This window comes from Onychostruthus taczanowskii, unplaced genomic scaffold, assembly GCF_017590055.1.
Source record: "Onychostruthus taczanowskii isolate IOZ18803 unplaced genomic scaffold, ASM1759005v1 scaffold81, whole genome shotgun sequence".
NCBI lineage: Eukaryota > Metazoa > Chordata > Aves > Passeriformes > Passeridae > Onychostruthus > Onychostruthus taczanowskii.
The window spans coordinates 1,372,814-1,655,272 of record NW_024506002.1 but is presented as its reverse complement, the minus strand read 5'-3'; the positions used below and the strand labels follow the sequence as shown (position 1 = coordinate 1,655,272).

Below are 282,459 nucleotides of genomic sequence, written 5' to 3'. Positions count from 1 at the left end.
CAGAGCTGAGTAGGAAGTTAACCATAACTGTTCAGGCAGTAGAAGTTGTATTTTTCTTGAGCAGTGCATGTCAGGATCTCACTTCAGGCACTCAGTTAGAGTTAGTCAAAGCCTGGTGTCTGCTGGTCCAGTAGTAGTTCTGCTCCACTGTGCTCTATTTTTTTTTTTTTTTTAAGCTAAAACCAAAGGAGCAGTTCAGTGTTTATCAGCAGCTCTTACAGAGCTCCTCACATGAGCACTCTTCTTGACTTCAGCTCTTCATCTGTGTGGGAGAGCACTTAGAAACCACAGTAATCCCGGTGATTTTACCATTACAAAGGATATACAAGAAGTCTCATAGTCATTTTGAGCATTTGTTCATACGAATAGTCTTGTTGATGTTAGCAAGCTATTCATGAGCTGGCTGCTTGCCACAGTGATTGAAGTTCCTCTGTTCTAACCTCCAACGTTCACAGAAAGGGAATCTGTTATTGAGAGAATGCAGAATTTGTCACTTTCCCTGTGCTTATGTCTTGGTTGTGATATTGAAATGAGTGATAGTTTTCCCTGAAGGTTTTTTTTTTGTTGTCATTGCTGTGCTTCTTTACAATAAGTAACACCTTTTCTTGGAAATATGGGAACAAATTATAGCTTTTTAGCTCAGGAAAGCAGTTTCCTAACTTTCAGGAGCAATCTTATGTTTGTGAGTAACAAATCCCTACGAGATCATCTGTAACCAGGAACAAGGAGAGAAAGTGTGGATTTCTTTTTTTAAACGAGATGGATACCTTAGCATTGTCTCTTAATGGGAGTTCACCCTGTTTTCATTCCTGTTCCTTTAATGATGTGATACTTAATTGCACCTTTATTAATGATTCGACTTGTTAAAAGGAGTTTTTCCTTAAACAGGTGCAAAGTATAATGAGTTTTTTCTTTGTTCAGAGGTGTATTTTTTCTCTGAGTCTTTTGCACTTTAACACCATTTAAACTTCCAGGTTCTCAAGAGGAAGGAATCACTTTGCACACCTGACAGCACCTTTGTTTCCTTCAGTGAGAGAATGGTGTCCCTAGGCTGCATTCACAGTGTGCCTCAGGGCTGGACTTGTGGAAAAAAGTTTTTTTTACTGATAATCTCAGAAGCACAGCTACTTGCTCAGAGTATTTCAGATTTTCCCGCTGTGCACTTGGGTAAAATTTGTGCTCTTTCGCTTGTTTGCTTGTTTTTGGGGGCTGATGTTTTGCCGGTGTAATTGCTGAAAGGTATTTTAAAAATCATTATGTGGTGGGAAGTTGCCAGAAGCTGTTTCTGCTGCTTGCATATGTGAGCTTACTCGCTTGCAATTTGCACATCTGTGACAGCTGGCCACTCAAAATTACCCAGCAGAGCTGCTGGGAAGGACTTCTGAAATCCAGGGAAGTCAGTGATCAGTGGGTCATGGATCTGAACTGCTTAATTCTGCTGCAGCAGCAAAATAAATCACAGTTGTCCAGTTTAGAATTAGGTGTCTCTGAGCAGCCTGTCTGCAGTTAAAGTGCGATTTTAATGTAGTGGGATCTTCCTATTTTTAAATTCGAGTGTTTTTCTCCCTTCTCAAATTTAGAGCACTGTGGTTGCTCAGTAGCTCTTGAGTGTTCAAATAGTTACAAAGAAAGATTTTTTTACATCTTTTTCTTGAAAGTTGATTTCATTTCCCTTCTTCCTCTTCAAAACTGTTGAAGCCTCATCCTTGTAGGCATTTCAGGGCCTCTCCTGAGTGCAGGTGTAGCAATAAATCAGCCAGAGGAAGAAGCAGCATTTGCTCCTTTACTGGAGCCCTCCAGCTGTCTGCAAAATGTTCTAATTATGTTCATTCAAGGAGACTTTTCCTTCAGGCTTTATGTACCTGGTAGACCCCAGCACAGAGCTGTGCAGAAGGGCTGAGTTGGATCTGCCCTTGTTCAGTGTTCAGGAATGTTGGATACACCAGGCTCCAGCCATGGATTCATTCTCTCCCACTGCAGCATTGTTCCATGAGGAACATTTTGCTCTGTATTTCACAATGGTTCAATTTGTCTCATGGAGCTACTGAAAGCAGTACTATGGTGATTAGTCCTTGTATTAGAACAATCACATAAAATACCTTTTGATGCTTTCAATAATACATGGATATAATGACATGGAAGGAGATTTTTCCTCTTCTATACTGCCTAAAGAAAGGGCTTTACAATCTGGGGTGGTTGAACTGACAATGCTTTTGCTCCTCTGGCCTCATGCTGTGCCCACAAAGCAGGAAACTGTTTCCTTTGGATTCTTGAGTACCCTAAGTTGGTCTGGCTGCAGCAAGCTGTACTTTAGCTTTGGTTAGTCCAAGCTTTTATAATTTATATAATTTCAATCTTATCTATTAGTTAAACCACGGTCATTTGACTATAATTGCTGGAGCTGTGTGAATGATCACATGTTAATATAGTTAATTTAAAAGTAAATATTTTCAAAACTTCTCAAATGCAAAGTGAATGGAAATGAGAAATCACCCTGAGTTCTCAAGAGGGAAAAACACTTTATTGAGATGATCCTAAAACACCTTCACCCTTGGGCCTCTCTAAGATGCATTTTTTTAGTTCTAAATTTGAATAGTTTCCATCCTCTGAAGCTGGGAGTTGGTGTCCACCAGAGATCCTGGATGGGAAAACATTTCTGAAGGAGGCTTTATCAGGTGATGATGATGTGGGCAGAGACCAAGCAGCAACACTGGGATCCTCCACTTTGATTATTCCTCTTCTGCTACACGAGTGACTGTCCAGAGCTTTCCTTTGTCATGTCACAAAGCCATGGATCTGCTAAGGCCCCATCCTTGTGTTTCCAAGCTGATTGTCTCACATTTTAACCATATCCCTGTCCTGGGATGCAGACCTTCTCCTACACATCCCATCTTCTTATCTAGGGACTGACAGAGCTCCAATAGCTAAGTTTTATTTTTCTGAGCTTTTATTTTTCTTTGGTCTCCAAAGAGTAGCAGTACCTATTTTTGGAGGCATGTTGCCGTTCCAAGCCTGATCTCTGACTCCGGTGAAGCAATGGGGACAGCTGCTGGTCATCTGCCTGCATGGCAAGGAGACCTTTCCGGGCTTGCAGGGACCGTGACCTTATGCAGATTTCAGAGTTCTCAGCCTGCTCAGGTCTGTTTGGAGCAGGACTCGTGTCTGTCACATGTCCAGCTGCAGGAAACAGCAAAACTCCTGAAGAATCCTGGCTTGGAATTCTGGATATGTTGCAGGGATTTTCGCTCTGCTGTTTGACTAATGGTAACATCTCTCCTTTGAAACCTGAAGTGGACTGAAGTCCACTTTGAAACCTGAAGTTATGAACGTGCCAGGCTTTTAAAAATTAACTTTTACAAGGAATTTTCTGGGCTAAACAGGCCTGAAAGGTGCTGCAATACAGAGTGGGATTGCTGAGCAGTGACAGAGCTGGGGTGTGAACAGGCTGGGACACTCCTGCCATCCAACGTGGCACCGAGCCACAGGGCTGGAATGTCACATCCACTGCACACCAGGGAACAGCCTCAGGAGGTGATGGCAGTGAGGAGCCAAGAGCAGGACTGTGAGGTTTTAACCTTGTATTCTCTAAGAGCAGCTGTGCTTCAAATGTATTGTCTTCGTTAATCAGTGTATATGCTCTTAAAATAATGTCCTCAACTTCCAGCTAACTGACTTAAGTGTAGCCTTTAGGATTGCTACAGTAACCAGCTGTCTCACCAGAACTCTGAGAACACTCCTACTTCTGAAAAAAAGAATCTCCTTTCCTCCCTGTTGTTCTCTGTGCTTTGGATTTTAACACCTTGCAATGCTCTGGATCTCCTTGGGCTGTGTGAGTCAGGCCCTGCTGCAGTGGCATTGGAAGTGGTGACATTGTGGCAGCCTTAACCCAATAATTCGCTGCTCCATGATCTTCCCATAAGTCCAAACAGATCACAGCCTCTGTCCAGTGCCTGCTGCCTCACCTGATGCCCACAGGAACAGGAGAAAAACACATCCACAAAGAGCTCCCTTTGCTCACCTCACACCTGGTGCACGACACAAGGTTCCAGTCCCAGGCTGAGGGGGGTTCCTGCTCAGCTCACTGAGCAGCTGAGTCCAGCAAAATGGGATCCAGCATTCCCATCTTTGGTGCTTTGTGTTTGTGGTTAACACTTCTCTGCTGCTGGAAGCCCCTTCTTGACATTTAGAAGGAAACTGTGTTATATTTTAATATTAAGGCTGCTAAATTCTCTCTGGGGAAATCCCTTACCTTAGGTGATGGTTTTGAGAGCTCTGTGAACACCTGGCTCTAGGAGCACATTCTGGATTTGGGCACTTGGCTGCTGAGCACAGACTGTATGTAGATTATTTTCATCGAATTCTTAACTAACATCAAGATTTTTTGTCTTTTATTTTCTTTTCAGAAGTGTGTTTTCTCCCCCTCCTTTAGTATGAAAAATATCCCTGGATATGAGAGTGTCTCAGCATAGGTGAGGGATCCACAGATACATTTCCTACAGCTCTGTAGTCACTCTTGAATGCAAGTCACCGCAGTGGCCTCTCCGAAGTGACAATTCCCACTAGGTGGCACTTTGAATCCATGGCACGGGCAGAACCCTGGCTGATGGAGTACCTGGGAGCTGTCACTCGCATTTGTACTTAGTGATTGACCAAGCTAAAAAAGGATCAATGTAGTGCTGCCTGCAGCAAGTTTCACAGCTCCGTTTAATACCAACATTGATTAAATCCCCACCCCCAGGTCCATGTGAAAGAGCATTAGCACAGAAATTATCCCCTCTCCGAAGCCCTGCATACAGCTTTCTCCATTGCCCCACCAATTTCCCACCTCCAACCCCCCCCAAACCCTCACAAAACCCCCAAAAGACTAAACTCCCAAATCCAAAAGAAACAAACAAAAAACCTCAAAACAAAAATAACTCCCCCAACCAAGTAATTGTTTATATCCCTGGAAATTAAACTCTATGCTGTTGTTTAAAAACCCAAATTTTATGGTTTTATTTGAAGTGTCCAGATAAGTGTCAACTCCCCAAGCTCTGTTCTCATTGGTATTCAAGGCTCTCCTCAGAGTGCTGCAGGAATTTGGAGTTTGCACGATTAAAATAGGCCATAAACAAGGACAGAAGTGACTGCTGGAGTAACTGGCAGAGAAATAAATTACATGGAGAAAAACGGGAGTTGCAAAGGGAGAAGTGCATTGGGAGTATTTGGTTCTGTATTGTCTGACACAGGCTCAGGGGGCATCACACAGCACCTCATAACCAATTCCCTGCTCACTGCTGCTGCTGATGCTTCTCAGCCCAAACCTTTGAGGGTGCACCTGTTTGAGAGCAGAAATAAAAGATACAGGACAGCAGCTGAGGAAACCTAGAGCCAGGTTTTAGCACAGCTCGAGTTCTGCTATTGCCACGTTATTTAATCTTTAATTTATGGCAATGGATCTTAAGCTGTTCAGGGGTACAATGGCAAAATCCTGTTCCTCACCATGGTTTATGAACAGAGGAGCTCAAGTCAATGAGAGAGCTGGACTGAGTCTCTTCCAACATCCTGTTAAGGACACAAGTACATGCTCAGCAGCTGAAATGTGGGTTTGTAAGCAATAAGCTTGCATATGGCTCTCTGAGTGGTTTCTAGGGTTCAAAAATTACTCAGTAAGCTCAAAAAGAGCCTTTCATCTGTTTCTGTTGGCTGTGCCCTTTTGAGGGAAGCTAGTCTAAGTAGTAGGCTTGCAATTGCCATTGTTAAAAATTCATTATGAACCAGATGAGATTATTAAAAATAAATCAAATACTTTGGGTTCACTTGTAGTGGTTAGCTGAATGTATTTCTGCAAATCCTGGTAGAAAAACTCATGAGTTGGAAACATTCAAGTTTGGTCTTAAAAGCAGAACTTCCAGCATCACCCTGAGAGGAGCTCTGAAGTCTCTTTGTGGGAGTACAGCTCCTTTGTGGCTGTACAGCTTTAAGTGCACAGCACCTGCAATGCTGCAGCAAGAGAGGGACTCAAAATAGCAACGTGTGGGCATTTAATCTGTTTATTTGGGAAGTGACAATACCTGTGAGTGCCCCCTTCCATGGGAGCTCACTCTGCTGGTCTGTCCCTCAGAACCTGAGTGAAGGTACTCAAAGCAAACAGATCCAGGGGTGCTTTCCAAAAGGCAGAAGGCAGAGATGCTCCTCTGTTTGCTCCTCTTGCCAAGGTGCTGAGGGGAGGGGCAGTTGTTTTTAGCCCAGAACAAATGGCATGTGCAATTCACTGCTGCAAAGTATGATTCTGAACAAAGAGCTCAGGAGGAACTGCAGAAAGATGTGATAATTGCATGAGTCATAGGCAATACAATGTTTAAAGAATCTCAATCCTTGGGCTTCAAGCTACATTTTCCAGGTGTAGTTTTCCAGGATTGTGCAGGTGTGATTTACTGAAGTTTTCTCTAAATTATCTGAGTTTAAATTCTGATTATTTGGAAGACAGTATGCTTGAATAAATGCATCATTGCATTCGTTTTGCATAACAATCCTTGTTTCTACTTTTACAGCTGTATAATGGTATTTCATACTTTTTACAGTGCCTGATATTCAAGGAGATCAAAGTATTTAGCAGATATTTTCTGTCTTTGTACTTCTAGCAGTGAGATAAATATTTCTGCTCAAATCTAATCTGTTACACTGGGACTTCTATGGCTGCTCAACTGAGCATGAGATAGTCTGGGGGTAGATGATTATCTGCATAGATACTTCTAGGAAGTAATTAGAACTCACTTGGCATAATTATGTGGAGTTTGGACATTCTGAGAATAAAGAGTCATGGTGAAAAACGTTTATTTGAACGTTTGTTGAGCGTAGGATCCCACATTTATTGAAATATATTATTAGAAGCTCCAGTTCATAGAATTCTCTAATAATGTTGGTTATTTCAATGGCAGCAATTCTCTGTGTGGATCTTTGCTGGGGGGGCCATCCCTTTCCAATGTTCTGTCATGTCCCCTTTCCTTGCAGTTCCTGAATGGGACTGTGGGTGTACATGGAAAAAGAACCATTTATGTAATTCTAATTATTTCTGTACTATTTATTTCTCTAGGATTGCTCTGATTGTAACTCCCAAGTGTTTTTTCCTGCCATATTTCCTTTTCTTGACTAGAACTATTTCTTTATTTCTCTTAAGGCACCGGAAGGAATCCTTGAGGTCGCAGGCTCAGTATGTTCTTTTTTTTCTCAAAGCCTTCCAACAGGATATCCCATTTTCAAAATAAATACAGCATTTTGTTTTTGGAAAACAGGAAGGGCAGGCCATGGAATAGATGGCAATAAAGATTGTTGCTGAGGTCCAAACTTGGAACTCAGATTTTAGCAGAAGGTGTACAGATCATGAACAGGAATCTTCCCTTTTAAAGGCTTCTAAGGAAAAGAAATTACAGCAGGAAATGCTAGATGGAATTTTCAGTCTTTCCTCTAAAGAGATGTCTTATCCACAAACAAAGGCACTTGAAATAGGGACTGGCTTGTAAACATGAAGAGAATTCACTTGTAAAGTAGGTTTAGATATTGTCTGCTGCTCAGTGCATGAATAAAAGCTAAAAAAAGTTTTTATTGCACAGTAAGCAGCCAGTGCATCTTATTCCTGTGGTCATGGTGAGGAGGTTTGGTTTTGTTCTTTTGTGTTTCTTTTTTCTTTCTCCTACTAAAGTCACAGTGCAAAAATTTAATGAGCCATGTGCTGAATCACAGTTTTACTCTGTAAATCAACAGGGGGAAATAGCAGCCTCTTCCTTAGCAGAGCTATCCCTTAAACATGTTCAAAGTGGGATCTTTTTTATCAAAGTGCTATCACTTTTCATAATGCAGCAACAATTTTAACATTTGAAGCAACTGGAAATCTCAGCCGAGGTTTAGCTCTTGTTTGGTTGTTGGGAGTCACAGGATACTGGATGTGGTGTTACAGGGCCAGATTGTCCAGGTTTTTATTAAACCACAGAAATTCCTTCATGGTCAAATATTTCTAGGCTCATCAAATCAGAGGCAAAACATCACATTTGATATATTAGCTGCTTTTCCAGTAGCACATTTATGTTATATTCATGTCATACCTGCAGCCTGAGATGAAAATGTCATTCTCTTGCAGGCTGCACACAGATACATCTCAGCACAGCTCCATGGATCTCACTAAATCACACATTTGGGGGTTTCTTGCCTTGCTTCTCAGGAGTTTATGATGAGAATATTGCCACTTGCCTCTCACTGGGTTATGGTTTGTAATTGCAAACCTCATGAACAAATCTCACATGTGGAAATTTTTCAAAAGGTTTCTGCAACACAGATTTTCTCCTGTCTCATCAAAAAAAAGTTTAATTTAGTAAAATCCAGGCTTAAATATTACAAAAATTTTCCCACAAAACCAAACAGTCTGGTATAGAAATACCTCTGTAAACCTGACTGAGCTTGTGATTACCCCTTTTTTGTTCTCTTGGGGGTTTTTGTTACTTTTAGATCCAAGTTGTTAAAAGAAAAACTTGGGTTTGCTTGCTGGACAGAGTACAACACAAATCCAGTATGGTGAGATCTTCCTTGCTCCAGAAGTTGTTGGGAAGGGAGCTGTAAAGAAGCTCTGAGTGTTTCAGGTAACCCTGAGAAAGACCAGTGAAGAGCTGCAGCTTCTCCTTGTGGCTCAGTGTCGTGAATATTCCTGAATGTATTTCTAATACTGCTGCTGGAAACAAGAAGAGAACTGCACCCTTCTCCTGTTTGTGGCTGCTGGGTTGTGAGCATCAGCCACAGGGGATGAAATTGGGTTTCAAGGCATGTCCCAGTGATATTTCAGAGCCACATATGCATCTGACTTTGCCTCATGAATAAGCCACAACAAAAAGTGCTCCAGCTGGTGATCAGTGCTGCTTCCTCAGCAAATGATCCTGTTGCTATGAGACAACAGGGACTCTGGGCTGGCTGCAGTGGTTGGTTTGATCCAAGCCCCATCCAGAAGGTTGTTCTTGCCAGATGATGCAGCCTCAGTGACTTCAGTATTTACAGGACCTGCTGGAGTCTTGTTAATAAAATATTTCTTCTATTGGGATGTCACCAGAAATAGAAAGAACCACATTTGTGATGTAGATTTCCAAAGAAAAATGGGAAATAAAGGGTTGGATTTAAACTGAGATTCCAGGTGGGAGAGGATCCCTGATGCTTTGAATGTCCTGCAGGCCTCAGGGATCAGGGAAGAGAGACTGAGGCACAAAGAGCTGCAGGTCTGCCTGGAGACCTGGTGAAACAGCAAAGGAGGAGGATTAGTTTGTAAATGATTCTGTAAAATGTCAATAGGAGAATGTAAAGCAGAGGAGGGGGCTAGACCAGAGGATTCTGTAAGAGGTGTGGGATCTTTGAACCCCGTGTACTCTGTGAATCTGTGGTTAACACTAAATGCTTTGAAGGTAATTATAAAACCAGCAGTGAAGCCATGATGTGTTTAAATGAGGAAGTCAAGAATGAGCTGTGGGTTTGTTAGTGTCAATAGAACAGAGTATTTCTTCCTGCTATTTCCAGGTCCATCAATTGAAGGTTTAAACAAACACTGTTTTGCAATAAGGTCTTTGAACTTGTAAAGTGAATTTTAGAACTGTTACATCTTTGTTTGAGAATAATCAGCTTGAGCTGCTTAATGCACTTCTTTGGCCATGATTTTGGCTGCTGAAATCCTAAATAATGTTGTGTCTAAGTGTGAGGAGAAAGGTATTCTGCCAACCAGGTACTGGCTGGTTTCTTTGTCAAATCAAGGTACTGCATAGCTTTGAAACACAGCTGGGGTGCACAGCTCTGGAAATGGCTTCCCTGAGTTTCTCTGTTTAGAGGCAGTTTGGAATTCAACTACAGAAAAGACTGACAGGTCTCTGACAAGGAGAGGTCCTTCAAAAGGTGTGAGTGTTGTCCTCTCTGGGGTAACTCCACCCAAACTCACCTGCACTGTGCAGCTCCTCAGAAACACATTGGCAGGGCAAGAGCTATTTCAATATATTTCTTTCTAATTTCAGCTGATACTAATGCTGCTTTAGGGAATAGGAGAGAGAAAATGAAACATTTGCAGACTGCTTTTTTCTTATTCTTCCACGCTGTCCTTTTTTCCCCTCTCAGGGATGGTGTAAATATTAGCAAATTAAAAAAGGCACATTATTGTGAACTGATCCTCATTTCACAATAATTAGCAAACTCTAATGGCCTTTAGGAAAAACCTTTTCCATCCCATTCTGTTTGATTAGAGGAGCCCAACAGGAGGATGAAGTGAGAACAGAACTGCCTTCCTTGTACATTTGCTGTATCATAGAGGAGATAGGAGATATTTTTGCTCCCTTCTGATGATACTGTTAGGAAAGTAGCAGGAGCAGAGTGGCTCTTGCAGGTGTGTTCTTGCATCACAGTATTTAGAAAATAAACTTCTACTTCAGAGCTTGGCAATCCTTAAAAGGTTTGTCAAGATTGCTGGAGTCCACACCAAGTGCTCAAAATAGTTCTGCTGCACTGGCAAAAACCCATTTGCTATTACATTTCCTGTCATGCTGTGTTTGTGTGGGGGGTGGGTTTTTTGGGTCACTCTCCTCACAGTTAGGTAGTTCTGAGAAGTTTGAAGTGTCAGTGTGAGCCTCAGGTTGTTGTTGCAGCTCCAATGGAGTGCTGTTGGGAGCAGCTCCAGATCCGTGTGAGGGGAGGGAACAGGCTCATTCCTTGTTGGTGGAGGTGACAAGGACACTGGTACCTGTCCAGGGCAGAGGGGGGCTTTGAGCCATGACATCCTGCAAGTGAATAATGAGGGCTGGAGGTCTCAGTAGCGCTCAGGAGAGCTCAAGTGAAAGAGGAACCAGCAAGGCCCAAGAAATGGGGCTGAGGGCTGCTGTTACCTGTAACAAACACTGGCCAAAGCTGTTTCCTAGGCTCTACCTTCACATCATGGAAAAAGCCCTTTAAAAACCATAATGAGACTGCTCCAGGCTCAGTAGGATTTCATCTCCAGCTGAGCTACATGCTCCTCTGAGCTGAGTCACCTCCACGTGCATCCCCTCGTTTTCCTGGCTGCTGGGATCAGGCAGGCACTCTTCCCCCTGCTGCAGGCTGCTGAGTGCTCCTGTCTGCTCAGCCAGCTCCTCTCAGCACAGGGGAGGATGGGCTGGAGGCTCCTCTGCTGCCCTGTCCCTCAGGGGTGGATTCCCCACCCTGGAGTGATTCCCCTGCTGAGGAATGCCCTGGAAAAGAGGCAGCAGTGCTGGGCAGGGGCTGCCTTTAGCCCCAGCCTGGAACACTTTACAGCAGAATCCCACAGCAGTGCCAGTTTAATGGAAAATAAAATCACTCCAGACCCCCAGGCATTGCTGAATCAGATCAGATCCCTCTGCAGGGTCGCCTTTGTTGCTTGCCAGGGCAAGTTTTTGTGCCTCCTTCCCCCGTGGTCTCCCAGTCCTGTCCTTAAGGGTCAAGAGAAGCCAGCAGGGATCCTGCTGATCATCACAGAGCCAGAAGTGGCAGCAATACCTTCCTCACATCTGGAAGCCCGTGCTGGATAATACCATGTCACTGTAATCCTCATCCTATCAGATCCCCCTCTGCTAGGAAATAGGGATACCTGGAGCTGTCCTGATGAGTTAATGGATGCAGCAGGTTCTTGTGGTCTGGGACTGCCTGGTCTTTATTTACCAACTGTGTCTCCATAGCCATGTGCACAGGAAGTGCGTTCACTTTTAAAGGAGAACCTGTGATGTGATCTTTGACTTGCAGGAGCAGTTTTCAGACACTTGCTTAGAGAGCAAATCCATAAATCCAGCCTATTTTTTATGTACTGAGGAGTTGTTTTCCACTCTTTATAGCAAGTCAGCTTTTCCCATTTCCACATGTCCCTCATGAATTTGGTTTCATTGCCCTTCTTCAAGGAGCAGAAATTTAGAAAGCACAGAAAGGCTAATTGCCTCTTTCAGAATGCCAGGGCCCCAGTTCTGAGTCACCAGGATCTCACTGCCTGGTACACAGGTACCTGGGATCAGGGCTAAGCTGGCTGAGGCTGCTGTGGAAGGAAGGAATGAGATGGTGCTGTTCCTTCTCTTTCTCCTTTCACTTGTATGCACTTAGCTGAAGGGGATTGCTATTTTATCAAAACCTAGGGATTTACCTTTGAGCAACTGCCATTGTTATTTCAAAACCATCTTTTCTGTCTAACAGCAGATTGTTCAAGAATATTGCATAAACCATGTTTTGATGGCTCCCTGGCCCGAGCTCAGGAAAGAAGAGTTAATCTGTTATTATCATCATCTTTTGTTCCAAGGACTTGGCAGTTTGGGACATGCAGAAATGAAGAGAACTGATTGTGTGCAGCATTTGCAGGGGAGTCAGATGTCTCATTCTGTACCAAGGGTGTGCAGAAGTGCTCGTGACACCCTCTCACTGACAGACAGCAGGAGACACAGCTTGTATTATAGATTATAGCTTTTAATATTTTATCCAGTGCTCTTGTGTAGCTGCAGCTTTTACAGCCGTGATTTGTGGCTTTGGAGTTGCAAATTTTATGGCTTAAGCTTGCTGTAGGGTGCTGAGAAACATTTGTAGCTTTTGTTGTATGGAGCAGAGGTTCTGCTAAACATTTGCCAGGTAACTCCTAAGCTAATTGGCTACAAAGGTTTAAGGGATTTCTCCGTTGTACCATGGTGAGTCCCTCAGCCTTTCCACAGAGAAACCAGCTTCTCTCAGTGCTCAGCCTTTCCACAGAGAGCTTTACCAGATTTGCAGTTGCAGCTCAAACATTTGGCAGCTTCAAGAAGGGTCCCCAGTAATTCAGATGAGTTTTTGATAGTGTTTGTCTGATAAAAGTGGAATTCAAAACGGGGACAAGTTGGGAATTCCTGATTTCAGTATTTTCTGCCTTAACATTAATTGATCTTTTGATGAGCTATCATAAGCATTTATCTTTTTTTGCATCTAAGAGTGCTCCTCACTGCACAGGCAGATGGTAACTCTCATTCCTCCTGCCAAAGAGCTCACAGTCTAATAGATGGTGGGAGGGGAAAAAGGGAGAGAACATAATTGATTATCACTTCTCACAGAACAGAAGCATCACCTAAGAGCTGGATGGGAAGGACATCACCAGCTTGAGGGGGTCCAGAGAAAGTGGCAGCCCAGGGCAGAGCTCAGGCCTTCAAAGCTTTCAAATCAAATCCTCTTATACCACCAAAGAAAATCAAACAGAAGCAATTATTTGTTTAAGGTTAAGGATACTCAGCCTTTTCAACAGAAAATCCAAGAGCAGCAGCCTCCCTTCGGAGTGGGATGCACTGCTGAGTCTCTGAACTCCTGAGGTCAGAGAGGGATTTTATTCTGTGAGTGCAGCTTGTTATCCCAATGCCATGGAAAGTCCTGGCCCAGGCTTTTATTCACCTATATTCCATCTCCAGAGGGACAGTTATTCCCACATGGTCACTGAGTGCTGTGAGCTCCCTTACAAACCTTGGGAAGTACTGGTACCACTCCTAGAAATGTTTATTCCTAACCTTCCTTTGGATTAAAAGGTTGTGTTTCCAGAGATTATAATTTCTAAATTTGCATGGGATGAGATGAATGTTCATCTACATGAGAAAGAGTAAGTTTTATTATAGCAAGGGAGCAGCTGCATCTTCTTTGTATGTGTAGTCAGGAAATACTTCTGGTTTATAGAAAATCACATTCTGGTCTCAGTGCAAACCAAGATTCCTGGTGTTCTGCACAGTCTGGTTCTTTCTGGGGTCTGGGCTGGGTGAACATGAGCAAACACTGACCCCAAAATTCTGTCACCAGGAGGAGTCACTGTCTGCACACTGTCCTTGGACTGATGCCTGCCTACACCAGGCTGTCCTGGGGGTCAGGTGAGGAGGAATCAAACATCACAAAGGACTGTCCCTGAACACTGATTGCAACTATTTAGTAGGTTTACCTGGAGATGTATAAGCTGAAGGCCTGGCTGGGTATTTTTTAATTCTGCTTTTTAAATAACACTAAAATTGAGCTGATCTCTAACAAAGAAACAATGATTATGCAAAATCTGCTGCTTATTTTGATGATTTTTTTTTTCTAGAGCAAGATGCCTTCTTCTTGCATACTGAAACACCTTCCCACTTTGCATCTGTTATTCTTAGCACCAGTCCTGTTGATAGAAAAAATAACGTAAAAATAAACATAAGAGTAAAAAAGCCCCTCAATTTTCAGACTTGAAATGATTCAAAATTAATGTTTCAAAATTTTAAAGTATCTAATTAAACTGATAAAAAGTGAAATATAATCCATGAAAATCAAATTTTGATGCAAAATTGTTCTGATCAATTCTGAGTCCGAAGAGATCAAAGAACAGTTATGAAGCGAATGCTCTGTGTTTGTTACCTTTTGGCACAGTGGCCCACCAGTGCTCTGATGCCATTCCCTAAAATCCTCTCCTCTCCCACATCTCCTGGAAGCCTGCACAGCTGTGCAGGGCAGCAGCAGGGAGCTGTGCAGCGAGCTCTGTGGAACCTGCTTTCTCCTCAGCTCAGACACACTCTGGCTCCCCAGGATGGAGATCTGCTCAGACACACAGGATCAGGGAACAGCACCTGCAGGGGTTTTTTTCCCATTCAGGCAATTTTCTTGGAGGCAGCAGCGTTTCCCTGGCTGTTTCTGAGGATGCAGAATATCTTCAGTGTGCATCCCCTCAGCTTCACACCTCTCCTGTGAACTCAGGAATGTGGTCCAGAACAGAATCCAGCAGGAGCAGCTCAGGCAGACTCTGTACCTAGTCCCAAATTAAAGCTTGATTAACTCATTAACAGGATTATATGCAGGAGGCTGCACTCTGTGAACCAGTGATGTCCTTTTCAATCCCATGTCCCCAGACCATGGAGCATGTGTCACAGTAATTGCCAAGTGCTTATGGAGGGCACAGAAATGCTTGTAAAAATAAACTTGGGCTGGCACACAGGTTACATAATGGCAACGTCCATGTCAGGGGCTGTAAGGACCTGTGTCACTCATGCCTCTGCTGCTTCAAAGTCAGATGTCACAGCACAGAGCAGCACTCAGAGCAGCTCTGGGAGACAGGAGGTGGGAACTGCCAGGAGCCTTGTGCCTCAGGATCTCACTCTTTGTACTTTACACAGTCTGACCAGGCCCAGACTCCCTTTTTGGGGGTTTCCCGGGGGAGTTGCCTTTCTTCTCCCCTGGGTAGCCCTGGAAGTGAGGACCTGGCTCCCACAACCACTTGGCACACTCACGAAGTTCTTCATTACAGCCCTGGCAAGGTTCTGAGAGGAGCCATTGGGGAGTTCTGGCTTTGCTGCAGCTCCTTCCTGCCGCTGGAGCTGACCTGATGAGGCAGCCAAATTGCTGAGGGGCTCCCAGGAGGAATTCTGTGGATGGAGGGGCATGGCAGTGGGTGTGTGACTCACTGATACTTCAGCCTGCAGGGCAGGGCATCCATGGAGGAGCAGAGCAGGAATGCTCATACTTGGACTGGTCCCAGCCCTGCAGAGTGCCAGGGTCACTGCAGCTGGGGACACAGGAGAGCCTCTGGGTGCAGCTGGGACCTGCAGGAGGTGTCATTTTCCTCTGGTTGTTCCTCCAGGATGCAGATGGATGATCCACAAACTCAGTGCTCCTCTGCCCAGAAGACTGCTCAGTGGGAAATCTTGGTTCAGACAGCAATTTTTAGTTAATTTTGATTCCTCTGAAAGGAAAGGAAGGTTTTTAGGAAACAAAAGTAAAGTCTCCAACAGGGATTGAGTCTTCTTTACTCAGTGCTCCTCTGCCCAGAAGACTGCTCAGTGGGAAATCTTGGTTCAGACAGCAATTTTTAGTTAATTTTGATTCCTCTGAAAGGAAAGGAAGGTTTTTAGGAAACAAAAGTAGTCTCCAGCAGGGATTGAGTCTTCTTGAGTCCATAAACTCTCCAGGAATGGCTGCATTTCCTCACACTTTGCAGGCAATCTGTAAATTGTGGTGCAATCTGTACAAGTGGTGCAAACCCACTTGACTCAGCTTCTCAAGATCGAGATTAGGAGAAGCAAATCAGAATACCTGCATTTAAATCAGGTAACCCTCTGCTGGTACCACTTACACATGGCTGAGTAACTCAGCTGAGTGGAGAAGTCTGGCTAACAAAATCTGTTTTCAGCAGGGGTACATAGAGGTACCCTCATAAAGCATTTATTTGGGGCCATGTTCACAGTGGATCTGTGTGATGTTACTGTGGGTTGTGAATGTCCAGGAGAACTGGACTTCAGAAGAAATTCCATTATCTCTGTGGAAGAAACTTCTTTATAGTTCCTTGGTAAAAAAAGCCTCAACAAACAATAACAAAAAAAATCCAAAATAAACAAAAAAACCTCCCCTCAAAGAAAACAAAATACCACCCCACAAACTACCCAAATAAAAAACATCCAAAAAAAGCAGAACCACAAAGCCAACTAACTTCTGGGAACATGACAGTACATCAGAGTACTTTTTGAGAAAATTAACTCTATTTTAGCTCGATATTAAGGAAAAGGGAGAAAATAAGTTACAGATTTTGAAAATTACACTGCTTTTCATGATTCAGCTTCTGGCTTGCTTCACTCTGTCAGCATCCATTGGTGAAGGGAGACAGCACATTCAAATCACAGATTTTAGACCTTGTGACTGCAGCTCATGGGCAGCCTGACACAAGCACACAGTGAGCAGCATTCACTCATTTGTGTTTTGGGTTGAACCCCCTCCAAACAGTGAAGAAATTAAACTGTAGTGGAGAGAGACTTCTGATATTTTTACCTTTTTTGGTTCATTGTTTGCTCATTGTTTGTCCTGAATGAGTGCTTGTTCAGATGACTCTGGTGTTCCCCTTCATCCCGATCACCCACTCCACATTCCCAGCATCATTTTGTTCCACATAATCTTCCTTTCATGCTGTTCTCTGCAGAACCTGAGTCATATTCCTTCTGAACTTCTGCTTCCATGGAGTTTGCCAGCTCTAAGCCATCTTGGCCAACATCTTGTGCTTTTTGCAATCTGTAGCTGTGCTGGTGCAGGGGTGATCAGCATCCTAGATTTGAGACACTGTGTTCCTCCTTTTTCATAGTCCTCATTTCACAGTTTTTCTTGACCATCCAAAAGACAGAGCTGCTCTTCATGCACAGCAGAGAAAACAGCCACCCACCTGTGCTCAGTGTTTGGTTTTGGCACAGGAGGGACCCCAGTGACTGATGGTGACAAGTCCCTGCATTCAAAACACTTGATTTTCTGTCTCCTCTTCAAAGTCTGGCTGTAGAAATTCCAGTCACTAAATTGTCTGGGCATTACAGAGTTCAGAACTCACCCACAGCCTGAACCAGACTTAAACACTGAATTCTGAAGAGGTCCCAGAGAGCCACAACTCTGAAAGTCACAACTTTGAGATAACAAGAAGGTGTTTTATTTCACTACTTTCAATCCATTTTTAAAGCAAACCCCAAATTTCATCTTTGTTTTTAGCTGAAAACCAGCAGCACTTGTGCCTGGAACACTGGCTGCCTCTGAGAGAGCTGAAATCTGGAGAAGTTTTTCTTACAGGGCCTAACACTTCAGTCAGCTCAGGTCTGTCTCTGCCTGTTTTCCTGAGCTGAATGCACCTGGCAGAGGGACACAATCACAGTGGGAGAAACAGCAGATCCACAGTGGGGAATGCAGGACAAAAATACTGCTGGATGTGTCTGTGCTGTACAACAAAAGCTCTCAGCTGGTTTGTTTGCCAGTGTTTACTTATCCCTATTAAATGAGTTGCTTAAGCTTAGTTGGAACTTGGCCCAGTCAAATGCTGACCCTCCCTGCAAGAAATATTTTTCTCTATCAGCTACTTGAGCTAATTTTGGTCACTAATTTATGCATCTCTGTACATAATGATATCTACATAATGTCCTTTGGAGAAACATTTGTTAAGGCTGACAATAGCAACTGCCAGCTATGTTGTAGGTGGAGTTTTTTGCAGTGTTTGCCATCCTTTCTAGAGAAAATAAGTTTTGTACTTCTCCAGAGTAAGAGCTGCATTAGTGACCTTCATTTAGAAACTACAGAGCAAGAACAGGAATACAACAAAGAGCAGAATTCCCAAAGCACTAAATCCTAAGCCATTGGCCCAGCCACTAAATCCCCTTAAAAGAGCAGAGATTCCAGAGGTTTGGAACAGTGCTTAGTCCTCTCAGTGGAAGAGTAAACATAAACACCAGGCAGTACACTGGACCACTTTATAGGTGAGAGGATTGAGCATTTGCATTATTTTTTTATCTGCTTCCCGACTGTGTCTGTGTAAATTCTGTTAAATTCTGACATTTCTCCCTCTTTTCCATCCTCAATTCTCACATTTCATTCAACAACCTTGCCTCAGTCAAATTTGTGCCTGCTGATCTGACTCCCTCCCTCGTGTGCCCCCACTTCTCCTTTAGTTGCTGGGGAATGGCAACATCTTTTTCCATATGAAAAAACAGGTTTTTCCTTTCGAGCAATTGGCAGCCTGGTGCCTGGATGCTGCTTGGGTGCAAACCCATCCATTTTACTGTGCCACAGTGCTCAGCCCTGGGTAGTTTGATGCTGGTTTCAGGGGGGAACAGGGTCAGGCAGGACTCCTCTGAATGAAGGAGCTCCAGGAAAACTCTAAATCAAGGGATTTGAACCAAGTGATTCCCCACAGTGGGCACTGCAGCAAGCACAGACCTGACAAACCAGCTTAGGAGAGGAGGTTACTGGGGATGAGCATCACCTGTTTATCATTTCTGTTGAAGTAAGAAATGCAGCACTGGGGTTAAAGGATCACAGCCAGCCTCTCCTGGGCCTAAGGACCTGGCAGAGGTGTGAAGGCCTAACTTCAAGACCACTGGCTTATTTTACAGGCTAAACACAATCTGTGCTTTTGACTTAGTCACACTGGCCTGCAACTGCCCGGCTCCAGGGAAATGAGTCCCTGGCCAAACCCTGACCAAAGCTGCCAAAGGACTTAGGGCTCCTGCATGAGGGAGGAAGAAATAAGGGGCTGCTGGCTTTTTGTAAAGTCCTGTTTCACTCTCCAGCTTGGAATCCTCGACCATTCCTCTGCTGCTGAATGAGGAATGCAGCTGAGCCCAGAGAACTATTCACAAACACAAAATGAGGGGTGTGGAGGCAGAGCTTATCTGCCTCTCCAACACACCGTGGAGGTAAAGTGCATCCCCATGTGTGACAAGTGACGTCAGCTGGAGCTAAATATAGAGCTGCTGCTGCACACTGATGATATCTCCTAAGGTCAGCTGAGCTGCTCTGCCTGATTTTGGCCTCCTAGGTCTCTGGAGGTTGTTGTTAGCAAAAGGCAGCAGTGCTGTAGTGGGTGGAGTAGTTCCCTTCTTGGATGGTCAGCCAGAGGAGCCTGTGTCCATCCTCTCCCACCTCCAGGGCTGCAGTGTCCATCCTGTCCCACCTCCAGTTCTACAGTGTCCATCCTCTCCCACCTCCAGGGCTGCAGTGTCCGTCCTGTCCCTCCTCATAAGTTTAGACTGATGTAGTTCATTCCATGGATAAATATTTAAACCCACATTTTCCCTCACTTGAGAGGGAGTTGTCCCTTTCAGGAGACTGCATTTGGAGCAATAGGAAGGTTAACACAGTTACAGTCACAGAGTTTCTTGCATCCCCATAGAAAACAAATATTATTTCCAAGCCTCAAAAGTAATTTGTGAATGATGTTCATGTTCAAGCAGCCCTGTCATATCTCTTTGGCAGTGTTATCTACAAAGCCTCTTATTTTCATGGGGCATCCCTTCATCCTGTATTTCAAAACAAACCTTGCACTGTAGTAATTAGTGGGGCCATATTGAAATGATTGAAATCTGTCTTTTGGATGAAATTACCCCCATGTCCTCTGCTTTAGGATCTCCTTCAACCCTTCTGTGTCTGCACTTGAGAAGATTGGTCTTCTCCTTGCCTCTTTCTCTGTGAGACTTGGATCCCAAATGCCTGCAGTGGGATCCAGAGATGATAAAGTCACCCTGGTTTATCAGTTTAGTGACCAGCAGAGCACCCCAGAGAGGTTCTGGAGTCCAGCATGACTCAGTGCATTGCTAAAATCTCTACTACATCAGAGCCTCATCCTAACCACGGAAAATAAATTGCATCTTGGAATGAAGTTCATTCAGAAGCTGGAATCTGGGAGCACCTGGGAATTGTTTTAGTTTGCTTCTGGGAGGGTTGGAGTACCAGCAGCTAGGGAGTGATTCAGTGGAAGCAACAGCTTGTTCCTCAAAGATTTAACTCTGCTTGTGGTGCTTCCAGGGATAAGGAAATTGTTTCTCCTGATTACTTTGAATAAATGTTTGATGAACACACAAATAGCTAATGTAAAAGGAATTTAAATGTGTTATCCAGAAACAACTCCCTTCTATCTCCCCATTCTTTCTCTGTGGACAGAACCAAGAGCAGAGCCTGTACCCAGCACAGAATCACTGCTTTGCACCTGGCTCAATTTGAGGCAAAAATGATCCAAAGGATGAAGTGGGAGGATGTGAAATCTGCCAGGTCACTTAAAATGTACATCTTTAAAACTGGAGAAGTAATTCAGATCATTAAGAAGAGTAATAGTAAAAAACCTGCAGATAAAGGAGCACATTTATCTTGGACTAGGGAAGCTGCAGAACTGGCTGAATTATCTCATTCTCAAAGACCTTGTTGAACTTGGTGCCCGGAACCATTCTGGAATTATGGAGTGACCTATTTTGATTTCACCAGTGGATGAAGGGGCTGCCTTGTCAGTCACCTTTGTGCAGGAGTTCCCTGATTAAGAGGCTTCACAATGAGAACTCCTGCTAAACTTATGGCACTGCCTTGGAGCTGCCTTTTCACTGAGGGCATCTGCATTTAAAGGGGGAACTGGAGAGCTGAAGTGCAGCCGTGGTGCCCAGGGGCACAGCATTAATCACTGGAAACTGCTCTGCCTATGCAATTGTGCTGCCACACCTGGAATGTTCACCTGGAAGAGACAAGGCATCTTCACCTCTGATCCATAGATCCTCCAAATACCTTCAGTTGCTCACAGGACACCTTGTCTTTCTCCTCAATATGGCTTTAAGCTATCCTTTTGTTACTTTTTAAATGACAGGAGGCCAGTTTCAGACAGAAAATCTTCAACAGCTCCAAGTTTTCATGAAATTTGTTCAGAGCCACCAAGGATTTAAGCACAGGCAATCATTTACTGCTGTCACCAAAAGGCATTGATGGAGTCTGAGGGACTGTGATGACAGAAGGCATTTCTTATTTTCATGTCTGCTCTGTTGGAAGAATGTAATTACTATAATATCAGAACAAACTATAGACAAAACACCTTCCAAACACTTTTAAAGTTACTCAATACCGAAAGATGCAGTGAATAATCTTATTTTTCATTTTTTGCTAGCTAGTGATACGATTGGAATTGTCACAGCCAAGTTAGAATTTTTCATGAACCACCAGGTAGCAAAAAATGTTTTGTGGACTGGTTTGTGTGCATTTGTAAATGCACTTTGCTCTTCACCCAAAGAGTTCAGAAACAAGAATTTTTGTGAACTTATAGAATCTGAAAACACTGATTACCTGAACTATTTGGAATGAGAGTGTATCAAGGCCTGTGAGAGTGCAGCATGGAGCAATGACAACCCTGACATCCCATTTAGGCAATGGGTTGCAATAAGGCTGGAAAGCAAGATTTCCCCTGTAAGGCATGTGAAAAACAAGATTATTTTTTAAAAAAATTCATTGTATATTGTATTAATATATTAATAATTATATTAATTATATAATGTGTTATAAACCAGATTATTTTTTAAGAAATAAAGACACAAGTACTGAGAGGTGACAAAGAAATCATTGCTCACTTAGACTGTGCAGAACAGAATATTTGTGAGTTTGACATCTGACCTGGCAGGTGTGTTCATGTGCCTTCACCACGGGGGGTTCTCTGGACCCAAAGCTGTCAGAGCAGTGTCAGCCCACAGGGCAGCAGCTCTGGGACAGCAGTGCCTTTGGCACACCCAAGCCCTTTGGCTGCTCCTCTGGGACAGATGACGTGCAGTATAATTGCATATTTAGAGATGAAAGGCTGACCAGGGATTTATTTAGCAGCCTGGGTAGCACAATGAACCCAAGTGGCTTTTGTTACCTCTGCTCAGATGTAGCTCCACATCACACTGATAAGTTCCTCTGAGGTGGTCATGGCAGCTTTTCTCAGGAGATTAGGGCTAAGCTTGACAAGCGCTCTCTGGTTTGTCACCAGCACAGCTAAATGGCAGAGTCAGGAATATTTCCACCTGGCCAGATTAAAGTTCTTTGACTGCAGAGGGGTGGAGGCAAAGGCTGAGCTGGCCCCAGTGCACTCCCCAAGAGCTCAGACAGGTGCCTTTACCAATTCCACGTTCTCCTAAAGTTTTAAAGGCTTCTTTTCTAATGGCTTGTGGTGCTTTATAGAAATCTTGTATTTGAGGAGCTCAGGTCTGGGGTCACAAAGGTTCCCTCAGCGCTGGAGCAGCTCCTGGGTGCTGCAGCTGCTGGCTGAGCAGGGTTTGGTGGAGCTGCAGTGCTCAGTCCTCCACCAAATGAAGCTGGCTCAGTGCTCAGCAGCTGTGCCCAAAGGAACAGGATCAAACCATGGGGATCAGACCTCCCCCAGGGGAGCAGATCCCATCAGCTGTCTGTGACGTGTCAGATCCCACCAGCTCCAGGGGCTGCTCCAGGAAGGAAAGGGGAAGCCTGCTGTTGGCAGAGGGAGGTCACACAGCTCAGCCTGGCTTGGGTTTGTCCCTGGGATCAAGCAGGAGCCCCCAGCAGACCCCTTTAACATTCCAGCTGATGAGGCTCCAGCACACACTGTCCTCTCCAGAGGCAGGAATTTAATTTCCAGCCTCTGAGGCCCATTACAGCTCAAAATTCCAGATTTATATCTGGAATTTAAATCTGGCCATATGTATCTGAGGGAACTTCAGTTTGTCTGCTCTGCTCAAGGTCTGTTTGAAGTCAGTCCACCTTTGAGGAGAAATTTGGAGTTTCATGGAGTTTAAACACAAAGAACTCCCATTAGAACAACTCTGCCTGTGGCCTGAGAGAATTCCTTTGGGTTTTAAAACCATTTAATTTCTTATAAAGACCCAAAATACAAAGACACATCACACATCCCACCAGTGGAGGACTTGTCTGAGATAGATGATTATGACTGCAGTAAATATTAGAATAATTGCTAAAAGAAAGCCCTAGCTGTTAGCTAAAGAAAAACATTGACCATTAGCAATATTCTTCAGGCCATTTTACTTTAATTGCATTTCATTTTACTCCATAACATTTTGATAAAGTAAATTTGTTGCTTTATGTTGCTTTTTTTTTTTTTTCCTCAATACCCCTAGAACTCAATTAACAGCCTTTGTCTTCAAAGTCCTGGACAGAAGAGTTTAGAAACTGAAATAAAAAGCCCATTGTAAAGCACAGAAGGTGCAGTTTCCACCTGAACTCTCCCCCAGCCAGTTTGGCAGTGTCAGGACAGAAATTTTATTGCTTTGACTGTGCTTGTGTTACACTGAATTAGTTACAGTCCAGAGGGCACTTTTAAATCCCATCCCCAAACATGAAGATTAAATATTACTCAACAGTTTTCTGCAATTTAGAAGACAATTTTGAAAAAAATCACCAATCCTAACCAAACAAATTAAAGCCCCCTGTGAATTCAGGGCCTCAGAAATGGATTTGTGCCATTCCATGTGAATTTTTGCATTCAGCCCATTCTGAGCCTCACTGTTTACAGTGGTGATGCTGCTCCAAGAGCTTTCTCATTGACTTCTCATTTCTCTTTGAAGCTACAAGTTTGTTTTGAGCCAATGTTTTAAAATTAACTCAATTATTAGATATTGAGGTAGTCCCAGATCACAGCAGTCTGCTTTTCATTAAATATAATCACTGTTTTGAGAGTTTGGCATTTTAGAACACTTCATGACAAAAAAAAAAACAAAAACCAAAAACCACAAACCACAAACAAAAAACCAAACCAAACCAAAACAACAACAACAACAAAAAACAAAACAAAAAACAAACCCCAACCCTCCCAGTCTCTTAAGCATAAAGATCTGAATGAAAAAATTAATTCCTACAAGCTCAAACCTTTCTTCCCTCTCTCCCCCTCCATAACTCCATAACTTCTCCTAGAGGTTAACGAAAGTTGAAGGGTGAGGAAGAAAATTTTAAAATATCCTGTCCACAGTGACATAACCACCTGCAATCTTGAAGAAGAACATTTAATCATAGATACAAAGGGACTTTTAAAGCTGCTGACCTGGGTAATAGAACGTTGAGAACATTCCACCCACACTGGCTCTGTAGGAAAAAGTCAAAGCAAAGCCTGGGAAAACTGGGTTTTCCTGAAGGAAGGGATCTGGACTTCCTAAATGATTCAGCCAAAAAAAAAGGCAAGTAAGGTATTGATAAACCTTTGAATTCATTCCCACTTATTTAAACAAAATTTCTAAAAGAAGGAGGCCCAAAGCTCCTTTGGGAATGCAATGTCCAGCCCCAGTGTGCCAGGCTGTGGGAGCTGAGGCTGCACAGCTGCAGAACCAGGGGTAGATTTGTGGAGATGAGGACAGGGCTCGAGCTTGGGCTTCTTCATATCAGGCTAAAATTCTTAATTCTACCTTTAAAAAAAATTATTATTAATATTTAACTTTGACCTTTCCCATTTAGAAATAGTATCTTGAACAGGTCCATGCTGTCAGTGAAGGAGGGTGGATAACCTGCAGGTTTCTTGTCGTTCCCTGGTTTGCCATCCTTTTCTCTGTGCTTGTTTCCAACCTCCCTCTGTGTCAGGAGGGGCTGTCAGCTCCTGCCTTGGACCTGCCAGACACCAATCTCCAGGCTGGGTCCCTGCCTCAGGGAGAGGCCACATTGTCACCTCTGGATCTCTGCCCGAGCAGGGACTGAGGAGGAGGAGCACAGCTTCCAGGGTCCCCAACACTCCTCAGGGAGCCTCCATGGGGTGATGCAAACAGCACAAATTAAATCAAACATGCAAATCTAGCTCGGAATTTGGGCAGCTTTCACTGTGCTGGGTGCTGGACATTCCTGGGTGTCAGAGCCCCAGGAAACCTCTTCTCAAAGCTGCTCCTGGGCTTTTGATTCGGACTTATTTTTATTTTTATTTTTATTTTTATTTTTATTTTTATTTTTATTTTTATTTTTATTTTTATTTTTATTTTTATTTTTAATCCATCCACGCTGCGGTTTGCAGAGCTCTGCCTGTCGCATGGCAATAGCCAAGGGAGCTCTCCTGGTTCTGTGTGGCACAATCTGTGTGCAGGGCCAGGGGTCCGGGGCTGCTCTGACTTCCCCAGAGCCACCGCTGGATGTCCCTGGGAGACCAGCGATCCCGCATTCCTGCATTCCTGCATCCCTGCATCCCTGCATGCCGCGATCCTGCACCCAGCCTTCCTGCATCAGCATTCCTGCATCAGCCTTCCTACATCAGCATTCCTGCATCAGTGTTCCTGCACCCAGCATTCCTGCAGCGCACCCGGGCAGCCCTGCAGCATTCCCGCATCCCATCCCGCATCCCCGCCCGCCGGGCCAGCCCCGGGAGCTCCGCTGCGAGGGGACAGGGACAAAAAGCATTCCTGAGTCAAACCTGTCCCAAGCCTTCCCAACATTCTGTCCCTGGTGTAGAGCATTTAATAAATGCTGTTTTGCTTCAAGTTAATGCACGTTTTCCTCCTCGATGCCCTAAAAATAACAAGTGCTAAGTGTAGTTATTCTGGAAATAGTACCCAGGCACCTTTGGAGCAGGAGCTGGGTTTGTCTGCATGAAGTTCCCTGCACACAGGGATTGCCCCGGTGCAGGGAGCAGCAGAATTTGCTCATCATGGTGAAAAGAGGGCTCTGGACAGCACTGGGGATTACATTTGGCAGAGATCTGCTTTGTTCTCTGGAGCTGGAGCTATTGCAGGGCTGCTCCTGAGCTTCCAGGGGCTGGGGGCATCACTGGGGTGTCAGGGGACAAAGGCTGTGCTCGTTCCTGCCCCTGCTCGTTCCTGCCCCTGCTCGTTCCTGCCTGCTCATTCCTGCCTCTGGTCATTCCTGCCTCTGGTCATTCCTGCCCCTGCTCATTCCTGCCTGCTCATTCCTGCCTCTGGTCATTCCTGCCTCTGGTCATTCCTGCTCCTGTTCATTCCTGCTGTTTGCCATGACTGCACAAGTGCCCATGCCAGGGGTTTTGGGAGCAGAGAGCTTCCCTTTGGCCATGGAACCCCAGGAAGATTCACCCCTCAGTGCTGGGACCGTGCCTTGTCAAAAGCACTGAATCCCTCCCCCAGGCCTGCCAATGCTGCTGCTGCAGTGACAGATTTGGGGGTACAGTTTCCCATCCCAGAACTGCATTCCCTGTCTTCTCACTGAAACAAATCTCTTTAATTGTTTAGATGGATATTCTGAATCTGGGTTTGTTTCTGTAATGGTTTATTAGCTAGGTAGGGATAAAAAAAAAATTTAAAAAAGAATTATTTGTTCCAGGTCAGCACTTGGTTCAGTAATGACTCCAGTTTTTCTCTTGAGGGGCAACAGAGTGAGTGACAATTCTGACAAACTTTTATTCTGTGAGCAAATCCAGAGAGCAAATTTAAATTCAGCTTCTGAAATGAAAGCAAATGGGAGGAAATATCTATTAAAAAGAGTTAATATAAATGCACATTCAAAGTGAATGTTGCCTTTATGGTAATGTTGTTGTTTGCCTTTGTAATCAGGACTATTTTTACATAACCCACCTCATTTTTTTTTGCTCTTTGGGTCTTCAAATACCGTTCTCACTGTTTAAATTTGTATGTATGAGACTGTGTATGTGGCTACATCCACAATAACGTAGAATAAAGGCTATGGAGATTTGCCGTGCAGGAGATAAGAAATTTGCATTATTTGTCTGGTAAAGTAAGATGATAAAATAGTCCTAAAGAAGGCAAATTCATTTTATTCCATATGCCTTTGTGCCATTCACCTTGGGGAAAATGAAATCGAACACTCCTGTGATTATAAAAATAGCAGAGAAGTAGGATTACAGCAGTAGAACTTATGCACTGTAATTCAAACCTATCTTTTTTCTTTCTCATTTGATATTTGCAGGGTACAGTCCAAGCAGGCAATAAATACTTGGGATTGTTTATCAGTGAGGTCATCCCTGGAATGGCCAGCTCATGGAATTAGTTCCTAATGAGATTATTAGGCCAGTGTTTATTTTGTGGGCTCTGAACAGCCGACATAAACTTAGACATTGTTATTTTGCTGTCAAGATTGTGGCTGAAGCTCATTTTCTTTTCCAAGACTTTAAATCTAATGTTATGTAGCCCAGCTCCCAGAATTAACAGGACTGTTTGTGTTGCAGAAATCTTCATTCTGCACTGGGGAAAAATGAGCTTGAGCAGGTTGCCAGCCAACTGCACGCTTTGTACTGATCAGGTAAATGAAATACACCACAAAAAATCAAGGAGAGAAGTGGGGGTTCTCTTTTTGGATGTGTTTTTATCCAGCCTCGTTGTAAGTGTGGTGATTTTAGATGAATAAACTTCCTTCCCCAGTGAGGTGAAGTCAGGGTTATGCAAGAATTCTGCCTTTCAATGGTGTTGATAAACTGGAGCACAGCAGTGTTTGAACAAATCCCAATATTGAGCAGCTGAGATGAGGAAATGCTGAAAGATTCTGTCTCCATGTAAAACCACAGGGGAATTTGCAAAGGCAACATTCAGTTACACAAGGAGCGATTTCAATTTTCAGGGCCATTTCTCTTGAATCCATTTGACTCATCTGTGGAATTATTTAAATGCACAAAATCAGAATTGACCAGAGAAGTTGTTTAATGAAGTCAACCACTGTCTGTGATTATGTTCCAGAGAATAAATATTAGTTATATTTGATCTTTATCCTCCCTAAGACAAGAGTTCTTGATTCCTAAGTTTGACCTTCAATATTGTTGAGAGGAGCCAGGTTCTGCAGGATTCTGCATGAAGCCTTTTCTCAGAGCTAAATTTACTTTGTGCTGCTCCACTGAATTGTGGAAGAGCAAGTGAATGTTGATAATGGCTCTTTTGCATATTCCCTCCCCTGTTCCTGTCTCAAACACCTCCTTCAGGCATGCAACAGAATGTGCTGGTAAAGAACCATCCCTCAGAATGCCCCTGCCAATTTTTGGAGTGTGGTCTCCAATAAATTTTGGAGAATCTCAGAAATATTTCAGTTCCTATCAGCAGCATTCTTGCTGGTCCACAGCATGGGATCCTTCCTGCAGCTTCAGCCAGGATTGATTTGGTCCAGCAGGGATTGATTTGTTTTGCAGAGCATTTCCTCAGCCACGGGCCTTTGAAGGTCTCAGGGCCAGAGCAGGATATGCAGAGATATTTATATGCAGAGATATTTACCTACCCAAAAATTCCCTTGATTTTTTTATTCTGTTTCAAGGTGTGGAAGCTCTTTGAACTTGAACTTTTTCTCACTAGAGCTGAGTTACTGGAGAATTAAATTTATCTCCAGGAAAAGCCATGAATTATTTTGGTTCCAGTTTTTCCAGGATCTGTTCTGCTTACTTAGACCTTGGGTATTCAAGGAACAAAGTTAAAGGAGCTCCTCAGTGTCATGGGCTGGTCGAGGCATTTATCCAAGGTGGGATTTAATCTCTTTCCAGTTACAGTCAATGTTCACACTGGTGTAACATCACATCCTGGTATAAAATGAGCAGCTTGTTCTCCAACATGTTGTCTCTCTGCCACTTTTTGGTTGGTTTTGTAGCATTTTGGGTTCTTCTATCTCTTAAGAATGAACTTGGGAATAATTGTTGCCTTTTAGCATGGAGTTTCCTAGAAGCTTTTTTCCTTGAAGAAACATTTACTTTAATTGTTGTGAGATTAATAGGCAGGGAAAGGAGATACAATAAGAGATAATGTGTTCATATTTATAAAATCTTTAGACAGGCTCCAGTGAGTTCTCTAATTAACCACAGGAAGACTTTATGAGTGCTGAATAAATTAACATAAAAAAATAAAAGCCTTGGTCGATTAGAATGCCTGAAACCAGGCTATGTATTGTTGGTCTTGAAAACAGGGGTCACAAATGGTCAGGAGAACCTAAAATGAGGGTCTGGTTCCCTTTTCTTGTGTGAGCAAACTCTCTGGTGGCTCATACTGATTTACAGTGATGTAAGAGCAAATCAGGTCTCTACTTCTTACAGACTTAACAGAGGCCATAAAGTCTATTTTGGCTCAGTGAATGTGTTCTTTTCAAAGTCAGAAAAAAACCTCAGGACCCACTCTTTAATGAAGGCAGTATGAGCAGTTTTGGAGACTGAATTACCACACTGCATGTGCTGCCTAAAAGAACACTGGGTGCTGTTCACAGCATTCCCTTACCCAGGCTGGGTCAGGCAGGTTTAGGTTGGATTTTAGGGAAAGTTTCTTCCCCCAGAGGGTGCTGGCACTGCCCAGGCTTCCCAGGGAATGGGCACGGCCCTGAGGCTGCCAGAGCTGCAGGAGAGTTTGGATAATGTTCCTAGGGATGCCAGGGTGGAATTGTTGAGGGGTCTGGGCAGGGCCAGAGCTGAGCTGGATGATCCTGTGGGTCCCTTCCAACCCAGGATATTCTGTGATTCCACAGGATAGAGATTCCTTGATGACATGTATTGACCCCTTCCTCAAAATGCTGTGTATAAAACATTAATCACAGCAATTTCCTTGATGGCTTCTTGTCCTGGAAAAGATGAAAACTCAAAACCCATCAAGAAGCTGATTTGTAGAGCAGCTCCTGAGCACAGTACCTTGCAGTTGTGGTTCCTGCATCAATATTCCTGGGAAGCTGCCAAATTAATTGTCAGCTTCTTGGAGAATTAACAAAATGGCTGTGATAATGAAATGTCTCCAGAACTGCCTTCTCTACCAGCCTTTGGGTGTGGAAACCAGCAAATCCCTCAGGAGGAAGCTCAGGGTCCCAGGTGTCTTAGATTGGAAATTCAAGATGTTATTGGGGTGTGTGTTCATTAACATCTGTCAGAGCTGGGCAGTTCTCTGCTGTCCATGGGGCAGGTTTCTTTATCCCTCCCACAGCGCTGAGCCCCCATGGGATGGGATTGTGCCACCGCCCTGACACACAGGGGGCCAGGGCAGGTTCTCACTCTGGCGGTGGTGTTTTTTTTGTTCTATTACATTTGTATATTAATTTTTCCTAATAAAGAACTGTTATTCCTAGTCCCATATCTTTCCCTGAGAGCCCCTTAATTTCAAAATTATAATAATTCAGAAGGAAGGGGGTTTACATTTTCCATTTCAAGGGAGGCTCCTGCCCTCCTTAGCAGACACCTGGCTTTTCAAACCAGGACACAGGGGAGGGAAATCTTGGAACAGCAGGACTTTCTCTGGATTTGAGTGTCAGTTCTGCCCTTGGAACCAGATGATTTTTAGGGGCCCCTCAGACCCAAACCTGATTGCTTACCTATATTTTGAGAGCTGGCACCATGCTCTAGGAATGCCAGAGCAGATGATATTTAAATAGCTTTGTGAGAGATTCCCTGTGCAGATGAGATTCTCCCCAGTGCAGCTCTTCTGTTTGTCTGCTTGATTTCAGCATGAGGGAAGAAAGAATTGAATCAGAGAAAGAGCCTTAGGGGTGGGATTCATGTCAGGAAAGATGCATTTCCAGCACTCCTGCCTCTGCTCTTCCAGATGTTCTTCCATGAGCAAATGGTGGCCTCCAGTTTGAAGGAGTCAGCTTCTGAAAAGCTTGTGTGTATCCGTGTGGGAATACAGGGAAAAGGGAGTGCATGGTGCTGGAGTTCTGCAATGCTCCTTGAGTGCTCCAGACCAGGGCACCGGCGTGGGGCTGGGTTATTCCAGGTGGTGCAGACACTTCCCACTGTACACAGTGAAGCACTGATGCTTCTGAGAAAGTTATTTCTTCACTGTCAGCACATGTGGGTGAGAACTTTTAGTTCTGAGTTCACAATGAGGATTTTGAAGCTGCTTGTTACATGAGAACACAGGATTCGAACCTGTCCAAAAGAACTCCTTGTCCCAGCTGCTGCTACATTTAATACCCAGCATTTTCCAGGACCACAGGTTTCAGGAAAAGGTGCAAAAAGTTGCCAATAGGATAAAAATATAATAAGCAACTTCTGGGAATTTTTTTCTCATGTTTTCTGACTTTGAATCCCAATGGATTTGTATTTCTCCTCTAATACTGTATTTCTTTGACCCTTTCTAAATGTGAACATTCTAATTACCCACACAAATGCTCAGCTTTCTTTTGTCTCTTACTGAATTCCTGCAGGTCACCAGCCCTGGCTCATAATTTCATGAGTCACTGCTGAGCATGCACAAATGTTGGGAGTTAGGGCAGCCTGACCCTCAGCTCCAGCACGACAACGTTCCATGCACTCTTTGGAGAGGATATTTCACAGCAGCCATTCCCACCACAGCCCCCATGCAATTGTGTCATTATCTGCAATTACAAATGCATTTACTGGGCAGGAACAGCAAGCAGAAATGTGTCTGGACCTCTTATGCCCTGCCAGCTTTCCTCTTCCCAGATTGCTCCTGGAAAGCTGCAGGTGGAGCTGATGCAGAGTCAGAACCTCCCACAGGATCTGGGAAAAGAAGGGGTTGGCTTGAAATTACTCTTCAAACACGATCAAACTGTTCTGGAAGACTGTTCTGGTAAAAGTATTAACCTGCATTAGCATTAATGATATTATTAATGAGGGGACAGCAAGAAGCTTATAACACTATCTCTGCCATAGAGTCCTGTAGATAAGAGGATGTAAACCTTGCTGAATGACCACTTATCCTCTTCCATAATCCTTAGATTCCGCTAGAAATCTCTCACTTAATTTCCAAACACTTGAAACACTGCTTCAGAGATGCTCCTGGTTATTTAGGGACATGGAGTTATTTTAGACACGTTTGAATCCTGTGCCCTGGTCAAAGGACTGCCTGACCTCAGACTGTTTCATTTATCTTTGGTTTGTTTATGGCAACCAATTCCCAAAGGCAAAGCCATTGTTTGGAGTATTTTGCTGAGTAAGACCAGAGCCACGGAACCAAGCTGATAAATAGAAGCAGCTGTATATATTTAGTATATTCCTATAAGCTCCCAGTGCAATGGATTCACCTGCTGAGCAGCAGCTGAGAGAGTTTCCAGGCTGTGACACTGGATGGATGAGCATTGTGTGCCCTGAGGGTGACAGTGAATTGGGTATTGCCCTTCAAGAGCAGTTGCAATTAAGTCTTTGAAAACAATCTATTTTTCCAGTGCTCTTCAGACTGGAGCATTCTTCTCTACAAAATTCCTTGCAGAAAACTGGGTATTTTTCTCTGCTCTGGAATGCAGCCTGTGCTGGAGAGCAGTGTGGTTTGAATTACTGAGTGGCACTTCGAGGGGAGCAGGTGAACAACATGGTTTTAACTCAAAATGCAGGAGGAGGGAAGGCAAAATAATCCCTTAGGATTTAATCTTGCAAGGGGCAGAAGAAAATTCTTTGAAGTCAGCCAAGATTTATTTGCTTGTTTGTGGCCTTCAAGGCCAGGAGGGACCTTTAGATCATGGTGTGTGACAGAGCTTGGATGTGCAGGGATGTGCCAGGTGGAGTTCCTTGGCCAAGGCTGGCTGCAGCCAGGGAACATCCAGGCCCAAAAGAGTTGAGATGTGTGTGGGGGGTCTTGCTTTGCAAAGCCAGATGTCTGCTAAGAAGGGCAGGAGCCTCCCTTGAAATGGAAAATGTAAACCCCCCCCCTCCCTCTGAATTATTATAATTTTGAAATTAAGGGGCTCTCAGGGAAAGACAGGGGCTCTCAGGGACGAGGAATAACAGTTCTTTATTAGGAAAATTAAAAATAAAATTGCAGTAATACAAAACACCACTGCCAGAGTGAGAACATGCCCTGACCCTGTGTGTCAGGGTGGTGGCACAGTCCCATCCCATGGGGGCTCAGCCCTCCTGCAGTGCTAGCTGTGGTTCTGCTGGAGCAGGGATCCTGCACAAGGCTGCAGTTTTCCTCTGGAGCTCCAGGGCTGCTGGAGATGGGCCTGCTCTTCCTCTGGGAATGCAGGGCAGGAGAAAGCTGCTCCTCTGGGAATGCAGTGGGCAAAGGCTGCTGTGCTGTTCCAGGCTCAGATTGTATCCAGGTAGGAATGCTTGGCTCCTGCCCTGGGCGGAGCATCTCCCATGGGATGGTGGAATTTGATCAGCCATGCAGGGACACTCCCTGGCCATGGACAGCAGAGATCTCCTGGAGGGAGGATTGGCTGTGGGAGAGATAAAGAAACCTGCCCCATGAACAGCCCCAGAGAACTGCCCAGCTCTCACAGATGAATTCACAGCCCAGGCACATCTGGTGACACATCTGGTGAGCCCAGGCAGTGGGTAAGGTGCAAAGCCTGGGGCAGAACTGGTGGCTGCCATTCCCCAGTGGAACATCTGCTGTGTGCAGCTGGGTCCCAGCTCTCCTGCTGTCCCCTGAGCAGTTTCTGGGTTCACTCTGCCATTCCTTGGGAATCCTGGGAAAAGCCAGTGCCACCAGGATGTGGAATGCCTGGGGGGCTTCTTAATCCCCTCCTGCACTGGGATGGGAGTGGAGCTGGGAGTGCTGTTGGAATTTAGCTGAGACCTCATTTTACTCTACATTTTATGAGCTTATAACCTTAACAAATCTGTAGGAGCCATTTACTCTCAGAAAGACAAAACTCCCTTTTGTAGACTTAATATTTCAAAATATTCCCCTTTTTTGGGCCCCTTTGCTACCTTTTTATAGCTCATAAAGAATAATTCAGTTTTCCTGCTTTGTTTCTGTTGTAGTTTATGAACCTGCCAGCTAATAAAATTCCAGGAAAATCTAATTCCTTTGAAAAGTTCAATTCAATTTTTAAAATAGGAATTCTATTTGAACACCCTTGTTTTAACATAGCTGCCAGCCACATTATCAGTTTTAGGGTTTGTGGGAGAACACATTTAATTTCCCATTCCAAAGATGTCCTGGATTTTAATAATTTCCAAGGGCAGGACTGGATACTGAAATGACAAACTGCTGTTGCCTGCACAAAAGCCTCCAGGCACCCTCACAAAAGCACTGCCAGCAAGAAGACTGCAAGCAAGGACATTGTGGGAGGGAAGGAAAAGACTGGAATTCCCTAGCACCCATTCCTTTCTTGCTGAGTGGACACCAGGATCTGAGCTCATGAATTAAAGGTATTTTATCTGTGCACAAAAACTGGTGTAAAAACCTGGAGTCCCCTGACTCATCTCAACTCTGCTGGCATTTTGGGAATCCTGAGGAAGGCCAGGATTGCTGCCTGCTCCCTGCCAGCCATTCTTGGGGCTCTTCTTTGCTGGCTGTCCTCAGAGGGAAGGTGGGACAGCCCAGGAGCTGCTGGCTCAAGAGCAAAGCAGAAACCAGGGCTCTGTGTGCACTGCTGGACAGATTACTGCAGATATTCCTGCCCTCCCTCTCCCCAGTCTAACTCAGCCTGGCACTGGCAGGTGCTTTTGCCAGAGTTTGTCAGAGAATACTCAGCCACACAGTTCAGAAAAGTATTTTTGGTTTGATATTTTGATACTGTGGGTGGCATCCTGACACACCTGGCAGAGGAATGCACATTTCAGCAGAAATGATCACATAATTAACAAAATTAACAAAATAATGCAAGCCTCCAGTTCCTCCTGCTTCAAAAATTAATATTTTTAAGATACTTGGCACTTTTAGAGTAATATAATTAGGGGTTTTTTCAGTCTTTTACTCTCGTACAGTTTTACTTTCAGTTTCTGCTACACACCCCTCAGTTCTCAGGGCTCCCAGCCCTTTCATTGTAATTTCTCAGCTGTTTAATGAATGGGCCCAGCTCTTGTGGGGCAGGGTTTGAGTCTGTCCTGGCAGAGTTCAGCTGCAGGGTGAGAAAGGGACTCTCCCTTTAGATGTGCATTGAAGGGGCTGGGGTGAAACCATACACTTTTCCCTAAAAAAGTCACTTATCCAATTCTCTAGATGGATTTTCAAGCCTGAAAACTTGAAGATTTTAATGTCTTCTTCTGGAAAAATCCAGCACATTCTTATTTGCCTTCTGCAAATCTTCCTGAAAGGAGTTTTCCTCTGCAGACATCATCTAAAACAGACCAAACCTTCCCTCCACGGGCTCTTTCATCTAAAGAACTACTAAAGTTTGAGCAATTTCATAAATCTATGCCCATATACCATAACTTTTCCAGGAGAGAGCTACGGTAATGTCTCTGTCCTGTGAAGATGTGTGCCTCACTTTGCAAGCAGTGCCTGCTCTCAATTGATCAAAGTTGGTATTTTACTGATTTTTTAAGTTTCTACACAGTTCCTCAGCCCTGTGAGACACATGAAGCAATGATGATGCATTGAAATAATTTTGCAAATGTATACACATTCCTATCTGTGTGGCACACAAAAATACTGAAATATGAAGTGTCATTATAACATTTCCAATCGTTCTGTGAGCAAATTATGTTCACCAGCAAATGTAAATATTGAAGCTGTGTTAAAGTTTCATCGGCTCTCTTTGCAATCCCTTTCATCCCTCATTAAAATGAAGTTCTAACAAGCATTCTTTGCAGGCATGTGTGACAAACTTCTGGGAAGTGGTTTTCTTTCAACTTCACCCTAGAAATGTTTCATATGATGCTTCCTGTCGCTTTTGAGGACATAGATGTTAAAGTAAAAGTACAATACTAGTTCTCCCTTTTATTTTGCTGCAGTATAGAATAATTCGGGAAAAACAACTTTACAGCAAAAAATTCAAGTTTGGAGCTTTTACTTTCTATCAATAAGAGCTTGTTTTGCCAACTTGATTCCAGTTGTCTCCTTGCAGGATCATTTTCCTAATTTCCTCCTGGTATGACTTCACGATCACATTTGGTGATGGGGAGAGGAATTAACCAGCTGCAAAAGTTCTGGAATCTGGATTTGCACCTGTTCCAAAGTGCACCTGTGCCTGTCCTTGCTCTCGGCCTGCCCTGATCTCCTGAAGTTTTCTGTGTCTGTTTTTTTAGGAGAGAATCTTCTGCTCTCAGTAATAACCAGAGATGTTCCTGCTCCCTCCAGAGCAGCAGCAAAGACTGACCCAGCCCAAAAGGAGTGACTGGGAATGGGCAGGAGGACTCTGAAGTGTGGGAATATAAACCCCACAAATGCAGCCTGTGCAGTGTTTCTTCCCAGATTTCAAGCTTATGTTAAAGAGTCTTCAAAAACAAAAGGAGGATCATGAATCCATTTTGGGATTTATGCTGTCCTTTATTGGCATTTTTCATATTTAATGAGGTAACTTGTGCTGTGTTCACAGGCAGCCTTTGTCTGCCTTTGGAGAAAGTGGAATGTGCTTCCCTACATTGTTCTTTAGTTCAAATTTCTTAAATTTCCTATCTCCCAAATGCAGTGGGGAACTAAAATAATGAAAAACTAGAAAGCCAGGCTGGGTTCTGATGGTCTGCTTTGGTTTGCTGCTGTTGTGGAAGCTCTTTCTGGGTTTCCCTCCAGGTGATGACCCCTCTTCTGCAGCATGGAAGCAGGAAAGGAGGGAATTTTCTGCAGGACAAACTGTGCTCTGACTCTGAGGGAATGGAGTGCTGGGACTGTGCACTACTCCAGATATCAGTGCAGCTCTGTCTGCTGGTGCTCAGGGGGCTGAACTAAATCCTGGTGTGGCAGAATTTACGTGTCAGCACCGAGCTCCTGCTGCCCTTGCATGGATTTTCCAGCTCCTAGGAGTTCTTACTTTCCCTTTTCAGGTCTTTCCCATTGTACCAGGCTGGAGTAGGGCAGCATGAACTGGTATTTACTCACAAATTACTCATTGAGTAGTTGGTGTTTTAGCCCATTAAAATATTCCTCTTTACTGAATGGGGTTAAACCAGGAAAACAGAAGGGTGTTTGTTTTACTGAAATTAAAAAGTCCCTGGCACCTGTGTACTAAATGAACTCTTAATAAATAGATTATTGTTAATTGTGCCACCCTTGGGAAGTTAGGAGGAAGTTACTGACCATGATTTAGGGCAACATTACATTACATTTTTTCTTTAGAGAGCTGTGATCTGCTAAGTCTGGAGAAAATTTCTGCCTGTATTTTGAATAGGTAAAATTTGTTCTTGAGTACATCTGGAGCCTGCTTTTCTCTCTGCCAGCTGGGATGGATGTTGGCTCCCAGAGCTGCAAGGTCAGTACTCCTCTGTGGCTCTTTGAGGAGGTTTGCTGCAGGACCTGGCCCCAGTGAGAATCAGGTCTGTGCTCCCAGAGCGGAGAGGAGCAATGCACCGTGGCCATCTCCAGAACAGCACCTGAAGAACAGCACCTGTGTTCTCCTCAGCTCCTGCCTTTTCCTTCCTGGAAGGAATAATGGTCCAAATGCCAGGAGGAAGACAACCTCACTTTCCTTTGCAATCTGTTGGCACTTCCCATTTATTACAACATCCTGGAGGCATCTGGGATCTCACAGAGCCAAAGATTAACATCAAGGCCAAAGAGTGTTTCATCAGCACAGAGGAAAGTCTCATTCAGCAGAGGAGGATGCTGAGTCAATAGCTCTCAGTGTCTGAGCTGGCTGTGAGTCATCCTGACAGCAGAAGGAATTGCTGCTGTCACCTCCAGAGCAGTTTGGGTTCACAAACAATCCATCACCAGACCAGGAGTCCTTTGTGACAGCCAGGTTTGGATCCAGCTCTTCCAGTGCTTGGGGAGACGAGGGTTTGGCTCCCCTCCACCCTCCTGTCCTTCCTCACGCAGCTGTAAACTCCTGCTGCACTTCCATCTTGACCTTGTGTCACCAGGGGTTTGGTGCTTCTTCCAGAGGCTTTGGGGAAAGGCAGGAATGAATCCTGTCCATCCCAGATGCTTCAGCATCAAGATCAAGGAACCCATTAACTCAGTCCCCCACTCTGCTCTCCTCATGCCCCTCCACCTGCTCTCCTTGCCTTACGCCGCCTGTCTCTGTGCTTTGCTCCCTGCTAAGATGGCTTGTGACATTCTAGCTTGGGGCGTAAACAGTGCAGGGCTGGCTTTGAAAAATATACATGAATAAAAGGTCAAAACTCTCCCAGAAAATAATAAAGTTCTTGGTTGGTTGTTGGTTTTGTTTTTTTCCTGTTGTTTTGGTGGTTTTTTTTTTTTTTTTTTTTTGGGGTTTTTTTTTTTTTTTTTGTTTTTTTTTTAATGCATAGTTATGAAAAACAACTTAACCTTTGGGATTTTGAGGAATTCACTGTGACAATGGTCCAGTTTAAAAATAACAACTGCTGCTCCAAGATGAGTGTCCAGAGATGCCAGGTTTGCTCTGTTGGCCCTGAGGATCACTGAGTGTGTAGTCCTAGCTTTAAAAAGTCCTGCTAATATTGCTCCTCCTGGAAGGGCAGAAGACACAGCCCTACATTTGGGAGTTCCAGGAATGAGTTTTCTTTATGGCAAAACAAAGACTTCATTATGCTCCTGCTCTCTTTGATCCTGCCTGCTGTCAGGCTTGAATTTTTCTTTAACAATGTTACAGGGGAAGAAAGAGAGACAAGAGGGAGCAGCCAGAAATTACAAAGTTCTCACTGTAACAACGATGAGCAGAAAAAGTCGTGGTAAAAGGAGGAACACTCATCATGTCTGACTCAGACAAGGATCAGTGTATTACTGACAAGTGCTTGGGCCTCTTTCCCCCCCATGACATCAGAGAGAAAAATTCCTGCTTTATCTGCAAAGGAGAAGACTCAGGTTTTTAAAAACTTTTAATAATGATTTCAGGAATTTGACTTGATTTTGGAGACTTGACTTTCCAGAGGATCCATAGCATTATGAATCTTTTCCCTGAAAGAGATCTGGGGAAGTAGACAGATCCCAATTAATAGAGTGGACATGAGTAGCTGCTGTCTGATGTCACTGTTTAGGTGTGATAAATGCATCAGTTCTGTCACGAGAGAACACCGAGTGCTGTTTGTAACTGACAGGTGAAGCAGAGGAGCAGCAGGAAAAAGCAAAAGGCACGAGAATTATCTATGAAGCTGTGAGGTAAAATTGCCTGGGAGTTTTCTTAGAGAAGCCAATTTAGGCTTGTCTTTACACAAGAATGTAATTTGTTTTGTTTCACTTTGCTGTGTGAGATCAGTGTTGCCACACCTTTTGTTTGGATACAGACAAAAAAGTCATTAATTATTAGCAGACTCCACTTTCCAGGATTCCCAGAGCTCTGCTGAGGTTCCAGGTGAGTCACCAGCCCCATCTCCACTGTTTGGAAAGGCCAGGCCTAAGTGGCTTGGGGTTATCCTGGTGATTTACTGCCTACTAGGATGAAACAATGACTCAGACTTGGCTGTTGGAATATTCAGGATGGAAGGGACTTCACTCGACCCTCCTGCTCAGAGCAGAGTCAGTCAGCCCCAAAATGTGTCACAGAGAGGGTTTAGTCCTTCTCAAGTGCAGGATTTGTCCTCAGTGAATGTCATAAGGCTCCTGATGTCACTCTTAATATTTGAGAGTATTTTTTGCCTTTGTGTGGATGGGTCAGATGACTCTGAGTAACATCACCAAACTGACTAAACCACCTGTGGAGTTGCAGTTTGCCCTAAAATATGCAAGAGATGGACTTAATCCTGTAGCATCCATACCACAGATGTAGCCAAGAGCCCCCTGGGGATATCTGTTCCTACCCTTTCCTACACTGGGTTATAAGGATCACTCATTTTTCACAGAGTGCTGTACGTTCTCATTTCAACCAAAGCTCCTTCCATGTGCTCATAGGCCTGGGGATGTCTGACAGGATAACTGCATCTCTTAATCTCCTCTGTGCTCAGCTCACACTCTGAAGAAAAATCTCTGGCCCCAGAAGGTGAACAGCTTAAAGCTCAGAGGAAATATTTCTTCTTTACTGGGTGCTATTTCTGCTCAGTGAGGAAGAGGCTGGAATCATTCTGTGCGGATCACATACTCAGGGTAAGCATCAGGAGGGACACACTCACAGCAAGAATGTGGGAGGCTCTTCTGATTTATTTCATTATCCTGACATTTGGGATTACAACAGCTTCAGTCCTGTTCCTGGGAGCCACAGCTCACTCTCTGAAAGGCTCCCTGAGGAAATCTGGACCAGGAGTATTTAGAAGCCACATTACTCTGCCCTTGTGGTTGGTGCACATGAGGAGTAAAGTCCTCACTGCCTGCAGAGAGGAATACCAGGTCTCACTTTGTGCCTCATGGAGGGAGGTGGAGTGAACTGCCACAGCTGGGATTTCCTGGGATTCAGTTCTGGTTCCTGAGCCCCTGGAGGAGTTTAGACAGAGCAGTTTCTCCTCTCAGAGTTTTAATGAATCTCATCAGCCTGTAGGAACAGCTGCCACTCATCACTGGCTGTGCTGACAGAAGAACAATTACTTTATGGTCCTTGCAGGGCTTCTTCCACCCTGCACACAGGGCCAGCTCATCCCAGTGCAGCCAGCAGTGACATTCTCTGTGCCACCACAAACTGGCCATGGAGTGTGTGCTGGAGCCTCTGGAAGCTGTGGGATACTGGAAGGCTCTGACACAACATTATCATCCACTGCTCATGGCCTCAGTGTGTCCAAAGCACTGAAAATGAACAGCATTTTCTACTCTTTCTAAACCTTTGCACTTTATAAACCCTCTCAAGTTAAGTCTGATTATGGGAGGAAGGAAAAAGGACTTGACTGGAAATCAGCTGGATTCTCTTCTCAGCTTTCTAATGGCACCACCACCAAATCTGTGTATCTTAATCCTAAATCTTTCTCTTGCTAGTCCCTATTTTCTCCTGGGATTCTTATCACCCAAAGCCACCAAGCTTCGATACTTTAGGCTGAGATTTTCTGACCTCTCTACGTGCTGCTCCTGTAAAAACAAATATCTTTTCCATCCCATCCAGCAAAAGTAAGGGATGGAGAAGTTACAGCCCCTGGCTGAGACCCAAGAGCAAAGCTTCCATTTCTGCATTCCCAACGTTGTCCTTTTTCCCCAAATTCCTTTCTGAGCCGTGCTGTAGCAAGGTCCCTTCCACAAGTGTAACTCAAGCTGGGTGTGATTAATAATTCACATTTGGTGCTAAAAGCAAACCAGAGTTAATTTTGTATATTTTGCTTCCCCTCTTTAATGCGCGGGCTTCCGCGGAGCCGGCGGTGACTCACGCCTTACGTAAGGAACTGAAACATCCTTCAGTTTGCACAGAAGAATGTTCCTGCTCATTATGGGGATGAAAGGAGATTGCTGCATTTCAAATGACATGTATAATTTAGACACTTATTTCTAGGAGTGTTTGGAACAGGGAATGAAGAGAAACTAAAATGTTTGAAGTGACTTGAGTGCTTCATAGTTTTTAATGTGACTGGCAAAATACACAGCCTGATAACTTTTAAGGCTGCTAATGGAAGAATGGCTCTGAAACTCTAACACACTTCTTTTTTTTTTTTTGTTTCCTAATACCAGTATTTATTTTAAGACATGTGTAGAAACTGGTATTTGTCACTATGCTAAAAAAAAAAACCAACTCTCTTTTTTTCTTCTGCTGGTAGTTACCCGCTGTGCCACCAAAGTGGAAAGAGGAATGGGAATGGTATTCCAGAAAAACCAGCCAGCTGGTGAGGAAAGTGGCAGCAGGTCTGCTGCGTTTGGATGGAGCTGGGAGATTTTCTCCCTTGGCATTCTGAATGTTAAACCTTCACTACAAATGGACAGTATGGAGTAATCTGTATTTCAACAGTGCAGAGTATGTTCAAAAGAGAATTCAGCAACATATTGGGAAGTATTAATTTAATGGTGTTCTTTTTAGAATATTGTGGCAAGCCAAATCCAATACAAGCTCTGGAATTTTGAGGCTGAACAAGCCCCAGATGCCCCCATGTTCTGCAGGTTATCTTCACAGACTTCTGTACTGACACGCTTTGGTGACCAAGGGCTGTCCTTAGCAGGCAGAATTGTGATTCTCTCTTCTCTCTCAGCCCCATTTATTGAGATACCTTAGAAGTAATCAGACACAATGTCTGTGTTCCACAGGCTGTTCTTGGCAGAGGCTGATTTGGTGCACTTCTCCAGCAAATAGCCCATTTTTTCAGAGGTCTGTGAATCTTTAAAGCAAACACAGTGGGCAGTTCCCTCTGAGCAGTGTGGCAGCTTCTGTCCTAACTTTGGAACCCCCTGAAGAAATTTGGATGAGATCTATGCCTTGCAAAAGTCTCTCAAAACTGTTGCATTATTTATTTTTATTCTGCTTCAAGGACAACACTTTTCAAACTAAGAGATGACACAGAGGAGCCCTGGGCTGTATAAATATAGAATCTTTTTATTTTTTTGGTTAATAGATACAGTACAATTTTTGACTACATAAGAAAGCATTTTTTTCAGTGCATACATTCTTCAGGCAGACAGGAACATGGCAGACAAACATTCCTTGGTGGTTTGAACACGGCACTTGGTTTATTTCTGTAAGTCCCAAGTTCCTGGCTTTTCCCAGTTTTCCTTAGTTTATTTCTGTAGGTCCCAAATTTCTGGTTTTTTCCCAGTTTTCAGTGGCTGCTTTGACAACTCAAGGTCTAAGGAAAAATAAATTTAATGCTACCAGAAGAACAGGACAATGCTCAGTGCATCCCACATTGTTCTCCCTGTCACCCTTGTGGTCCCACCTGACCCAGGTCAGCAGGTTTTCCATTCTGTGTTCACCAAAATGGAAATAACAGTGTCAAACAAACCACCCAGTGCTTGGGCTCAACACCTCCATAGTCCCCTGTACTGCTTGAGTCCTGAGAGGGCCAAATTCCAAACTCCTCCTGAATTTTAAATGTGTAAGGTGGTGCTGGTGCTGTGACTTTGGCAAAATTCTTTCTGTTCTTTTGTGGTGTAGTAAAACCCAGGAAAATGGATCCCAGCGTTTGGCCATTACATTTTCAGGGAAGAAAAAAAGAGTTATTGCTGCCTTTTGTGTTTTTCATCCACTGTATGATAAGAAAAAACCTCTAGGCTGATCTGTGAGTATGATACTGATCCTGAGCAATTCCCGTGTTCAGGGAAACCTGATAACGCTTATCTTGCTCTGTACCTATTTGCTTTCAAACAGTTCCTGGTGTGTCCCCTTGGTGCTGGTGGGATTTAGGGATCCTGGAGCCCAGCCCACATCCCCAGAGCTGGGATAGGCCAGATGGAATCTGCAGAGTGAGGCAGGACATGAAGGATAAGTGAGGGGAAAAATCAGGAATCAGCCTGGCCAGTTCCAGGCCGACAAGGCAGCTGACATTCCTGCAGTGAACAGGAGAGAAAATCCAGTGAGAGAAACACCTGGGTGCTCTGGGGTGTCCTGGCCTTTGCCAGGCAGGTGAGGGAGGGAGGGTTTGTGCCAGTAGCAGCTGAGGTCTGCAGGAGCCCTAAGGGTGTTCACCTGCAGCAGTCAGGGGTTTGTTTGACACCATTACTCAGACTTCGAGTTTTATCTGACTTCCTTGATATCCCAAGCAGATACTTGGGATACATCTTGCTGGGGATCCCCTTCTTGTGGGGATAACTTGGGAGAACCTTAAGAAACCTCATTGTTTGAGGAAAGGACTCTGGGAAAGATCACATTCACACAGTCACCAGCCTTCATTTTGCTTCATACACCAATATTGAAAAATCAGTAGATTAAAAAGCTTCTCCTATTCAGGGAAGGACACAAAGAGACTTCCAGACAAACTAATACAAACTAGTTTTCCTTGGCTATATATAGATGATTTAATGTGAAAATCTTGCTTTAGATTGTCTAGTTCAGCTTCTGCAAGCACAGGATAAACAGCAGTGAAACGATCCTACACCTGATCTTAGGGAAAAGGCAGAGCAAAGCAATCCAAAGGGACTGGGAGAGCAAATAACAAGAAAAAGACGAAAAGTAGAGCAAAGAGGAGACAGGAGATTGTTACAACACCAGCCTGAACAAGAACATGCAGGTGAAGGCACTTGGACACCTAAGTGGGAGGTGATTGTTGGAGGAGAGACAACACAATTCCATGGAGAGCTCCGAGCTCCTTTGCCCTGATTCTCTGGGCCTCCAGAAGCACAAAACCAGGAGGAGTGAGCACCATCAAAGGGAACAAAGGTACATGTTAATACAGATCCCACTGAGCTCAGGTTAGAGAAAGCAGCTGGCAGACAGGAGTCGAGTAAGAATCCCTGAGTAGTCTGAAAAAATAATAAACATCACATCATTTAAACAATTTGCCCCTATGATCCTCTAGCCAATCCACCAGCTTCCAATTAAAACCCAGGCAGTGGAAATTCCTCTCCTTTAACACGAGCTGCACATGGTGACACTTCCAGGAATGAGATAAACCTGCCAAATTCCTCCAGATTCCTGTTTCCTAACTGAAACTAAATAACATGGAGAAGAAGTGAGAGGCAGAGACACTCCCAGCCAAGAGAGCTGCTGTGCCATGGCACTACTGGGGCACTGTAAACGGGAGCCTGGCCTGCAAGCATTAGTGAAATGTTTAGTACAATACTTAACTCTGTTACATCTGGGTATTTCTTTCTCTTTGGACTAAAATGTTACAAATTTTACCATATAAATGAAATACTATATTTGTTGCTACAGGGTACACTATATACATCGTTGGAAGAAGAGAACAATAATTAAATTAAGGGAGGCGAGAGAAGGACAAACAAAATATTAGTAAATAAAATAGAATATGTTCAATAATACTTTTCAGGTAATACTTTTGCTTGTTACATTTACTATAAGGAGGAAAAAATCTTCCATGAAATAACATTGGAAACAGCTGCCTAAACATCAGTCAGTCCCTTCCACCGCTGGATGTGCTCGGGACGTTCTCGGTTCTGCCACTGCAGAGGAGCCCTCAGTTTGGGGCTGTCAGTGCAACCAGGGCTTTAACCACCTCGAGCACTGGAGCCTGTGCCTGTTCCACCATCTCAGTGGCACAGGAAGGCTGATGTTTGTCACTGAGAGCCAGAAGAGCCCTGGCTCCCCACAGTCCCCTGGCCCCGCTGCCCAGGCGCGCTCCTGTGCCTCTGCCCCTGGAGACCCCTGCAGCTCATCCTTCAGAGAAGGGGAAAGGGGAGGCCACGTGCTCAGCTCCCCCAGCAGAGCTTCCCAGCCTTCCTCAAATCACAGAGCACACGTGCAGGTTTTGTTCCTACATTTCAAAGCTCCTCAGTGAAGGTTTTTCAATGCCGTTTTCTCACCCTCCAGCTCAAGGTGCAGTGACAAACATCTCCAGGCCATCAGCAGCAGAGCCACACACAGTCTGCACCTTCTTTTCCTTTGCCTCATCAGTCATTTATTTCCACAAGAACTGATTGATTGATCAATCAGTTGATTGATCAGAGCTATAGACAGCTAATAGTGTTTGATGAAAAACCAGTCCAGTGAGCTTCCTCAGGCTCATCAGAATTCTTTCCCAGTAGTTTCTTCTCTTCTATGACCAGCTCTAGTAAATACATAGGTACTAAAATACAAAGCAGTGCAAAATGACCATAAAGCAACTACAGCCCACACCTATCTAGCAGGTGCATTATGAGCAGGGGGCTCTGGAGGGACTGCAGGTGATTAATAAGGGACTCTGAAGTCAAGGAGAAGAAGCAGTGCAGTTCCCCAGAGCCCATCCTTCAGATGCTTGAGAGTTCACAGTTAACATGGGGTGGGTTTGGAGATTTGTTTTCCCCTTTGATAATACCTGAGGCTTGTTTGTGATTCCTTCAGTGCAGCCCACTGCAAGCACTCATCCAGAAAACTTCCTTCGCTGCTGCGAGGGCGTGCAGCTGTCTTTGCCAAGGTAACAGCATCATTTTGCAAGGCTTGGATTTCATCCCCCTCTAGTCTGAATCATGAAAAAACATTCTTTTTCCACTGAAGAAGTCAAATCAAGGGAGAAAGGGAAAGGGTTGTGCAGAGCTGGGAGGAAACTGCACAGGGAGCCATTTACAGATCAGTTTGTAACTCAGGAGGTTACAGCCCTCACCGTCAGTGACAGTGACTCCTTGCAACCTGGAGACCTTTCCCTTCCTAAATTTTAAAGCTAACTCTGATTGTTACAGAGGACATGAAAGGCTAAGGATTAGTTGCTGTTTTTTAAGGCTGCTGTGATGATGCACAGGGCACACAGGGCACCTGGGCACACTTGTAACAGTCTCTGCCACCCACAGCTCTGGGGCAGGGGCAAACCCACTGTCAATGTCTGACATGGAAGAATTTTGATCCTTTCAGTCCTGCTGCAACAAAAGCTTTGAATTACCCTGAACCCAGAAAGGGCTTTGCATTTGATACCAGTATTTACCTTGGCAAGACAGTCAGACAGAATGGTGTGTCACATGGGCTTGCAGCTTAACAGGGGGAGTACCCCCGGGGTCAAACCTTTGGGCACCCCCACAGAATCCAGACAAAATGCTCTTCTTTTTTTTGGTGTGTGTTGTTTTAGTAAATAGCCTGTGTGCAGAAAGGAAACATAAAAATGCTGCTGCCCTGCTGGTGCCTCAAGGGTGTGTGTGAGTTTTTGTGTAACCCTCATGCTGGTAATGAGAGTTTTCTGCACATTCACACAAAGGTGTGTGTGAGCTGGGAAGTTCTGTTTGAGTTGAGAAGGTTCTTACTTAAGGCAGTGATTTTGCCTTGCAAGAATTACAGAGCATCTCCAGCAAGGTTCCCTATTGCATGTCTGCAGAATAAACTGCTGTTTGAACAAGGGGAAAGCCCAGGGCCTCAGATTTAACCACACTGTGTGCCCTGCTGGCCCAAAGAGCAGGCACACAAGCACTGCCAGCTTGCTCTGGGCCATGCCATCTTTAGGAGTGTGTCCTCTGGGCAGTGGAAATTATTAAATCCAAACTGTAACCAGGATAGCTTGGATTGCAAAATATTTCAGAAATATTTACAGGAGGTGAAATCCCAAGTTAGAAAGGGTGTTTCAGCTTTTCTCCAAGCCCAAAACATTAATGTGTGGCTGCTGTTTTCAACAGATGCCTTCTAACACTGGCCTAATCAATCCCTGCAGGATGTGTCAGGGCCAGCAGCTTCAATCTTGTGTCCCAACCAGCTTGGCATGACCCTCATGGAGTGAAGTGGGGATGCAGGAACCAGATGTGGATCTGGCAGTGCCAATGAACAGCCCCAGCCAGGGGGAGGAGTGGCAGCAGTTCAGGGCTGCAGCTCCTACTATGACTCTGACAGACAATGTCATTAATTCACTGCAGATCTTGCAATAGGCCTTTAAATAGAAGACAGAAGATGCTCTTAAATTGTTTCTAATCCCATCTGAGATGTGCCAGAAGAAACATGTGAAGCATTATCCCAGCAGAATTTGCTCCTGTTTCAGCCAGGCTCCCTGGGGGCACAGCAGAGCCTGGCAAGGCTGAGCTGCAGCCCTGGGGGGCACTGCTTACACTGGGGGGGCTGAGTAGTGAATGACAGAGTTGTAGTCTGGAGGAGGGCTGTGGCACTCCAGGTTGGGATCCATGGGGAGCAGGACAGAGTCTTCCAGGGGGAAGTCCATGGTGTCCTCTTCCACCTGCACTGCTGGCTGGTACTTGACAGTCTCGTGGTCAGCCAGGATGGATTCCTTGCTCCTGCTGACAGCTCTCCTCCTGTTGGGAACAGACATGGAGATGTATCCACCCTGTCTCCATAACCAATGGTCGAAATGATTTCTTAAATAAATATTTAAAAATACCAATTTACCTCTATGACACGCTGTAAGACAATTTTGCTGACTGGATGAGGGAACTGAGGTATTTTAAATAACTCTGTGTTTTAAAAGTAGATTTAGGAGTAATCCCAGCTCTGCTGGCCTGTCCTTTCAGCTCACCACATTTCAGTGCACTACAGATCTCTTACTTGTAAAGGCACCTGTCCTGTACACACAGTAATATCCTCCCTCATTGTTCTGACACAGGTCAGTAAAAATTTGACTTTTCTGAAAGCAGAACTGAAGGCTATGACTTTTCTTGAAGCATAATAAGGGATGAAATACTGAATAATCTCTGGCAGACTCTAATTTAAACTGATACTGAAAGCAAGAGTGTGTGTTGAACACGCTCAGGCAGTGCAGGGCAAAATCCCTTTTATATTCCCCAGCCCTTTAACATTCCTGACCCAGGGGCTGCTGAAGGGCAGTGCTTTGCAGCATTCCAGCTGCTTTTGTTTCCTGTCTTCCCCTGTTCCAGGTGATGGAGGGTGGGGCAGAGCAACTTCCATCACAGGGAGCAGCCTCAGGGTTAAAAGCAGAACCCTGAGACTTGTGTCACAAGGTGACCTCGAGGAACAGCAAGGGCTGTGGAGAACCCAACAGGTTATTTCTGTCACAGGCTGCCTTAAAAAGAATGTTCTGTCAACCTTGGTTTGCACTTCTGTGGTGCAAAACCAGGACACTGAGAAACTCCTTGGAAGAGGCCTGGATAATTGTGGGGTGCTCTAAAGTGAGAGTGGCTTTTGAGCTGCTGCACTTTGCTCAGGACCCTTTCACTCTTGGGAAGGAACCTCAGCCACAGACTCATCACAGCACTGCTCAAGCCTCAGCTCAGAATGACTTGAATGTGCCTGGGAGAATTAAAAATCAGGCAGTGCCTAAGCACTTTGTGTGTGTGCTTCATATGTGTTTAAAGTAGCATCAAGTTACATTTTAATGACCCTAAACCAAATCTGAATAGTCAACAGTTCATCAAATAATTGTAGAATTCATTACACTCATTTTATTGGCACTTCTGCAGTGCTTCCAGTCCCCAGCAGCTGCTCATTTTCTCACTGGGGTGCTTTAGGAAGAAAGCAGAGCCAGCTCCTGCTCCAGGGAACAAACCAGAGCCAGGAGCCAGACACAGCAACTGGAAGGAGGGCAGCAAAACCACAAATAGGAGAACAGCAGATGCAGGAGAGGAGCTGTGTGTGTGATGTTTTTTGGATGGTACAGCAGAGAGAGCAGCTTGAATGGCCACACACAGCTCCTTTCAGCTGGACAGGGTAAATCTGCCCTGCTGGGTTCTGCTGCTGGGACTTTACAAGTTGTGTTCTCTTGCCTCTGAATCTGGAACCTGTCAAAAGTTTTGGGTTTCCCACAAGCTGCACATGTTGCCACTGGCTGACAATACAGTGGCACTATATTAAAAAAACCAACCAACCAACCAACCAAAAAAGAAAACCAAACCAAAATTAAAATTTTTGCTGTTTCTGGAAAGATCCCAGGTGTTTAGAGCACTGGCTGGAGTAGAACACTGGTTCCTGCTCTGTGCACAGGCACAGGAGCAGCCTGCAGGCTCCATCTGTGAATTACCCACAGAACGTGTCCTCATGTTCTGCACATCACTCATAAGCTCTTGTGCAGCCAGATTCAGACAACACACAGCTGAGCTCTGATCAGCTGCAGTGGGACAGGGGCTGGTTAATTTAGGGTCTGATTTTCGTGTGCTGGGCTGGCTTTCCATGGCAGGTTTGTATCTCCAGCTTTGGGAAGTGAGCCTGAGCTGCAAGAGCCAGCCCACCACGTCTTGCATGCCTAGAATGAGCCTGGCTTCCAGGATTGCTGCAGAGTTTATAGAACAAAGCTGCTGTTTCTGTGCTTTCAGACCTGCACAAGGCATTGAAAGCAAACCTGTGGAGTGGCAGAGCAGAAATTCTAAAATAAATAGTAACCCTGAGAACTTCAACAAAAAATGTTGCACCCTCTGCTTTCACAACTAAGTTTTTCCTCATTGTCCAGAGAGAAACATGAGTGGAAACTCCTTATGTATCCTACAGATTTGGCAGCAGTCCATTCTCTGCACACACGGTTTGTCTGCAGATAATCCTCCCTGATGTGAGCCATGTAACCACAACTTTGCCTCACTGTTTATTTATGGAATTCTCCTTTTGTTGCTCAGTTCCATTGACTCGTGTCAGACAATTCCAAGGATGCTCTGGCTTCCAATTTGACAGCAATTAAAGTTGGCACTGGAGACAGGGAGAAGCATGAGAGCATCAGTTTAATTTGGAAGCTTGGGAGTATCACCATACTGTAAGTGCCTTAAAGCTAATAATTTAAAACTACCCCTCATAAGTCTTACTACAGTACATCTTTCACAGTTCTATTTCTCTAAAGTATCTAGTCTTAGTTACAAAACCATCCTTTAAAACTTAATTCTAATTCCGTTTCTCTCTCAACATCTGTCCTATTCCATACATTTCTAAGTCAACATTTCTATCTCAAAGTTTACATACAGATAAATACTATATAAACCTCTGTCAAACTTTAAAACTTCTTTACAAATTTATTTTCCACAAGTGTCACTTTAATTTGGCCCCAAACTTGCATATCTCTGAGTTATTAGGGTTAAAAGGGAAATTTTCAGCCTCCTGTAGACTCCCAGCAAGTTTTACTGTTGGGTTCCTGCCCCTGTGGGTCAGGAGTTTGGATATCTGGGAATAAGTAGCTCTGCCTGGTGCTGAGATCAGGCTGGGCTTTGGAGGACTCCTGAATGCTGCCACCTCCTCTCTGCTCCAGAGACAGGGAGCTGATGAGCTGTGTCAAAGGAAGTTGTGTCATTTGCTATCTAATGGCAGACCAAAATGCAATTAACTTCCAATACTACTCCTTTCATCTCAATGCATTTCCTAATTAAAGCTCTCTGTGGGGCTCTGCATTTTTCCCTTTCATGCTGCTGTCAGACAGTGCCTGCTGTGCATGTACAGATGCTGCTCCTGGGGATGAGGCTGCTCATCCCTTTCCATCTGCCCTTGGCATCTCAGGATCTGCCCCATCCCTCAGAGCCCTGCCCTGCCTGGGTGTGCTCAGTGCTTGGGGCTCCAGGGTCCCCAAAAGTCCCTGCCTGGCCTGGCCCCTGGGCCTGCCCTGGCTAAAGCAGGGACCTGCTCCCCGAGCCCCCAGCAAACGCCCTCTGCCTGGAGGGGCTGCACTTGGGCAATCACACCACCTGCAGCTCCAGAAGTCACTGATGGTTATGGAATGAACTGATTGCATTAAAAGCTGGCCAGTCCTTGGCTCAGGGTCTCTCCTGGGCTGGCACTGCCCTGCCCAGCAGGTGCTTCCTCACTGCTCTGCTCTGCCTGACCCCGCAGTGCTGCGGGAGCCCACCGGAGATAAATGGAGAAATCAGTTTGGATAGATCTGCTCAGGGCTGGAACTGTCCCAGCCCAGGCTCCCCTGTCAGTGTCCCCACCATGGCCCAGCACTGAGGATCAGTGGGAACACCACAACATTCAGCTGGAGTTCAGCTGCCCACTGACCCAAACTTGTCACAAATTGCAGTGACCACGCTGAGAACTTATTTTCCATGCACAGGGTGTCCTGTCTGGGGACACAGCCTGAATATTAAATAATCTTCCACAAACTTTTTAGTTTTCTGAAGGCACCAAAGTTGTTTAGAAGATAGCACAGAGGATAATCCTGCAGTAACTTGCAGGCCTGAGTGACCTGCTGAGGCTTTTTCTTCCTACTGAACAAAACCAGAGATTTTCGAGGTAGAAAAATACTGAAACCATCAAAGAGCTGGGAAACCATTAGTGGAGCTATTTATTTTATGTGAGAGGGAGGCAGTTTCTGTTAATCTACATTTTGGGGTCAATGACTTGAAGGGGACTGTGGAGAAAGAAGGATGGCTGCAGGAAAATCACCCTGGGCAGGGAGGGATTCCTGCCCCAAGTGCAGCAGCTCTACTGCTCTGCAGTAAAAATCCCGAGTGTTTTGCTCTCAGTAGGAAAAACTAATGGACTTTTCTGCCCATGTAGGAAACTTGGCCATGTTCAGAGGCTGTGTTTAGGGAAAGATAAGAAATTGGGCTGATTGCTGCCAAGCAGAGCAGTTTGTCTCATGACTACCTCTCCTAATAACATGTCGGAGCTTCAGGGCTTTGTAGGAGCTTTCAAAGGTGTTTAATAAGGCTCAGAGTAAGAGTGATTAGTTTTTACTTTAATTTTTCTGCAATTAATTGAATAAAAGGCTTATTTTTTTCCTTCTAGTAGCTATGACTGATTCACAGTTTGTTTTAATACATTTTCAACTGAGTGCTGTGCAGGAGAAATTTCATCCTGGGTTCCCCTCTGGCACACCAGTGCATCAGCATTCTGTTGGCAAGAGAACTTGAGGGGCTGGGCTCAGAAATTCATTGTTTGGAAGCATTTCAAGCACAAAGTGCAGGTAGTAAAGTTTTCCCAGGCCAAAGCCACGCTCGTGTCCCCTCACATGTGTGGCCAGGCTGCTCAGCTGTCCCTGTCCAAAAGCAGTGGGATGGAAAACACTGCAGGCAAGTCCACAGCCTCTCACAATTCCCCTCCTAGTCCTTGCTACTGTAAGCACAGTGCATAATCCTTGGAAAAAAGAGGTTTACGTCAGTCCTGAGTAGCTACTCATTCCAAGTTCTAGTTTGGAGACCTCAGCTCAGGTAACAGTGCAAGGTGCTGCATGGCACAACAATAAATGTATTTATTATTTCTGAGCTCCATTCTGCCCTGGAGCAAACATGTTTCCATGTCTTGTTTCTCTGAGAAGGTGAGAAAGTATTCCAGCCCAATCCTGGCTGTATTTTTGTTGTGTTCTGTGTGTTTGGACATGAATGCCTGCTGTTGCTGAGCAAAATCCCTCATTTCAGTGTTGCTGCCTTGCCTTAGGCCCAGCTTGTTTTGGCAAAGGCAGAGCCCAGTGCTGGGATGTGGGTGCAGCATCCAGAGCCCAGAGAGGATCAGCTGAGCCTCAGCTGATCTCGTGGGCCTGGGCCAGAACCAGAGCAGGGATTTCTGAGCAACAGAGGGTGATTGGGTGTGGGGGGAGAAGGGGAAGAGCTGGGGGAGGACAATTGAGCAGATACCAAACCTTTTTGTCATCTTCAACAATAACTTGATTATAGAGTCTCTTGGAGGGTTTTGGAGCAGTGCTTGGCAGTAGCCTGATAATATTATGAGATGGAAGCTGACACCAGAGTCAGCCCATCATTAAATCCCTCTGTGCTCCCTGTGCTTCTCTGAATGCTGATTCCAGTGTTGTTATCCCAGCCAATCTTTCCATCTCTCGCTGCAGCTACTGCTATGACTTTCTACTTCAGCAGCATAAAATACTCAGAACTTTCCTGCTCTATTTTAGCAGTAGGAAAAGCTCAGACTTGGTTAGCCCAGCCTAACAGTGAGCCCAGGCCCAGAGTATCAGATTCATCCTCACTAAACTCTTGACACTGACACTCCATGGTGTGTGCTGTTGGCAAATTTTAAACTCAACAGAGGAATGAATGCAGGATAAATAAACAGTGAGATTTTGGCAAAAATAACAAATGCAGCCACCCTGGTTTAGAAAACATGCTAAGCCTTTGAACAGTTTTGTTTTAGAAAAGAAAGACTTTGAAAAGGATCCAGGATAAATGTTTTTGATAGAGAGAGATACACCATTAACAAGGGTGACTTTATCTCCCCTGTTAAACCCACACTCCCTTCTGACCTCTCTAGATTATTCCACAGGCTTTGAGCCTTGTTTCTCCACTTGTCAGTGCAGGAGCACCCAAGGGTGTCCTGTCCTCAAACCAGAGGGCTCTGCACTGTTGGAGCTGCTCTTTGTGCCAAGGAGGGTCTGCAAGATTCAAAAAAAAAAAAGAGAAAAAAAAAAGGCAGCTGACAAAAAAAGCTTTCTCAGCTGGAGCTCAAACTCTCAGAGAAGGATGTGGTCAGGGAGAGCCACAGCTCGGTGGGTGCTGTGGCAGCAGGAGAACAGCACAGCGTGTGGCAGGCTCTGCTGGGATGCTCTGCAGCGTCTGCTGGCACAGACAGGCTCAGGCACCTTGTGCTGCCTGGAATCCCCATGGAAATGCTGAGTGGAAGTGGGGAGAGCCCCGGTGGTGGGGTCAGGCAGGGATTCACTGCCCCCACAGAGCCTCCCATCCACTCCCAGTGGCGCTGCTGGCAGTTCAGAGGGTTTTCCTGGAAATCTCTAAAGAACAGGCTGTTATGGAGTTTTTGTGTTTCCACATCTGGCTGGGTGCTGACTTTTCAGATTTTCAGGAGAAAGCCTAGAAGGGGCAGAGAGAAAACCTTCCTCTGCCAACTCTTTATCCAAACAGGAAAAAGGCAGCAGGGAAAAGCTGTCAGGGGTGAGTGACAGAAATCCTCAGAGGGATAAATGCCACCAGGGAGGCTGCTGGATTTGTGTGACATCATGCAGGAAAGAGGTGAATCAGCCCAGGTGAAGCATCACAGTAATGCAGCTCCTGACATTTGAGCTCCTCTTTTTGAGCTGCTGCCATTTGGTCTCCATAGCAATGGATTGTGCTGGCAGGAATGCTCTGGGTGTGTGCAGGGGATAAAAACATGGAAATGGATCAGGATCTCTGCTAATCCCACCAGGTCCAGCCCTAGGACACTGCTACAGGGAAAATACTGCTGGGCAACAACATTCCTGAGGCCACGCTGCCATCCAGCACAATCCATAGCATTCTAATGCTCCTGTTAGTGTTCTCCACCTTTCCTTAGGAAATCTCCCTTTTCCTTTCCTTCTTCTCCCTTTTCCCCCCTCTTTCTCCCTTTTCCTCCTCTCCTTCTCCCTTTTCCTCCTCTCGTTCTCGCTTTTCCTCCTCTCCTGCCCTCAAACATCAGGGAATTGATGCTTCTAAAGCATCAAAACACAAGGCAAGCCCTTTCCATCTGCTTTCCACCTGAGTGAGAGTCAATCCCTCCAGAACTGCCACACTCTGACCATGCCCTCTCCCGGGAACTCTCCCGACTATCCAGACGTGCACCAGGCTTCTTCTCATCCCTCACTTCCCTTTAATGCAGAAAAGGGGAGACTTGGTGTAGAACAAGGAACTGCTCTGCTGGGAAAGGTCATGGAGTTCCTCAGTACAGAGAAAACTCATACAAATCTCAGTAGATTTCAGAGAAAACTCCAGGCAAGTAATAATTAGCTTAATTAACTGAGAAGACAAGGAACTCATTGCTACATAATAATATATTTTTTAATATTTTGGGCAGCTATTCTTTGAAATTCCACATGTTGACATTTGAATCAGTAAAATGGGTAACTTGCTAGGAAGGTGGAGAAGTTTTTCACTACTGGGTCACTTCTGCCTGTGTGATTGTTACTGACAGTCAAAGAACCGTGAGCAAAAAGCTAAAAATCTGCTTTTAATCTTCTGTATTGTTCTATGAGTGGATAAACATAGAGCAAACCCTGTCCCAGCCTCTGTTTGTAAACCAGGTGGGATTTAGGGAATTCTCTGCAGCTCTGTCTCAGAGTGATGATGAAGCAAGTGCAGCAATCAGGGTTCTGGTAAAGGCACTGTTTTGCAGTGCTTGGACTGCTCTTTGCTATGCACAAGCATTTTAAGTTTACTTACATCCAAGAGCTGCAAAGATGCCACACCTTCTGACTGACTTAAATATACACACTGGTATAATTACAAATGTCAGCTTTTGCATTAATGAATCAAGTTCTTCAAACTTTGCTCCATCACTGAGAGAGAACACTGTGGAGACAGTGAACAAACAGCTAATTTTGACCTCTATATTCTCATTTTTTCCTCCTACCATCTCCCATTTGCAGAATCTCCTGCCCCTTGATCTTAAAACACATTAGCAAGGTTTTCTGGTTATTGGGCTGAAATTCAGAGTTCATCTCCTCTTAGCTTGCCTGGATATCCAGAGGTTTCCTTTTGGCAGCAGAAACAAAACTGCAAATTTCAAAAGCATTTCTCTGAAAGGAAGAACTGTCTCAAAAAGAAATCCCCCAGAGTACTCACGCCAGAGCCATGATCCCATAGGGCCAGGAACGGATTTCCAACCTCTTGGGGCTTTTTATCTCATCCGAGGTCAGCACCATCCCACTGTCAGACTCCTGAGAAGCAGAAGGAAGGGAACATCAGGGGAGCCACCAATCCGTCAGGATGTTCTTTTATCAAGGCCTGTGTTATCAATTTTTATCCAAGCATTCCTGATAATGCTTCTCTGGAGCCTAGGAATGTTTCCCTTGTTTTTATGACATTAAAGTTTTTGATCTGCATTTCCAAAGAGCACCCTTAAAATGAACATATCAAAAAATAATTTGACATTTTCAGATTTGAAGCTGATATTAAGCATGACATATGGGCACCATGTACGTAGGATAGCTGAGATATGAATAGACTGAGACTCATAAAGAATATATCCAATAATTCTGGCTGGGCTCCTCCAAGGAAAAGCACCTTAAATACCCACTGGAAATACACAATTAGAAAACTGGGATCTGAAGGAAGTGGAAGTTCAGCAGCATTTTGTAAATGCAAGTGCTTTGTAAAGATAGATGGCCCTGGCCTTTATGGATTTTTTTATGAGCTGTCCAACAAAACTGTCTTGATTAAAGTTGGGGTTGTTCTTCTGCCGCACTTGAAGCTGAGTCTCGAGGCTGCAGTTAAACTTTGTGCTAAGTTTATGCAAATACACAGACATCACAGTCCTCATTTTAAGTTATTTAATAATATTAAATGCTCTGGGTGTTTCTTTGCATTTGAAATATTTTGTGATGCTGGACAGTTGCACATAGGTGCATTTGTCAGAACCAAGTCAGCAAAAGCCCCCAGCATAGAAGAGAAACTCTTAGTCTTATTTTGCCAGTCAAACTGATCAAGATATAAAAAATAATCTCATCAAACAATAAATAACAAGAAAAAGCCTTTTTATACATGCTCTGGTCATCTATCAGTTGTTAATAAGATCAGTTTATAAGTGATTTTATGAAGTATAAAGTGAAATCCTGAATTAATGAGGTCTGTCAAACCCTCAGTCAATCCCAGCTTGTCTCTGGATTTTATCTTGACTGTTTCCCCTTCAAACACGTGGTCTAGGAACAGTTTATCTGGGAGCTGCTCTGCATTTTGCTTACACCTCTCTGGTAAAAGAATCTCCACAGAGATTGCAGATAATTGCACAATGGCAGGAAGGTGTGGTGGAGCACTTGGAGAGCTAAGGCAGCTCTTTGAAATAATGACCTAATGACTATTCAGGGTTGATAATTAAGAAAACTTCAATATCCAAAGTACACTTACTTTGTCCAAAAGCAGACCACACACAGTTTGATTTAAAAGACCCTTGTTGAAACATCACGTTCATTTCTGATCTCTTGATGTATTATCACCCTTTTTGGAAACTTTTCCCCCTCATGTAAAGGTTTATTAGAACATGAACAGGGAGCTCTTAGACAGGTAATGCTCCTGCTGGCAGCAATAATCTCTTGAGACTGCATTGATCTAGCAAACGTCTTTGTGTGATTCACAGGGACAGATTTTATCCTGCAAGAGGGAAGATGCAGGAGCCAGGGAAATTTCTAAGCCTTCTAATCCCTGAGATGCACTGATAAAGAGGCAGAAATTCCATCTGGAGAAATACAAGGCAATAATGGGCCTCAGTTTGTGCTCAGCAGAGAACAAATGACAATTAGGCTGTGTTGGTCAAGGACATGAAATATTTCCAGGACAAGTTGGAGCTGTAGACTTGAGCCTTCCCAAGGGAGCTGCTCTGAGGAATGGCTCTGTCCAAAAGGGACTCTCAGTGGAGCTTTCCTTTGCTGCTCCTCGTGTGTCAGGAGGATTCCTGAGGGATTCAGGCTTTCTCCCTAAACTTTGATCCCCCTGGAGCATCTGTGCATTGCAGAGGTCTCTCCTTAGGGACACAGAAGGTGCCATTGAGGTGGGGACAGCACATGGCCACAGAGGGAATTCAGGAGTTTTCTCAGGGATTTTTTAAAATAAGAAAATCCCACCCATAACTTCAGAGGAAGCCAACAAGCAGAACCCTCATTCTGTAACAAAACAAGCCTTTGTTTTCCCCTGGACCAAAATTAAACCCTTTAACACTCTCCCACCCTGCAATGGAATTAAACTGGCAATAAATACATTGACTTGCAGTGAGGAAAATCCAGGGTTAAAGCCCTTTGTGTGACTCAAAACCAGGATCTTGAATCCTGTTCTTGTCTGCCCAGAACTGAACACCTTCATCCCCACCAAGTGATTGGCTGTCTTGGCCAGCCAGAATGTGTTCTGGACACATTTCCCTCCAAGAGCTTCATTTCAATGAGCTGCCACTTTCTTATGGTGGAAAAACATCTTGAAATATGTCATATAAAGCTCCTTAGCCTGATCAAAGCCAGGGCAATCACATGTGAGCTTCTCTTTAAATTATTTGTTAAGAGAAATGCAGGTCCCTCTTTGTTGCCACAGAGCCCTGGGTGTGAGGTGCCAGAGCCAAATCTTCTGTCTGATTTAAAGTTCTCTCCTACCAAACGATTCCAAAAGCTCTAACGAGTGTTTCTGGTGCTGCTGACGAGTGATCTGTGAACCTGCTGGGGAAGGATGCAGTCACCTCTCTTACCTCATGCATCACTTTCTCCGTTTCCACTGGCACCTCATCAAATGTCTTCACACTCAGGGGTCTCTTCTTGCTGCTGTTACTGAAAGCAGGAGAGTCAAGGGGTCAGCACAAAGCCCAGGCAGATTCTGCACCCCTTGCAGCTCAGTTACCTCCTCACACAGCCCAGTTTCCTGGACCACTTCACTTTTGTCAACTCTTGTGTCTAATAACAAACACCCTGACAAATTTGTCTGGTTCTTTCACCAGCCATACTAAGGGAGGACACCAGACAGTGAAATGTTTCTTTCCCCCCACCCTGTATCTGCTTTTCTCACCCAGTTTCTACTGCACTCCAGCGATTCACTCCATTGTTCAGGTTTTCTTCCACAGGGCTGGTTTTGGAGTTGGATTCTCCATCTGGACACAAGGTGATGTTCAGTGGAATGTAGTCTTTGCCATCCTATGAAATTAAAACCAGAAAAGAGAACAAAACTGGTAAAGTTCATTTTGTGCTGCATCTCAGATGTGAGAGGTTATTGTATCCTACAGAGCTTTGTGATGAGAAAGGACAAAATTGTCCTTTCATCATTTAACTTAACTGTGATGTTTGTTCAAGGTGATTATCATGTTCCTCACACCCTGTGGAAGTTATGGAAGCTGGAATGCACACTTCATCCAAAAATTACTGTGCAGAAGGCATTGTGAGGGAACCGGGGCACTTTGGGAACCCTGTGATGTGGGATGGCTGAACATGGGCTGGGATATTCCAGTCCAAGTCAGAAGCAATGGCCCATGTACTGCCTGGTTTTGTTCAACTTCAGGAGCTTGGGAAGAGTCAAGCCTTAAAATGGGAGCCTGAAAGGATTTAATTTCTTGTCCTTCCCAGGAACTGCTGCTGCTCATGGTAATGAGCTCTGCATTGTCATTACCCCCTGCAGCAATCCTCAGGAATGACTCTGCCTTCAGCTCCTGAAACTATTTGTCCAAATTTCCCTGTGCTTCTTTTTGGTTTTAATTTTGAGAAGCAGTTAAGTGCCCTGTTCCCTTATCATGATTTTTATGTCTCCTCAATTTACTTTGGTTATAGAATCAAACTCACAAGCTCTTCATATTGCAGACTGGGCCCTCTTCAACTCAGATCCACTAAATTTGTTTACAAACAGGAAGGAGCTGGAGGAGAGTGTTTGATTTCTTCTTCAATTAAATTGACAATTGCATAACTGATCTGGTTGTTTTTACTGAAGAAGAAAACAACTGGTTTAACTATTATGAAGTTAATCATGAGATACCTGACTTTCTGTGCTTTAAGCTGCATAATTGCAAAGCTCCCAAGAGCACTGGTGTACATAAACTTGGAAATGAGAGACAAAGTTCAGGAGGTGAAGAAAATCAGAAGTAAAGTTAACATTTGAGTAGTTAGCATTGTCTTTACTCATCCCAGCAGGGATCTTCCTGCTGAGCTGTGCTAGGAAGTGAAATCTCATATTAATAAGTGTTTAATAATCCTGCCCATGCACACAGGTGTCCACTCCCAATTCACATTTCTTGCAGAAGGGCTGGCCCTGCTGTACCTGCTGCACGTTGGCCTGAAGGAGATCCCCCAGGCGCTCCACCAGCTCGGTGAACGTTGGCCTCTCCGTGGGAACCCCGTGCCAGCAGTCCAGCATGGTCTGGTAGCTGCAGGAAAAACACAGGCATTAGGAATGGGAAAGGATGGGAGCTTTTCTTCCAGACTGTTTCATTCCACTGCTGCCTGGTTTGGTGGCCCTTTGAATTAAGAGAGGTTCACATCTCCACATGCTGAAATTCTGGTTTAGTTTCCATGTGGGATGCTTTTTGCTTCCATACTCCTGCCTCAGCTGAGCCTGCAGGATTTTTGTTTTCACCTAACTTAAAGTCTGGCTGCTGGGCCCTGCTGATACTGCTGAAGTAAGGCCTGGTTATGGATACTGGGAATCTGAAGTCTGAGCTCCATGAACTACATGAGTAGTGTACATGAACACATGAGTAGCTCCATGTACACATGAGTAGCTCCATGCAGTACTACATGAGTAGCTCCATGAACTGCAGCTGACATGGGGCATCTGATCATCTTCTTGTTGGCAAAGGCCAGGCTGACTTGGGCTGTCCTCAGCATTAGTCTGTGCTGTCAGACACCCAAAATATACTCAAACACAGCTTTACTGAACATAAAATACCCAGCTGTGGTCTGCTCTCCCTTCCCACTTCAACACAATCTCTGAGGTGTACAGCTCCCAGCAGCTCCCAGCAGCTCTTACACTTCGGGAGTGGAATACTCTGGAGATCTCATGCGGGTCCCCTCCTTGAGCCGCCGGCAGAAATCCTCATCTATCTGCACCCCAGGGTATGGAGAGGCACCTGGTGGGAGAAAAACAGGGCTTCAGGATGGCACAGTCTGTGTCCCAGCCCAGGGGATCTCTGCTGAGCATTCAATGTCACCCAGAGGCTGGCAGTAACAGGAGCTCAAGTGAAGAAGGAGTTGCAGTCACTCACAATCTACAGTTTTTGTTTGGAAACCTGTCACAGACTCACTCTGTCCTTTTAGAGATTTCAATCACACTGTCTCCTCTGCATTTGTGATACACTCAGGACCACTCCAAGGTAAAAGAGAGCAGAGGAGAAATAAACTTTATTAGTTTAAGACTTAGAAGTATCTCTTGGTCAGTAGTAGAAAAGTTTCAGCTCATTCAATGGGTTCCTTGGTGCTTTCCAAACTCTTACCCTGCCAATATCCTGCACTGAGAGGATACACACAGAGTGAGTAATTCCTGCTCATCCTTCATTGCCTCAGAACCCCTGTGGGCAGGTGCAGAGGGGGCTGTGGGCACCTGGCTCCTGCCAAGGACCATGAGAACCGTGGTTCAATCTCATGAGTGGAATTGCTCCTCTCCTGGCTCACCAGCTACTGGATATGCATTATCCTCCAGGGAAGCCTCCCTTGACAGTGACCTTCCAGCTTTTCAGCCTTGTTTTTTTTCCTGGCTGTGTCAATACCTTGAGTGCCACTCAAGTGTTGGCTGAACCCTGGCAGGACAGCTCATGGCAACTGGAATTGTTTTGTGGAGGTTGAATGCTGTGAAGGAGCTTTGTGTTAACTCCCACAAAAGTTTGGGAGAGTGCTCTGGCATCTGAGTAATCCAGAGCTCACAGGTAAAATTCAGAAGAAGTCTAAGCTGAAATTTAAAATGTTACTGAACCTACAGTGAATAAAACGAAAAGATTTGTAACTTGCCTCCCTCCCTCCCCCCTAAGCCAATGCTTCCTGTGCAGCACAACCCTTGTCTTGGACATTTTGGCATCCTGGAGGCTGGATTATGAATTTGGAAACAATTTCATCAAGTCTTAACATGGGAGATTGAATGGAATCTGTATCCAGCCCTGGAGGAATCTGTGTATGATTTACTGGCTATAACATTCCTGCATATTTCCTGCAAACACCATCATGTGCTGTGCACTTGGGGGCACAATGAGAACAGCAGAAATCTTTTGGATAAAGCATTGAAGAAGGGGTCAAAATGTGGCTGCTTCCAGAATTATTCTACTCTGTGAACCTCACTGCTCAGTGGGCAGACCCTGCACTGGGGAGCCAAGAGCCCAGCACTGCCTGAGAAGGAATCTCAGCTCAAATGGGCTCCCAGGACATCCAGAGCCCAGGGATGCTTATCCACAGCACTTCTGAATTCCCTGGATGTGCAAGTACCAGAGCACAGGACTGAGAGTGTTTCCTGGAGTTATGTAAGCTGGAGAGAGGCAGCACCATCATTTCTGCTTTATACCCAGATTTTCCTTCCTTCATGCCTTTGGCCTGTCATTGTGCTCAGAATAACCAGGGAATTAACTGCTCATCTCATGGATGGAGAATCCCACTTGCTCTCACAATCTGAGCTCTCTCTCTCTTTGGTTTCATCACAGATCAGATCAACTGCAAGGTGTTGGTGAGAGCAAATACAGAGAAGGCAAAGGATAACAGTGATAGGACAAGGAGTACTGGGACAAACTGGAAGAAGGGACATTTGGGTTGAATACTAAGATGAAATACTTTACTGGGGGTGGTGAGGCCCTGGCAGAGGTTGCCCAGGGAGGCTGTGGATGCCCCAACCCTGGCAGTAATCCAAACCAGGTTGGATAATATTCTATTTCCTACAGGATAAAGCCTTGAGCAGCCTGGTTTAGCAGGAGGTGTCCTGCCCATGGCAGGAGGGGCTGGGACTAGATAATTTTGAAGATCCATTCCAACCCCTCAACATTCCATGAGTCTATGATTAATTTTTGACTGCAGGATCTTTTGGTAATTTATATTTTGGCCAGTGCTGGCCTCCTATCAGCTGGAGGCAGCTCAGATCATAAAAGCAAGAAACTCTCCCTTTCCCACTTCCACTCATCACTGTCTTTATCTGGACTATGGGATAAGTCTGATAACTTGGATTTGGAATGCTGAGACAGCTTGGGAGAAATGTAGGCTGGAACATATGGTGTAAGGCCTACACATGATGTTTTCCTTAGGGGAAATCTCCTTCAAAATGCTCAAAGATGTGGCATGCATCGGATATGGGAGCCCTCTTTTGATCTTGGTTTAATTTTAGTGGGATAATGAGATGCTGATGTTACTACCAGGCACTGCTTGTTTACATAATTATCTCTGATTGCTTTTGGAACAGTGCACATTGAAATTCCAGGAGACACTGACATTCTGTACCATTAGTGATTTCAGGATGTGTTAAACACTGCTGGCACTACCTGACACGGGGTGTGCTGACCCCATTGGAATAATTTAAAGCTCATTGCAAACTCAGCCCCTGATGGAAATTAATATTCCCTCAAGTCCTGATTTCCCTGTGTACCACCAAAGCAGATCCAGGCTGCCAGCCTTTCTGCAGGCAGCCTGTTGTCCTTCACAACACAAACTACACTCTGCATTTTCCCAACCAGTATTTTTCCCTTTTTTAGAGGGTGCTCAGCCTGTGGGACCCAGCGAGAACAGCAGCTGTAAATGGGAGCCAAAACACACCCTGTGGCAACGACAAATAACTTCCATCTCATGGCTCTCAATGATCTGTAAAACTTTTATATGACAGAATTCAATCAGTGACACAAATCCTTAATTAAATATTTATCGTTTGAGCTGCAGATGTGAGCAGTGCCAAACCACAGGCATGCCTGGATGAGCTGGATGAAAAACCCTCTCAGAGCAAATGACTGGTTTGAGCCTGTGCCACCAACTGAAAAAGCAGTTTGTGATCTACGTCACAGCCAGGGCAGAGGCTGCTGTATGGGTGGCAGCCCCTGCAGCCATTTGGGAGATTCCAAATTCAGAAGGGGACAGTGCCAAGAAAGGGGCTAAAAGAACCCAGATTAAATGTTTTTTTAAAAATAGATTAAAATAGAGGTGAATTTCACTGACTGGATTTTAATTTGTATGAGTGTTCAGTATTAAAGGCCATCTGTTAAATTCTGTCAGGACCTTTGGGAGTGATACAAAGTTTGTTTCTGCAGTGCCCCTTGGATTTATCAGCATTCCATCCCTTTGGTTCCCAGTGGAGAGCCTGTCCCCTGAGTGTGTCTATGGATGCTGATGCTAAAGCATCTTCCTGAATAATCTGATAAAACCAGGGCATACCTGGTGCTTCTGGAGCTTTGCCTTTCTGTGCTGTTTCTAAACGTGCAGTAGGTGATGCTGTTACAGAGCCATGGAGAGCTCACCCCAAAATAACAACACCCTAAAAAACTGGAGCTGAGCCCCAGGGAAAGCAGCAGCTGCCACTTGTTTCAACCACTCCATGTGAGCTTTCTGCTTGGTGTGCAGATGTGGAGCAGGGAAAAGTTCAAATCAAAGACTTGGACTGAGAGCAGGTTATGATTTTGCAGCCATCCCTAAGTAAAGATTAGGATAGAAACAGCTCCAGACTTTGCATTTTCGCTTGGCATCTTGAGCCCAATCATTAATTTCAACTGATCCATGAACCAAAGATAGAAGGAGATTAGAGTTTGCTTTAAAATCCAGCAGCTTAAGTTGACAATGCTTCTTGTTTTCTTTTGTCTGCAAATGCTGATTAAAAAGCCAGAGCTGACATTCCTAAATTCTCTCAGGAAAACAAATCTTGCCCCTCTGCAAGGAGAATCTGAGAGCAGCACAGTCCAAGTGTCTGTAGGGCTGCTTGTGTAGGTCTCACAGCTTTATCTGCTGGACAGAAACCAGAGCTCAGAGAGGCTGAGATTTCTAACAGCATCCTGGGATGACATCTCCAGTACATAAAGAACATCATATTATTCTTTTAGAAATGTTGTGGCTTGCAAATGATGCAGCCACAAGAGCCCATGTTCTACCCTTGGTCTACTGCCAAAAGGGTTTAGGCTGAGCCCAGCACTGCTCCTTGCACCAACCCAACAGCAGCTGTTGCCAGGAGATTTTTCTTACCTAGAAAATCTTAGATTTTGTGGGGTGGTTGTTCAAGCTGGGATAAAATATCATGTGGGCTCATGTTGCATGGGCTGCCAGCAGCAACCACTGTGCCCACAGCAGGGTGACCCTGCAGCTCTGGGGTTCCCTGAGGCAGGCGTGGTTTGACGAGAAACCTCTTCGTTGTTCTCCAAGAAACCTCCCACTCCTCCCAGCAGCAAAGGCTTGCATTTATTTCTGAGCTCTGTTGCTTTCAGTGGGTACAAATGTTAGGTCCAGGATTTTGGATTTTTGATGCCCCTCCCCAGTGTTTTCATGTCCTTTGTCAGGTGGAGTTCTCATTGAAATTGGCTTTATTGTACACCTGGTCTGCACTGTGCACTTGTCCTCAGCGAAACAGAAGCACTGCCCCACATTACCACCTTTTATTAAAGCTTTTCTTAGCTAAGCAGTCATAAATTAGGGGGAAAAAAGGGTTTGAAACCATTCTTACCTAGAGAAAATATTTCCCACAGCAGCACTCCGAAAGACCACACATCACTCTGCGTGGTGTAAATTTTGTCAAAAATAGCTTCTGGAGCCATCCACTTGAGTGGAAGCCGTGCCTAAAAGCCAGAGACACAACAGGTTGCCAGGTCTGCTGTTACTGATCTGCCCAAGCCCAGCTTGAGGGTAACCACTGAAGGGTCTTGCACTCACATCTCCCTTCCGTACGTAGTCGGGGTCTTTGTAAATGTCCCTGGCGAGGCCGAAGTCACAGATCTTGACCACGTTGTTCTCGGACAGGAGGATGTTCCTGGCTGCCAAATCCCGATGGATGCACTGCCAGGGAAGGACATGGGGTCACAGGGGGCTGGGCAAGGAGCCCCTGCTCCAGCTGGAGGCAGGAGAGCTTCTTTGGGAATGGGGGAAGAAATGAACTGCACTGGGAGCAGCTCAGAGAATGAGTGGGAATGTGCTCTAAATATGCTGGGATATGAGAAAGGGGGAATAACTCAGGGAACAAACCAACATTAGAGTCAGTTTTCTGATTTTTCTGTCTTAAATAACTTTGCAGTTACAACAAGGAAGGGAGCCCTATTTTCTCATTAGCTGATCCCAGGGAAATCTCAGAGAGGCCAAAAAGCAGCTGCAGCTACGTTTGGCAGTGCAGGCCCAGGAGGGTGTGAGGTGGGATAACCCTGCTCAGGGTTTCTGGGAGCTGCCCTGGTGTGGGAAATGGATTTGTAAAGAATTCTCAAAACCTGACAGAAAGCTCACACAGTCTTATATATCTGTATGCAAACTCTGAGATAAGAGGTGCTGATTTAGGAAGGCCATAGAATAGAGATGACAGAGACTGAACTAGAAACAAGTCTCAACAAGTTTCACAATATGGCCTTGCAAAAAGATCAGATATTTTAGAGAATTAGAACTGTGAAAGATGCATTGTAGCAGGACTACATGGGGTAAAAATATAGGTGATTGGTGTTAGAAGTAATAGCAGCATTAGGTGGCAAAGGCTAGTAGGCTGAAAAACATTTATAACGTATTGTAACCAGGAAATGGGTTAGCTTCTAATGGGATGGCACTGAGTTTTACATCTCTTGTGTCTCACTATTCATCGAGACTGATAACGTAATAAAACCTTTAAAAATGCCTCCCAGTTGCCCCATCTCTGTAAAGGCTGGGAAAGCCAGCATCCTGGTGGTTGTGTGTGAGTGAGGCTCAGTTGTGTGCACACTTTGGCCTGTGGATTACACTGCAATTACCTAAAAAGCTGTTCCACAGGCTACAAACTGCTTCTTGTTTATCCAAGCAGTGCTGACCTTGCTGACAGTCCCCAACACCTCTGACAAACTAAAGGAATAACTGGATACTCCCTCCTCACTTTTCAGTAGAGGTGTTGTTCATCACATTAAAAGGAGATTTCTCTACAAGCCTTTCTATGTTTATTTATGAAGCAGTTCCACAAATTGTCTGACAATTTCTGAGAATTTCACTCCCTCTATCTATACCCTCCTGTTGCAGATGCCAGTCCCTGCAGCCAAGAACATGATGAATGCTACTCCACAACCCCTTCAGTGCTAATTACTGCTTAACCACCAGAGCTAACGTGATCTCCAACACTCTAATGGAAGAGCAAAAAGCAGATTTCTGAGACTCGAGAGTGTGCTTGGGGTTCTTCACATCAGATACTCTGCAAGAAGTCTGAATGAGCTCACTTTTCGGGAGGCGAGGAACTCCATGCCTTTTGCCACCTGGAAGCTGTAGCAAATCAGATCCTCCAGAGTCAAGGGCCTCTTGTACAGATCCTCAGCATCTAGGAGAGATCAGAAACGTGGCAAAAATGTGGCAGAGACGTGACACAGCTCCAGAGCTGGGTGGCACTGGTGCCACTTGTGTGCTCATGGCCCCAGTCCTGCACACAGTGCTGGGTGTGAGATCTCTGAAGGGTTACAGCTCTGGGTGAGCAACCACTGACCCAGAGGTAGAAGATCAGATGATTAACAAAGTTCCCTCATCCATTAGTCACTCATTTAGCTATGGGGAAACAACACCTCAGGCTGGGAGTGAGGGGAACTTTATAGACAAGAGCCCAGGGACAGAGTGACCTCACAAGTCTGGTAAAACATTCCTATTTCTCCTCTCACACAACAGGAGCAGCTTTTGTACACAATACAGAGCTCTCTTTTTGGGAGAAAGTTGGAGTGGGGAACAGGCAAGAGGGAGAATTTGGGATTTCAGGAACAAGCCAAGCCATGTAAGGCTTGTAAAGTGTGTGACAGTGTGTGTGGCACTAGCCAAGTGACAGAAGTCTTTCCAATAAAAGATTTTGGATGAGGTAGGGTTCTTTTACCTTCTTCATCATCTTCTGAGTCACTGTAACTCTTATCTTCAATGAATCCTGAGCTGGCAGAGCTGCCTGTGCTGGCCACACTCTCGAGGCGCCTCTTGATCAGTTCAGTCAAATCACTGTTGGACTCATCCAGACTCTTCTCTGCTTGGTCAGAGTTTTCCTGGGACTAGAAATGGCATAAGCCCAATTTTTAGCTTTGTATGATGAAATGCTTGAGGATTCAAAATATGTGACACAATGGCATAAGGAGAAAGGTCCTCTGAAGATGACCATGTTTGAACATTATGTTTCTTGAAGTGGGAATAAATAGGAAACCAGGCTTTATTAGTTCTAACTATAAATTATAAAACCTGGTTTCCTACTTATTCCGACTTATTATTCCCCTTTCACTGATAGCAATATTCCACATCAGAGTTAGCTGAAAGGTAACTCTGGCTGGGTGAGACTGAGAGGTGAGCAGAGTGAGGCTGTAATTCTCTTGCTGTCTTAGGATGCTATAAATCCCCTCAAGGTGAGTGCATGATGGGCACTGATATGTGTGTGCTGGGGAGTGAGGCACAACCAGCCCTCAACTCACGGCAACAATGGTGAGAAAGAAATTCTGAGTAAGTGCACCAGGAAAAGCTCCTTCACTCACACAAAGTCCCTCACGTACTTTGCTGCCTGCACACAGTAGCTTTAACAATAATAATAATAATAATACTGCAGTCATCTGGGAAAACAGTCTTGGTGAGGCTGCAGTTTCTGGCAGGGCTGGGGTCACAGATCCTGCTCCACACTGGATATTCACGAGGAGGGGTCAGTCCCATCCCTCCCCAGCCCTGATTTCTGCTCCTGTGCCCTGCTCCCATCCCAGCCCAGTCTGTGCTGGCACAGATGTTGTGTGCATGCAAAGAGCTGTTTGGGAACCAAACCACTGGTTGGTTTTGATGTAAAATATCCATGATCCAGGCTGTTGTTACAGCACAGACTTCAGGGCTGGCACAGGGGAAGAGACAGAGGATGGAATGAGCAGATGGGGGAAGGATGAACTGCTTTCACTTGAGGTCTAGAAACAAATATACCCAAAACAGGTTTGTGTTTTGGGAGGGTTCACTTTCTCCTAGTTCAGTTAATGCCAGTTTTTCACTGCTGTTTTGTTGCCCCCCTTGTGCTGGGAAGTAATTCCCTCTCTTTCAAGTGCTTGGAGTTTTTGGGTACTTGCAACTAATTCTTTAGGAGATGTTAGAAGAGGACAGCAGTGAGATCCTGCAGGGAAAATACATCCCTCTTCTTGCTTGCACAAATTGAAATGTAGAGAGAAAATAAAGTGCTCATAGAAATACCCAATTCCTTTGTTGCCAGTGCAGAGCAAATCCAGCTTTTGTCAGTGGTTGTTGATTCCCTGCCTTGTGACAGAAGTCTCATTTTCTTACCTTGTATGCAATGAAATCTCCTCGTTTCCCTCTGAGATAGTTGGACAGATTTCCATATTTGCAATATTCCACTATGACCATTAAAGGACCTAAAAAAGACAGTGAAAGTCAAATGAGTTCTGAAGCACTGCAAAGCACATAATTCTAATTTATCCTACCAAATACTCTTCAAAATAAATGGCATTTCTAATATACAGATGAGGAAATGAGGAACCACAGGAGTGACACAACCAGCAGGGATGTGGAGAGAAGGGAACACATTCTTAGTTTTCCCCATTGGATGGTAACAGTTGGTATTTATTCCTAGTTTATAAACAAGGAAAATTCAGGATGATCAACACAATCCCAGATGCTGTTAAGGTTGGTTTGCTCTGCACATGGAGCTGTTTTCATTTTCTCTGCTGGCTTCACAATTCTTTATTTTGGGTGGCGCTGATGCCACTAGAGGAAATCAAAGTATGCAGGGCCATAGACAGATCTAAATGAAAAGCTGCAAAAATACTCAGAAGTTTCTGAAAAGCCTGGAAAAACAGAAGAAGTTTCTGAAAAAACGGAAGTTTCTGAAAGCCTGAAAGCCTTTTTCTGAAAGCCTGGAAAGTGCTCTCACTTTCTTCTTAGTCCTGTACAAACCACTGTAGAGTCAGTGCTGCTTTTACACAATTATGCAGGTTTTTAAGAGCTCCTTGAAATGCTTTTATATTGCAGTATGAGATGTTAGGGAAGGGAAAAGCTGCATTCTGGACCTTTATTTTTTGTAATCATCAAATGTAAGACAGGGTGAATCCATGGGACTGGGATGTGGATTAACATGGAATATTATCAACCCAAACACAGAGACTTTCATGTCCAGAACCTTTTTCTCTGGAGAAGGTCTGTGGTTCAGACTGAGGAGTTTGCACTTCAAAGGGGAAGTGCTGAGAGCTGCACTTGGCCTTGGGGAAGGAGCTCAGCAGGGTTCCTGCTGGAATTCCAGCATCCTCCTGGGCAGGGCTGCAGGAGCAGGGCTGCAGGAGCAGGGCAGGAGCAGGGCTGCAGGAGCAGGGCAGGAGCAGGGCTGCAGGAGCAGGGTTGAAGGAGCAGGGCTGCAGGAGCTGGGCTGCAGGAGCAGGGCTGCAGGAGCTGGGCTGCAGGAGCAGGGCTGAAGGAGCAGGGCAGGAGCAGGGCTGCAGGAGCTGGGCTGCAGGAGCAGGGTTGAAGGAGCAGGGCTGCAGGAGCAGGGCTGCAGTCAGCTCCAGGCCCAGCATGGCCTGGGAGAGCACCAGGAGGGAGCAGTGACCCCGGGACAGTGTGGGACAGGCAGAGGAGCAGCCTTTGGGACCACAGAAAGGGAGATGCTGAATTCCTGCTGATGCCTTATGAAGGCTGACCTAGAACAGAGGCTGGACAGAGTTAAAAAATAAAGCAGGGATTTATTAAAAGGCCTCAATGGATCCACCTTGGGCAGCACAAGAGCCCAGCCAGTGCTGCACCCAAGATGAACCAAAATGGGCACAAAAATCCCTGATCGGTCACGGGGTCTCTCACTTTTGTAAGTTCTGCTCCATTTGCATATTGGAGTTAATTGTGCAATTGCAGCTTTAGGTTATGAAGTCCCATCCTTCTTGTTTTTCTCTCTTCAGCCCCCATTGTTTCTGCTCGTGGGCCTGAGATTTGGATCATTTGTCCTTGGTCCCCAGCTAGAGCAGGAATTTTTTTGTCTCCCTGCTCTGTGCAGAGAGCTCATCATCCCATAATGTGAAGCCCAGACCCACACACTAAAGCAGCACAGAATCTGGAAAATAGAAAAGCTGAAACCTGAGGCATCACTGCAGGCAGAACTGCAGGCCCGTGGTGTTCCCTGTGGATTCCTGCAGGTTCTGCACTCACCCAGCCCTAGGGCACTGCTGCCTTGAGTGCACACCTTGGGGCTCTCCAGGACCCCTAGTCCCTCTGCTGCAGCTGAAATAAGCCTGAAAACCTTGCAGTGGCTGCAAAAACACCAAATCCCCAAATCCCCAAATCCCAGTGGTTCCAGTGCTGACCCCAGAGCTCTGCTCAGTGCTGGCATCTGGCCGTGCTCAAGAGATTTGGCTCTGAAGAACCCAAAATCCAATGTCCCTCATGGATGCCCTGAGGAAATGCAGATTCCAGAACAGCTTTAAAGTTCTGCTTAGTGATTTATTCATGGCTTTGAAACGCTTCCTAGACATGGCCTCTCCATATTTTGTTCCCTCATTGTAAAGCACACACTGCATTAGTTCTGACTGCTGAACATCAGACACTCCGCCAAAGTGTTAAATTCTGTTATTTGATACCTTGTTAAAATAATGTATGTGCATACTTAATACCAGTCTCCATCAGGAATACACGGTTACATAAAGCCTAACAGGGGAGGGAGAGCACTGGAATTTCACAGGAGCTTGGATCTGTGTCTGCCTCTGGAGCTCCAGGCTGTTTTTCTTTAGTCTGCACTTGCACTGCTCAGAGAAGAACAAAGCAGTGCCTGCCTCGAGGCTGCTCCGTGCCCTGTCCGGTCCTGCTGCACCCCTCTGCACCCCAAAAGTTTGCCCAGGCACCTGGCAGGGAGGAGGGAGGGTCACCTCCCACCCAGGATGGAGAATGGGAAATCGAGGAACTCCTGGGAGAAAAAGCTTCTCAGAAACTGGACAGTCAGAGCCTTTGATCAGTCCTGAGGTGTGTTTTGAACAAGCAGAACTCTGGGGCTGCTTTGGTGAAGAACCACTGACCCCTGGTCCTGCTGCTGGTTTGAGACTCCTGCTAGTCCTGAGCCCCCTCAGGGACTTGTGAGCACAGGAGAGTCCCCAGCACTCCCAGTGTCCCAGCCCTCTGCTCACAGGCCCCAGCAAAGGCTCCTGGCTGCTGCATCTGAGCCCTAAACCCCTCAGCTGGAGCTGCTGCCCCTTGCTCCCACAAGCTTTTGGGCTCTGGAGTGCTGCAGTTCCTGGGAGCTCCCAGACCCCAGCAGTATCCATGGCTGCTGGCTGCTGTTTCCTGAGGAACTGGAACCACCTTGCTGGAGGAAAGATTTCTTCCCTGGCACCCTCCCAAATCTCCCTCACTGAAATTTTCCTTTTCCCTTGTGACTGGAAAACAGCTGTTGCAAACTGATGGGTTTGGGGTCTCAGATGATGAGAGATCTGTGCACCATCTCTCTTGATTTCCTCCTTCATTTCTTTCCCTCTGGGGTTTCCCTTGGATGTGGGTCTCCTAAACCTGTTCACTGGGGGTGGTTTTGAAGATTTTGGAGGTCAGCAGCGAGCAGCCATCCTCAGGAGCTGCTCCCCTGAAGATGAAGCACAGTAAGAGGCATGGCTGCTTTGTCTGGCAGTGTGCAAAGGAATGTTTTAGTGACAAAGGTTCGACATTTATGGGACTTTGTATGATGCAGGGCCAGTCCTGCCAGCTCAGCCCCATGCAAGTCCCTGCTCCTGCTGCACCCAGGGCTGTGCCAGGCTTTGGTACACAGAGCAGAAACTGCTGTGTGGGAATGGGAAGGCTCAGGGCACCAAGGGCTCAGCCTGGTAAGGCATCCTCCTGATGAGGCAGGGAAGGAGAGGGAGAAGAAGCCAGGAAATGCCCACATGGAAGAACTGGGCACCTCACTGCAGTCCAGTGTTCTCCTCCCTTCAGTGCCTCCAGAGACAACAGAGGTGACACCACGGGTGGGAGAGGTTCAGGAGCCCTGGGTGGGATGAGGCCACATCCTGCAGGAGCAGCAGCAGCTCTCCTGTGAGCAGAGAGCTGGAAATGGCTGTGCTTGCATTGACTGCACCACAGGCACTTCCAAACACCCCAAAGTGTCTGAAAAGTGTTTTCTTTTTTGCTCCAAATTTAATGAGGACTCCTCACCTCCAGCTTTGGTGCAGGCTCCCAGCAGGTTGACCACATTCAGGTGATGTCCTATATGGATGAGGATCTTCAGCTCAGACATTAGAGCCTTGCATTCATTAGTAGTTGCACATTCTGCTTAAGATAAACAGGAAAAAAATCATCTTTACACAACAGGATATTTTCAACAGGACACAGCAAGATCCTGTTTATCCTTTGAAACAAAACCCACCCAGGTTCCTTGCAGTATCTTGGCTTTTCAGACTCTCACACAGATAATAATTCATCCGTTTCATTGTCTGCTGACCTTTATGAAGTGGGATAACACTTTATCTGTTGGGTGACTCTTCCTTTCTCTAGTGTGGGTTATGGAGGGTTACAGTCCCTTCCCCCAGGCCTGATCCACAGAGCCTTTGCCAGGACTCAGATCTGCAAGCTTAGCAAAGCCAACCTCTGCAAGCCCCCACAGAACAGAGAAAATGTCCCTTCCTCTCTGCTGGGCTGTGCAGTTCAGCAGGACTCGGTTGCAACACCTCAGAACTCTCCACTGCAGGGGAGGAGGAATCCACAGATCTGGAAGCTGTGTCCCAAAATGTCCAGGGAACACACAGCATGACTAAAGCTCAGACCTGTAAGAACTTACTGACCCAAGAAATTAATTTTCTAAGATCTGTGTGTGAGCCATGAACCTGACAGGGAGGCCCTGGCTGGCCAGTGACATTATTTTAAGGCAGGCACCCTCAGACCAGAAGGTTGATCAGGTGCTGCTTTATCTTCCCAGCCTTGTCTCCAAAACTCCCATGATGTATTTTAACAGGAGAGGCTTTGGCCTGTTTCTTTTGCCTTTGCAACATGTAAGATTCAAATATGAAGAAACAGTTATGTAACAAATCATTTGGTGTGACAGGTGTAACCTCTTTATCTGTTTGTAGAATTCCTCATCATCTTTCTCCAAACTGTGTCATAAAGAAGGAGCTATTCCAAGATTCCTTCAGCCAGCAGTGTTTGGTGGGTCCATGGGTGGTATCGCTCCTGATGTCCCCTGGCATGTGCTGGAACTCACAGCCAGCTCAGAAGTGTTTCAGATTATTCTGCACATTGAATTTTAGCTTTCAATCCAGAACAGAGCTGAGCATACTGCATGGAGGTGGCAGAAATGCAGGCATCCCCAGAGCCTTTTTAATTCCCTGGATTAACTGACACTAGAGAATCTGCTTTATTCATGAAAATGATGAATTATGGGCACATTAGTTGGGGAGGGACAGACCAGAGCAGGAGGCAGCTGCCTCCACCGGGACAGGGAGGTGTAAAATGATGGAGAATCTGCCAAATATTGCTGAATATGTGCTGGCAGGGCAGAGGTGACATGAGGATCAGCTGGGAAGCACAGCATGGAAGGGATGAAATCCCAGAGCTCTCCAGGCAGTATGTTTTGATGGAGATGGGAATATGTCTGGATCAGGGACTTCTAGGGAATTTCAGGAGTCTGAAAATGGGCATGGAACAGCAGGAGAGAAGATGATTGGAAGGAGGAAAATAGAGAGGGGAGACCAGACTTGAAGGAGGTCCAGAGCGGTGATAAATGGGTGTTTTTGTGATTTCAGAGATATGGGAGTAGCAGAGCACCAGGAGAGGCAGCTGGCAGCAGAAGCCAAGTCCCATGGCAGCAGTCACTGGCTGGTGGCATGGCAGGGGTTAATGGTGTCATGCAGCAAGATGGAGCTGTGAGGGCCATGGCAGCATGGGCTGAGCCTTTGGAATCCCCTCAGGAGCAGCACCAAGCCCTGCCCAAGCAGGCAGCCTGTGGCTCGGTGTGCAAACCCAGCGTGCAGGAACAGGCTCCAGGTTCCCTCCTTCCCTCCTTCCCCCCACCCAACAGGAAAGCTGCCCTTCATTTCAATAATTGCAAGCAAGATGTCTCTAATTTGCTCCCCTGGCACTAGGTTTTTTCCAGCCCCTTGAACTGTTCTACATCTGGCTAGGCTGGGATGGAAGGCTCAGCTCCAATTTTTGGCTATCTCATGTAATTACACTCCATAATCTGTTTCCCTCCTCACCCCACAGAGCTAGAAGCTGCTCTTTTCTTCCTTGAGGAATACAAGCCTCAATCAGCAGTGCAGCACGGAGCTGCTGTCATTTCCTCCCCTTCATCCATCCAGGATGGCTGATCCCACACGGAAGCCCAGTCCCTGCAGGGCACAGCACTGTGCCCCTCGCTGCCCCCAGCTCCCTGAGCGGTCTGGGGAGGATCTCAGAGGGATTTTTGTACCTTTCAGCATTTTTACGGCAACTGTTTTGCAGGTTGAAGATTTATCAATGCCAAAAGCAGACGCCTCCACCACCTTCCCAAAAGCACCATGACCCAGAGTTTTACCTAGAGAAGCAAGAGTTGAGAGTGAGCCCAGCTGCACCAGCCAGGAGGGGACATGCAACCTCAGCTGTGCAGGAGAACCAGGCACAGTGCACAGACACAGGCACAGCAGCCTGAATCACATCCTGCAGCATATGGATATGCAGGGATTTCTATCCATATGGCCTGGATGCAATACAGCACGGGAGAGAACAGAGGAGGGGAATCACTGCACTCACGGAGGGCAGGGCTGACACCTACGTGGATTGAGGGGACAAACATTACCTGGCGCTGTTCTGGAGCCCAGGGAAGGCAAAGTTTGGGTTCATTGTGGCACCCTGGTCTCTCATGAATCATGGAGAAAGCCAGCAAGGCACTCAGGGAGCCACAGCCCATTAACCCTTCAGTTATTGACATTGATTTGATGGAAAAGCTGCACTAAAAGGAATTTAGGATTATTTTCTTTCTTCTTTTTGTTTACTTTCCCATTCATTTGGATTTTCCTGCCCGTGTAACCTGGTGTGCTCTGAGGGCTCTGACCCAGGGTCTGGCTTTTTGGTTCTGCCAGTTAGTTTCTGTGTCCCACCATCACCTCCAATTTTGGGATTTTTTTCTGTCCTCTCCTCCTTCCATGTTTTCCAGCTGCAGCACCAAGAGCACACAAATACAGATATTTTTCCTGCACTACTCAGTGCACACAGATGTTACAGTTTCGCTGTACAAACACAGCCAGCTTTTTGCATTTTCTCACTCCATCAGCCAGTGAACTGAGCTGTTCAGTGAAATGTGGCTCATTTTTCCATGAGAGCTTTTTACAGCTCAAATCTGATTTCTGATGGTTGATAAGGAAGTGATTATTTGATGAATTGATAGCTTTCTTCAAAAGAAAACTCACTTTCCTTTTTCCTCTATGGGAATGAAATCACACTTTTGGCAGGAACAGTACCTGGAGATACCTTTCCTCCCTGTCAAGAGTTTGGCTTCCCTTTTCCAAGGAAAAGAGGTAGCAGCTATTTGGACAGAGTCTTTCCAAATCCCTCATTTCACCCTCCATTCAGGCTACCCTGAACTCTGTGATCCCAGATCCAAGGGTGACACTGTGACAGGCTCCTGCTGGGTTATCCAACAGCTCCAGTGGCACCGGGAAGCATTTGGGATCATCCTTCCCCCGCTGTGACCCCCCAGCACTCACCCAGGCGCAGCCTGTCCCTGGGGAACTCCCATTTACTGCTGTCATAGGGCAGGCGGTCACACTGCTCGTCAAGGGGCATCTCCTCTGGGTCCATGATAATTGACAGGTATCCTGTTTTAATATCTGTGGCGTCGGGCTGAAAACAGGGCGGGGAGAGATTATTCAGGGGATTTACGCTGCGGTTCCGAAGGGAGGGAGCTGTCTGGCAGCCTGGGGACTTCCCTGCCTTCCAGGCACGTTTATTCCGAGCCAGGAATGCATCACTGCAGCTTCCTGCTTCTGTTCTACAGCTGAGACACAAATGTTTGTGTGTGGCTGCCACTCGTGGCTCCTGGGAGGAGACGCTGGTTGATGCTGGGAAACACAAAATCTACCTGGACCAAAGGAAATCACTGATTTTCCATGGGAACTGCAGGAGCTGCACTTCCTCCTGCATATTTTGACATTGTTACCGTGTATTGTTCTGCAGTGCTGATTCTCCACAGTTCTCCACTTCATGGCTGCAACTTACTGCGATTTAAAATTGCTGGAAATTGCTATTTCTGATGCTGCTAAAGTGAGAAATTTTGGTTGGGTGGGTTCTGTGAGCAGACTTGTACAGGAGTGAAATGTAAAAGGAAATTCAGTGTTATGCACTGCTCTGTTAAGCTGAGGTTAAGGATGAAAACATGAAATTAATCCCTGTGTTTTCAAGAGGAGGGGAAATTTTACTCAAATATTGAAGATCAGCACTGGGACTGCCATTTGATGAGAGCAGAGCAGAGAGCTGTGATTGCCTTTCTGTTTGCTGTTTGTTTCAGGAAAACAGACCTAAATTCCTTGAAACTTTACTGCAAGTTTACTTTTTGAGCCATAAAAGGGAGGTGAAAAAAAAGCAAGGAGATCAAATCAGCTGTGTGGTTTGAGTTCATTTCTAGAGCAGACAGCCTGGGATCTTTCTTTAATATCTTTTAGAGTCAAGTGCTGAAATCAAACCTTCATTTTAGAGGATTTAGGGTATTTTTTGTTATTCTCACAAGCCAGTTTGACTCATAAAGAGGGAGAAGCCTGATTTTATAGTTCCACAGAAGTGGCTGGAAAGCTCATAAGTGCAAGGGTTCTCTGGAAAAGTCAACACAAACCAAGGCCTGAATTTTACAGGGACATTTTACCCAGTTTTTCTACCACCTGCCTCAAACATTTGTCCCTAACTCTGCAGTTACTTGGGCAGAGGCAGATGCCAGCGCTTGTGCAGGATGGGAGCTCTCTCACCTTTCTCAGTTTGCGAATGAAGAGGGTCAGGAGGAGCCAGAAGAGCGTGGCAGCCAGCCCTGTGCACACCAGAATGATCACCTCAATGTTGGATTTCTCCTCAGAACCTGCAGGCGAATGCACAGCCAGCTCAGAAAAGTGTCCAAGCCCCCTGAGTGAGCCCACTGGCATTCTGCATGCCCTCAGCCCGGGCTCACCTTGGATTTTGATGAAGGCTGAGGTGCTGTCCTGGCCCAGGTCGTTGGAGGCCCAGCACTCATAGAGTCCCTCATCATCCTTCTTCACTCTCTCAATCACCAGGGTGTTGTTTTCCATGGAAATTCCTGTTTCAAGGCATTTTGGTTAATGCTGGCACAATAACCTGGCTGCCAAAAATGCTTTTAGGAGACAGAGCTGAAGGTGAACTCCCATCCAGGCAGGCTCTGGTGTTAGGACACATTTTATTCCTGGGCTCCTCCTGGTCTGGCAACCTTTCTCTGACTTTTTTTTAACTCTTCAACACCTGGATAAATTATTTGGCATCATTTAAACAACAGCAAATGTGGCTGTTGATATAGAGGGGGTAGAGCATGGAAACTAATCCAGAAGTTAGCAAAGGGATGCAGGATTGGTGTCTGATAGCAGGAAGATACACTTGGAAAAATGGGAACTCAGTGGAATTACTGAAGGCTGTGGGAAGAGATGGGACTTCTAACATAGGGAACATGGAACTCAGCTTAGGACTTCTTGGAAAAATAATGGTGTGAAGAAATCCTGGATTCACAGGCAGCCAGGTGCAGTGGGAATAGAGGTTGCCTAGGTATGACCTATGAGAGAATTCTCTATGTTTAATTTTCCCATGGCTGGTGGTACTGCGCTGAGAGTTATTCTGTTTCACTGAGGGATCGTTGGGGTAGAAATAGGGAAATGGGTCAGGCTTGCAATCCAAAAGGGAAGGACATTTTGAATTTTGGGTGTTCTGCCTGTGAATCTTGTTGTTGTTAACAAGAGTACTGCACACAACTTGCCATGCACTGTGCTGAAATATTTACCCTGAGGTGTTTTTTCCAAATATTTTATTTATGTTTCCATTGGTTGGATGAGTTACATGCTTGTCCCTCTAGAATTATTTATAAAATTTCAGTAGCTATAAAGAGTTTCTCTCAGAACATTCTGATCTGAATTATGGATGATCCTGGATTTCCTACCTAGTCCAAGTTGCAAAATTAAAGTCATAGGACCAGCTACTGACAAGGGATTCTCCATGATTTATGGGAGGACTCAGGCCATACTCAGCTCTGCACTGGGGCAGCCTCATCTCCAGTGCAGTTTCAAGCACCAGAATATAAAACAGACTTGAAGCCATTGGAGAGCATCCAAAGGAGGCCATGAGGATGGGGAAGGCTCTGCAGGGGTCTTATGAGGCAGGGCTGAGGGCACTTGTTTTGTTCAGCTGGAGGAGAGTGAGGGGAGAACTCACTGCACTCTTCAACACCCTCCTGAGGGACAGCTCCAATGTCTGCTCCCTGTGACAGGGACAGGCTGGAGGTGGGCCAGGAGAGGGTCAGGCTGGAGATCAGGGAAAAGGTTCTCCCCCAGAGGGTGCTGGCACTGCCCAGGCTCTCCAGGGAATGGGCACGGTCCCGAGGCTGCCAGAGCTCCAGGAGAGTTTGGACAGCACTGCCAGGGATGCCCAGGGGATGTTGGGGGGTTGGGGGCAGGGCCGGGATGGACTGGATGATCCTGTGGGTCCCTTCCAGCTCAGCACATCCCATGATTCTATGGCACAGAGCTGTGAATGCATCTGGGCTCAGATGAGGGGCTGCAGGCTCAGGTGAGGCTCCCTGTGCATGGTGGCTCTGACCCACAGAGCTGGGAGCACATTCCCATCACTGTGCTGTGGGAAATAAAGGACATTTCGTATGCCATGGGATGCCCTGAACCCCTCTGCCAGGTGACTTTGCTGCAGTTTATCATGGCCAGGACAGCTGAGAGCTCAGGCCTGTGTTGCCAGACCCACCTGACCCAGGTGCACCCTGTGGCTCAGTTTTGTGCCCAAACTCTGGTCCCACACAAGCAGCCTGAGCAGCACTCCCTGATTTCCCAGTGCTGTCTCAATGTGTGCTGGGCTGGCTCTGCACACAGGAGCTTCCTCCCACCTCAAAGTCCAAGCTGGAGATCCCTGCAGTGCCCTGGCATCCTTGGATCTGTGTGTGTGTGTGCCTGTGTCATGGGCACAGTCGTAGGTACTGTGTCGTGGTCACCCTGCCACTCCATTATCCCACATTGCAAACAATTCTGGGCAGCAGGACCTCACCTGATGCTGCAGAGATGGGGTAGCCATTCTTCCTCCAGGTGACCTGTGGCTCTGGAGTCCCACTGACCTTGCACTCCAGCAGGATCTTGCCACTGATGTTGACCTCCAGGTCCGTGAGGTTCTGGATCACGACCGGTGCCGCCTTGGCTGCAGCCACAAAGGGAAAGAGCCCCAGTCAGGTTTGGGGGGCCCTTCCCTCACCTCCCCTCCTTGCACAGCCTCTCTGGGCTGGATGTGGTGAAGGTTTGGTTGATGGGTTGATCAAAAATCCCCACAATTCAGGGTGGGGAGGTGTGGGGGTTCTGGGAGGTGTGGGTGAGTTTGTTGGGTTTATTTTCACAGTGTCTAAGCTTAGGTTTGGCTGCAGCTCCAACTCCTCATCCTCTGAAGAAAACAAAGGACAGGGAGTGGGTGGTGCACATGCAGAGTGAAGACAGAAAGGAGAAAGGAGGGGGAAAAGAGGAAACAGTTCTAAAGGTTTTTTATCCTCCATCAGGAGTGCAGTTTTCTCCTTACTACAACCACGGTAACGCCCACTTTATGTTCATTTATAAAAGGTGCAGGACAGCAATGAATAAAATCACAAGCATAGCATAAAATATACCCCAAACTTATGGTGAGGACAGAAGATGAGGGGCATTAGAACATATAAAATGTTTGAATAGGGGAGGGAAAGCTGGTTTGGAGGGGCAATTCCATGTGTGTTCACCACAAGTATTGCCTGACACGTGCCAGACAAATGACAGACCGCAGTCATCCTCACAAGAACGTGATCCTGATTCCAGTTCTCCATGGATGTATTCACAGTCTAGCTGTGTTTTTCCCATAGCTGTGCTGTGTAGGTGTGTGTGTAGGTGGAAATCTGACTGACTGAATAAAAATATCTGCCAGGGGAGAGGAAAGGGAAGTGCCTGAATGCAGAGAGCAGAGCAAGGCCAGTGCCTCACAGCAGGTGATGCTCTGGTGGCCCTGGTGCTGTGGGGAGCAGCCAAACCATTACCACTGCCCAATACCTGAGTGAGACTCCTTCCCTTCCCTCTGCCTCACGAAAAGGGAGATGCTTGTGTGTGTCTGGAAATAAATCACCTGCCAGTCTGGAACCAGAGCTGTGGCTGAGGATCTGTGTGTGTGGAGGGAAGGGGCTGGGAGGCTGCACAGGGAATGTACTCATTCACTCCAAGGTTGAAGGCAGCACTGGGCTGTGCTGAGGGCCAAGTGCTCACAGCAGCACTGACCCTGCAGTGCCTCCTGAGCCAGAGAAGCCACTTTGAAAATCCCTGGCTAATTCAGCTTCTGAAGCACTCTGACTCCTGCTCCCTGATTTGCTGCTGTGTGTCTCAATTCTACTCCAGTTCTGTGCTTTTGTTTTCTTCACCACTGGAAGGTGGTTAATGATTCTATCCATTCCCCATGCCAGCAGCCCTTTGTCTTCTGAGGAGGCTTAGAGATGATCACCCATCTCTGTAGCAGAAGAAACTTCACTTATTTTCACTGACTTCCTACTGGCAAAAGTGCCCTGCCCTTTGTATTCCCACAGCCAACAGAACCAGGCTGGAGGATCTCAGTGAAATGAAAGAGTTGGGGGCTTGGGTATAAATAAGAAAATAATTGTTATAACAAAGTCTATCCCTCTCACCCAGACTAAATGGCACATGTCACTTGATTTTACACTTGCCCAGGGACATCTGGGATCTGTTTGGTCCAAATCTATTCAGGTATCTCATCCTGGCAGCTGGAGAGTGGGTACCAAAGTCATACAGATCTGGGGTGATCAACCCAAGTTACAGTTGTGCTGTCAGTAAATGGTGGGTGCTGCTTTTTGTCCTCAGTCAACTCTAAATCTGCACCCACCATGGAGCTGGGAAGAGGAATGCTGCTGAAATCACCTTTATGCAATCTCAAATATTTTATCCAAACCCAGCAGTGGCTGGGTGAGTGTTCTCCATGTCAGGCTGTCAACACACACAGAGTAAATGACAAAAGCAAAGCAGAGCAGGACACAAGGGCTGTGTTAGGACACATCCCAGTGCCACTGTCCCCTGGCACGTACCTCTGACCAGGAGCTGGCTGTGCTGCTCCAGCGTGTCCGTGCTGTTCTGCTGGTTCTGGGCTCGGCACTTGTAGAGGCCACTCTGCTCCCTTGTGACGTTGGGAATGAGCAGGGTCAAAAAGATGGAATATTTGTCCATTTTCCTGACCACAGAGTGGCTGGGAGCTGGCTCTGAGGAGGGGTAGTACCAGGCCAGGTGGGTGTAGATGTACTTGGAGGCCCGGCAGGTCAGCTGGACATCATTCCCCACGATGGCTGTGACTTGGGAGGATGTTTGCAACCCAGAGGGCACATCTAGGAGGAAGGGAAAGCGTGTTTTGAATGAAATCCCAGCTGAGAAGATCTTTGGCTGCCTGGCTGCTACTTGGGAGGTCAAATTTCTAGCAGCAATGGAAGAAGCCAGGTTTAATGAGGAACATTCCCAGAATTCACAGAATTCACAGAATCACTGGGTTGGAAGAGACCTCAAAGATCATCGGGTCCAGCCCAGCCCCAGCACCTCAGCTGAACCCTGGCCCCCAGTGCCACATCCAGGCTTTGTTAAACACACCCAGGGATGGGGACTGCACCACCTCCCCAGGCAGCCATTCCAGAACTTTATCACCCTTTCTGTAAAACCTTCTTCCTAATATCCAACCCATATTTCCCTTGGCACAGCTGGAGGCTGTGTGCTCTGGTTGTGTCAGTGCTGCTGGAGACAGAGCCCAGCCCCAGCTGAGCACAGGCACCTTTCAGGAGCTGTGCAGAGTGAGGAGGGCACCCCTGAGTCTCCTTTTCTCCAGGATAAACAACAAACTCCCTCAGTCATGGAAATGTGGAAACAGGCACTGGAGCTGGGAATTAGGGAAGTGCAAATTCCTCTCACTGCCCAGTGCTAACCTGTGCTAGTCCAGCCCTCAGCATTCTAAAGTAATGAATTGAAAGCTTATAAATAGAAGGAGTTAATGGACTGAGAGAGTTTAATCAGGAGCTGTTTCTATCCAAGTAGATGAACGTGTTTGTGAGCTCTTCCCTCTCCACAATCAGGGCTGGAAAGTATTAATTGCAGAGGAATAAAGAAACCCATTCTCATCCTTCAGGAGCAACACCTTCTTCCCCACTGAACAGACTCCTCAACTCTCTCTTATTCCAACTGTGCCAATATTTATTTCCATCACATGTGAATGCTGGATATTTACTTGATCACCAATGGATTAACTGATCTAATGATGTCTAAGTCCTTGAGGCCTTATATTTAGCAGAGAAGTATTCTGAGTCATGACTCCGACCTAGCCATGAAAGAGTGAGCTGTTTCTTGCTATGTTTTTAGTAATGGATGATCCCAGAAAAAAAAAAAAAAACAACAAATTAAAAAATCAATTTTTCTGAAGTGGCAAACTGAATCCATTTGAAAACAAGAAAATCTGAGTGGAAGGCCAAAGCCTGCCCTGCAGTAGCTGCCAGAGACCTGAAAGTCTCAAATTGGGGATGGAAAATACTTAATTGCCTTCAGATTTTGTTAATTTTAGGGATCTATCCACCTGAATGAAAGTTCATGGATTCCGGCAGTGATCTGGAATTATTCTGCTGTCTGTTAGGTCAGGTTTTTCAAGCAACTGAGAGTTGTGAGGAACCTCTTATCAACATTACCAGGGATGGGATCCTCGGGAGGGCTCACTCTGGGCCACCTTCTGAAAGGACCAGGTTTGCCCTAAATCTGAGAGATGATTCAGTGCCAAGCTGTTGGTGAGATGCCTCCTCAAGCCAGGATGAGCTGGTGGGACTTTGAAAGGGCCAGGAGTTAAAGCAGAACAAGTGTGCACTGCACTTGCTATCTGCAAATTCCACCTGGAATTTGGCCAGGGGCCCCCACTGCAAACAGTTCTGCAGAAGCTACAGCTGAGCAGAATAGTGAGGTTGCTGAAATAACCAATCTGCCTTATAAAAAAGCACATATTCTATAAAATACAGAGCCCTGGAGGAGCTTTCAGATATGATTAAAAAGTCTCTCTTGAGAGAGACTTGAAAAGTCTTCCCAAGTCATCTGGAGTAGAACCATGAGCTTTTTCTTCATGGTTTTAAAGACTGGCACCAGAAATATTTCACAAAAGATCCAAAAAGGGAAAAGACCCCCTCAGGCCACAGCTGTGGAAATTGTTATTTTTCTCTTCTTTCCATGTGCTGGAGTTGCAGTTTGCTCTCTGCAGGGTGTTGTCAGGCTCAGTTGCTCTCTCTTGGTGCCAGCTGTGTGCTCAGGCTGCCTTGTGTGACACTGCTCACTCCTGATGTCCTGTGCTTCCAACATGTCCAAATCCTGCCTACCAACATAGGGGGAATGTCTGAGGCCACCCAGACCTCCCCAAGCGGGAAAACTGCGAGCCAGTGAGAACACTGGGCTGTGGCACGAGCAGCATTTCACATCTCCTGAATCTCTCCATCCAAAACATGGAACAAGTGCAGCATCCCTTGGGATAAGCCTGCCTCAGGCATGGCTCAGCTTGGGCTGCAGCATTTTGGTGCAAATTCCCAATGAATGGGATGTGTCCATTCCCAAGCCCTGAGTTTTGAAGGATGCTCCATGGTTTTGCCTTGTTGCTGGACTTGAAAGTTGCCAGGGTTTTTTTCTACCAACTTAACATTCTGGGAGCAGAGGCCTGGCTTGTTTTTCTTATCATTCCTTCTCCTGACATTTTTTATTTAGCATTTTGAATATTTTTGGCTGGAACCTGTGCTATTCTCTCCCATCTTGTTTGCCTTTCAAGCAGCTCTTTCAGCTCCAATAGAATATTCATTAATTTTCATTGCAGTGGAAGGAAAAAAGAGAGGAAAAAAGAAGTTGCTCTGCTTTATCTTTTCATGCTCTCCTCTCTCTTTTCTCCTCCTACCTGGATTATCAGGGGAATGAGTGCAGCTTGGAGAGCACATTTCAAGTCAGTTCATCTCTCAGACAGCTTTGCTTACATAATCCTGAACCTCAGCAGTGATTAACTTCCTTTCTCTGAACAGATACTGTGTTTTAGAAGGCTCCTAATAAGTTGGCTGAAAGAATGCACCACGGGGCCTTTTCCCTTTTATCAGCAGTCACCAAACATTTGTCTCTGGTGTTGTGTTACAGTGTAGTAGCTGTGAATTTCCCTCTCCACCGTGTGGGATTCCATGGCAAAAGAGGGAAAGGAGCCATTGGGGGGAGGTAAAAAGGCAGCATAAATCAAAGGCAAGGCTGGCTCCATTTGTATTTACAAGGAATTAATTGTTTTTAATTTCCTGTGCTTTGCACAATAATCTGTGTAATTCAAAACTTCTGCTCTTGCCCAAATTCCAGCCCTGGGCCTGGCAGGGGGGATTGCCACCAGGAATAGGGATGGAGAGAAGGGGGAGCCCCTCTAGCTAGAACAGTGGTGCTTGTCAGGAATCCTGTCAACACCTTGGGAATGAGCAGTTTGGAGTGGCACAAACTCCTAGAACAGCCCAGCTCATCCATTGTTCTGCTATCTGAGAGCAGATTTTTATCTCCTGCTGGAAATGCAATATTTTCTTTTGGGTAGAAATCTTTAACTCAATTTTTCTCAGTTGTTTTGGCAATCAGATAAACCCGTGAAAAAAGGGCTATGGTTATTATTTATTATTCTTATCATAATTCATTTATATTCCCAGAACATTCTGAGTTTTCAGATGGGTGGGATCCCACTTTGCTGAATGTAGTGCAGTCAGACAAAGGCTGGAATTTGATTTATTCTGGACCTGCAGCTCTGTAGAGCTGCCCTTTCCAAGGTGCAGAGCAGAGATTAGCCATTAAATGAAATTAAGTGACACTCGTCCATGGCAGAGAATCCCTGCAGGAGACACCAGGGCAGCTTTTCCCTGCACTGGGGAGTTTGCAGCCTGCTTGGAAAGTCCTTTGGAGCTGGAGGTGGACAAGGACATCTCTGAGCATCTGATGGCTCACCTCAGGCTTAAATGGGATCTCTGGAGTCAGAGCAGGGTGGGAAAGGCAGGCAGGGGTCAGATCTTGATTGGATTGACACAAACCAAAAATCCTGGAGTAAGAGTTGGGCCAGGACACAATGGATAAAGTCTCCCTTTAGGAGAGACTGCAGAGGGCTGCAGAGGGACAGTGACAGTCAGGACATCAGCAGGAGGGGCTGTCACTGCATCATGAGATTTCTCATCACTCTGGATCCCTTATAAGGTTTGGATTCTGAGTGATCTCCAAACCCTGCTGACCCCTCATGAAATGAACTCTGCTGGCAGAGAAATGATTTAAAAATAGAGCCCAGTGCTAATTCTGGTGTCCGTGGGAGTTTTTGTGGGGGTTCTGCAGTGGAAGAACAAAATGGTTGCTGACAATTATTCCACAGGGATAAATTAATTTTTCTGAAATGAAGGTGGTGGTGAAAACATCAGACTGAAGTGAGCACATCCCCAGAGAGCAGCCTGGACAACAACTGAGGAAGTGTCCCTGGAACACTCTGCCATGTCCTGGCAAAGCATCTCAACCCTGCCCCAGTGCAACAGGGATTTGAGGAGTTCAGTCTCTGTGTCATCTTCAGATTTCTTACCAGGGAGAAGTGAGTTAAGCCCAAATCAGTCAGAAAGTCTGAAAGCAGCTCAGGGAGCAGCAGCTCGTTTGTTGGTAGGAGATAATGGGAGAGCAGGTCTTTAAATTCAGCAAATTTCTGAATGAATTGAGGGATGCCACACTTGGAGCTGCTTTGCAGAGAGCTGTGAAATGCTACAGACATTTCCCAGATGCCCCAAAGTCCCACATGTTGCTCGTGTGCTCTCAAGCTCTACCCCAGCCTTCATTCAGCCCTGAGGTTCAACCTGCACAGAATGAACCTCCTCAAAACCATGAAGTGACCAGCTCAGAGCCTTGTGCTGTTGGGCCTCCTCTGCCTGGAACCTCTCAGGCTGTCCCTGGATGTCCCTCAACACTGAGACAGGAGAAAACTCCTGGGCAGAGTAACCTGGAGCTGCTCCAGCTGTTCCAGGTGTGAGGATGACCTGCAGAGCTCTCCCCACAGCCTGGCCCTGCTGGAGCAGCACTCAGAGAGGACCCTCCCACAGAGGTCCCTGCTGCTGTTCACTGCTGCAGCATGACCTAGTTTAGCACCAGGACAGCCACATTTAGAAAGTTTTCATTCCTTTCTAATCCATAAACACCACTATTTTTACATACAGCACTTCCAAAAGCCAGTCATGCTTGGTCAGCATTTGCCTCTTCCCCAGAATGGTGCAGACTCCCAGTTTTCCTCCACAGGCTGGAATACATCTGTCTTGCCAAGGCCAGTTCACCTCCTGCTCTGCTTGGGTGAGTGGAGACATTCCCACCATAACCATTGTCAGTAATTTCACCCAGTGATTCATTTCCTTCATCATTCAAACTGCATGATTAAACCACTTGTGTCTTAAAACATTGCTAGATGGATCTTCAAATAAAAAATTTGAAATATGAGCTCACCGTGGGTGGAAAAAAACCCCTACATAACTTTATAATTAAAATAAATCAGAGTTGTGCAAGGTGCATGGGATGATCTAACCCTTTGGATCTGACCTTGTGCTCCTGGCTTATTTCTTTGAGTTTAGTCACCAAGTGTGGTAGTTCTGTGTTCAGTTGGATAACCCACCCAGACGCAGCAGCTGGCAGAATTCCCAGCAGGACACTCAACACTTGGAAGAGGTGAGGTGCAAAATTAATAGCTGGTCTTCAGCTTGCCTTGGACATCTTGGGGACCTCTTATATCTGAGCTGTGTCTCCCAAAAATGCACCTTGAAGGGCATTTCCCTGAGTAAATAAGAGTTACAACTTTGGGAAATATCTTTTGGAGGCTGAAAGCCTCTCCTGTGTCCTGTCACCTCTAATGGAGGTGAAATGTTTCCCCTCCATGGCTCCTGCTTCATTATTGTTGGATGGCATATTTCTGTTGGCACACTGTGTAACACCAATGGGAACAGTGTTTGGTGAGCCCTTTTTTGGCTGCAAGGATTTGAAAGGTGCTGCATTCCTTTGGAGCAATGGAGTCAAACAAGCCAGGAGGGAGGAGAGGCACAGGAGTGCAGATCCCTGCCACGAGCGAGCTCTGCCCTCCCAGCTTGCTCATGGGCAAGGAACCAAGCAGTGAGAATCAGACATTTACTTTCCAGGAGACTTCTGCACTCTTCGTTCTAAAAATCGATATTTTGATGCAAATCCTGCCAGCCAGCATCCACTCATCCAGAAAGTGAGCACAGAAACGTTTCAGTTTGTTCTGGGTGAGCACTTGAACAAGGCTGTCCCTGGACTCTCCTCTCTTTTTGAACTGCCATCTCTCCTGAAAGCATGTAGATCTTGATCTCACTCCTAAAGAATCTCTGTGCTGAAAGGTTAAGTGGATATTTGTTTGGATTTGTGTTCTTTGGAGAACCTCCTCCCTGCACAAAGGGCACTGCAAAGGCCCAGGCAAGGCTCCAATGTCACAGTGCCACCAGCCCTGGACTGGGCTGCATCCTGGCCTTGCTCACCTTTGTGTGGCTGCTGATTTCCTTGGGGACCAACCTTTCTCCTGGCTCAGGGAGAGGCTCCAGTCCTCTGAACACCACAAAGGCCTCGGCTTTGCCAGAGGTTTCCCAAGGACAGCGCTCAAACGTCACCAGTGCTGCTTTAAGGCACAGAGAGAGGGACTTGGGGCTGCAGCTGCAAAGGGCCATTGGGGCTGGTGCTGGACATGCCCAACCTGCCTGGGGTGGGGTGAGGACTTTGGGACTGCTGGATTGGGAGTGCTCCTAAAAACAACACACAGGGATGGCCAGGAGTCTGAACCAGCATTCAGCAGCCACGTGAGCCTCCCAGGGAGCTCAAAGCAGCAGCAGCTGCCTGTGGTGAGGTGTTTGGTGTTTGGTTGCTCACCTGACACGTAGAAGGAGATGCTCCGCTCCTCCTCGCCCACCTTGTTGGCAGCCACGCAGTAATAGATTCCTGAGGCACTGCTGTCCTCCGTGGTGAGGGTGCTCACAATCTGCCCACAAAGAGAAAACAAGGAATGGCTCTGAGGGTGTGTGAGGGTAGAAACGCTGTTAAGAAAGTTGTTTCTAGTTAATAATGGGTGAAAGTCCCAGACAAGTGCTGCTACTTGGTTTTTGTCTCTCCTCATCTCAGCCCAGCTAATTATCTTCCCTCCTCGTCCCTAAACCTTACCCTTCCTTTTTTTCCCTGTCTTACCCATGAAAAACAGGGTCCTCTTTTTGAGAAACTGCCAAGGTCTTTGTGTGACAAGATCAAGAAAAAAGCTCTCGGGAAGGGCCTGGAGGATCCATCCAAACACAGTCCCACAACCATCTATTCCCTTTGCTGCTTTTCAGCTCTGGGTTGTGTGGGAATATCCACATTTGCATGGGAAGCAGCTAATTCCTATAGATGTGGTACAAAGAGTATTACAGCATTTTGCTTTTCCCCTCAGAGAAGGGAAGCAATGAGCGGCCCCTTTGGGCTGGGAGCCCCTTGATTCCAAAACCCTTCCTTGGAGCTGCACAGGACTCGTTCAGTGAGGAAGGAAGCTCTGGAGAAGCTGCCAGTGCTGTGACACTTGGCAAATGCAGAAAGGGAGGATCGTGGGGAAGGAAGGAAGGAACACTGTCCTGAGCTTCACCACACCAGAAAAGGAGGGGGTTCTGTCACTCCTGGGGCTGAGCTCAAACATGTCCCTAAGAACTTGTGCTCCTTTAACCTCCCAAGGCCCAGCCATGTGGCACTGCCCTGTCCCTGTCACAGTGCAGCCTCTCAGGCTCACACAGGAATATCCACAGGCCATGCCTTTAATTATTCCTTGTATTCCTTTGGAGTGTGAGCAGGAAAACAGGGCCTGAGCCACCAAGACAGAGATGTTCTTGCAGGATTCCTCTGCTTCCCCTGCAGCCATTCACCTGAGGAGCTCTGAGCCCTCACATTTGGAACAAATATCACTTTCTTTGCCATCCTCTCTAAGGCCTTTGAGAATCAAAACTTATAACACCCTCTGGCCCTTTGTCCTTATCTCCAGAGAGCTCTTTGAAGTGCACAGAAGCATCTCTGGACTTTCTTTTTAATATCCTAAACTAAACTCACACAAGACATTCCTTTACCCCTCCTAAAGCTGCCCTATGAGTGTGTCTAGAGCCTGTGTGGGATGAATTTTCTGAGTTATTTAAGATTTGCTGAGATCTGGCACTTTAAATCCTGCAGGGAAATGAGTTCCAAAGGTTTTGATCCCATGTGCATTTGACATTCTTATGGTGAGCATTTGCAGCAGGATAAGGGCTGAGTGGAAAAGTCTTTACTTTTCATGGTAAGAATGGGGATCCCCCAAATTAAGGGGTGAAAAATGAGAACAGCAAACCCAATTCCCTCTGGTGTCCAGCACAGAAAGAGCTGTGCAGTCCTGAGTGATTTATGATGTGAAAATAGCTCTGCCTTGGCTATAAAACCAGCCTGGCCATAAAAGCAGCCTGCTCCTCCTCCTGGTGCTGGTCCTGGAGCAGTGGCCCAGTGCCATGGGCTGGGAAGGAGCACATGTTCAGAGCCCTGAGCAGCACTTTGGAATTCCTGCTGAATCAGGACCAACATCTTTCTCCTCATGGCTGCTGGATCTGAGGATTTCATGTCTGGGAAGAGCAAAAGCCAATATAAATGTACGTGCTGAGGACAGGAGGGGATACATTTGGACAGCTTTTTAACAGCAATTAGTCTTCCTAAGTGACAGCTCTAGCTGGGAAGTGGAGGATAACGCTGTAGAGCCAGGCAAAATCATAAAATATCCATTTTGGGACATGTCCAAAGTGTTAGGGGTGACACTGTGCCTCTTCTAAACACTGATGCAATGCCTCAAGCTGCTTGGTGGCCCAGAGGTAAATGCTCATGAGCACACACAGACAGATGCTGATATGTCCAACTCCATAGCTCAGGAAAAGTCTGACAGGGCAGTGGGAAAACAGAAAAAAAAAGCAAATAGCTATCCTGAGACCTCATTGGAGCTAATCTCAGTCGTGTCTAGATATGAAGGTGAAAAAGATGGTAAATGACAGTGGGAAACAATCTGGGGACAAATTCTTGGGGGAAAAAACTACTGAGGAATAGAGGGAAAAAAAAAACCCAAATGACTGAGGAACAGAGAGAAAGTAATTTTCTTGTTTGGATCCTCCAGTCGTTGTTGTGCACCTGGATCCCAGATCCTTACACACCTGGGCACCAGAGATCCGGCACTTCCCTGCCTGGGCCCACAACTGGCACCTCCCAGAGCCCTCCAGACTGGGACTTTAAAACCAACAGAACCCAGCAGAGATCTACATGTGATCCCAGAGCTGGCAATTCAGGATTTTGAGTGATTTTCTTGTAAGAGGAATCCCTTGAAATCACTCTGTATCAACCTTTCACTCCAGCTGTGTGCTCCTGGGTAAATGCCTGAGCCTGGGAGCCCAGTTATCTTTCCAACATCTGAAATAAAGTTCTCAATGGTCAAACTAACCTAATCCTGGTTGGTTTGGTAGCTGAGATTTGAAATCTGTGTGTGTTTGGTCACAGTGGCAGGTTGGGATACGGATTTTGTTCTTCTAAATGCCATCCCTAATGAAAAAATGGTTTTAACATGAGCACCCAAACTCGGGGATCTTTTCCCATTATTAACAGTGCAAACTGTTGGACTCTGCAGGGGCACAATCCCAGAATCTGGGGACCTTTAGCAAACAGTGGAAAAATTCTGAGGGGATAATCCCTGTGTGTGCTTAGTCCCTGCACCTGGAGAAGTATTTTCCACTGTATTTTACACAGGGTAGAAAAGCTTGAGACATGTTGGAGTGAGTCCAGAGGAGGCCACGGAGCTGCTCCAGGGCTGGAGCCCCTCTGGAGCCAGGCTGGGAGAGCTGGGGGGGCTCACCTGGAGAGGAGAAGGCTCCAGGGAGAGCTCAGAGCCCCTTGCAGGGCCTGAAGGGGCTCCAGGAGAGCTGGAGAGGGAGTGGGGACAAGGCATGGAGGCACAGGACACAGGGAATGGCTCCCACCGCCAGAGGGCAGGGATGGATGGGATATTGGGCAGGAATTGTTCCCTGTGAGGGTGGGCAGGCCCTGGCATAGGGTGCCCAGAGCAGCTGTGGCTGCCCCTGGATCCCTGGCAGTGCCCAAGGCCAGGCTGGAACAGCCTGGGATAGTGGAAGGGGTCCCTGCCCCATGGAAGGGGTGGCACTGGAGGGTCTCTGAGTCCCTCACACCCCAAACCCCTCTGGGATTGATTCCATGATCAAGGCAGGGCTCACCCCAGAGCTGCTTCTCAGAAAACCCAGAGTGCAGCACTCTCTGCTGAGCTGAATAATGATTGATGTGAAACCTGCAATTGCCTTAAAACCTTGTGCCTCTGCACTGAAAATGCCATCAATGAACTATTTACAGCCTGGAAATGTGCAATTCCCAGCTTCCCTGTCCCTGTGAGCAGTAGTGCCACAGGGGCTGTCCCACCCTCAGCTCCTGTGCAGGCAGCACTGGCAGGAGGCTAACTAATAACAAATTATTGGCATGTCGTGTCTAGACATCTTCCTAGTGGGAGCTGGATGGGGATCCTGGGAGTTCACTGCATATCAAACACATCCCAGGCTGCATTGCCTGGGTTGGATTTGGAATTAAGGACTCCATTTCCTATTACTTAACCTAAAGGCCACCCAATACTGCGAGCCCAAGGAAGGATTATTAGCTAATAAATAATTACTAGGAAAGAATAAACTAAGTTTAAAGCTCAATAAGCAAAGGAATAAAATGACTGATTTCTGAAGAACAGCTCTGACAAGTAAATAGAGCTTGCTGCTGGGAGAACTCCTGATGAAGTAGTTCAATAAAGTCCATATGTAATGTTCCCAAACTGATAAAAATAAGTTATTTTAGAAGCAGCCAAATAGCATTCCCCAGCCGTGCACTGTGAGTGTTTTAAGACATCTTGTAGTAAGGACAGAGCAACGAGACCTTTCTTAAGCTGGAGCCAGCATGAATTAATATCTCCTGTTATTCCTTGCTTTCTCTTCCCTTTGTCTAATCCCTCCCCACCCGAGAGCTGTAGTTAACAATTCTTCTTCTTTCACTTCGTTAGCTCTCCGTGGGCGACGATGAGGAGAGCAAAATGTGGGTGGAAAACTTCTCAGCTGTCTGACTCTGGCAGAGCTGGGCTGGAGGTGGCTACAGGGAGATGGAATTACAGAACTTCAGCAGGGACCCTGCACAGAAAGCATTCAGCTCACTGCTAATCCATCCACTTGAGTGGCACAGCACGGCACTTGTTTGCACAGCCTGACAGTCCTGATCCAGGACTGGAGTTCACTCACTCAAAACATGCTAAAGGATGGACTGAGGATGAGTGAGGAGAGAAGCCTGGGAGCTGGCTGAGAACTTCCAGCTTTGCTCCCATCTCTGGCAGAGGGTGTTCTGTCCCTGGGAAAGGGGAGCAGCCAGTGCCTTCCTCAGCGTGAGCAGAGCTGGTGGCAGCACTGGGAGGTCAGGAAAGCTGCTGGACTGGGCTGGGGACTGGGCTAACTGGAGGTGAACTGTGGCATGGAGGGACTGATCACCCTCCAGCCCCTGGAGCAGGTGGGTAAACCCTGGCTGGTCCTGAGCAAGCACCACCCCCTGCTCCCTCTTCTAGTGACTGCAGATTTTTTGTTCTTTTTGTTCCTCCAGGAGGTCTAAACTTGGCGTTTTTGGGTCAGCTTTCTTGAGTGGTTGTGAATTTAGGAGGTCAGGGAAGACAAAGTTTCTAATGTCCCTGCTGCTGACCAGGCTCTCACCAGACCCACCAAGGACAGTTCCCCGTGCTCCTGTGCCTGGGCAGTGCCTGACACACCTGGGCTGATCCCCAGGGAGTGGCTGCTGTGTCCTAACCCCCTCCCTGTGCCTGTCCCCTTCCTGGCACAGCCTGGCATGACAGGGCTGGAGAAGCTCCTGGAAGTGACAGATTTGAACAGCCTGGCTGAGCTGCTCACACACTTCTCACCACACACATCCCACTGCTCTAATGGAGACTTTTTGTTCCTTCAGGAGGTCTAAACTTGGCATTTTTGGGTCAGTTTCCTTGAGTGGTTGTGAATTTCACCAGCAGAAACACCCACGTGGCCTGGCCACTCTCATATAGACATGAAAGGGAGAAAAGAGATGAAAAGAACCCCCCAGAGAGAGCTGAATTATGCATGAGTCTTGCTATTCCCTTCTGCTGGTCCCAAGTTCAGGCCAGTTTGTTATTTTGCTAACAGGAAAGAAAATAAAATAGCAACCTAGCTCCTTGTGACTTGAAAAGTCAGGCACTTCCTGCAGTCACAGGTGCTACACCTGGTGTAAAAAAGCAGATTCAGAGGAGCCATGCAGTGCTTTAACTCACAAAGTGAGAAGTTCAGTGAGGATCCCAAGCCCCAGGGAAAATGAAACTATCACAGTGCAACTGCCTCAACTGTGTGACCATTTCATTGGTCACTGTTTGACCAAAACTTTACTGAAGTGCATCAATACCTGAACCACAACCTTGTGCTTTTCCTCAGGAGTAAGACTCAGGCTTAGGAAGGCAGGAGGAGGTGAAATTCACTTTTCTGTCTGTGGAATACTCATGGAATAATCATGACAAGGATGATGACAAGAGAGCTCAATTTTACATGGCACTTCTGTCAGGAGATGTCTGAAGAGCTTCATGTGACCAAAGAGCACCAGGGGTTTGCTGGAAAAACCCATGCTTGCTGCCCTGCCAGCTTGCTTTGGGCAAATTTCTGGATCTGGTGATTCCAGAGGAGTTATTCCATATTTTTAGCATCTCTAATCAGTTAATGCAAGTTTCCACATGTGGCTGGACCAGCTTTTGGTGCCTCAGCTCCCAAGGGTGAACTCTTGGGTGCTGACAAATCCCAGAGCCCAGCTGAATTCCACCTTCTGCCCAAGACTCCAGTGCTCATGGGACAGCTCAAATCCCACAGGAAAATCCCCAGCTAATCCCAGGTTCCTAACACAGTTCCTGAAAATTCAGACTCCAGCATCTTTATTTTTTCATCTCCTTGGTGAGTGTAAGTGAATTACTTGCTGGGACATGGTGGGAATGGATTGGGCTGGTTCGTGTCTGTTCCATTCCTGGTGGGAATGGGACTGATAAAATCTCTAGGAAAAGTCTGAAGACTTTTTCCTCAGAGACTTTTTAAAAAATGATATTCCTTAATAGAAAGACTCCAATTAACGCAGAGTCTTGAACTTCAGAAAGGGGGAAGAGAGGAACTGTCTGCAATGTAAGCAGTGAGTGAAACCTGTGATTCCTATACTTTAGTTACATTAATTTGAATAAATCTTAATCAGGACATAAGAATTAATAGGAAGCACCTCAGACTGTGTTTTCAGCCAGGCAGAAAAAGAATGAGTATACTATAAATTGTAAAATTATGTAGCTCCTAACTTTAATAATGAAATATGTAAAAGCTAATTATATACATATATATATATATAATATATATGGAGACAAACAGTAGCTCTGAGAATCTCAAAGCTCTTGTCAGCCCATGCAGCAACCAAAAAGTCTTAGAAAAAGAAGAAACTTTGAAGGTAAATGTCACCAACCTCTGTTTTTATAAACAATTAGCACTTTTAGGGGATTGCTTTTACCTAAGATGTAAAATTCTTAAAGAATACATTAAAGCCAGAGCTTAAGGGGCACTATGCCATCTAAATAAATCCAATTTATAAATATCTCCCAGCAGTGGAAAAACTCAGGAATGAGAGGCGAACACTGATTTTCTCCTTCCCAGCCCAAGCTCCATGTTTTCAGAGCTCTGGTTTGGATTATGTTTAGAACTGGAAAGTCTCCTGAGAAAGAGCAGATGGCTGAAGCACTGATCCTGCCAGATGCTGATTTAGTCTGGACCCAGTCCAGAAGAGCACTTTAGCTTTGTGCTTAACTTTAAGCACGGGACTAACTCAAGGATTCTCCCATGCTCAAAGGTGAACCAGGATTGGATCCAGCACCCTGCAGGATCAGACACTGAACCATCTGGAACATCCACCTCCAAACCTGGAGCTGCAAACCCACTCCTGCAGCCAGCAACCCTGCAAGTCCAGCAGGTAATCCCAGCCAGAGCCCAGCAGAGCCAGGAGGCCCCAGATCCACTGCACATTCCCAGCCTGGACATGTGGAACATCAGCCAGTGTCACCACAGGCACCTGGGGGACACTGAACAGGTAATCCTGCTGGGATTTCTGCAGCTCACACAGGTAGGGTGTTCCCAGGGCTGTTGGAAAGGGGAAGCAGGCAGGGAAGTGTCCAAGGAAGGTTTTCCCTCTTTCATTGTTCCAGGGAAGTCGCTTCAACCTGAGACCTGCACACTCTGGAAATCAGAGCAGGTACCTGTGGCACTGTGACCACACCTGGTCAGCTCCTGCTGCTGGGAGTGGAGGAAACAGGGCAGGACGAAGGGGGCCAGGACAAAGGGGGCAGAACCAAGGGGGGCAGGACCAAGAGCTCTCCAAGTGTTTCATGAACTCAGAGTCCTTATCAGCGTTCACATCATGGCACCCCTCGAACTGAGCCACTCTCACACTTTCTCAAGACTGAAGGAGACACAGAAGGTTTTGACCCAGAAGTCTTGGGAGAGTTTAAATAGGGTGGGTGACATCATTCCCAAATCCCAGCACTTGTAAACAGCAGAGATCTGGGATGATCCCAGTGCTGGGGAATTCCAAGCATGCAAAGAACCCTCAGCAGCTTGGGAACCATGAGCTGGGGGTGAGCATCCCCTGACATCATCCCCAGGCAATCCCACACATACCTTTGGTTTATCCCCCTGCCTCATGGGGGTGTTCTCAATGCTCCTGATCTTGTTTCCTATGACTGTGTTCTCTGAAACCACAACTTTTGGCCCCTGAGGATTGCACCTGGAGGTGGAAAAGCAGAGATGGTGTTCAAGGTAAGCAGGGAGGTATATTGGAGTGAGAAAATGTCAATTTTAGACAATAACTTTAGGTCTTAAATACTCCTAACAACTGTTGCTGCTGGAGTCTGTTACATCTTTGTGAAATTCCTCTGTTCCTTCTTTGCAACATTTCCAAATTATTTACAAGGCACCTTGACAGAGGCAAACAAAATCAGTGCATGACCAACAATGAACCCCCCAGTCTTTGCAAAGATTAGAAATGGAAAATATTGGGCAATTAATTAAATCATGTGAGTTTTATCTGGCTAATATAAGTTATATTTCCAAATTCAAAATGCCAGTCACTCCAAACTGTGGGGAGGTGGATGTTGCTGAGTGTCTGCTTGTGCTCAGCTTCCAACAGGAAGTGTGGGCTGAGGGAGTAGAATGGATAAATACTGGGACAGAACTGCAGAAGGCCCCTTTAATGCTGCCCACTCCACAGAAGACACGTATCAATCTTCATTTTGGAAGATGGGCAAGGAGCAGAGTGTGGGACACGTCATGTGGGAAGGTCCAGCTGCACCATCCAGGGCAAAAAACTTCCCTGTTTTCCTCAGCTTGGTCGGACTAAGCAGACACACAGCTCTTCTCATTCCTACAAATGCAAAGGATTTGAGCCCACCACGGGTCTCAGGAGGTAAAATGGCCTTTTATAGGTGCTGATCAAGGGCTGATGCTGCAGAAAATCCCTCCATAAATCAGCTGTGCCTTTGCCAAAGCCACACAAAGCACAGGGGCAACACCCTGGGCCAGGGAGGGGGTTGAGGCTCTCAGAAGGGTCTAATTAGAAGATCTTGAGGGACTTCCTGCAAGGCACAATCCTGTCCTGAGGATGAAGGGGAAAAGCTCAGAGGAAGTAAAATCACATCCCAGCTCTAAGGAACAATGCTGGTGCTCAGGGATTCAAAGGGCATTGCTGAGGCAGAGTGGGGGGAGAGAAAGAGAGGGAGAGAGGAAGTCAGACAACAGAAGGAAATGGGGGCTGTGTCATTTCCCACAGGAATCCTCCTCCAGCTTCTGCTGCAGCAAGATAAGGCTGCCCCTGGGGCCAGCAGAGGTAGAGCCACTCTGCAATTGTATTTAAATTGATAAGATCAGAGAGCCAGAAAGCTGCAACAAGGGTTATGTGAGGTCCTTTGCCACCAGGTCACTGGTTTGGATCTGGCTGAATTCAGCAGTCATGGCCAATTCTCGCCCCCTAGACAGAAAGGTTTGGAAAAGATTTTGGGTCACCTCTGTGGTTTTCCTAGAGGATGCAGAACCTGTTTCCATGTGGTGATTCCACCCTGCTCTCGTTGAACCCCTTCCAAGCAGAGCCCTGTGCCTCCTGCTGCCCTGCAGTGCCCACAGTGCCATCAAATCCCTGAGGTTATCCCCCAGGAGCAGTGTAACTGTGGATACCTCCCTGGGGCAAGCACACAGGGGCAATCCCAAGCTGAGGCTGCATCACCCAGCATCCCTGTGCTGTACAGAAAACCTGGGGAAGCATTCTCCCTGATTTCCCTGTCTCATGGCTTGCCATTCACAGCAACAAATGAGTGACAAAATAAGGCACTATCCAGCATTTTTCTCCCTTGCTTTCTAGATCTGTCTTCATTTTTATAATGGGTGGAAAATGATTTTATGTCTCTCACTGCAGGGAGGAGATGAAGTGGTCAGAATGTGGTGGAATGTGCAGGACCTGGCTCCTGCATGTGCCCAGGGGCTACCAGGGAAGCAATGGGCACCAGCCCAGGCCTTCCTCTGCAGGGAGCTGCAGGAGCAAAGGGAATGTCTCCTTAGGCAAATCTCCAAAGGCATCCTGGTTTTCCCTGGCCCCGTTCCTCTCCAGCAGCTTTGACCCAGTGACTTTGCTGCATGTTCACACCTCAGCCTGCAGCACAGAAGGGTTCCCAGTAAGACACAATTCCCTCTCCCAGCTTCAGGGACACCACCTTCAGGAAGGCTGCCACAGGAGCCTGAGCCCAGCATGCAGAGTGAAGACAGCCCTTGGGAAGTGCCACGAATCCCATATGGATTTAAGGAAGCCAAGCCTTCAGCAGATTTGTCTGGAAAAAACTCTTGCAGGGCAAAAGGTGTGTTAGCTCTGCCCACACATCCTGCTGGGTTTCCTTTGTCAAACATTCACAGCATTCACCAGGGCTAAGGAAAGTCAGAGGGGCATTGCTGGTCAAGGTAAAGGAAAATCAATGATCTTTAGTCACTTTCAACTTATTTAACACAATTCAGGTAATGCACAAGGTGCACAAACACAACCAGATGCCAGCTGGGCTCAGAACCCTGGAGATCTTCACTCTGCTTGTGATTTTAGTTCAGATAATTAGGATGGAGCGGAAAGAAAACCTGGCTGGAAATACCCAACAATTGAGGAACATGTTCATCCATGTGGAAGTCACTTACAGGGTGTCTTTGAGGCTGCAGGGATGCCACTTCCACTCGATCCTTGGCTCAGGATTCCCACTTGCTGTGCACTGGATTTCCTGTTTGCTTCTCAATTCCACCTTCACAACCTTATCAAAATCTGTTTCCTTTTCATAGATCTTGGGTCTCTCTAAAGACAAAAAATCCACGAAATTCAAATGAGCAAATTTACATCCATAAAAGGTTTTGAAACATTTTGTTGGGAGAAGTGATGATCCAGTGAGGCTCCTGATGTTCTGGGGATTTCCCAGCAGTTCTGAAAATATTCCTTCACAGAAACAAGGGTGCTGGTTGTGGTATTTCACAAAACACATTGCAATGCTACCACATTCATCCTAATCCCCTTTCAAGTGTTGTTGGGGACTGCTAAACTTCTGGAAAATTCATGCCATGGAACATCTCTTGGTCACATCTTGGCTTCAGGATCAGGATCAGTCCTGGACTGTGGACAAAATGGAATTGGAGGGGTAATGTCCCTTCCTGAGAGGAACATTTTCAAGCAGCTGCAGTCACCAGGTCCTCAGGACTTTGGGAAAAAAACATCTTTTTCACCTGAAGTCTTTCCTTTTCTCTGTGTGTGTAATGTGCACTGGATGGAGGGGAGAAGAGAGTGAGGAAGGAGTGGTGTGGGGAAAACACTTGGAGAGAAATGCCAAGAAATTCTCACCAACCACGGTGAATGCCATTAAAAATGTCACGGCATTACTCACATCTGGAGGGGCCACAAGATCACACCCTCAGACTGGAAATCTTTCAAGAGCAAACTTTTTGTGACACTTTCAGGGCTGCTCGTTGCCAGCAGGAAAGAAATGCTTTGTCCTGTCTCCTTCCAGCTCCCACGGGAAGGCACGGAAAGGAGAAAGAACGGGAAAAAAGCCCCAAAGTGAACTGAACTTTCACTAACCTCGGACAGGGTGGGTTTGAGTCTGGGGTGAAAGCACAGGCTCTTCCCTTGTGCAGACAGCTCTGCCCATCCCTGGCCATATCTCTTTGTCTGCTTCTCATAACAGGAAATCAAACAGATTTATTGGTGGGGTCCCTCTGCAGGACACCCCTGTGCAGCCAAGAGGGGCTGCTCTGCACCGAGGCCTTCTGACAAGCTGGGAAGTGAATGTAGATTAGATTTCTATTTTTTGGGCTAACTTATTTTTTCTGCTGTCAGAGAGGCCCCAGATATGTAAATATGAGCTACTGCCCACCTCATCAATCTTGAGCCCTTTCCCTCTTTTTTTAAAATAGTTTTTTTTCCTTCCAGACCTCTTAGGAGAGGACTGACCAGGCTGATCCCATGTCTTGTTGGGACTCTCACTTGGCATTTCTCATGGTCAGGCTCTGAAAGATCTTCTGACCTCACCAGTGCCTGAAAACACATCAGTATTTCCTTCTCCACCCCATGGAAGCTCTGACTGGAGTAGGTTCACTCATATCCCATCCTGTCATAAAACACTGGCTGTTTAAAGGACCTTCAGCAGGTCCTGATTAACATTTCCCCTGAGAAAGCCAAATGCTGACCCCCGCTTGGTGTGGCTCTTGTTGAGCTGAGCCATAGGATTCCATGTGCTTGGAGATTCCTGAGCAACTCACCGCACAAACTATTGGGAATAATCGTGAATTTCCTTACATAGCATCTCATTTCCCATCAATAAATTATTTCTGATCATCAAAATAATTCTGTACATTTTCTCTGGAGGGGGAAGCACATTTTTTACTACCTTGGACGTTTTGTCTTTTCAGTCTCAAATCCCATGCTTGACATGTCTGGCCTGCCCTCACAAGCGTGATTGCACTTGGAGAGAGACTCCAATTGGACGTTTTGTCTTTTCAGTCTCAAATCCCATGCTTGACATGTCTGGCCTGCCCTCACAAGTGTGCACTTGGAGAGAGACTCCAGGTTCAGTGTGAAAGGTTACACAAGTGATATGTGAAAGGTTACTCAAGTGTTGTTGTTTGGGCTGTAAAAGCAAAGCTTTACACGCTTGGGCAGGGGGACTGGTGTTTTGTATGTGAGAAGGAGCATGGGGAGACAGTGACTGATCACAGCCAGGACATTTTTCTATATTCTTAGTTGACTGTCATTTAAATTGTCCTTCTAAAAAAGAAATAATCATTTAACTTGCTCCAACTCTGACAAGAACATACATGAGTGAGGAGTGAATTCTTCATGCCACAATTATAGCACTATTAAATACGACTTGAGACATAAAATGACTCCAAATGATTCATCAATTGAAATAATCACTATTTATGATCAAGCAATTATTTTTTTTAAGTGTGAGGGGAAATGCCTCTCCATCTGTTCTTTCACATAACACAGGTGGGGTGGTGGTTGATTGTGGGCACATATTCAGAGACTGAAGAACTTTTCCAAGTGTCTGTGCCCTTCCCCTGCAGAGGGGGTGTGGAGGTGGTATCACCCTGCAGGTGACCCTGCTCAGCTGTCCAGGACAGGCACAGGGCCCTGCAGGTGACCCTGCTCACCTGTACAGAACATGGACAGGGCCCTTCCCCACGGCCCAGTGCTCCCCTGTCCCTGCAGGGTGCTGGCCCTGGAGCACTGAGGGTTTAGGGGGTGAAAGTGGGGTCCTTCTACGGGGGATATTTCCTGGGATGAAACCTTTCCAACCCCCTGCCCACTGCCATGGCCCCTGCAGGCACCTGAAGCTTTGCCCTTCCCCTTGCTGGGCCCGATCCTGTTTACAGCAGTCGCCTCCATGGGTGATGGAAACCTGATTTTAATAGTTTAAAAGTTCTTTAATGAAAATTTTCATTTTCTCTGGTGGTTTGTAGTAATGTAGATGTATGAAAGGAATGTTAAAATCCCAGCTGTGGTGTACCTGCATTCTTGCCAACCTCATACCATATTTTCAGAATTCTACAGTCATGATCTAATCTGTGCTAACAGTTCTGAACAGAACTGGTTTCTGTGGTGGGCCTGACCTTTTGGATTGGCTCAGACTGGCTGGTTCCTCAGGGCTGGCACCTGCACAGCGTGCCCTGTGGACAGGCTCTCACTTCAGCCTGCAGAGGGGCTCTGAGCCCAAAGCCTGGCATCACGGAGGGTGCGCCTGACAGAGCTTCTCTCTCTTGCATTTGCTCACTGGGCAGCACAGGGGCTATGCACAAACCCTCAGCCCTGCTCGTGCCCAGTGTGGGCAAGGCTGGGGGTACAAATCCTTCTGCCAGCACTGCCAGAGCAGCTCTTTCCATCCCTTCCTTCCCTCTCTATCCCACTGTGGTTTCCCACCCCTCCTCCCCAGGACCTGCTCCCCCAGCCCCTCCCAGCCCTTGGCCATGGCCCTCCCCAGGCTGAGCTCTCTCAAGCAGAAGCCAAACAAACCTGAAAATCTTTCTGGTCCCTGGCTGTGTGGGGAAGGAGGGCTGTGCAGATGCCTTTAAATGTATCCACAGAAATGGCTTTTTGTCCTCTCTGGCTCCAAGTGTGATTGTGTCCCCAGCTGGCCTTGCAGAGGTGCAATTGCTGCTGTGAGAGCTGACCTGAATAACTAAAGATTTGGCTGCTGCTGCATTGGGAAATGCAATCAAAAAGCACTTCTGCTTACTGCAGGTTTCAAACTGATCAGCATAATGCAAATCTCACCTTCCTCGCTGCTGTTATCTCCAGTTTGTGGCATTAGGAGCAGATAATATGTGCAAGGATTAGGACATGAACCCCTCTGCAAGACTCTTCTCTCCCTATATACTTTGCAGATGCCATGAGGGTTCTACACCTGTCACCCAAAGGAGCATCCAAATATAGAGGACAGCACAGAGAACGTTTCTCTGCATTTTCTAGACAAACTTTGCATCCCTCTCAGTGCCCTCTGACTGAACTGCTGTTTATGCACCTTTCCCACTACCATTTAAACTGCTTCAGAAAATCTTTTCACATTAAGTACATCATTAAAATAACATAGAGAGGCCAGTGAAGCATTAATCTCAACCTTAGATACTTTGTTGGACAGGAGGCTTCATTAAAACCCTTGATGGAGTTGCAACTTGTGTTCCATTTATTTTTTCTGTTTCCCAAAAAATATTTGCACTTGGGAGCCTTCTATCTGATGTTTGCACAGTACTTAATGGAAATACAAGTGAATATTCTGTAAGGTAGAGAGGGAACCTGCTAGTGCAGGCTTGGACTGAAAAAGGGTGAAATTTCCCCCGAAGTAAAACCCAAAATGACAAAGTTGTCTAGGTTCATTTCACATTTCTTTCCTTTCCTTTTTATTAAAAGGAAAGAAAGAAATTAAGAAAAACACTGAGTGAAATGACCTGAAAACACTTTGTTTTTGGACTGACCACTGCACTGTGTTTGAGCCTGGCTGATTTTGGCTGGGAGTTTTTCTGGAGCTGACTGTTGCTGGTTTGTTGTTTTCCCCAAGCCCTACACCCAGAGCTGCTCTCAGGTGGGTGCACAGCTTTGTTCCCACGGTACCTGAGAGGAAACAGCTGAAAACTGTGCCCAAAATCTCTCTGTGAGACATCACAGCCAGGAACAGAATTAGGGATGGGATTGTGGCCCTGCCTCATCTCCAGCTGCTCCCCTGTGACCCTCTGGAATGGGCTGGCAATGCCAGGGCTGGGAGAGAAGCAGGCACTTGGATCCTGGAGGAACAGATAGTAAGAAAAATCCCAGGGAACTTGACTTGCCCCACAGGGAATCTTGGTGTTAAAATGGCAGTGCAGCTTGGTTTGCAGTGCCACATTAATTGAAATAAAATAGCACCTAGAGGTATGGAAACAAAAGGCATCTACTCTGAGTTTAGTTACAGACATTTCAAAAATGCCCCTTAAAAAAATAAATCAGGATTGACTGAGGAGGATCAGCCAGTTTAATGTCTGGCCTAGAGCTAAGGCAGGGAGTAACTCAGGGAAGCTAGTGGTCTTACTGGGAGAAGGGGGCATCTGAGTCTGGGCAATAGAATGACACAAATGATATCAGAAATTCAGTGTTAACAGGAATTGGGTAGCTGGTGACTTGTACTTAGAGTGGGTTTTTCTGACCTGTGTCACTTCTGGCTGTCTCTCTTCCCAGAGCTGGAAGAAATCTTTTTTCCAGTGCTTTCCTAGAGCTGCCATTCACCCCCAATACAGCTCTGGTGCAAAAAAGGGGTTTCTTGCATCTGTCTCTCCCCACCTTATTTCTTACAGCGTTCAGAAGGAAACGGGTAATGAAGAACTGCTCATTTTAAGCACAGCAGGCAGTTTTCCAGGATTTTTTCTCTCTGTCCCCTTTGCCTGCTTTCCAAAAATCAGTTAATGTACCTGCAGGTTGGCTGAGGGACAGCGTGGGAAGCCCGAGCTGCCACTTCCCCCCTCACTGTGGGTTTTAGGGACTGTCAGACCAAGATTGCTGCTGCAAAGATGTGACTTGAATGCTTCAGATCCTTCTGGCAAGCTCCAGCAGGCCCCCACCTACCTCTTCCTAAAATTGCTTTGGCCACTTGCAGAAAAATGAAAATAGCTCATCTGACTTTGTCATCAGGGGCTCTCCTGGGAGCTGCAAGTGTGCAGGGTTTGGATGATATCAGGAAGAAAACTCTTCAGGATTTGTTCATAAATGTGCAGGAAAGGGCTGCTGCAGCCTCCTTGTGCTGCTGCATTTTTCTTTCATAAATCCCCCAGAAAAAGTTGTTTCTCTCCTCCTGTGCCTGATGACTGAGGCTGGAAGCATGGACTGGAGCACTGTGTCCTGCATCCATGGGCTACAGACACTACTCCCAGAACCCAGGAGGAAAGCAAAGCCTTGGACTTGGAAACACATTGGAACAGTGGCTGAATGGGTTTTATTTGGGGATTTCTAGTTTAGCTCAGCTGGCCCAGGAGGTGGAAAATTCGATTTTCTGTTTTGACTTCTCCTGAGTGGCTCATCCTCTGAGGAGCTGGGCAGGAGCTGGATGTACTCCACAAAGGAAACCCAGCCCTGGCAGGACTCTGGGGAAGGGACAGCATTTGTGTGGCTCAGTTCTTCAGCTGAACATCAGCTGGATTTCACCAAGAATCCAACAAAATTCTTTCTCAGTGTTCAGCTCAGGGATTTCAGTGACCCTTCCATACACAAGGGACTGTGGGATGTCCCTGTGTCCTGCACTGGCTCTAGCTGAGATCCCCTACCCTAAAAGCAATTTTTCTCTGCCCTGGCATAGCCCAGATGCATTCACCTCATCCCCCAGGCTCCTTCCCCTCTCCCTGCTCTGGCTCTGGGGGAGGTGATGGGGTTTTCTTCTCCACCACATATTTCTTGGCTTTTGTGGAGATCAGTGGGGACTCCTTTGATGTCCACTCGTTCCTTACAAGCCAAGGAAGGTCAGGCACAGAATTGCCTTTGATTTTTAAACCAAAATATGAAGAGCTAGCCTGACTACATGGTAGGGCAATGTGCATCATTCAGGGCTGTGGAGCTGCTCCTGCCTGGTAACAAATCGAGGTGTGACCAGTACCCTGCACCCCTTTTGTTCCAGTCCTTCTCTGGAGAGGGGGAATTCACAGGAGCCTGAGTTTCTGCTGCCTGCTGTGGAGGTTATTTCCTGCCCTTGATCCTGCTTTTCTTACAGATACAACACAAGCTTGGGGGATCAAGGACTCTACAAGTGAACGCAACTTCAGTTGGCTGGAGCAGCTGGAACCCAAAGCAATATTTGCTGGAAGAGCCTTGAGGGAGCACAAGAGAGAAACTTTGGGACAAAGAAGAAAGGCAAAGTGGTGAAGGAGCTTATTCATCCCACTTTTGAATTAACTCGTGCTTCAGTACTCTCCTCACTCCCTAGGTGGTGGCCAGAGCATGCTGCCTGCTCCAAAAGAGCTCAGCAGGAGCCCTGATGGACGCAGATGAGTTGGACAAGGGTGAGGATGAAACACAGTCTGCTTGCCCTGAAATAGATTTGAGGGCGTTGTTTATATTTTTTTCTGAGAGTGCTTTGCACTCCAGCCTGGAATAACTCTTTTCTCCCACATTTCTCCTCCTTGGCTGGCTCAGATTTTTCAGCCACCAGCTGTTTGCTAGGATTGTTCCTTCTCCTTGCTCCCTCCCTTCCAAATTCTTCAGGACATTATTTTCTTGAAGCTTTTCTCAGTAAGAATTTAATCAAACAAAACAAAACCGCAGCAACCCGCCGCTTCTTGGACAGTGTTTGATGTGTAAATATGTAAAGAAGGAGTGTTTTTAAAATGCAGTCAGCTACCTCCTGGGGACCTGAGCCCTACAATGAGCCAAGGTGACTCCACACGGAGATATGTGCTCCTGCAAGAATAAATTCCAGCTGCAGTGGGAGCAGGGTTGACCAGAGCCACAGCTAAGCCACTTCTTAGAGGCATTTTTGGAATAGCAGCACGATTCTCCTCCAGGCCAGGCAGCTCCGTGCTGGACCTTTTTCTCTCAGTTCCCACCCTGCAGCTCTGGAGTTATTTGCCCATTTTGCTCCCTCTCCACTTGATCCCTCTGCAGGTACTCCTCAGTTTTGTGACCGAATCAAGCTTTGGGAGAAATAGCTCCTTATGTTTGACTAATTCCCATGGAGTGAGACACCCTGTGCCCACAGTGGGGCAGAACTCTGGGATTTCTCCCAATTAAATCCCAGGAGGTTACTCCAAGGAAAGCTGCAGCAGTGCAGGTCAGGAGAGACACTGCCCACAGGGCTCAGGCAGGGCACTTCTGATCTTGTTCTCATCCTGCTTAGAGGGTTCTCCTCTCCTGGCATTATTAGTGAATAAAACACACTGCCAAAATTAATACAGAGCAATCTAAGGGTCGAGCCCTGCTGCTGTTTATACTTTGTTTGTGCAAAACAATTCACAACAATTTTAACTTCAAACTTCCTCTGCACCCAGCCCAAATATGCAGCTGATGGCTTTGTCACAGCACGCTGAGTGCCAGCTGAGTACCTGGGGCACATTAACGATGGATTGCTGTGAAGAGACTTTCAGAAGAGGGGGCTGTGTGATTACTGATCATTTCTGCACTGCAGTGTCCCCATGCAGCAACAGAAAACATTCAAATGGCATTTCTCTCCTCATTCCAAAGTCTGCTTATGTAATTTTCCCTCTTCAACAGTGTGGATCAGAACTCACTCCCTTTCTTAGATTCACCTCTGAAGTGAAAGGCCGGCCCTGGATTTGGGGAGCAACACTGTTATTCAAGCAGAAACTGCTCTTCACTCTCAGGGTATGTGGTTATTACTCAGCAGGAGGTTTATCAGGTGCAGGCTCCACCTTTTAGACACGATGCAAAACTGATACTCCACCCACTGTGTCCACTTGAAGCCCAAGAGGATTTTTCCATCAACTCCACTAATCCCTGTGTTCAAATCTCAGTTTCAGTAATTACAGGCTGCCTCTGGTTCTGAGCAGAGACATCAATCACACCTCCAGCTCAGAGGTGGTTTCTTTCAGATAATCCCTGCAGAAAGGGGCTACAAAGTGTGTTTTGGTCTCCTTCTCTTGTCTCAGTCTGCTGAAACTCCAAGCAATTTAATCTATTCAGCTGTGATACCCAGGTATCAGTCGTGATGGCTGGAGATAAAGTGCCAGATTATTTGTGGAGAGTTAAGGGAAAAATTCCAATCTGCTTTCAGTTTGGAGCTTCTGAGTGTACTTGAAAGGAAAGCCCAGATCTCCTGAAAAAGCTGTCCCTGACCTCTGATGGGAAGCACAAGAGAAAGGGCAGTTTGGAGCAGCTTCAAGAGCCCGTTTTGCCCTTTTTGGGCTCTACCCATGTGAATCTCAGTAAAATGATTCTCTCCTGGTCTGAGTGCTTCACACAGAGCACATCAGGGTGGTGCTGCAGGGAAGAGCCTGGCAGGGATGGCAGGATTCCCTGGGTGCTGCAGGGAAGAGCCTGGCAGGGATGGCAGGATTCCCTGGGTGCTGGGTGCCAGTCCTGCTGCAGCCAAGCAAACCCTCCCTGTCTGCAGCCTCAGCTTTCACTCATGGCACCCCAGGCAGGTCTTTCCTTGTTCTGCTCTCATTCCCTGACTTCCTGTCACCAGAAAAGGGACACTTGCTCTGTGGTTGTCCTGTGCATATCCACAAGACAGTTGGGGACACCGCTGCAGCTGCTAGGCTTTGAGAAATGGGGGAGTTGCAATTAAATAATTACTGCTGATGAAGCCTTTGCTGGGCTGACCCCTGGAAAGGCTGAGGATGAGCAGCACTGTGTGAGAGATGGGATGCCCCAAGCTTGGACAAGCCATGGACATGAAAAGCTTGTGCTGGAGTGGTTTGATCCTGAAATAGCCTCTTGCTGACAGAAAAAGGCTCTGTTTGTTTTTGGTTGCCTGTTTGGGAAACGAGGAAACGCTCCCTTCTGCACGCAAACACCAATATTTACCTTGACAAGATAGTTTATTATCATTCTTAATTTTCTCTTCCTTTGAACGTTTCCGTTCTCTGAAGAGGCAAAACCATTGTGTAGAAAAACAGTCTCAAGTGGACAAATTATGCAGCTTAACACGTTCCTCCTGCTCAGCTGAGCTGCAGGACCTGACCATGAGCATGTTCTTGGCTCCTTTCTCTCCTAAATCACACATTAATTTATGTCTATTTCAGGTTTGTAAGCTATCGTATTTTATTTAACATTTTTAATAGGTCAGATGTACCTAAGTGACAAGTTCTCTATTTTTTCAGGCATTATTCCTTTCTGAAAGGTGAAATGAGAAAAACATAACTGCTGGAAGCAACAATAAACAAGTACATAAAAATTGTACAATTGAGCATCATTTTAGGTGTAAAAATGGTAAGGAGAGAAGAATTCATCCCAGAAAAGAGAACAAACCTGTCTCAGTAACTACTCAGTGCCCAAGTGGAAAATACAAAGGGAAAGCAGAGCTAATTTTTGCTGAACTCCTACTTGGCCTCATAATTCAATCTCTGCTGGCAAATTCAATGGATTAAAAGAGGATGTGCCAAGAGACAATGTGGCTCTGCCCTGCATTATCCACCTAGGGAGGCTAATAAATGGCATTCCAATATCTACTTTCCTGCTATGGCAAGTGAACCTGCTTCAGTGTATACCATGGTTTTCTCCAACTTCCCTGAAAAAGAACCTGTCCCTCTAATGCTGCCAGCAGAGAAGTGACAGAACAGAAAATACAAATTTAGAAAATGGATCTGGAGCAGGATGATGGACAGACATAAAAGCCAGAGCAGCTCCTCCAGTTCCTTCCGTCAGCCCCACTGGGACCCTTCCTGTCCCAGCAGATGTTCTCCAGTGCTTTGCCCAAGCTGCTTTTAAATCTCAAGGGATAAAACTTCCAGCCCTTCTCTTGGGAAACTGTGCCCCCACTTCTAAGACCTCTCTACTCGATATCCTCCCAAGCTCCTATAAAAATGTGATGTTTGTGCCCTTTCCAGCATTTCTACCTCCCTGTGTGGAGCCAGCACTCAGTGCTGTGGGAGGTGCAGTGTCCCAGGGGAAGGGACTTGCATGACCCAGGGTCACACCAACTCCTCAGAGCAGCTGAAATGAGGGGTTCCGTGGATCCTGAGGGAGGTGGTGATCTTTGGGCAGTGCAAAACTCTGGGAAGTGCCACCCATTCCTGCTGACTGGCACAGTACGATCACAAAAAATAGGATAACTAACCCAGCAGAAGGAATTATACACAAGTCCTTACCTGTCACCACCAGCTGCATGGTGAGGTTCTTGTAGAGGCCGTATTTGGGGTTGCTCAAGACCATGGTGTAGTTCCCAGCATGTTTTGGTCTCACGTCTCGTATTCCCAGTCTGTATTTCAGTGGATCTGGCTCATAGCAGGTGTGGTTGTCCTTGATCAGTTTGCCATCCTTGTACCTGTGTGGGAAGTTCCATCAAGGCTCGTCATGTCCCTGTCAACCCTCAGAAACCCTGTCACCCCCATTAGGGGGCTAAAGGGTCATCCCAGCAAAGGAAATGCAGGTCTAGAATCACTGCTTGGATTGGATATTTATTCCCGTTACCCTTCCACACGAGAAGTGATTTGCATCTCCAGTGCTGTGGGATGGATTCATTCCACACAGGAAAAAGGTGGTTTATTTTATCTGAATGAACAGTGCCTTTCGCATGCTCAACGACCATCTAAATGCCCCCAAATGAAGCTGGATGGGCAACACCAAGTGTGGGAAATCATGGAATAGCAAAATGTGGGTCAACAGTTTTAAAAGAATAGATTAATTCAGCAGAATTGTCTCTCAGGATGTCTCTGTGAGCCTTTACTGCTTCTGAAAAAGTTAAAACTCTGTAACCTGGAGAAGGCTCTTCCATAGGGAGGTCAGTGGGGAATTCCCAGCCTGGAATACTCCCTCAGGGCTGGAGAGCAGCATCTGCAGGAGAGGCTCCTCTTCACTGCTCACCCCACACACAAGTTTATGGTTAGGAAATAGGCCAGGCTTTGCCACACACGGAGCTTTGGACATGGTGGAAGGATGCTGGGGCATCTCCCACTGCCTGAGGATGCTGGAAACTTCCTTTGCAGTCATAAAAACAACCATCCTGAGAGACCTCCAACATCAACAGCTGGGGCTCCAAGGGGAAGGCAGCTCTGGTGGTCCCAGGCAGTCACCAAAGAGCTCCATGCTGAGCCCAGGAACAAAGGCTTGGCAGGGAGAAGGGGTCAGTCCCCACTTCAGCTCCCAAAACATCCCCATCCCTAAATAACAGCAGCAATTAAAAACACCTCCTGGCACTGTTTCCACTAAAATTAGAGGATTTCATGTTATTTCACTGCTAATAAAATGCAGCAAGGCCAGCCCTGAGCATCCTTTTGCTGCCTGCCAGGCTCTCAGCTGGCCCAGGGCAGGTGCTCCAGGGAAATGCCATCGTCTCTGCCAGGACAGGCAGACCCCTGCCAGCTGTCCCATGGCATTTAATGCAGTTAAAGATGTAAAAGGCATTGGAAGGGGTCATTAAAGACAGAGCAGAAGAGAGGACAAGTGATGAAAGGGTAAAAAGACACTAAAATATCTCCTGGAATTGCTGTTGGTTGCCCCTCCTGTTTAGCAGATCCATTGCACTCCTGGTGGAGCCTTTAGTTTGCTTCAGGAGGATTCACTGCAAGGATCTGCTGGCACAGGATTGGAGGACATTATTTATAAGTTCAGGAGAGAAACAATTTCTTATGTTAAAAAGATGTCCTTTTCCTGTTATCCCCTGTCCCCTTGCAGACTGACCACCTCTACTGGGGCTAAGCAGGAAACCCTTCCCCAGGAGCTTTCTCTTTGGATCTCCCAAATCATTCTGTGTCCAGGGAAAATGAAACACACTTTTTTTCCTGCAGGGACCTTTCTTGCATGGTTAGGAGAAGAACACAGCCCGAGTGTGGGAAATGGAAAGACAGAAACTTCCACACACACTGAAAGGTTTGATCTGCAGCCTTGGAAGAAGCTTAGATTGATGTAAAAATAAAGTACACAGACATTAAGCAGAAAAAATATAAACTTATGTTTCTATAGTTGTAAGTAAGAATATGCCTTAAGTAAGTGAGAAACTGTATTGGGTAAGATGGTGAAGGGTTTATAGTGTAGTAATGTAATTGTATAGAGTAAGCTAAGAGTTTAGATGTTATAATAGAAGCATGAGTGTATATGTGTGATAGGAGTCCATTGGATAAAAGTATCGACAGTGCAGCAGAAGTGAGTAAAGGTGATGGGTTAGAAAAGCAAAATAAACTTTGGGGCAACTGTTCATTGGATCATAAAGTTCTATATTGTTTTGTAACAAAGAACTTGTGACTACTTTGAGCTATGGCCAACTGCTTGCTCCTTTAAAATCTCATGGCCTTTGAGACTGATGTTTATCTGAGCAATAAATCATTTTTAGCTCAACTGTGGTCCCATCCCTTGAATTAAAGCAGTGATAATAATACCTGGGAATGAGGGGTGACTGGCCCAGCCTCCCAGAGCTCAGGAGCCCAGAGTGGAGCCACATCTCCTCAGCTGAGCTCAGCCCACAGCTCTGAGCACTCCCAGCTCCCATCCCTGACCTGTGTGGTGAGGAATAGTGGTGATCTGTTCCAGACAGGATTCCCAAAGGAGCCCAGGAATTCCTGTTGTTGCTGGGGCACTCACCAGGTGACAATGGGTCGAGGAAAGGCATCCACCTTGGCAGCCAGTTTCAGGGACTTGTGTCCTGAGGTAATCTCGTAGTAAGGCCCTTTCTTGTGTGAGACTGTGATGTAGGGTTTTTCTGGGAAGAGAAATGAGCAGGGAGACTTGGAATGGCAGCTCTGCCACAGCACAGAGCTCACACCTGTGATTGCTCTGTTCCCACATGAGATTTTTTCCACTACAGACCTTCACAGAACCAAACGGATCAGGCTGTTCCCTGAGCTCCCCTGTGCAGCCCAGCCTCAGCCATGAAGGGCTGTTCCCACATGGAGGAATTCACGTGGAAAGCAGAGGATATGCACTTGCATTGACTCTGGATTGGTGTGGGAAGTGCCTGGGGCATCTCTTGTCCATGTGGAGCCCACAGGATGGATTTTCCAGGGCCTCAGCAACCACACTTGGTGCCAGCTTTTTCAAACATTTCAGCTCCCTCAGACATGACAGAATCCCAAAATGGTTTGGGTTGGGAGTGACCTCAAAGCCCATCCATTCCCAGCCCTGCCATGGCAGGGACACCTCCCACTGTCCCAGGCTGCTCCAAGCCCTGTCCAGCCTGGCCTTGGGCACTGCCAGGGATCCAGGGGCAGCCACAGCTGCTCTGGGCATCCTGTGCCAGGGCCTGCCCACCCTCCCAAGGAGGGATTCCTTCCCAATAGCCCATCTAAATATACCTCTTGAATTTGTTTGAAGACATGAGAGCTGACTCCCATTGACTAATTAGAGGTTATAGATGATTAATAGTTGACTTTCTCCCTAGTGCCATTTCAATCAACAGATTTTACAGCCTGGCATTATCCTCTAAGCTGAGCACTGTGGTTCCTGGTCCATCCTGGTTTGGCTGCAGCACTCACCATACACGGTGACAGTGACATTGGCCTCCAGCCTGGTGGCATTGAATGTCCTGCAGATGTACAGGCCCCCATCTTCCATGGTGACATTTTCAATTATCAGGCTGCTGCCAACTTTGTACACGACATCACTCTGGTCCATTGTTCTCCTGGGGTAGGGGTGCTGGGAGTCACAAAAAACAGGGTCAAAAAGCAGAGTAAACTGGATTATTGTGTTCACCCTTTCCAAGGCTGCCAGTAAAGGAAAGCAGTGATTCGTATCAAAACGATCACATCTCCACATCAGTGAAATAAATAATATAAAAGGCAGATCAGCAGGAAGAGCTCTTGTGTGAAGTTTCATTATCAAGTCTAATAAGAGAGAGAAGCAGAGTGGAAATGTGGCACTTTGTACTGAATTCTGGGCAGGTAAACAAGGGGATGCATCCCAGCCCTTCTCCAGGACCAAATCCCAAGGATTTCAGGGTAAAACTGCTGCAGGGTCAGGGCTGTGCTCTGAGGGTTTGGTTTTGAGGGTTTTTAAATTTATTTTGGTCACAGTCAGTATTTTTTCTGTATTAAAAACCTCCTGCTTTCTAAAATAAATATATTATGACAGAAATATAATATATTATGACAGCCAAGTGCCAATGCAAATTCCTGGGGAATTTTAGAAAGCATTATAGCTTTCAATAGGATTTTTGATCCCAGAGATTTGGCCAAGAAGTTTTACATTTATAATGTTAGAAATATAAGGAGAGTTCATAGGAAAACTAATCTTTTCCACCATATGGGGTTCAAAAAACCGAATTCATTCAGTAACACTGTAGTGCTTGGACCTCTACAAATTCTATGATATATTTTCTGTAGTTTCCTCACTGAAACAAACTCAGACATTCTTTTTTTTTTTTTTTTTTTTTTTAAGGAAACAAATCAAAATTAATCAGTTTTTTAGGAATCACATTTTACACCTTCCCAAAAGGCTTCGATGCTTCTTTACAATGCATATTTTGATGAACTAAAAAGAAAAAAACACCCATTATTTTAATTCTCAGCACCAAACAGACTCAAGAATAGAATCTCAGACAAATGAACTGATTTGGGAAATGATCCCCCTCAGTTTTGTTTTGTTTAGGAGAAGTGAGAGGGTTTGGTACCTCAAATGTTAAGTCTTACTTATTTCTACTTCAAATTTGGCACTTCTGTATTGTATCCACAAAAAGCGCATGACTCAGAATTTACATTTCATTCTTTGGGGACAATTTCCACAGGTTCAGCTGTGTTTTCCTTTGCTTTTTCCTACTTCATAAATACCAAAATAGATAGGGAGATTGACAGCTTACAACCTGCATTTGAGACTTGTCACTGTGAGACAGCCAGGACAGAAGGAATGAAGGAGTTTTTCTTCCCAAAAAAAGGGAAACACTCCTGGCTTTTCTTGCCAGGGTTTATTTAACAAGGTTTGCAGTTTAATCTGCAGGTTCAGGTAGGACAGAGAAGTTTTAGATTCATCCAAACGCAAAGTTCAGTCAGTGATAGGTTTATAAATTGTTGGATAATTTCAGAAGAAGTAATAATTAGATTTTCTCAGCCCTGTGAATTTTGGGAAGAGGGGGAATACAGGGATTCCATGCACTCACTGTGCCACGGGGACACGTCCAGATGAACTCGATGCGCCCGTTGAAGAAGGTCTCTGCTTTGCACTCCAGCTTGAGAGTTTCTCCAACCAGCAGCTTTTTGGCACTTGCCTTCAGAGCCAGGTTCTGTATTCTGTCCTCTGTAATGGAAGAGGCAAAGCTGTGACAGCAGCATCCCTGCATCAGTCTGGGATCCACCACTGGATCCCTGCTCACAAGCACACAGTCAGGAATGGCTGCTCTTCCATGTGCCATGGCTCCAACCCTCTCATCACCTCCACAGAAAAGAGTTTCCAAAGGTGACCCCCTCTTTTGGAGGGCCTCAAAATGAGAGGATCCACTTTTGTTGGACATGTGACGTGTTACTCCTGCCCTCTCCCACCCAGGTCCCTTTTCTTCCTGAATGGGATCACCAAATCCCCCAATGGGATCCCCAGATCGCCCAGTGGGATCCCCAAGGCTTGTTCTTACACATTTATCAATGCCTTAAATACATCAGCTCTGAACTTCCATCAGTTTTTGGTGCCGAATACCAAAACCACACCCAACCACTGACAGTAACAAGACAGAAAGGGATTTCCTGTGTCCTTTTGAGCTGCAGAAGGATGGCCTAAGAGGTTTTGCAGGTTTGCATTCATGAGTTTAATAAAAAAATTGCTCCAACAAGGAAAAAAAGGGAGAAAGAGAGAGATTTACAGGACTTTGGCTGCCACACAAATTTACAAGCCTGTTGTTCAAAGCTGAGTGCTGATTGTGTAGAAAGATGCCGTGAGCTAATGGGAATGAAGTCCAAGTAAATAGAAGATATATGAGGAGACAAAGAACACACATGGAAAACAAAAGAAAAATAAATTCTAATTGGTTTCATATAAATGCCCAGCACTCAAAAATTTAATGTTCAGTTGCTTCAAATTCAGATTTTAATTATGAGCTGAAGCTCAGCTGTAAATCCAAAGGAAATGATGTAGTAAATCACCAAGAGAAAATCTATAAAAAGCAAAGATGTGAATTAGCAGTGTAGTGAGGTTTTTATATGATGATCACACGTGGTTAATGACCAGAAGCAAAAAGAAAGCTGCTGTTTGCTTTGTCCTGAACCAGCAGTTGTTTTAATGTAAATACAGCTCAATCCAAGCAAACAAAGTCTTGGTGGGGTTTGAATAAAACACTCCTGTTTTGTACCACCTCAGCACTTGGTCATTTTTCAAAACCAGGAGTGGCTCCAATCCAAGTTCTATTGAATAGGGGGGAAAAAAGGAAGAACGAGTTTACTTTTAGCATTCCAGCTTGGACTTGCAGGAGATGCAGCCCAGGGAGATCTATCAGATAGACCTGAGGCTGAGCAAGGAGTGACACCCAGGAGCTGCCAGTGACACAGGCTCTGTGCTGCTCCCTGGCACTCACCCAGTCTCTGGGCCATGTAGTAGGAGTTGAAGACGCTGCCGTTGACGTGGGCCGAGCACGTGAGCATCCCAGAGGGCACGAAGGAGTGGGAGGGGATGACAAAGCCTCTCTTGGGGTCCCACACCATCTTCTTGAAGTTGATCTCGGCAGAAGAAGGGTACTGCAAGGGAACAGACAAGGAGTGAGAATCCTGTTCCCCTCAGATTGCTCTGCCTTAGGGGCAGGGCTTTGACCTTCCCCAGGGTTTTGGGGTCTCTGTCCACACAGATCTGCAGCAGCAGCAGCAGCCTGAGCAAACAGCAAAGCCCTCCCTAAGGCAGGAGTGTCTTTGAATCTCAAAGCACCAAACTTGGGCAGCCAGTTCAGGAGTCACAGTCCTCTCAGATCTCATTTCCCTCATCCCTTCTTTGGTAATCATTATGCCACTCTTATATGAATTTTGTGGGGTGATCTTTCCGGAGGTGTTTCCTCCCAGTGCCACATGGAGGAAACATATTTTCCTCATTGTACTTTAAAAACATGTGTGAAGTTAGACTCTCCCAAAAATCAGAATTGTCCACGAACTCACCTGACTGTGGTTATCTATGAGCTCTGCTCTGTGGGCACTCCCCAGATTCTCTCTATCCCACAGAAGGGGGGAGACACTCTCAGAGCACCCCAAGGATTGCCATGGAATCAGCCTGGGTGACTTAGGAGTGTAAATCACAGAAATAAAGGGACTAAAGCACTTTCTGGTCTAAATTTGTAAATACTTGTAGTGTTGTGAGATTCTTGAAAAAAAAACCTCTCAATTCTGCTTATGAGGAAGAAGTGAGAATAGAAAAGGCAAATGTGGAAAATAAACTAGAGCAAAAATTCATTTAATGAGAATGAATCCTCCTCTGTCTACCCTTGGACAATACCAGTGTTGAGCAGCTTGGCTTTTGTTGGGGAGAATAATCAGTTTATTGTTATTATTAACACACAGGGAAATCCTCTATTTGCTAGAGGGAATGCAATTTACTTTCCAAAGATTTTGAAAATCCTGGATTATAATGTACAAAAGAACTACGTGAAATTAAAAGAGCTCCCTCAAATGCCCAGGGATTTTCAGGGTTTGCAGGTGGGGGAATGAAAGCACAGGTAGCTCTGGCTTTCTCAGCAGGACACAGGGAGGTTCTTTAGGACTGAGGATGCTCATTGGGAGTGTTGAGATCACTTCTGCCCAAAAAATGAAAAGTTTGGGCAAACCTCAGTGTGCCTGCAGTTACCTCATGGTAATTACCTTTATTTGTTTCTCCCTCCTCCTCCTTATATCCTGGCTGCTCAAAGGTGAGGCAAGGGGAGGTTTTCCTTTTCAGAGAGACCCTGCTTCAGCTTTGGGAGCTAACCACTGGAGTGAAAGCGGGAATTTCACCCCTGATGGAACAGTTTTGCTCCTGTTCCTGTGTGTGCAGCTCCTGTTTGTCTCCCAGCAGTCAGGACTCTGGTTTGGCAGGGCAGCTTGAATTGGATTCAGTTTAAACAATCCTCCTGCTCCACACAGCTTGCAGCGTGGGGCTCTGGACACACAGGTGACCAGGCTGGCCTTGGTTTGGGTCAATTGTTACAATTCCAGCATGGACCAAACCCAAATTCTGGCTGAGGAGCTGGTGATGCTGCACGGGGAAGCAGGGACAGCCAGTCGCTGTCTTTTGGAGCAGCATTTGTTCTGACAGCAGTAGGAAAAAAGGATCTCTTGTAAATGCTTTTGAAATAATCAAGCTGTGGCATCTCTGTTTAGAACCATGAAGAAAAATAGGAAAAATTACAGAAAGATATCTGAAACCTGAGGCATAATCATGCTTTAGCACTCAGGAAGGTCAAAGCTGGAAATGGCAAATGCACACCGAACCAGATCAGTGACTAAACAGATCTGGCATGACTGAAAAAGCTCTTTTTGCCCTAAATTAAAATCATATTAAATAAAATTAAAAGCCTGAGCTGTGTGTCTTAAGCATGAGTTTGTTAATAACAAAGATGATATATTGAGATAGCTGGGATCTGCTTAGCATAAGCAAGAGGTATCTTTTTCTGAGCATGTTTAAAGAGAGTGCAATGATTTAAAAGTATAATGGTAACATAAGGAACTTAATTTACAGTGGCAAAGAGTCCATTTTCCACAAGAATAATAAAATGTGATAAAGCTGAACTTCAGGGTTTGGCAGCTCTGCTCCCTGATGCCTGGGGGAAGGGGGAAGGAAAAATAACCCTACTCAGGAGGCCCTTTTCAACACCACACACAGATTACACATCTTCATAAAATATTCACAAATACCTATTTAAACAATCAAACAAAAAAGCGTCAATGCTGCTCGAAGGAAATCACAGTGGCTTTCCTCCCTTTGAAGTCTTGTCCTCCCTCTCCAGTTGTCTCCTGGAGATTAAATTTGGAAGGAGAGGATGTTCTAAATTTGTCTGATGGCCTGGCTCACCTCTCCTCCCCCATGCTCACCTCCGCCCCTCTCCTGCCCTGCTTCCTCCCGGCGCGGGAGCCGCCACCTTGGCGCTGTGGTGCTGCCTTAGGACTTCAGCTTTTATACTTTTCAAACCCTGTACTGCATCAGTGTATAACTCTGAACTCCATCTACAGTGTTAGTTAACTGTCTTCACATTTTGGTCAGACAAAACAATCCCTCTAGGCCTGGGATTCAGGGACACTTTACTGTCTCAGGCCTCAGAAATAACAACAGAAATTATTTGGGGGGAGCAAATGGGGGGAATATGACTCCATTGCCTGAAGCTGTAATTGGAGGATTAACCCCTGATATGTAAATGGACCAAATTTGTAACTGTCTGAAAAACTCCTGACCATCGTCCATCTTGGGTGTGTCCTCGGAGGCTTTTGACTGCCCGAGGTGAACCTGTTGAAGGCCTTTAATAAACACCCACTTTGTTCTCTTAATCTTGTCCAGCCTCTGTTCTAGCTAGGCACTGAAGGCATCAGTGGGATTCCCAGCCAGGGCCAAGCCAGCGGTGCCATCCACAGCTGGATCCCGGAGCTTCCTGAGGCATCACGTCCCAGCAGCTCCCAGCTCCTTTGGGAGCTGTGCCCAACTTCTGCCTCCCTGCCCTGAGTCCTAGCTGCTCAGCCTTGGAGGGGGAAATCTGGGGACAGCTTTTTGTGGGAGAGATTTCGGTGGAGATTTTGTTCCAGCAGCCAGGCTGCAGTTTGTGTTTGGAGAAGTGACTGGGAATTTAGCTGGGAAGAAGGAAGAGCAGGGCTGCCCATCAATAATAAACATGGAAATGGGAATTCCAAGGCCACCCTGATGCTGCCAGAGTCTGCAGCACTGCTCCAGCCATGAATTTGGTGAAGCAGGCTCAAATCAGAGAGGAATGTTTCATTTTTATAGCCAAGGAGGAAGGTGGTAAGACTTATCCAGCCTAAAATGATAACTGGAGAGGAGCCTCTTTCCCCACTTTTTTAATCCCTGCTGATGAATATTAATATTAGAGATCTCCAAAGCAAAAAGGCTCCTACTGTCCCTCTGCACCTCTACTGGGAACCAGTAGAGTGCCATGGGTCCCAGCAGGAGCTGGAGCCCATCCCAGTCCCCTGTGATTCCAGGTGCTGCCTCCCAGTAGAAGGGGACATCAAAGGCATGGAACTGCCGCCAGGAGCAGAGGTGCTTAGACCCACCTCTGCCATATGCAGAACAGCTTCATCCCTCACAATCCCTCCAGAACAGGCTGGAAAAGGGGTACAGGATGAGCTCCTGTTCCCTTCAGGATTTCCTGAGCTGTCAGACTGGCAGAGGAAGGGAAGGGCACAGAGTTCCTGACGTAAAATGCAGGATTGGAGCCAGGAGACTTCTGTCCTGTTCCTCACTCCATGACAGGCTACTCTGGAGTGCAGTTCTGAAGCCCTTTAATGTGTAACACCATCGACTGATCAGGGCCCAGACGTTAAATTTCCATTTTTATTATCCCAAACAGCCTTGGCCTGCACAGACTGTGCTGTAACCTTGACATTGAGGTGTAACTCCTGCCAAAGGGATGGATGTTGGAGCCATCTATTCCCAAGGCTGAAACTTGGTTTGAATTGATGAAATGAAGCAAAAATGGGCAATTGTTCTAAGGAGGTTCAAAGTATAAAGAGAGAACCTTTCAGAGACAGCCAGGTGTTATGCAAAGAATTCTGAAGGAAAATAGTGCTTTGTCATCTACCTCTGCCAATTTATGGAGGAACACCAAGCCACCACATAAAAAAAAAAAAAGCTAAACTCAGCCTAATTCCCCAAAAAATCCTTTTAACCAAGCCACAACATAAAAAAAAAATATGCTAAACTCAGCCTAATCCCCAAAAAATCCTTTTACCCAGTTCAACAGTAACACACTGTAAGAACAGGTTCATATTTCTGGATTTTCAGGGTCTTTGCTATTTTTTATGGAATTTACCCAGCTTTATACACCTACATTTTGGTTTTTCCCCACTTTATTGGCAGCCCAAATCTTGAACTGAGCTTCTCTGAAACCACCTCTTACCTGGATGAGCTTGGGTCTGATGTTTGGTGAGGTGACCCGGCAGGGGATCACCACTGTTTTCTTGTCATCCGTGATGTAGATGATGTCGGGGTGCTCCGGGTGCATCTCCACAAATGGATTCCTGTAGTCTGCAGGGAAGAGAACATGGATTTGGAAAACTGCTCAGTCACTGGAAGGGCACAGCAGTGTGAGCACTGAGCTGCCCAGAAAGGCTTCCTTGGGGTCAGGACATGCAGTGACATCCTGTCACACAGGGGTTAGAGCCAATGACCAGTTCCTTGCATTTAGCCCCATGTTCATCCAGAAATTGCCTAGAATGGCACATTTCTGTGCAGACACATGAAAACTGCATGGATTACCAGCTTAGGATGCCAAGATACTTCTGGGCCTTGGGAGCCCTCTGTCCTTCACCTGGGGATATCAACATGCATTTCTTAACTGCTGACAACCTTTGCTTAAGGAATGTCATGGACATACCCAAGTGCGGTCATTGGAATTAACCCTCAGAGAATCAGCTCGGTGCAGAGCTGGAGCTCCTTTGCTCCACAACCCACCCCAGTTTCACTCCCAACCACAGCAAGGCAGGGATGGACACAGCAGAGTGGCCATGCTGCCTTTTGTGGGGTTTGGAGCTTCATTTTAGCCCTGAGTACTGGGAATTTTGTCCTTAGCAGACAGAAGGAACCATGGGCTTCATCAGGAGGAGAGCAAGTGTTGGTTGGAGCTGTGTGTGTGACAGACCACATGTGAGGTGGTGATGGTGTTTTACAAAAGACACTTGGGGCACTGTGCAAGAACCAGAGATGTGGGATTCGTGTATGGACCTGGGACAAGGGGCTGAGCACGAGCACTGGACCTAAGGCAGATAAAGACCCAAAATCTGGACGATTTTTCTAATTTCTAGTGCTGTTTTTTTTATGCCAGCTTTTCTTCCACACCACTGGTTTATTCTGGCTGTGCTTTGGTGTAAGTGCATTACAGGAAACGTTATGTGAGGGAGATTAATTAGAATGAAAACATTAGATCTCTAATCTCGCCACATTTAGGAAGTTTCAGATGCACATCTGAACCTTCTGGTCAGGCAGGCCCTGGTTCTAATCAAGCCTTGAGCTGAGAAACCTGATCTTTGAACCATAACTTTGTAGTTTGGTCCAAGCCCCAAAACAAATAGGAAATATTTATACTCAGTCCAGTGTCTCGTGCACTTTCCCAAAAATGCTAAATTCTCCTGTTGAGTCACATTATGAAAATGTGTTTAGTGTTTATCCCTGCAGCTTAATCCCTCTGCAGACTTGCTCTCCAGTTGAGCCACACTGGGAGGTATCAAATATGACAATATTTTTATTCTACTTAAAAGAAGACGCTGGATAATTAAAAGAAGATCATTGGGTTGTTTGTGATAGGAAAAAGCAAAGAAAGTAGATTTTTGTGTACTGGCAACAAAATGCAAAAAGGTGTCAGGGGAAATGTAATCACAATTATTTCTTGTCCTGTGGAGAAAAGGAAAGAACAAGGAATGTGCCACGTGACAGGGGATAGACAAGGGTGTAGAATGGATGGAAAAGGGTATAGGATCGATGGATAGATAGAGGCCAAGAGGAACTTTTCTGGGGAAAAATTACCTTCCTGATACCAAACTATTCACAATTCAGGATCAAATTTTGACTGAAAAGATGGAAGCACTGAATTTAAAACTATTTCTGACAGTATTTTTAGAAAGAATTTCAGAATAGCACTGTTTGTTTAAGAAGTAACATAAATCAAAAGAAGGCAGCTAAGCAAATATGAAATAATCCTAAAAGACAGGAAAATATTGAACTGTGCAATGATTGATGAATCTTAGTCAAAACAGAATAAAATGTCTCGAAAATATTTCCTGTTCAGAAAAAAAAATATAATTATTTAACCCATTCTCCACCATATTTCCAAAACTCCAACTCTCATCACTACCAAATTTTCCAATTCACAAGGGATCTAAAATTAACCTTTTTCCAGCTGCAAATAGGACAGGTATGGTGCTACTGATCCACCTAATGGGAAGGGAAGCAGGGCGTGTGACAGAAGCTGTATTTCAGTCCTAACTGATTTTTAATAGCAGCCTGCTCCTAAATTGTCCAACCAGGGGCTGCAGATAAACTATCCCAGATAAGCTACAATCTGAATTGGAAGCTAAACTAGATAAATTTGGCTTTCTACCATCATTCTTTGAAATCTTGATGGTATCTTAAAATCACTGTGCACTTAACAGTAGCAAGAGGCAGTTTCTGGGTGATAAAGATTGGGAAAAGGAAAGCTGCAGTGACTGTTAATAACTCGTGGGTGTTGGGTGTCCTGGGCATCATTCTCACTGTGTTTAAAAATAAAAAGAGGTTTTTTATTTTATGGGTTATCCTCTTTGCTAAGCCAGGGGGGTGTCCTAGAGCACATGGCTCTGATTTGTGTGATCTCAGTGATCTGTGTTATCTCACTGCTTTGTCCAGTTTATACCCAAGCCTGGAGAGTTCTCTGCCTATGAAAGGGCCTTTCCTTCCCTGTCTCCATCTGCAGTATCAGAGCTCTTAAACAGGTGGGAATACCTGTGGGAGGATACCTGTGGGAGGATACCTGTGAGAACCACTGGGATTGGCCCAGCTGGTCAGAGCAGGATACTAATAAAGCCAGGGTTGTGGTTTTGAGCCATTTTTGGGCCGTTCACTTAAGAGCTGGACTCCATGATCCTTTGGGGTCCCTTCCAACCTGGAATACTCTGTGATTTCAGCTCCTGGAGTGGGGGTGCTGCTGTGGCAGCAGCTCGTAGGGCTGCCCTGCTACAGGTTTCACATGAGAGCCCATCCAGAAGGTGACGGCGGCACTTTGGCCATCAGGGGACAGTGACAGGGCCAGGCAGCTGCAGGGGAAGGTCAAGCACCTGGGTCTGTCCCTGAGGCCAGGGAGGCTTTGTTTCCCTCCCTAACTGTGGAACTCTGTGCAGAAGGAAAAAACAATGCCACAGGATCCCAGAATGGTTTGGGTTGGAACCTTAAAGCCCATCCAATTCCATCCCTGCCATGGGCAGGGACACCTCTCACCATCTCAGCTTGCTCCAGGCTCCATCCAACCTGGCCTTGGACACTTCCAGGAATGGGACAGCCTCAGGTATCTCAGTCATCAAGCACTAAAGAGCCCCAGGACACGGAGAAGAGCAGAAATCTTGTGTGTCCTGCTCCAGCTGCTCCAAACCCCCTCCTAAGCAGGAGCAAGGCAATGCTATTGGGAAGGAGAGGCTTCCCAGGACTTTCCAGGCAGCTGGACTGCTCACTTCACAGATAAGCAAATATGAAGTGGCTCAGCTTTGGGGCTTAACAGAATGACAAAGGATAAATTCTGAGCTAATCAACTGCCAGCTGATACCTTTGTTATGGTTTGTGCAGACAAAAAACCAGATCCTTCTTGAAACCCCTCAGTAGTTCAGACTGACGGTGGCGTGGAAAAATGATCTGCTGGAACATCAGGAGTGTCACTGCCAGCTTTACAACCATGCTCACCACCTCCAGTCCACCAGCAATCAGTTAACTCCTTGTTAAAAAGTCTCTCAGAGACAGAACTTCTTGAAACAAAAGGGACAGGGTCAATTTTCTTTAAAAATGATAACCTCAGCCTGGAGGAAGATCTTCAGTTCCAGGTGGTGTAAATCAGTTGCACTCAAGGGTTGCAATCTGGAGAGCTGTGGCATGGGAAATGCAGGTGTTGTCCTCTCCACAGTCACCGGCACTGAACTCTGAGGGGAAATTCCTCAGCAAAGAAACCCTTTATGAAAACAGAGTATTGTAGCTTGGCACATCTGTTCCTCCCGAGCTGGGAAGGTGAAATGCCCTATGAATCTCACCCAGAGAGAAACATCCAGCAATTCCCAGAGGAGAATTAAAAGAAATTATTTACTGCGGGCTGCAAAGCTCGTTACACATGAAAGCCAAGCGCTGAAGCACGGTGGGGATTTAACAGCTCAGAGGCGAGGGGAAAGGCCCCTTCCATGGGTCTCAGACTGGATGTCTGGCTCCCCAGGTCAGTGGAAGTTGGCAGGAAGCTCAGGCAGGCCAGGGTGTTGCTGTTTCCCCAGCAGGGCTCGGCAGGAACACAAACACACAGCCAAGGAAGCCACGGCAGCGGGATGGGGCGGGAAGGGCCTGCCCAGCCCCGGGGACAGACAGACGGCGAGCACAGAACGCACAAAAGCGGCTCTAAGGTCAAATGCTTTCCTTCAGGCACTGAAGCCCTTCATGTTGAGATGCTCTCAGTGACTAGGAGGAGATGAATTGCTGCTGGAGATGAGCTTTGTGAGGGTCTTTCCAGCTCAGCTGGGCAATCTCGGCTGTCCCCTCACACCTCCTCAGCCTGGAGCCGAGGGGTTTAAACCCCTCAGCGCTGCACTCAGCAGGTTGTCGATTCCATCTCTTCTACAGCTCTTTATTTCTGTGTTTGTGCCTCTGAAACCTCCTCCTGACACACACACAGAGGATTTTATACAGGATTTGGAGGTTTTTTTTTTCATTCCTGCACCGTGACAGCGATTTGTCGGGTGGTATTTGTCTCACAGCCCGAGCCCCGAGCTGACATCGCCTCTCCCTTCAGGTGCTGCCAGCCTGAGGATGATGAGCACTGAATGGCCTCTGAGGACAGCCATTCACTGCTGCTCGTGTCCGTGAAATTCCCCAACATTCTCATTTTGCCTCTCGCTTTGTTCCAGATAAAGATAATTCCCTCGCCCTCCCATTTATTTTCTTCACTCAGCCATACCTAAGCTGGGGAGCCTGGGCAGAGTTTCGCAGGTTCTTTAAGTTCATGTTTTGACATAATCCCCATGAAGTTTGTCTTCATCAAGGTCAAACAGCATCGAGAGGAGGTTTATAACCTGTTCTTTACAGTAATAGCAGCATTAGCAGTGCGGTGACACTTTGGGCAGAGCATTTTGGAAAGCTTTGCAAGGAAACAGCCTGGCCTGCTGAATTCCCCCTGGTGACCCGTCAAAGCTGCCTCTAGGTATGGGAATAACTCCTATAAAGGCACTTGTTTTGAAACTGGATCTTTGAAAATAAAAGACCTTTCAGTTTGGCAGGCCAATGAAAAGAATTGTTGGTGGAATGTTTAGATTAAACAGAAAGCAGAATATTTTCTCTTTAGGCAAAACAAAAGTGACTGCAAAACCCCCAGAAGCCATTCTGAGTCAACATGAAGCATTCTGTTTTGGTCAAATGAAATGCATTCTTCCCCTGGAGATTACTGTTATGAACACAGGAATATTTGTAGAGAAAAAAATATTACTCTAAAAAGTGTTAACTTCAAAAATTCTAGAAGCAAAATGCTTCTTGCTGCCAAGCAAATAAAGGCAAAATGGAAAGATTTATTTTTTAAAAATCCCAACAAAACACCACAGAAGAAGAAGCCTCCATGCTTTTTCTGGAATTATGTTTCAAGCAGCAGAAGAATTTATAAATTCTGACTCCCCCACCAGATTTTAGGCAGGTTTGACTTTGTGGAAAATACTCCCCAGCTTTACCTGATGTCCCATTAAGAACAGGTCTCCCACCTTGGGGAAGGCTCAGCAATTAGCAGCTATTGAGTGGATAAAAACCAGGAAGGAAGCAGTGGAGGAAGTGTGTGTGACTCTGCCCTTTGGGCTCTCAATTAGAAATTCTTGATCCATGAGGGATCCTCATTCCCTGCTGGGCTGTCAGGAGCTGTCACTGCCAGTGCCAGGAACGGGCACCGCTCACTCATCACATCCTTCAAGTCTCCTCTGCTTTAAAGTGAGACCCTTCAGGATGTGATTTGAAGATACTGAATGCCTTGATTGAGAGCTAAAAGCATCTTGCCTTTCCCTTGGATGCAGCCCTCAATCCTCGAGGGTCCTGCCCAGGGCACAGCCTGTGTTCTGTGTGCTCTGACACAGAGCTGGGATCTGCAGCCAACCCTCCCAGCACTGCTGTGGGCAGGGACAGTCACTTTATCTGCAGGGCACACAGCTCAGCAGCTGCCTATCTCAGCTGGCCCAGGTCTGGCAGCAAGTCTGCAGCCTCAAAGAAAGAAGAAATGCAGCTCCAGCTCTGTTCCCACTGGTAAAATCTTGGGAAAAGCGAGCCAGAGCCCAAAGCTGTCACCCCAGCCCTGCAGTTCTGCTTCTCACTTTCAGATTATCTCTGCGAACTGTCAAGAGGATTAAGAAGGCAGGAATCAGCTTCAAAGAACATCAGAAGCAAAATATGATCTCATCTGAGGGGCACTTCCATGCACTTCCAGTTTCTTTAGATTTCTCGTGGTGGGAAAGGGATGAGGCCATTGGGGCTGCTCACCCCTGGGCTGTGGCTGATGTGAACTCCACCCTGGTGCAGCACTTGGACCACCTCACTCTCTTGGACCACACTCTTCACTCCTGCCCTTCCCTGGAGCTGACCAGCAGGACAAGTTGTGTTTGGATGCATCCCCCTTTTCCCTCTGGAATGGCCTCAGCAGGACTTGTGCTCCCATAAAAACGTCTGTCTAGCTTCAAATTTGATTTCCAGTCCTTGTGCTCTGGATTCCTGGCAGGGCTTCACTGTGGCTGGTGCCTTCATGGTTCCCACATGAGCTTTAAAAGGAGCCAGAACTTACATTTTCTGTGGGGGCATCTTCTGGATTTCCTGTGCTCTTGTGAACACCATTGCTGAGAACCAAACAGGTGGAAGCAAATGTCTCCCTCAGTCCTGTGTTCCTCTCTCACACTACCACTGAGATGGTGAAACACCAGCAGCTGATGGCTCTGGGTGGGGACACACTGTTCAAATGTTCACTGTTTAATTGTTCACCGTTAAAATGTTTGTGTGTTCAAAGTGAGCCCCACTGGAAGGAGCAGGAATTGGGGAATCCACCCTGTTCTGCTCAGCCCCTGGTGGGCAGCCAGCACTGGGCTCACACACAGCATTTTGTGCCTGTTGCACTCAGAGGAGGTGGGACTGGTGCTTCTGAAGCAGTTATTTGAGAATCAGTTCTATCATGGCCATAATTATTTCAAGAAATATAATAATAGCCCTGCTTTGCATAAAAGATGGAGGATGTTGCTGGCCCCATACATTGAGGAGCTGCCCCTCTTAGCCCTGCAGCTATGGCAAAGCAAATGCCATTGGGGGTGAGCAGGAATCCCAGCTTGGAAACCTGGAGGAACTTTTCCAGACACTCTTTGGCAAGATGTGCCCAGCTCCAGTGACCTCAGCACGGGAGTCACACAAAGTGGAGGCAGCAGGACTGGATGGGCTCATTCCTTGCTCTGATCACTGACTCAGGGGTACAAAATGTGCAGCAGATCCTTGACTGTGACACAGGGGCTGCTGGGGAAACATGGAGCTGAGGCAGGATTTGAGCCAGGAGCTCTTCCAGCTGACCCCCCCCCAGGACTCTGACTTTGCTGACACTGACAGAATTTCAAAGAGCTGAGAGCTGCAAGTCCTGACTCCTGTCTAGACTGGAGCCTGGAGTAGCCCTTTGGGAAGGTGGAATGAATTTTTGCTTGATTTGTCCTTTTTTTCCTCCTTCTCTAAGCCATGTTACATTTTCTATATGCTGGGAATATGTGTGTGTATATGTGAGACAGGAAAGGCAGTGGGGTATTGGAAAATGTAGGATGTGGGACCTGGTATGATGGAAAAGATATGGAATAAGGGCTGGATGCTGACCTGGTTTTATCTGATATAGAGATAGTTTTTTTCTAGCTGGAACAGTGCTGTGTTTTGGATTCAATATAAGAATAAAGTGGATAACACACGGAGGGGACCACTGTCAAGAGGACTGTCTGTATTTTCACACACTTGCCCTGTCCCTTGTCACAGGGATCCCAAAGGCTGCAATAAATGAGGATATTCCTCACAGGGAGGTGTCCCTGGTCAGGAGGGGTAACTGCAGAAGGCAGATGGAAGCAGATGCTGTGTCTGGGTGGCTATGGCAGCATTTTCCATGGAGCTGCCACTGCAGTGTGGGACCAGACCCTGTCTTTCCCTGCAGAGATTATCCCTCAGAGCTGAGATGGAATTAACTCAGTTAAGAATTCCCAACTATTTCTGTTCCAGCCCTGGGCTACTCTGTATTTCCAATAGGGAGATGGGCAACAGGAGAAGGGGTTGTCTTCCTTTTTAATGATGATCCTTGGGAGTTGCAGCTGCAGCTGGAGGAAGAAAAGGCCTCGCAAACAATTAATTCAAGATGAAGCTCCTGAGCTGTGCCTCCCTCAGTGCCCAAGCACAGCTGAGGGGTTACAGCTTCCCCACCTGACCCCAGGGATGAGCAGGGTCACAGCTCCACCACCCCACAGGGAGAGCTGCGAGTGCCAGGTCCTGCCAGAACTCCCAAACCCCTCCAGGGAGGCTGGGAAAACAGGAGCCAGCACAGGAAATAATGGCCAATAACAGGGCTTCCAATACAATCATGTTCTCATTTTGGTGTCAAGCAGCCAGCCAGGAATGAAGGGAAAAATACCATTCCCCTTCCTTTTTTGGCAATAATGGCTTATAACCTCAGAGGAATCTCCAGCCTTCAGGGGCTGCCTCCACATTTTCTGCCTCCACCTGGCTCAGCCTCACAAACACCCTGCTGAGCACTTGCTCTCTCCACAAAACATCCACAGAAATGAGCTTTGGGCCTCACCGCTGTCTGTCACTGCCAGGATCTGTGAGTTCCCTCACTTGGAGACAGCTGATGGGTTTCTCAGGGCTGCCCAGACATGGTCACAGCAATTTCCTTCAAAAGGCACGTTTAAACATTGAAGAAAGCCATAGGTGCGCTCTGAACTCCTTATTTAAGTCCAGAGCAGTTTCCTGGTCCCCAGGACAGCCTGCTGGCTTCCAACAAATATCTACAGGAACTGAGGGGCAGGAAGAGCATGCCCTAAGGACAGATCCATGCTGAGGTATAAATAGCTCCATTTCATGGGGCCAAGCATCTTCCTCAGCCTGGCAGGCCAGATCCCAGCAGGAACCTGCAGCTCCTGGACTGAGCTGCTGGGGCAGAGCCCTGCTTAGGGGTGCACAGAACAAGCCAGAGGATTTTCCACCCACTTTTCCTTCCATGGCTTTTCAAGCACAGGAGTCTGAGTAAGAGCTTTTAGAGCAGGGAGGACGTGGGACACAATTAAAGTGCACCTGAGAGGGTGATTTTGTGCTGTTTGTCAGGAGAACCTTGGCAAGCAGAAGGACATCCTGCCTTTTTTTTAGATCAGCTCTGTTCCAAGAGCATCCCTGGCGAGGCATTTAATAACTTGGGATCTTTTCTTCAGGAAAGTGCTCAGGCAGTCCTAAAAGGTCCACAACATTTCCTGCACGTGCTCCTGCCGCAGAGTAATGAATGGCTGGGTAGGCAGCCGGGGCACTGAATATGGGCAGAGAATTGAGTTTCCTCGAGTGTGGGGCAGGCTGGGTTAACAATGTTGGACCTGGGGCATCTGAGCTGGGTGTAATGGGAAAAGGAAACAGCTCAGCACAAGAACCAGGGTGGATAAAACAACCAGAGCACCAAGAAAAAAACAGAGAAAGGAAATAGAAAGGGAGAAAAAAAATTACTTCAGGAACTAAGAAGTAACGCCAAAAAACCACTTTCCAATTAGAGGAAAACTTGCTGGGAAAGCAGGATAAGGGTGAAAAGGGACTGTTTTCAACAGGCAGGAAAATGTCACCCACATGAATCGAGCAGGTGTGTTCACCTGGAGGTGCAAAAGCTGAATTTAGCTGTGTGGGCATATCAGAGTCCCCTGGGAGATGGAAGTCACTCCTTGTGTTGCTTCACCATCATTGGCAACGCCCTGAGACCCTGAGTCAGAGCTGACAGCAAAGATTTGTGTTTTCTGGAGGTGTAGGTTTGCAGCTGTCTTCAAATACCATCAGACAAACTCACTGCCCCTTCAGCATTTGTGTACAAGGATTCAAAGAACCACATTTTAGCTTTTACTAGGAAAATGAAACTAATTCATTCACATATTTGTGGGGAAGCGAAGGCTGAGCCTATCCAGCACCAGAGGAGTTCATGTCATCTCCAATTCAAGGCACTAAAAGTCAGCTCCTTTATCTGAGGAGTCACAATCTCAGCTTGGAAGATGATTCAGTGTTTAGTAATGCATTTGTCAAGTAGATTTGAAAAAACCTCATCATTTGGAGGGGAATATTCTTACAAAAATTCCCTTTATTGGAATGGTTGTTCAATAGGTTGCATTCACTTAATCACAGAGGACCATGCTCCTCTGAAGTTCCTGCTTCCGTTTATTCCTGGATCTGAACTCAATGATTCTGAAGTGTGGGGGACAGGCAGCTCAAAGGGAACAAAAATGAGCAATGGGACACTTTTTACAGTAAAATATATTCAGTGCAGTCACCCAGCTCTGCTAGGAATGTCTCACAGATGTAAGGACAAATGTGTAGGAGGGGAGGAATTACAAAGCATCCTGCTGGGAAGGTCCATGCCTGGGGAGGAAGGGAAAGAGAGAGGGCTTGGGCATTCAGGATGAATCTTTGGAAAAGCACTGTAACCCTTTAGGACTGAAGAATTTAGTCTTAAAAGGAAAGGATGTTTAAGGAAGTATCTGTTACTTGGGACACTAAACTGATGGGACAATCCAGCTTTCAAGTCCTGGAACTGAACAAGATGGGTAATCCCTGGTTCTCACGTCCGTGTCCATGAGAATTCAGCTGCCATGAAAACCCAGATACATTTGGCCTGTTCAGAGTGTCAGAGTTGCTGCTTCCTCCTGGGCCAGCGGAGAGGTGGAAGCCCCTGCACTGCTGGTTCTGCCTCACGCAGCTCCCAGAGCCCAACACCATTTCAAAAGCAGAATTCTTACCTTGGACAAAGACATAGATCCTGGCCACGAGCCCCTGGTGCTCGGGGGTGCTGTTGAGGGCACAGCTGAGGTAGCCGGTGTCGTTGGCCGTGGCTCTCCTGAGGACGAGCTGGCTGCAGCTCAGCCCGGGGACATCGCGGCAGCCGCTCACGTGCACCCGCGGGTTGTCCTCCCTCAGCTGCCAGCTCACAGACGGGGCTCCCCTGCCAGCACAACACATCCAAATTACACAGCATTCAGGCAAAACTGGGGCTTCTATCTGGCCAGTTGTTCCCTGTGCTCCTACCCTTGTCATTCCCAAAAAAATTGTAATGGTCGCTGTGCGTTTGCACTTCCACCCATCAGAAATTGAGCTGGATCACCCCACACTGTTCCCCAGACATTCCTGAAATACTCTGTGGGAACTGCAGCAAACTCCCGCAGAAAAGTTTAGTTTCTCTTCTAACACACTGCCTGAACACAAGTTTGTTTTTATAACACTGTATTTTAGCCACTTCAAACGTTACAAAGCATCAGATTAAATTATATGTTTGTTCGAGGAGGAGGATTTTGCATATTTTAACAGCTAAATTAATGTATATTTTCTTGCACTGAGGCTGCATGGAGAGAGGAGGCTATTTATGTAATTTTTCATCACCTTTCTTGCTTAATCAGCAGTGACTCAGTCTTGATTTTTGTGAAGGGCCTGAAACTAATCAGGTTACAAATCTGGGAATATCTGCTCAGGACACATTTTTTCCAATTCCTCTTGTGACAGCAGCCAGAACAGCAAGCCAGGATGGCAGAGGATGAGACATTTGCCCCATGTGATCCCTCTGCTGCCAGATCTTTGGGCACAGCTCATGAAAAATGCAATTCCATGGAGTTCAGGATGAAAAGCAGGGCCTGGATGTCCCCTGCTGCAGAACCCAGAGTTGCCAGCTGATCTAAGTCACAGCTGGATGTGCTGGAAGCACCAGGCCATGGCAGCAGGAGCTCCTGGACCTCCTTCTGAGGGCTCTGGGGATGGACCAGAGCTACCACACAGGCCTAGGAGACGAAGATGATGGTGTTTTTTTGTAACAAACTGGTTTTTAGTGTGGAAGCTGGTGGGTTGGGGGTTAATTTCCTGTGGATTTTCCTGGGGAAGAAGTTGGTTTTGGAGAGAGGGAGTTGTGTGTGTTGTGCTGGAGAGAGGGAGTTGTGTGTGCGTTTGCAGAGGAGCCACGCTTCCCGAGTACAGGGGTTTGGCTCTCCCTTCTCACTCAGAGAATTCCCACTGGCATTTGCTGGGCTGAGGAAGGAGTGAGAACCCCTGGACTTCCCCAGGTTGGTGCTGCCAGGGAGAAATCCAGTCCAGACACGCTGACCCAGGACTGAGATGGCAATGCCCAAAGTGTGTATCTGTGTGAAATTCCCAGTTAGCCAAGAACGCAGAGTTCCAGTGGCCTGCAGGGGTGCATTAGGTGCAGTCAGATCATGTTTGCCAGGACATCCAGTGACATTTCCACAAACATCCTCTTGGCCCTCGTTCCTGCCCGTCCCTCTGTCGCCTTCCTGGAGAGGAGGCGGACATGGAGCTGGGCTCTTGAGGTTATTCCCAGCACCAGGCTGACGGGGAGCACTGGGAAAAGGGGGAATATCCTCTCTGCTGAGCAGCCTCGCCCTTGTTCTTGGATGCTCTAGTGGCTTGGACAGCCCCACCCCACGTCAGAGCAGCTTCCCATTGTCCTTCCGAGCACCCAGAGCTGTGGCCCACCCTACCAACGTCACTGGTGACTCCAGGACTGGGATTGCTGGCCCGGAATAGAGAACAGAGCCAGTTCACACGGAGACACGTCTCCCAGCACGTCACCGTGTCCCTGCCCCTTGTCACCCACACCCCTCTGGTGTCCACCCAGTTCTGCTCTGGTGGCTCTGCAGGGCAGCACTGTGATTTCACACCTGTGCTTCCTTAAATCTTTCTCCCCTTACATACATTATCCTGGTGGAAGGTGAAGCCTTTGGCTGTTGCTTTGGGATTTTCACACGTCTGCCAGAGAGGAGTGGCAGCAGCAGCTTTGGCCCCACTACCACAAGCCAGGAAATCTTGGCCAAGAAGCTCAAAAGCCCAGAGTTGAAGGGAGGATGGACATTCCCACAGACCTGCTGGGGCTGCTGCCCAGTGCTGTGCCCCACACAGCCCAAATGCCCCTGGAAGCACAAAGAATTCCAGAGCTAACCTGTGGGTGTGGCAGAGGAGGCAGGAGGGCAGACATCCCCAAAGGGGCTGATCCAGGGAATCTTGCATTCAGAAACCACACTTTCATTCTCTTCCCAGGTTTTGAATCATGTGAGCCAAGGAGGTGAAGTGCTGCAGGCCCTGGTCCCATGTTACACCCCATGCTCACATCCTTTTGTGTTTCTCAGACCTGTCATGAGGATTTCTTGCTTTGCATCCATAAGGCAATGTGGGACTGAAGTGCTCGTAACTCCTTCAATTATTTATTGATTTGGTGATACGAGAAAAGTAGGGTGCTCCTCCAGATTAAAAAAGTGGGGGATGGAGAACTGCTGGGAAATGCTGATTTAATTGGTCTGGGGCACCCCAGGGACTTTGAGTCCACACAGGTTTTATGAGAGAGCACCATTGAGATGTTAAAGGACTCCTTAGACTTTATTGCCATCATGTTTGCTGTTTGCCAAGCTAAAAATACCACTGGAAGGTTATTCTGACCTCGTAAGCCACATGGCAAGCTGAAGGGATTTGGAAAAAAGCTCACACTCCAGAAGACATCCCAAATTTACACAGTCTGAGCCCATTCACCTTTCACTATAACAAAGAATTAAATAGTCTGGGACAAAAATCAGAGGCTGTGTCAGCGAAACCTAAAGCTTAGATTCATCTTCTCACTGCTTTTTTTTCATGTTTTCAGTAACTTCTGTTGCAGGAAACCATCCAGGTAGTGGCGCCAGCCAAGGGAACCTTGCAAGAAGGTGTAAAATCCATGTGTGTGTGTGAGAGAGAGAGAAATTGTGAGAGTTTGTGTTACCTTGAGCCTTTTTTCCTACAACACTCTCTCAGAAAAACCTGAGAAACATCCTCTGGCAGTGGTGAAGTGTAAAAATCCCAGTCAGAACAAGTAACACCTCCATCCATCTCAGTCTGGGGCCTTTTGTGGGACCCAGCAGCTGCTGCATGTTCTGGCACAGCAGAGTGCTCTGGGTTTGCTCCTTCCTAGTGTGTCAGATGTGTCCCTGTTCCCTGAGCACCCTCTCCCTGTCAGCACCAAAATCCTGCTGGTCCTTGCATGGCTGGTGGCACATATTGTGCCAGGACTGAGGCACTGTTGTGATTTACAGCAGCAGCACTTTGGTTTTTCACAAGTCCTGGTTAAATTTGATTTAAAGAACATGTTATGTTTAAACAGGCTGGGTCTTTGAATGTACACACAGTGACTGCTGCTTATTTGAGTGTCTGGGATGGGCTAGGTGGCAGCTCCTGGTGATTCTGTTTGTTGTTTCCCCATGGACAGGGAACAAAGGAGTGGTTTTAGCTGCACAGGAGCTGAATCTGCCCCTATTTCAGGGAGGATTTCCAGCCATGTCCTCAAGCACGGCACATCCCACTCCCATGAGCTCTCCCTTGTGCTGACTCAGGGCTTTGCTTGGGCCCCTGAACAATACAACACAACACAACACAAAGGACTTGGCCAAGCTGACCCCAGACTCTCCTCCCTGCTCTGTCACAGCCCATCCAGCTCCCTGCACACAGCCCTAGCTCCCAGCTGGCCGAGCATCAGGCTCTGCTCTGTCCTGGAGCTGTGCTGGGCCAAACCAATCCACACAAGGACAAAAATCCAGCATTTTTTGGAGCAATCCTTACCAGCATTTTATTTTTAGGGTGTCTCCTGGTGAGATGACAATTTGGTCCTTGGAAATGCTCAGCCTTGGTTTCTGAAGGGGCTCTTCCTCAGCGAGACCTGACCCAAAAAAAAGAAGAAACCATCATTAGTTTAGACGGGCTATTCAGTGGTGTCAAAGCAGCACAATGCAAACTCTTTGTTTTGTAAATAGTTCCTAATTTGGGGGCCCACACAGTGCTGCATTTATCCTTGGCCAGGAGATGCCCTCAGTTTGTTTTTGTTTCCTTTATTCCTTTCTTTCTTTTCTGACACCAGACACCTGCATTTGTGCCAGTAGTGTTTTGAGCCAGCTTTATTACTGAATTATTGCAGATTTAGGAGAACAGATCTGTGTCAAAAGGATTTTGCACACATATAAAAGTGGAAGGAGTCAGGTATTTGGGAAATAATTTGATGGGTGAGCTCATACATTACATTTTAATTAATGGGAGAAGAGAAAAAATAATTCTGAGGAGCAGCTCTGTGAAGCACCTGTGATATTAAAGGCAAATTGAAGACCTGGTGTTTCCCAAATCACCATTCCCAAATCCTGCATCTGAGCTGAACCCCAGGCTCGGTGGGCACTGTGGTTGGGGTCATGCTCCCAGGGGAATCTGTGATTTTATCAGGTCTCCGATGACCCGGGGCATTAATGACAAGCAGTGACAAAGGTCTCTCTCATCATCTCCTGGCCCAGGAAATGTCTCCTGCCTGTGGAACTGTCCCAAGGGACAATCTGAGTGTTCATCTACAATGTGACAATGTTCAGAAAGTGAAACTGAGAAGAACCAGAAGTGGAGGTTGGCCAAGCTGGTTGCTTTGTCCAAATTCAAAGTAACATAATCAAGGAGAGGAGAAACCAGGCTCTGATAAGGATCTCCACTTCCAAAGCTCTGACATTAAAGCCGTGTTTTCTTTCCCCTCCTGCTCTTCAAATGTCTCTTCTCCTGTGCTTCAAACTCGATAAGGCAGAAATCCTCACTGGGCTCCCAGCACAGGCATTATTTGCAGCAGACAGGGAGATAACATATCTGGCAGAAAGAGAAACACTAGGCTTTAACTTTTCAACTGCACGAAGCAGTGATTTTCCTGCCCCCACCTCTCTACTCTCATCTCTGAGCTGCTTGATTTCAGTAAATTGCTCTCTGCCTGGCATCTGTGTGGGGAGTGACTCACTCCCACTTTGGAGTCTCTGGCTTCTTGCAGGAGCTTCTTGGACTCAGCAGAGGCCAGGTAATCCCATGGCACCACAGAGTCCTTCCAGAGGAGATCCTGCCCAGACACCACGATGCTGGACTGCCCTTGGAGCCCCTGACCCTTCCTTCAGACTCTGGTTGAGGCTTTGAACCAGTGCTGGCCGCCAGAGACAGATCCAGCCCACTTCCCCTGCTTTGGCATTGCGGCTCCACCTCCAAGGTCCTTTGCAGAACAAGAAGTTGGGGTCTGGCCGACCCCAGCTCTCTCCACTGGTTCTGTGTGACATTATTTAGCACCTCCAAACTGCCATTCCGTGGCATGCTGGGGAAGGAGAGCAGCTGGGGGCTCCAGCCCTGCAGTTCCCATTTATTTGGGAAGCACTGCTATTCCTCAACATCCTCAGGACGGCACACGCAGGGAGCAGCATCACACTGAGCTGAGAACCAACAGAAAAAGCCCCAAACTCTGCAGGAGGAGCCACTGCCAGGCAAGCCCATCCTTGCTCTTGGCTCCGAGACCCCTCTGGTTTCCAGGCAGAGCCAGTTCCCACCGGGAATGGGCTGAGCTTGGCACACGTTCTTTTGTGGTGCTGAGGCATTTCACAGCCCCCCTCAGACTGACTGTGCTGAGCTTTGCAAAAATGCTCTAGGATATGGTCAACAGCTTCCAATTTGTCTGTCAAATGCCATTAATTTGCCAACTGAGGGGGGTTGGGGTCCCTATAGCTCTCCCAGGACACTGCTCCTCCCAGGATTTGCTCTGGGCTGTTGATGCTGTGACTTCAGCCAGGACTTAGAAAACCCTGGGGTTTGGAACAAGATTATTTCTCTCCTCTTGTGCCTTCAGTTGTTCTTAGGGCTTAGGGGGGGCTCAGCTGGTGCCTCTGGATTGTAGCTCTCATGAGCAAGTGTGGCACTGTCAGAGGGTCTGGGGTCAGAGCCTGAGCTCTTCTCTGACTGCAGAGTCTTCAGGCTTTCACAACATTTGACACCGTTCTTGCTAAGAGAAATAAAAGTATTTTTCAATTATTCTGGTTTTGCTTCTGAGTTACTTCTTGCCCAAAGTTTATTTTGGCTTTGGGAGCTGAAGAACAGAATAAGCAAAGTGGAATTTCAGTGCTTTTCTACTCCACAGAGGACAGGAGGAGAATACCTATGGCACACACATCTGGTCTCTGCTGGCAGGTGACAGAGGGTTTATATAAACACTGCCTGTGCCCCTTCTGCCACACCACTGCTGAGTGGGCTGAGAAAAGACAGAGAGAGTCATGGGGGCAGGGTCAGGCTGTGCTAGGACAGGACATCTAATGCCAAACTGGCAGAGTGAGACCTCACAATATGCCTAACCTCCGCTGGCCCCTTTAGAGCTAGACTTGACTTTTGGAAGGCAAAGCTGGGGACAGCCCCAGGGTGTATTGGATGAGGAGGAAGGATCTGCTCCACTTTCAATTTGCTGTCTGTGTTTGAGGAGATTCATGCCTTTACGAAGGTGTTAAGATGCTACAAGGGAGAATCAAGCACATTCCTGGCAGTGCACCCCCTCTTTTCCACGGCCCTGCTCCCCAGCCTTTGTTCCTAAAGCCAGGACCCACAGCCTGCCCAGGGTGGGGCTGGAGACCTGCTGGACTGGGTCCTGCTGAAGCTGGAGTGCTCTGATTGCACTGCTCAAATTCCAGTGCCCAGGCCTAAGGGAACATTGTCCTCTCCTCCCTGTTAAATAATTTTGGTCCTGCTCTTGGGCTACAAGGGACATAAAATTAAAAGCAAGCCATCATTACTGTGTCATGACCATGGCAAATCTCCTTGTGAGAGCCACAAGAAGAATTCTGGGTGCCACAGCTGTCTCTGCTATCCCCTGTGGAGCTGACCCTGCTCTGGGTGTGCTCCTGGTGCAGCATCCTTCCCTAGATGCCCTGCCATGGTTTGGGATGAGGTGCTGGAGTGACAATCCTACTGGTCTGGCAGAGGGTCTGCCTCCTGCAGAGCCACAAAGGGGTCTCAGCAGCACATCCCAACACAAGTTGGCTCCAGCAGGACAAGAGCAGCACCTCCAGCCTGGACATGCCTCTGGAAAGAGCCCAGGTGAGGACAGAGCTTCTGCCCAGAGCCTCACTGCACCATTTCTGACTCTGGGAGTTCATTCCTACCTCCAGTTCAGGCTTTAGCATTCTGGTCGAGGCAGTGAAAACCGCAAACACAGCACAAGCACAAATCCTCGGGAGCCAAATGTGAAAGGTTGACTGATACATTATCCAGGGGAGAAAAAATATATTGAAAACTGCTTTTCCTGGGATAATCTGATTTTGCAGCACGGCCAACATTAAACACGGGAGGCTCCCCAGGCAGAGGGTAATGGGTGACCTCCGTCACCTCTCTGTCAGATGGTTTCCAACTCCATCTCACTTGGCACAGGGAGATCCCTCCCACGCACAGCCTGATGCTCCATACTGGGCCCAGCAGTGAGCGTGGATAAAAAGTATTTTTAATCTCTGTTCCTGATTGTAACAACCTTCCTCCAGGCATCCTCTGGGCACTGCAGCTCTCCCTAGCAGAGCCCTCACAGATGGCTGTGAGCCTGGCTGTGCCTGGGCGTGGCTCAGTGACAGCTCAGGCAATGTGATCCCTGATTAAGGATCCTGGGATCCCTTCTGGCCACAGGGAGAGCGGGGGGAGCAGAGCCCAGATAGCCTCTGCTTCGGATGACAAGGAAATCACTGCTGGGCAGAACACAGAGTGCTGTGCTGGCAGCAAAAAGAGGCAGGTTAGAGCAGGGATGGCACGAAGGCTTGGGCACACAAACAGCTTTGTGCACACAGGTGAGCTCCGTGGATTATTCACCTGTGTAAAGGCACTCCTGTGCAGAGAGCTGGGCCCAGGACACATCAGGGCCCCTTGGAAGGGACTGGAAGTCAGTTTGGAGCTGATTTGAGTCAGGGAAGGAGGGTGACAGATACACAGCATTTAAAATCTGTTTTGTCACTGCTGAGGGTGCTCCTGTGAGCTGTGCTTGCCTGGCAGAACCTGGACCAGAAGCTCCAGGAATCCTCTGGAACACGGGGGGCTGTCCAGACACCACACCCTGCCCTGGTGACCAGTGAGAGGTGACCACCAGTGACTGGGCTGGTGCAGAGGCAGAGCTGTCCCCTGCCCTCCTCCCAGGAAAACCTGGGCAAGGCAGACCCTCCAAACAACTCAGTCCCTGCTGCAGAAATGACACCCAGGAGAGGACAATGTTCTCCCCTCCGAGCTGCCAGGGCACCTCATCACCAGCATAGCATGAGCACACCTCAAAATGAGCAGGTGCCCCTTTCAAAGGGCATTTTCATGCTTCTGTCCCCAAGGAAATCTATTTTTGCTGGAATTGGAGAGCTCAGGGATTCACTGAAAAGCCATGGGTGTTTAAACCAATGGCCTGTAATCATCTTAGGATTTATTTCAAGGTTACCCCCATGAAAAGAGAAGGCACCACAGCACTGCCAGCATTATTGGATCACAAGCCTTGCAATATTTGGTGTTTTTATTAAGTCTTCAGCTCCTGGAATCAGCTTTCACTTGTTACACTCAAGTGGTTTTCAATTATTTTTAAAGGTTTAAAAAGACAGTAGCAAATAACTAAAGAGACCCATCTCCACTCCTCTTTTTGTTGTGAATTTGGACATAGGATTTTTGATTCTCCTAGACATTAATGAAATGTTTTGTGCTCTCTATGCACAATGCAAGATCTTCTAAAGGAAATGTTATTGCTACCATTGACTTTCGCAGCAGAGGGGAAGGGAGGTTCTTGTGGGGAAGGTCTTGGCTGTAAGTCACAGAAAAAAACTCTCAATTTTTGTCTTTTCTGCTGGCTGCTGAGTTCTGTATCAAGCCACTGATGGGAACTGAGTCAATATAGAGGGCAAAGACCCCATGATGGGCTGCAGGTGGGGAATGTGTGGGTCAGAGCTGCTTGGGGAAAACTTCCCCTCTAGACCTAATGTGGTTTGAGTGCCTCTCTCCTATTTCCTGTGCTAGGGAGCTGCTTTGGGTCAGGTTATTTGCTCTCTCAGTTCTATATGTGTCTTTTGAGGATAATAATTTGTCAATGAAGTTTTAAACCCTTCATCTTTTCCTGTGCATCTCCACTGAGCTAAACCACTTTTCCTAAAGGAGGAGGTGAGAAGGGGTTCAGCCTCTCACCACCTCTGGCCAGGACTCTCTCCCTTGCCTGCTATTCCAGCTGAACCATTTTTAAGGAAAACGGTTCATGAGCTTTTAAAGATTTTCTATTTCCTTTGTTTGTTTGAGGGGAATTGTTACTAGAAGCCTCTCTTCCTGTGGTTTTCCACATCAAAATAACCAGGAGTCCCCCAGGGTGGCTCTGCCGTGGGTGGGCACAGAGCTGAGAACCTCCAGGCCAGAGCCAAAGCTTCCCTTCCTACAGAAGCTGAAGAAGTTCATCCAAAATTAAATTAGCAATCACAAACTCATCAGGAGACATGGCAAAGGTTCCTTCAGGATGTTCAAATGCAAGTGTTAACCCAGGAGTACCTCTGGCAAAGCAACAGGATTCCTGTTTCCATTGATTTTCCCAGCCAGGGAAGGCAGGATTTGCTCAGCTGAGTCACGAGAGAGGGGAGCAGTTCCCACCCGTTCCTCTGTGCCTGCTGCAATGAAAGTTGTGTGTGGCTCAGGGCAGTTGGGGTGTAAATGATCCAAAGTGACAGCAACGAGAAATTAAATCATTAGTCTGGAGCGGGGAGATGTCAACAACAGCACAGTAAAAACAACTGCTAAGTGGAGAAAGTGTTTGGAGATAAGATAAGGCTTTGGCCCAGCTTTTGGGATTTGTTCCTACAAGGCTTTTCCTCAGCCACAGATGCATCAGCATTTCCTGCTGAGGTGGCACAGGGTCACCCTGGTTTCCTCCTGCAATCAGCAAAACCCTTCAGCAAGGCCACCTGATTGCTCTGGGTGCTGACATACAAACCCTGTGACCTTTCCTTGGCTTTTCTGCAATCCAAACATTACCTTTGGGGCTCACCTGCACCTGCAGCAAGGCAGCCCCTGGAATTACAATGCCATGGCCTTTCCTGGCTCTCTGTGATCTGGATTGCTGGATCAGCTGCAGATTTATGGGAAGGGGTCACAGAAAGCAGCTCCAGGTCAAAATTGTTTGGTCTTGGGCAGTGGCAGCTCATTAATCAGGGCCATTGTTTTCCCTCTGACACCACAGAGTCCCAGGGAGTGCCAGGGATGTCACCAGCCCATGCTGCTGGTGAGCTGGGGACTGAGGGGACATGTCCTCACTTTGGGACTGGCTGATAAACCAGGAACTCAGATCTACATGGAAAATAAACATGAAATCTGGGAAAGGAGGTGGCAACATCTGCAATCATCTGCCAGGCACTCAAGCACAATTTGAAGTATTTAGGAAATGTGGTAATCTCATGTTGATGGAAAAAAGGCTGGGAATGTTGTTATTTCTTGATCCAAATTATGGCAATTCCTCTGGGAAAGAGAAGACCTGGCACATCTCCATGATTAGGAAATATGCAGACCCAGTGGGAACAAGATGCACAAAAAAGGAGCCCTAAAGACTCTAGGGGGAAACAAAAAAAAATCCAAAAATGTGAGGTATGAAGCTGTCTTTGCCTCTCCCCCAGCATGGTCTCCTGAGAAAAGCTGGAGGGCTGCAGATCAGTGTTTCCAATGATTCCCAGACAGGATTACTTCATCAGCGCTCCAGACATAGCTTTCCTTCCTCCTCGCTGGCCATCCCCAGGACAGGGCACATTCCTCAGGCAAAGCTGGGAGTCAGGAGGAGTGAGGGCACCCAGGGGCTGTGGGATGACCCCTCCTGGAGAGCAGCCCCAGCCAGAGCTGGACACAGCTCTCTGTGCTGCCTTTGGGTCACCCTGTGCTCCCCCTACCCACCCCTGCCCTTCACCTCCTCCCAGGGCACTCAGGGAGCACTTCCTGCACTCTGGAGCTATTCCAGCATTTCTCTGGAAGTGAACCTAGCCAGGATTTCTTCTCTGTCTCCAGAGCACCGGGTAGGAAAACGGGAAGGTGGAAGGCTTGCTCAGAAGGGGGAGTGAAGGGACAGCATCAACTTCTGCTCCCTATGATGGGGACAGGACCCAGGGAACAGCTGGAGCTGTGCCAGGGCAGGTTGGAGATCAGGAAAGGTTCTTCTCCCAGAGAGTGCTGGGCACTGTCCAGGGGATGGGCAGGGTCCTGAGGCTGCCAGAGCTCCAGGAGCATTTGGTCAGTCAGGGTGGGATTGTTGGGGGGTCTATGGCTTGGACTGGATGATCCTTGTGTGTCCCTTCCATCTCAGGATATTCTGTGATCTATCTCTGCCTCCTTTGGGCTCTTTCCAGGCTTCTCTGTGTCCCTGTGCCAACTTGGAGTTGTCCCCACAGGTGAACTCCTGGTGGTTTATGTGAGTATGGATGGACAGAGCTGGAGATTTTTATGGCTTGTCAGCCCAGCTGTTCCTCACAACTACAGACACCAGACCTGGGCCAAGCTGTGGTTCCAGCTTGTCCATACCCTGCACTGAGCTGCCTTTATTCTAATCAGAACCCCTCTCTGCAGGTAATTTGTATGTGGTAAGTCATTACTGTGGACGCTAAGGAATGCTTTAAAACACTTCTAGTTTAACTACTTTGTTATTTTGAGGAGTATCATCAGATCTGCTCATTTAGCAAAGGTGACAGGTAAGGCTGAGGAGTCATCAGCAGTAACTCATGGGCTTCATGTGTGCAGCACTAAACACTGTGCTCACTCACATCAATGGGATTGGATTTGGCACCTCTCAAAATTTCTCTCAAACTTATTTGTTTTGTACAGCTGCAAATAATGAAAGCAATTGTTGGGCTGACTCAGTTCCAAGAACTATTCCCCAACCTACTCATGTACACAGAGAGGATCAGTCACTCTTCAAATCCATCCTGAGATGAGCCAGCTCCTCCCATGCAAAAACAAGCAGTAAATCTCTATTGATTCACCAGTGATTTCCCTCCTGGTCCTACCCAGTTTCACTCTTTGCGCTGGACTTTTTAACCTGGAATAAAGGGCTTGCCTACACTTTGGTAAGATACCTACACTCCAGGGTGGATGTTTTGTTGAGGAGAGTAGACTTCTCTGAAGTTAGAGCAGTAGTAGAGAAGTTTTCAACAGGTTTTCTATGCACTTTTATACCTTCTTCATAATTCCCTTTTGAAGTGACAAGAAATCACATTAAAAAAAACCACCAACCCTTTCCTTTTCTGTGTGTCTGTGATAAGTTAATATTAATTTTTTCCTGATTAATCACATCACTGCCCAGGTATTGGCAGACTGGAAAGGTCTGTGATGGTTGTTTACTGTGGTGGCATTTCCCAAAGAAGGGTCAAGGTGCACCAGAATGAACTGCAGGTGGGACAGAGAGAGATTTGAGGCAGGCTTTATCTCTCTGTGGATAAGAAACTGCCTTATTTCAGTGTTTAGGGGCAATGCAATAACCCAGGCAGGCATCAGCTCCTAACTGAGCCCGGCTGCCAGCAGAGGTCAGGATTGAAACTGGCACCAGAAGATGTTAAGGAGGGATTTCCCTGAGGTTTCCATGCAAGATGCTGTCAGTGGGGAAATGAAATTTTTGCCAGAGTTCAATGCAACAGTTGGTTTCCCACGTGTGGAAAATCTGCCCTGGTTGTAGACAGCTGACCTAGTCCCAGACATCTTCAGTCAGGACACAACTTCCAACAGTAATTTAGGGCAGCCAGACTCGGTTTAGAACCACAACTTTGGGGCTTGAAAAGTAACACTCCTGTAAATTCACAGCAAACAGATGCAAATGAACTTTTCTCAGGTTAAAGAGGTTGTAAATGAAGTTTCACTGGGCCACAGCACACAAATTAAAGCACTGCCCAGCATGAACTCCAAATGAAGTCCCACTTAAGGGGTGCTAACTTTGAACTTCACCTGGCCTGGCTATTTCAGTTCTTAGGACATTCATTTCCAGAGCAATTTTCCATGTAACATGAGGCAATAGCAGCAAGTGAAACAGTGTTTCCAAATACCCAGTCAACTAAATCGTTGTCCTCTGTGTCAGTTCTCCTTTGATAATACAATATGATGGTAATTCATCCTAAAACCAAAGCTTTGGAAAACTGTAACATGGATCCCCTGGAGAGACATTAAAATGGACAGAGAATAAAAGAGAGAAGTTACAAAATCCCTGACACTGTGGTTTAGCAAAATGTGTGTTTCTTTGAAAGCATTTTTTGGTCTTTTTTGCCAGCACTCAGCCTCTGTCTGGATGTATCAGATCAGAAGGATGCTCACTCATGTCCCTCCTCCACCATCTGTAGACTAAATCCATTATTCCCAAATTTTCTTCTTGTTCCATCATCCACTTGCACATGAGAGTGTTGGAAACTCTATAACTACCTGTACCTTATCCTCAAACCCTGTACAGAATGAGCTTTATAGGATCTGGAAAAATAACATTTAAGCCCAACAGATGGGAATCATCAGGAATGGCTCATAAATGGGCCTTTAGGTGCTACAATAATAAAACTGTTGGAAATGGGAGTGGTTATCAGGAGAGGGTGGAATCATGGCAGGTCTGATACCAAGGGCAATCATTTATCTGCTCCTTCTGTTGGCAAGAGTCTGGGGAGAGGAAAGAAAACCTTCCCAAGGTTGTTCCATCAGCCTGTGTAATTCACTCCCAAATGAAGCAGAGAGGCTAGCCCTATCTTTAGGAATATTTAGAATTAAAGGAGATAAAGTGCTGGGAGGTGTCCTTCACAAAACATTTGCTGGTGCTCCACAAACAATTCCTGAGAGCTCCAGCCGCCACATTTGGGAATTCTCTGATATCCTGCTGAGTGACCAAGCAGAGCCTGCCTTGAGGTACAGGACCATTCCCTTTCCAAACTTCTTTGGTGCTCCCTCAAAGGCAGAGTGGATATCTCAGCTGTGGGCTCTGAAGTGTCCCCAGAGCAGACCTCAGAGAGGACTGGGGATGTTTTCCAAGAAAGGCAAGAGCTGACAGAGGAATTTGGGTGAGGTTCTGCTGAATGACAAGAGGGTGGATTGCAAAGCAACCTCTGTCTGACCATGCTCCAGGGCTAAATCCAACTTGCCATCAAGGAACGTGACTGCCCAGGGAACACCAAATAATTATGGGAAAGCTGCTCAGAAAGACCCCAGCTTTCCCCAGACCTTGGGAAAGCTGCTTGGAGCTTGCTGCTTGGAGTCTTGCTGGTGTGAGTCCAGCAGTGATCTCTGCTCCCTGGAGATGCTGCTGTGTCCCATAGGCAGCACCACACAAACCCTGGTGGAAACTGGGCAATCCCCATTCTCAGGCCTTTATTCCTGCTCTCCATCTCTTTCCTCATCCCCAGCCCTCTTTTCTAAGAAAAAAATGAGCCTGCATGGAAAGGCTTCTTTGTAAAGAACATCTGTGTCCTCCTGTGTGATGAATCACTGACCTGCAGAAGGAGCAGGCCAGGGGAAGGCCACGAGAGGGATGGAGCTGAAATCAGAGTGGGGAAGGTGGATGGGCAGGGTGAAGCAGAACAAAAGCCCACCCCTGTTAGCATTGTTGGACCATTTCTCCTTGAGCTATAAATCCAGAAGCAAATGAGCCAGAGCCTCCTGAGGTCAAGTCAATTGATGTGCCACACTAAACAGAGATGGATTTGAACAAATACAGGGGTTGGACGTGTCAGGAACATGTGAATGCTCAGTGTCAGTAAAATCTGCTCGGTGGGTAATTACTTTGTTTTCTTAGTTTCTGAGCTCTACCCATTAAGAAGCAATGGGCTGAAGCTGACTTTGGACTTGACGCCGGAATCTGTTTTCGATCAGCTCCGTGCTCTACTTCTGTCGGCTTTGTGTGCCTGTCTCAGGAGGTTTTCCCTTTTTTTCTGGTTTGTTTTGAAGGATAGCAGGTTGCTATTTTGGGAGACAAGATAAAAGCTGTTTGCTGAGATGGGGAGAGGGAACCTAACCATCTCCTTAAAACCGAGCCCCGTTTCAGTTACATTTCCACAGCCCCAGGCGAGGTTTTGTTACCCTGTGCCTGCAGCCTCCCTGGCCAGCTTGGCCTAACTAGGTTTGGTTTCCTCACTGGTTTGCATTAAGCTGGAAAGTACCAATCAGGCCCAGGGAACTGGCTGCAAATCATTTGGTGAAATCCTTCTTAATGACAAACTCCATCAGGCCGTGGAGCAGGGCTTCAATCACTTCCTCAGCCTCCACCGCACTCTTACCCTGACGTGACCCCAACTTCTCCCCTGTTTGTGAGGCTTCTCCACAGCTGTGACATAATGTTTTTGATGGCAGGCTTTGGAGGAATTCTGCTCGTGGCAAAGGAGGAATCTGCTTCGAATTAGCACTGCACATATTTATCAAGTCTGCATAGCATGGCTGCCTGTTGACAAAAATCCCTTCTCCTGTCCCCCACAGGTTCCCACATGACTTGCAAAGGTTTGGAGCTAAAGCACTTTTGGGTGCCTGGGAGCAGCCCAGAGAAGGGGCAGCAGATGGGTGATAGTCCAGGTGTGATACCTAGAGCCAGGCTGTGTTTTTATTGCCAGATCCTGCCTTTTGGGTGGATTTGGGGGTGCCCAGACACTTCCAGGACTTCTCTGCCGTGCCTGGAGCCATTCCATCTCTAACAGGTTGGTTGAGTTGCAGCACATCAGTTCTTCATCTGGAAAAACTGTGGCTCGGGGAAGGGGGTTGCACAGTGACCTGGAAACAGCAGATTTGCTTTGTGGGATCCTGATTTTAAAGGTGCTTTACTGCAGCTGCTTCCAAGAAAAGCAAACATTGCCAGGTACCGGGAGCAGCCCCGGGTCACATTAAAGCCACCTACGCCGCTCGGCCAAAGCTGGGCAGGAAATTCTTCTCTCTTCATGTCTAAATATTTAAGGCCTATTTATTTATTTTAATTCCTCTTGTGCATAGGGATAAAAACACAAATCCTTCAAAGGTTTTTCTTATTATGGAAAGCAGCTACAGAAAAAGACTCATCTAAAAATAGCCGGATATTTAGGGCAGCCCCCGGTAGTGGGAGACAGATCCAGAGCCCAGATTCCACCAAGGAACGTGTGTCCCCAGCATCCTACACTTCCATCCCAACAACAAGGTCATGGCATCGTTGGGATGGGACAGGAAACACCATCCTGGCTGGAGAAGCTTTCCTGGAAAACTGCTTCTAATCCAGCCACTTTCCAAGCAGGATTTTGCCACAGCGAAATTTCCTAATGAAAAGCTTTTTTTTCTTTTTTTTTTTTTCTTATGAAACCCCAAACTGGTTCTGTTCTTAATATTGATTTCAGAGCAGAAACAACCATGCCACTGTTTGCTTTTCCTAAAAATCTCACCTCTTCATCCCAAAAGATTCTTGCAGTTCCTATAGATAGCCAAAATTCGCAGTTGCCCTTTGAACAGTAAAATTCGTTTGGGTGCTGGGTAGTTAACAAAATCAACAAATATGGCTCTAAAAGTAATTAAATGAGGAGGGTTTGGAGCTCTGTCCTGCCTCTCTCTTGCAGAGGATCCAGAGCTGGTGAGGAATACAGAATATGTACGGAAATTACTAAGAAAAAAGAGAATGATGAAAGTTCAGTGAGCACTGAATGAAAGCAAAGTGAAAACTGGATGTCACCAAGAAAGAAAAATGTCACCATTTGAATTCAGGAGGAGAAAAGCACCAAGGTGAGAGATGAAAGAATAATGCAAATCCATGCAGGCAATTAAATTAAAAAAGTTCCTTCCATCCTGATTCCACACATACAGCCTTGATTTGCTGCACTAAGAATTCAGAGAACTAATCCCAGAAATGAAATCCAGATCTGAGACCCTGCAGAATAAACAAACAGCTTATCAAGCTAGAGCCAGCCTTTGCTGGGGTTCCTCTTTCAGAGTCCTGCTCCCTCTTGTCTTGATTAATCACCACAACTTTTGGTGCTGCACATGAATTTTGGCCTGGCAGAGGTGAACTGTGGCTCTCAGAGGTTTCTGCATGTGCTGAAGGAAACCAGCAGGTTCCTTGCTGAGCACGGGGGTGTTTGTGAGGTGTGGCAGGGCAGGAGGGGGAAGAACACCCACTGCAGGCAGACAGAATTGCTAGAAAAGCACATAAAAATGCATTTGAATTTTCCTTGGATGTGCCAGGAGGTTCCAGAGGTGCCTGGATCTGCGTGGCCAGGCCAAGCCAAGCCCAGTCACTGGCACAGCCAACAACAAGCAACACTTGGAGTCACAGGAACACTCTTGGGCTCCAGCTGGAAAGGGAGGCTCAGCATTTTGTTGCACTCTTAAGCTATCAAAATGTTTATATCAATTGAAAACAGGCTCTTGGGGGAGAGTAAAAAAACAAGGATGAATTTTGAGGCTGAAACCTCAGCTGCCAAATTGTAAAACCCTTGGCTGGAAGGTCTCAGGGTAGAAAGCACTGCGCAGCATTAACTGCATAGCAGTGGTTCAAACAGGAGCCATTGGAATAAAGAGAGCCTTCAGGAAAATTGGGAGGCATTTCTTTTGGGCTCTAGAGCAAGGCCAAAGCATGGAAGCAGCTTTGGGAGGAGAAAAACACTGCTGGAGAGTAAAAAGAGCTGTAGATCAAGCCCCAGTCCTGCAAAGCTTGTTCACAGGAGCTGCTGTGCTGACACGAACATCTGTGCAGTGGGAAGAGCCCTCTGAGGCCAGGCAGAGGCAGCAGGAAGAGATCCTGACGTGGGGCAATGGCTCTGAAACTAAGGGAAGTTTCCCCCACAATGCACTGAAATTAAGGAAAGCTTCCCTTGCAATGGCTCTGAAATTAAGGGACAGTTCTACTGCAATGGCACTGAAATTAAGGGACAGTTTGCTCTGTGGTGGCACTGAAATTAAGGGATGTTTCCCCCACAACGGCACTGAAGTTAAAGAACAATTTCCCCTGTGATGAAAGAGAAACTCTGTGCTCACATCACCACGGGAGGAAGCACAGCAGATCACTTTTTGTAGTCTTAATTCAGTTGAGCTATTTTAAAATGATGAGTCCCTAACCTCAATATTAGACCTGTTCAGCTTCTTATAAATCTTTCTAAAAAGGGTTCTGCTTGTTCATTTTTCAGTGTTGTTTGGCCTTTGGCCATCAAATACAGTTGATCTGGTGAGATTTAATGGATATCAGAAAAGCAGGAATTCATGGTGATGCTGGAGTGTGAATGCCCCTCACTCCATGGCAGAAGAGCCAATGTTTGGGTGCAATTCCAGCCTGATTCCCATCATTTCACTCCTGAGCAAGGGCAGATTTGCCCCTGCTCTCCCCAAACTCCCACAGCAGTGACAACCCTGAGTTAACAATGCTGAGCATGACCTGTTTACTGTTTGGAAATGAGTAATTCTCTGCATGATTCATCTCTCACTGTCTTTGTTGTTCCTCAGAGCAGCCATGGAGGAATTTTGGCTGTGGTATTTTATTCCTGCAGCCAACAGGGCAACTTTCTCTTTTCCCCGGTTTCCAGAAAAATGTGGGTGGTTGGTAAGGAGGCACAGAGAAAGAAGGAAAAATTGGCATTTTTCCTTGGAATTCTCCAGTTCTCATCTTGATTAGAGCCCTCCTTGTGTTCTGTAGGGACTTCATCCCTCTTGACACAACCTCTTAAGCCAGTGAGATGCAGTGGGGGGAGAACACAGCCACAATCTCAACCTCTCCAGCCCTCCCCTGGGGTTTTATTCACCAGTGGAACCAGATCCTTCACAGCTCATCCAAACTGGGTCTTGAGCTGGAAGCAGCAGTTTGACCTCATCAACATTCCCATTTTCCAGGTGGGATTCTCCAGTCTGATCACGTGCCTCCCTGTACTGACACAAGGTCCCATTGTAGTTGAAAGGGAAAATAATTCAGATATCTACACTCAAGCAGAAGGCAAAGCAAAGCTCATGTAGGACCCTGCCATTTGCAAACTCCTGCAAAATGCTAATTTCTCTGTTCCACTGCTGATTCTCTGAATGAATGTTTATTGTTGAAGTCCCGAATCCTGAGGATTTGGAGAGCTGTAATGTGCAAATCTTTCCTTTTCTCATTAAGCCTGGCTGAGGCTGGGAGGTTTGGGATCTGCAGGCTCTGCTGACCCTCCAGGACAGCCACAGGAATAGGGAGGAAAGGAAATCCAAATATAAAATCAGCTCAATGTTCTTTTCTCCCTCACCATGGGAGTTGTGTTCCTCTCCCACTGTCTTCACCCAACTCATGACACTTTGGTGAGCCCTCCATGCAAAGGATTAATCCAAAGTTGAATGGTTTTTGATTTAAAATGAGAACAGGATAAAATCAGCAGCTCCAGCTCTTCTGTTTTCTTACAAAAATGCTCACCCCACTCGTGGGCGTGACTCAGCACAAGACAGAAAGGTGCCCTCAGTTAGAGAATCCTCAACTACCTCGTTCGGGTTCCAAATCCCAGTGGGGCTCCTGGAGGAGCTCACAGCTGTGGGATCATACCCTCACTGCCCTCTCTGATCCCATTCCAGCACAGGACAGGCACTCAGTGTCCCACAGTGTGCAGGGGGAGCTTTCAGAGAAGGCAGGAAGGATCCAGAGTCATCCCAAACCAAACCCATTTCCCCACAGATTCCACCCATCTCCCACAGATCCAGGGAGAGCACGCCAGGTGCTGGGATTTGGGGCCACTCCTTGGAGTTAGCTCTATTTTGCTGTGCCTTGAGCTGTTCTTCCCAAAGCAGAGCCCAGCTGGCACCTCAAACCCCCGGGAAGATTTTGGGGGCAAAGCCTGCAGCAGGTGGATTCCCCCCATCCATTCTCGGGGATTCACATGTACCCAGCCCCTCTTTCTTGTCCTGAAGTGCTTTCATCTCTCCTGGTTTTAAAGAAACCAGGGGAGGCCCCACCCTGCTGTACAACTGCAGGGCTATTTACCACTTGGAGAGGAAATCCCATGTCACAACCCCTTGGAGCACAAGGAATAATGTCCGGAATTCCTTTATCTGTGACCAGGCCTGCCTCACAGGCTCTTTCCTGTCACTTAAGTGTACACAAATATATTCTTTTCTTTTGTCAAGGCAAAGGGCCCAGATTTTAATGATGGTTTATTAAAAAAGAAAAGGTTTTGGCAAGACTCAAGAACAAACGTTCTCTGACTTTGGGACCTTTTGTTCTTCAAGGTGAAAAGTGACTATAAAGAATAAGGAAAATTGAGTCACTGGTCCTTGCCCTCCATAGTAAATTTGACCTCCACTGTTTTTACAGCGCCTAAAATTGGTGTCCTGGGCTAATCAGGGAAGTTAAAATGATAAGCCTCCCTCCAGGGCTGCTCTGCAAGGTGATATTTTCTGAAGTGATCAGAATGACCCTTTGAGCACTGCAGATTTGTACCCTCAGCTCCAAGGTTTCTGTCCATGCCTTCGTGCCAAACTCAGCGGGGCTGAAGGTTGTGCTTATCCATTTGTCAGAAGGATGGAGTGAGAGGTGGTGCTGGACACAATTCTGGGGGCAGGGCTCCCTTCCTGAGAGGATGGGAAGCAGTGGGATGCAGCATGTGCTGAAGTGTCTCCCTGCACATGGATGCAGCCATTCCCTGCACCTGCCAGGCTCACACTTTGGAAAAGAGGATCAGAGACTCCCAGGAATGGCTGAGCCATCCTCCCAGAGCCTCTCTGTGCTGGCAGGACCAGCTGGAATCCCTCAGGGACACCTACCAGCATCCCAGGCACTGCTGGGGCCACTCCCACCTTCCACAGAACAGTGCAGAGACCACCAGCTCCAGGCCAGAGGAGAGGAAAATCTCCCGCAGGAAAGGCCTGGGAGCAAGGAAGTCACAGCAGAAATATTGGCACCCGCATTCTGAGGGAGGCGGGGAAGCAGGCAGGGGAGGAATCTTTCCAGGAAAAGAACATTTGCATCAGATACTTCCAGAAATAAAATATCAGAGAAATTTTCTGAATACTGGCAGCTCTGCCCTGCTTTGCCCCATCACTCTTTCTAGCACTCTTTTAAATCCTTCTCAAAAAAATGGCGATCCTTCAGTCTGGAACCCCTCATGCAGAAAGGAGTGCAAGTGCCACCAGGGACCACAGAGCAGCCCCAGGTGATCCCTGGCACCCTCCTGGCACTGCTGGCGATGGCAGGAAGCTGCAGCCTTGTTGCAGGACAAAGAACTCAGCAGCTGGAGTTTGCTGGCTCTTTATTGATATTCCTCCAGCACACAGGCAGTGCCAGATGTGCCGTCCCTGATTCATGTGCATTGTGTTTGATGTCTCCCAGCAGAACCAACCTTGGGCTGCCTCCAGCAGCTAAACTGGTTTTAAATATTTTTAAATATTTGGGCAAGTCTGTGATTGGCAAGAACCTGTCCCTCCCTCAGCATCCTTCCCAGCTGAAGTGCAGGCAGCAGCTCGGAGCAGTCACAGATGTTTTCTGCACGGGAGGAACGTCCTGTGCTCTCACTGAGCTGCTGCCACTGGAACAAATCTCCCAAGGAGGGGGATTTTGGCAGGAGGGGACCTTGCAGGGGCTGAGAGCTGAGTGTTCCCCCAGGGATGTGTCTGTGTGCTAGAGCACAGCAGGAATTACAGCTGCTCTTATCTGGGTGCTGTCAGTGCCCAGGGCACCAGGCAGGCACAGCAAACACCACCAGCCTGCCTGCAGGGGATAAATCCCACTGCTCCCCGGCCTCCTGGAAGGGGGGCTGCAGTGGAATACGCTCATTTGGAGGCCTGGCAGTTGTAAGGCTTGATTTGCCTTTGCCCTTTGCGCTGTGTGTGTGGAGCAGAAAGGACCCATGGTCAGGCAGGGCTGGAGAGGCCAGATCCATGGGGTTTTCCTTCATTTTAGACAAGCTCACTCGTTTCTTTCTCCACTTCCTGAGTGACCCACGCTCCCTGAGCAGAGCCAGCAGGACCCTGGCTTGGTGCAGGGTGTCCTGAGCAGGGCTCTCTGTGCTGCGGTGGGATGTCCCCAGTGTCACAGCCCTAACCTGCCCCCCTGGCCAAGGAGCTCTGCCAGGGCAGGGAGGATGGGCTGCCTCAGAAATCCTAATCCACCTGTGAGAGCCCAATTCATGCAAATCAAGGTGGATTAGTCCCTTCCATTGCCCTGCTCTGTCACTTTGCAGTTGGTGGCAGTGATTTAAGGCCACTTTACTCAGAACTTGGGCTTTTTCCCCCCAGCTTTATTTGCCTGACCTTGGTGTTCCAGTCTGCTGCAAGGAGATGAAGCCATGTGTGACAAACCATCCAGGCTGATGTTTGCTGGGATGGGTCACAGATTTTCCTGCCCTGTGTCAAAGACACCCCAGCAGGAACAATGCCAGCGCTGTCCCAGAAGGAGACACCCCTCCTGTGCAGACATTTCCCTAAAAACTGCCATAAATTCACTGTGTTTTGGAGAGCTGGGACTGCTGTGCCACACAAGGACTTCTCAGTGTCACCAGCCCCATGGCTCTGACAGCAGAATCCTGATTTTGGGTGCACATCCCACAGGAGCTCACAACCTGACAGTGCTCAGATCACTCCTAAAGGCAGGCAAGCACCACAAACTCAGCCCAAAATCCCCAAATTTGGGGCAGGGGGGTCAGAAACACCTCCCCGTTTTATATCCTGCCCGATATCTGCTTTTGAACCAGGTCACGAGAGATTGTTATTCCCAGCAGAGTGTTGCCTTGTTGAAATGTGGAATTTTTCAGGAATTTTTCATTAACATTGGCTCTGGCAGATAAAATATTGGCCATGCCAAAGACAACATGCTTGGGAATATGCTGCTTCTGAGCACAAAGATACTGTGCCTCAGCACTGGAGCCCACCCAGCACATGGGTTGCCCCAGTGACAAAGAGAATAACAGCCATGGAAGCTGATAACACCCAGGAATTTTGATTTTCCTATGTATTTTCATCTTCATTAAAAGACCAGGGTGGCATATTCCAGTGAACACTCTTTTTTGGTGCTCCCTTTTCAGCGAGAGAATTTGCTTGGTGGGACATGAAGCAGTTGCAATTCTATCGATGGACGCACAGATCAACTTTGTGATTCTGCATTAATTCGATTGTTTTCACATGAAAAGAGAAAAGAGACAGAATATTGGTCATGCATAAGCAAAGCAGTGGCTGAAGGGGTGCTGAGGGTTCAGGAGCTTTGCTGGGCTTGTTTCACAAACCTTGCCACAGGATGGGTGAGGAGTTCTGACAACCATGGTGGATAAACCCAGCCATGCCTGGCCTGCCCCTAATCCCAGTCCTGACACCCCTCAGAGCCCAGCTCCAGCACTGACCCCTCCTACCCTCCCTTTGTCCTGTCCTCCCAAAATTTTTCATATCTACTGGACACAGAAATGTGTTCTTAAAGTAAATACCTAAAGTTCTGCTGCTTGGGAAAAACAAAACACATTCAAGGAGGAACAATGTCTCTTTTTTTCTTTCTTCCCACCCTTCCTCATGACACAATATTAACAAATATTAATATAAGCACTAAAGCTTTGATACTGAGCTTTGAGAGGATCTGTAAACGGGTGTCTTGTTTGTATCTGTGTGTTATTCATCTTTTGTTTTCTGCATGGCTGTGCCCACCCTCTGAGGGTGCACATCCAAAGGGCTGGGCCCAAAAATGAGGTGGTACTTAAGGTACTCAAGCCTTAGCTGTAGGTTTGGGTAGGGGCAGCTTTTGTAGGGAAACATCCATGGCTGAGAAAGGACAGCATCAAAATGGCAATAATTACAACAACAGAAGTAGTAGTAGTAATAATAATAATAATAATAATAATAATAACAACAACAACAACAACAACAACAGACTGCAAGGGGCAAGGAGGAACTCAGACTGGGTTTTGAGCCCTGGCTGGATGCTGCTCAGCTGCAATTTTCTGCTTCTCCCCAAAAGTGTGCAGATTCCAGAACAAGTGAGTTCCTAGAAGGGGGATTTCTCCTTTGGATTCTCAAGTCCAATAACCCAATATTCCCTTGAGCAGTGTGATGCCTGTAATCACCTTATTTCTACTGCTGAAAGCAGCAAGGGGCTGTTTGAGGGCTCCAAGGAGGAGGGGAAACTCCTCCTGAGCTCCTGCCCAGCCCAGGTGGCACTCCAGGCTCATTAAACAGCTCTCCAAGAGGTACCTCCAGCATGGGGGAGATGAGAACAAACCCTCAGCCTGGAATCCTCTCACTCTGAGAGCCTCTCAGTGAGGGAATCCATTAGATCAGGGCTGGAAATTAACTTTGCAAATTCCACCATGCCAGAAGAATGAAAACCAAGAGGCTTCTTGGGATGTGGGTGCAGCTGGAGTGCCTCTGCACCATGCAGGTGTGGGTGTGGATGCCGTGGATATTTCACCATTCAGGAGGCTGAGGGAGGTACCACAGTGGGAGGAATTCAAGAAAGAAATGCAGCTTTGCAAGGCCTGAGCATCCCTGCCAGGGACTTCTGCCAGTTCAGGCCAAGCCCAGCACAGTCCCCAGTCCTGATCCTCACAGCCTGAAATGCCTCCCTGTCCCTGCAGCTTCAGGTGGGATTGTCTCTGGTGGTGGGAGTGAAAGGTGAAGCAAACCTCCTGCAGCTCCTGAGCTGCTTTTTCTGTTCCAGACATTGATTGCTCCATCCCTCCAGGGAGGAAGGGAAGGACCAACCTCCCTGACTTACAGAAGAGCAGAGGCACAAAGGCAGGAAAAACCTGTGCTGCAGGGAGGAATGCCAGGCCAAAATGCACTGGAGACTGAGGGGACACCTGCAAACCTCAGTGCAGGGCCTGAAAGAAGTACCCACACTGCAGGGAGCAGGGCTGGAGTCACACAGCCTTTTCCTTCTGGAGATTCTGAGTGTTCATCCATCCCACCCTGCTGAGCCCCTGGGCTGGAGTCAGTGCTGCCCTGGGGTGTTTGCCAAAGGGCAGGGGACAGAGCTGGGTCACTTCAAGCTCACCTGAGCTCCCTGCTGCTTTGGAGCACAACCCCAGGCCAGCAGAGCCAAACCCCACAGACCTGGCCTGGTCCCTCTGTTCCCAGTGCTCCCAGTCCAGAGCATCCCTCAGTGCTCCAGCACAGCTGCCCAAAGCATTTCCACACCAGGTCTCTGCCTCTCTTCAAAAAGTGTTTGGGCAAAGCTCTCAGGCACAGGCTGGCAGTGTCCTGTGGGGTGGGGAGTCCTGTGCAGGGCCAGGAGCTGGACTGGATGATGCTTGTGGGACCCTTCCAACACAGGATATTCTGTGATTCTCTGATTCTGTGATTCTGTCATTGATTCTGTGGTTCTGTGATTCTGTGACTCTGTGATTTTTGTGGTTCTGTGGTTCTGTGATTCTGCAGTTCTGTGATTCTGTAATTCTGTGATTCTGTAATTCTGTGATTCTGCTGTTCTGTGGTTCTGTGATTCTGTAATTCTGTAATTCTGTGATTCTGTAATTCTGTGAATCTGCTGTTCTGTGGTTCTGTGATTCTGTGACTCTGTGATTTTTGTGGTTCTGTGGTTCTGTGATTCTGTGACTCTGTGATTTTTGTGGTTCTGTGGGTCTGTGATTCTGCAGTTCTGTGATTCTGTAATTCTGTGATCCTGCAGTTCTGTAATTCTGTGATTCTGCTGTTCTGTGATTCTGTGATTCTGCAGTTCCGTGATTCTACAGTTCTGCAGTTCTGTGGTTCTGTGATTGTGTGTTCTGTGGTTCAGAGGGGCTGCCTGTCACCCAGAATGTTTAACAAGGCAGCAGCTCAAGGCAGAGGAAGACATCAAACCAATTGATGCCTGAATTTGTGCTCCTGAGAATGCAGAGGAAATGCAGCCCCAGTGAGCTGTACAAGCACAGAAAGTTAATGTATGCTCATTTGTATATCGGCCCATTGTCCAGGGGAACTCTCCACTTCCTCTGGGGATCAATAATGAATAGACCTATAAGGGAATGTTGTGGTGGCAGCAATTTCTCTTTTCCTACCATTTAACTCAGAACAATATGGAACCAAAACAACAAGGCAGCCTTTCAAAGGCTGGCAGTACAATGCACCCTATAGGACACCAACCATTAAACTGAAGAGCACGAGGGAGACCTTTGCCCTGTGGATGCTGAGAATTCCTCTCAGTTCCTTTATCCTGGGAATTCCTTTATCATCTCCAGTGCAGAAGATCAGAGTTTGAGATACTCTCCTTACATCCCACCACGCCCAAGTGTCACTACCCCGCTTTCACTACCAACAGATGGCAAGGGCAGAACTGAGATAAGCAAAAGAATTTAAAACAGGAAAGATGACTGAGTTGGGCTGCTCTGGGCTCTGCTCTCTCTCTTTAAGTCTGGTTAGCTTAGCTCTGAATTGAAGGAGACTTCTGGTGACACCAGATGTATTGGTCAGCCTGGGAATTCAAGAATCAGCAGCCCAAAGAAAAGGCTCTGCAAGGCTTTAGCCTCGTGATTGCTTCAGGTGAAGTGTTTATTCTGAGCCACACCAGTGATGCCATCAATGATGTACAATATTGTCTATCATTGCTATTCCAGGGATGCAAAATGAAGGAGTTTGCACTCCATCAGAAATGTCCAGAACCTGCAACAGCAATCCCAGAGTCACTGGACAGAGGCTTTGGTGTTTGCCTCATGCAGAGTGTGCAGTGCTGGACCCTGGATTAAAGATTATACTTGGCACAGGTAGGTAGAGAGGGAGAAACTCAAAGCTGCACTGCTCAGTGCCAGAGCACAAATCCAGGTAGTATTTCAAAGCCTACATTAATTTTAAAGTACAAAGATATTGCAGAGTGGAAGGGCAAATGGCCTTGAACAGCGGATGTGCCAGCAATCCTCCATGGAAATCAAAACCAGCTCAGCTTTAGCTTCTCCACTAATCTCACTTTGAGCACAGAATTTTTCATCTCTACTGCCCTGATTTTCTCCTGAGTGCTAGACAGGTTTGGCAAATGAAAAGTGAGATTTATACCCAGACAAAACTCCTGTCCTCTTTTTTTGTCCTTCTGCCAGAAACCCACCAGAAAACCAAAGGTTCTGTCCTGGAGAAGGTTAAAATAAATTGGGCACATATTTCTGGGATGGGAGAAGGAAACCCTTTCACTAGGGAGCATCAGCCCATGCTTGTAGACCTGTGGGATGTCATGGTGCCTCTCTGGGGAGCCTGCCCTGGCTGATATTGTGCACCAGCTCTGACACCCACACAGAACATTAGGAAATAAGGCTGGTAGTTTATTTTTAATAGCAATATAACCACCAGAGTTGTGCACAAAGCTCCAGAGAGAGCAACCTCAGTAACCAGTGATGCCTTGGGCAGGCTGCCCTAGAGCAGAGGCTGGACAGAGCTAAAGAATAAAGTAGGGATTTGTTAAAAGGATCTCCTCAATGGATGCACCTTGGGCAGCACAAGAGCCCAGCCAGGGCTGCACCCAAGATGAACCAAAATGGGCACAAAAATCCCCAATTGGTCACAGGGTCTGTCACTTTGATAAGTTCTGCTCCATTTACATATTGGAGTTAATTGTCCAATTCCAGCTCCAGCCCATGCAGTCCCATCCTGCTTGGTTTTCTCTCTTTTGTCCACGTTGTTTGTGCTCTTGGGCCTGAGATTTGGATCATTTGTCCTTGGTCCCCAGCTAGAGAAGGAATTGTTTTGTCTCCCTGCTCTGTGCAGAGAGCTCACCATCCCCTCATATGAAGCCCAGACCCTAAAGCAGCACAGAATCTGAAAAATAGAAAAGCTAAAACCTGAGGCATCATTAGAAGAAGGCTTCATTACTTCATGGCTTATCAAATTAAATTAATAATGGCATTTCACTAAGTGGGTCTGAGTATTACTTTTCAAATACAAAGTTGACAACAATTAAAAAGGCAAAATGGCTGGTTTATACAAGAGATGAGAATAGATAAAAGAGATCAGAACAATCCCATAAGAATAATAAGGAGAAATCAGCCTTGTAAAAATAATGGCAGAATTCCTGATGGGAACTGTTTGGAGCAGGATGGGAGAACCTTTGACAAGCCCTGCTCATCAACCTCCTGTTTTCCTGGATTCCCCTTCCCAGGGAGTCCCTCCATCCCGGGAACTGTCCCAGATGGGTCTTTCATTTCACCCTGCACTTCTCTCATCAGAGCAGGGCTGATCATGCCCATGCTGACCCAGAGAACTGAGCTCATGTCTGTTTGCCTGCTTGGGAAAGCCAGGAGAAAACATTCCAAATGTGAGAACACCACAGCCATTCCAAACCTGTAAATCCATCACTCTGCTGGCTTGGTTTATCTCCTTGCTGATGGATCAGGGGATGAAGCAATAAAACTGTTCACAGAACCATCAGTGCCTTCGTGCTAACACCTGGCCTTGCCTTCCCAGAGAGCCATGGTGCCATTATCCTTGGAAAAGGCCCCACGGGATGGGATGAGCTGGGACAAACCCAAAATGAGATGGGCCAAGAGCAGGGAGCTGCCAGGCTCTGCCCCAGGCCATCCCTCCTGCCACACTCTGCTGCCTTCATGCTGACACAGGATTTTAGGGATTCATCACTCTTCCTGGGAATTCCTCTTGAGCCAAACCCTTTTGCTCTGTCCTCACTCAACAGAAAATCTGCTCAGACTAAAGGGAAGTTGTTTAAAGCATGGGAGTCTCCAGGACTGAGCAGAAGAGGATCTGTGCAGCCAAAATAAATGTGAGGAATAGCAGGAAGGTTCCTGTGTTGCCTCACACAACTGGCTCAGCCACACTGGCTTTCCTTCACCCCTGGAAAAGGAGCAGGTTATTTTGCTTTCTCACAGTGAAGCAAATCAAGACTTTTCCAGAAAGATCAGTAAAATCTCTACCTTTATAAAACATGCAGTGTGGGAGCAGCTCTCAGTCTGCCTTTTTTTCCCTCAGATTCCACCATAAAATGTGTAAACAGCCAGAAGAAAATAAATGTTCTGAGCCATACAATGGACAATTCAAAGACAGGCTATTGTCTTCAGCCAAGCACAGCCTTAAACCTGTGTGAGCGAGGCAAAGCTTGTCCCGAGTGTGTAAACATGAAAATAACTCAGACACGATCCATTTCCAGAGAAAAAATGTGGCAGGCCAAAAGGTTACCTGATTCTCTCTGCTTTACACTGTGTAATAGCTTAAATTGTGTTTTAAAGGTCCTCAGGCTGACATCATTGTTTACATTGACTTGAATCATTCTTTAATTGTAACAAACCCCTTCCAAGCAGCCCAGCTCAGTGCTGCTGTGTCATGCAGAGAGAGCTGACACCACTGCCTTGCCTCATCCACATCCAGAAAGGGCTGGGGAGACAGACCTTGTGTCAGAAACAGAGCTGGGAAAAGACACCTTGCCTCAGAAAGAAGTTCAGGAAAGAGATCTTTCCTCAGAAAGAGCTGGGAAAAGCATTTCTCCCCACAGCTGTGTTCTGCATTATTCTTTCTCCTGATACTCCTCCTGGGTGAGGAAGGAAAGCAGAGGACACTCCTGAAATCGCTTCCCTTCTGTCTGTAAATCATGATGAACTGAGGAGTGAAGCAGCAGTGGGTGCCCTTCCCAAGGGGAGGGGGTGTCCCAGTGACCCAGTGGGGCACCTGTGGGGTTTATTGTTCTGCAAGGAAAGGCAGAGAGACCTGGAGCTTTGCAGCAGGAACTCCCCAGAGCTTTACTTGCCTCCTTCCAGCACCTCCCTGCTCTGAAGGACTCTGGGCAAGCTCTTCCAAGGCTTTCCCTGCTCCTGGAAGCAGGATTGCCCACGCCAAGGGCTTCCAAGTGCTACTGTGGGATGTGTGTGATGGCTCCTGCGGGAGCTGCTCCTGGCGGCTGCATCAGCAAGCAGAGAAGCAGAGGGGAAAATCACATTTTACAGCTCTTGGGGGACACTCTGTAGGAGGTGTCTGCACATTAAAAGTCTGAAACGCTGACCCATGCACTACCCAGCTCTAAAATCAGGGAAATGCAGGCTCAGGAGCAGCTTTCAGGATGATCCCTATTGCTCCAGAGCCCTTTTCAGTAGCTGTGAGGGAATTGAGGAGGAGATTCTGGGCAGCCCCACACTCCCAGCCCCACTGCAGCTCCTGGGCACTGGGAGGAAATTGCTTTGAGTCCTAAATGAGTTTCTTCAGCCCTGATTTCAAAGTTAATGAGCTCTGCATGAAGAGCAAACAGGATGAACACCTCCCAGCTCGGCTGTGTGTGTGTGTGTGGAGCAGCCTGTGAGCAATCCCATTTTCCTCAGGGCTGTAGGGGAATGGCCACAGCAGCCCCGAGGTGGTTGGTGCTTTTCCTGCCAGCTGACCCCGCTGTATCCGCGAGGAAGAATTCCAGGTGAGCAATTTCTGAGCTGGGGGCTCGAAGGAAGCAAACATTTTGGCCGAGGTGGTTTAGATTTGTGGTGATTTTGTAAAAATGGAACAGGTAATGACAGGGTCAGGCTTCCTTGACCCTCAAATCAAGAACAATCCCAGCAGGGCTGAAAACTCCCCTCTCCACTTCCTTGGCAATCACGTTCCCACAGTTCAGAAAAACACAGGAAGATCTAAGGAAACCTATGTGGAAATGAAGAAGACAAAGGCAAGTGATCTGAAAATAGAAGGCTGGTCCATATATTTCCTTTACATTCTGGGCCTCAGCGTCAGTTTTGGCTGAATTTTGAAACTTTGAGGGCCACGTGCTTGTGCCATTCCTGCAGGGCACAAAGGAAAAGTGAGTTTTTCAGACCTCCATAATTTGCAGGGTTCTGTCCTTGTTGCTCAGTCAAAAACTTTTCTGCTTAGAGCCAAAACAAGAGCCCTGGTAACACACACCCCATATTTGAGACGTGACCCCTCCTGCTTTTCCAGATACTGGGGGGACTTGCAAAAATTATTTATTGTAAAAATTTAGTGCAGCAAAAACATGAAAAGCTGGCAGAAAACAAGAGCTTCAACTGCAGGTCTCAAGCAGTCCCACTTTGTTTTGTTCAGAAATCTCTGCACCAGGAAGAATTATAAAGGCAAAATTAATTTTGGGACAGAGAAGAGAGACTGTGCAGACCCCTGGTGTGGAAGGGCTGGGAAATTTCTCTTGGCTTCTCCTAATGTAAAAATTCAAGGAATTCTGAGCCCTGAGGGGAGTTTAGGAGACATCCAGGAAAGGGGAGGGAGCAGGAGAGGGATGTAGGATGTAGTGGGGACATAAAGTATGTGCTGCAAATTCAGGCTAATCCAGGGGCTTGGGGACAGGGTATTGGAGTGACTCATGAGGATGTCCATGGACTCACTCACTCTCCATCATAAAACAGTTCCTGGATTGCTCCCTGTCCATCAGAGAGCAAAGCTGTGTTCCACTGTTGGTAAGGGACAGAAGTTAGCAGTGGCACAGGGTGGCAGCTCAGCTCCCTCGTGCCAATCCCTGCTCCCATTCCCACAGCCTTTGGAAGCGTGTCCAGCACTGGCAGGGAGGAATTTCCACAAAATTCCTGGGATTGACACATCAGTTTGGCAGAGCCATATTGATTGGGATGGGCATCCATCAATTTTGATCATCACACCTCAGGAGATCAGGCTGATCCTGATCCTTCCTCCTTCCCCACTGGAGGAAGCAGCTCCTGGCTGAGCCTCTGAGATCACAGCTCGTGCAGAAACCTTGATTCCTGTGATTTGTGCAGATCCTGCCTTGCTCCTGATGAGTGCCAGCTCTGCTCCTGGAGTCCTGCTCCCTGGGGAAAGCCTTCTATTAAATGGCATTTCCAGATTGTCTGGTGGATTTTGGCAACTTCTACACTTTCTCTGTGGCCTTGAAAAGAAAAGTTAAAGAGGTGCCTAACGGGGAGCTCAGTTCCCTATTACACACATCTTACCCAGCTTTTTTTGGGGCAGCCAGTTGTCCTGGAGGACAGCTGATGGGAATGTCCTGGTGGGCACTCAGAGCCCTCGTGCCCTGCCAGCCATCGGAGCTGCTTTCTGAAGAAAAGCACCAGGACACATTTATTTCAATCCTAGCTGTTCTTTAGATATTCCAATATCCCTTAATTGCTGCCACTCCTAATTCCCATTCCAGTGCCATCAGGCTGGTTTGGAGGAAAAAGGCAAGGTGGATCAGAGAAAGTTCCAGAGGGAGCAGGTGGAGCTCAGTGGGGCTGTGTGAGCTCCAGGGTCACTCTCAAAGTCCAACGCTGCCTCCTGGAAACCTCCTGAGTAGCTGGAAAAGTGCAGGTGGCTGCTGCTGCCCCCAAAACTCTCTGCAGTGAGAACTGAGAGCATCTTCTTTGTGCCTCCTGTCCTTTTTCTGGTGCCCAAGTGACCCTTCCTGCATCACACCCTGCAGATGTCTCGGGAAGGACCAGATGTGAATCATCCCCCAACAGATATGGGACAGACCAGGTTTTCACCCTCTCCAAACTGCACTGCTCATCTGGGAGACAAACTCCCAAAAAGCTCAGATCACCTTCCCCTGCTGTACCTGAGGAATCTCCTGTGGGGCTTGGAAACCTTTTGCTGGTGTTCATAAACTTATTTACAACATAAATATTCTTCTTCTTCTTCTTCTTAATAATAATAATATAATAGCATATTATATATTATATATTATATAGTATATATTATATAGTATATATTATATATAATGTATAATATATAATAATACATTATATGCTATATGCTATATAATATGTAATATATAATATATATAATGTATTATATATTATATATTGTATATTATATATTACGTATTATATATTATATATTACTTATTATTATATATTATATTATATATTATATATTGCATATTATATACTATATAGCATGTATCATATGTAGAATATATAATATATTATTACTATTCTATTATTATTATTACTAATCTATTATATTATTAACAACATAAGTACTAAGCCCAATCTGAGATATTAATTCAAAGTGCAGTAGATTGAGCTATCACTTTATACAAATAATTTGTCATAAAATGAACAATCCAGGGAATGTGTGAAAGGGCAGAAATGACCTAAATGGACCCCGTTGCTCTTACTCAGAGCAGACCAATGCCCACAGATAAATATTTTGTACACGTTTTAAAGACAATAATGCAAGTTCTTACAGCACAAACCCTCAACAAACAATCTGGTTCGTTTTCTCAGTGTTCTTTTGGGTACAATACAGTTTTTTAGAAGTTCAGGGAGTATTCAGAAATACTTGACATTTTTTTCCTTGCCTTAAATGGCTGAATTGGTATAAAGAGATTTCCAGTTGGTTTCGAATGTGGCAGCTTCAGCAGGAGGCTCATATATCACCAGCCTAAAAAAGGCTCCTCTGCTTTTTAAAACATTTTCCCACAGTAAAGCAAATGTTTGGGAATAACACCAGTTAGGACACACATTTTTTGGGAAAACAACCCCTTGGTGCCTCTGCCCTGGCACAGCCACACTCATCCTGCTGCACTCTGTGACCATCCTGGCTGGAAAACCAGGAGGAATCTGAGCTCCTGAATCTTTTATCTCCTGATCCATGGCTTAACTGAAATCTCTGTGTTAACAAGCTTCGCTGCCCATCCAGTACAATCAATTTGTAGAAGGCATTGCAAAGTTAAACAACAACAAAAAAATCAATTTCAAACGTGCTTTCATTTCAAAGCCATCGGGCAGGACCTGATTTTACTCTTCAATCTTTAATAATTTCCAGTTAAATAATCTTTAAATGTAAAATCTTTAAAAATAAAACAATCTTTAATAATTTTCAGTTAAATTACTGAGATGGCTGAGTTTATTCCAATACCCAAAAAAGCGCCTTGGATTGCTCAGATATTAAAAACCTTCTGGTGATGTCAGTGGGTAAAAGAGACTGAATTTTTCATGCACAATTTAAGGTGTAAGAATTTCTTTGCAGATTGTTTTTGCAAGGGCTGATTAGGAACCACCCCAGTCCATAGCTCAAACCTGTGCCAGCTGTTGGCATCTGCACCATCATTAAATCAGGGTCACTTCTGAGCAGCAAGACCCCAGCCAGTGCTCTGAGGAGTTGAGAAGAAGCTGAGAAATGAGCAAAGGGAAAGTGGAAATTTAATGATACTCAGGGAACTAAATGAGGAAATTTAAAGGTGTATTTAGAGCTCTGTTTTAGAGTAAGGTGGGAAATCACTGGGATGATGCTTGTGTGGTCTCTTCCCCCTACTGAAAGCAACAAATCAGTCAGGAATTCCCCAAAGGAGACCTGGATAAATGTAGTGGCCAGAATTTCATCAGTTTCATTGCTGGGGATGAACTTGGAGGGAAAAGTGGCTGAGGAGTCAATGCCTTGGTACTGAGCAGCTTTCACAGCTGTAGGACTTTCCTTCTCCCTGCATTGCTGATGGAATTGTTTGGGGTGGAATCAGAGTCATCCTCCTCAGCACAGCCCTGCCTAACTTTGGCCACAGAGATCCCAGGAAAGGTTTAACTACAGCTGAGGGGTAAATCCAGGCTTTGGGAGGTGAAGCAGGGCTTCACTGAGCTCGGCCTGCAGAGGAACTTTGAGGGCAAGGTGGTGAGGAGCTGACTCCTCAGGAACACCAGTGCCATCCCAAATCCTCGGCCCTCCTGGCCCTGTCTCCCCCTGGCTTCCAGCCCAATGCTGATGTTTTATCTCTTGCTAAAGATGAGCCCAGCTCCTGACATCCCCAGGGCTGCTCCAGGTCCCTCACCAGCCTGCAGCTCTGGGCACAAGGATGTTCCTGCCTCCCTCTGTCACAGGATGCAGACTTTGCCTTCTCTTGGCCTCCTCTGTACCTGGCACTGATGGCAAAAGGAATCTGGACCAAATTCCAAGGTTATCAGGGCTGAAATAATTAGGAAAGGAACCTGGTGAGGAAGGACCTGAGCAGCCCTGAAATGTGGACAACATCTCCAGCCAGGATTTCCCCCCTGAACTCCCTGTTCTCCACTTCACCCTGAGCCTCAGGAACACTTGGGCACTCCACGTTTTCTCCCATCTCCCACTCCTTTGTTATTATCCCTCTCTGATCCACCAAATCCTGTGGTGATTTATGCCTCTGAAATCCACACTGGATTTCGGGCAACTTTTCCAGACTGTGCAGAGGTTAGAGCTCCCAAAGCATGCAGCTGGCTGCTGCTGCACGTGTCAGCCAGCTGGAGCACATCTCAGGAATCCTCCCAGGGCTGCCCCAGGTGCAGCCCAAGGTGTGGGCTGACCTGGCAGGGACAGATTCCCTGGGGACACCATGGATCCTGAGGATTCCTGCTGCAGGGGCTCCTTGCCACCTGCCAGGTTTGCTGCTTCAGCTTTTCCTTGAAAAGCTGGACAAGCCCTTTGGAGCACAACCTCAGGCTTAGTTATTTATTCTGCAGGTAACTGTGGGGAAGATGTGAAATTCCCCAAGGTTTGTGCCTGCCAATCAGTCCATTTCTGCAGAAGGAATACATTAAATCCCTAAACGAATCCAAAAAAAATCAAGGACAGTGATGCTTCACAGTGTTTCCAGAAGCTATCCACTTAACTATGAAAATATAATATGCTGAAGAACAACAGCCTCGTGCTGTGCAATACATCCACTACCTACGAAAATAAAAAAGTCCTTTCTGTCAGAAGGAATTCCCCAATAAACAAGAGCCCGTCTCCCTTACACAATTTGCAGCGTCATGAATGAATAGCTCAGTAATCCAGCAAAATCCTCATGCTTAATGAGATAATGAAAAGTCATATGGCAGATGGAAAAGCTCTCACAAATCTCATTAACCTGCCTTTTGGCTCTTCTGATAGCAGCAAAAATTGGGAATAAATCTGGGGGGACAGGGAGTTTGCTGCAAAGGAAAATGAGTTTTGGAGAGCAGGGGATCTAACCTGGCACCTGGGCTGAGAAGGGGAAGGAAGTGAAGAAGCACCACGTGTACAAAAACTGAAATATCAAAGAACCAATATTCAAAAATTGAAATGTCAAAGAATCAGAACTGGATATCAGAGAGAATGCCCGTGACGTCTGTGCACACAGCTCCAGGATAAGCCCCAGGACAGGGGGATAGCCCAGGTGCTCCTCCTTTGAAAGCCTCAGCTCTGCTCAAGTGATCAAATACAACCAGAAACCCTCCCACATCGAGGGAAAAAACCCACAAATTGGTGAACGCTCACAAACTGCTATTTCTAACCAAGCGGCTAAACCTCGAAGGGGGAACACCCATTAAAATCTGACCTTTAGGTGCGACACCTTCAAGAGGTTTAGCTTTTTTACCTCAATTTCCAAAGATCAGTTTTAACGGAGGTGTGAACCCTGCGGCTTTGGGAACGGAGCGGTGGCACCTGCCCTCTCAGGTGTGTGACACCTCCCCGGGCCGCCGGAAGAGCACAAAGAGCGGGGAAAAGCGCAGAAGAGCATCACGGAGCGCTCTCCTGAGGGCCCCGAGGGGCGGCACGGGGCAGCCCCGCGGTGTCCCCGCCCGGGCACCCGGGGACGCGGGCGGCTCTTACCGTGCAGCAGCAGCAGCCCCTGGAGGGCACAGACGGCCAGGAGGGCGCTGGCCCGGGGCAGCATCCCGGGGCCGGTCCTGCTGCGTGTCCCGAGGCAGCCGAGCCCGCTGGAGAAGTTTAGAAGTTTTCCTTCGCAGCCGCAAGTTTGGGGAAGCCGGAGCGGGGAGGGACGGGAAGGACGAGGCGCGCAGTTCCCACTTGTTGATCCCAGTTAAATTGTTCTTGCCATTCACCGCTTCATCCTGGGGCTGCGGGTTGTGTTCGCCTTCCCTTCTTCCCGAGGTTCTCGGTTTTTTCCTTCACCCCCTTTCCGCAGTCACCTTTTTCCTTCTTTCCCCCCGTTTCTCCAATCCCTGCGGTGTCCGGGGGGAGCCCTGCTGTGCCTCAGAAGCCTCCCCAGCCCTCCTGGCTGGCGCAGAGTCACTCGAGGGGTGAAAAAGCAAAGCAGAAACACCAGAAAAAGTTTGGCAAAAACTTTGGCGCACTCGCTGCTCGCGGCTGCTCGCACAGCGCGGAGTTTGGGTAAGGTGGCAGAGCCTCCTCTGAGATGGGCTTCTCCAGAGAGGCGCAGGTGCCGGCGGGAAGGACAGATCTCCAGCAGGACAGGAGCAGGGGGAGCTGCCCGGAGCCCACCTGGCTCTACGTGCCCGGGGGCACCTGCCCGGGGCAGCGGGGCTGGGGCATGGCCGGAGCCCTGGCTCTGTCTCTGCCTGTCCCCCTCCCCTCCGCCTCGCCGGGGCTTTCGCAGGGAAGTTTGATGCGAGCCAGAGATTCTTTATAGGGACAGGAAAAAAAAAAAAAAAAAAAAAGGAGGAAGGAGAGACGTCACCAGCCGAGGCGAGGGGACTTCACTCTCTCCCTCCCTCCCTGTCATTTCACAGAGCTCCTGGGTTTCCTGTTGCTGCTGCCTAGATGGGGCAGAGAAGGGAATGCCAGCTGCTTGCCGGCATCGCCCGTCCCCGCAAAGCCGGAGCTGGGGGAGCAGGTGGCACCACCTTCCCCCGGGGGCACAGAGGTGGCAGCTGCCCCGGGCTCGGGGACACCGCGAAGGGGACACCTGAGGAACAGGCTGTGTCCTGCCAGGGCCGCTCTCTGTGCCCCTTCACCCGCTGTGCAGCAGTCTGGGCTCTCGGTGCTGCTCACCGTGTCCTGCTGGGATGCCACCTCCGCCCTCCCTGCCCTGCTGTGGCAGCCGCTGCTGTGCCTCCCTTGCTCTTGGGCACGGAGAAAATCCCTTCTTTGCATCGGGTATTTCAGGGAATCCCAGCGCTGTTATTTGTATTACCCGGCTGCCACCTGACCCCTCTCGGGTTTCTCACCTGGGCATTACCTCCAGCTCCACCACACATCCAGACTCCAGCCTGCCCCTGTGCCTTTGCCCTTGCCATGCCAGGCAGGATTGCAGCGGGGATGGGCACTCCAGCTGCAGGGATGTCCCTCCTTTTCCCTCCACGCTGGAAATCACAGTCCAGTCCTGTTCAGGGCTGCTCCTGCATCCACTGGTGTCCCCCAGGCCAGCACAGCCTCAGCTCTGAAGGACACAAACCTTCAGGAGATGTCCCAGGGCATGTAAGGGACACTTCTGGAAGTGCAGCCAGCACTGAGGTGACCAGGTGGGAGCTCTTCTGTGCTATGTCAGTGCACATATCAGATTTGTGGCTTTTAATGTAAAAACACTGATAATGAGAGAGTGCTGGAAGCTCCACAGCTGCCCCCGCAGATTGTCCTTCCCAATAATCCCAATAACCCCAATAATCCCAATAATCCCAGCAATCCCAATAGCCCCAGTAACCCCGATAATCCCAATCCCAGCAGGTGAGCCCCTGGGGACACTGGTGTTCCAGGACCTGCAGAGCCTTACAGGAGAGCACTGCCAGTCCCTGTGGCTCAGTGGTGGGGTTGGCTTGCATTTTTTGTTCCTCTTGCTCAGTTTGTTTGTAAAAGAAAAGCCAGAGCCAGCAGGTGCTCCAGACTTTGACTGGATGGAGTTCATGGGGTTTAGTGACAGGGCCTTTTCACACCTCAATTTAATCCAAAATCTAAATCCTTAATGCCCATAACAGCTCTGAGCTCTTCACTGCCATGCACTGGAGCAAAGGGAGACACAGGTCTGGTTCTGAGAGTTACAAATCCAAAGGCAAGTGGGCACCTCAGAAGGTCAGGATTGGTGTAGAAGTGTCCCAAATTCAACAAGAAATTGAACACAGGCCTCAGATATTCCCAGGTTTATGAACAAGAAGCCTCATTTCTCATGCATGGTGTTAAATCATGGGTGCTTTTCTCATATAAATGCCCAGATCATTGTCAAGATGAAAAATTGCATTTTCTATGCCTAAAATTAATTTTTAGAACATACAACTTTCCCCAGATATGGGTTACAGTAAAGGAATCCTAAATAACTATGGATAATGGTAAAGACCGATCCCATAGGAGTTTAACTGGAGAATCAAGACTCTAACATAATTATAGGACTGTAGTTTTTTTGTAATTTATGGGGAAGTGTTTAAAAATTCATTAGAGGTTACTTACCAGCTGGTAATAAATTGTGTTGTATTTGTGTAATGCCCCAGATAATCTTTTATCTGTTGATAAATGTAATTGATCTTTTAATTGAGATTAAATGCCTCTAGTGTGTTGTTTCACAAGGAATTCAGTATTAGAACCTGGTCAAGCAGTCCTGAGTTTATAATACTTTATTTCACCCTCATAATATGCAAAATAAATGTTATAAGAAGGGCACAATGTGTTCCTGAGAACTTTCTTGTGCCTGCAGTAACCTGTTAGAGCATTTCCAAAGGAAAGCAGACTTCCCTGGCACAGCAGCCTGTTCTGCTCACACAGATGGGAAAAGCCATTTGCTAACTGGGCTAGAACTCTTCATAATAAGCCAGCTCATTTTCCATGACAGATATTCCATCCCAGGAGCTCAGAGCTCTTTACCAATATTAACAAATACCAGCCTGGCCATGCTCAGGGGAGCAGAAGCAGGGCTGGAAAAGGTCATTTCCCCTCCTCATGAGGCACTTCGAGCTTTGCAAGGCACCCAGCAGTTGCAGCAGTGTGACCATAACTAAATAAAAATAATCCCAGCATGGGGGAGTGAAGGTTGCTGTGTCTGTGTCCCAGACAACTGGGGTGGGAATTCCTGCAGGAGTTTGGCTGGAATTCCAGGATATGGAATGTGCTCTTTGTAGGACCAAGGCAGGGCAGTCTGTGGGACCTGGCTGACCCCAGGGGATGCCTGGTCACCCTTTGTGGTATCTCCCGTCCTTCCTGGCAGAGGATTACCTGTGTCATGTTAATCCCTTCTGCCATCTTGGCATGGAACAGTTCCAGAGCTGGAACCCCTTCCCTTCACCTTGCTCCTCTCTCGGTGCTCATCCATGGAAGGGGACAGAGGGAATGCCTGGGGATTTGGTATGGAATTGCATCCTGTGCTGCTTTTTAAAGGTAAAAGGTCTCCATCCCAAACGGAGTTGTCCAGCTCTGGGCTGGTTCCAGGCCCAGTTCCAGCAGGCAGAGCCAGGCTCCCCTGACTCAGCCCCTGTTTCACAAACTCCCTGCCAGGTGCCTGCTTGCCTCCCTCAGCCACAGAGGGAAGAGATGAGTTTAGCCCCTAACCCTGAATTTTAGCTGGGTAATCCTGCCCCGTGTGTTGGGGTGGGGGCACTGGGGTGCCTTTGCTGTCAGCTGCACACAGAGAACCCTGGCAGATTCTGTTCTGCAGGGTGGAATTGTGCTCCAAAGCAGCTGGAGAGAGCTGGGACCCCCAGCCATGGCTGAGCTGGGGTGGCCTCCCAGAGCTGAGCTCTGCCTACAGAGCGAGAAGCAAAGAGGACAAAACAGGGGATTGCTGGTCATTTCTCCGTGCTGGTGATCTTGGTTCCAGTGCCTGTGACAGCCTTCAGGGCAGGGAGTTGGCACACCCCCAGGCTGCCACTGTGGCCTGCTGCCTGCACATCCTTGTCCCCTTCCTGGATGGACAGTGTCCCACATCCCGCAGACTCGAGCCCCTGGCAGAGGTGGTGGAAGAAGAGAGGACATTGCCAAGGTGCCTTGCAGTTCTCTGTGATAAAACCCTGCCTGCCCCTGAACTCAGCTGTTGTTTTTTGATGCCCAGGCTGCCTTGGAGCATTCCTGATCTCCAGGACAGGCAAGGAGCTGGCTACACATGTGTGGAAACCCAGGGCACAGGGAATATTTCTCTGTCTGCTCCGGGGTGCCCTGACCTCCAGAGCAGCACTGACTTTGACCCTCATTCATGGAGAAAGTTTCCTAGACTTCAAGATAGACTGGAATCCACAAAAGTGTGAAATAGATTCTAGAGAGCAGTGTAGGTGTGTCACTGGGTGAGAAATTTAGGTTTTGGGATTTTTAGTGTGTTGTGGATGGAAGCAGGATGGAGGGCACAGGGCGCTGTCCTGGTCTTCTTCTCCATGCTGCTTCTTCTTCTTCATGGGTTTGGGTGGCATTTTGTAATTGGGCAGAACAGTCTGCATTGCAGCTCTTTGGGATCAGTTATTGGGCTAAAAGGGAAAATAATCTAGGTGTCTCTTCTTAATTGGATGGTTTAGTCTTAAAAGACCTTGTAACAAGAGATACTTACCCATTTTGTGCCTTGCTGCAGAACTCATGGTTGTGAGACTGCTTTACTGATAAGAAATAATAAACACCTGAGTCCCAACATGAACTACTGTCTCCAGCGCCTTCAATCCCCACCCAGAGAAACCAACAGCTGGTACCCCCACACACAGATGTGCTGCCTGACCATAAACAGGAGCAAAGCCATCAGCAGCCAGGCAGAGTCCAGCCCAGCCCCACATCCCTCCCAGGGACAGCAGCAGTGCCAGCACTGCTGCCCTAATTCCCAGGAAAGCTGCAGGGCTGGGTGTGCCTCTCCCACAGCCCAGGCAGGCTGAGTGCCCTGCACACACTCCTCCAGTCCCTGGGGATGGAAATCCGAGTTAACGTCGTCACTCTGTGGGCAAACAGGGTGGAGAGCTTTCAGATAAAAATATTTTTCCTTAGAAAATGGCATGTTATCAAAACAGAAACTTTCTGTGGGAGTGCTCTGGCTGGAGTGACTTCTGCTGGGGATGGACTTTCCAGGGAAAGAAAGCACCATCCCAGCCTTGCCTGCAACTTGGTGATGTCCTGGGTGCAAGGCCTGATTTTGAGTCGTGAGTCTGATTTGGGTCAGAAAACTGTATTTTCACCTCTTGCCAAACTCCTCAACAAGTCCACTGGCTGAGCTTTGGCCATTGCAATCAGCTCCTTGCAGACGTGTTTGCTTACTTATTCCTTTGTTTAGAAAAAGAAAAAAAGCCCTCAAGAAAACCCCATTTGGCTCAAGCACAGAATGGGAACAAAATGTTTCTCTAGCTGGGAAAAACATTTCCTGACCAGCTTTGTTCAGGCACACAGCAGCACTCAGGGCCTGGGACCAGGGGAGCTGTGGGACCAGCAGCGCCATGGGCACATCCTGGTGTCCCCTGTGAGGTGACAGTGTCACAGGAGGGGACAGGGAGCACACACAGCCACTGACAGAGCCTCCCTGCAACCTTCTCCTTTTTGCAAGAAGGGAAAACAACAACAAAAAAATTGTTTTTATAAATAATTCAAAGCTGGAAGAGGCCTGCCAGTCACTTCTAACAACAGCAAAATACAGATAAAGTATTATACGGCAATAAATTTTATTTTTGTATAAAAACTGTGGAGAATGAGTTTTCCTCTGGTGCCACCTTTTCTCCATCCCAGCCTGCCACCCTGACAGGTCCCTCTTTCCCTGTCCAGCTGAGGTTTGTCCCTGCATCCGTGGCCATCAGCCCCAGACCCAGCCTGTCCTGCTGCCCTTCCCTCCATCAGCCAGAGTGAAAGGCTCCTCAAGCACATGTTCAGAGGGCAGAGGAAAGCAGGACATTTCCTCCCAGTGCTGCAAATATGGGCGATAAAAGGATGAAGAACACTCCCCTCCCACGGCTGCAGGAGCTGGAGTGCTCCTTTAAAATTCAGCATGGGGGAATGGCTGATGTTCCACCTCTTGTGTTCCCTCTCTGATGTTGGTTTGGAGCATCTCCTTGTAGCTGGTTGACTCGAGTCCTTTATTTCTGAGTCTGCCTGGGGAGATCCTTACAGCTTATAAATATAATGTAGGCCTTGGGCCCATCCAGCTCTTACAGAAAATTAACTGGTTTGGAGCAGCAGCCAGACTTCTGAGCCAAGAGAACAAAACAAGAGCAATGGTAAGGAAAATAAATAGCCATCAACAAAAGGAGACAGGCATAGGGTTTGATCTGCTTTGTTCTGCCAGAGTCTGTGGCAGGAAGACAAAGATATCCACCTAATGGGAAAAAAATTCCTGAGCCAGGTTTCATCCACACACAGCATTTCAGGTAAGGAAAATATTCCAGCTCTTTGCGGTACCTTCATGCAGACCTTCTCCTAGCACTGACCTCAGCCAGAGGCCAGATTTTGTGTGCAGGGTTTTCCTTTGCCAGAGTATGAACTTCAAAGTGTGAGAAAAAATGGGTTTCAGCCAGCGACCAAGAATGCTTGTTTTATTTATTTTAGTTTGAATTCTAATTCCCTTCTGACTCTTTCTCTCTCTATGGGGATAAAGCAGGATTTTCTTACCACTCAGACTGGGAATGAGCAGCATGGTTTGTGTCCTGGTGCTCTGCAGACATTCCCTTCCCACTGGAGGTTCCTGCTCACGTCTCCAGTGAGATGATTCAAGGGATTCAAATAACAGGAGTGCAGGGAGGGAAGCCTTAGAGGGAGGAACAGCACAGGTGGGCCTGGACAGTGGTAAGGCAGGAAAACCACGAGTGCTTTGTATTAATCCAACCCCATCCATGTCAATCCCAGAAGTGTTGGGGTTAATTCAGCCAACAGCACAAGGCTGTTGAACTCTTTAATTGTGTGCTGTGAACTCTTTAATTTGGCACCAGAATGGCACCAGTTTATCACTCAGCTCTTACCAGGTACCAGTGCTTGCTCTGAAGGGTTTAAAAACCAATGTTATAAATGTTGCCCCTCCTGCTGCTGCCTAATCCAAACTGGGGGGAGGTTTGGATCAGCCTTCCTGGCTGTTTCCTCAGCCCTTGAGACTGCAGGAGCCACAGAGAGCATCTGGAGCAGGGTGAGATGTGCCCCCAGCACTGCCCTGCCAGGCCACTGGGGAGAGGCCAGCTCAGCCCCAGCTGTCCCAGTCCCCATCCTGCCCCAGCTGTCCCAGTTCAGCCCCAGATGTCCCAGTTCAGCCCCACATGTCCCAGTCCCCATTCAGCCCCAAATGTCCCACTTCAGCCCCAAATGTCTCAGTCCCTACTCAGCCCCAGCTGTCCCAGTTCAGCCCCAGCTGCCCCAGTCCCCGTCCAGCAGTGGTGGGAGTGTCATTAATCACAGCACTGCTCTTTCTCCCTGCTGCAGATTCCCCAGGAACTTGCCCAGCACTCCTTGGCTGGGCTGCCACGGCTCTGTCAGATTCCACAAGTAAATGCTCCTTGTCTCCATGGGGTGAGCACTGGGATCATCCCTGCTTTATGCACTGCCTCCAAAGTAAACCAGCTCGAGCCCCATGACTCAGTGCAGCCATGAGGCAAAAATAGCAGGTTGGTGTGCTGAGATGATGGGGAGAATCAAAGGGATACTGTCTCCAAAACTAAAATGTCTGCAAATGAGCTCTCAGCCAGCACAGGGCCAAAAGAAATGTTTCTTCCATGGACTTATTTATTTTTGAGATCTGAAAGGAAGCAGTTGCTGAGGACAAGTGGACATTGTGCTGAAGGTTTGAGAAATGAGACATGGTGGCACAAAGACCCTGATAGTGGAGCTGCCGTCACTGATCTGCATTGTCCACGCCAAGAGGGACTGAATAAAAGCTTGAACTGGAGCCAGTGGGAGTGAATAGAAGGGAATGGGGAGATTCCCACTGCCCTTAATGAGTTTTGGCTCTGAACCTACATGAAGAAGCATCACTAGCAGTGAATAAACTGGATTCTAAAAATCCTTTCACCTTTGACAGGACAGGCTGGAATAGTGAAGTGCCAGAGGGAATCTGTTTACCATGCAGTTTTTCCCCAAAGGTGGCTGTGTCCCACTGCAGTACAAAGGCTGAGCTCTGAGTGTCGTCCTTGCACGGGTCAGCAGCTGCAGCCACCAGGCTGGAACCTCAGAGCAGAAATCCCAAATGTGTCCTGGCTCCACCACCTTTGCCAACCTCCTTTCTCCCCCTCCCAGCAAGGCCAGCCCTCTTACCAGGAGTGCAGGTGGCACATCGAGAAGAGCAGCTGTGAACAGCTCTGAATGTAAACAGAGAGTGCTTCAGGAAAATGGGCACCTGTCTCCAGGTTGTGGTGTTCCTCTTAATGGAAGGTCTTGGTGCAGCCCTGGGGCACAGCAAAAACAAGACATTGACACAGTTAATTGGAAAATTAAGAAGGAAATGCAAGGAGAGCTTATAGGAGGACAGCAGGGTTCATTTGTCTGTCCAGTTCCTGCTTACCCCAGGCTTTGGGTGTTGAAGGATAGCAGAAATATTCCATATTGGCTCATCATCCATGCTTTGAGTGGAATCCAGTCTGAGGAGACCATGATGGCTTTTGCAGGCAGCAGGGCTGGATGTGAGAGCCTTTCTCAGCAAGGTCAGCAATGAGTCAGTGCAGGGCCAGGAATAGCGCTCAGGAGCAGCCTGATGTGGAGCTAGAGACAACAGGCCCTCCTTTGTCCCCAGGAGTCCCCAGCCCTGCTCAGGCCCTTGCTTCAGCACTTTCTGCCCACAAATTCCAGAGATAAAGCACACATTTCTTGGATGCTCTTTCCCAAGAAAAAAGCTGGCGAGACCTTGCCACTCTCAGCGAGTGCATTCTGCTGCTTGGGCTGTGAATAAATCAGAGATGTTCTTCCCATTTCTACCCCTTCCCCAAATTTCTCCCTCAGCAGACTCAGACTCAGTGGGATGTCAGAGGTGGGATGGGAGGAACCATCTCCCTGTCAGGGCATTCTGATTCAGTGGTGGGATCCAAACTGCTCCTGCTCCAAAGCTCACCTGTGTGCTCCTGGGAAAGCCACTGGGTCTGCGTGTCCTGCTCCTCATCTGCACAGCTGGGCTGAGGATTTACCCACCTTCCCATCAGAGCTGTGCTCCAGATCTGCAGTGACACAGCCACTGGGGGCTGAGGTTATCCTGAACAAGGAGCCTCAGCCTGGCAGGATCCCAGATTTGCCAGCAACAAGGGAATGTGCTTTGGGATTAAATAGGAGAAGGGTGGCACTGCAGCCTCCCATGGCACCCTGGCATGGGGCTGAGCCCAACGGGCTCTGGCAAGCTGAACTGGAGCTGCAGTCCAGTAAAACCTGCATCCCATGGCTGGGAGTCCTGCTTCTGCCTGTCCATGCTGTTCACTAACAGGTGAAGCTCACAGGTAAAAAACAGAGGCTGCTCCTCTTCTCTCAAAGGCCCCAAACTCTGTGTTCTCTGCAGGCCAGGCACCTGCCATCTCCCAGCCTTTAAAGAACAAACAGTGATTTTATAAAAGCATTGGTATTCCTTACAATGGCACAGGACTCTCCTGTACAGAGGTTCTTTGTCTTCTGGTCATCAGGAGGAATGAAAATACTGCAGGGATTTCCTACTCTAAATGACAGAGGTGGAATAACAAGGGCTTTCAGTAGAAAACAAGGATTGAAAAATCAGCAAGGTGGGCTCTGAGGACTGGCTGGTGCCTTTCTCATCTCTGCTTCCTTCTTTTATCATCTCCTTGTCCAAGCATTTGCCTCAGTCTCTGCTGCTGTGTTTGGCAGGGAGGGTTGAGATCCACCTTTTTAGCTTGTGTTTTTTTTCAGATAAGGGTTACATTCACAGCCTGGTTTAAAAATGAAACCACACCATGAAACTGCTGCTTCACTTTTTTTCTTTTTTTCCTCCAAGCTTTAGCTCCTTGAGCCAGACTTGCTGCATTTCTCCAGGCAGTGCTGAGCCCACACTGGCTACTGGAGGGATTTTCTGGAGGGATTTTCTGCAGCTAAAGGCACATTTGCTCGGGTGCTGTGCGTTACTCAGAGGTTTGTGGCAGCAATTAGTAGGTCAGAGAAAGCTTTCTGATTTTCTCCAGAATCCAGGACATCCTCAGATTTACTGCCCCTTGCTCTGGTTTCATCCAAGGTGGGAGTGCTTGGTGTGAAAGTGCAGCCTCAGCCTTTCTTCAGGAGGGGCCCAAAGGGGATCTCCACTGGGACTGCTCTGGGTTTGCCTCAGTCCTCAGTCAGATTTCGACAAAAAGGACCAAACCTCTGAAAAAAAGTTGGGCAGGAGGGGAGGACTTGCACTTCTCTGTGTCCACACAGTGTGTCACCCTTACTCTATGCCGCAGTGCTCTCCTTTACCATCCCCACAGGATCAGGAGTGGCTTTTAGAGAAGCAAACTGCCCTGGTTTGCTCTCAGTCCATGGACTGGCACTGGGCAGGTGAGATTTCCCTGGGGACACCCTCAGCCTGCAGAAGGATGGAGCTGGCAGCTTCTTCTGAGGCAGCCCAGGCTACAGAGGCACCAAGCACTGCTGCCAGCACCCGTGGGCTGAGGGGTGCTCCGAGGCCAAGATCTGCCTCTTCCTTCCCAACATTATCCCAGAGCACTGAGGAAATCAGCTGTCCTTTGAGCCCTTCCTTCAGGAAAGTTTCCCATTTCCACTTGCTGGAGCCAACAGTTGGCAAGACCAGCACGGCCAGAGCCTCTGCAGGAAGATTGGACTGGACTGTTCTGACAGCAACATCCCTCCTCTTTCCTTGATGAAGGTGATGATAATTCCTGTGGAAAAGGCAAGGTGCAGGAGCTAAAAATTGCCATGTGTCTCCTTTCCAAGGAGACAGATGATTGTTGGAGGTGTGCAGTGGTGGGGGTGCAATTTAGCACATCTCTGTTCCCCACCTGGGCTGGATTCATTGCTCCAGCTCTGCAGGATTGGTTGCTCTGTTAGAGGCACACTGAAGTGCTCCCACCACTTTCATGAGACTATTTCAGGAGAAAGGGACTCTTCAAAATGCATCAAGGTAGCAGAAGCTGGCAGACAGAGCCTGATAGAGAGATGTAATAAGGTGTTTTTCACAAGGTAATTTCTGCCAATTTTATCTGCTGCATTAAAATTTAATAGGCATGAAAGCACCCAGGTGCTGTAGGAAAATCTAACACTGTTCTACAAATATTGTTTTAAAAATCAAGCATTTTCTGTGTTTTCTATTAGTGCAGATTGGCACAATCAGAAGTTGTTCTGCTGTGCATGTCTGTGCCATAAAACTGAGTGACAGAGGAGTTGTGTGTTATGGGCTGCTGGTCCCAAATTGTGAACTGAAATTATCAACCTGTGCTAAAACACCGGGAATTCTCCTAGAGGAGTTTTTCTGTTTGCTCCAGGAACATCAAAGTGCTAGAGCTTGATGGCTGAATAATCACAGAACAGAGATTTACTGGATGATTGTGGTTGGACAAGCCCTCAGAGACCACAGAGTCCAACATTCCCCAACCCTTCCAGACCACCCCTGCCCCTGTCCCCAGGTGCCACATCCCTGTGACTCTAAATCCCTCCAGGGATGGGCACTCCACCACTGCTCTGGGCAGCTGTGCCAGGGCTGGACAGCCCATTCCAGGAAGGAATTTCCCCAAATATGCAACCTGAGCCTCTTCTGGGCCAGCCTGGGGCCATTCCCTCTGCTCCTGTCCCTGTTCCCTGGAGCACAGCCTGACCCCCCGGCTGTCCCCTCCTGTCAGGAGCTGTGCAGAGCCACAAGGGTGGCTCCAGCCTGAGCCCCTTCCCAGCTCCCTCTCCAGGCCGAGCCCCTTCCCAGCTTCCTCAGCCTCTCCCACTGCTCCAGCCCCTTCCCAGCTCCGTTCCCTTCCCTGGACACACTCCAGCCCCAAAATGCCATTCCTGAACTGCCCAAAGGACTGAATGTGTGCCATTGATCACTTCCCTGCTGGCCACACTGTTGCTGAGACAAAATCATGTAATAAAATGACAGCATGCTTTGCAAAATAATATCATCCTTCAGACCCCTTCTCCTTGCCCTGGAAAGCCAGGCTGGATTTTAGAAGTCCCTTTGACAAGTTACATCATGGCATCCTCACAGCTCTGGTATCAGCTCAGTTCTGGGTGATTTCACTGCTCTCTGTCCTCTTCCTTGAATCAAAAAAGCAGTGCCTCTGGATGACAAGGAAATATTCCAGGGTCAGCTGCTAATTTTTGCTTTTTGCCATCCAGTTTGGCAGTAGCTTATTACAAGTGTTGGCCTGCACAGCAATTGCAGAGATTTTGCAATGGTCTGCAATGTTGTGGTGATAAAGAATTATTTACTGCTTCAATCTCACAGCAGTGCTGATGTCACTCCTCCACCCCCACTAAACACAAAACAAGGTAGGGAAAATGGTTTGGAGAAGGAGGGAAAGCGTGGATCTCACTTTAATAGTGACTGAACACTTCCCTAGCCTGGATGAGGCTCCTTTCCAAGGGCTACATCCCTCTGGCAGCCATAGCAGTTGCTCAAGTCCTGTTATTCAGTTGCACTCCTACCTTTTTTTAATGCAGTTTAGCAGCTGGAAATCAGGAGGAGAGCCAGGAGCATGGGAGCAGCCAGCTCCCAGTGTGCTTCCACAGCCCTGGCTGTAGGGACAGAGCTGCTCCCAGCACAAAGACACCAAATCCTCCCTTTGGCTCCCACATTCCTCCTGCTTTCTGCACAGGCAGGTTAAAAACTTTGCCTTTGGATGTTTGTGGAGAAGCAGGAAATATCGAAGGATAGCAAGGGATATCTAAGGATAGCAGGAACTATCTAAGGATAGCAGGAAATAAAACTCAGCTGGGAAAGGAACCCAGGAATGGAGAGGGAGAGCAGTGATGTCCCCATTCAGCACAAAACCATTTCAGAACATAAGATCATCCACAGTGGATCCTGTCAGAGATCCATCCACTCCACCACCCTGCTGCCAGGGGCTCAGACTGGAGCCTTTTACGAGGGCAGTGATGAAATTGTCTTTTCCAGGGTTGGTTTCCAGCCTGGGACCATCTGGCACAAGCTGCCAGAGAGGTGCTGTCTCTTGGCTTAATAATCCTGATTTCTTTGCTGTGACCTTCCCCATGCTCCTCTTGAAGGCACGTGATGCTTTTAACACCCACAGCAAGGTTTTCCAGAGCAAGGTGCACACAGGAACCTCTCCTTTGCCTTCTTTCCAGCACATTACCTGCTGCTTTCATCTGCTGCTGCTCAAGGCTCTCAGTGCAGCTCTTGCTGCCTCTTCACCTCCTTGAATTTAAAGACCTACGTCATTCCCATCCTCAGACTGGAAACTCACAGTTTCCTTAGCCATTGCTGGTATTGAAGCGGTTCCATCTCACCTTATTACTTTTTTTTTTTTTTTTACTTTTTCCAATGGAGTTTCTAACTTGATGCTGATAAAATAAGCAATTCCTTCCTCTGCACCTGTGGAACAAAAAGCCCAAGGAGTGGTGGAGCTGGCCAGGATGTTGAAGTGGAGAAGGTTTTAGCCCCCATAAACTCATAATATATTCTAAGAGAACTGCAGGGAGCTTCCCATCAGCCAAGAAAATGAGAAGCAGAGCAGAAAGCACTCTTGAAGCTCTCTGGGAGAGGTTCTGAGACAAATCTCCCAAGTGCCTGGCTTTGTTTATTCCCATGCTGAGCTGAGGTTTCATTTTCACCCAGGCTCACGCTTTGTGCAGGGTGCTTGAGGAAGCCACCTGTGCAGGACAGCCCCAGGCAGAGACCTGAACCCCTCATCCAGACACTCCATCTCCCCAGCCACAGCCCTGCAGAATTCCATCCTCTCTCCTTTCCCTTCCATCAACTAAGCTGTGCAACTTCTCACCCCAGTGGCAGCAATTTTAGGGTGCCTCCATGCTCTGAAGCTCAGCCCAAGGTGCCTCAGAGATCAGTTAAAGAGAAAACTTCTTTATCTCTTTCTCATTCTTTTAAACACTCCCAAGATGAGCATGTAAATTCTCAGAGGTGAATCCCAGGCACAGACTGTGGGATGAGCCCACAATTCTGCCATGGAAATCACGATGGACACCTGATAATGCACCTGGCTGGGTTTTCACTCTCATCAGAGTGGAAAAAACCCTCAGGTTTTATCCTGGCCGCTGTTGCCAAGGGCTGTCTCTATTCCTGCATGCTATGACTGTTAAAAGAAATGCTACAGATGATTAGATCATTTCTCTCCTCAGCTGCCTGTGGTCTTTGGCCATGTGTTGTCCCCAAGAGCCATTATATAGGAAACTCCAGGGAAAATGGGAAAGCTGCTTATTTTTCTTGGCATCTGAATGATTGTTCTGGCCAGGCTGAGTCCAGTTTTGTGTGTGTTTATGTCACACTTTATTATTTGCATGGCCAGCCCTGGTAAGGGTTTCAGGAGCTGGTGGTTTTGTAATTTGTACAGCCCTTGCTCTCTCTGCCTTTGCTGCTCTCCGCTGGAGTTGTGGCTGTTTCCTTTTTTATGGCCACTTCCTCCTGAGGGAGCAGTAATTTATGGTCAGAGGTTAACCTCATTTGCTGAAGTATCCAGCTCCTATGCCAATAGATCTATAAAAATGGAGAGCAGAGATGAAAAGATGGGAAATAAATAAACCAGATCTTCTTCAAATGACACACAGAGCTCTTCTTGTGGAGACAGAGAAACAAAGGAATTCTTGTAGGGGCTGAGATCAGGATCAAACCCACTGTTCTGCCTTTGTTGGTGCATCTGCTCCCTGAGCCAAATGTGCAGTGATGGACACCTTGGGGCAGAACATTCCCAGGTTTTTATGGAGTTCTGTGCAAACCTGGGCCCTCCCCTGGTGTGAGCAGCCCTGCCAAACTCCTGACTGGGATGAGATTTTGGGATAACATTGTTCCACAGATCAGCTGGGCATAAAGGTGTCCCTTTCCTCTTTCTCCCTTCCCTTCCCTTCCCTTCCCTTCCCTTCCCTTCCCGCTGTCCCACAGGATGAGGGAAGGACAGGGCTGGGTTTGTGCTCCAGAGCTGGAGCCTCCCAGATTTTTGTGGGGAGCTCCCACCAGAGTGTAAGAGCTGAGCTGACTCCTCTGCTGGTGACTCTGGCTCTTGGAATCACACAGAGGTGCCAGGTGCTGGTGTCAGGCTTTTTGGCTTTGTTTCAAGGCAGATTCCAGCTTTTGTATGTCTGTGTGTCTGGGTGAGCTGGGAAATGGGATCACTTTTCCTTCCCAGATGTACCAGAATTTTATCACTGACATGGAAGAAGGAAACTGAATAAACAGTGAATTCTTCAAGCTGGGACAGCAGCCACAGACCTTCTGGCCTTCCTCACGGTGAGGTTTTGGGCTGTTGTGCACAGTGGTTGCTCCTGGTTGCAAGAGGGGCTTCTCCAAAGCCTGGCCTCTGTGCAGGGTCTGGAGGTGGCTGAGACCCCTTAGGGCTGTACCAGCCTTAGGGCTGGGCCTGAAAAACTCCAGAACATCTCTCGAGGCCTGGGATGCACTTTATCTACTAATATTTAATATTATTATATATTTCTGTATCATGTTTCCATGACATTTCTGTAGTACATCCTTTTTGTTTGCTTGTTTCTAGACATGGAATGTGTCTGTAATGCTCACAGGACTTCCAAGGCCTGTATTGATTTAAAAACCTCACAGGATTTATTTACACATTCCATCCTCCCCTTCTTGCCCCACGGTGACTTCTCCTGGCATTCCACATTAACGATAAAGCAATTATCCAAGAACTCATCACTGGTTCTAGGGCAGGATCTGCAGGTTGACTGACAGCTGTCAGGAATGGCCTGGTTTGGGGAGATCATCTCTGCTGCTGTCTGATCCCTCACAGAGAGCTGTGTGATCCTCATGGAGAGGATCTCTTTAACCCCTCATGGAGAGCTGTCTGATCCCTCACAGAGAGCTCTTTGATCCCTTATGGAGATCTCTTTAATCCTTTATGAAGATCTCCTTAATCCCTCATAGAGAACTGTTTGATCCCTCATGGAGACTGTCTGATCCCTCCTGGAGGGCTGTGTGATCCCTCATGGAGATGGTCTTTGATCCCTCATGGAGAGCTGTCTGATCCTTCATGGAGATCTCTTTAACCCCTCATGGAGATCTCTTTAATCCCTCATGGAGATCTCTTTAACCCCTCATGGAGATCTCTTTAATCCCTCCTGGAGATCTCATCCCCAGCAGCCCCAAGAGCACGTGCTCACCATCCCTGGTGCTGTTTATTGATTAGTAGATCAATTCCTGGAATTAATGACAGCTCAGGTGCACTAAACCACCAGAAGGCTGTTCAGACAGGTGAGCAGAGCTGGAATTACCCAGCTCCTCTGCAGGACTGTGGGGCTTGGGTCTCTCCCTTCCCTTTCCCTGGGTTCCTGGGACAAGCTCCCAGCCTCGGGTGGGTGTCCCCTGTGTGTCAGCCAGGCCAGCCCTCAGCTCCCACAGGGGTGATGGAGCCACTGCCGCTCCCTGGATGCCTGATTTTGGCTTTGGAACAGATGATCCTGTTAGCACCTGCTGCCCTGAGCAGCCTCAGCCCTGGCTGGCTCTGCGGTGCAGAAATCCCTCAGGGTGCTCCTCATCCTGTCCCAGAAATGGGCTCCATGTGGCCAGGCAATCACTTCAGGCTGCAGCAGTCACGTTTGGCTAAGATGAGCTGGCAGCTTCCCTGAGATGGAAAGAAAATATTTGAATGTAATAACGAGCACTATAAAGCCTGGCATTAAATAAATATTAGGCTTTGACACCAACTGGAAGAAGCCAAATTTCCAGCTGCCCAGGAATGTCATCTGAGGTATTTGGCTCACTTCATCTCAACAATTTAAAAATCATTTGGACTGAAAAAGCCCCAGAGTGTTGTCCATCAAAGTGATTTTGAAGATGGGTTGATTGTGCAGAACAACCCTCCAAGGCTGCAGCCCAGCCTGGGCTCTGTTCCTTGCTGCTGGGACCCTCTCACCCCAGCACCTTCTCCATCCTGCTCCAAACACTGCCCTGCCTCTGGAGGCTCTGCAGAACTTGTAACAGAGGGGTGACAGCAGAGCCTGACCCCCAGCCCTGTGCAGAATTCCCATGAAAAGCCTGCTTGAGGTCACTCCTGGCTGTGGCTGCTTTTTGGCAGGCCCAGTTTGGTGAACTGCCCCGTGTCCTGTGTTTACTGATGGGAATAGGGTGGAGATGCTGCTGCACACAGTGATTATAAATACATTCCACATCCTTCCAGCAACGGATAAAGCAACTGCCCTGCTCTGAACCAAGTGGCTCCAGGTCAGCTTTCAGAGCACCCAAGCTGTGTGATCCATGGGCTGCAAGATTCCCTGATGGCAGACAGAACATCCTGGAAAAAACCCCAAAGCCTAAACAAAGCAGCCTCCAGCGAGCTAAATACAGGGATACACAGGAAAAGCTTTTAATCTTGGAGAGACAGTCATAATTGTCCTCCTCCCTCTGAGGAAAAACGAGAATCCTATAAAACATTTTCCTGCCCAAGATGCTGTCTGATAATGGGAGAGGGGAAGTGAGAGAGGAGGGAGCACCTTGTGGAAGAATGAAATCCTGGGCTTGGATGGAGGGCATTAATACAGAGCACACCTCCTGCTCACAGAAAAATAGCCACAATCCCTCCAGGAGGATTGTAGATGAGCAGCATTGATGTTGCATTTAATTTTCTTTCCTCTGTCATGGCCAGTTGTTTTCCTCAGGATCAATAAACACTTTAACGCTGGAAATCCCACCAGGAGAACAATGAACTGTATTAAAAATGTAAACCTCACCAAAATAAATGCACTGAGAAACACCAGGTCAGCTCTACAGAGACCAGAGGGGGAGATCTGGGGCTCATGCCCAATGGAAATTGTGCTCAGGTTATCTCTGGGGCATTCAGAAGAGGTTGGGTTCTTTTTCCATATCTTAGGATCATCTTTCTCCCCTGTCAAATGCCTCCAGAGGAGCTTGACTAAGTCTCTGTGCTGTCTTGGGGCTTGCAGTGAATATCTGTGTGGCTCCTGCTCTTGAATTTCAGGGTCTAGATTTGATCATACTTGGTTTCTCTTCATTTAATTTAATTTAATTTCATTTCATTTCATATTCAGGTTAAAATCTGGATTTTGGGGTTCCCTCTCTCAACTTCCTCCAGTTCCTACCAGCTCTTCCAGCTTCCTCCAGTTAGAAATTCCTACCAGTTCTTCCAAGGGTGTTCTGTACATACAAGTCAAGGTCTCAAACTCAGGTACTGACCTCAACACCACCCACACATCCCTCAATTAATTTCTAGTGCCAGCAGCAATGCCTTGTTCTAAGACAAATGCAGGCAGATGTAATGCTCCCCTTCAGGCTGAGGCTGAAGGGGAGCATTAAATGTTCATTTTCCAGCAAGGATGGGCACGATGGAGCAGCCAAGCACCCTGTAAAAGTTGTTCATGTGAGCTCTGCTCCGGTGTCCAAGAGCTGAATTCCGCCCCCTGTACCTCGAGACTGCTTTCTCAGCACCACCCTGCCCTCCTGAACAGCTTTGTAGTGGAATAATTTCAGCTGTACAAGGAAAAGAAAAAAGAAAAAGCAAAACACAACCTTGAGTCAGATCCTCACCTGAGGCAGCCTCCAGAGAGGAGCCAAAGCTCCCCCAGACCTGTCTGTGTATCGCCAAGGCAAGAGCTGCTTCAAGGTGTGAAAGCCTCTCCAGGCAGGGACAGGCAGCTGCTTTTTTGTCAGCTCGATTACTTCTTCATCCTAAATATGTGTGGCATGTTCAGGACACTTCTCATGCTGCAATCTGAAGGCAGAGCTTGAACCTTTAAAAGCTTCAGGAGGGATTTCAGCTTTCCCTTGGTTTCCTATTTTACCTCTTGTTATGTGTTCCAGCAGGAGCAACACATCGTCCTTCTGCAAGGCCTTTTATTTAATGACTTCAAAATGCTTTGAAACCATTTGACTTTATAATAAGAACTGGGTCAGTTCTGCCTTCCTCATTTTGGAGATGAGGACAAACAGGTAAAGAGGTTAAGTGGTTTGCCCTGCAAAAAGGAAATGTATGTGTAGCACAGTTTGGAGGAGGGCTTAAAACTTTTGGCTCTGTTACCTCTGTACTCACCACAGGAATGAATTTCCTCCTTCTGTGACCATTCTTTCCTCTCTGATTATTGGAAGGGAGGCTGCCAGCCAGAAAATTGCAATTAAAGGGATCCCAAAGAAGATCAACATTGCAAAGCTGAGTCTATCTCTACAACACATGGGAAGGATGATTTAGGGGAGATTTTGGAAGAGAATGGGGCTGAATGGGGCTTCTTTTAGAAGAGAATGGGTTCACTGAAGCAACTGCAAAAAGTTTCAGGGCCTCCCAAACCAGCCTTGGCCCTGCTGCCAGCAGCCCAGCCCAGGGCAGAGCTGCAGCAAGACACCAAATTAGAGGGGATTTACCCCATCCCTACAAATGCTTGTAGGAAACTGCAGAGCCAGTGATGAACCTGGCTGGCCACCACACCTCACAGGGGTCTCTCCTCTCCATTTCTGCTTTTTTTCATGGCTGTCCTGGGTTGTAAGATCTGGTTTGGGGGTGTGTATTCCATTTCACATCTGTGAGAGCTGGGCAGTTCTCTGCTGTTCATGGGGCAGTTTTTTCTTTATCTCTCCCACAGCCAATCCTCCCTCCAGGAGATCTCTGCTGTCCATGGCCAGGCAGTGTCTTTTTTTTTTTTCTCTAATAAAGGACTGTTATTCCTACTCCTATATCTTTACCTGAGAGCCCCTTTATTTCAAAATTACAATAATTCAGAGGGAGGGGGAGAATGTACAATCCTAAAAGTGGGATTTCTCATCCTAAAATTCACAATGTCCAATCCCAAAAGAGGGATTTCTCATCCTAACACTGAGAATTTCCAAGGAAGGATGTTTCATCCAGCAGGAGCAGCAGCATGTCCTTATCTAGACACTGGAAGGGGAACGGTGGCAAATTCATCTGGAACTATTGTGGAACAAATATTTAACAAATGTCACCATTTGCATGTTGTTTATAAATAATTGTATTTTTAAATATCTCACCAATATCTCAGGAAGCTTAAAAAGAGAAAAACAAATGTGTGACTTTGCTACAAGATCTTAGAATTAAAATAAGAATAATCTGTATTTATTTACTGCCTGTCCAAGGCTGATGCAAACTGGGATGCTCTTCACAACCCCAGTGATCAGTCACAGAATCAGCTGGGAATCACTGGTGTGATCCTGGTCAGTCTGGAGGCAATGTGTAAAAACCAGCACCTTTTTTTAGTTCTCTTCAGAAATCCAGAGGGTGTGGGAGTCCCTGGACCGCAAGAGATGAGGGATCAGGGGGATTTTCAGAGCAGCTCCTGTTTGAGCAGGGCCATGAGGTGCACAGAGCTGGGAAAACATGGAGAGCCCCCTCTGATCCACCTGGAATACGGCAGGAGCTGATAGCAGCTCCTTCCAGACAGGAATTGATTTTCCCAGGATTGCCGGAAGAGAAGAGGAGTGCCTGGGATTAACAGAGCACAGGCAAAACCCAGGTTTTGCTTCCCTCTATCCAAGTGGACAAAACATTGAGAATTTCAATGCTGACAGACCTGACTGCCTGAAAAGTAATTTTCAGTGAACCTGCAGGTTGTCTTCCTGCGGGCTGAAGGACAAAAATAAAATAAAAATAAGGATTCTTTCCCCTGTGACAGTTTAAGTGCTGTCCCTGCTGTGGTGTCAGCACATCTGGGCTGGGCCAGGACAGGATCAGGGCCTGCCCAGCAGCTTCAGGTGGATTCATTTCCCAATTTTCACTCCCTAAATGCCCCCTGCACTCTTCTGGAGATTTGCCTTGTGCCAGATAATGATCATTTAAGGGCAATAACAGTGTTTATTTCAAACTACTGCATTTCAAACAGCAGCAAAAAAGAAAATAGATGATATCTTTAAATTGCAAACCGGACAAAATTACTGAATTTTAATTAGCTCTATATGTGTCAACAAGACAGAGCTCGTTGATTCTTCCACGCTTTTCCTGTACCCAGGCATGAGACAGAGGAGACAGAGGGGATTTTTGGGGTGGGATGATCAATGAGCAGCAATTTAAGCCTGGAAGGTTCAACCTCCCCTCAGGACCAGCCCACCTCCAGCTGAAAAATCATTGCTTTTATAGAAATTTGGCAATTAGTCAAAATCTGTCCCTGCACTTCACCTGTTAAATATTTTCTCCCTCCTATTTATGAACAAAAAAAAAAAATTTTTCCTGGTTCAAAATGTGGAGGGAGAGGTGGGCAGAGGAGCATGGAGAGGAGGAGGAATCCAGGAAATCTGGGCAGAGCAGAGAGAGAAGGGGGAAGGCCACCAACATACAAGTTATTACCAGGGCTCAGGATGTGTTATTTTACTTGCAATAACCAAAGAAACCAGCTAATAAAGAGAAATTATGTTTTTAAAGGCAGATGAAAGGTAGTCAAGGAAACACAATATCTTCCCTTCTCTCCTGTCTAGCCTCAGGAAAAACACATCTCTGATACTGATGCCATCATGATAAAATCAGAGTTTAGGAATATCTCTACCTGTGCTGCTCGTAGATTATTAAAAGGATGAGAGCTGCTCCCACTTGTGTGGCAATTTCCAGCCCTGTGCCTCTATTAGCATCCCTGCCCACAAGGGCCAGCCTTGTCTGAGGGAATTGGCTGCTCAAGGACCACAGGTTTCATTTACAGGGGAGAAAATCATCTGAACAATGAGCTGGGGATAAATTGCCATGTCTGTGCTGCTTTCAGAGGGGAAAACTGCTTTAGAGCTGGGATGTGGCTGCAGCTGAGAGAGGGGAGGGGTGAGGGCAGAAACAGGAGCCTGGTGTGGGCTTCCTCCAGCCTTAGTGCTCCTGTTCCTGGCAGGGGTGGGGGACGGACCTGGAGTTCCACGTGGGGATGTGGTGGGGGTACAGCCAAGAGCTGCCAGCAAGGCACTGCCCTCCCCACTGTGCCCAGGATCTGGGCAGGGGTTTAGGATCTAGGGATGAATTTAGGATCTAGGAATGTGTGGCAGCATCTCTCTGGCCACAGAGAGCAAGGCACAACCTTCCCAGGCATTGTCCTGGGGAAGGCTGTGAGAAGATCAAAGAAAAGAATGAGAAACAATTCTTCCCTTCACTTGCTGCACCTGGTGTTGTGAACATGTGGAATGTGTTATGGAGATTTGTCTACCAAAGGGTGGTTTCTTAACTGGTGTTTGGATTCAAGGACCAATGGGGTCCACCTGTACTGTGACTGTCTGGAAGAAATGGGTTTATAATAAGTACAGTATAATAAAATAAAGTGATTGATCAGCCTTCTGAGAAGCACAGAGTCAATGCTAATTATCACCCAGCTGGGGGCCTGTGGAGACAGGGATGAAATGAAGGTCTAGGGATGAACAGAGGATCTAGGGATGAATTTAGGATCTAGGGATGAACTGAAGATCTAGCTCACCTTTTTTTTTCACCACTCAACATTCCTCTGTTCCTTCCTGGCTGGATAAGTCCCTGGGCAGGGATTTTCTTGTTAGGCTTGTGCTTTCCACTCAGCTTTGCCTTGTTAGGGAAAATGTCCCTTTTTGGTGGCTGTCAGTCCCAAAACACCTCGGGACTGACTTGGAGGAGGAGAGGGTGGTCCCCAGCAGCCTGGTGTGGGAACTGCCTTGGGGTCACGTTTGAAAGGAAATATTTCCAGGTTTGGGGCTGATAAAGCTCCATTGTGATGCCGCCAGTTTCCTTCCAGGGCTGCCAGCACGGCTCCGGCGGGGCTCGGAAGGAAACGGGGACAGGGTGAGGACTGGCCCAAAAAATCCATGGAATATTTGACAGATGAACTGAGGAGAATCCACAGGGAAGCAGGGTGGGAAGGGCAGTGCTGTCACGGCTGGGGTAACCGCTCACACTGTATATGGAGTTTAGAGTTATACACTAAGGAATTGCAGGATTACAAATATGTGAAAAATATAAAAGTGAAAATCCTGAGGCATCAGTCACGGTGCCAGGGGTTCATCGCTTCCCTGTCCTGACGCAGAAATTCTCTGCTGGGGAGGACACACATCATTGGCAAACTGCTCTGAGCTCCTCTTTTACTCCTCTTTTTACTCCTCACAGGCTGGAGAGGGGCTGGGAACACAAACCCTGAGAGGAACCCCTGAGGGAGCTGGGGGCACCCCTGAGTCTCCTTTTCTCCCCTGGAGAAAAGGAGACTCAGGGGTGCCCTCCTCACTCTGCACAGCTCCTGAAAGGTGCCTGTGCTCAGCTGGGGCTGGGCTCTGTCTCCAGCAGCACTGACACAACCAGAGCACACAGCCTCCTTTCTCCAAGGGAAATATGGGTTGGGTATTAGGAAGAAGGTTTTACAGAAAGGAGGACAAAGTTCTGGAATGGCTGCCCGGGGAGGTGGTGCAGTCCCCATCCCTGGGTGTGTTTAACAAAGCCTGGATGTGGCACTGGGGGCCAGGGTTCAGCTGAGGTGCTGGGGCTGGGCTGGACTCCATGATCTCAAAGGTCTCTTCCAACCCGGTGGTTCTGTGAATTCTGTGATTCCTCAGCACCTTCCCTGCTTTCTCCTGAGTGATGCTGGGATTGAGAGTCCATCACGATGCCCCAGAAGGGCCTCAGCCAGCAGGACAAGGTGCATCACAGCCCCCCCAGTCAGCTCTGAGACCCCCCAGGACTGGAGCCTTTTGTGCCCCAGAACTGCCGGAATTCCCCAGGGCAGAACCCCTGGAATTGCCCTGGAAATGTTGCAGGGAAGCTGAGGTTTGCTGAGCACCTGGAGCAGCTGGAGAATAAACGCCAGGAGCTGCCTGTGCCGTGTGGGTCCCCGCAGCATCTGGTCCCACCTGCAGAGCTCAGAGGAGCAGAGCAGGCTGGAGAATCGCTCTCTCAGGGTGAGAAATGAGCACTGCTGCCCGACCCCCTGGCACTGCAGGCAAATGATCCCTCCTGAGGAGTAGAGGGAGAGGGGGAGGGAAAATTGCACTTTAGAAATGAGTTGCTGCAGGCAAGTCTCCAGAATTCTTCTTGGGTTCATTTTTCTGGCTTAAACAAACATGTAAAAAATGAGATAAATAGGGAAAATGTTTGGTTTTTTAAAATTTTGAGTGCTTGCACGATTAATCAAATCAAGTTTGATCATGAGCCATGTGACACTGAACAAATGACACAGAAATATCCCCAGTAACCAGGTGGGCAGTTTACAGTGAGGGTTTTAAATGACATAAGGATTTTAATATATAATATACATATTGATATACATAGTTAAGATATATTTCTGTATATTAATATATATTTAGAATATATATTTTATCTGCAATATTTAATATTATGTTTAATATTTACTATTATAGAAATATATATTTAACATTAATATATAATAGAATATGAAATACATTAGATAATTAATTTTATTTAATACATTGAATATATTTTAATATTTAATATTTGTCCCATCCCTGGATGTGTTGCAGAGCAGGGTGGGGCTCTGAGCAGCTCAGTCCAGTGGAAGGTGCCCTGCCCTTGGCATTTTCCAGGAGGATCTGCTCCATGCTCTTGCCAGGCACAGGTGAGCCTGACTGGCCTGGAGTTCCCAGCTCCTCCTCTTCTCCCCTCTTTAAATGGGCTCATGTTCCCCTTTTCCAGGCAGTGGGACTTCACTGGATTGCCAAAATTCCTGGATGGGATGGGATGGATAGTGGCTGGGCCACTCCAGCTCCCTCAGGAGCCACAGGACCATTTCACCAGCCCCACGGATTTGTGACCTTCAGCTTCCTTGGACATTCCAACCCCAGATTCTCCCTCCTGTCCCCAACCCCTGGTTGCCTTTGGGGTGTGCCTGGGGCACTGTGTGTCCCTCTGCTGGGATGTGCCACTCCTGAGCCTGGAGAAGCTGATCCTTGGAGATCATCCCAGCCCCTCTTCCCCCAGGGCTCTGTCCCATGGGACTGTGCCAGCAGAGCCCCAGAGGGGCCAGATCTCTCTCCTGAAATCCAGGAGAAACAGCTCACTGCCCTGAGGATCTCAGCTCCACCATTTCCTGGTCACCGCATTTTGAAGCAGAGTGGGAATAGAAAAGTGATGTGATAAAAGATTGGTGAGATGGACATTTCTGATGTGCCACGCAGAAATATTCTGCACTTCATTAAATTATTCCTTCACTTCAAGGAACAACATTTAAACTCAGTAAGATTAGGAATTTAAATGACTTCAAGAGAGCTTCATTTCTCAGAAAGCACATTCAGGCACATGGTGACATTTAATTTCTTAGCAAGCTGCAGAGCGAAGCTACAGAATTGGCCACAATTAACATTTCCTTAAAACCTGGCTCCAGTGTTGCAGGGATTCAAACAATGAAACCTCAGTCAAAGGAATAATTTGCCCAGTGACTTTGCCTCTTCATTTCTCCTCACAGAAGTTTTCTGAGCAGCTTCTAAACAGCTGCCAATTTTGTGCAACACCCCCATTCTTTCCTGGGAGGTACCAGGTATGCATCAGATAAGTTTCATGAGTAATTCTCAGCCTTTCCTTGCTCAGTTCTATATTTAGAGTTTCTGCTGCAGTGGCTAATCTTGAGGGGAGGCTTAGGTCACCCATTACTATTTCCATTCTCTGGCTGAGTGCAAATACACAATTCTGAGCTCAGACTCCTCTTCAAATGCCCTCTAATTCCTGCTCATCTCCTCGTCCTGTTCAGCACTGGGTAAAAATTAATTGAAAAGGAAAGTGTACAAATATTAATTGACCTCAGCACCATTCTGGGCTGCTGGGGCAGATATTTGATGTACTACACTCCCAGTGCTAGTTTTAAAACAAGAGGATACAAAAAGTTGAAGAGACATTTAGAGGGGGTGGTTGGAAACTGACTCTCAACTTAGAACTTTGCTTTGCTTTTGGAGAGCAAGCTTAGATGTCCAGCTTAAATTGAAAATATTTTTTTAGACATCCATATCTGCCTGAAATGAGTCCTGTTTGAAGTAGAAAAAATCCCCCAAAAATCTCAGACAGCATTTTGTTGAAGGAAGTTTCTATAAGAAAAAAAAAAAAATTTAGCAGACACATTTCAGCCTCTGGAATCTATTTTTGCATCGCTGCAAATACATCCTAACCCTCTATATTTTGTCTGGGCTCAGCTCTACAATTTTGCTTAGATTTGCTGCCATTCCTTCTCTTTCAGCACAGATCACACTGCCAGGCACAAAAATCCCTTTACATCCCAATGATCCCAGATCCCAGACCCTCTGTGGCTCCTGAAGAGCCTCTCTGCTGGATCAGCCAGATTTTAGGGGATAAACTCCACCTGAAATGGAGACATTGCAGCTCAGCAGGTTTCCCTCCTGTTATTCAGGGCTCCTTGTGGAATGCCAGCTGCATTCCCACTGCCTGGAAATGTCAGGGGCCATGTGTCTCCACAGGGGCTCCCCAAATCCTCACTCCCTGCTCCCCAAATCCTTGCTCCCTGCTCCCCAGTTTAGATGCTGAACATTTCAGGCTGCAGCGTTTGACTCAAAAGTCAACAAATAACCAGCACTTAGGGTGCTGCTCCACACTGCTTTAGGAGATAAATTCTCCTTTGGGCTGTGAAAAACAAAGTGTTGGACAATTTTAGCTTGAATTCCACCCCTGAAGGGAGGCTTGGGAAGGAGCTGGGCTGGGCTGGGGCTGCAGGAGCTGCTGAGCAGCACCAGGAGCTGGGACCTGCCCTGAGGGCCAGAGCAGACACCCTGGAGGGGACTTGTGGGCCATAGTGATGCCTTGGGAGGCTCCTGGAACAGAGGCTGGATAGAGTTAAAGGAATAAAGTGGGGATATATTAAAAAGCCTTCACAGGATTCACCTTGGGCAGTGCACGAGCCCAGCCAGGGCTCATCCCAAGCTGGAGGAGGGTCACAGGTTCTCACACTTTTATAAGTTTTGGTCCATTTCCATTTTGGGGTTAATTGTCCAATTCCAGCTCCAGGTGATGCAGTCCCATCCTCCCAGTTTGCTCTCCTCCATTCCCTGCTGTTTGCACTTTTTGGGCCTGAAACTGCAATGGTGTCCTTGGTTCTGGAGCTGGAAAAGGATTGTTTTGTGTGACTGAGCTGTGAGGAGAGCTTGCTGACACTTCATATGGAGTTCAGAGTTATACACCAATGCAGTACAGAGTCTGGAAAACATGAAAGCTGAAACTTCAGGCATCAAGAGGACGTGGGTTTGGAGGCCCACGGGAGGAACCACGGCCATCCTGGGGGACCCGAGGGTTCTCCTTCCAAGCCTCACTTCCAGAAGAGCTCCAGCAGCCCTCGGGGGGTGATGGACTGGGGGATGTGTGTGACAGTGGGGTGGACACAAATCCAGCCTGGGAATCCAAATAACTCCAGTGCTGGTGGTTACCTGTGCACTGCCACGGGCCGGACTGGTGCAGGAATGCTGCAATTCCTGCAGGAACAGCTCCCAGAACCTTCGGCTGTTTTTCTGCACTGGCTGTGAGCAGACACATGGTTCTGGTTGTTTTACTGAGGGCCACATCTTCCCACCTGCTCAGATGAAGCACTGAGGCACCTGAGGGAGCTGTGCATGTGCAAATCATCCTGAAATTCCTTGAGGGACCACAGCTCTGCTTGCTGAGCCCCTCCTCACTGGCAGCTCAGGGTGCGTTCATCCTTTACTGAGGGTTTTACCAACCTGCAGTAGGTATTTTTTTGTCTGGGCTCTGACACATTTTTCTAAAAAACTTAAAAGATTTGAGACTTGTGGTCATCCCTGTGCTGGGGCAGTTTGCTCAAGACTCTGCTGGAGGGTTTGTGCTGAGCTCTTCAGCTGCACTGCACATGCTGTCCTCCTGTTTGTCCGTCTTTCCTTTTTTTTTCCTGTGATTTCCTCTAGCAGACAAAATCAGATTTATGCAAAAACTGCTAAGAGATGGCTCAGCTGTGTCTGTGTAAAGAAACCTGTGCAGGTGTCCCTGCAAAACAGTGGGTTCAGCTTTAGGGGCTGCCTGGCTGCTCGGTTTGGGCTTTAGGTTGTTTGCTGTGTTCAAGGAAGTTTCTGGAGTCCCTGCTAGAAAAAGACATGGAATTGTTAACAAATATCAGAGTGTAGTGCTCTGTAGGTTGAAATGCTCTGAACCATCTGTTTTTATTGTGCTTATATGCTGGAAATTGCAGACCAAACCATGGTGATGTGCTGGAGAATTTTTTCCGAGAAATCTCCTTTAGTAAAGATGGGGTGAGATGAGTTCAGCACGGAAGCAGCAGCTCTCAGATTAATGGATTTGTTTAGAGGGTGAGGAGGAGAATTGGTGGCTGTGACTCACTGGCCAGGCCTGTTTTCAGAGAACTCCCAAAGTCAAGATGTGCAAAAGGAAGGGGGTTGGTACCTGCTGTGCCCTCTGCCCAGCGCAGGAGGTCAGGATCCCAAGGGAGCGCAGCAGCAGAGCTGGAGCTGGTGCTGCTGCTCCACCTTCTGCACAGCCCAGGGGCAAACCCAGAGCCTGGCCCAAGTCTTTTCCAAGATTTTTGGAAACGGATGGCGAGAAATTCAGCAGCACAGAGCGCGGCGCTGCTTCTCAGGGCTGGATCAGAGCCGAGGGCAAGGAGACAAAATCCCAAATCCCTTTTTTCCTCTGCCCTGTCTGTCCTTAAGCAGCAGGGTGGGGAAGCTGTGGTGGTTTGGAGGAGGGAGCTGCAGGCCTGCCCTGGAATGGCCATTGCCATGCAGCTGTGACCTGGGGGTCTCCTGAAGAGCAGGGCCTGGCGTGCTGAAGCCATCTCTGCTGGTGCCACCCACCCTGAGCAAAGCAACCCAGCCTCTCCCACAGCTCTCAGGCCAGCTTTGCTCCTGTTTTACAGAGAAAACTGAGAGGGAGGGTGAGGCCATGATGAAAATGGAAAGACCTGCTGTGATGCTGAGTTATATTTTCAGCTAATCCACATAAGAGGGAAATATTTTTTTAAAAGTGTGGACAATGGTAAAAAAGTTCAATCTGTTGCTCTAAATAAAGTGCAGAGTGGACCATGGATAAACATACATATGCAGCTTGTGACCCAAGAATATTATTAATTAAGGAGGAGATTTTCTCACCTAGATGTTCCTGGAGGAATGCAGCATTGCCATTTTAAATCTACCAGTTTCTGCTCTTAATTAAAATGCTGTAAATCAGAAATCACCTTGCAGCACAGTGGGTGCTCTTTGCTTGCTTGGCTCAGCACAGCATTTCATGGAGGGACAGGAGGGAGCCCAGCTTTTTATCCTGCAAAATACCAATGGCAGACAAAATCCCAAGCCAGCAGCGAAACATACATATGCAGCTTGTGACCCAAGAATATTATTAATTAAGGAGGAGATTTCCTCACCTAGATGTTCCTGGAGGAATGCAGCATTGCCATTTTAAATCCACCAGTTTCTGCTCTTAATTAAAATGCTGTAAATCAGAAATCACCTTGCAGCACAGTGGGTGCTCTTTGCTTGCTTAGCTCAGCACAACATTTCATGGAGGGAGCCCAGCTATTTATCCTGCAAAATACCCATGGCAGACAAAATTCCAAGCCAGCAGCAGTTTCAGATTTTCAGATCAGAGTTAAGAAATTCTTCCAGCAAACTGGGTGTTTATCAGTCACTTTGGAAATAAAAGACAAGTTATTCTGTTTACCAGACTATGAGTGAGTTTCCCAAAGTCCTCATGCCCTGTTCTGGGAAATAAAGTGTACTGAGAGCTCAAGAATTCCCAAGACACCAGGCAATACATGCCCATGGAAAGGAAGGAATTGGAATAAGCTGAGTAAACCTTTGTAAACTGAGAGTGGATGTGGATGGAACAAAAATGTTTAAGTAGAAAGAAAGGGTTTGTTAGGAGCACAATGATATATTTCTCTTTAGGGCTGTTCCCTTTAGGAATTGTAGGGAAAACTGACCTCAGAACTTTGCAGAGGATGTATGTAAAGAGTTTTGATTTTTCTTTTTTTCCCCTCTCACTGCTCTTGAGCCCTACATTTGTGTTTGCTGCAGGAGGTTCATTGTTTCCAGGGCTGATTTATATAATCAGCTGTTCTGGAAGGCAGCCAAGGATGAAGGAAATAGTTAAAAGTGCTCATTTTAATGGAGAGTGGAGTTTGGTGGTGCGTGGCAGAGCCTGAGGATTTTGGGTTTTAATGCAGTATTGTCCACCCAGAGCTTTCCCAGCCCAGCTGTTCACTGTTTGCTCCTCTCCAAAACAATGCTAAAAATGGATTTAAAAATGGATTTAAAAAACCACAGAGCTCCTCACTGACAGAGCAATGAGTGAAGGGCTGCCCCAAAAGCTGGCTCCACAGTCTGGTTCCTACAGAACACATCCCTGCAGGGGCAGGAGAGGGGGGCACCTGAGCCCACCACTCTGCTGCCAGGCTGAGAGTGCTGCACGAGAAGGAGCCCACCAGGGCTGGCTCCTGGCAGGCACTGCCAGCTGGGTGTAGAAAACTTCATGCCCTGGCCCTCAGATTGGGCTGTGCCCAGGTGCAGCTTGCTGGGTAAATCCTGCCAGGGGGATTGTGGCTGCTCAGGCATTCTGTGCTCCAGGAGTTGGTTGAGCTTCCCTCAGAAACTCTTTGGGGCCAGTCTCCAGGCAAGGCTCAGCATTTCAGTCTAATTCAGAGCCCTTTTTTCCCTTTTCCCTCCCTCTTTATTTCCTTTTCCCCCCGTCTTTTTATTTTTTCCCTTTTCCTCCCTGTAGAAGTGATTTAATCTGGTTATGGCAGGTGGTGGAGAGCCAACCAAACTGAGCCCTGGTCATTTGCCACGTGGGCTTTTCAGTGCTTTGCACAAGTGATCAAACTCCTGTCGCCTGGTGCTTCCTTGTGTGTGACTCCTCTTGCAATCCCTGTGTTCTCCACTTTGGCATAAACTGTGTGGCACAGTTCTCCTTTCAAGGTTCGGAAGCTTTTTGGGATGATTAGGGAGGATTGGATCCTCACTGCGCCTGGAAAGCCACCCAGGTGGGTGGGGAACCTCCTGGGAGGACTTTCCCAAAGAGGGGCACAGAGGTGGCTGTCAGGTGCCACCTGGCTGTCCCCAAACCAAGGCTGAGGATGCCCTGGGTAATCCCAGCCCTGGGAGAGACAGATGCCTGCAGTTCCCACCCTCAGGGATCCCGTGGGATCACACACTGCTCCTCTCCCAGCAGTGCCAGACACTTTTGGGAACCACAGGGCCACTTCCATGGGTCAGGGCAGCAGCGGCCACAAATCCTTTCAGGCACATCTCTGACTGCTCATTGTGCTGAAGGAAAAGTGAGCAAACTCTGCAATGCATTAACCTTTGTCCTAATAATGGGAATCTCTTGAGCTGTCCCTGATTCCTGGAAAGCAGCACTGGTACATTACAGAATTAATTCAGCATCTTCTGTTTTCATCATCGAGTGTCTTTTCCTTGTATTATGTTCTGCTTCTTTTCTCTAGTGGATATATTGCCTGGTTTTATATTTTCTCTGTACTTAAGAGTGGAAAAAATTGAAGCTCTTTCTTCAGAGAAGTTCTGCTAGAGATGCTCTTGAGATCCATCCTGCTCTGTCTGATGCCTGACATGAGCCAGGAGTAATTGAGGAAATTTTTCTGCGTCAATGACAGTAAATAATCAGTGTCTGTTTTCTCCCACAGAAAATTATTCCTGGGCTTGTTTCAGAAACTGAAGTGACTCTCATTTCCTTGAAAGGAATTATATTAAATGGCTGATAAATTTCCACCACTGCTGTTGTCAGAACCACATTCAAGGACAGGATATGGGGATTTAAAAAAATAATTTAATAACACAGAATTGTTTGGCTCTGACCTGCAATAAGAATTGTGTGAACTGCTCTGCTGCACACTGGATCCCACATAAGATGGCTCAGGGAAACTCAACGGTCTGCAGCAAATTCAGTTCATTTGCAGCCACTCCTAATCCTTCACCCAGTCATTCCCACTTCCTTTGACTCACAGGCTCATCCTGTGCTCAGGATGTTGTGTGGGCTGAGTCTCCATCACAGCTGCCCACTGCCCTGCCTGGGGGACCCTTCCCTTTATTCGTACCCCAGGCCCAGGGCTGAGAGCTGCCTCGAGCAGCTGGGGACACTGGGGGTGCTGCTGGGGCTGGGTGGGACAGGGGGTTCAGCTGCTCTGTCAGCTGCATCCCTCATTTTCCAGGCACTTTGTTACAACTCCTCCAAAGGACAGGGATGCAGCCTTTGCAAGCCTGGCTCTGGGGCTGCATCCCTCATTTCCCAGGAATTTGGTTACAACATCTCCTAAGGACAGGGATGCAGCCCTTCCATCTCCCTCTGATGGGAACATCTCAGCCCACAGAGGGCAGGAGGAGCAGACAAACTGGAAACAGCATTCCAGAATCCCTGGTGTGACCATTAGGGCAGAGCAGAAAAATCAGAAGAAAGTGGGGCAAGCACAGCATTCTGATGTCAGATTAAGCCTTTTTCTGACCCAGGGATGGGAAAACTAAGAGGAGTTTTAAAAGCTTTTATTCAATTTTCAGTCTCAGGAGAAGAGTGAGACCATACAGATGTTATAATTCTCATCATCACAATCAGAAGCCAATTATTTCCTAATTACAATACACTGTAAGTGTTTCTTGGCCTATCAGCTTTTGCCACACCATGCTGTAAATGCCTTAAAACCAAAAATCTAAAATTACCCCTCGTGGGTCCTACTACAGTGCATCTTTCATAGGTCTGTTTCTCTGAAGGATCTAGTCTTATTTGCAAGGCCATCCTTTGAAACTTGTTTCTGGGTCCATTTTTCTCTCAAAAATATCTGCCTTATTCTATGGTATTTCTAAGTCAGAATTTATTGTCTAAAAGTTTGCATACGTTGCATACAGATGCATATGCAGATGTGTGGGCCTTCTGTCAGCCTTTAAGAATTCCCTACAAACTCATTTTCCCCATTCTGAAATAGCAAAAGATGGAGTTTCTAAGAGCCTCCCCAGGTAACTGAGGGCTCTCAGGTTGGAAGGGGCCTCTGAAGCTTCACCTGGCCAAAGCAGGACCAACTTCAGCCATGGATTGGGGCACAAAGCCACCACGTGTCATGGTCCCCGCTGCTCCCAACTGCTTGGAGAAGATCCAGCCTGGTGGGAAATTGTAGGTGGATGAGTTGAAGATGACTAGCATTTTTTTTCTCTCATAAATGCTTCTCTCTCTTGGGTTCTTTGAGGAAATTCTTCCTGTGTGGACACATTTTAAAGTGACAAAATTAAGGCATCTGCTACTGCCTGCACTGTCTGTTATGCTTTTGTATTTTGGCTCTCACTTCCTGTGGTCAGTAAAAATACCAGATTATTAGATTTTGGTTCAACTTCTTCCTGCCCATGTTCCTTATCAGACTCCTCAGTGGCTCCCTGCAAAGTGTGAGGCTTTTCCTGCCTGAGGGTTAACTCACCTGGTTGTGGTGCTGCCATCAAAAGTTTGGGGTTTGCTTATGAAATCTGATGTGCTGCAATGCTCCTTTTTGGCCAAACCTTAAATATTCCCAACCTGCATAAAGGAATATCCTCTGCACGGCAGCTCACCCCTTAAAGGCCTGAAAATTCCCAGTGGGGAAGGTTGAGGGGTGGGTGTTGGGTGAGTATTGAGTGTGAGTTACTCCAACACAATAATCCTTCCTCAGCTTATCCTTCAGGGAGTTGCAAGGGTGTGTGGAAATTCTGTATTTCAGAAGGTGCAAAGTCAAGTTTCTGAGAAGAAGGTGGGAGCCAGATTCAGCCTGAGGTGTGCAGAGCAGCACAGGGACAGCAGGGGTGCCGTGCCCAGAGCCGGCTGTGCTGGAAGTGCCAGAGGAGGATTTCCCCGTGGCTGCGTGGTTTGACATCTCCAAATCTGTCTGAGCTCCCCGGCGCTGCCCAGCAGGGCTGGTGCTGAGGAAAACAGCAGGAGCTGGAGGAGGAGAGTGGAGGGAGCAGGGGAGCCGCTCGCCGGGCCGGGCGCTCCTCTAAATGTTAAGGGGCGCGCTACGGGAGAGGCTGGGCAGGCACAAAAGGTCACCACTGCCCCAGCTGGCAGGAAAACAAAGGCCAGCTATTTTTAACTTCAAGTGGGAAGCCTAAAGCCATAGGCTGGCCTGATTGCAGAAGGCCTTGGCTGTGGTGCTAATCAGAGCTGTTCACATAATGAGAGCCTGGCTGCCGACCCCCGAGCTGCATCCCAGGAATGCCTCACACCTGGGGATGCTGCAGGTGGGCCTGGCCTCCTGGAGTCCTGCAAGCACTGCACCAAAAATCCCATCTTGTCTTGGAGAGTTGCTGCGAGAGACACCGAGTTTGTGAGCCAGCCGTGGGGGTTGTCAGGGACACAGATAATTTGCATTACTTGGCAGTGCCCCCACCTGCAGCTGTGCACTGCCAGGGGGTCAAAATCCAAGAGAGATTGCTGGGCAAATGGGACAGGTGCCATAAGATCCATAGAAAAGGGATGTCCTGTCCCGCTTGGAGAATCCAGGCTCCTTAGATGTGTCCTCTGCAGGCACAAAGCTTTGACTGCAAGGCTCTTTCCAAAAATCAAAATAGGTATTTTCTTTTGATCTGCAGGGACCCTGCCATGCACGTGCCAGCAGGAGTATCAGCACCTCTGGTTTTTGGCTTTCTTCACCCTGGTGATAGAGCCAAGGGAAGCCAAGTTCTGGTCTGGGATAATTTGCTAACTTTTCTTGATGCTGCTTTAGAAAGTGGGGCTGCACTTGCAGGTCTCTGTTCATAACTTGCTTCTGGTATTAAGAAAATCTCCTGAGACTTCCTGGTGAGCCATCAGGGTCTGAACAGCCTCTTGGGTGGGTAAGCAAAGTTGCACCACACTTCAACTTTTCTGGTCTTGTGTCAAGAAGGAAAAAAAAAAGGTAAGTCTGGACCAACCTTATTCCCTCTGATCAGTACTTGCAGCAAGGCTTTTCTCAAATTGATGGTGGAAATATGGAATATTTGCCTGCTTTCTGAGCTGCCTGGCAGTGCAGGCCCAGTGCTCAGCAAGGTTTCCCACTGCAGCAATAAGAGCCCACAGCTGATTTTCTGTGCAGCTGTGGAATGGGACCACTTCCTGATTTTGTCACTCCAGAGGAATGAGAAGACTTTTCCTAAGAATAAGCTTGTAAAGCTCTGTTCATTTCCTTGAGGTTGCTGAGGGCTGGGGACACAGGGTGGCTCCTGGAGCTCCCAGCCCATCCTTCCCCTGGGATTCACCCTTTCCCTGGAAGTGTCACCAGCTGAGCTGTGGGGTTGGAGTGTGCTAGGAGCTCCCTGCCTGCAGCAGTGCTGGAGCTGGGAAGGGATTGTGGCCAAATTAACCAATGTCCTCAGAGCAGTCCGGCCTGGCTGCGTCCCCACAGCCCTGGTGGGATGGGTGGTGTCACAGCGAGGGGTGACAGCCACCCAAAGTGACCCCAGGGGATCCTGCAGCTCCCAGCCCTCAGTGCTGACCCAGCCCCTGCCTCCTGCCATGCAGGTGACCCCATGGCTCAGGTGATCCCACGGCTCAGGTGACCCCATGGCTCAGGTGACCCCATAACTCAGGTGATCCCATAACTCAGGTGATCCCATGGCTCAGGTGACCCCATAACTCAGGTGATCCCATGGCTCAGGTGACCCCATAACTCAGGTGACCCCACAGCTCAGGTGACCCCATGGCTCAGGTGATCCAGCAGTTCAGGTGACCTCACAGCTCAGCTCCCAGGCCAGGCCATTCCAAGGGGAATTCTGCTGCTGCTGTGGTGGCTCCATTCAGATTTGCCCTGCAGGGTGCCTGCATAGCTGCTGCTGCTATGTCCAGATGTTGTGATAGCTCCAGCTGTTCCCTTCTTACAAAATGGTTTCCAAAGCCCTGGGACAGCTTTGGGCTGAGCTCAGTGTGAAGCCCAGCTACCCCCATCCCTCGGGATCTGATCAGTGTCCCTGAGCTCCGGAGCACGTCCAGCACAGCTCTCTCTCTCTCTAATTCTCTGCACTGCCATGTGTTTGTGAGGAAATCAGCGCGTTCCCAGGTTGTCAGAGTGCACTGAGAGCGTGGACATATCTTATTTGTAGGATTTCTCTGGCCCCAGCCATCCCACACACTCTGAAGGCCAGTGAGCAGCTGCCAGGGTCAGCAGTTTGGGATCCCAAAGTGCATCCCAATGGAGGTGCTGCCCTCATTTTTCCATCGGGGCAGAGATGTTCTGTGGTTTGTTGGAGTCAAGGAATCACAGAATGTGCTGTGTTGGAAGGGACCCATCAGCATCACCCAGTCCAGCTCCTGGGTCTGCAATGGGGGAAATGAATTTGTAGGGAATTCTCAAAGCCTGGCAGAAGGCTCACACAGTGTGCACTTGTATGCAAATCTTGAGGTAAGAAATGCTGACTTAGAAATGCCATGGAATAGGACAGACATTGTTGAGAGAGAAATGGAGCTAGAAACAAGTTTCAAATTGACTGCTAAGGAAGGCAGGAGCCTCTCCTGAAATGGAAAATGTAAACTGTAAACCCCCTCCCTCTGAATTATTACAGTTTTGAAATTGAGGGGCTCCCAGGCAAAGGTACAGGAGTAGGAATAACAGTTCTTTACTAGGAAAATTAAAAAATACAAAAGAAAAAAAAAATCACTGCCAGAGCCAGAACCTGCCCTGGCCCTGTGTGTCAGGGTGGTGGCACAGTCCCATCCCATGGGGGCTCAGCCCTCCTGCAGTGCCAGCTGTGCTTCTGCTGGAGCAGGGATCCTGCACAAAGCTGCAGTTTTCCTCTGGAGCTCCAGGGCTGCTGGAGATGGGCCTGCTCTTCCTCTGGGAATGCAGTGGGCAAAGGCTGCTGTGCTGTTCCAGGCTCAGATTGTATCCAGGTAGGAATGCTTGGCTCCTGCCCTGGGCGGAGCATCTCCCCATGGGATGCTGGAATTTGATCAGCCCTGCAGGGACATTCCCTGGCCATGGACAGCAGAGATCTCCTGGAGGGAGGATTGGCTGTGGGAGAGATAAAGAAAAAACTGCCCCACGGACAGCAGAGAACTGCCCAGCTCTGACAGATGTGAAATAGAATACACACATTATTTTACAGTCCAGGTCACAAAGGATGGCCTTGTAAATAAGAATAGATATTTCAGAGAAACAGAACTATGAAAGATGCACTGTAGTAGGACCCACGAGGGGTAATTTTAGATTTTTGGTTTTAAGGCATTTACAGCATGGTGTGGCAAAAGCTGATAGGCCAAGAAACACTTACAGTGTATTGTAATTAGGAAACAGTTGGCTTCTGATTGTGATGGTGTGAATTATAACATCTGTATGGTCTCACCCTTCTCCTGAGACTGAAAATGGAATAAAAGTTTTTAAAACTCCTCTTAGTTGCCCCATCCCTGGGTCAGAAAAAGGCTTAATCTGACACTGCACAAACACCCCAAAAATCCCACCCTGTGCATCCCTGAGAGCTCTCAGCATGGGATGTTCCTGATTTTACTTTTCCAGATCTTACCCATGGCTCTGCCTTTCTGTGGAGCTTTCCTGTCCCTCAGAAATCCCACACATGGTGGCTGTACCTAAACCCTCCCTGTGTTCTTGGGGAAAACAGCCTCCAAACCAAGTCCCAGCTGCATCTCCGTGTCCTGCTGTGTCCCCTCACTGGGCACTCCCAGTGTGGCACTGCAATTAACAACAATTAAGGGCAGCAGCGGAGAGGTGCCTGTGTGGCTTTCTTTGCAAGGCCTTGCAGATTGCAGGCTCCAGATCACAGCAGGCAGTGGATGCCACGGGGAAGGAGCACTGGTTAAAAAAGCCCTGGCTGCTTCCCAGAGAGCTGAAGGATTAATTAGGGCCATGGACTGTCTAATTCAGCCCTTAATGAGCCCTGAGGGACCGGGAGATAAAAAAGCTGGGAAGAAGCAGCCATGGAGCAGTGCTGGTTCAGGACTGAGAGCCTGGACAGGAGATGTGGAACCCCACAGGCAACTGGGAGGAAATTCTGGAGCAGGAGCCCCTGGAGTCTGGGCTGTGGGGGCAGAGCCCTCCTCCTCTAAAGGCACATTTCACCTGCTAAAAAGCAAGCTTTGAGCTGTCTATAGTGAAAGCTGCAAAACCAGGTTGTAGGTTTGGGCTTGGGAAGAGAAATTAAACCTCTCCTAAGGTGAAATCAAAGTGTTCATCTTGTTTGGAGGACTCTGGATCGGAGCTTAAATTTCTTCTCTGGGCAGTAATTTTGGGGCTGTGATCTACCCTTGTTCCCCTGTGTGGGAGCTGGGCTGACTCAACACAGGACCCTCTGAGAGACATAGGCAAAAAAATGCAAGGCAAAAAAAAAGAGAAAAAATGAAAAACCCTCAGAGCTGACCCTGCAGCCTCCTCCCAGAGAATCCCTGCACCTTTTTGTCTCTTCAGAGAGCAGTGCCTGGGACACCTGGAGCCTCTGTGGCCCTTCCCAGCAGAGCCTTCCTCTCTGGGAGATTTGCTAAATATTTAACTGAATTATTCTGAACTCCAGGATGAGATTTCCTTTTTTTTTTTTTTGGGGGGGGGGGGGTCCTGGCAAAGCTGGGGCTGCCCATGTGCCCCTGCTCAGCCCAAGGGAACCTTCCCAGCTGCTCCTGCTGCCTGCCAGGGCTGGGGACCCCAGACCCTGCTGGGGTTTGCATTGCTGCTCCCACTCCTGAATTCCTGGAAGGAATTCCTGCCCCATTTTCCTCCTGGGAGTGAGGGGCAGGATCTGGCCTTGACTCACAGGCTGCAGCATCAATGGTCGGCTTTGAGCCTGCTGGAAATTTGGGGTTCTTCTGTTGGTTTGGGTGAAAGATATGATGTCATGCAGATTTTTCAATCCAAATTCTCCCATGGTAGTTATTCTGAGCCAGCAATTTTTAGGAAGCAGCTCCTGGAAGTATCAACTCCCCCATTCCCAGCTCCCAAACCATTTCAAAGAAGTGCAGCCGAAACTGGGAGACTCCAAATCAGAGCTCAGGGAATGAAGCACCACTGAACTCCACTCACCCCACACATTTTTCTGCTCCACCTCCCACCTCAGCTCCTGACTCCCTGTGAGCCTGGCACTTGGCAAAAGGGGAATCCTGGATGGAGAAGGGAATTCAGACACTTCTCTGCTTGTGTCTGCTCTGATCCTCGAGCCTGGGCTGGCAGAGGTGTGCTGGTGTTGCTGTACAGGAGTTTATCCTGGGCCATGGACTCCTGGAATTGTCCCCTCCCAGCCAGGAGAGGATGATCCCTCTGTGTGTGATGGATGTGATGTGTGTGTCCACTGAAAGGAAAGTAATGCTGCCCTGTGAATTCCCTCTGGACTCTTTGCATCTTCCTTCCAGCTGAGTGACATTTGTGGATGCTCTGCTGGGTGTGTTTGACTGGGGTAGCAGGATGGAAACAACTCTTTTCTAAGCTCTGAAAGAGTTTTTATTCAATTATTTCAAATCAAAAATATGGGAAGGCAAATCCTCCTTCTCCCTTGGCAACCTCAAGCCCCCAGGTCTGTGAGAAGCACAAAGAAATAATTTTATGTGTGAATTTGGTTCCCTGCAGACAGGGAAATACCTGCAGAGAGGCTGTGGAGGCGGGTGGGAAGTGAAGGGAAATGCAATTCACTTGCAGCTTTGTCATGGGAAAGCTGAGGAGGAGGAGGAGCTGGGTTTGGGTCAGGAATTCCTCAGCCCTCACTGTGCTGAGCTCCCTTCTCCCCTCTGACTGACCAGAGGAGGTTCACCAGCATGGCAATGATCTATTGGGGGATATTTTCCTTTCCTTCCCTCCTGCTCCTCGGCTGCTTTCTCCAGCACCATCTCTGCTCTCACATTTTGGGAATAACAAGGCCCTGAAGGGCTGTGATTTATTGATTTCCCTCTGGAATACCTTTTCCCTGAATTTTCTCAAGAGTTTTTCACATGGGGAATAAACCTTGCCTGGTACTTTCCCTCCTCACCACGGTTTGATGGCATTTCCTGGGACAGAAATGCAGGAAAAAATAATTAGCAAAGCTCCCAGCAATAACAAACTGTGCAAATCTTTGCCCTCCAATTCCACTGTTTGGCATTATCAAGGAGAAGAAATGTGAAAATGGTAACACTCTTTAATTCATTAACGTGCTAATTGATTTCACAAAATTAGTTTGCAGGCACTAAAAGCAGTTTCTCTTATCTGCTTTCTCTGAACTGCCAGTACAAAGCAGAAGCAGAAGTAGGGAAGACACTTGCACAAATAAATGGAAATAGTGATACAGCAAACGTTGCCTGAAAGCAAAAATCAAATTCTTCTCTGTTCTACTGAATTTGGCATGCATCAAAAATACAAATTTTCTGCATTTCCAGCACTCTGGAGAAGAAAAGGGCCGATCTTTCCCCCCTGCCCCATTAACAACAAGCACTTAGGGGGTGGTAAGATCCCAGGGACAGGGAGCAGCCCAACTCCCTGCATTTATTTTATTGTCAGAAACCCCCTCATCACTGTTTTGTCAGAGATCACAGCTAGAGAGAGAATGGGGACAAACAAATGAAACAGAGTTGTTGTCTCCTCTCAAAAGCACTTGCAGTGGTGTTTAGTTTCTGTATTGATTTCAAGCACAGGTCCGCTCTGCAGTGGATGCTTCCCTGGGGAACTTCTTCCAGGTGTTTTTTTGAGCACAGATGGACAGTGGCGAAATCAAACCAGCAATGCAGGAGGCAAAGGGAATGGTTTCAGAGGTCACCCCTGGAATGGTTGGTGTTTCTCAGCAACTTTGCCTGGATTTCTTAAACCAAAGACTCTGCTGCTCGCGGGGAGAAGAGCCTTCTTCCCCTGCTCTCCCTCTGACCCACAGCCAGAGGGTAAAAATGGTGCCCTTAGAAAGAGGAAAATAAAAGTGCAGATTGCTCATTTGGAAAGAAAACATTTTATTTTTTCTCCTCTTTTAAGTGAAGATGGGCTTTAGTAAAAAAGGGAAGGGATTTGTCTTCTCTTATTTCTGATGGAAGCAGAGGTGGTTGGGCAGGCACTGCCAGGCAATGGGTGTTGTCCTCACTGAAATAAATCTAAATTTGCCTTTCATGGCTCTTCTCAGGTATTTTTTGCTGGACATTTTTCAACTATCCAACCAGTCTGGGTCATCTCCATGTCAGCTTTGATTTTGGGCAGTAGTTTGGGGCTGACTTGGGGCTGCATTAAGGGTCTCTGTAGCTGAGCACAGAGGAAAAGGCAGCTCTGGCCCTTGGACCAAGGAGTGTTTGTTCCCATGGTTTTCCAGCCTGAGAACAACCTGCCCTGGTGGGGATGGAAGGAATGTCGAGCTGAACCTTGGGACTGTGGCTACCGTGGAGCTTCCAACTGTTTTGGGTTTAGGAGAAGTTCAACCATCTGAAAGTGCATCATCTGAACATTTGGCAAGATGAAAATCTGGAGGAGAGAGTATTCAAAATTTACTTTTCATTAACACAAGCTAATTAAACCATCCAGCCAGCACTCTCCGTACCCAGAGCAGGCAGCCACATCTATTTTGAGCTTTCCCTTCTCCTGCCAAGTCCAAGTCTCCAGACCAGCTTTATTTTTCAGTGGGAACTGAGGACTTAGGGACAATGTCAAGCATCACGCTCTGGATCTGCTAATTTGTGGCTGGGTTGTGCAATTCTTGCCCAGCTAATTTTAGCTGTGCCTTGCAGGGCGAGAGTGGGACAGCTTTGGTAAAGAACAGGCCACAGGAGCAGCCCCAAGCTCCGAGTTTAATTGTGTAAGAAGCCAGCAGAACCATGGGTAAGGCTCATATGATGGAGCTTTTCTTTAATTCTGCCTTGTTAATGTGAGCTCTGCTGCACTCCAGCTTTCCTGAGGATATAATTTATAACACGCTTGCTTCCCAACAACCTTTTCTTCCTCAGCAGCAGAACCTCACCCCTCCTGTGGTTTCAGCACAAAGTCTGGGGAAAGGGAAAAGGGACTTTCTCCCGGCTTGTTGTGCCATCACCTCTTTGCCATCATCCCCTTGCATCTTTGCTGGATGTGGACTTTGTTTCCCTTGAATAAACTTATTTTTAGCTCAATAAAGTGCACTTGAGATCCCCTCCTTCCCTGGCAGCCTTGCTGCTGCCTGAGCAGCCTTGTTCTTCCTGGAGTATTTAGGGGGAGGGTGGGATTTGGAGTGGCAAAGCTGCACTGAAACCCTCGTGGTGCTTGGACTGGAGCTTTATTTCCTGGGAAATGCTGAAATCCTGGAAGCCCAGAGTAAACCCCGGAGTGACTCTGGAGAAGTGAGGATAAAGGGGGAGTAGCCAACATAACCATGGTTAAAACTGGGGATCTGTGGGTGTCCATCAAGAGGAAACCCTGACCCAGCTCCTCAGCTCTCAGAAGCCCAACCAAAGCACCCCCTGCTCCGCCCCACTGCTCAGCTGTGGATGAAGCCTGAACCCAGAGGTGAGAGCTGCTCCAGCCCCTGCATGCCCAGAGTGCCTTTCCAGGGTGTGGGAAAGGCTGCAGAGAGCCTGTGGAGCCAGCTCTGTGTCCATCCCTGCAGGACCATGTGGCCAGAAATGCCTCAGAGGGGCTGTGCTGTCACAAATGCCCAGTTGGGGTGTCCTTGGAGATACCCAGCCAGGTGGGAAGGAGGCACCAAGGGGCTTTCAGCTGTGCTGTGTCCCCAGGTTTCCCCCGCAGTGGCACTGGGATCTCTGCACACGGTGCCTTTGATCACAGCTGGTTTTGGGAGCCCTCAGCCCTCTGCTGCTGGCCCTGGAGTGATGTCCCTGAGGCCATCTCGGCCTGGCAGCCCAGCCCAGCTCTCCCCAGCTCCAGCACTGCAGCCAAACAGAAATAAGGATTTTCCAGAGCAGCTTTAATTTGTTACGAGCCACAAGTCAAGAGGAACCATTTTTAAAAAATTCCATCTATTTTACCTAGACAAGCATTCCCATGTCATTAATTCTGCCTTGGCTGCTAAGGCTTTTTCCAGCCCCTCAGCCTGGAGCCTCCTCGCTCCAAGCACAGCTGGACAGAGCTGCTGGTGGCTCTGCTGGCAGGTTCTCCATGCTCAGTTCCACCTGAAGGATCCCCTCCACAAGGTTTGGATAGAAACCCTCCCAGCCACAGTTATTCATTGGAACCATCTCTTTGCACTGGCACTCAGGGAGCCCAGCACAACACTTCTGTTGTTTTCCAGACTCTTTGCACCCCTGGCAGATCCCAGTGAACAGCCCCTGGTGTTAACAGGATGTGGTTTGGTGCAGGGATGAATAATCCTGGCACTGAAGGCAGTGCCCTTTTTCTGGAATTCCTCTTGGAATTTCTCCTGAGAATGGCAGAGGGATTATAACTGGGTTGGAGGATGGAATTCAAACATTCAAACTGGCATTTCTACAGCAGTTTGGATCAGCCTTTGTTTTCTGTTTGCTGCAGGAGGAGTGTGGCCTTTACCCCTCTTTACTTGTCACCAATGTGCCTTTCTATTAAAAGCCAGGAGAATCACAGAGTCAGGACAAAGCCCAGTGCTGAGCAGGTTTTCTCCCCCTCTCAGAGCTTTTATCTCTGGATTTTGGGCACTGGTCACTCCCTGAGTGCCACCCCCACTGACCCTGCTTCCAGCCCTCACTCCAGGGGCTCTGTGTGGGGAGTGGGATGAGCTCTGGGGTGAACGTGGGCTTTGATAGAGCAGTCTCTGGGAAGGGGCTCTGATTTCTTCTGCACCCTGCAGGAGATGACAGAACTCAGCCCCTGCCACCTCAGCCTGATTTTCCTGTGCTGGAAACCAGCACTCAGCACGTCCCAGCTGCAGGGATGGCAGAATCCAAGCACCCATTTCCCTTTGCCAGGGAAGTGTCGTTACCCCCCTGCTCCACAAACCCACCTGGGACCCCCACACAGCCAGGGACGTCTTTAATGGAGCCCTGTGGAGGCTGAAACCACTCAGCTGTAAGCAGGCAGCAAAATCAAACTCTTTAATGGAGTTAAAGACAGGAGGAAGAGGGCAGGCCCCTGGCAGCACGGGAACGCCAGCGGGACGTGCCTGGCCTGGGCCAGCCAACATTTCTGCTTCTCTCCATCCTTCTCCTTGTGCCCCAGCTGCCCAGCAGGCTGGGAATGGCACGGCCACGGCACGGCAGCCGGGGCAGGGCTGGGATACAAACCTGGAGTGCACAGTCACCTGTCCCAGCAGCAGCAGGTGCCTCCAGCAGGAGATGCAGCAGGAGCGGCACGCTGGGGCTGTGGGCAGCTGCCCAGTCCTTGGGCAAGGGCAACAGTCCCTGCTGGGCAGAGCCACAGGCCACAGCCCCCGGGCTGCCAGCAGTTATGGGTATTTATTGTATGTGCTCCTATTCTCCTTTCCTGGTCCAAAGAGTCGGGATTTCCTCTGAATTGCGTGAAACCACCGCAGCAGCAGGGCTGGCCAGGGACTCCTCTCGTGCTGCCCTGGATCTGTGGGGGAGCGAAACTTTGAGGAAAGCAAAATGATGGTCACATATTCCCTGAAAAAGCTGTGGGACAAGGCTTTGTTAAGGCAGGCCCGGACAGCTCCCTTGGTGGGATCAGGGAAAAACCCTCCCTGTTCCCTGTGCACACAGCCCCACCCCCGGTAATGAACCCCCTGTGGGGGTGGGAGGGCTCCTGGGCACTGTCCCAGGCCTTTCTGTCACCTGGGTGTCCCCTGGGAGTGCCAGAGCCCTCTGCAACTGGCCATGGACACCAACACAGCAGAGCTGGGCTCCAGCCAGGCCAAAAAATAAACCACAAATCAACTGAAATAAATCACAGAATACAAACAGTCTGGTTTAGGACAGATAAGGCAGCAAGTGACAGAGATTTTGACAATTGCACTATCAGTGCAATTTGCTTGTCTTGTCCTTTGCTGATTTAGGGCCATGTAAAAACCAGGCTCTGTAAAAAGCACCCACTTTCTGTCATCTGAGCTTTGGTGCTGTCAGGCTGCTCTATATTTGGCACAGAAAAAGCACAGTTTGGCTGCTGAGGAGTTAAACCAAGGCAAATGCACTTTGCTTTATCCAGCTCCCAAACAGAGGGCAGAGGACTTGTGTGAATGTGTGGAAAGCAATTCCACTCCAAGTCGTGCTGCCATTCCTCAGACTCAAATCTCCCTGCACAGGAGTGACTGATGAAGGAAAAGCTATCAAATGTCCAGGTCAGCAGCACCAGATTGATATTAAACCAGCGTGGGCAGTGCCGCTCAGCAGAGCTCTGCCCAGCCCATTCATCTGGAGAGGCCAGGCTGGAGGAACGGCAGTGACAAAGAACTTTGTGACAAAGCAGCAGTGACTGACTCCTAAAATTACTTCTTTGTTCAAACCTGCTGCTCCCCTCACATTTCTGCAGTGCTCAGGGTATCAACCCAGCCTCTGTAAAACCAGACTTAAAGACTGCTGTCTTTAGGACAAGGCACCTCAAGTCCTAAACCATTTCCACCCAGGGCAGACCACACTGTGGGCAAGGGCCAGCTGCTTTTTGATTTCCTCTGACCTTGCAGAGGTTTGAATGCACATCCACATCCTCTGAGGATTTACTGAATAAAAGCTGTACAGCTTTTGTAAAGGTGAGCTAAGAAGAGAAGCAAATACACCAATAGATCCCGTAATTGTTTCTCCAGATAAAAAACAGAGAAGGAAACTTCTCTTCTGAAGTTAACTCCACTGCCTGCAGGGCTGGCCATGAAGGCAGCCCTGAGTGTCTCGGAGCTGATTCTCAGAGGTTATTTATAAGTGAATTTAGTGCCAGGATTTGTTGTGGAAAAACCAGATCCTGGCAAAAATGTGTCACTGTTCCCATCCAGCTGTGAAACAGGAACAAGGCCAGAGAGGCTCTAGGTGTGTGCTATGGGTCAGTGTGTGTGCAGAGTTCTGTGTGTGAACAGGATCTGCTTCTTTGCAGAGCTCTGGGTGTGCAGAGTTCTGTGTGTCCACAGCTCTCTTTGTCCAGCCCTGTCTGTGTCCCCAGCTCTGCCCAGGCCTGTCTGTGTCCCCAGCTCTGTCCAGCCCTGTGTGTGTCCCCAGCTCTGCCCAGCCCTGTGTGTCCCCAGCCCTGTGTGTCCCCAGCTCTGTGTCCAGCCCTGTGTGTGTCCCCAGCTCTGTGTCCAGCCCTGTGTCCCCAGCTCTGTGTTCCCCCCTCCTTTCCCCCCCCAGTGTCATTCCCAGCTCCCCCCCGGTGGGAGCTGTGACAGCCAGCAGTGTCACATGTGACAGGGTGCCCCAGACCAGGCACTGCTTGCAGCACTGATGATTTCTTTATGAGACACGTGTTCCTGCAAGGGTAGCACCTTTAACACGCTCTCCTGAATGGAAAATAAATCCTCCCCAGTGTTCCCTGTCTCGTTTTGTTGGTGTCAGGAGAAGAGGAAGTGCTCTGTGTCCCTCAGACAACACACAGGCCACCCTGGTTTTGGACAGGGAGGGGCTGGAGGGAAATTTGGGGATGTGCCCGGAGGGGCTCTTGAAAGAGGGTAAACTTCTGAGCCATTTCCAGCCCGGGGGAAGGGCTGAGCACAGAGATCTGTCAAACCTCCAAGAGGTGACAAACTCCTGTGGCTCTGACAGGAAAAGGTGCAAATCTTCACCAGGATGAATTTTGCCTGGAGAGAGCTGGAAGAAAAAAGGATGTGAACATTAAAAGCATTTCAGAAATACCTTCTGTCTCTTTCCCATAGCAAAGGTGGGAGGTGCAGACAAATAAAGACAGCTTTACAATTTGTACCTGCAGCTCTGGGGATTATATTTGTAGTTTAACAGCTCCTGTCCTTCCTTAGCAGCTGACTGTGGAACCCTTGGTGGACAGGGCTTGGAAACACTCCGAAAACACCACTTATTCCCATTCCATCTCCCCAGCACACGCAATTTCAGTCATTCCTTATAAACCAGCACAGATGGTGCATTACATGCTTTGGGATGCTGCCCTGCTGCTGCACTTAGTGCAGAACCTGGTGCTGCTTCTTAGCTCCAGAGTAAGAAGAAAATGGATTGCTTGGGGTGGATTGGGATGTGTAATCCCTGCAGCATCACTCAGACTGAAAATCGTATTCGTTAAAAAGCAAAAGCTGTTCTGTAACATATGGATACACACAGGGATAGCCCAGAGGTGGCTTTGCCATAGAGCCCTTCCCAAACACTCCTGCCATGTCACACACACGTCACTCACTCCAAGAGGAGCCAGGCCCACCCTGCTCCTGGCTGCTCCCAGCTCTACACAACGCTCCTGTGCTCCAGGTGAGGCACAGACACACCCGGGGCTGTCACCCTGCAACACACCCCAGCCTCTCCACAAGAGAAGGGGGTTGAAATGGGTTTCTTTGGTTTTGGCTTTTGTTTTATGCAAGCAAAGTTCGGAGTAGCTGAATGCTGGCTGGCTGGAAAAGCTGAAACCAAACAGATCACACGGAAAACAGAATCTGGCCATCAGCTACAGGCGGCAGCGGCGTTCCTGGCCATGGAGGGCTCTTCCCTCTGCAGGAGAGGCAAGCCGGGCTGGGAGCAGGCTGCAGGGCAGGGACGGGGCTCCTCTGAAGCCTCGGAAGCCTCGGTGGTGCTGCTGCCCCCGGAGCACACCCAGAGCTGGGTGCCTGCGATCCTGCTTGGGGTGCCCTGCCCATCCCCAGCAGATCTGCGCTCCCGGCCCTTCCCCACAGCTCCTTCGGCAAACCTGGGCAGTGCAGAACGCTGGGAGGCTCTGCTGGCCTGCAGACAGCAGGAGAGCAGCTCTGCAGGGGCGGGTTGGACACGAAGCCGCGGCTCGGCTGTGCTGGCCCGGCTGTTCCCTCCTCCCCTCAGGTACACCCTGAGGGAAACAGCATCACTTGGAGAGGTGACCCCAGCACAGCCCCAGCGTCCTCTCCACTGCAAGCAAGGCAAGCAAGAGAAAAAAGCTCGGCTGGGGGCGTTGCTGAAGCAGGAGGCAGATGTGAAGCTGTGATGTTTGAGGTCTGGGCAGTCTGCTCCTGAAGCTGCTCAAAGTGCGGCCCAGCAGGAGCCTTCGTGCATCTTTGCCTCTCTCCTCTCTCCTCTCAGAGCAGAGTTCCTCGGGTTTGTGGGGTTTTACTGCCCTGTCTGGCTCCCTCACCTGTGCGGGATGTGTGACAGAACCCATGTCACTCCTCACCCCGACAGGGAGCCCGGGGCAGAGAAGGATGAGAGGAAAGCCCTCCCTGAAGAAGGAGCAATCTGGCCGGGATTATTTCCAGCGCCACGGCCCGTGTCTGTGGGACAACAAGCACCGCTCCCAACCCCCTTCTCCTGGTTATAATCGCATTTTTAGGCTATCCAGAAATACACAGCTCACCTGCCTTACCTGGGAAATGCCACTAGACTTGGAGAGAGCTTTTCAGGGATAAACCCCCCTTCCTTGTCCCAGGACAGGACCCTCTGCAGCAGGGCCGGGTGTGGCCGGGCTCCCTCCCCTCAGAACCCACCCTGCTCTATTCCACAGGCAGCGAGCTGCTCCTCACCTGGGATGCTCACAGCTCATCTGGGATGCTCACAGCTCACCTGGGATGGTCACAGCTCACCTGGGACAGTCACAGCTCACCTGGGCTGCTCACAGCTCACGTGGGATGCTCACAGCTCACGTGGGATGCTCACAGCTCACGTGGGATGCTCACAGCTCACGTGGGATGCTCACAGCTCACGTGGGATGCTCACAGCTCACGTGGGATGCTCACAGCACACCTGGGCTGCTCACAGCTCACCTGGGCTGCTCACAGCACACCTGGGATGTCTGTCTGGCTGTCCCCCACGGGCTGGGAGCTGGGCAAAGCAGGGACAGAACGGATTTAAATCTGTTGGATCCGAGCTGCACTCGGAGCAGCCCCTGCCAGGGATTCTGTCCTCATCAACTCGCTCGGTTCAGAGGTTGGGCACAAAGCAAGGGCAGGGGGATTTTTCCAGGACAATCCTACTTTTTGGTGGCACATGGCTGTCTCGGTGGCCACTGGAGCTCAGCCCACCCGTGCTCAGCCTTGGGAGAAGGGTGACCCCGCTCTGAGGAAAATGATTTAAAATGCCTTCAGATGCCTTTTCACTTCTTTTTATTTAATTCCATAAATATTTTCATAAGGCTCAGTGTCTTTACAACACTTTTTTAAACACTTTTTTTTGTTTTATACACACAACTTTGACACTTGTTTGACAGGGTCAAACAGTCCAATATAAACAAAATAATAAAACTGGCAAGTGCGGATCAGCTGGGTTACCAAAATCCTTTTTTTCTTTTTTTTTTTTTTCTTTTTTTGCTCTTACTGTTAAAACCCCAAAAGCACTAAAATATCAGTATTTGGCTTCAAACTAGAATTTTAAAAACCTTTTTTTTTTTTTTTTTTTTTTTTTAATTCTCTGCTACAAGTCCCTGTCATCATAGTGCCTTTAAGCTCCTACAGACTCTTCTCTTCTTCTTAAGGAAAAATAAGCTTGGTGATGCCATGCAGAACTTACAATAGCTACTAAATATACATGTTCCCTGAAATGTAGCTGCAATGAAAAGATGACAGAGCATAAAGAGAACAAAACCAGAAACCCAAAGCACCACAGTGTACTATCAATAACATTGCAATGGACGGCTGGTGCCCATCCAGAAACTGAAACAAATTTCAAATATATTTCTCTATGTAGTATTTTCTATTTACAACTGTTAGATGCACCTAGGTTGGTTCTTGTTTGACTTTTTGGAGAGGGTGGGGAGGCGAAAGTCTTGAATTTAGATCCTCTGTTCTAGTGTCTAGGTTAAGGGTAATGCGTGTCATTTACCTAGGGAAGAGGGTTTCTTTTTTTATTTTTTTATATATATATATATATATATATATAGATTCAGCCAGAGAAATACCGTAAACATGTAAGTTTGTTACAACTCTCTTGTTTCTGCATATGGAATGGGAAGTGGGTTCCTCCTGTCTGGCATTGGAATGAAAAGTCTGTACCAGCTGCTCAGTCAAGTCACCCCCGTCTGCGCGGGCGCTGCTCCCAGCGCTGTCACACACACGCTCCAGCCCTGCTCCCTGCTGGGACAGCCACAGCAGGTGCTCAAGTGGGACCCAGTGCTGGTTCTTCTTTGTGCCAATGCTCCATCTCCTGCAGCACCTTGGCAATTTATGGAGGGGAAGAGCTTTCTTGAAGGCCCGAGAGCCAAGCCCCTCGTCCCTGCGGCCGCTGTGCCAGCGCCAGCGCGAGCGGCGCTGCCCGGGCGGGCTTCCCACTTAACAAAGAAGCTGCGAGTCCAACAAGTGGCCTTGTCAGATCTTGATTTATGATGCAAATAATGGTGTGGCGGTGGTGTTTCTTTTTTCCTAGTGCTGAATATTTAGGAAGCATCTTCTCATAAAAATTATGGATGTCTCATTCTCACTCTCTGAGGCACAAAACAGTAAATGAACAGGCTTAACTAATGTAATTGTTACTTGGTTGTTTTTTCTTTTTTTTTTTTTTTTTTTTTTTTTCCCAAGCAATTAAAAAGGCAAAAGGACTAAGTGAAATTTTCATCATGTTGACAACATTTTGGAATCTCTCTCTTTCTCTCTCTCTCTCTGCCTCTCTCCAGCCATTCAGAAAGAGCAAAACATTTCAGTTAACTGACAAGAATCCATCTCATGCACTGCTTTAAATACCCACTCTGTTAAAGAAACAAAACAATATTTGCTATGTATCCCACATTAAAATCTAGCAATAAAAATGCAAAGATACAAAAGAGCATAAAAATAATTTCAAATATAAAATTGGGTTGCTTCCTATTTGGGATTCCTGGTGTTTGCCTACTGCCTGTCACAGAGGGGCCACTCCTCCTCTTCCAAACACTAATCTGGCTTTGCTGGTTATTGATAGTTTCTAGATTATTCTGAAGTATAAGAGAGATTATTTTTGGATTTAAATAAAAATAATGCCGCCCTTGTGACATGCCCTGAAATAAAACAGGCTCCATGGAAACAATGAAATCACACTCTCTGCTTTTCCCATTCACTTGGATTTCTTGGGGGCAAAAAAAAAAAAAAAAACCCATCCCAACAAAAAAAACGTATCTCCACGCTCTTTGTCCTGTGAATCAGATTCCAAAGAAAATGACAAATACCCTGATCAATCACTTCATCCCATATTTTCAAAGGAGCTTGCAGAATCGCTCTGCAAAGATTTCAAGTTCATCTTCTAAATCTGGTTAAACAGTCTCATTTGCCCTAGGAGAAAAAAAATCCTCCTTCTGACAATGGTCTGTTTTACAAGCTTAACCGTAAGCTCCTGCACTTGCAAACAAATGTACTTAAGGCTGAAATTGTAGGAAGGGTCTTTAAAAATAGAGCTGTGAATCTCCAGAGGGAGAAAAAGAGAGAGAAAGAGACCTGGAGAGTTGGGCTGGTCCATCACCCCAGGCCCACTGCACTGACCCCTCCAGGGGACACCGAGGGGCCTGGACTGGACCAGCACCAGCTGGGACTGGGCACAGAACCACGGCCACCCTGCCCAGTCACACGCAGAGCTCCAGAGCTGCTGCAAGGAGCTCTCAGCTCCTCTGCAGCTCGGGTTCAACCTCAGGGCTGGGGCGAGGATCCTTCCGCTATCGGGGCAGAGCTGGGGGACCTGGCGTGGAGTGGGCACTGAGAGCAGCCACAGGCCTCTCTTTTGGGGTCACTGCTCCTGCAAATGGCAATTAGTGCTTCGTTAGGTGCTGCTGTGCAGGCTGAGTGTGGCCAAAGGATGGGACCTTAGTTCCTGAAGACAGAAAACTGGCCGCTTGTCGGAGCCTCGGAGCCAATTTTCCTCTCTGCAATGGAGGCATGAAGCCATCGGTTTTTAAGCTTTTATCTTTGCATGGAAAACAAAGATAGGAGTGGGCTTTTCAAGTATCTCAGCTTGAAAAGAAAATAAATCAAAGTTAAGCCCACAGAAACAAAGCAAAAAGAAGAAAAGCCCCTGATTCTCTTTTCTCCGTCTTACTCCGCGTGTGAACAAATCACACCGAATTGAGAAAAAGACAAGTGCTTAAAAAACGCAAAAGATGAACTGAGGAAAACCCATCCCTCACTTCCTAAACAGCTGCTTGCCCTTCTGCTGGGTTTCACCTGCCCACGAGAGAACAGTTAAAGCCAGAGAAATACTGCGCAGCAGAGCGGGAGCACAGGGAGCACATCCAGACAGGCACGAGTCAGACTGGGGGATGCAGGGTGGGGACAGCGCCGGGCCCGCCCCGGGCTGGGGACTGGGGACAGCCAGGGAGGGACACAGAGGGAGGGACAGGGAGCAGAGACCTCCCAGCACTCCAAAAACAAACAACACCCCCCATAAATAAAATCAAACAAAATTTACACCAATGTAGTCCATGAGGAAGTTCCATGACGGAGTCACACAAGCGAGAAAGCATTCTGGGATGCCAATGACGACTCGGATGGAAATGAAGGAAAACAGGAAAAAAAAAAATCCAACAAAAAGAGATGTCCAACCAATGGAGTAAAATAAAATAAAACAGGTCACATGGTTAGAAATCATTGGTGCTTCCTAGTATCTAGTAGCAGATTACTTCCCAAAAACAACAAAAAAAGTTTTTGGTCCTTCTATATATATACATATATGTATATATATTATTATTTTTAAAATGTGTGTATACATATATATATGTATATATATTTAGTTGCAACAGTGCTTCTCCGAAAAAAGGTCCATCTATAAATATAATTTTATTTATTTTTATTTTTTAAATTTTAGTTCTTTTAAGTTAAAATTCTCCATCTCTCTAGGTATTATTTTTTGAATGGTGTTAACCTGCTGAAGTTTTGCCAGAATGGTGCCTGGCTGCGTCTGGGTTCGGTGAACTCGAAGACCTGGGACTGGGATATGCCATCTGTCACCATGTATTGTCCCTGATTTAATGGATCCTGGGGTGGTGGGTAGGCTGGAGGAACCGACTTGGAGTAGCTCACACCTGCATCGATGATTGGGGGGAAAAAGAAACAGATCAGTCAAAGAGCAATCGGGTCAATAGTCGTTCTTCGTCATGCTACTGCTCCTTATCACTCCTTATCCTCCTTATCGCTCCTTATCACTCCTTAACCAGTCCCACACGCCAGGACCTGCCAGGCCTGGCCAATCTCCAATCTCAGCGCCTGCCTGACCTCTCGGCTCCGAGGCTGCCTCCCTATGCCAAAGCTCCAAGGCTGGGACAGGATCCATTACGTCCGTTGGGCAGAGCTCTGCCCGCCCTCATGGAAAAGTCCTGTGTGAGGTAGGAGAGCCGGACAGGCCCTGCCCCGCGAGGTCAACTCATCCCGCTTTGATTTCACAACTCCTGTTCCAAGCTCCTGCTCACCCTCCCTCCCAGCTCTCCCTGGAGAACAGCCTTGCCCCAACATGCCCCGCTGACCAGCCCCGAGCACGACCCCGAGCACCACCCCGCTCCGATTCCCGCACAGAACGGAGCAGAGCCGCTGTGGAAGAAGCCCTGCCCTGCAGGGATGCACCTAAACAGAGGGCAACTTGTTCTTTAGAACAGTTTAGGACTTTTCCATAGGGTTTGTTCTCAATTCACCAGTCTGGTTTCAGCCCAAAATCGGCTGCACACAACGCAGAAAAGGCTGATTCTGCTCAATCCAAACTGGGAGCAATGGATGGACTGGCAAGGCTATGCTTTTGGGGTTGAGATGTTCAATTCCCGCACAGGTGAGGCACAGCTCCTGTGCAGGAATGGGGAGAGGGGATGCTGCCCTTACAGCTTTCCCACAGAACGAGGGGGCTTCAGCATCCTGTTGTAAAGGATGGTGTGTAAAGGGTGACTGAAGTGGAACAGAGGGGAGGTGTGTCACCACCAAAGCGCAGCCTACGGGGCACAGTGACACAGTCTGGATGTCCTTCCCCACAAAGACAACCCCTCCTTCAGCCTCGGGGCACGGGGCCAGCTGGAAACCATGACTCCAGGAAGGAGAGAGGAGCAGGGCTGTGGAGCAGCTTGCTGTAAGCTCTGGCCATCTCTGGATCATGCAGAACTGCTCTTCCTTCTGCAGGAGGGGGCCGTCGCCTCCCCAGGCTTTAACCACAGCAGCGAGGCCACTGTCCCCAAGCAGCTCAGTGTCCTCATCTGGACAGCGGGATGGCATCCCCCACCTACCTCACAGGAGGGTTGTGAAGCTAAATTAATTAATGTTTGTAAAACACTTTGAGATCCTCGGCTGGGAAGGTGCTGGAGAAGGCAAAATACGGTGATTAGCACCCAGGTACCAGAGCAAGGTGTGCACAGCAATGCGGCTCCTACCACACACAGACACACCAGCGCTGGCCGGGCACGGACGGCGGCACACGACGGGCACTGACACACAGGGAAAGCCTCACGAGGGCACCCACAGAGCTCACCACACAGCTGGGCCAGGTGCTGCTTGGCTTGGCAGGGCCTCTTTGGGGTAGGAGCTAAGGCATGTCTTTAGGGAAGAGAATTGATTCGCTTCTCCCTGCTACGGAATTTACCAATGGAGGGTGAAAATGCTCAAAAGGTTCAGACCAAATGGAGATGTCTTGAGTACATCTAACTGATTTCTCCTTTATTTTGTGCAGCTTTCTGTCCACTGTAGAGAACAACCAAGATCATTCCTCACAGTGGGCAAAAACCACTCTGTGATTCACACTCATTAACCTTTAATGAATTCATCACAATTAGCAGTTCAAACTTACTCGGAAAGACTGACCTGGAGATGTTCTGCATCTGTACCTTCGTGCTGTAATAGTTACTCATCAAGGACTTCTCTACTCTGTCTTCCCAAGCTCCTGTCTCCCACCTGCAGAGCTGAGGGCAGCCCCAGAGCTGTGCTGGGGTCACACCTGGGCAGGGGCAGGTGCAGGAAACTTGACACAAATTCTGCACCACCCTCCTTGGTACAGAACTCCAAGGAACAGTTTGAATTTCAATCACTGTGTGACTGAAACCCACAAGGGCAGGGCACTGAGCTCCTCTCTGTCCACCTCTCCCATCCCTTCTCCTGGCCCTGTCCTGCTCCGAGCTGCCCATCTCCAGGCTGGCCAATGTGTGCCCAGTGAGACCAGTTGCAGAGGACAAACTCCAGCCCTGAGCCCATCCAGGAGTGTCAACCTTCTCCTGGAGGCAAATTTTCCCAGCAGAGACTGGTGAGGGATTTTAGGATCTGTGGCAATTTTAGGATCTGTTACAGGTCCCTTACATGGCTAGAACTGGGAAATAAATCTGCTTTGGTTCTCAGACTGACCACGAATTACCTCAAACAGTCCTCGTGCCACTAAAATTACTCATGTTCTACAACAGCAGAGTGTGAATCTAAAGCTGCTACTGGGGGGAAACACAGAAACTGTTTTTAGCTTTGGAAGTCCTTAAAGCTACTTTGCTTTAGTGACATGGTCCCATGGCTTTGGCATCCTGTGGCTGGGTTCTTTACTGCCTCTAAAACAATTCGAGGATGGTGAACTAATGTATTTTAATGATGATACAAAATGCTAGGAAGTCTCCTGGATCAGCAAAATGCTGTGCACTTGGAAAGCTGAAGAAGTAGAGAAAGGACAGTCTGGCTGATGTCCACTGACAGTGATGGAGTTACTGCAAGGAATGGAACCCATAGTCTGGCTTCTCCAAAAGGGAAAAGGGCAGACTCCCCTGGCCAGATCACTACCAAACCCCATTCAGTTATTTCCCAAAACTCCTGAAAAATGTCTGTCCTTGCTTGAAACACACCCATGCACAGCCTGCTCCCTCCCCCAGTAAAGCAGCTTTTCCCACAGGTGTATGTGTGGCCCTGTGATCTGGGCTAGTGGCATCAGCCTCTGGGCTGTATGAATGCCTGAAGCTCCTGGCTGGTTCTGCTGGCATAAGCAGTTGAAGGTTTCACATTTCTCTTGTTCATCCAATGGCCTGAAGGATCAAACCTGTGGATCTCAAGGACATGCACCATCGCCGTGTGTGGGACATGCAAATACAACCACTGTGCTCTGGGCATTCCAGAACGCGTTTCCTTGTGGAGCTGTGAGACAGCACTTTGCCATAACCTGAGCTGCCCCAAGAATGACTTCTTCATTTTTTTTGGACACGCCCATGTTCTGGAAAACAGAAACTGGGAGGGTGAGATTCACCTAATCTGCACATCTTCAAATCCTAAGAAAGAGCAATTCTGGGAAAGGTCTGGCAGGCAGGTATTTTTTTGTTCTGCTCTGAGCTGGTTTGTTCCCTCATCAGAACTTGGGGCCATCGTGCAATATTGTCTCTTGAGGGATATTTTTTTAATATGCAAAGCCAAAGCTCCGCTGCAATTCACCAGAAAAAAAATGAGCAAAGCTCTTTTCCAAGGCAATTTTGGGCAGCGTGGCGAGCGGAATTCAAAGCACAAAGGGAAGGATCAATGGATAAGGAACGACTTCCAGGCACAGCAGCCAACTCCACCCCACGGGCAGAGCTGGAGCTCCTTCTGCTGGTTTGTGGCTCATTCTGCAGCGCGGCTGCAGCTGCACGGAGGGATCGCTCAAAGGGCGGGGCTGGGAGAGCTGCTCACGAGGAGAACGAGAAAATTCCCAGATTCATAATTTGGCTAGACAAAACTGGTGAGAGATGCTGCGCTGTCACTTGAAATCATGTCTTTTTATAGCACCAGGCAACGTCACTTGGAGCTTTTTGGATTTCTCAGCTCAGAAGGAAACAATTAAAAAGATTTAAAACTGTCTCGTTTTTCCCTTCTAGGTTGGGGTGGGGGGTTTTTTTTGTGGTTTATTTTTTTTTTCGAAGTGTCTCCTCTTTGAGGTTACAACACGATTTCAGCAGCACGTGAAGCATGCTGGTAACCCACAGGCAATCCACAGGGACTCGTGCAGACAGATCACCCAGCAGGACAAGGCCCCTCCCCGGGCTCACACGACACAGAAACGGAGAACACGCACATCTCCTCCACACAACCATGGAAACTGGCCGTACAAGCTGTTTACTCCATCCTCCACCTAGGAGATTTTAGCTTCTCCTTTGATCAGCAGCTATTTCCCAAGCTTTGCCCCCACCCTGCTGTCCATCCCATGCTGCTCATTAGCCAGAGCTGGGGAGGGGACAGTGACATCGCCACCCCTGCTGGCAGTTCTGCCCTGGCCAGTGCTGCCTAAGGAACCTTCCAGCTTCCTCAGAGCTCAACAGCAGCTCAGCCAACTTGCATCTTTCAAGAAATGCTCAAAACCCCCACTAATTCAGTTTCCTCCTGAATACCATACCGTACCGTACATGGGGAAGCCATGGATACACCTCCAGAGCACTAATTGTTCTATGGTTAATTACTCCTGTCACAGCAATGAGTTTAAGTTAAAGGAAAGAGCAGAACTGGCTGGGTGGGTCCAGCCCTTTGCCCTCTTCAGCACATTTCAACAGAGGATCTCAAAGCACTTCCCCACCACTGCCTGAAGGACGATGTGTCTGGAGCTGGCTGTCCCCGAGGTGAGGATGGAGCTGGGAACAGGAACCTTCTGCCTCCCCAGGCAGTCCTGACCAGATGGATTTCCTCCCTTTACACCTCCCTGCTGAATCACCCAACTCACTTTGCTGTACTTGCCCAACTCCAGAGGAATTTCAGTGGTGCCTCAGCCACAGCTTTTCACATAGCCAGGATTTCTCTCCAGGCCCTGCTATTCCTAGGGATTGTGAACATGCCTTAGCTCCCTTTTCTAACCATGAACTTCCCATCTCTGTTCAGGAGGGAGAGGGCTGGCTGCAGTTTGAGAAATGCAGGAGGAAACAGTCATCTCATGTCCTGGTGTTCCCCAGACAACCACAACATCTACCTGCACACACTGAGCTAACCCGACCTTCTGGAGTCTATTTATCAAGTCTGCTACTGCAGCCTGATGTCATTATAGCAGCCATTAAGATAATGATTCCTCGTGTGATAAGAAAAGCTAATCGAGGCAAGATGGAATAAATGATACTGGGGCTTTATCCATCAGAGCTGGGTGAAAACGAATTCCTGCCATTCCTGCCATACAGCCTGCCTCTCCTCCAGCACCCTGCAGGCTGATCACACAGCTCACTCCCTGGGTTTCACTGATAGGAAAGGATCAGTTCACACCTGGAATGCTGCTGCAGCTTCTGGGGAGCAGCTCCTTCCTAAAACCCCTCACCAAACTCAAGGTGCAGGAGTATCTGGGCTCACAGACTTATTTCAGTGGGAATGTCAATGTCATTGATGTCAACACCTTGGATCTTCCCACGAGGGCCATTAACATCTCACCAAAAACTTCCTTGGGGGACTTGCTCAGCAAGTGTCACCAGTACCATCCTCAGAGGCCCCCCAGAAAAGGATTTATTCCTGATTTGCCTTATCCTATAACTCTGACTGGTTCCTGGGGGAGGCTGAGGATCCCAGCTGAATTCCAGATGCCATCAGTGGGGTGTTGCTTGTGCACCCACAGCACTGGTAGGGTCTGGATTTTACAAGAAATGGGCTAAGCTCTGAGACTGCCCTAAATCTGTGGGGAAATACCACTGACAACATGATCAGCTCCATTACCTCACCTCCTGTGCTTCGAAAATAGGGAAGTGACCCTGATTATCCAAAAATGCAAATGCCCCTCTTTGTTTTCAAGCAGTTGGGCTGGGTTGCTCAGACTCTTGCAATCCCCCGAGGCTGTGCCTACACGTGTGAATCGATGGGGAAACAAGGCAGGGCCACGTCAATCTCCTCAGCAAGGAAGATGCAATAAAATGGGATTAAACAGCCAAGAGAAGCACGGGAGGGCCCCTGGTCAGCCCTGCCCTGCCCAGCTCTGCTGTGCAGGGCTGCTGGGGGAGCAGAAGTGCAGAAGTGGGGGAAGTCAGAGAAGCTGCTGCATGTCTGGGTCAGGGTTTTTATGACATAGTTGGCTGTGAGCTCTAGTGATCAGAAAGGAATAAATTAACAGGAAAATCCAGTGATTCAGAGGGTGTTTGGTGACAGGCCAAGGCAGTTCATGCTGGCTGATGATTTAACCCCTCCTGGGTTTGCATGGCTGAGTGTTCATGGGCAGGTTTAGTGGCAGCATCTCAGGTGATGCTGACTGAATCTCTGCTTACCTCATCCCAAAGGCCTGTCAGGGCTGAAGGTATCTCCTGGGGGAAGGGTGCACAGGGCAGGGAGAGGAGATGGATGTAGCGTAGGGCTCAAGAGCTCTCCTGAGGTGGGACACACCCCCAGCTCACATTAAGGTCACTTATTTAAATCTCAACAGACATTTCCTTTTCCAAAAGTGGGAAATGGTGCTTTAAGAATGGAATCTCCTTCCTGGAAGGACCTCTAATTCCCTGACACCACTGGCTGGCAGCTGCTAGGAATATGAACCATTATCCCTTCCATGGACAGGCTGTCCTGAAAGGAGCCAGATGTGGACAGAGCTGGGGATCAGAGAGGGAACTGAGTGTTCCTTCAGGCTGCAAACACCAACCCTTGGAGGGAAGATCTCAAGTGGCCAGGGAACAGAGGCCCCTCATGGAGGGAGGCACTCCACAAGCTTCTGTTTTCAAATCCTCAGAAATGGAAAAATGACCCTGGATTAACCTTTGTCTACATTAAGAATGGACTGTGAGACCCACAAGGGATCCATTCTCCAGCAGTTTCCACACCTTTAGCAGTGACAAGCATGGTGCTGGCAGAAGAGGCCAGTGCCACCCTTGTGGTGCCCTGTCCCTCAGTGGGAGCCAGGCTCTGCACAGAACCTCCCTCCAGCCTGGCTGCAGCCTGCAAAGGGCTGCAAGGAGGGGTTTTGGTTGTTTTTCTAAGATAAAACAAATCAATTTCTCGGTTACTTCACTATTTCTAGGAGACACCAGCCTGAATTCTATTTCCAGTTCCCACATTGCCACTGAAGGGCAGAACCAAGAGGCAAAACCTTGAACAATCAATGCAAAAGGCAAACAGCAGCAACCAGCCCTTTTCTCTGCCACTGAGGTGCAGAGCCAGCACCACCCATCCACTGATGTCTAATGGACTTCAAGAAGGCCAAGAATTGGTTTAATGCTGTCTTAAGGCACCTGGTCTAATATGGTTATGTTCTGCCCAATCCAATAAGGAGTGCAAATCCTGGGACACTGCCCATCCTTAAGTGGGTCTGGCAGGGAGCCTGGCCCTGCACACATTGCTGGGCACACCTGGGAGCCACGGGGGGGCTGCTGGCCCACACAGCACCCTCAGCTGGGCATCAAACACTTCTCAAAACACTTAATCACCTGGATAAAGGTCCTGTTAGTTTAAAAAGCAGAGTTTTAAGGTTTCTGCTGCTGCTCTCAGCTGCTCTCCCCCTCTCCTGCTGCAGCCAGCAGAGGTTTAAATGCCTCCTTCTCAAACACATGCCAGCCATCTCCAGAGCAATACTTCTGGGAGGTGTGGTACAACAGTGCATGAAATAAGCAGCAGTTTATACTATTTGAAAAATGTTTTTCTGCTTCACCTCTAACAAAGTTGATTGCATTTTCCATTTCACCTCCTTCACGGCTTTTCTCTCTTCCTTAAGTGTTCTGTGACAAGGGAATTACCATGGTTTCCCATTTAAGAGGTGCAGGGAACAAGTGAGATAATCTAGGAACAAGTCTGTAATAGGCATCCTGTGACACAGGAGCTGGGCTGGCGGCACCTTGAGCTGTCAAGCCCTGCTGCAGCCACTGAGACCATCCTGCATTTAAAGAAATAAATAAATAAGTACTCCTGTTGGATACAGTGACCTATTCCTCCTCCTGACAGGTTTCCCTGCTTTTCAGGTATAACTGATGCTCCAAAAGCAGCTCCAAGCCCCTTCCCAAGGCTCCGGTGATGCTGTGGAGGGCAGAGGCAGCAGCAGCAGCCCCTGGCACCTTCAGCCCCAAGTGCTGCCAAGGTCTTGGCACAATACAATGTTGTCAATATGTGTAAAATGCATAGGGCAAGATTTAAAAAATCAGTCACCAAAAGCCAGCTCTCAGGAGTTTCCTCCTACCTCTCTCTTCTGAGCAGTGCCAGCAGATCCCTGCTCTGGCAGCCTCGTGCCTCTCGTTGGGTCTTGGGCAGAGGACAAACCACAGAGTAACAAAACTAAGAGTTCTCAGTGTCAATATTTAATTTAATCAACCTGAGACTGGGTTATGATCACCACAGTGTAGGGCAAAGCATACAGAACTACCCTTTTAATGACCCTATTTGTTGTTTCTCAGATTTCACATCCTAAAACCAACCAGCTGTGCTTAACTCAGGGCTGGGGTGTGACTGAACTTCTGTCTGGCTCGAGGACTTAATCCCATAAAAAGAACTGCCAGCGCCACAGCCTAAGCTCGTTCTTCACTACAGAAATGCTGACTGCTGTTTTAGGAGCTAATGAATTTCATAGTCCGAGAAGCCCAAGATAACAACCCCTCCTTTTTCATCTCAGAGAGAAAGAGAGAGAAAGACAAAGAGAGCAGACAGAGAGCAATTGCTGTGTAAGACACACGTCCTGTCAGGCAGATTGTATTTGTCAGGATGCAAGTCCAGTAATTTACGTGGGAATACTGGCAGGCATGCTCAGGCACCTCCCAACTGTTTCACTTACCGGCTGAACAGTACAATTATTAATTAATACCTCTATTAATTAATAATATAATGAACTGAACAGCAGCAATAATTCAACCTTGTTTTGTCACGGCAGTCATGCAAGTCAGGCTCTCTCATGGTGCAGCTCCACGAGCCCTGGGGATGCTCCCGTGCTGAGGGACAGACATGCAGGTGCTGAGGGGCTGTGGCAGGGCACGGGGACAGTGTGAGGCACCTGGGCCTGCTCTGGGTGTGCACACTCTGAGCTTAGAACATCTGGCCAGGAGAGTTTTTAGAGAACATCTCAGGAGACAACAGAAGAAATTAGTAGAGAGGAGAAGACTGATGACAATGGAGAGACACAGCAAACCAAGGAGTTCACAGCTGGCCTGGCAAACCACTCCTGGACCAGCAAAGCCAGTAGACAACACACAGGTGAGGCAGAAAGCAAAGAGCTCCTTCAGCTTCTGCAAAACCCCCCAAAACACCTGCACAGAGCGGGGACCAACCTGCCTGCAACCTGACCTGAGCCAAGCCTTGAGGAGCTCTCTCAAAACCCACTTGTAGGCCTACTTGTGCTATGGTACTTTGGTAACAAATCAATACATCCAAGACTGTGTGAAGCTTTGGAGAACTTGAGGAATGAGCTCTCAGACCTTCCCTCTGTGTTGAGTATTTCAAAACCTGTAGCTGCAAGAGTTATTGCAAGAGAGAATTAACGCTGGCTTTGGCCAGTTGAGTCTCTGCCTAACACCAGGCAGGGCACTGCTCAGCTGGCTGCAGCCTGCCTGGCTGGGGAAATGAATCTGACATTCCAGAGGTACAATGTCTTTACTAAAATTCTTTATTTCCTAGAGTTGATGCTACTGTGTTGTCTTAAAAAAGTTACAGGCAGCCCCAGGAAACAAGAGTGTCCCTTTCCTTTCCAGCAGCAGGAAAGGGGTACTCCCTCCCCAGTTCCAGCATTTTAGCAATTTTTTTTTCTTTTTTTTTTTTTTTTTGCTAATGGGAGACTTTGGGAATTAGCAGAACCTCTACACACCTCCGCACTCACTCCCATTTCAGCCTGAGATAAACAACTGAGATAGATTTCTGCCCCCAGGGACAGCTTCTGGACATCAGACTGGAGACACGAGATCAAATTCATCTCTGGTGCAGTTCCACTGGCTTTCAACCACCTTCGACCAGAGATTAATTTGGCCCACAGATACATTAAGGAAGGATACAAAGCACAAACGGTATTTGATATAAAAAGAGAAGGGAGGGGAAGTTGAGGGGATGCTGGATCCCAGCCCAGCAGGATTCAGCCCAGCCCGCTCCACCCTCACATCACCAGGCACAGAGCGTGTTGCCGGTTACCTTTTTGCTTACTGACTTTCTTTACTGTCATTGCCGCTTGCCGCTTTTGATTCTCAGAAATTTCAAAGCCTGGAAAAGGGAACACGGCAAACACAATTCAGAAGGTTGCTCACAAAGCCTCATTTCCTTTTGAGGAGGGGGATGCTCTGCACTGTTTGTGAACATGGAATGCTCTGGGTGTTCTACTGAAAATTCCTTGGTCTCCTAATCTCACTTGTGCAGGGGCTGGATGAAAAGTAAGATTAGAGACATTTTTATTTGTACAGTGTCATAAATATGGCCAGCGCTTTAGAGCTGAGCAACAAACCAAGCCTGGACTGACAGTGGTCACAGTCAGTTTAGGGGCTGGTGCAAGGGAAGGGCTGCCACTGACTTTGCTGCCTCCCTCTGCGTGAAACATCTCTGACCTGAGCAGGAGGATGCAGCCAGGAGACCCTGAAGGTGGATGGCCAAAGACTTCCCTCTCCCACACACCCACAGAGCTCCAGGCTTGAGCTATGGGCAGAATTTGTTTATTGAGGGCCAAAAAGAACAGTAACTGAGCTGGAAAGAGACCTATTTATGACTAGGAGAGCAACCAAGGACATCTCAACAAGGTTAAACTGTAATTCTACCACAAAGAAAATATGGGCTCCTCCACACATCGGGGCTAAATTAAACACTACCAACAACCTCCTTTCAGATTCATTTCCACATTCCTCACCTATCTTTTCATCTTCTTTTACCATCTTCCTTTCTTCTCTGAAAGCTCTAAGCCATCGTAACTTCTCCTCCAGTTTCTTGGCAAAGAATAAGTGCATTTCCTCAGTCTCCTTGTTATGCAGTTTGAAGGCATTCTTCATGCTGACATTGAAGTCATCATCTCTCCCATCTTCTATATCCACCACTTCATATTTATCCATGTCTATGCGCCCTTTGTAGTACAGGATATCCCTTCGGATCAGATCCTGCACAGGGAAAAGGAGACAGGGATCATGGTGAGATCTCATGGAGAGCCTGAGCTCAGCAGGGAATTCCTGGGACAGCTGAAGGAGAGAAAGAAGGGATGGTGAAACCTGGTCAGGTCCTTCAGTTCCTGGGAGAGCTAAGGAAGAGAGAGAAGTGATGGTGAAACCTGGTCAGTCCTTCCAGCCTCACCTCTGTGAACACACCTCTTGTTGGCCAAAGAGGGCAGACCACAGGCAGAGAGGAACAAAACACATCCTTGAGCTGCAAAATTCAGTTTGTGGGCACAAAGAAATGCCTCTGAGTAGGTGCCATGTTCCAGCATTTCCATATGGGAGGTTCTGCTCCACAGGGTGAGAAATGTGAGGCCCAGCAGGGGCCCAGCAGGCTGTGCACACTCCTGGAGCCATCACTGCTCTGGCAGCACGGTCCAGATCTGTTTTCCACACACATTCCCACTCCCACGGGGGACTGCTCCCTGCCCCTTCTCCTTGGGGCCCATCTCTCATTCACACACAGCTCACTGCTGAGAAACCACCCTCATTCCCAGCTCAAAGCACTCCCAACCTACCACTGGTGTCATCCCACCCTGGATTTAACCTCTTGATCCAGCTTAGTTTTTTTTTTCTTTTTCTCTCCTTGGTAATTATAACCTTTTCAACCAAACCTGTTCACGCTCACCTCCTTTCTCAGTTGGGTATTCCCTGTTTTTCAGCAACACCTTATTTCTCTGCATTAGGAAGGGAAAAGTAAATTCCCCATTGGCCCCACAGCTCTGTGCCTGTTATCTCAGATAACAGAGGACGATCATCAGAAAACAGAATGTTAATTCTCTAGTCATGGCCATACAAGGTGATCCAATTTATTTAAAACCAAATTCAGCAACACACAATTAAGATTTCCTTTCTCTAACCACTCTCAAAAGTCTCTTAATATTTAGGTAGGTATATTAAATCAATTTAACCTAAATACCTTTGGATTTTTCAGGATGTCCTAAAGATAAATGCTATTTCAAAGGATTCATTTGAGAGGAAAAATGAAGGCAATATACAACATTTATTTATTGAAATAATATTTAGGAGTGAGGCTTTTTCAAGATAAGCAGTAGGTATTATTTTAAACAAATTAATCTTGGAAAATAAACTCCACATCATAATGATTTAGCAAACTTGCTCATGAATCTGCCAGACAGTATTAACTGTCACAAGACTGGCCAGAAGCTCACAGGCTTTAAATCCTGACTCCTTCCTCTGGAATGCTCTGGGCAGGGGGAGGAATTCCATTAACAAATATCTTGTACAAAAACCTTCCTCCGGTGAAGGCCTGAAATAGTGATAGTCCAAAATATAACAAAAAGGTATTTCAGTCTGAATAGGCAACAGAAAATCTTTTCAGTCTTGTTCTAACTTAGGCAATTGTCTCTTTCCCTTGGTGCTGTGGAAGGGCTGCAAGGGCCACACAGGCCTGATCAGTCAGTGCCACACGTGGTGTTTCATGGGAAGCTGGGGCTTGTTCTCATAGAGAACATTCATCTGCACCACGTTCTCAAAAACACCTGAGAGCAAACCTCTCAGCAGCAAGGATGTGCTCCTTACATCAGCTGCACAGCAGCTGTTCCCCTTCCCACTGCTGCTGAGAACTTCCAGAACCAGCCCCAACAGACCATGCTCCTGTGAGGATGGATCCAGTGCATCTTTCCGGGCAATTTTCATGATTGTGGAGAGATCTGTTCATAAGGTATTCAAGAATCAACAACCACAAGCTCTGAAAATCCCAGGCTCTGTGCACTACTTGGGCAGAATAATACACAGGACCAAAGGAACAGAGCCAGCCTGTGAACAAACCTGTGAACAAATCTCTAATTCTAGAGATTAATAATTTCTTCATTCCTCTCATTCTAATTCTCTCATTTATTCCTGGATAACTGTTGGAACCCTGTATGCTGAGAATTTTAAACTTTCTGTGCTGAAAGGTACAGACCCACAAGAGAGCACTGCATTTGACCTGAGGCCATGGAGAAGGTTTCCAAAATTGATTGATAGCACTGGGATTGTGGAAAGTTCTACAAACTACATGTGCAGTTTGAATAGAAGTTTGTAATATCACAGGGTGGAAAACTTAGAGTTTAAGGTTTTCAAATATAAATAATAAATAAATAAATAAATAAATAATGTGTATTCTTCCCTTACACACTAAACACATTTCCCCCCTCTTATCTCCCCAGTTTTGGCTCAGAAAACATTATGAGCTGTTCTTAATAGCTACAGCCAAAGGAATGCTTTACCAGCTTTGTGCTTCCAGAGGACAGTCCATGTGTTTGGACATTTCTGACTGAGCTGGTCCACACATTTCTCCTCCTGGGATGCAGCAGGAGCTGTCCCTGTCTCCAGTGAGGCTCCTGTGCTGCTGAGTACTGGATGTGAAGATAAAGGTGCTGCCCAGGAGTTCCTGAAGGAGCAGCAGGGAGATAATGGAATCCTACAAGTGCCTCTGGAGATGAAATGGCCCCACAGGTCATTGCTGGGGAAATGCAGGAGGGGGGAAGCAGCAGCTCAGGTGCAGAGGAGGAAACACTGTGGTTTGGCCTTGAGCTGAGCAAGGGAAAGGCAACAGCACAAAGCTCCTGTCTGCCACTTCCACTGTCACTGGGAGAAGGAATTCAATAATGACTCCAGAAGAAATGGATCATCTTTTCTCCCAATGCTTTCCTTCAAAAGAAGGACCATTCCTCACTTGTTGGCCATGAACTCCACACCGGTACACTGAATTGATAAGAGACTTTATTCCCCACACAAACATCTCATGAGCAGCACGTGCCTGGACACGCAGGAGTTTGTCCACAGCTGGTTCCAGAAAGTTCAGTCCACAGATTAACAACTGTAACTGGATATTTTCATTTTTAATGGGCTCAGATTTCCTATTATCATTCTCCCTTCTTCTTGCCAACACTCAATGAATAGATATTATTTCCCAACTGACTAAATTTTAACACCCGTAATATGGGAAGCACAGTAATTATTTGATCCATGGCTATTTTATCACAGCTTTTAAACAATAAAAGACACTACTCAGCTCCTTAGTGAAGCATGGCCCTCTTCAAACACCTTGCACTGCAACTGAGCTCAAGAAAATGCAGGTACTCATCAGGCCTACAGCAGACAGCAAACAAGGCCAAACCCTTGTTTTAAGGAGCTTTTTATGCACATGAACAAAAGGAAATTGAGAGAGCACAGAGGCCATGAAGGGATGCTGCTGGTGGGCTCTGACAGGTGCAGCAGCAGTGCTCAGACAGGAACCTGCTGCTCCTCACACTACTTTGTCCAGCACAGTTCTGTCCTCTTCCCAACATATCCATGAAGCCAAAGAAAATACGAGATTAAGGAAAGCACTGTGAGGCTGAGGAAGGAAATGGATTGTTCCACCAGCCTGGTGTAAGTACTGTGTGGCAGGAGGACAAAGCAGATCCATGCACAAAAATGGAGATTTATCTGCTGCAGAAGCTGAGAGGAGCTCTGGCTTTGTGAGGACAGGAATGCTGCTCCTGCTCCTGGTTGTCTCTGAAGGTCATCAGTTCAATCCTCACATAGGCCACCACCAAATGTCAATTCTTTAACTTCTTTTCCACCTCTGTCAAGGTCGGGATTGAAGCACTCGAGACAGTGTTTGGTTTCAGACTCAGATGGTTTTGTATATTACAGTCCTACAAGTTGCGAGTCCTACAGCATTCTACTAACAAGCTACAAAATGGCTAACTATCTTTCTCTACAAGGTCTTTTAAGGCTAAACTGTCCAATTAAGAAATGACACCTAAATTATTTTCACTTTTAACCCAATAACCAATCACTCATGTCCCACAATGCAGACTTTTCTGTCCAGTTGCACAAAACCACACAAACCCATGGAGAAGAAGGTGAAGAACAGCCTGCCTCTGCCCTAAAACCTCCATCTTGCATTATATATATTGCTATATTGTAAATCCTTAAACTCTAAGTTTCCCGCCCTGTGACATGACACACTTCTATTCAAATTCCACACCCACAATCCCAGTGCTATCAATCAATTTTGGAAGCCTTCTCCATGGCCTCAGGTCAGACGCTGTGTTCTCTTGTGGGTCTGTGCCTTTCAGCACAGAAAGCTTAAAATTCTCAGCATCCAGGGTTCCAACAGTTCCAATTTATCCAGGGATAAATGAGAGAATTAGAATGAGAGGAATGAAGAAATTATTAATCCCTAGGATATAGCTTTGTTCACAGGCTGGCTCTGTTCCTCTGGTCCTGTGTATTATCCTGCCCATGGCTCAGCCAGGGTGGACATGGGCTGCTCTGCACTGGCCAGCTCTGAATGTCACACAAGATTACTTCTTGTAGTTAAATCAGGAAAGACCAAGAAAATATAAAAAACACAAAAAAGACTCTCAAAACCTTATCAGTGGGGAAAGGCCAAAGAAATTGAGCTGTTTAATCTAGAAAGTCCATAACTAGAAAGAAATGTGCTGTTGGTATTCCAGGATGTGAAAGCTGCTCCTCTTTAAGGAGGCTGGTGATCAGTTACTCTCCATTTTGATTGTGGCTTGTCTTAATTTACCACAAGGGAGAACAGGATTAGAAACTTGGGAAAAAAATGTTTCTATCTAGAAGAGTAGTTAAACCCTAGAACAGACAAAATAGGGAAGTCTTGGGACGGCATTCCTGGGGGATTTTCAAAAGAAGGTTAGACAAACATCCATCAGAGATGATGTGAGTGTGCTTAGTCCTGCAGAGGGAATAGCTGCTCTCCTGGGGTCCTCCCCAGCTCTGCAGCTGGATGCTGTGAGAGGAGGTGCCAGATGGAGCAGGGCTGGGAGCAGGTAGGATGAGCAGGACCTGGGGCAGTGTGGGGCCAGCAGCAAGAGCAGCAGTGGCACAGACCTGCAGCCTCTGCAGAGCATCCAGCCTGCCTGCCTGCCTCTAAAGGAAATTGATGCATCTGGGTCATTTGCACTTATTTGTCTAAATATGATCTTTTTTTACCCTACAGCTTCTCCGATTTCCTTTTCTTCCCCTCACTGAGGTTAATTAAGCTCTTCTGAATAATGCTCTGCAGTCTGTTCACGTAATCTGTACTGAGGATTCACAGGGAAAAGATGAAGCCAAAAAAAGTGGTTTGACGGGAGCACAAAGCAAAGTTCTGACACGTTACATAAGCCCCCCACAGCTCTGCTCTCCGGTTGCTGGGCTGGGCTTTGTGGCCATGCTCGGGGCTGGCTCTGCCCTGGGACCTGCCTGGGCCATCCCCTCTTGCCCCCATCCCCATCACTGTCCCCTCCTGGAAGGGGGAAGGTGACTTCATGTAACTGTGCTTGGAAGGAAAGAAATCTTTGTGGCCATTGTGAGGAAAGCAAGGCTGAGCTTTATTGGAAAACCTGGACACTGGGATGGGCTCCCACAATGAATTATGCTCCTGTTGGAGTGGATTTAGACACCTCCAGGAAGGATTGCACCTGTAAATCATTGTTCAGTAGCTCTTTGAGTCCTACTTGTCTTCTGTACTGCTTCTCCTGCTCTCTAATTTTCATCTCTAACTTTTCTGCCCCACTAATCCAGAGCACAGCTCCTTGTGCCTGGCACTGCCTTTGGGAGAGGAAAGGTCAAACCCCCCTGGGACACTCCAGGGGAAAAAGAATAATGACAAGGAGGGCAATCTGCAGTCACCAGTGCAAAATGGCATCACCAAAAGCCATTCAGGGTTTCAGCAGCACAGGGCACCCAAGGAGGAAACAAGCTCCTGAGAGGACCTGGCCTGGTCCAGAGCTTCATCCCATGCATGCAGCACTCCAGGAGTTCCATATTCCCCCATTAACTCCTGCGTGTGTGCTGTACAGAGGTGGATGGGGAGGCCTCAGGCAAGGGCTTGGATTTGGGATGGTGCCTTTTCTCAGGAGCTGTGGTTTACTCTGTGCTAGGCCACACTCGACTTCTCATGCATAGAACAAATCATCCATGAAGCACAAAGGGGGAAAGAGCCATTTCCAGCCTGAGTCATTAGATCCCTCTCAGGAGCTGACAGGACAGGAGATGCCAGCCACAGAATCATCCATTACAAGCTCCTCACTGCATATGTAGGTAATTGGTGCTCCCGTTTATCAAACCCTGCATATTCCAGTGACAAAGGAGGCTCAGAATGACTCAGGGACAAATTATGTGCTCTGAGGGCATGGATGTAGCCAGGCCCTGTGAGGGCAGCTCCTGGGGCTCCAGCTGAAATGACATTTCTGCCTCAGCCTTTCCCCATCTCTATTATGGGATAATGACATTTATTTATTGTACAGATCAATGGGGAGCTCTCAGTGATACATACACTGGAGGGCTCTCATGGTGGATCTCCAACAGCTCAAAGCTGTGCGGGAACAGCTCAGCATTTCCCATGCCTTGGGATCACAGCTGACAGAGCCCAGGGAAGCAGAGGAGGCCTGTGGGCAGCACAGCACAGCCCCTCCAGCCCTGAGAGGCACAGGGAGGAGGAGGAACAGGCAACACAGTGGCTCTTCCAACAGGGATCATCACTCCATCCCCACCAGCTTTACAGAGCATCAGCAGTGCCCTGGAGCCATGAGGGACCTCCCTGTCCTGGGCCAGGGAGGGCAGTGCTCTGCTTTGGCCTGGGCTGGGTGGCCTCACCTCCAGTGCTGAGGCAGTTTTGGGCACAACAATATAAAAAAGACATTTAGCCATTGGAGAGCATCCAAAGGAGGCCATGAGGATGGGGAAGGCTCTGAGGGGCCTGGAGGAACAGCTGAGGGCACTTGGTTTGTTCAGCTGGAGGAGACTGAGGGGAGACCTCAGTGAGGTCTTTGACATCCTCCCAAGGGACAGCACAGGGGCAGCTCTGATCTCTTCACTTGTGACCAGTGACAGCACCGAGGAGATGGCCTGGAGCTGTGCCAGGGCAGGTTTAGGCTGGATCTCAGGGAAAGGTTCTTTCCCCAGGGGGTGCTGGGTACTGCCCAGGCTCTCCAGGGAATGGGCACGGTCCCGAGGCTGCCAGAGCTCCAGGAGAGTTTTGACACTGCTCCAAGGAATACCCAGGGTGGGATTACTGGGGGATCTGGGCAGGGATGAAAAGCAGCAATCCCTGCAGATCACCTCAGCAGAGGTGAGTGTCCCCTGTGTCCAGGGGAGAACAGGCAGCCAAGGATGAGGCTGGACACAGACCCACCCTAGCCAGCCCTGCCCCTGGGGAGCAGCTGCCATGGAAAGGGTGATGACCAGTGAACAGCTGGAATTAGGCAAAGACTAAGCCAGGGCTCACAGCAACTGCACCCAAACACCAGCTCATGCTGTGGGAAAGGCAGAGGTTGGGAAGAGGCTGAGTTGCCTTTTGCACTGAGCTGTGGCTGGGTCTCAGACCCCTCTGTGATTTCCCACAGGCCTGGGCACTGACTGCAGAGCAGAGGAGCAGAGTTTTCCAGCGTACTCCTGAAATGTGTCCTGATTTTCCTGCTAGCTTGCTCTGTCTCTTCCCTCTGCCCAGCCTGCCGTGAGCAATGAGAGCATGGCACGCTGCCACTTTGCCATGTCTTTGGGTATCTTTAGTCATGAAGGCTTTCAACATTCTTTGACTTTTAAAAAAAAGATTCCAAGCCTACATTTTCAAAGTCTAATTTACCTTACAGAGACCGTCTGACAAAATCAACCTGGCCTGCTTTCATGAACACCAAGGGGACAGTTTTCTGTAGCATTTGTACATTTAATTTAACCCTGCAGAGGCTGAGTGTTCAGATGGGACAGTAACAGTGACACATGGTGGAGCTCAGTGCAGCATCACATTGGGCCTCTCAGTCCAAATGAGACCCTAAAGCTCAATGAACCTTTTGGAGTGTTTTGTCCTAAATATTCTTGATATCAGAAAATAAATCCAAGCCCTGCTAAGAGTTTGGATGCCAGAGCCTGCGAGCTTTGCTCTGAGCCCTCAGACACAGCAGCTGGGCTGAGGGAAATGGGGTCTGCTCAGCCCAGCCAGGAATGAGCTAAAAGATGGATCCTATCAGGGACAGGGGGAAGTCACCACCACCTCCCCAAAACCCTCTCAGCCACTCCCTTCCCACCCCAAACCTGCCAGGAGTGTCCCTGGGGAGCGGAGCTGCTGCTCTCAGTTTAAGTAACTCCTCCTGCACGAGGCTAGCTGTGCAGGGAGGTCGGCACATCCCTGCCCAATTCTTCAGCACATCCCTGCCCAATTCTTCAGCACTGACTGGCTCCTGAGAGGGGAGGAGACGTTGGACTCATCTTGGACAGCTCCATGGAGCTGTACTGCGCGATCCAAGAGGGGAGGGCTGGGCCTGAGGGTGTTTGTGTGGCAGTGCTATTCTCACTCCTTGGATTCAGTGGAACAGCACTGCCACTCTGATGCCCTCTTCCCTCCTTGTTCAATCCCTTTGGCTGCAGAGCAGCCCGGAGAGGGCGAGGGCCTTTCCAAAGGACTGTTGGCAGGAGGAGATGTGTAGGAATGGGCCCCTTGTTGACTGAGTGACCAAACTATCCTTTGTCTCCTTGAAAAGGAAAAAGGCCCAGAAGTTTCTCTCCTCAGGTAGGTGAAAAGACACCTCATAGGACCTTGGGGACTTCACCTCAAACTTAAGGATAGACAATTGGACAGAGGCCAAAAACTCCTGCTTAAGCAATCTACTAGAAAAAGAAGGGAACAAAGAAACTAATTGCTTTTGTGAGGTACTTTACCAGGAGCAAGAACCTCTTGCCCCTGGCTCGGTTTTCCTCTGTAAAGAGCTTTGTTATTTTGCCTTTTGTTAAAATTTTTCTGTTTCCAACACTACCACAGGAGCCATCCTGCTGATTTGATGCCATCTGAGGTAGCTGAGCTGTCTCAGGTGTGATACAGATCTCCAAGAGCTCCCAGGACCTGGCTGGAGGAGAGCCCTATATCAGAGATGGGAAACCTTGTGCAGCCACGTCACTGCTCTGCTGGCCTCCCCAGCTGCTCCCAGGGGCTTCACAAGGTGCTGATGAAAGGCCACAGCAGCAGGGGCAAGTTTTCAGCTCTGCAGGTTTGCCTGTGGGCCAAATTTACACCCACTGCAATTCCAGGAGGGTTAAGTGTGGCACAGAGTGTTTTGCAGAGCATCCTGTAAATCTGTGTGGTCACAGGAGGCTAAAAACAAAGACTGGATGTGGCACTCAGTGCCAGGGTTTAGTGGAGGTGTTAGGGCATGGTTTGGACCAGATGATCTTTAAGGTCTCTTCCAGTGCAGTCATTCTGTGAATTCTGTGCATCCTGTGAATTCTGTAAACCTGATCCCTGCCCAGACAACCACACAGAGGTGGGGAACTCCAAATTCAGCCCTTTCTGGATTTTAGCACTCCTCCTGCTGGCTCCTCCAGTCCCTCTGGATCCTGCTCTTCCCACTCTGCTCCCCCCAGGCAGTGGAAGGGCAGCAGGTCCAGGTCAGCATGAGCCCCCTGTGGCACTGTGACATGAGGCCCTGGGACATTGTGTCATGGGCCCGTGTGACACTGCTCAGGGCACGTCACCTGCACAGCCCTGCAAAGGCTCACTGAACATTCCAGGCTGTGGGACCGTTCACAGGAATGCTTTCTTCCCTGGAGTTCCCCTACCTGAAAGCTGCAGTGCTGTTTCATAATTGGTTTTAATTGCTGGACTTGCCTTCCTTGGCTATCTGCTGGCCAAGGGACTGGTGAAGCATCCAAATTCCCTTCCATGCTCTGTGGTCCTACAGAAACCTCCTGCCTGCAGACAGCACCAGCTGGGCAAGAGCACAGGGGTCTGTCAGCAGGGCTGGGGCATCCCTGCTCTCTAAAAACTTCATTTCACACTTTGTGACCAAGCCACTGTGTTCTCTTTGGTCATCTCCATGCCCACCTCATGGAATCATGGAATGCCCTGGGTTGGAAGGGACCCACAAGGATCCCCAGAGCCCAGCTCTGGGTCCTGCACATGACACCCCAGGAATCACCCCAGCCCCAGCAGCAGGCTCTGCCTGTCAGGGCAGCACTGAGTCTCTCCTGAGCTGCTGCAGCCCAGCCTGACCCATTTCCCACCTGCTGCAGGCTGGGCCCAGGCCTGACCCAAAACATGGCATTTTGTGGAGATCTGTATTCCTGGGAGACAAAGAGTAGAGCTGGGAGGTGCTGATGAAGTCAAAACCCACTTAAAGTAATAAGAACTGTCCCAGGGCTGCTGTGTGTTTGCAAACAAGATTTTTGGCTGCTCCCACAGGCCCTCTTTAGCCTGAAATAAAAGCAGGGCCATTGTTTTGGTGCAAAGATCACCTCAGTGTTTTCAACAAAAGCTACATGGGAGCTAAATCTTCCTTCACTGAAAGGAGTCAGAAATGTCTCTTTTATCTTCCCATTTGGAAACCTGGACTGCAATGGAGTCTGACAGGATTATTTTATTTACTCCATCTCCTGTAACCGCTATTTCTGGCTGACTGTCTGGGTACTGCTATTAAACTGGTCTCATTTTGCTTCCCATCCAACCTGCTTTGCTCAGGCAGCTCAAGGGAAGACAGCAACAGCAATAAACCACAAGCTGGAGCTTGCATTGCCTCCTGATTACAAGAGACACATAAAAAGCACAAATGAAAACTAAATGTGTTTCATGCAGTCACTGATCTTTCTGCGCTGTCAGAAAACACTAAACACGGGGCCCCATCAAGGACTGCTCAGCTATTGGCGAAAGAAAAGTGGAATTTAGAGCAGTAACTCTGTTAACCCTTCCTACTTCACACTGTCATTCCAGCCTCATGCCACAGTGCCCTGGAGCCCGTTGGGGGAATTCAAATTATTACCCAGAACAGAAAAAAGAAGATCCTCATCTGCTAAGAACCTCGAGCATCCCCAAAGTGACCATAATTAATGCTGTGTGTCACAGGCCTGGATGTTAAGTACCATGATTTGCAAATCTAAAGCATCTCCATGTCAAACTCTCTCAACTTCAGGGTGATAAGGAAAGTGGACCCTGTGCCTTTAAGGCAACATCTTTTAGTGTTACCATCATCCAGGATTGCCTTCATTTCTTGGTAATTATGGCCAGCATCCCAGAATAGGCATTTTGTCCTGATTATACACATATGGCAAGGCACACTGAGGCACTGCTTGTTCCTGCCCAGCCTATTCCCTTCTGCCTTCCCAACAAGGAGTTCTGAATTAGGGTCTCCAACCAGCTCTTTGGAAAAGGCACCACCTTGTCCTCATGCCCACGGCAGTGTCCCAGCCTGTGGTTCAGGAAACTCACTGGGAGAGTTTCACATTGATTCAACAGTTGAAAGTTACCTGGCTTTGCAAGGGCACCACCTTGTCCTCATGCCCACGGCAGTGTCCCAGCCTGTGGTTCAGGAAACATTCACTGGGAGAGTTTCACATTGATCCAACAGCTGAAAGTTACCTGGCTTTAGAAAAACCTGGATCCTGAGCTCTCCCAGTGGCTCTGGATCAGGAACTGCTGCATCCAAACTGGTGTTTCAGCATTCAGTTTGTGGAACCCTGGAATAGCTGACAAGGCCATTTCATCTGATCAAACTCCTCACAGCCTGGCACCAGGAAAGCATTCAGTGGTGGTGTTAAGTGACCACTACTGTGTCTGGTGGCAAAACCTAAGCCAAAGAGACTAATCAGTAAAACTTGGAAACTGTTTTTGTGAAAATTATTCCACACAAGTTGCTCTGCAAGGTGTTTGCCAGCAGGAAGAGGTGCCTGCCACAGCGTCAGCTTCTCCACTTGCTGCAGCCCTTGGAAACCTTAGTGCAGCTTCCCTGCTTGGAAGGAAGGCTTCAGTACACCCACAGTGGTGGAAATGACATCTGCCAAGCACATCTGAGTGCAGCCCTGGGTAATCACTCATTCCCTAAGCCAGGTCTCTGTCTGAAGGCTGCTCATGGAAATGCATTCAGGAATTCCCAGTCTTGCAGCAGGTGTCAAAAGCAGGCAACAACCAGCTGATAATGTCAGGAATGATCACCCTGAGAGTTATTCCCCCTCACAGAAATGCCCTGGCCGGGTGTCCAACAAAAAGAAGCCCTGAAACCTTGCAACATTTTCAGACACCAAGAGAAAGGGGTGGCAAAGCCTCTGGAGAGCAGGACCCGAGCAGAGCAGATGGGCTTTGTCTGGAAATGTTACCTGCTGCTGAAAGCAGGCAGCTGGACACTGGAAATACCTGCACAGCCAACAGTTCCTCACCCAGGGAACACTGGATGGGCCAGCAGGGCGAACCCTCATCTCCCACTACATGGACTGTGAGCAGGAACCTGCAGGGTGAGCCCACAGGGGAAAAGGTCTGGAGACAACGGAGCTCACGGGGAGTGCCAGCAGCAGAACTGTCACAGAGCTCTGGGACAATGTGATACCAAACTCTGTCCCACCAGAACTCCTGTATCACCTCTCCAACCACAGGATCCACCTGAATATTACCAGGGGATGCAAACACCTTCACAGGTCAGGAAGGAGAGGAGGATGTGCAGGTAACTGCAGTGAAGATCTGGAGAGAGGGATCCTGTCTGAAATATGTGTTTGCCTTCTAGACCACTCAGGATACCTCCCATGCCTTCATCAAACTGAAGCATCTATGGCATATTTAAATAAGGAATTAGCTCCTTATTTCTACTAAAAATCTCTTTGGGCCAACGAAGAGATAAAAATCACCATAATAATTTTTTAGAAAGTATTTTCATATAGACTGTGTCATGATGAGGGATGTATCATACCTATTAATTTATTACACCTGAAGAAAACCCACAAATGCAGATTTTCTGAAGATTCACTGAGGTGTGCCATCCTAAGTAGTTCCAAAGCTGCTCTCAAGCAGTGTGTGGATCATATTCCACCCCTCAATTTTAGAGCAGGGGGTAAGGAAGGCTGGCCCCAGCTTCCCAAACCTCGAGGTAAATGGTGCCTCCCTGAGAGGCCCCAGCCCTGAAGCAGAGCTGATCCTGTCTCTTGGGATCTGTTGGGGGGGGGGGTCAAGACAGCACAGACTACACACCACCCACATTTACTTCATACATGGGCTAAGTGGTCCCAAAATGGAGCTAGAATTCCTCTGAACTCCAGACTTGGACACTCATTCTGAATAAAGGGAAGTGTGATCAGGATGGGAGAGCCCAGCTGGAGCCTCACCTCCCCTCGAGCCCCAAGGCTGAAAAGCAGCAGCTGCAGTTTGATGCTAGAGACACAGAGGGAGCACTGCGGTGGGGTCTGAGCCCTGTGCCCGCAGGGTCACCAGAGGGGTGCCCCCCTGTGCCCTGCCACCCCAGAGCTGGGTGGGCACACACTGCCACGAGGCCTTGGCAGGTGCTGACACAGAGCCAGTGGTGCTGCCAGGAAGGCCCACACCCCCTCACAACCCACAGGGGGCTGCCATGCAGCACCTCCACACCCCCCAGAATGCCTTTTCCATGCAGAGGGAGGAGGACGGTGAAACACTGGCACTGGCTGAACTCGGCTGAGCCCTGCAGGCCCCGGCAGCCTGCTGTGAACTGCTGACCACTCTCCACTCGTGCTAATGACCACAGAAATCCCAGCCGGATTTTCCCAGAGTTAAGGGAATGCTCAATACTTCTCTGGACCAGACCCAGTGCAAGCCGGACTGGATGCTGCCTTCTGAACTGGAAATCCAGGGTCACAGCAAAAGAGCGGGTCAGCACTAAGGAAATCAGCTGTGCTCTCCAGGCTCATTGCAGCTCTCACTGCTGCTCTGTGGCTGCTCCTGTACAGGGCTGGGCGAGGAGGGAAAGGCACAGAACCAGGGGGGAAAACAAGCACAGGCATTCCAGAAGGCAGAACTTCAATCAGCCATGACTCAGGAGAAGAAAGTGCCACCCACTGCAGTGCCCGGGCCGCGCAGGGGGCAGTGATGCCACGCTGAGTCAGGAGCCACCCACGTCCCCACCCACGCCCTTCCCACGGTGCCAGGGCCTCCTCAGGGTGCCAGGCTCAGCCTGTCTTGAGCCCAGAAGCTGTGACAGGAACACAGCCCTGTGCTGTCCCAGGGACACCTCCCTGCACAGTTCTGTGTGGCTGCAGGGAGTGACAGCAAATCCTGACCTGTCACAGCCAGCACTGAGGAGCACTGTCCCTTCCTGTCACACAGGCATGGTGGCAGTGAGCTGGGGTCACCTCAGTGGGACACCAGAGCTGCTGCTGGACAGAGTTTCTGTGGATCACAGCTCACCTGCTGCTGTTAACACCACAGCACAGCAGCACCAGCATCCTGCATTGCCCTCCCTCCTTCCCTGCGGGCTCCTCCAGGGAGGAGCCCTGTAAAAACCCAGCACAGCAGAGACAGGAGGATGAGGCTTGAAAAGCCTCTCCCCAAGCACCAGCACAGACACCCAGCACAGCCTGGCTGCTGCTCATCACCATCTCAATGCAGCAATTGGGCTGTCAGCCCCAGTGCCAGGTTTTGTAGTTCATACAGGAATTGCAGGGCTATCTAATCCCAGATCATACACTGCAGCCAAAACCTAAAACGAGAAGGGAGGCAACGAGCCAAACCAGGGGCACATGAGATAAAGGCACGAAAAGAGCAAGTGGAGGCTGGATTTGCTATGAGCACAAAAATCCCTCTATCTGAGAGCTCCCCACCCTGAGCATGTGGATTGTCCTTCCTCAGGGCTCTCCACATCCTCTTCTGCACGTGCAGCCAACAGCCACCGTGCCCTGAAAATCACTTTGTACTGGCAAGCCTGCCCACAGCATGCCCTTAGCTGTGTCCTTACCTTCTTGCAGAGAACCATCTGGTGATCAAAGAGAAAGAAAACTCGCTGCTGGTTCCGTCCATAAGGCTGGTAAATCCAGGACATCTCTCCCGTGTAGATCAGCTCCGAGCTGCGGTCCAAGATATCATCTCCCTGGAGGGCACAGGGAACGAGCCTGAGTCAACTGCACTGACGAGTTTGTCTTTGCATGACGGATTTTCGTGCAAAGAAAGCAGCAATCAACTGCACTGACGAGTTTGTCTTTGCACGATGGGCAGAAGCAGCAAGTTAGTAAGATTTTGGCCCTTCTGCAGCTCTCCAAGCCACCCCATCTGAGTTCAGACCAGAAACTGGGACAGGGGATAATTCTGAAGGAAGGGGAATAAATGAAGGAGGTGTGGATGCTTGAAACATGGTCACTTACAGCTCACACTGCAATGGGAAAAGAGCTGCCCCAGACACTGCCCCCACTCCCCTCTCCAGGTACCCCAGGCCCTTGGATCTTGCTGCAGGTGCTGGTGGCATCAGGAAAACAAAGCCCCTTCCTCCTGCTTACCCCGGAGGCACTTTGAATTCAGGGCACCAAACTCCCTGCACGCCGTCCCTTTAGAAGAGAATCCCAAAGCACTTCCCCTCCTGAAATCTCCAGCCAGCTACAAAAGCCTGGGACACACTGGGGCAGCAGTTCCCCATCTCTGAGGCTGCCAGAACTCAGCCCTCTGGATTGCTGCCTCTCTTCTCACTCATCCAGGCACCACCAGTCCCTTCTCCCACAGCTCATTAGAGCTTCCCACTTCCAAAATCTTGTCAGGACCACCCTGCCTCCTGTGGCAGCCCTGGCCTCCCCCGGCTGGCCAGGCCTCCCTGCTGGCTGCCAGAGTGCCCTCACCCTTCCCTGCCTCCGGCTAACGCTTGTTTTCTTCTCCCGAGTTTTTTTTAAGGATTCATGAGCAGATGGTCTTGAAAACACAGTGCTCTCTCTCCCACTCTCTGAGAGAACAAATGCAGTCACCCTCCACTAATTGGAATGAGCTGGACTTTTTAAAAAGTTAATTAAAATCTATTTATTAAAACTGGGTGAATTCACCACCACCTGCCCTGTGGGCATCTCGGCGGAGCACGGCAGAAGGAGGCAGGATGGCTCCAGCTGAAAGGTAAGGCAGGATTCAGGAGCAGCACTCAGGAGCAGCATTCAGGAGCAAGAGGGTTTTTTTTCTTTTTGGCTGTGAACTACTGTAGTTCTGGCTTTGATGCCAAGCTGGAACTGATTTCTGGGACGAGAGCATCCCAAAAATCCCAGCAAACAGCTTGTCGAGGTTCAGCCAGCTATGGGGGGCATCTAGCTAGACACACACTTCTGGTGCTGCTCGCACTTGCAGGTGCCAAGGCAGCCAGGAGCTCCCCCCCTTCCTGGTTCCGTGGTGAGGATTTCAAACTGCTGCTCAGGTAAATGTGTAATTAACCTCTCAGCATTGATTGGGAGCGACCGCCTGTGTCCCCAGGCCCTGTGACAACAGCAGCTTCATTAAGTCACTGCATCACCAAGCTGCAGCACAGACTTCCAAATGGCCTTAGCCAGGGCTTTATCCACCTCCCTGCCTCCCTCCTGTGCCTCTGCTGTCCCAGGGGCTAACGAGGGATGACTTCCCAGGGACACAGAGGGTCAGTGCCCACAGGGATGGGCTGTGATCCCCCAGTGCTCAGCAGGGTCCCACTTCAGCCTGGCCAGAGCGCAGGGACCAAGTGCTGCTGCCACAGCTCAGGGGACATGAGCCACAGAAGAAGAAGCCTCTGAAGAAAACACACCAGCCCCAGAAACTGTGAGATTTCCTGGCTACACATGAGCTCACATGAAGAAGATTCCCACAAGCCCATGGATGGGAGCTTTAGGAGAGGGGGTGAGTTTAGGAGAGGCTGGCTGCTAAAAATAGAAAGCCAGCTTTGTCTTTTACTCCTGTGGTAGCATCTGAAGCCTGAGGACACACAGAGGGCTCTGTAAACACTTCTACTTGATTAGCTGAATCCAAACTGTGTAGTCCCTGCAAGCAACATAACCCAAAAACATCCAGATCCGAAATGATGGGATTTGTATTGCATTTCTTATGTGGGGAAAACAATTTCTATACCCAGTGTCTAGGCCAGAAATAGCTGATTTCCCACTTGGGGTGAGCAAATTGGGTAATACAGATTGCAAAGAGTTTGGGACTGGCACATGGCTGTCAGGAGCAGCATGCCCATGGTCCTGCCCTGCTCCTCCAGTCTGGGCTGCTGTGCCAATTCCCACAGTGGAGCCTCAGGGCACAACCTCTGAACCCCCAAAGGCTTTTCTTGTCCTGACATAGTTGTACCTCTCTGAAGAGCACAAATTGTCTTCTCCTGGTCCCCAGTGAGGGGCTCAGAGTGCAGTTGCAGGGTGAGGGCAAAGAGGGACACTGGCTCCTCCAGCACACCTCGATCCCTGCTCCAGACAGACTTCCCCAAATGTCTGTCCCAGTCCCACGCCTCCAAATCTGTACAGAAACAGGAAAAAATTTCCTTTTCCTTCTCCATTTTTTTTCCAACTCCCACAGAGGCTGGATCATCTGTATCCTTCTGTAAGTTAAGACAAACCCTGCTGAAAAAGGAAGAGGCTGAACTTCTAGTTGCTCTGAACTGGCAGACGTTCAGCAGAGCACAGCAGCAGAGTGGCCAAGAGAAGCCCTGACTCCTGACGCCTTTTCCAACCTGACTTTTGTCCCATAAGCCTCCAAAAAACCCCTCAGCCCTCCCCAGATGCATCCAGGGTTTTCAGTGCACATCCTGCAGCATCCAGAGGGCAGCCAAGGAAAGCTGACTCCTCTCTCCACGTTGTGCCAGGCAGAGCCCCAGTCCCCGTGTGCAGCAATGGGAGCAGAAGGCCCCAGCTCTGGGCTGGATGTGAGCTCCCTCGAGCCCTCAGTGACACGCTGAGTCTCCAGGCCACTCCTGACTGTGACAGCTCAGGGTCAGCTGTGCTGCTGCTGCTGCCTGGAAGGATGTAGATCCCCAGCTCCCCAGTGCTGCTGCACTGACCCTGCTCTGTGATGGGCAGCTGGCAGGAACCACAGAGCTTTAAAAGTGTCATGAAATAAATGGGAGCACCAGGGTACGAAGGCAGGGCTGGCACTGCGAGCTGCTCCCCTTCCCAGACACTTCCCTGGGCTTGGGAATGCCCAGAGCCCACCAGAGCTGCCCCGGCCCCCAGCCCACCCCGGCACGGCCCTGTGCTGGCCCTGCTGGGCACCAGGAGGGGATTTGTGCCCTTTCCAGCTCCCAGGGAGCCAGCAGGGCTCTCTCGTGCCTGACACTGCTGTTCTGCAATTAGAGACTGACAGGCTGATTAGCACCCGGGGCTACGCTGAGATCACAAAAAGGAACGGCAGCGAAATGTTGTCCTTTTCACCAAGCTCGGTTTTGATACCTTCTGGTGCTGGGGGGAACAAAATAAAAGAAGGAGGAAAAAGAAGGCTCCAGTTCAGTCCCTGCTGTGGTTTTTTTCCAGGAGAATTTCTCATCAGGCTGTCCTCACTTTGGTGGTTCCAGGCAGCTTTCTTTCGTGGCACTCTTGGATTCACTAACGCAGTATCAGGCTGAGGCCAGTGATTATAGATTACATAATTAAGGGCAGCAAGTCTTGATTTAAAGGACCCGTAAATAACAGGAATGAGAAGAAATTTAAAAGGACAATGCTCATTAAATTTCTCAAATTTATATATACTTCTCTCTTCATGGAAATTTAATACCCTTGAAAGCTGCCATAGTGGCAACCCATGGGAATCTTTGGTAGAAATATCTAAATATCTACACAAACCACAGTAATCTGTTTAAATAGCAAGTTCAAACCCACCCAGGCTGATGAGCAAGGCTCTGTTCCCTGCCAAACCTGGTTAACTGTCTGTCCCCTGTTGGATCAGGGACCTCCACAGATCTCCTCCCTACTGTGAGAAAAACCTGGGCTGAAAGGGAGGAAAGTGCTGCTGGAGAGCCGGAGAGGGAGCCTGAACTGCTGCAGTGATTGCTGCTTCATTTTGTTTTGATGCAGTTCAAGAGCTGTGTGAAAAGGCATAAAATTGAGCAATTCCAGGTGTGCTGAGGCACAGACCTGTTTTCCATCCCCACATCATCCATACAGGGCACTCAGGGAGGCTGTGCTGAGCCCTGCCCATGGGAACACAGCCCAGATCCTGCCTAGGAGCAGAGCCCAGCAAGCTGGGCACAGTGGCACAGGGCTCCTCGGGCTCACAGGATCCATCTGGGGGGCAAGAGAGAGGGACCAGGAGCAGAGGGGAAGGCAGGGATGTGCCTCTGAGGGGTGTAAATACAGCCCTGGGGCTGGCAAGGACTTGGAAATGATGATGGGCTTTGTGGCAGTCTCTTTAAATCCTGCTCTGTGTGTGTGTGGAGCTATTCCCACCAAGCTTTGAGGGCTGGAGCTCCCTCAGAGGGCAGGAACAGGGAAGGGAGAGAGCAGCAAAGGCTGCCCAGGACGCTCTGGCTGCCCCCTTTGAAGGCAGCTCTGTGTGGTGGTTTGCCTTGCTGCCTTTAAATGTCACTGCTCTGATCTGAGAGTGTGTCACTGAGCAAGGGGACAATGCTGAGCTGGGGAAATGGAGCTGGAACATCAGGGAACACTTCAGAACTGAAAGGCACTGAAAGGGCACGCTGGGAAGTGGTGGAAGCCCCAAATTCTGAGCCATTACCAGCTCAAAGGACTGGAGGACTGGTGTGGGCAGCACCTCTCTGGGTCTGTTTATATGCTGGGAATTCAGGTTACAAAATAAATAAGTGAGTCACATGTGGCAGCAGACCAAGCCAGGCTTCTCAGTCAAGCCCACATTGCCACAAATTACACAGGAACTCATCTCAGAGTGACTGGGATTTACAGCAGTTTTTTATTCCTGATTTACAGCAGCAGTGAGATCAGAATCTTCCCTTACAATTCTGCTCAGTCATTACTTGTCTAAAGATACCCAAGCTGACAAGAATTCCTTAAGACTTCAGGCCTGGCTGTCCCCCATGCCAGGTCACCCTTTTCTGGTCCCACTGGCAATTTTAACAATCAGATCCTGCTTGCAGGATTTCTTGGAGAGAACCTCTGACTTCGCTTAACTCAAGGATATTTGCAGTTTTCAAATACTCACCCTGAAATTCACCACAATGGGGCCACACATGTGATAGATTTTTATCCCATGGAGGGATAAAAATGATTCCTAAAAAATGGGATTCAGTAAAACCCCTCTGTGCTTAAAGCAGCTTGGATACACCCTTACTTTTCCTATTTGTTTTAGGATCAGCATTCCCAACAACACCTCTCCTTGCAGGAAACTGTGCACCCATTTTATATACGAGAACATTTCAGATATTCCGTCACTAGGTATTTTTCATTTGCTTGGGAATTTTTCCTTCTTCTTTAAAAAATCTTTTTCCACCATCTCCTGACAAAACATGGGTGAATTTAGAAATGAAAACACAACTTCAGAGCAGAGAATCAGCATAATCAGTCTCAAGATGCTAAGGAAAAACAGACATTCCTCCAAATGAAATATCTCCACGTGCTGCAACATTCTGCCACTGAAATCATTCCTGAAGTGCAGATGTGGTAGGAATTTGGGATTAGCTCTATCTTGTGCCCTGCCTGCATTTTGGGTGAAAAAAGACTGAACTGGTAATTTTTTACACCTGGTTTCTGTTTTCCTGGGGTCAGTGCTGTTTCCAGGGGGTCTCAGGAAGGCTGTGCCTCTGCTCTGGAGCCACTGGGATGGACAGAACAGGTGCAGAAAGATTAGAGCAGGAGCAGGGCCAGGAAAGCTGGGAATTACAGCTGGGGGCTCCTCTCTCTGCTCAGGGAACTTCACACAGACTGGACAGGCCTTGTGGCAGCACAGCATTGACACCAAACACCAGCTGGGAGGTGATCTTCTCCTCAAACCAGAACTGTCCCTTCCCCACAGCCTGGAGAGACTGGGGACATGCACCAGGAGGTCCCTGCTGTACCCCAAAACTGCACAGGAGACAAAGCTCTGAGCCCTCAGGGCTGGGTGAGGGGCCAACCCCGGTGCTCCATGTCCTGGGGACATCCCTGCAGCCTCCCAGTGGGATTTGGGGTCTGCAGTGCCTAAGGAACACCTGCACACATCTCAGCACATCCAAGCACTTCCCAAAGATCCAATCTTTTCATTTCTCCCACTCTCTTCCTGCATTACACTGTGCCTCACTCCTGGGTATTTTGGGTTTCTGTGCATCCTTCTGGCTGTTCCATGGACAGCTGTGCAGTGGGGGCTGGATCTGGTGACTCAGAACTGCTTTAGAGGGAAGAATCAAGCAGTGAAATCCTCTGCTGTGTCCACCTCCCATCCTCTACTTTCTCATCAAAACTCTGACTCTTCTTGATCCAAAATCCAGAATAAAAAGGGCAAGGAAGGTGTTTTTCTTTGACCAGGAGCTGTGCTCCCATGGGATTTCTGAGTGTACCAGCAGCAGGCTTTGCTATGTTATGAGAAGCTGAAGGATGTTGCTGCAATAATGTGCTCAAAATCTGGAATAGCTGAAAAAAGCCTGGAAGAATAATTTGGCAAGTGCTGGAGGATGGGATGGAGATAAAGAATGGGTACTGCTAAGCAGGAATGAATTATCAAGGACAGGGCTAAATAAAAATGAATTATCAACTGAGCTAATGGAAGAGAAAAAGCAACTGCTATTCCACAGATCCTGTGTGGAGGTCACCTTGGCTTCCCTCTCACACATGAATATTCACTGGCTTGGAATGGATCTGTCCTTAATCGAGATTTATTTACAGCGAGGGTCTGGGAGCTCCTCACAAATGACCCCCATTAGCTCATCCCATGGCACACTCCAGGGCTGAGCATGGAGCTGATGGTCCTGTGCCTCCTGCAGAGCAGTTTCCTCATTCTGGAAATGAGTCTGTGTGGCAGTGAGAGATGTTCCTGAGCAGTAAAACAATCAGACACATTGTCTGTGCTCTCTGCTCTCCCAGCCAGCCACAATCCCAGCTCTGATTGCTGCATTTATGTGTTTTATCACCAGATGCAGGGTGATAAACCTCCATCCTCCATCACAGCAATGAAACTAGTTCAGCCAAGGAGGACACAGGTGATGCACCTGTATTTCTCTCCCTCTCCTCCCAGCCTTCGCAGATCTTTGCCAGAAATAAAATAATTCAAGGATGAAGCCTCTTTCCCATACACTCATTTCCACAGTATGATCCCCATGACTGGAATGTGGAGTTATTTCAGACTTCACAAGTGAGGAAGCAGAAAGGCTGCTCCATCACTCTGATTATCTCCTTGCTGAACACATGGGCTGATGACAACAGCGAGAGGATTTACAAAAACGTTTGTCCTCAATCTGCTGCAAAACCCTATTTATGGATTACTTCCATACAATGATTTTTAAAAATCAGGGATGAAAAGAAAGGGAGAACATAATTTTAGTATGGCTTTTCTTCCAAACACATGGCACAAATGTAGAGACTGAAGGCCTGCTGGTGAGGAATCCTTCTGCTGACTCTGCCTTCCCTGTGCCTCTCAGCTCCTTAATTACACCATCACTACACAGAGGGCTGGTTCAGAAATATCTTTAAGTGGGATGTCATTTATAAAATGCAAATAACATCTCTAACTCCAGTTTAACAGTTTGGCTTCCAGTCATAAAGCAATCACGAGAAGGATTTTCTTCATTTTCTTAACCTCTTGCAATATCCAGGGCTTTTTGCTAGGTCTTTCCCTCCCTCCTCCCCAGTGACACAGCACAGAGGCAGAATGCACATGGGGTTTGCTCCAAGTCTCACCTACTACCAGCACTTCAACCACAGAAGTCACTCCAGGTTGCTAGTGATGAAACTGGAACTGGATTTTCTTTAGCACACCACTAATGTTTAAGCACCACCCTGAAGTTACAACCGTGCCTTCTCCACCCCAGGTTTCATCCCAAACCGTGGAAAACGAACTACAGGGTCTTAGATAACCCAAGAAACAGCCTGGACTTTGCCAGGCTGCCAGGCCAGGCTTACTGTACCTCCCAGTCCAGGACAGAGGCCTGCCACTGAGCTATCTTGTCGATGTTCTCCAGCCGCCGCTTGCGCTCGTTGATCTGGAGGGTGACGTTCCTCATGACGGCGAGGGCAGCGGCCACGTACCTGTAGTCACTGGACACAGAGGGAAAGGCCATCAAAGGCAGCACGACATGCCCAGGAGTCTGTCACAACCTCTCCAGCCCACAGGGACACGGGCAGGGGTGCCCCTCAGTGCTACAATGGGATTTCTCATCTGGATTGTCTGGAGCAGCTCAATGGAAACTGGAGCTGGGAGCCCAGCACTGGTGAGCCCTTTACAGCCTCAAGGAGCCCAGCTGAAAAGCATTCTAAAGACAGGCTGAACACTTTTATAGCCTCTGTCTTTGGGCCCGGATTTTTGTGGTTTTAAAATGAACATTTAGTAAATGGTTAATTTGGACAAAGGCCAGAGCACCTTCCAAGCCACTCCCAGAGCAGTCACCCCGTGGAATTCACTCTCACTGCAGATTTCAGGTGAGCAAATCAAGCAACTGGTTTCTTTGACCCTGCATGGCCCTGTGAGTGCAGTAACACAGAGTGAGAACAGGCTCCTGCCAGGGCCACTGAGGATGATGATCAGTCTTTTCAAAAAGTGATGCTGAAATCAATGCCATTGATTCCTTGCCCTGTGCCTGCTTTTCCATTCCAAGGAGCTGTAACTTTCATTTCCATTGGGAAGACAGGCAAGGCCAGCTGCCACAACACCACCACAATGTATTATTAACTTAAGGGCTGCTATTGATTGCTGACTAATGAGAAAAACTGCCATCTTGGGCAGCTGCAGGGGGAATGGCTTTATTGATTATTGCTAAGGATTGTGCTGGTGACAGCTAAAAGAGGGGTGAATACTGGGAATTAGATCTCCTCTCCATGTGTTCCCAACAGGATAAATACTAAGAAACACACTGTGATATACAAAAAATAGTATTTGCTCTTTTGGCATCCTTGCTCAGACGAAATCTTGAGCTGAGTTTTCATTTTTTCTTAAATTCTTATGTCAAAATTCTAGGTGTGGTTAAAAGCAATGCCACAAATTCCAGGAGAGCAGGACTGGGCCTTCAGCAAAATAAAGGAAAATAGAGGATGGGCTGCCTGATATAACCATAACAGAGAGGTCTGGGTGGGGAGGGACCTTAAAGCCCATCCAGCTCCACCCCCTGCCATGGGCAGGAAACCTTCCAATGTCCCAGGGTGCTCCAAGTCCCATCCAACCCCGCCTTGGACACTTCCAGGGATGGAAGGGATCGTGCTACACAATGAACAAATTCATGTGCCTCCCTTTGTGTGGGCATCTGTGTGAAGGAGTGTTGGTTGTGTCAGGCAGGAAAGGAGCAGTGCCAGGGGGACATCAGGGTGACCTGGGAAACATCCGTGAATTCTATAGGGAAACAGGGAAGTCCCTACAGCCAGGAAGGATCTGGAGAGGTGCAGGGTTTACAGACAGTCACCAATGATCTCCCAGCAGTGATGCTCATGCTCAGGAGGGAGGGAACTCCCTGGCAGAGTCTCCTCATGTAAAAGTGTTCCTGCATTCCCAACTTCAGCTCCCTTCTGCTCTGGGAATGCTCAGGATTCCAGCAAGCTGCACTTAGGACCTTCCTATGTTTAATTAATATTAAGCTGGAGTAGATCTTTAAGAGGTGAACAGATGTGGCTTTGTGAAAAATTCAAAGGAACCAGGCTGAAGACAGACAGGGAGGGAGCGAGGCAGGCTCTGAGCTCACCTCCATTCTGCCTCCATGCAGAGTGGGACGGTGCCAGCCCTTCATCTTGGGAATGCTAATTCCCTAATTCCAGGGAGAAAACCCCAGCAATGTTTTCCTGTCATGCTGTAATGAAGAAAAGGCTCAGGACTGAACTTTTTGGGCTCCCAGCCCAGGTCTGTGGCAGAGCTGGCAAAAACTTAGAAGGAAAAAACAAATGGAGCAGAGAATTTGGCCATGAGGTAATAACAGGATCCCATTAACCATGAGATGAAGGTAAATAAATGATTTGTCAATTCTATTGAGGCTGCAGTGGCCACTTCCCAGTGCTCCATCAGAATCCAAGTCTAGATCCTTGCCAAGCATCACGTGCTACCTCTGGGGAGCACGGTCTGGATTCTGGTTTCAGCATTGTCCTGACCTGGTGCAGGGAAAATCCACAGCTCTGCAGGTGTGGTGGCAGTGAAAAGGAAGGAAAAAAGAAAAAGAGGAGCATGTTCCTCTGTCACACGAAGCTCACATCCCTGCTTTCCCTGGCAATCCTGTGTTTTCCCATGTTTTGCCTCACTCCAGGGCTGGGATATGGCACCACTGTGCAGCCACGGGTTTCCTCCCTGTGCTGTCAGAGCTTCAGGGGTTACTTCTCCTAATGCAAGGTGAGCAGACCTCACGCTGCCTTCCCTTCCCAGAGCACAGAGGAACAGGAGAAATGAGTGTCCATGGCAATCCAGTGCCACAGAGCCCTCAGGCTGAGTCAGCCAAGTGCTGCTGACCACAGGAGAGCTCCCAAGGTTCCTCAGAACACGATTCTGTGTGATTCCTTACAAACATGGTGAGTTTAGAACATCCCAAAGGGAACAGGAATGTGCTCCCAAAATAACCCAACCCTGGTGTTATCACACTGCCCACATCCCCTTTGCTGTGGCTTCCAAATAACTCACAGAGGGTCATTTTAAACACCCTCCTGCTGGGAAGCCACATCTGAGCTCCCAGCCAGTGCTGTGGGTCCTCCTGTGGCTGCTGAAGGGAAAACCCACAGCCTGTGGGATCCCAGCTCTGCTTTCTGATACCCCGAGGTTCCCACAAGCCCATTCCAAGTTTGACTTGCTCTTTGGAAAAGCAGGAATTGGATCTGAAGCCAAAGGCTTGTCCAAATTGGTGATTTGGGGCATTTGGCTATCCTGAGTCACTCAGATTTGTGGGTCAGGTCGAAGCAGATCAATGCATCTCTGCTCCCACAACACTTCTGCTCTGGGCCTGGGAAAAACAAGGCATCAAACACTTGCAGAAGTTTCTGAAACATCACTGGTCTTTTCTGTTCTCACTTGCTTTAAAATGGGTTTTAGAAAAAGTAAGAAAATTGGCAGGGCAGGAACAAAACTGCTCTTACAGGGCCTGATTTTTCTTTCACCTTATTTTCACAGCAGTAAATCCCAAGTGGTATCACAGGGCACTGCTCCTGATTCCCACTGTCAGGCAGCCAGGCTGATTGTCCTCAGCAGCAGCAAAAGAGATCCTGGAATTTTTGGGAAGCAATCAAACTGCAGGTGCTCCTCTGAACGTGAACTCCATGGCAAAACCAGAGATGGGACTGGACTGAAAAGCTGAGCAGGTTTGGAGCTCTCCCCACATCAGGCTCCAGCTGCAGACCCTGGCCCTGTACTCACTGTGTGCCCAGGGTCTCCCCAGGAGCAGGGAAGGAGTCTCTCAGACCAATGAATGCTAATTAGGTAATTCTTCTAGTGTAACTAGTAGCATCAGAAAGTACATCCAAGGGTAATTAGTTCACATGTCTGATTAGAACAGAGCTGAGTGTGTCTCCATCGAGAATTGCTGCTTTGAGGAGACTGAACTGTCTGCTAACCCTTTGTCCTGCTCCTGTTTATGCAGGATGTCACAGGGACAAGAGTGGACAAAAAACCCCATGCCCTGGGGGGATGGAGCAGTGGACAGAAAACCCCAAGCCCTGGGAAGGAAGGAGCCCTGGGAAGGAAACCCCAAGCTCTGTTGGGAAGGAGCACTGGACAGAAACCCCCAACCCCTGTGTAGGAAAGGAGCCCTGGAGAGAAAACCCCAGCCCTTGGGTGGGAAGGAGCACTGGACAGAAACCCCCAGGCCCTGCTGGGAAGCAGCCCTGACCCCATGCCTGCTGAGTACCTGTGCTCCTGGGCCGTGTACTTGAGCAGCTCTGCCAGCTGCAGGGGGTACTTGCAGATCTTCTGCACGGGCGTCAGCAGGAAGCCGTCGATGGCAATGTCGATCATCTGCTGCAGCAGGCGGCACGCCTCGAAGAAGTGCTGGTACCTGCTGTCCTTCATCAGCTTGGAGAGCTCCATGCACGCATCCAGGTGGTTGTTACAGTACTCAGAATAGATCCAGAAGCCATCTTGCTGTGAGGGCAGAAGGAGGAGGACGGGTCAGGCAGAGACCCGGCTGATCAACGCCACGCCAGGGCTGGGAGGGGCAGGGTTCCATGGGATCTGTGGGGGCTGGTGGGCCAACAGGGAAAAAACCCACAGCTCTCCCCTGGAGGGACAATCCTTCAGGAGACAGCCTCATTGTTAGGGTGAGAAAAAGGCTTCTCCTTGCTGTGACATGCAGACTCAATTTATCCCACTGGCCCTGGTGTTCTGCCCTGCCCCTCAAGATCCCTATATAAACCCCTGCTTTCCCTGCCCGAGGGTCTCCTTCATCACTGAACCCTTCAAGGAAGGAGCACAATAGAGCTCTCCTTGGAACCCCACACGAAGACCCTGTCTCTCCTTCTGCATTGCCCAGGTCCCAGAAGAGCTGAAATCACCCGGCCTGGGCACAGACGTGCCTGTGCCCCACAGGTGTCTTTTGCAGGATGCTTCTTTAGGAAGGTCACAGCAGTCTGAACAATGCCCACCACAACAGGGATACTGGGAAAAGTTCCTCCTGGGAGGGTGGGGAAGCCCAGGGATGGAATTCCCAGAGAACCTGTGGCTGCCCCATCCCTGGAAGTGTTCAAGGATGAGCTTGGAGTCTCATAAATCTATAAAGGTGTCCTGCCCACAGCAGGGTCTGGAACAAAATGATCTTCCTAATCCAGCCTTCCAACCCAAACCAGTCTGGATTTCCAAGAAAGCACAGCCCAAGCAGGAGGAAGGACAGATCCTACAGTGCTCCTCCTGTTTGGAAGGGGTGCTGGGAAAGGAGGAACTGCAGAGAGGGACCTGCACTCTGACACAAGGCCGAAGTCCCTGCAGGTACAGGTGTGTTAATGTGAGCTATGCACAGAGCTGTGCTTGTTCTCAGCTTCAAATTATACAGGGAGGGTTTGAAAGGCACAACCCAGGAGAGCTCTGGCTTTTGGCAAGACAAGAGGACAACCTTGTTATTTCTAGAACTCTTTCCTGAAAGAGCCTGAAGCACCTGACAAGTCTTTGGGGGCTGGGTAAAATTCCCTTTACCAATGGGGAACCCAAGGTACTGCATGGATTTCCCCAGGAACAGAGCCCCAGTAAACACTAAAAACTAACAAAAAACCCACTTACACGTGCTCCTCCACCTTTTGAACTGGTCTAACAAGTTTTCTGGTGTCTATTTTGTTGGAATGTCCTTTTTCTACCTTCACTGACCACAGACTGTCACCTTTAACTTGGGCTTGATTCATCTGGGCCATGCAGACAAAGCAATGAAAGGGCAGAGGAAGATTTCACTGGGAAGGAGATGGGCACAGCCCAGCATCACAAATTAACTCTGAGACAGCCCAGGTCAAAGTCAGGTGTTGCAAAGCAGCCAGTTCCACCAAGCTGTGGTCAATGCCTTCTGAAAAAAGGACAGATTCTATTTAGACACGCCTGCTCAGCAATTACTTCTCAGTCCCTGAGGGTCCAAACAAGCTGCTTCTCTGGGAACAGGGATCCAGTGTCCTTCCCATCCCCACAGCTGACCCAGCCACGCACTGACAGCTCTCTCTTCCTGAAGAAAATGAGGAACAAGATGCTTCGGACACCTCTAAACAGGATCTTAAACATCCTCACCCTGCCATTTCCCAAATGGCTAAGCAGGGACAATTTATCAGGAGTTTATCAGCCAGCTCTCAGCCCCTGTCTGGTGACAGGCAAGTGTCAGATCTTCCTCCAAATCGCAGCAGCAATTCTTGCTATTGTCACTATCAATGAATTGACAGCACAGCCTCAAGTCATGACATCCGAGTTACTGATTCTCAGCAAGATTTCCTACATCTTCCCAGCGCAGAGGTGGAATGTGATGCTGCTTTTTGCAGGATCTGATAAGAACCAGCCATGTTAACACCTCATGCACCTTCTCAGAGGAAACCCCAATGAGAGACCCAGGGATGTTTAAAAGATGCTGTGAAACTCTATAGGGATGTCCTGCTGAAGTTTCAGGAATGTTTATCAGGAGTTTCCCTGACAAGCAGTGAACTGTTGCCCTGACACAGCACAGGAGCTGCAGCACCTGTGAGCTCTGATACCCTGCTCCACTCTCCCTCCAGGAAAGCCTCCAGCTCCAGGGCTGGCATTTGTTTGACATTTCCTGCCACATTTACAACACTGGCCAATTTATCAGGTCCTGCAGGAGGTGGTTTATGGGACAGTAGGATGGGCTAGGCAAAATCCTCTAGTATCTTCTCATCCACGTGACTAGATGTACTGGGGGCTATCCAACTGCATATCCAAGTTCTCCCTCCTCTGCATCTCCCAAAGCACACGGAGACCCCTGGAGCAGTCCCTGATCTGCTACCAGAAGAGGTTGCTGCCTTTGGAGTTTTCCTCTCCCTCCCCAGCCCAGGCCTGGAGGGACAGTGGCCATGGACTCACGTGTTCCAGGAAGCACGGTCCGATCTCACTCAGATGGGGGTCCTCGTTGTTGTACTGCTTCTCCAGGTCCCGCACAAACCCCATCTGAAATCTGTAGATGTCTTCAATGTTCCCAAAGATGATTTTCAGCTGCTCGTCACTGAACATGTCCCTCCTCTTCCGGCACTGCTTTAAGTAACCCTGTGAGAGTGAGAAAGAAGGATTTGCAGAGAGCAGCAACACCAGGGGACAGCCCCAAGGAGGGGTACTCAATGCTGGGTGCCTGCTCGTGCAAACCCCACTGCCCCCAACACCTCATACCCCTCTCCTACAAGCACTGCTGCTTCCCTGTCCTTCCAGTGGCACAGCTTCCACAGAAAGATGTGAAGGGCTGTTTGAGCCTGCTGTGATTTCTCCTTTCAGCCCAGTAATCAGGAGAAGGAAGCTGCTTAATACCAATATCAAGTTCTGTTTAACATCTTTATCAACCACCTGGATGAGGGGATGGAGTGCACCCCCAACAAGTCTGCAGCTGATGTGCTGGAGGGTGGAAAGGTTCTGAGCAAATCCCCTCATCCTCCCACACTTCACCTGTCAGGATGATCATCACCAAATCACAGAATTGTTAATGCTGGAAAAGATCTTTAGAATCACCAAGTCCAACCAGAATGATTTAGACTAGAAACTTTACAACGCCAAATCTCAGATGTTCCAACTGGCCTGGTCCATTTTGCAGCGTCCTGACTGGAAGGAAACAACATAGGGGTCATCAAGAGGTGCCTTTGCTTACTTTGCCTGCCTTTATTATAGAGGAAGGGGAAAAAATGAAGGGAAGAAAATGCCAGCAGCTCCAGTGGAATGGCTAAATTTGGGAACTCAGGATGCTTAGTCACACTGCCAGCTGGTGACATGCAGCTGCTGGGCCACAATGAACATTTGAACCCTGCAATGAACTGTCCTTCGGCCTCACCATGTGGTTCCTGGCAGGGAGAACTTCAAACATGAGTGAGAAATGCAACTTTGGCCGACCTGGCCTGGACCCAACCTCTGCCACGTGCAGCTCAGCTCGGAGGATGCCATCACCCTGAATTTCCTGGCTTTTTCAGCTGAGAACTTTGGGTTATGGAACACCTTCTACACTTCCTAATCTAGGTCTCTCTTCCCCCAGGAGCTCCTTGATGACTCATTTCCCTGGGTTTCCCCCTCTGATTTTCCAAGGCCATAAGAAATGGGAGCAGGCTGCTTCCCACACTGTGGGATGGTCACAGGGCAAACTGAAATCCAAACTGGGGAGAAATGACACAGAGCATCTCTCCATGCAGATTTTCCTGTTTATCTGATCTCAGGACAGCCTGGTTTCAGCTGAGAACTTTGGGTTATGGAACACCTTCTACACTTCCTAATCTAGGTCTCTCTTCCCCCAGGAGCTCCTTGATGACTCATTTCCCTGGGTTTCCCCCTCTGATTTTCCAAGGCCATAAGAAATGGGAGCAGGCTGCTTCCCACACTGTGGGATGGTCACAGGGCAAACTGAAATCCAAACTGGGGAGAAATGACACAGAGCATCTCTCCATGCAGATTTTCCTGTTTACCTGACCTCAGGACAGCCTGGGGGGGAAAAAAAAAACAAAAAAAACCAAAAAAAAACCAAAAAAACCCAACCAAAAAAACCCAAAAAACAAACAAACAAACAAAAAAACAAACAAACAAAAAAAAACCACACACACACAAAAAAAAAAAAAACCAAAAAACCCAAACCAAACCAAAACAAAACAAAAAAAAAAACAACAAAAAAACAAAAAAAAAAAACCAAAAAAAAACCCAAAAAAAAAAACCAAAAACAAGGAAAAGGCCAGGAAAAAGCCAATGAAAAAGTGAGGAAAAAGCCCTCCCTGTGCCCATGGGGCAGTGTCCCCTCACTGTGCTTTGTGACATCCCTCCCCTCCCGAACACAGGAATGTGTCCCAGCCCCAGGACTGCCATTGGCTGTGATTCCCATCCTCACTATTCCCACCCTCCCTGTGCTGCTTCATCATTTCTCTGGAATCACGTGTCTGGAGGAGCTGAAGCAGCACATTTCTGTGCAGGCACCTCTGAAAGCACAGAGAGAATAAAGGAATGCGAGGAGTTCCCAAGCCTCATCCTCTCTGTGCGTTTGAAGGTGGTTTCCAGCACAAGGCAGGAAAAGGAGACTGAAGATTCATCCATAACACGCAGCAGAGGAGGCTGCTGCAGAGTTTTTCCAGTAAATTTACTTCTGTTACATAAAACAATGTCATCTTCCTTCTGCTCATCCCGTCAGGTTTGCTCAGAGAAGGGATAGCTGACTGATGAGCAGATGTTGGAGAGTGTTTTGCTCAATGAATACCTAAAAATAGCTGCCAAACTGTCTTTAAAGTACTTTTCCATGTAGTCCCTGAACAATGGGCAGGATTTGCAGGAGGTTAAGTGCTAAGTTTTCTTCACCCCACAGGGGGCTTAGAGACAGCCAGGAGAGGTGGTCCATCCATCCATCCATCCATCCATCCATCCATCCATCCATCCATTATCCATCCATCCATCCATCCATCCATCCAGCCTTCTTGTCTGGCTGACATCAGGGTGAAGGAGAGAAGAAGGTGGCTGCAGGCTGGAATTTCAAAGGCAGCTGTGAGGATATTCCAGACTTTTTCCTCCCTGAGCCAGTTGGGCTGTCCCAGTCCCTGGTACCATGCCCAAACCAGTGCTCCCTGTGCAGGGAGGGAGGTGCTGCAGGGCACACAGCCAGAACCAGCACAAGAGCAAAGCTCAGACTGTTTGAACTGGAAAGGCAAACCAGAGCCAGAGCTGGTCACAGGCAGCCAGGACTGGCATACTGGTCCACAGCAAGCCATGGGAGCAGTGGGGCTTTGCTGTGGTGAGGAATTCCCTCCAATCCAGCTGCTTCCCACAGGCCTTGGCTGGCACGGGGGATTTTCATCCTGGTGCTGGCCAGCTCCTGAGCTCCCTGCCTGGCCAGACTCGTGCCATGGGTATTGGGAGTAGTAGCAGGGTGTGCAATGACACACGAGCAAGGAGTGGAAATACATCGTGAAGCAGAAGGGAGCAATGGGGAGCACCACTATCCAGGAATGACCTCCCATCCTCAGGTGCCTCCCTGGTGTCAGGACTTGTTATTCACTGCAGCTCAGAAAAAATAACCACACACTGCTAAACTCAGCACTAAACCAGGCTCAGCCCAGCCACAGCTGCTCTGCCATCCCCTCTCACACCTCACATCCTTTGTCCTTCTGAGCACCCTAAAATATAGAGCCCAGGGAAGAGGGGAATGAGCCACTGTCAGAGCAGCTCATCCCGGGCTGTCTGCTCATGCTGTGGCACAAACAACAACCCTGCCCACCCCACCAGGGGAATGGGGAGCCCAGTCCAGCCCAGCTCTCCCAGTCAGTCCAGCCCAGCTCTCCCAGTCAGTCCAGCCCAGCTCTCCCAGTTCAGCCCAGTTCTCCCAGTCAGTCCAGCCCAGCTCTCCCAGTTCAGCCCAGTTCTCCCAGTCAGTCCAGCCCAGCTCTCCCAGTCAGTCCAGCCCAGTTCAGCCCAGCTCTCCCAGTCCAGCCCCAGCTCTCCCAGTCCAGCCCCAGCTCTCCCAGTCAGTCTAGCCCATTTCTCCCAGTCTAGCCCAGGCTCTCCCAGTCAGTCCAGCCCAGCTCTCCCAGTTCAGCCCCACTCACATCCCACTGTGCCAGCCCCCCCAGCAAAGGGATTGCTGGGATTAAACTGAGCATAATGAGCCTCTCTCCAGCAAGGCACAGCCCATCATTGCACAGATGAGAATGCCCATTTCAGTCCTCCTCCCTGCTTAGCTGAATCATTTCCTAGTGCTCTACCTGCAGGTAAGATTTATCCCCTCAAACCCAGCCTGCATCACACAGAGCAAAGAGAGAGCTTTCTGGATCTCTCCTGTCTGGGATACATCATTAAGGGCAGTAAATCAGTGTTCCCTCACTGCAGCTGAACCTGCCTGCACCTCCTGAGTATCCCAATTGGCAGAAACATGGTGACATGGCTGGAGATGTAAGTTAAGGTTTATTTTCGACTGAAAAGAAAGGAAAAGAAACAACATGTGGAGAAGTGTCTGCAGTCTTCCCTTCTCCAATGCAAAGCTCTCTGACCAAAATAGCACATTGAAATTAAGCTCATTTGTTTCCAAATTGAAATCCCAAGGCTCTTCCATATTTGAAAACTGTCATAGATGCTTTTTGGATGACTGCTCTGCCTTGCTGGGAGAAAAGCAGCAAGGATGAAGGGAGGAAGACATTACTCTAAGCACAGTTCCCAAGGGACTTCAACACACTGACTGGGCACAGGCTCACTAAATACTAAACATTGCGAGGGATGAGCTGAAAGCCATCCCCAGACTTTGATTCAGGGCTAACAAACTTCTGCCTCCCAGTGATAAGGACATCTCTACACACAGTGCCCAACCTCTCTGGCACAGCCACGTGCTCCCCTTCCCAGCACCACAGGCTCTGCACTTTGGGCTCAGCTCAGGGCACTAATCCTGAACTTAGGGGGTTGCAGAGGTTAATTGTAACCTAATGAACAAGAACCAAGTTGGGAATTTGTGGGGTCAGTCACTAAAGTCCATTGCTTTCTGGGTCCCTTCTTCATTTCCCAGGGTGGAAACGTTTTGCCCTCAGTCTCCCCACAAAAAAGGTAAACGGGGGCCATCCTGAGCCAGGGAAAATTGTGAACCCGACATGAAAGGCACAGATGACATGGGTAACTGATTGGTTTAATTACAACCTAATTTCCTCAATCACAAGTTCAAAAGTAGATGGCATTGGTTTTTAATTAAGAGGGCTGCTTGAAGGATCTCAACCTCATCATGTTTTAGTCAAAGAGCTATGGAATAAAGGTCAGGAAATTGCACTTTTGGTTAATACAAACTAAAGGAATTATCAGATCCAGCAGGAAATTCTCAGAACTGTCAATACATATTGACAGATGCTGCTCCTCCATTAGACACAGGCCTCACACACTTCAGCCTGTTCCCAAATCACCCAGGGACAAACTCAGGCTCAACCCTTGCCAGTCCCCCACCATGGGCAGGTGTGCCAGCCCCAGGTACCCCACAGATGTCCTGAGGTGTTTGATGTAGCTGGGACAGAGACAGGCCAGCCCCCAGGTGAGCCAGCCCCAGGTACCTCACAGACGTCCTTGAGGTGTTTGATGCAGTAGGAACAGAGCCAGGCCAGCCCCCATGTCCTGCTCCCAGCCCCCATGTCCTGCTCCCAGCCCAGGTACCTCACAGATGTCCTTGAGGTGTTTGATGTAGTGGCGCTCGGTGCTCATGATCTCGTTGATGACGTTGGCTCTCATCTGGTCGCGGTTCTGCACGGTCCTGCCCAGGCACAGGCAGTCGGCGCTGGGGTCCAGGTGGCCGTTCTGCACCTCGCTGGTTCCCTCCTCCACGCCATCCTCCTGGTTCACCCATAGCTGCAGGACAGAGGCACGGCACAGGGATTATTCCAGCACAGATCAGCGGGCTGGCTCAGGGCTGCACGGCTCTGGGAGATGTTGGATCCTCCCTTCCTTGGCCCATGGGCTGTGCACAGAGCTCCCAGCCCACAGTGCCCAGTTCCATACTGGTGCAGCCAGCCCCAAAAGCTCCCCACACACTCCCCATCTCCTGGGGATTGCCAGGGCTGGCTGCTTTGACCCCAAATGTAAAATCCCCCTGAATGAATGAATGAATGAATGCTGCCAAGAGCTCCCGACTGAGACAGACACGAGTGAGACAGGGCAGCCTGAGGAAAACTGCAGTGCTGGTGGCAAGCACACTGTCCCAGCTCCTGCCACCCCCAGCTGGGGTCCCTCTGAACACAAGATCCTCTGTGAGCAGGGGTAAGCCCTTCCCCGGGGACTGATTCCAGGCGGAGATGTGGCTGGTTCAGAGATCTCTGAAGTGCACATCAGCTCTGGGCTGTTTTTCTGGAGCTCTGTAACCTGACAGGCCAGGGGTCTGAAGGAGCCCTGATTCCATTTCTCAGCAGCTTTCCTCATCAGCTCACAGGGACAGCCTTCCTGGCTCAGGCAAATCCCACATCTCAGCACTGGGATCCCCAAACCATGGCATCCCCAAAGCACAAAGAATGGACACCCCTGAGCAAGTCCCCTAAACCTGGGGGCTGAGGGCAGCTTTGGACAGGTGCACTGGGCATTGAAAATTACCAAAAGCGGTGAAAAAGTGCGCTCTCAGCACACTGAAGCTTCCTTCCAATATCAAATAAAAAACATCCACAGAAATTGCAAATTCCTCCTCTCCCCTGTGTGTCTGAACCAGCCTGTGCTCTGCACACACCAGACGGATCAAGGGCTCCTTCTGTTACCTTTTCCCACAAAACCTGCTTAAAATAACTCTGATTGACTCAAACTGGGCTAGAGGTAGTTTGTAAACAAACATTAAATAAAGCTTAGAGCTGACAGAAATACCCCTGTCTTTCACAGACCACCTCAGCTGTGATGGAAATGAAGCAGCTTCTCTCCTCAGTGTTTGAAGTCCCCAAATCCTGGGGACTTTCAAACTAAAAATAGATTTTCCTGTGAGCAGTGGAACTGTCCACACACAGAGTACAAGCAAACCAGGCAGCATCATTAACCTGATCTTCAGGCTTCCTTTCAATGTTAATAGTGTTTCCTGCTTCCCCATTATTCAGTTTAAACTGGGCTTTGCACAGATTGTAAAGGGCAGCGTTCCTGTAAATTAGGAAAGTAAAAAACCTCCAAACCTGCCCCTGCTCCCTCCCTGCATTCCCAACCAGCAGCTGTTCTGCTAAATCACCTCTCGCAGCTCCCACGTTCTGCCCTCCCACAGGGAGTTGTAAAGGCCAAGAAAAAAAACAAAAAACAAAAAACAAAAAACCCCCAAAAAAACACCAAAAAACCCACACCCATCTCTTCTTTAGCAGAATGTTAATGATGCTGCAAATCTGGGGGATCAAAAAGAGGTTTTGTAGGATTTCTATCAGCACCAGGAAGCCTGGCTGAGCCCTGGGTCACTGTGAGGGAAAATAGGGAGCTGGTGATCCAACCCCACCAAATACAGTGGGATCCAGCATGGAAAACCTCTCCTGGCACACTGAAACAAATGTCTCTTGTTCAGAAAAACAACCCAAAAGCTGGCTAGAAAAGTCTCTCTTTCAGCAAACCCACCCTCCTCTGGAACAGGTCTGGGGTCCACTGAGGCAGAGCAACGCCCCATGAACACGAGCAGTGGTTTATGTGAAAAATAAATAATGAATAAATTAAAATTAAATAAATAAATAAAAGAAGTGCTGCTGCTGAGCAATGTCCATGTTGGGGTAAAGGGACCTCGGGGCCAACTACTGACACCAATGCCACCAATTTCAGTGCTGGGAAAACCCTGAGAAGGGAAAATGGCTCCTGGGAAGGACAGAATGGCCCAGGGAGTCCTGCAAGGAACATGTCCTGGTGGCAGCTTCACTGGCATTCCAACAAACAGATGTGGAAAATCCAACAGCACCAGTGTGGGGATTAAACCCTGCTGGCTGAAGTTTAAAATAACTTCCCACCCTGCTTTTCTTCTCCTACAGAAAGGGATTTTGCAGCCTTCCCAAACCCAATGGGAACAGCCTGTTACCAAGTTTGCTGACATTCCTGCCAGTCTGACAGCAGAGCACATTTTTAAAGCTCTACCTCCTGGAGTCAGGTGATCAGGAGAAAAAATTTGATTTTCACTTGAAAAAAAGCCAGAAAGATCTAATCATTACAAGGCATGTGTGTGTAAGCCTGAGTCATGAATCCTAAAGGCTTTGAACTGCAAGGCAGATAGCAAACTTACAAACTTCCATGATTCCTCAAATTCAGGCTGCCTTTTGTGCACAGCAGGAACACTCCCTCCTTCCTCATCTGCGAATCTCAGGAGTCCTGCTTTCCTGCTTAATGAAATTTTTGCTCCTTCCTGCTAGGATTCATGTTCCCAAAGGGAAAAAAATACAGTTCTAGTCTAGATGACTTCTGCCTTAAATTAAAAACAAATGCAACAATTTTATCAGCTCCAGAGGAAGCTGAAGGTGTTTCCACCCTGTGCTCTCCAGCCTCTGCTGCTGGAAGGATAAATCCCACTGTGTTGTTCAAACACTCCTGTTTCCATCTAAACCTCTGAAGTTCTCTGAAATTCCAGCAAGGATCCTTCTTCCAGGGCATCATTTGAAGTTGGGACCATGACTAATACAAACTGAGGTGCAGTGGCAGCTCTGGCACTGACCTTGGGCCAGTCCCTGCAGCTGGAGGAGGTTTGCTCACCCAAATCCAGGGATAATCATGAAAAACCTGTTGAAATATGGGCTGAAATGCATCACCATACTCTTGTTCTCACCCATGAGCAGCACTCTGGTGACACAGACCTGGGGTTGGGTTTGCACCTCCAACTCTCAGCACTGGAGAGGAGCTGGGCCATGCTGGGTCAAGGGAAGGTGGCACTTCAAGGGTTAACTGTGCCCTCTGTCCCAGTGCCACCAGCCCAGGCTGGATCCTTGTGCCTCACTGACAGTGATGGAGCTGCAGGTGACAGCGAGGTGGCACAGCCACACTGGGGAAATGCTGGCCTTGCCCAAAACTTCTGAAATGTCAAAATGAGTGATTTGGACAAAACAGCAAATGCTCCTGTTTTAACCCAGCACCTCTAACAGGGTGATCCCTCTGTTCCATACACATGGGGCACCCAAAAATACCTGAATTTCCCTCCTTCCTGTGGGGAACAGCTGAGATCACACTCCTGGAAAAAGGTCTGTCTGCTCCCCATCTCTCCAAAGGGACACAAAGGCACAGCTGCCCCTCCCTCTCAGACCAAGTATCTCCATTTTAGAAAATAAACTTCAGAACTCTTGTTTTCTCCCAGTTTCATCCCATCACTCCCAGCTCAGGAGGGGTGGCTGCCATCCCTGTGGGGATTTCTAGGGAACCATACAATAGTAAATGCAGGGTCTCATTAAACACCTCTGCAATGGAAAACATCAGGGGCTGTAAAATAAGCGCGGGGAGGGCTTCCCCCAGGCCATGAAAAACACTCAGCAAGCAAACCACCAAGCCCTGAGAGCCATTTTGAGCTCTTTGTATCAAGAATTAATTAAAGGAAATCAGTAAAAACTACTGGACATTGGGGCTTGGAGCACCCTGGGACAGTGGAAGGTGTCCCTGCCATGGCAGGGGTGGCAGTGGATGGGCTTTAAGGTCCCTCCCAGCCCAAACCAGTCTGTGATTCTCTGACATAAAATTTCTATCAATACAATTTATCAGCTTGCAGCTCTACCCAGGTGGTGCATAAAACCACCACTGACCTGCAATTATTGCAGATTTACCCTGCTCAGTGCAGGCACTGGATGGAGAGGACTTTTTCCTTCAACAGGCACCAAGGCCCGATCACCTCATCATGATCAGAAACCAAAACAAAGCACACATTTTAGCAGCCAGCTGGATGATGAACCTGCTTCCACTGGATATTCACAAGGGCAGAGCTCACTGCAGAGCCCTGCCAGGCTGAGGAAGGGCAGGTCCAGGGAAGGGCTCTGCAGGTTTGTGCCTGAAGGGGCTGTGGAGATTCCTGCCTGGTTTGCCTGACTCAAAGAAAGGCCTCAAAACTCTGGTTTTGCCCCTCCAGACCAGCCTGTCCAAGAAAGGGCACAGTGCCAGTGCGTGTGACCTTTCAGGGGACCTGTCTGGCTGTAGATGGCACAGGGAGCCCTGGGGTGCTGAAATGCTCCTTGCCTTTAGGAACCCCCAAACTCTGCAGCTCAGCCTGAGCCCAGCAGTGCTGCCCATGCTGGGCCCTACCTCCAGCACAGCTAGTGGTAAGCTGGATTTGCCACAGCAGAATCAAATCTCCTTTAGAAGGCTCTGACTGCAGCTCCATCCTCTTTCTTTGGAAATCTGATGCCCCTGGCTCTGAGGGAATGCTAATGCAAGGGCTGCAGTGAGGGAAAGCAGGTGAGTGAGGAGCTCAACAAGATACAATCAGATTTTATAGGCAAAAAGAAGCAGATGGGGCAGCAAAATGGGGAATTACACCTGCAATACAGAGCAGGCAGAGCTAAAAGCTAAACCCACCTGCCCAGCAAAGGCACGAGCTGCCAGGCACTGGGACCAGGCTCTGGGCTCAGAGTCTCCTTCTCCACAGCACCTTAAAAGCTCACTCCAATTTATCCAGCACTTCTCCTTTAGCAGCAGAAAATAAAGTGGGTCAAAGGCAGCTTTTCAGCAGGAAAATCAATCTAAAATTACAACACTTGGGGGAACCAAGGCAGTGGTGAGAGAGAACATGGAGCACTGCCACCCCTGCACTTCTCCACCCCTGCACCTTCTCCTGGAAGAGGAGACCATGAGGATTTTACAGCCCCTCCTTGCTCCTTGGCAGGACCACTTCTTCCCTTCTCCAGTCACCAGGCACTACAAGAAGCTGCAGTAAAAGCTCCTCAGCCCCAGTTTTGCTCTTTACCTTGGCTTAGTAACATAAGGAAGGGAGACTCAGCATTGCTGAGGTGAGAAGAAATATATTCTGCAAGCTCAGTCTGGTATCCAAAGAGACTAAGGAGAGCTTTACACAGGAATAAATCCCCCTCCCTGCCCAGGACAGGGGCACTCTGCCATGTCTCTGAGGAGAGATTCCATTGCACAGCATCCATAAGCTTTCCTCTTTTTATTTCTCTTGCAGTGGAAATATGTCAGAGCCCAAACATTAAGCCATTTGATTTCCTGTGTTTGGAGTGTCTCACCTGGGCTATTTTGGACCCTTGATGAGGAGCTCTGCAGTCAAACTTTGTTTTGAGGCTTGCTGTGCTTTCTGAAGGAGACCTCAAGGTACAACAATGGGTCCATGGGCAGCCCTGGACTGTTATTCTGTGCTCTAAATCCTTCCCTACCAACACTGAGACTGTTTTTCTGAGACAGTGTCAATGTGCTGGTTATGCAAAAACTCATCTGTAGCCCACAATGTACAGACAGCCCAAGGCTCTGCCATCCACAGACGGGGAAAAAGTGGCATTTCCACCACAAGAATGTGAAATCTTGTCTGAAATTCCTGCTGGTTTTTCTCAGCTGTACCTCCCAACCTGTCAGACCACTGGAAGTTGACAGGATGTTCAAAGACAACGTGCACCCTGTGGGTGTCCACTGTGCTCAGAACAGGCTAAAATACACCACAGACACCTTCACCTGTCTAAACCCAGCTTGTTGCTGGGTCATAAATTTAGTTCTGGAGTTCTTATCCACCTTTCTGACTTGGGGGTTTCGTGACCTTTCTGAGTGCAGCAGCCCCTGCTGATTCACCATTCCCTGCTGGCTCCAAATTTTACTTCTCCTACACTGTGCTTTCTCTTCCCCCCAAAAAAACATTGCTTTATCCATCCAGTTTCTCCTTGAAAGGTTCTGAGCTCCCAAACCTCTGTGGTTTTTTCTCCCCACCTTCGTTCTATCCAAGTCCCAAGCTACTAAGAGGATTAGTGCAGGTGTGAGCAGGGAGACAACAATTGCTGTGTGTGCAGGGAATTCAGGAGCCTTTTTGTTTGCCACCCCTGGCTGTCATGTAAAGGAGGCCAAGGGAATCAGCAGGTTCCTGTTTTCCTCTCCACTTGCAAATGTGAAGTTCCCTGCTATGAGATTTTGTGAGTGCCAAATGCTTTGCCAAAGGTTTTCAGATGATCTGGCTGGAGAGCAAGAAGCGTCAGACATCTCATTGCAAACTGGGTTCCCAGCCCAGTTTTGTCCTCAGAAGTGATTCAAAGGACTTTGAGAGGAACCCAACTGTGCAGTGATCTTCTCCTGCACTCCTGTTAGTACTTACAAGAGGCCTGAAGTCTGAAATCTCCTGAAATTAATCCTATTTGGCTTTATACCTGTCTGGTCTGTCTGACATCCCTCACTTGAATACTATTCATATTCTATGCAACATATTGTTCTCTTTTCCTTCTGTGCTTGCAGAAGAGAAATACAGATATAAAGAAAAGCAATTATTTTGCAAGTAAAACTAGAACCACCCAGGCTAAATCAGGCAGTTTTCTGGCATCATCTTAAAAAAACAGGGCTCAAAGTACAACAGAGAAAAACGCAGCCTGCTCATGATGTGAGTGATCATCTGCTCTTCTCGCAGTTCTTTCATTCCTTGTTTAGCTGCTTTGGAAACCTGAGGGGCAAATCTTTTCCTCCAGCCTCCCTTCAAGACCTGCAGACAAAATCGGCCAGAATTGTTGTTTTTAAATATTAATTCTCTCTAAGGCAGCAGAGCCAGGCGTTGCTCCCCTCTGGGAGGGGAAAGGGCAGGTGTCTGCTCCCTGCCTGCCGTCAACAAGTGATTCCCAGATGGAACAGCCAAGCCAGCCTCTTGCAGAGCTGATGGAAGGATTGCTGTCATTGGGATACTGGACAGAACAGACAAGAAACCTGCCTGGTCAGGCTGTTGTAACCCTCAGCACCAAGGATGAGGATCCAGGATGTGTTCCAGACATTTGTCTGAGATTCACTGATTCCACTCTCCTTTGTTCCCCAGTTTCTAAAACCATCCTCCCAGCCTTTGAAAAGAGTAGGGAGAAATGGGGAGTTCAGCTAAGACCATGATCCATGGGCTGGGGCCCCAAAGACACTGGTTCATTTGGTTTTTTGGTGTGTTTTCAAATAAACCTAACAGTGTTTTCCAGATTATTCTTCAACCTCCTGTAGACAATTTCTTTGTGACACCACACCAAAGGGCTGTTAAATCTTTTCCCCAGAACCACAAAGAAATCATCACTGGTCAGTGCACTGAGAGGTTAAACTGGCCCAGAATATTTCATTGTTTAAATTAAGCAAACAAAATGAGATTGCTCTGTTCAGCCTTTCCAGCTGCAGCCCAGAGGAGATGTGTTAGTGACACAGGTGAGACTGTTTCTGCAAAAAGGTTTTCACCTCAATCACACTTGACACAAACCCATTTTCCAGACTTGTTGCCACCATTAGCTGCAGGGTCAGACTCAAAATACCAAACACAATTTGTTATCCCAAAATACCAAACACAATTTGTATACCCAAAATACCAAACAATTTGTTATCCCAAAATACTAAAATCCCAAAATACCAAACACAATTTGTTATCCCAGGTCAGAGTAACAGCATTAACGTTTTTGGGCTGCCCAGCTCCAGTTCCAGTCAGGGATCTCTCTCTCTTGGCACTGGCCAGATCTGGGGGATACACAAGACCTGCACCAGAGGGGAACTGTGTGCTGGGGAGGCAGCAGCAAGCAGAAACCTTCTTTGCTGCCTATTTTTTGGACAGAAAACAGGCAAAGAAGTGGGAATCAGCATCAGTGAGAACAAACACTGCAAAAACTGAGCGAGAGCTTAGTTCTTGACGCCCTGAGCATGGGCAGTGATTCCTTAGGGCAGTAAAAAGCAGAAAGTCACTCACCCTCACGAAGCTGGCGGGAAACCATCCTTCCTCATCGTCGATCTGACCCCACCACCAGTCCTTGTTGGAAGCATCCAGGACCTTGATGACGTCTCCTGCTTTAAACGCCAACTCCCGGTTGGCCATGGTGACGTGATCCCATACTGCCTCAGCACTGACAATGGAACCACCACTGATCAGCTTGGGGAGAGAAAGGCACAGTCAGGGAATGCCTGCAGCCCCAGCCCCTCACATGCACAGCAGCACAGCTCGCAGCCAAACCACACCTCCATGGCAGCTCCACCCTGCCCTTCCCACTGTCCCCATCCTGCTCCCAACCGTGCCAGGCAAGCTCCAGGTGCCGTGTCCCCTGTCCCCCAGGGCCTGGCAGCTCCCCTGACATTCCACACAGGCACATCTGTCAGGGACAATTCCACTGACACACTGTGAACTTCCCAAAACCAGCAAAAACAAGTGACGGTGTCCTGCAGAGGAATCTTCACTTTGGTTGAAATGTCAGAGGTTTGGGGAAGCTTTCCATGCAGATCCAAGCAAAGTTAGTGCATGTATTTAGAAGGCTTCTTTTGAAACTGGAGTCTGCCTGTTTTAGTGCTGGTGATGTACTGACACCCCTCACTTGTGACATGCTGCTGACCTGCCCCAGGCCTGGCCTGCAGCACAGCCCAGGGCAATCCTGCAGCTCCTGGCTGTGGGGACAGGCTGCATGGAGCAGCTTGTGGACCATGGACACTGGATGAGGCCAGCCTGGCGTGTGACAGGACCTCAGGAACATCTCTGCCTGTGGAGCTCATGGAGCCTCAGAAGTGCACCAGCACAGCCCAGGTCTCCTCTGTGACAGCCATGAAACTCCTGCTCCGTGCTGGCAGGAGGGAGCATCCCAGCACTGGTGCCTTCCACACCACCAGCCATCCAGCCATGCCCAGCACACCCCCTGCCCTCTGACTGGCAGCTGTGTGTTTTTAACAGAGCAATAAATTGTGTTTATGTGTTGCCCACTGCAGGTATTCTGTGCTGAGCAAACACAGATTTTCCCCATGTGCTAATCAGTCTGTCAGAGCCATCCTGGGTTCATTAGTTCTGCCACTGAGACCCCCTGACCATGCTCTTGGGCTCCCTCCAAGTCCCAGTTTGAGCTCACAGGGATGGAGCTCAAACCTGTAGCCACTCCAGACCTTGTTGTGGCGAGGCTCTGAGAGCCACAGTGTCCCCTCAGCTGGGGAAGGAACACAAGGCACACAGACAATAACCCCTCGCTGTGGGTGTGCAAGTGTGGAAGCTCTTAATGCAAGTCTGGCATCCCCAAACCCTGGTAATCACTGCCCGCACAGGGAGAACTTGAAGGAGACCTTCCAGCACAGCTCCAGGTTCCCAGCTTCAACAGAGAACACTGAAGTCATCCAGACAATCCAGACAACAGATTAAAGGGCCTGATTTACCATTTGCCTTGGACTGGCTCTCCTTTACAAATCTGATTTTCTTGGGTTTGGGACAGCCAGGGCTGCAGTCCCGGCCCTGCAGTTGTGGAGTCAGTCACACAAAGCAGCAAGACCTACAAGGCTTAACCTGGCAGTGCCTTTCATCCTCAAAACCCAGACAGATCCAGTCAGTGGGCAGCAAAGTAAAGCTGTGCTCCTCCCACTTCTACTCTGACAAATTGTCCCTTCTAATTCAAAATCAGCTGTAGAAGAAACCTGTCCCCTTTGTGTGTCCTACAGGGGATTGTCCACATGAGCCCCACAAGGTCCTGGGACACCAGGCAGAAAACCACGGCACACAACAAGCCCTCGGGGGATGGCTGAACTCGTGGCTGAGGGCACCTCCTGCTTCACTGAGGGGTCATCCCACATCTGGGCTTTTGAGACACAGCTGGAGGGAGCACGGCACCAGAGGGTCCCACCCAAACCAGCAGCACCTACAATCAGATGATGGTGGACTCCCAGCTCACCCCAGAGCTGGGCTCAGCAAAGCAGGGGAGCCACATCTGGAGAAGTATCAATTATAGAAACCCATTTCTGATCCCAGTACAACAGCTGGATGCTCAGAGGGGTTTCAGTGCCTCCTCACAACCCTTGCTCTGCTCCCAGTCAGGGTTCCTGGATGCTCCCATAAACAGGGATCAGTTTAAAGTACAGAGATCCCCAGGACAGATCTGGAGGGGATGACACTTCAGATCTGAACCACTTATCTGTTCTTCTGCCAGGACTGAGCTCTTCTCCTTCACCAGGGATTCCCCTCTGCCATATTTATGGATGCTGTCCAGGTGTGGTTTCCTGGTAAAGAAGTACCTTCCTCCAGGTAAGGAAGTTCTGCCCTTCCAGCCCCCAGCTTTTCCTTCCCCCAGGCACTTCACCAGCCCTTTCAGGCTTCCACATACCCTGCCTGCATTCTTCTGGAACACAGATGACCAGAATTGCAAATACTATTCCCAAAGGGACCTTACCAGAGATTTGTGGAACAGCATGAAATATTTATTGCAGTGTCACAGAGATCTCCCAGTAATAGCTCACACGTCCCCCTTTCCCCACGGCCACCTCCCAGCCGTGGCTCACAGGGATCCTGCACTCAGCTCCTCTCAGTAAATGCTGTAGAGTACGTTCTCTTTGGCTGCAAAATCAGTTTTCTTGTCAAAAAATGAATCGGGTTGGCCTGACACTTGTTCCTTTTGTTAATGCCATTGGGTATTTTAGTCCCTTTTGCACTGATGAGGAACCAGGAGCAGAGCTATTACGCAGGAGCCGTGTTCCTGCTGCTTCTGCTTCAGCTGACAGAGACTCTGCTGTCACTTCACACACAGCCAGTTCTGGGCACAAACTGCCACAGAAACGTCACTGAGCCCAAACTTCAGAGGGACTGTGCTTCAAACCCTCCCAGCCTACTTTGCAAAAATCCATTCCCGAGCCCGAGGCACAAATCCCAGCTCTGAGGAACAGGCAGGGACTGCAGAGGGACACAGAGGGACAGACAGAGGGACACCTCGGCCTTTTTGTGCTGTTAACACACAGGTCTAGAAGATGCTTTCAGGGGATGTCAGGAGCTGGGGGGGCTTTGCAAGGTGCTTCTTGATCTCAAGGAGACAGGCTCCAAGCCCTTGGCTCTCACTCATCAGTGCCAGCAGGGCCTGGTCCTGCCCAGCCCTGGCCCTTGCTCTCAGCTCAAGGAAGGGATCCACATCCCAGGAATCCTGCAAGGAAGCCTTGCCCTTTTGGAACACAAATCCAGCTCAGCCTGTTCCAAAAGGATGTTGAGAACTGGAGCTCCAGCCATCCCACGTGCTGAGCCCATTCAGAGAATGTCAGGGCCTAAAATGAAAATATGCAGTTTAATTTATCTTGCAAGACATCTTGCTGCATCCATGGAGCCGTCCAGCTCTCTCAGGGCAGGGTTATGGAGACAGAACCTGACATCTGCAGCAGCAGGAGATGACAAACTGCAGAAAGGTCAGCATGAAATATTATTTTCTCAGAGAATTCAACACAGGAGCTCTTCACTCCAGAAAGTTCACGTCTCTCAGCTTCAAGGCTGACCTTAGTGCGGTGGTCACAGATATTCAGCCAAAGACCTTGGAAAGAACTTCTCTGCCATAAAGTCAGATTCTCCCACACTGCAGCTGAGGGAGTCATCTGGACTCTCTGATAGCCAGTGAAGAGAAAGAGACACATCTGGAGCGTGATTCATCCCGGCTATTTCAGCAATTTACCTTCCAGCCAGGTGAATCATGCCCTAGAATTCACTCTGTGTTTAACTGGCTGAGACAGAAGTTTGCATTTCCCACATCTTAATGCTCATCCCATCTATGATTTGGCCATTACCAAAACCAAAGAATGGCATTTAAGAATAATAATCACTGCAGGAATAGTGAAATATTAAAGCACACTCTCCAAGACACAGCAGTTTCTGTAGGGTGAAGGTTGATGGAAATAAAGTTATGTTCTCTGTGCCCACCAGAGGAATTCACAAAATCTTAGCCTTGTAAATTTACAAAAATTAGAACTTAGATATTTGGGAAAGTGTCCTACCCATAGGAAAGAAGAAGCAGTGAGAAGAAATGCAGCAGGTGACAAGGACATTCAGTGTGACATCCCCTGAACACTGCCTGTCTGCCAGGTGCAAGTCCTACTTCCTCTTAAAATCAATTATTCCTGTCAGTTGCTTGCCCAAAGTAAAGAGCCCAAAGAGAAAATTCCTCAATGCTTTTACCTGGTACCATGAGTGCAGCAATGCCCAGGAGCATTTGGGAGCTACAGACCTGAGAATAATGATTGCTGCTTTACAGGAGCCCTGCAGAGCACTTTGTGGGGTGGAGGAAAAACTTTCTCAGTGGGCAGAAGAGAAGATTAACTCCTGGGATGTTGTGTGGGCTGGGCACCAGGCACTGGCTGAACAAACACCATGGGCCAAGGGAAATTCCAGGGCACGGAGAGGAGGGGCCACTTCCACATCCCAGCAGCACAAACCAATTAATTTAATGAGGAAAAGAAAAAGGGCAAAGAGATAAGGCTCTGTCTAACTCCATGCACAGCTTAAGCGCCCTAAGAACAGAGGGTATGATCCCTGAACTAGCAGGACCAGCTCAGCCTTCCCAGGGATTCTCCCCAGAGGTTTCCACAGCAAACCTCCAAGAATTCAGTTACAAACCCTCCCTCTAGAGATGCTCCTTCAAGACACTTCCAGCACCCCAGCACAACAGGTGAGTGCTTTACAACAGTGAGCAAAGCCAGAGGAAAGGAATGAAACTATTCCTGCTGAAGGGCTGGGAGGATTTTGCTTTCTCTTCCCGTCTGGTGGCATTTCCAGGAAGGAACGTGGCCACTGGAAATACAGAATTACATCAGAGGTGCTGCCAAAATAAAATGACAACAACAACAAACAGTAAAAAAGGGTTTCAGGGGACTCTGCAAGGCCCCACCTCTGACAGCATGTGCCAAGGATGCTGGACTCTGTCCTCACCAGTGCTGGGAAAGCTCAGAAAGGTCCATCTGGCCAAAGATCCCCACTGCCTCCCTCTCCCCTTGCACTTTCCAAAGCCAAAGGGCTTTAAGGTGCCATTAATGCCACATGGGAGCTTTCCATGAGTAAAAAGGAGGTGCTCAAAAGTAGGAGTTTGACTCCAGATTTTACAACTCTCTTTTCCAGCCATGCCTTTGTGGCACCTTTATCAAGATCAAATGAATATCCCCATCAAAGTAAGCAGGAAAATAAAGAATAAAAGGAGTAACAGGAACAGTTGCCTCTCACAGGAGCTGGTGGGATCTGTCTGACCCTGTTACTGGAGCACCTGTGGAGCAAATCCACACGAGCCAAAGGAGAGGAAGGGGAGGGGAATGCCTCTTACAGCCTATATCCACAGCACATCCTGAGGAAAAAAGCCCAGGAACACCACCTAGGATGGCTTCCCAAAGCACATTTACAGAGTGACCTCTGAGCCAGGGGTTACAACTCCTCCCAGGCCACTGCAGGATTTAAATCTCTGAGCCATGACCCTGCTGTGTCCCTGCAGAGGGACTTTGCTCCAGCTCCACATGACAGGACCAACCGGAAAATTATTGTGGGGAATGGGTGAGCCCCTGCCTCCAGTCTGGTGCATCTTCCCTGGCTCTGCTCACTTCCCGAGCCAGGATGCACAACTGGACAAGAACATCTGCTCCACCTCAGCCCAGCCTGCAGTGAAGCAGTCGAGGATTAAACACCATTGAGTGAAATCAGCCACTACTGCAACATTTTGCTAAATATTCCCAACACATCAACACTTACTGGCTTCTTATGGGCCAGCCTGAAGAAGAAATCAGGGGCTTAGTGGTCCATGGAGACTGAAATGTGCACAAAAGGGTCATTCAAACCATTTTCACCTGTCCACTCCTCTTTGAGAGATAAATAATCACTGGAAGCCCACAAGATTCCAAGATCCTTTTCAGCACAGAGCTTCTCACGAATCCAAAAAGCACTTTGTGAAGAGCCACATTCACAACCCTAAATAAATCTATCATCATTCACCATCTCCTTAGATACCTTCAAGGACCTCAAAGTTTCCAGCACCATGGTCTCTGGGAATATGAATAATCTTTAAGGCAGGAAAGTATTTCTCTATTAGATAATTTATTACTGCATCAGTAGAGTTGTAACAGTAAAAAAATGAGAGCTCTGGGTAGTTCCCTTTCAAATCTGTGTTACATAAACTCTGTCCTCCTCCACAGGAGCAGGATGCAGGAATAGGAGCAGGCTGTGAGGGGAGGAGGGAGAAATGTGGTGAGTGGATGCCATTTGCTCAAATTGTTCTTGTACAGAGCTGCCCTTTGTTCAGACAACATAAAAGCCCTGTAAAACCACAATAGCATTTCCCACACTGTGTTCACCGGCCCTTCCACAATGGAGGCAGCCAAAACAGCTTCAAAGAAGGATACACAGAGCTGGTGTTCAAAGCAATCACTGCTGGGGGGAAGGACAGGACCCAGCAGAGTTGCACAGAGCCTAGCCAAGGGAGAGCACGGCTCTGCTCCTGGTGATCCCAGAGGGAAGGCACCTCACACTGCCTCAGTGGCAGCAACACAGCACAGGCTGCTGGGGCTGGGAGCCTGCTGGGACCTCCCAGAGCTCCCCCAGCTCTGCTGGGACTTGCTGCCATGAAATCCAGCACAGCCGAGCCCACGGAGTGAGGAGGGGAGCAGTGCATCCCATGTTTCAGTCCCACATCCTGCTGCTCCTCCCAGCCAGGACAGCTCAGCTGATGGAGCAGAGCACAGGAGAGCATCACCCAGCCCATCCTGCTCTTGCATAATCTCCCCAGAGTCCCTTTGGTGGTGTGTTTATTTTTAAACCTCTCGTCAGGAATTATACAAAGTGAATAATGCCCAATCTCAGTGAATGGCCCCACGGCTCATTCACCAAACACAGGGGAGGGCAGCTCCACTTGATTTGCTCATTCTCTCAAGAGGTGCAATCACCCAAAGGTTAAGCACAAGTCAAAGAATTTCCCTTTCTGCTTTCAAGCCCCTTGATGAATTTAACTAATGACTGGATTTCAGCTGAAAGAGGCTGATTGGAGTAAGAGTCTCCCACATCCCATATTCTGGGAAGGCTGCCACACTCAGTTGGAAGCTTTATCTATCTTTCATTTATCTATATCTTATGTGGAGAGTCAGTACAGACAGAAAGGTTCCTTAGGAGTGGGTTGTTCTGTTTTTCATTGATTTCCACTTTCTTGAGAAGATCTCACCTGGCAGATAGGAAATCACCTGGCCTCAGCCAGGCTGCAGCAGCAGAGCCCAGGGGATGGAATTAGTCTCATTTTCCACCTTATTTTGATTATCGCCCGTGTCATTCCTATTAATAACAGCAGCCACAAGGCAGGGCCATGGATGGAGAGCTGAGTAAAACCCTGGCAGCAATGAGGAGGAGAATGGAAGGTGGTAATGAGGCAGAGGGACCCCACTGAAGCACAGCCCACGCAGGTGTGAGGTGTTTGGATGGAGCATATGTCCCCCTAATTGCTCCCCATCCCCTCCTTGGATGGGGCACACCAAGCCTCCCTTAGCCTCATGACATATCTTTCATGTAGAGTAATTACAAATAACCACTTGCCATCATCTTTTAACTCAGATAAATGATGAGATTGGGGCTGGGAAGTCCAAGTCTGAACTGCTCCAGGGCAAGCAGCACCTTCAGCAAGCAGAGCCAGGGCAGCTGCCAGGGCTGTGGGCTCGGGGCTGGAAGGGGCTGTCAGTGCAGATCCCTCACTGCAGCACTCAGTAACTAACAATAAACACCCTCCAAGAGCCAAACCTAAGATACTCACACAAATCCCAGCCTCCTGCCCCCAGAAGGGACTCCTGACATTCCCAAGCCAAGGCCACAACAGCCTCAAAGACCTGGAGTTGTACTGCAATGCCAGCAGGAGGCTGGGGCTTTGATTTACACCCAGCCCAGCCTCAGTGGCTGAGCCTGCAGGCTGCTGCCTGGATGGGGAGCAGTCAGGATTCCCAAGGTGTGCTCCCAGTTCCACAAAGTCCCAGCCCAGCAAACACTGGGCCCAGTAACATTGAGGCATCATGAACAGCCCACAGCAGCACCAGGAGGGACCTGGTGCTCTCTCAGTCACCCAAGGGGCAGAGTAAGGCAGATAAGCAAACAGATTATTAGTAAATAAATAGAAATATTACTAAATAGCTATAAATTCAGCTCTGGGAATGTA

The 282,459-nt window shown here is 47.8% G+C and overlaps 2 protein-coding genes across 4 annotated transcripts in view; both read right to left on the bottom strand.

Annotated features, from left to right (window-relative positions):
• Positions 1 to 42,265: 42,265 nt before the first annotated feature.
• LOC121346527 (vascular endothelial growth factor receptor kdr-like) lies at positions 42,266 to 168,640 on the bottom strand. Of its 2 annotated transcripts, none has more exons than XM_041424402.1 (30): positions 167,881 to 168,640; positions 135,337 to 135,433; positions 131,493 to 131,695; positions 120,665 to 120,792; positions 116,159 to 116,318; positions 114,758 to 114,894; positions 113,142 to 113,301; positions 112,252 to 112,369; positions 109,824 to 109,999; positions 99,198 to 99,348; positions 96,651 to 96,756; positions 88,762 to 88,870; positions 81,897 to 82,190; positions 79,847 to 79,993; positions 77,748 to 77,873; positions 77,551 to 77,657; positions 76,300 to 76,435; positions 75,027 to 75,131; positions 72,779 to 72,895; positions 68,930 to 69,018; positions 67,515 to 67,680; positions 66,880 to 66,977; positions 65,375 to 65,497; positions 65,169 to 65,280; positions 60,537 to 60,636; positions 59,829 to 59,934; positions 58,593 to 58,717; positions 58,279 to 58,357; positions 55,677 to 55,771; positions 42,266 to 47,561 (listed from the first exon to the last, which is right to left on the bottom strand). In XM_041424402.1, the coding sequence occupies exons 1-30, from the start codon at positions 167,942 to 167,944 to the stop codon at positions 47,357 to 47,359; spliced, it is 3,939 nt and encodes a 1,312-aa protein (XP_041280336.1). In that variant the 5' UTR covers positions 167,945 to 168,640; the 3' UTR covers positions 42,266 to 47,356. The 2 variants fall into 2 exon arrangements, with proteins under 2 accessions (XP_041280336.1, XP_041280337.1); XM_041424403.1 differs by having other exon boundaries at positions 72,779 to 72,892.
• A 48,157-nt stretch (positions 168,641 to 216,797) lies between these two features.
• The window catches only part of ARHGEF9 (Cdc42 guanine nucleotide exchange factor 9), a 191,102-nt gene continuing 125,440 nt past the window's right edge, over positions 216,798 to 282,459 (bottom strand). Inside the window, exons 5-14 of one of the 2 annotated variants that reach the window (XM_041424416.1) lie at positions 274,275 to 274,454; positions 266,126 to 266,317; positions 260,864 to 261,043; positions 258,213 to 258,445; positions 254,316 to 254,445; positions 246,285 to 246,416; positions 231,312 to 231,555; positions 230,609 to 230,677; positions 221,863 to 221,934; positions 220,554 to 220,683 (exon numbers count right to left, since the gene is read on the bottom strand). In XM_041424416.1, coding sequence (XP_041280350.1) covers positions 221,888 to 221,934; positions 230,609 to 230,677; positions 231,312 to 231,555; positions 246,285 to 246,416; positions 254,316 to 254,445; positions 258,213 to 258,445; positions 260,864 to 261,043; positions 266,126 to 266,317; positions 274,275 to 274,454 — 1,407 coding nt within the window. In that variant the 3' untranslated portion in view covers positions 220,554 to 220,683; positions 221,863 to 221,887. Of the gene's footprint in view, positions 220,684 to 221,862; positions 221,935 to 230,608; positions 230,678 to 231,311; positions 231,556 to 246,284; positions 246,417 to 254,315; positions 254,446 to 258,212; positions 258,446 to 260,863; positions 261,044 to 266,125; positions 266,318 to 274,274; positions 274,455 to 282,459 lie in introns of both variants that reach the window. The other variant, XM_041424415.1, reaches the window with a different exon arrangement.

What these genes read in the sequence shown, in the direction of transcription:
- LOC121346527 (XM_041424402.1), bottom strand. Translation starts at nt 167,944, where the DNA reads ATGCTGCCCCGGGCCAGCGCCCTCCTGGCCGTCTGTGCCCTCCAGGGG. An exon ending in GGACGTGTCCCCGTGGCACA is followed by an intron (nt 113,302 to 114,757) that starts GTGAGTGCATGG and finishes TGTGACTCCCAG; the next exon opens with CACCCCTACCCCAGGAGAAC. An exon ending in CTCAGAAGATGATGAAGAAG is followed by an intron (nt 66,978 to 67,514) that starts GTAAAAGAACCC and finishes GATCTCTCCTAG; the next exon opens with ATGCTGAGGATCTGTACAAG.